This window comes from Equus przewalskii, chromosome 5 (assembly GCF_037783145.1).
Source record: "Equus przewalskii isolate Varuska chromosome 5, EquPr2, whole genome shotgun sequence".
NCBI classification, from domain to species: Eukaryota; Metazoa; Chordata; class Mammalia; order Perissodactyla; family Equidae; genus Equus; species Equus przewalskii.
In genome coordinates this window covers 56657492-56945849 of record NC_091835.1, presented here as the reverse complement: position 1 = coordinate 56945849, position 288358 = coordinate 56657492, and the positions used below count along the sequence as shown (strand labels likewise).

Below are 288358 nucleotides of genomic sequence, written 5' to 3'. Positions count from 1 at the left end.
TTTAAAAATTTCTTTTTCATTTTCTCCCCAAAGCCCCCTGGTACAGGGTTGTATATTCTTCGTTGTGGATCCTTTTAGTTGTGGCATGTGGGATGCTGCCTCAGTGTGGTTTGATGAGCAGTGCCATGTCCGCGCCCAGGATTCGAACCAATGAAACACTGGGCTGCCTGCAGCGGAGCGCGCGAACTTAACCACTTGGCCACGGGGCCAGCCCCTGAACCTTACATTCTGTAGTCTAGAAAAGGCCTTACGTTCCTATAAGATAAGGCAGATAACCATGAAAAACAGACCTGGATTTTCTTTTCTGTTGTTGTTTGGTGTTAATGTGTTGCTGATTTTTGTGTTTGTTTGTTTGTTTGTTTGTTTGTTTGAGGAAGATTAGCCCTGAGCTACCATCTGCTGCCAATCTTCCTCTTTTTGCTGAGGAAGACTGGCCCTGAGCTAACATCCATGCCCATCTGCCTCTACTTTATATGTGGGACACCTGCCACAGCATGGCTTGACAAGCAGTGCCATGTCCTCACCCAGGATCCGAACCAGTGAACCCCGGGCCACCGCTGAATCGGAATGTGGGTACTTAACTGCTGCACCACCAGGCCGGCCCAATGTGTTGCTGTTTTTAATTGAAAGGAAGAACTGTCTTGCTTTTATCAAATTTGACCCAAAAGCAACCAAGCAGACTCATCAACTGTCTGATAATTGAGCTATTGTCTTATCTTGTGATTTTTGCCTTTAAGTATCTGCCTACATTTTTGTTCAGAGAGCCAGTTCTCTAATAACTGGACTTGCAAGTGCAATTAAAAATTTTTATTCTGTACTCAAATTTGTCTTTAAGGGTTTTTTGGGACAAGTTACTCAATTACACTTATTAGCTATATGACCTTGAGTACATTATTAAACCTTCCTACTGAAGGGGATCAGGATATGCCTCTCCAAAATATGTCACTTTGGCATAAGAATTATTTGGCGCTGAAGGGATTTGAATTCCTGAAATCCCTTATCTGCCTAAAGCAGAGCCTCCCAAGAGCTCAGTTGTCATAAACCCCTCCCCGGGAGCAACTCTAATCTCAGACTTGAGAAGTAGACACCACACCAAAAAGGACATTGTCCCAAGACTATCATATCTTCTATCTGTTCTCCTAAAGGATCTTTTATCTTTCCAAAAGGTCATTCCCAAAGTGCTCTTTCTCCCCTTCCCCAGCACCTACTAAATTAGGTGTATAAGCATCAAATTCTAACCACCCCTTTGAGTTACTCAACACTGAATTCTCCTGAGTGTATGTGCTGCACGTGTAAACTCTGTTTTTCTTCTCCTGTTAATCTGTCTTTTGTCAGTTTAATTTGCAGGTCCCAGACATTGAACTTAAGAGGGTAGAGGAAAGTTTTTCCTCCCCTTCCCTAAGAATCAGTTTTCTCATAAAAGTAAAGTGCTTAGTAGAGTTCCTGGCATATAGTAAATGCTTGCTAAGTGCACTAAAACTGATTACCACTATTGGAAATATGGAGATAGTGTTGGTAAGGCTTGAGACTGGAGACTGAAGATCAGGTTTCCAGCTAAAAGGGAGAGGATCAGATTTGAGTTTTAGAAAAATGATTAAACTGCAGGTAGCAAATAGAGGCGGGACTGAAGACAAGAAGACACGCATTGGAGGATATTGTGGTAATCCAAGCAAGCAATAGTGAGGGCAGAACTAAGGCAATTGCAGGAGGGGTGGAAAGAATTGGCCACATCTGAACATAATTCAGGAAAAGCTATTAGCAGGACTTGGAGCTTAATTAAATATGCTCGCTTAGCCCTAATGATGGACAACCTACGGGACAGATGTTGGTTTTTCTTTCTCAACTTGACCCGCCTGTGCTCTTAACCAGGATCCCGTCTGATCATGTTCTCCCATATTGAAATCCTCTCTGGCTCCCCAGGCCTTCCACGTCAGAGCCAAATTCCTGATCACAGCTTCCCAGGCTCTTAGTGATCAGCCTCTACTTACCTATCCTGGCTCTTCCTCTCCCCCAAAATTTGCTTCCCTGTCACAGGACCTTGCTCTCTTCCCCTAGGCTTTGTTTCAGGCAGAAAGCTGCCACCACCACCACACGTAGACACCCCTCCGCACTGTCCCTAACCACCTGCTCATCCTTCAGAACGTAGCTCAGGCTCCAGGTCCTCTAAAAAGCCTTCCGCATCACACGTGCTGATCTGGACATTTTCTGAGCTTCCTGTGGGTCTGGCCAATGAGAACATCATACAGAAGTGTCATTGCCTGGCTCCTCTGCTGGACCTGGGGCAGACCGTCTCATTCCTCTTTTATCTTCTGGCAGTTACACAATAAATTCTGTTAAAGGAAAGGCAAAGCCAATAAGTGAGCAATTTAACAAATGTTGCATATCAGTGTCTCATTTTTAAATTTTATTTTTAACAGCTTTATTGAAGTATAGGTGACATACAATAAACTGCACATGTTTAAAATATGCCGGTGGATGTTTTGACGTGTGTATACTCATGAAACCATCACCAAAGTCACGATAGATGGTGAACACAATACTGAGCAATGGGCTCACTCTGTTCCCCACAATCTGAGCCAATTAATCACAACAGGTTAGGGATCAAGAAAGGAAGTTTTGATTTGATTAGCCGGCATAATCGGAAGACAGGTGACTAATGTCTCAACAAAGCATTTTCAAGAATTACAGAATCTTGGGGCCGGCCCCGTGGCCGAGTAGTTAAGTTCACATGCTCTGCTTCTGTGGCCTGGGGTTCACCAGTTCGGATCCTGGGCATGGACATGGCACTGCTCATCAGGCCATGCTGAGGCAGCGTCCCACATAGCACAACCAGAAGGATCTACAACTAGAATATACAACTAGGTACTGGGGGGCTTTGGGGAGAAGAAGAAGAAAAGAAAAAAGATTGACAACAGACGTTAGCTCAGGGCCAATCTTTAAAAAAAAACAAAAAAGAATTACAGAATCTTGAGGTAGTTATATAGGGAACATGGGCAGTAAGGAGGGGGTTTGGAAATGTCGGCCTTCAGGCATGGTGGACTCCAGGATGTTTCGTTGTTCTTTTCTTCTGTCAGTGATGATGAATATCTTGTAGGTGAGTTTCCCGCCTGTGATCAGCCTGTTCCTGGAGAGAAACTCATCAAACAAAGTTTTAATTTATCAAGCTATAGGGGAGTACGTACATGAGCAGAGGCCATAAATCAGGAGAGCATGTGAATTACTTTAGCGCATGTGCAGAGCAGCAAGTAGTCACACAGAGGGGCTGGGGCCATTCGGTGTATCAAGATGGCCTCACTTATGTTCACTCACAAACATACTCAGTGCCCCCTGTTGTCTCTCCCTCCTGTCCTTCCCCACACACCCCCATCCCCAGGCAGCCACTGATTTGCTTTCTGTCACTATAGATTTGCTTATATTTTCTAGATTTTTATATAAATGCAATCATACAGTATGTACTGTTTCTTGTCTTTTCTTTCACTCAACATGGTTATTTTGAGATTTATCCAGGTTGTTTCACGAATCAAGAGTTCACTCCTTTTTATTGCTAACTAATGTTCCATTGTATGTATATAGAAAACTTGTTTATCCATTTACCTATTGATGGACATTTGAGTTTCTTTTATTATTACAAATAAAGCTGTTAGGAATATTTGTGCACAAGTCTTTGTATGGACATAAGGGTCTTTTCCGTTGGGTACATACTTAGGTGTGGAATGGCTAGATTATATGTTGGTGTGATTAACTGCGAACTTTTTTCAAAATGGTTGTGTCATTTTACATTCCCACCATCAGTGTGTGAGAATTTCAGTTCCCCCACATCATCACAAACACTTGTTTTTGTCTGTCTTTTTGATAATAGCCAACCTAGTAGGTGTGAAGTGGTTTCTCACCATGGTTTTAATTTACATTTCCGCCGTGACTAACAATGTTTGAGCATCTTTTCAAGCCCTTATTGGCACCCATGCGTCTTCTATTCAAACTGTGTCTCATTTTAAATCCAAATTGTTGCACTGTTTTTCTGATCTTACATAATTAAGGTACGTTAAAAATAGGGGCTTCGCATCTATGTTTTTCATCAGTGCTGGGAGAACAATTCAATAATGGAATTATCTGGAACGACAAGAAAAAAATAACTTCTCTTGCCATTTGAGGGGAATATTATTTATAGATATAATTTGTAAATATTTATAAATATAAATTCTAAGTAAATTTGTAAATATATTTCTAATGTAACATTGCCATTTCAGTTAGTTTTAAAATCAGCCTCGAGAGGCAAACAACAGATAAATTAAATTGTACCCAAGCAACTGTGATTTGCCTCTGCAATCCCAGAATGTGTTTCTCCCCAGACTTGTGAAGGAAGTTTGAAGTTTGGGGTTTTCTAGAGCTTCCCCTTTCTTCTAGATTCTCTCTCCACCAAACTGCCCTTGCAACCAACCGACAGCGCCGCGTCTGTGTGAATTTGGAGGTTCCCTCTTTTCGCTTCCCCGTCTGTGGTTTGCAGTTGTGGCTCCTTCAGTCAGTCGTCAGGCAAACTTTTAAACACAAGTCAGTAAGTCACACCTAAAAATCCTGGCAGCTGGCCCTTTAAGACCAGTCTGCCCTACCAGGCTTTGAGCTCTCACTGAGACGGGAAATCTCCAACCAACTAAAGTGACAGGTGCCATCTAGTGATAAGTTAGCTTGATATCGGCCAGGTGTGTCTTTGAGCTAAACCAGCAAAAACAAAAAATAAAAAACAAACCTGAAACCGCGAGATAGACTTTGTTATGTTTAAAGAGCAAAGATTCTCATCCCCAGTGTTACCACCCACTGGCCTGCTTGTCCAGCTGTAAGATATGGAGAAAAGATTCATCATTGATAATGGTTACGGCCTAACGTTTAAGAAAGATTTGGTATCATCCGTGACACATTCTCTATCTCTCTGTCTCTGTCTCTCTCACACAGAGACACACACACACACATTCCACAACTAACCCACCAGCAAATTGTGTAGGCTGTACTTTCAAAATGCATGCAGAATCTGACCACTGCTCACCACCCGCACTGCTTCCCTCTGGTACAGCCACCATGGCCTCTAGCCTGGATTATTGTGACCATCTCCTACCCACCCTCTTGCTCTCCACGCTCGCCCCCTATGGTCTATTCTCAACAGAAAAGCCTGAGGGATCCTTGTAAAAGGAAGTCAGGTCACGTCCATCCTCCGCTGGAAACCTCCGACAGCATGCCATGGCCCTTCCCATCACAGCAAGCCTGGCCCCTTCTCTGACTTCCACTCCAGCTGCTTTCCCCCTTCCAACGACTTTTCAAACACACCGCACCGGCCATCTTGCTGTGTCTCCTGCTTCAGGGTCTTTACAGTTGCTATTCCACCAGCCTGGGATGGGCTTCCCTCAGACATGTGCACAGCTAACTCCTCATCACCTTTAATTTTGTCAAATGTCTTTTCTGCATCAACTGAGATGAGCGTGTGGTTTTTCTCCTGTCACTCCATTAACGTGGTGTACTACATTGATCAGTTTTCCTCTGCTGAATTATCCTTGCCCTTCGGGGATAAATCCCACTTTGTCATGGCGGATAATCCTTTTCATCCGCTGCTGAATTCAGTTTTCTAGTCTTTTGTAGAGGGTTTTTACCCCTCATCTCCTTTAAGTCTGCTCAAAAGCTACCATCTCAGCAAGCTCTGACCACCCTATTTAAATTGTAAAAATTTAAGTTTAAAATTGCAAACCTTCCTTTCCCCACAGACGTTCATTGCTGATTTTGCTTATTGAACTCCCCTGAGGACAAGGACTTGCCATGGAGACAGGAATTTGTTCCCTTTTTTCCTGCGTTTTTTTTTTTAAAGATTGGCACCTGAGCCAACATCTGTTGCCAATCTTCTGTCTTTTTCTTCTTCTTTTTCTCTCCAAAGCCCCTCAATACATAGTTGTATATTCTAGTTGCAGGTCCTTCTAGTTGTGGCATATGGGACGCCGCCTCTGCATGGCCTGATGAGCGGTGCCATGTCCACATCCAGGATCCGAACTCACGAAACCCTGGGCTGCTGAAGCAGAGCACACGAACTTAACCACTTGGCCATGGGGCCGACTCCCTCTTTTTCTTCCAATTGAGGTCTAATTCACATGCACCGAAATGCACAGATCTTAAGTGAACAGTCTGATGAGAGTTTTGATAAACGTCTGCATGCACGTTACCCACACCTATCAAGATATGGAACATTCCCAGTGCCCCAGAAGGTCCCACCGGCCCTTCTCAGTCAATCTCACAGATCCTCCCAGCCACATCTAGGCAAGCACTGTTCTGACTTCTATCTTCATAGGTTGGTTTTACCTGTTCTAGAGTCTCATATAAATGGAATTATACAGTACATACTCTTTCATATCTTGCTTCTTTTGCTCAATATAGTGTTTCTGAGATTCAGCTATGTTGTTTCCTGCATTGATACTTCATTCCTTTCCATTGTTCAGTAGCATTCCATTGTGTGCATGTTCTTCAGTTTGTTTCTTTGCTTTCGTGTTTATTGACATTTTTGTCGTTCCCAGTGTGAGGCCATTATAAAGAAAGCTATAAAGCTGCTATGAACATTCTCGTAGAACTCTTCTTGTGGGCATTCGTTTGCATTTCTCTTGGGTAAACACCTAGGGATGGATTTGCTAGACTACAGGCGTATGTTTAACTTTATAAGCAAGTACCCCAGGGCAGTGCTTCTGAAACTTTAATATGCATACCAAACACCTAGGAGTCGGGTTAAGATCAGATGCTGGTTCAGGACTGGGTGGTGCCTGAGAGTCTGCATGGCTAACAAGTGGCCAGGGAAGCCAGTGCTATTGGTGGGTCTCACCTGAGAAGAGTTTTTAAATTACCCGTGCACACTCCTCGCTACACATTTAGATGCAGTCTTCGGATCGGAGTCTGGGAGCCCTAATTTTAAAAACTCCAAATGCCAGTTCTGTTTACAAACACACTTCTAGAACAACGTATTCCAAACTCTCCCGATGATAAGAACCACTAAGATGCTTGACTCAGTTCCAATTCCCAGGCCCCCAGCTGGAGATGCTGATTTAGTGGGTTTGGGGTAGAACCCAGGAATCTGTCTATTTTACAAGAGACACAAATGACTAGCAGCCCAAAAGTTTGGCAGACAATAGCCCTCAAATACAGTTTGAAAACCATTCTAATCTGCATTCCAGCTCTAAGATTTCTTCATTCTTTCAATCATTTGACTTCAGTGTTAACTTTTGAGTTATCTCCTCCCAGTCTTGATAAATTTCTCTGTTTCTTTATCTTCACCTTAATCAGAATTTCAGGTAGTGATTCTGCATCAAGTAGTTAATTCCAGGCATTCTCCCAGAGGGCATTTTAGAAAGTTTAATTATTGCTTATGTGGAAAAAAAAAAAATTAACCACAGAAGCTTAGCATGAGCCTTTGTTTGATAGTACCTGGCAGGAGAAATCTCAACAGGAGAAGTCAACTTAAGGACAATGAGTAGAATGTTTCATGGGACTTTACCAAGAGGGATCAAAGAGGCTCAGCTCAGTTCAGCTCGTTTGGGGAATGGAGAGGAATTGGTCTTGAGGATTAGCAGCCATATCTTGAACAATCTGGATTTTACCTAGAGTGATAGAGAGGAACAGATAGGAGCTAAAGTCCTACGCAAGAGGAGTGGGGTAGAAGGTGGGACAAGCACCTGCCAAGTCCTCAGTGGAAAATGTGCAGTGTGTCAGGGTCTTGCAATCCCCCATCTTGGTCAACAGGGATGTTAAGTCTCGTATCTTGGTTTGTTTAGTTTGCTAGATCTACGTTACTCCTGAAGGTTATCTCATACTCTCATAGGAACAGGCATCAGTGCTTCGCTTCCCATGACTTTTGCCTTTGTAGTTGAACTCCAATCATTTGTCAAGTGAGTGATTGCACAGAGGGGAATATAGTGAATGACTGTGGAGATGAGCACTAGCATGAGATTTTATCAGAAGGCCTTGAATACTGCCTCTACGCCCTTTTAACAATGGTTGTTATGTACCTCATGTTTATACCCTCCCCATATTCGTGTGTTGAAACTCTAATCCCCAAGACTTTGGGAGGTAATTTTGTCATAGGAGTGGAACCCTCAGGATGGGATCGGTGCCCTTAAAGATGAGGCAGGAGAGAGCTCACTTCTCTTTCTTCTCCCTGCCGTTTGAGGATACAGCAAGATGGTGGCCCTCTGTAAAACAGGAAGAGGGCCTTCTCCAAGAACCCAACCATGCTGGCACCCTGGTCTCAGACTCCCAGCTCCAGAACTGTGAGAAGTGAGCGTTTGTTGTTTAAATCACCCAGTCTGTGATATTCTGTTAAAGCAACCTGAACTGGCCCACCTGGGATTAAGAAGGAAAACAATTTCCCATCCCCACCATGACTCTGTAGAGAAATGAGATTTTATATTAATGGGTTGGTGTAACACTTTCTTTGTTCATCTTCCTTTTTTCACCCAAAGTTACAAAGATTAGAGGAAGAAACGTTGAGAATTTCATTTTAGCAATAAAGGCTTTAAACAAACAACGAGAGACAAAAGATAGCCAAGAAAAGGAGGCGAAAGAGACAAAGAAGGGTGTGGCTGTCAATGACTCTGGTTGTAGCTGGCTCCTGATTCCAACTGGATAGAAGCTGTTCATGTCTAGCCACCTGCTGCATAGTCTGAGGCTCTTGGGAAAATGGTCTCCTTCGTGATGCCTTCTGTTTCTGATAAAGTTCCTCCCAAGATGTTGGAGAACAGTCTTACTATGGTATCATTTTTAGTAAGCTAGGTCTCTCAGAGGAAGGTCATGCAGGGGTTTCTGTGGTTTATCATTGGGAAAGCTACTGGAAGTGTTGATTATCAGCTAGGTCTTCTGCATTAACTTTCTATAACCTTTTGACATACAGGACTGTAGAAGAGCAGAGTCAAGGATGAGGGTGAGATCCATAGACACAGGGAGTATTCAGTGACCAGCTTATGTGGAGATTGTCTATGAATTCCTGTTGGAGTGACCCTAATGGCCACGAGCGCTAAGAGCAAAGCCTTTGGCTGCAGCAACTGAAGTACCTCTGGTAGTTTTTCAAGTTACCATTTATTCATTCAATTTCTCTGAAGACTGGGGATGGTTAAGCTTATGGGGGACAGAGACTTTGAGAGTTTCTGAATTACTATTTCAGTGAATTGGGTTCCTCTAACACTATAAAAATCAGGTGGGTTTTTCCCAACTGGGAGACATAAAAACAGAAAGATTTTTTGCTACTGTCAGAGCAGTGGCTTCACAACAAGAGAAGGCTTTTACCCAACCAGAAAACAGAGACAGAGAAGTAAGCACATATTTATAACCCCACAAAGAAGAACTGAATTAAATCAATTTGCAGAGATTTAAAAGGTCATAAAGATTTTGGCTTATACTGATGTTCAATCTTTACAGTTTTCCCAGGAGTGTGGTGTGGACAGATGGATCATATTCCAGAGAAATCCTCTGAAATTGTGTGTAAGATTTCACTGAAGGCTTGTTAAAGACTGTGGCATAATAAAAAATATATATTTGGTCTTTGTCCCTGGTGCGGGTTCTCCCTTCACTCCATCTGGCAAAGTTGGGGTTAGCAGTGAACGCAGCTATATCGCCTAGTGATAGAAATAGCCCACTAGTTCTGTAACCCCACCTTATATGAATGGATGGGGGCTGAGGGACAGGTCCTTGCTGGACTAATAGTGCTGCCTGCCTTCTAGACAAGTGCAGCGGCCAAACTTAATGTCGCTTCTGAAGGTAGGTATAAACAGAGAGAAGGAGGAATGGTAGCTGAGGGTAAAGGAATGAATCAATGAGTTATATAACAAGGGGAATCCAATATTACATTAACACCTTGAAAGAGGCTCAGAGCAGATGATATTGTCTCCTGGATCAACTTATCAGATGCCTAAAATGGTGAAACCATATGTCGCTGAGATCTCTTCTGCTTTTAGAACCTAACAGTATCGAATGGAAGCCTGCAGACCTGAGTGGACTCGCCTTGGGAGACACTTTCATACAATAAGGAGGATGGACTGGACTAATTACTAATGACTGAATGGGACACTAGGAATGTGCCAGTATCTTTTAACTGTTAGAATCCTTAGACTAGAGGATAGCCTGTGGTATATTGAAATATATATATTTGGTCTTTGTCCTCAGTTCCTGGCACAAATCTTCTAAAACCCTTGGAATTTCCTGAGTGATAGGAGCATCTTTTGTTATTCACAACAAGCCCTTTTCAATCACCCCTGAGTTTATGTTAATGAGGTGACTCTTGGTAGGGGCAGGCCCCTAGATAGCTTCAGGATGGGTGCTGGTCACTAGAAGAACCAGCCATGTAATTGAGTTCAATCATCAATGGCCAATGATTTAATCAATCATGCCTACCCAATGGAACGTTCATAAAAACCCCTAGAGGATGGGGTTCCGAGAGCTTCCGGGCTGGTGAACACATTGAGATGCTGGAGGGTGGCGCGCCCGGAGAGGGCATGGAAGCTCTGTGCCACCTTCCCAATACCTTCCCTATGCATCTCTTCCAATTGACTGTTCTTGAGTTGTATCCTTTATAATAAACTGGTAATAGTAAGTAAAGTGCTTTCCTGAGTTCGTGAGTCATTCTAGTGCATTAGTGAACCTGAGGAGGGGTTTGTGCGAACCTCCAAATTTGTATCCAAGTTGAACAGAAAGTATGGGTAACCAGGGGACCGGGTGAGGGCAGTCTTGTGGCACTGAGCCCTTAAAGCTATGGAATCTGACACTAACTCCGGGGAGTTAGTGACAGAATACAATTAAATTGTTGGACACCTTGTTGGTGTTCACAAAATTGGAGAATTGCAGAAAGACGAATTAAAAAGTTTTCTTTCTGTGGTAGGTTGCAGCCTGTAACATTTTTGAGAGGCTCCATTTCGCGTCTTAGGGCAGACCAAGCAATCCTCTTGGAGCCACCGAGGATCATCTGAGTGGAGAGAATCATTTGATCTTTTCTAATGCATTTTCTCAGAATCGGGTACTTGAGACTGGAGTTAACTCAAGATGTGGTGCCAATACTCAAGAGTTAGTTTTGTCTTTGATCATTGGACCTGTTGGAAAGCCTGGCAGTTCATTAAAGCCACTCATTTAGCATCATAATCTTCTAAAGCATTATCCTTTTTTTTTTTTTTTGAGATATAGTTCACATGCCATGAAATTCACCCTTTTAAAATTACATGATTCAGTGGGTGTTAGTAAATTCACAAAGTTGTGTGACCATCAACACTAACTTCAGAATATTTTCATCACCCCCTAAAAAACTCATATACTCTTTAACAGCCACTCCTGGGGCCAGCCTGGTGGCGCAGCGATTAAGTGCACATATTCTGCTTCAACGGCCTGGGGTTTGCTAGTTTGGGTCCTGGGTGTGGACATGGCACTGCTTGTCAAGCCATGCTGTGGTAGGCATCCCACATATAAAGTAGAGGGAGATGGGCACGGATGTGAGCTCAGGGCCAGTCTGCCTCAGCAAAAAGAGGAGGATTGGTGGCAGGTGTTGGCTCAGGGCTAATCATCCTCAAAAACAAAACAAAACAGGGGCTGGCCAGGTGGCCGAGTGGTTAAGTTTGCGCGCTCCGCTGCAGGCGGCCCAGTGTTTCGTTGGTTCGGATCCTGGGCGCGGACATGGCACTGCTCATCAAACCACACTGAGGCAGCGTCCCACATGCCACAACTAGAAGGACCCACAAAAAGAATATGCAACTATGTACTGGGGGGCTTTGGGGAGAAAAAGGAAAAAAATTTAAAACAAAACGAAACAAAACAAAAACAGGCATTCCTCATTCCTTGTCACCAGCTCCTGAGAACCACTAATCCACTTTCTGTCTCTATGGGCTTGACTATTCTGGACATTTCATATAAATGGGATCGTACAATACGTCGTCCTTTGTGTCTAGCTTTTTTACTCAGCATAAAGTTCTCAAGTTCATTCATATTGTAGCATGAACCAGTACTTCATTCCTTTTTGTAGCCAAATAAGATTCTATTATATGGATATACCACATTTTGTTTGTCCATTTATCAATTTGTGGACACTTGAGTTGTTTCCGATTTTTGGCCATTATGAACAATAATGTACAAGTTTTTGTGTGGATATATGTTTTCAATTCTCTTGGGTCTGTACCTAGGAGTGGAAGTGCTAGGTCATATGATAACTCTAAATTTAACTTTTTCAGAAACTGACAGACTGTTTTTCCAAAGTGGCTGCACCACTTTACATTTTCATCAACAATTCATGATAGTTCCAATTTCTCTACATCCTTGCCAACACTTGTCATTACCTGTCTTTTATTTTTTTGAGGAAGATTAGCCCTGAGCTAACATCTGTTGTCAATCCTCCTCTTTTTTTTGCTGAGTAAGACTGGCCCTGAGCTAACATCCATGCCCATCTTCCTCTACTTGCACCTAGGATCCGAACCGGCAAACCCTGGGCCTCCAAAGCAGAAAGTGCAAACTTAACTGCTGCACCGCTGTCTTTTTTATTCTAGCCGTGCTAGTAGATGTGAAGTAGCATCTCATGGTGGTTTTGGTATGCATTTCACTGTTGACTAATGATGTTGAAAATCTTTTCACGTACTTTTTAACCGTTTGTATATCTTCTTTGGAGAAATGCATACTCAAATTCTTTATCCATTTTTTAATTGAGTAATTTGTCTTTTTATTGTTGAGTTGCTATTTTTCTTTTTATGTTCTAGATACTAAACACTTATTAAATGTGTGATTTGCAAACGTTTTCTCCCATTCTTTGAGTTGTGTTTTCACTTTCTTCATGGTGTCCTTGAAGCACAAAAATTTTCAAGTTTGATAAAGTCCAATTTATCTATATTTTCCTTGGTTGCTCAAGCGTTTGGTGTTATAACTTAGAAACCACTGCATAAGTCAAGATCACAAAGATTTGCACCTAAGCTTTCTTCTAACAGTTTTATAGTTTTAACATTTATATTTTGGTCAGTTTGCTAGTATTTTGTTTAGGATTTTTGCATCTATGCCCATTAGGGATATTGGTCCATAGTTTTCTTTTCTTGTAATATCCCTGTCTGGTTTTGCCTTGTATGATGAGTTGGGAAGTGTTATTGGTGTTAATTCTTCTTTAAACACTTGGTAGAATTAACTAGTGAAACTATTTGATCATGAGATTTTTTTCTTTATTTCGAATTCAATTTCTTTACTTATTATAGAGCTATTCATATTTTCTATTTCTTCTTGGGTCAGTTTCAGTAGTTTGTGTCTCACTAGGAATCTAGGTATTTTGTCTAGGTTATCTAACTTATTAGCAAAAAAAGTTTGTAGTATTTCCTTACAATTATTTTTATTTCTGTAAAGTCAGTTCTAATGTTCCTCTTCTGTTCTTGATTTTAGTAATGTGACTAAACTGTGACTCCCACGTTTCTTTTTTCTTTGTCACTATAGTTAGAGGTTTGCCAATTTTGTTGATCTTTCAAAGAACTAATTTTTAATTTCCTTGATTTTGTTTTATTTTTCTATTTGCTATTTCATTTATTTTTGCTCATATATTTGTAGTTCCTTCTTTCTGCTAGATTTGCTCTTCTGTTTTCTAGTTTCTTTAATGCAAAGACTAGCATTGTGGGTTGAATTGTAGCCCCCCAGGAAGATAAGTTGAAGTTCTAACCCTTGTTACCTGTGAATGTGACCTCATTTAGAAATAAGGTCTTGCAAAGTTGTAATGAAGATGTAAGTTAAAATGGGGTCATACTGAAGTAGATGGGCTCTTAATCCCATATGACTGGTTTTCTTATAAGAAGAAGAGAAGAGACATAGAGACAGAGATGCAGAGAGAGGAGAACACCACGTGAAAACAGACACACAGAGGGAAGATGGCCATCTGAGGATGGAGACAGAGACTGCAGTTATGTATCCTCAGACCAAAGAATACCAAGGGTTGCCAGTAACCACTCAAAGCTGGGAGACAGAGCATGGCCTTGCTGATGCCTTGATTTCAGACTTCTAGCCTCCAGAACTATGAGACAATAGTTTCTGTTGCTTTAAGCCACTCGGTTTATAGTACTCTGTTATGGCAGCCCTGGGAAACTAATACAGTTAAGTTATTGATTTGAAGTCTTTATGTTTTTTTAATATAGGTATTTCTAACTACAAATTTCCCTTTAAACACGGCTTTAGCTGCATCCTATAAATTTTAGTATGTTGTATTTTTGTTTTGATTCATCTCAAAGTATTTTCTATTTTTTCTTGTGATTTCTTCTTAGACCCATTGGTTATTTAGGAGTGTGCTGTTTAATTTCCACATATTTGTGAATTTCCCAAATTTTATTCTGCTACCGATTTTTCATTTCATTTCATTGTTATTAGAGAACACATTTTGCATGATTTCAATACTTGTAAATTTACTGAGACTTGTTTTTTCACCTAGCATGCTGTCTATCCTGGAGAAGTTCCATGTGTACTGGAGAAGAATGCGTATTTTGCTGTCAGTGGAGGTAGTGTCCTATCAATGTCTGTCAGGTCTAGTTGATTTACAGTGTAGTTTAAGTCTTGTATTTCCTTGTTGATCCTCCGTCTAGTTGTTCTATCTATTACTGAAAGTGAGTATTGAAGTCTCCACTTGTTACCGAATTCTCTACTTCTTCCAATTTTGTCAGTTTTTGCTTCATGTATTTTGAGGCTTTATTGTTAAGTGTTTATATGTTTATAATTGTGCTATCTTCTTGAGAGATGGGCCTTTTTGTCCTTATAGAATGTTCTTCTTTGTCTCTCATAACTATTTTTGTCTTAATTGTCTGTTTTGTCTAATATTGTTATAGCCACTCCGGTTCTCTCCTACTTACTCTTTGAATCAACTATCTTTTTCCATTCTCTTACTTTCTACCTATTTATGTCTTTGAATCCAGAGTGAGTCTCATGTAAACAGCATATAGTTGGATCATGTTTTTTTTTATCCATTCTACTAATCTCTGCCTTTAATTCAAGTTTTAGTCCATTCCTATAAAGTTACGCTGATAAAGAAGGACTTATTTCTGCCATTTTGCTGCTTGTTTTCTACATGTTTCGTGTCATTTTTGTTCTTTTATCCTTCCCTTATTGCCTTCTTTGTGTTAAATAGATATTTTCTGGTGTACCATTTTAATTCCTTTGTCTTTCGTCTTAGTGTATATTTTTTGAATTATTTTCTTAGTAGTTGCCCTAGGGATTACAGTTAATACATTAATTTATAAAAACCTAGTTCACACTAATACCAACTTAATTTCAATAGTATACAAAAACTTTCCTCCTCTAGAACTTCCTTCCTTCCCCTCTCCTTTGTGCTCTTAATGTCATACATGTTACATCTTTATACATTGTATGCCAACTAACACAGATGTATCATTATTGCTTTATGTGGTTGCCTTTTAAATCAGATAGTAAGTGTTGCAAACAACAACAAAACATTTCTAGTGTTCTCTCATTTCACCCTGAAAGACTCCTTTTACTATCTGTCTGCCATTGACAAATTCTCTCTTTTTGTTTATCTGAAAATGTCTTAATTTCTCCTTCATTTTTAAAATAGACTTTATTTTCTTAGAACAGTTTTAGATTTACAGAAAAATTGAGAAAAACTGCACCCAGTTTCCCGTACTACTAACATATATTAGCATGGTGCATTTGTTGCAAATAATGAACCAATATTGATACATCATTATTGACTCAAGTCCATATTTTATTTAGATTTTCTTAGTTTGTACCTAATATTCTTTTTCTGTTCCAGTATACCATATTACATTTAGTTGTTAGGTCCTTTTAGGCTCCTCTTGGCCATGGCAGTATCTCAGACTTCTTGTTTTGGATGACCTTGGCAGTTTTAAAGAGTGCTGCTTAGGGGCCCAGCCCAGTGGCACAGCGGTTAAGTTCACATGTTCTGCTTCGGAGGCCTGGGGTTCACCAGTTCGGATCCCAGGTGCAGATATGGCACTGCTTGGCAAGCCATGCTGTGGTAGGCGTCCCACATATAAAGTAGAGGAAGATGGGCATGGATGTTAGCTCAGGGCCAGTCTTCCTCAGCAAAAAGAGGAGGATTGGCAACAGATGTTAGCTCAGGGCTGATCTTCCTCAAAAAAAAAAAAAGAGTGCTGCTCAGGTGTTTTGCAGGATGCTCTCTATCGGGATTTGTCTGATGTTTTTCTCATAAGACTGGGGTTATGGGTTTCAGGAAGGAATATCACAGAAGCAAAGTGCCATTTTTATCACATCATATCAAGGATACATTCTATCAACATAATATTTTTTCTTCTAAAAAATTTTTTTTCTTTTTTTTGTGAGGAAGATTGTCACTAAGCTAACATCTGTTGCCAATCTTCCTGTTTTTGTTTCAGGAAGATTGTGGCTGAGCTAACATCTGTACCAATCTTCCTCTGTTTTATATGGGATGCCGCCACAGCGTAGCTTGACAAGCGGTGCTAGGTCTGTACCTGAGATCCAAACCCTGGGCCCAAAGCAGAGCATGTGAACTTAACCACTAAGCCACAGTGCCAGCCCCATCAACATAATTTTTGACTATTTATGTTGACCTTGATTACCTGGCTGTGGTAGTATTTGTCAGATTTCTTCACTGGAAAGTTACTCTTTTTCCTCGCTTCTATTCTGTACTTTTTAGAAGAACGTCACTATGCACATCCCACACTTAAGGGGTGGGGAGCTATGCTCCCCCTACTGGAGAACAAAGTATCTACATAAATTGTTTGGAATTCTTCCACATGGGGGATTTGCCAGTCAAGAGGTAATACTCATGCAAGGCATTATAAACTGTGGTATGACCCTATGAGGATGTCCCCTCAGCTCACAATGCACCTCCCTATTAGCTACCCTTCCCTTGGGTGACAGAGGAGGCCCTGAGCTGATCTAGAGGGTTGGGTTCCTACCAGCTTGTCTACATTATGCGACCCAGCCTCACCAATTCAGATGGCCCAAGAGAGGTCGCTGACTGAACGTGGACTTGGAACCAAGAGAGAGGCTGACCCCTCGGAGCGGTCAGGGAACATGTTTCTCATCAAGTGAAATGGACAGTAGGTGTAGATAAAGCTATGGAGATGTATGGTGTGGCAAGGGCCTAGGGAGGTTACAAAGAAGGATGAAACACTGTCCTTATCTTCAGGGGAATGACAGGAAAGATAAACTGAGCAAAAGGGAGTTCCGATTGTGTCCAGGCCACAAGGTATTCCCTAAAAGTCAATGAAAAATAAGTCAAGGTCCTCAGGAGACTTATCTTCTCATGGAGAAAATCAGTAGGAGGACGATTTTATGACAGTTTGGTCAATACTACAGTTAGGTGTAGGACACCACAGGCACTGAGAAGAGGCCTTCCTAATCCAGACTCAGAGCCGGGAAGGAGAGGGTTCAGTGAGGGCTTTTGGAAGGAGCCTAAAGTAAGTCTTGCTATAGTAATAGTCAACACTATTAACAGAGTACTATCTCACTTAATCCTCTCTACAACCTTATGTAGTGGGTGCAAATATTATCCCCATTTTACAGATGAGGAAACTGAGCTTCAGGGAAGTTCAGGGACTTGCCAAAGGTCACAGAGCTCTGAAGTGGTAAAGCTGAGCAGTCTTTATTTTATTATTATTTTATTATTATTATTATCATTATTTTTGACAAAGATTAGCCCTGAGCTAACAGCTGCCGATCATCCTCTTTTTGCTGAGGAAGACTGGCCCTGAGCTAACGTCCGTGCCCATCTTCCTCTACTTTATATGTGGGACGCCTACCACAGCATGGCGTGCCAAGCGGAGCCATGTCTGCACCTGGCATCCGAACCGGCAAACCCCGGGCCGCCGAAGCACAACGTGTGAACTTAACCAGTGTGCCACCGGGCCGGCCTCTGAGCAGTCTTTATGACCAGGCATAACGAGTTTATCCACCCCTACTCATAACCACCAACACTCGTAACCACAGTGCAGCATGACAGATGACTAGTAGCTTGCTGGCTGAAATGGGAAAGGGGACCTTCAAGTCAAAGGAGTCAGACTGAGGAAAAAATGGAGGGGTGAGGGGATAGGGTGTGTTCCAGAAACTGAAGTAGTTCAGAACGGCTGGGTCAAGAGGATGAAGGGGAAAATTTTTAGAAAAGACGAAGAGCAAGTAGATAGGACTCAGACCATGAAAGGGAGCCATTGATGATTTTTAGCACCAAGAGCTAAGAAAGGATCTAGAAAGTATGCAGAACAGATTGTGGAAGGGGAAGGTGCGTGACCAGATTCAAAGAGACCAGGCAAGAGACAGTGCTTAATCCACGGCAGAAATGAGCTTCATTAAGACTGCAGCAGGAATGGGGAGGAAGCCGCAGATTCAAGAGACACAGAGACATCCTACTGAGAAAAGTGGCACTCGCCTGTTTCTCTATCTGAACAACACACTCTAATGTGCCTTCTCAGATTTTGGTACAATCCGGAAATTTTGCACAGAACTAAGGCAAAGGCACAGTAGACTTTTTCCCATGATGATAACACCTGTCTTTCTGATTTGAAGAATTATATGCATAGTGGTAATACTCTCCTAGTTAAAGAAGTACAAGAAAAGGAATACATTTGAGAAAGATATAAATTTGCATTTACACTGAGTTTGAGGTAACTAACGGACTCTAGGATTACGGAAAGTTCTAGAGGCACTTGGATATACTTCTGGAGTTCAAGAGAGCTCTGGGTTGGATGTTGTATAGTCTGCAGGGTGACCAATTATTCCGGTTTGCCTGGGACTGAGGCATTTCCTGGGGCATGAGGCCTTCAGTACTATAACCAGCAAAGAACCAGGCAGAGGACAGCTGGTCACCCTAGTACAGGTCTGAGGTCCAAGACAGACCTGAGTTAGAAACATACATTTGGCAGCTTCAGCCTGTAAGTGACAGCCAGGAAGTGAGTGGATGGAATCACCCAAGAAGACTATGGTGTGAAAAGAAAACTGCCGAAGTTCCAGATCTGTGCACATAAACACCAGCTATACTCCCTTAGCCTTTAAGGATTTAGACTCGACAATGAGAAAGGAGAAAGATATTTCAAGCACAGAGTCAAAGGTGAGAATTTACAAGTTCATTCTAGAGAGGGTAAAGAGCCCAGACTGGCTAGAGAGGAACATTCACAGGTACCAGGGAGTGGGAAATGAAATTAGAAGGGTAGGATGGAGCCAGCTGGTGGAGGGTCTCCTTGCCAGGCTTAGAAGCTTGGATTTCATTGGGAATTTTAACTGGGAGTCATGGTAGGTGTGTGATCAGAGGAGTAACACAAGGAAACCAGCAGTTCGTTGACTGTCAAGATGTCAATAGCCTCTGAAAACAAAGTACCCAAGGTCAGGAGTATTGGGAAGGTGAAAGAAACGCTTTCTCATCACCAAGCTCACTCTACTCTGTAGGTTAATTACCCATGGTGAAAAGATGGGAAGGAAGCCCAGTTATCCTCACCAGCATTCCCTGCTTCCATCAGACAGATTAGCTAAGTCAGTAATTAGCCATTGTTAACAGTGATGATACTATCATGACCTGGCATCAGCCGTGTCCTACATTTCACACCCTTTATATAAAGTATTTCATTTAATCTGCACAGCAACCTGTTCAGATGAGGAAACTGATGCTCCATTCTAGAATCACGGACTGTTAGAACGAAAAAGCAGCTTTAATGTCATCCACGTTCACACTCGATTTTCTTTACCACATCTGGAGAGCACCAGAGTCACTAGCCTCCCATCTATTGAGTCATATCGGCTTCTAGCGGGGCGGGGGGAACAGGCAGCATTTCACAGTCTGTCCCCAACCCTCAGCCCACGGTGATCCTGGGGAGCTAAAGGAGCATCAGAGAAAAATGTCACTGATATCTCCGAGGTCTAAGTGCTGCTTGTGTTTGCAATGGCAAAACCCTTTATCCATCTAAAAATGTGGTCTAGGAAAGCGGAGTCTCCTTTCCCTTCCTGGGATCAGCCAAGTCTACCTAATCACTTTTTCATCCGCCAGAAGGAAAGGAATTCAGGGGAAGATAAAACAATATTTAGTGAGTGCGACTGTCGTGCAGGCTCTTACATTATCTCGTTTGCTTCTCCTGACAACCTTGTGAGGCAGATTATTCTTCTCGGATTTAAAACAGTATATGGAAATGGAGGCCAATTCAGTAACTTGCCTAAATTCACACGGGCCTGGCAGCCGTGAAACCTGCGTTCCCATCCAGGTCCGTCTGGGTCAAGACTTCCTTCTGCATTGCGCCCCTTAAGCTCTCTTAGCTCTCCATTTTCCTTTCCAGGAGGAGTCTCTAGTTAGATCAGAATTGCTCTCCTTTGACAATCTGGCTCCAACAGCTTCTGCCTTCAACAAATAACGCCTTAAACCTTAGCATCAGCCCCGGGGAGGAAAGGAGCTGAGCTGAGCCTACTGGAGACAGAGTCCAGGAGTCTCCCGCCACACCTGCCCCACCCTGTCCTGCAGCAAAAGACTCCAAGGAAAAGGAAAGCCAAGAACTCCGCCCCGCTCTTTGTGCTTAGGCTACTTCAGTAGGGCTCCCGGGGCCCACGGTGTCCCTGGCCCCACCATATCTCACAGCATCAGCAGGTAAAACCCAAGGTTTCAGAACAGAGACAGGGAGGCAGCTGGTTGCATGGGTGGGGCCAGAACAAAGAAGCTGCCTCAGGGAGATAAGGTGCCCCTTGACCGGCCAAGTTCTGCTCCCGGCTGCAGGGGCTGTCGTCTTCCAGCCAGCCCTGTAGGCTACAGGGACTGCCTATGCCTGTGCCAGTGCCACAAGCCAGTCTTCAGCCCTTTTGATTAAATCAGCATTCATGGCGCTGATGTTTTTCACATTTGCTGAGGCATGTCCCTCGGGGGCATATTGGGAACATAGAAACCACGCATAGGAAGGATAATAATAACCGTCAGAGAGCGGTATCCCCAAGCAGCTCAGTTGTCAACAACTCTCTGTTGAGAATCTGCTAGGGGTCAACACTGTGGGAGAAATAAAAATGTGTACGACTTGGTGCCCAACTGCACGGAACTTTCATAGGAATCTCAGACGTTAACTGAGTTTTCAAAGTAAGCCTGTGTCACAAAAGAAATTCTGTAAAATGGCAGAGCTCTGTGCCTCTAAAGTCAAACCGTTCCACCACTTAGTAGCTGTGTGAGGTTGATTAAGTGACTTAACCTCTCTGTGCCTCAGCGCCCTTGTGTGTAAAAAGAGATAACAGGAGGTAGCTGTGTCACAGGCTTGTGAAGAGGATTAAATGAGTCAGTGCACAAAAATGTCTTAAAACAGGGCCTGGAGCATAGAAAACAGTCAAGAAATGTTTATATTATTATTATTATTTAAACTACCAGTAAGTCTTACATCTCTGAATGAGTCAAATCAGCTAGAATTTTTATAAACTTAGCACAGGAAGGCCATCTGTTCGTTATTTCAGGAATTGGAGTATCCTTTTTGTGTATGTGAGGCTTTTTCCTCCTTTTTCTTTGGAGTATATCTTTACACAGAAACTTTGTAATGGGGACCAGCCTGGTGGCACAGCGGTTAAGCATGCATGTTCCGCTTTGGGGGCCCTGGGTTCTCTGGTTCAGATCCTGGGTGCAGACATGGCACCACTTGGCAAGCCATGCTGTGGCAGGCATCCCACACATAAAGCAGAGGAAGATGGGCACGGATGTTAGCTCAGGGCCAGTCTTCCTCAGCAAAAAGAAGAGGACTGGCAGCAGATGTTAGCTCAGGGCTAATCTTCCTCAAAAAAAAAAAAAAAGAAAAAGAAACATTGTAATAGAGGATGCTTGGTTCCCAGGCCCTCCAACAAAAGCCTCTTCGAGCTGTGCTATCGTTTAAGACTTGCATGTGTGCAGTGTAAAAACAAATTTCAGCCCATTCTATTGGAATAACAGAAAATAAATGGAACAATGATTAAAAATATAATCAGTAGCTTTTTCTTTATCTTGAAAGTTGACACTTGAAGAAAAACAGGGTAGATTTTTAAATGGATGAAAAGGAAAATGGAAATTTGTGACAGGATGAAAAGAAACATCTGGGTACTTGAAAAGTTTTAGAGGTTGACCCTCTGAATTGTTTAGAAAGTCTTATTTCATTCGGGATTTATATGGTTTTTTTCCCCAAGCCACTATTGGAAGTGGTTTTGCACCTGTACGTGAAATTGAAAGACAGACACAGAAGAGGACAAAAGGAAGATGTATTTTCCTGAAAACGACATGTATACATGTGGGAGAAAAAAAACTATCTGGAATGGAATTAACTCAGCCTTAAGAAATAAAGGCAGGATAGAGTTTCCAAAAAGAAAAAGAAAATATTGTAAAAGGCCTTGACTTTCATACTTTCAGCCACTGCACGTTTCAAACCTGCGCCTGTACATGGTAAACGATGGTACCCAGCAAATGATGGAGTTGGGCGCATGTGCAGAGGTCCCTGCCCGCCGGCACACAGTATGCCCTCTTTCTTTGGCACGTTTGCCCATGTGATTTAATACTTTATTTTGTTTTCCCTTATTTGAATTTAAAAATGAGAGAAAATTTAAAAACAAAGACAACATGTAGACCACATTAATGGAACACAGTTGAGACAGAGACGACTCTCAAAGGAACACACCCTAAGCCTCAGTCGAATCTCCGCGGATCCAATTGTAAAGGAAAAGAAGAAAATTAAAGAATATGTGCCAACTATTAGAAATATATATTTGAAGATTGTGAAATAAAATTAAGAATTTGAGGGGCCGGCTCCATGGCCGAGTGGTTAAGTTCGCACACTCCGCTTCAGTGGCCCAGGGTTTCACCGGTTCAGATCCTGGGCACAGACATGACACCACTCATCAGGTCATGTTAAGGCCATGCCCCACATGCCACAACTAGAAGGACCCACAACTAAAATGTACAACTAGGTACTGGGGGACTCTGGGGAGAAGAAGAAGAAAAAAAAAGATTGACAACAGATCTTAGCGCAGGCGCCAATCTTTAAAAAAAAAAATTTAAGAATTTGATGATCCATTTTGGTTCTCTAGAAATGAAAACTCCCATAACATGCAAATTCATGCAGAGTACACAAATCCATCTTTTCTACTTTTGATTTTCAGAAATAGTGTCCATGAGTACAAGAGTAAAGAGATGGCCAGCACAAAGCTGTACCAGGTGGCTCCCCTTCTTGGTCACCAGGGGACACCATTGGCTCCTAACTGCTTGGCTGTGTGAGCCACAAGTGGGGGAGGGCTGTTTCAGCGCAGTTTAAGAAGGAAAGAACTGCCATTTAACGCGTTCATTCGGTTGCGACTTTTTTACAAATTAGTATTTGTTACCTAGAGACTGACAGAGATTTGGGATTTAATTAGGTTTTTTCTACGTCACTAACAACCCTCGTATAAATGCTTTTAAATGAAGTCTTGAGGGTAATTGACTCAATTCTCCATTCCCTCAAGAGTCTGTAGAGGGGCCGGCCTGGTGGCACAGCGGTTAAGTTCGCATGTTCCGCTTCTCGGCGGCCCGGGGTTCGCTGGTTCGGATCCTGGGCACAGACATGGCACTGCTTGGCAAAAGCCATGCTGTGGTAGGCATCCCACGTACAAAGTAGAGGAAGATGGGCGTGGATGTTAGCTCAGGGCCAGTCTTCCTCAGCAAAAAGAGGAGGATGGACAGTAGCTAGCTCAGGGCTAATCTTCCTCAAAAAAAAAAAAAAAGAGTCTGCAGAATTACTCCAGTTCTGACATGGCCTCAGTAGCTTTATCTGCTGCAGTAGATTGTCTTATCTCGTTGAACTCTGAAACACCAAATCTGAGAATCTGACCTTAGCTTTTTATAAGCCTTTAAATTAGATAAACCATTCACTTACATTTATCTGCGTAAGTGCGATTTATGTCAAGACAGGAGTCAAATTCTAGACTAAATCAAACCCTCAGTCAAGAAAACAGCAGCCATCCAGCCCCACTCGGTTCCCATGACTGTGCTCCCGTGAAGACAGGTGGCGTGGCTGTGTGCAGGCTGTAGGGCCCTCCTCTTGCACTAATGCTGTCCAGTAGTTTGCTTTTCCTTTTCAGCTGTTCCCTCTTGCTGACAATTTTTAAGGCCTAAGTTACTGTAAACCATTTAAGAGACAACTGGGCTGCATGAGAAATCTTGGCTGGTAAGCCTAGCTGGCTGCTAAAGAAGGTCTTCCGAGGAAGCAGAAAGCTGGTGAGGAGCCCACATTCCTGAAGGTCAGGTCCTTCTTGTCACAGTCCACAAACCAACTTTGGTAGGGGACGATGATTGCCTCTTACACTACCACATTTCCAAGAGATTGCCGCACAAAGAACAATAAATTGCAATTTATTAAATCATAATGAATAAATAGGGTGTAGGAGTAATGATGGAGGCACATGGTTTAATGGAAAAGCTCTTGGGTTATTGAGGTTATTTCAACAGATGGTAGCCTAATGTCTAAAATGTGAGTTTTGCTGGCTGATTTCTCAGTGGGTATATTATTTCCAAGTGCAGGGAGTGCATTTTCCCGTAATGTTCCATATATACTACGATACAAATGTACCTTGTTTTATAGTTGCTTACCACACTGTACGTCCCACATCGTGCTTCTCCACAGGCTGACATGACCCTCCCTTCCAGTGAAGAGGAAGGAAGATCACGCCACAGTATTAGGATAAGATAGGTTATGCCAGTAACAAATAAACCCTGGACTCTCAGTGGCTTGACACTATACATGTTTGTTTCTCGTTCATGCTGATGTTCCTGGTTAGAAGGTTCACCAGGGCAGCTGCTCTCTAAGCAGCAAACTAAGGGATTGGTGCTCCTTCTATCCTGTGCCTCCCGTAACCGCCGGCCCTCCAGGACAACTTCAGCTGACCCCATCTCTTATCGACAGAGTGATTAAGAATTGCCTTTCAGAAAAATCATTTTCCTGATCCTGTGCAGGGAGACAGCTTGTAAGATTAAAGATGGATCTCTTTATCTATGTTTTTGGCAGATCATTTCCACTGAATAGGGCGTGAAAGATACTTCAGATGGAGAAAAGGACTCCAGGAATTTTCATCAAGTCAACCACACAAAGGGTATGGAAAGTCAGAAAGTAAAGAAATATAAAAACTAAGAACAAAATCTAAGCCAACCAGTATTTTCTGTATGATTTTAAGCCTAAATGTTACTATGATAAATTCTCTCTGACTTAAAAATTCTTAAAATGCTCTAATAGTAAAGAAATAAACGATCAAAAAGTGAATTGTATATAGTAAATGATTAATAAATAATTATTAAACAATGAAAAAAAAAAAAAAGAATTGCCTTTCAAGGGCTGGCCATGGGGCCGAGTGGTTAAGCTCGCACACTCCACTTTGGCAGCCCAGGGTTCCCTGGTTCAGTTCCTGGGCACAGACCTAGCACTGCTCAAGCCACACTGAGGTGGCATCCCACATAGCAGAGCTAGAAGGACCTACAACTAGAATATACAACTATGTACTGGGGGGCTTTGGGGAAAAGAAGAAAAAAAATTGGCAACAGATGTTAGCTCAGAGCCAATCTTTAAAAGAAAACAAAGGAATTGCCTTTCAGAAAATTTGCAAAGTCATGTAGCCAGGGCATGTGCAAAAGAGGAAACCGTGGAGCTGGCCCATGGCTGAGTGGTTAAGTTTGTGCACTCCACTTCGGCAGCCCAGGGTTTCAGCGGTTTGGATCCTGGATGCGGACATGGCACTGCTCATCAAGCCACACTGAGGTGGCATCCCACACAGCACAACCAGAGGCACTCACAACTAGAATATACAACTATGTACTGGGGGGCTTTGGGGAGAAGACAAAAGAAAAAAAAAGATTGGCAACAGTTGTTAGCTCAGGGCCAATCTTTAAAATAAAAAAAGAAGAAGAAGAAGAAGAAATTGTGACCCGAAAAGACCTGGGAACCAAAGATCCTCCTTCCAACCGAACCCAAGGACCAGGACACGACCAGAACTTGAAAGTCGGACTCTTATCAGAAGCAGGGTTCCCTCATTCAGGAAGATCTGGTGTTAAAATTCCTTCCCCACCTCATCATAAGTGTTTAAAACCCCACCATAAATGTTTAGAACCCTGTCATAAGTGTTTAAAACCTTACCATAAATTCTTGAAGCCCACCAATCATAACCTCACCGGCATTTCTGTGTGCCAGCCTGTCATCCCTAACCACTTCAATTTCGCCCCAAATCCTGAATCGGGGAGACAGATCTGAGGGCACGTGCCCCCTGTCTCCCTGCAGATGGATCTCACAGAACAAAACTGATGTCTTTTCCCAAAGGCTGATGCCATAATTCATTGGCTTGTTTATGTGCATCAGGCAGAGAACCCCAATTTTGTGCAGTAACACTCTGCCATCTTGGAACTTTCGCTTCCAGTCACGCAGTTGGAGAGAGAGCCAGCATGAAAGAGTGTGAGGGGTGTTTTATGTAAGAGGGTGCTGGGAAGTGTAGTCTTCCTCTGACCTCAAAAGGAAAATGAGGGGCTGGCCTCGTGGCCAAGTGGTCAAGTTCGCGCACTCCACTTCAGTGGCCCAGGGTTTGCTGGTTTGGATCCTGGGCACAGACCTACACACCACTCATCAAGGAAGAACTAGAATGACTTACAACTAGAATATACAACTATGTAATGGGGCTCTGGGGAGAAAAAAAGAAAAAGAGGAAGATTGGCAACCGATGTTAGCTCAGGGCCAATCTTCCTCACACACACACACACACACAGAAAGGAAGAGGAAAGGATTTGGTGAACACACAGAAGCATCTCTACCACAATCATTCATCACTATTTCTAACAAAGGAAATTTCTGTTAATATCAATTTCATCTTTCCCTTTCAATCTCACCTTCTTGGATTCTGTAAAATTGCTAATAACGGGGAGAAATTAAATAAACTTTTGCATCCTTGTGACCTTGTCAAAAACCATTTTAAACTACATAAGCATTTTAATCTATACAAGATTTCACTTAACCTAGAAGAGTACTCTAATTATAAACCGCTCTCCACAGACGGAAGACCACTGACCCTATGTCCCTTCACTCCTCCAGTCCCACGTTCAGACTTCAGACCATGTTAGAATTAGAACCCACAGCCACTTGTGGGGTCTTGCTTCTCCACCGTTGCAAAACCTGAACCCTCCCATACACAACAAAGGACATTAAACTAGAGTAATGTTTCCAAATTCGTGACAGATATTAATCTTTGGGGCTCAGGAATGAGAAATCACCATTTCCAAGAATTCCAGAAACCGTAAGTTCTTCTTAAAATACCGACAACATTCTTCTTCCTTTTCACTCATTGTGGATATCTGAAACAAATTTGTTTAATAATTAATAAATATTAAGTGTAGTAGTATAACAAAGAACTGTAGCCTATAGCAAATATTCAGACATTGACAAACCAGGAGAGAACATTAGTAGGTAGTATTTGAATAATGCAACATTCAGATCTCCCAGCAAGGAAACAGCACTACCAGAATCACATGTGGAAATTGCCAACTTAAGCATTTATTTTGCTTCCCAAACACGTTATTTCTTGTAATGCTACTCATAGGATTTGCATAAGGTATACCATGCATATAAATGTATTAATATTTATTTTATTTGCGAGGATGTCTCACTGTTAGCAGACGGGGCCATGAATACACACGTATAACATGGCAACAGCTACAAGCAGCCTCTACTGATTGGACCCTGACAACTCTCTAAGTGCTGGCATTAACCTTCAGCTCTACATGTCAACAAAACCTTCCTGAGAAAAGCTAGGCAGGAGTTCTGCACAGACACAGTAAATCAGGGCAAGTTCGACTAGCTCCTGCGCTGGGACCAGCAGTCGTAACCTGCTTGCTAGCTCGCTCTCATTGATAGCCAGGCTCGCAGCTGCTGTGGCTGACTCTGAAGAGTCTTTGCCTTTTATCCTCTTCCCAATGTTAACTAGTTCTTACTCACTTTGTGAGACCTCCCGAACTCCGTATGCTGCGTCCTTGTCAGCATCTCTAGTTGTTCCTTCTCGCATACATTTCCTTGCCTTACATACTACCTAACGAGCCTGGGTCCCTCCGGCTTAACTCCCAGACATGAGGACTCCCGGCTCCCGTTACCATCAATGCCCTGGGTGACCCACTGATGTTGATAACTCACCGTACCCAGGTGGGCCTTAATGGGAAATACATACATAAAAATATCTTAGGTCCAGCCTGGTTAAGTGTGCGCATTCCGCTTCGGTGGCCCGGGTTCACGGGTTCAGGTCACAGATGTGGGTCTATGCACTGCTTGTCAAGCCATGCTGTGGCAGGCATCCCACATATAAAGTAGAGGAAGATGGACATGGATGTCAGCTCAGGGCCAGTCTTCCTCAGCAAAAAGAGGAGGACTGGTGGCAGATGTTAGCTCAGGACTAATCTTCCTAAAAAAAAATACAAATCTTAAACCTATATATTGAGATAAAACATTTCATAAATGGTCTCAATCTCATGACATCTCTGTGAGGCTAAGAAGATGGCAGGCATTATTTTCTCCATCTTAAGTTGAGAAAAACTGATGCATATGGAAAGTGTGATAAACTTAAATGCATCAACATTTAATAGGGCTGGACTGGGACCAGGGTTTCCTTTTTACTCTTTGAACGGATATTTGAGTGCTTACTGTGTGCCAGGCACCTAATGCGGCTTTTGTTTCATTACTCCGTACTGCCTAGGAGGGAATGCACTTACATTAGCAAAGAAGAGTAGCGTTCTACCATTATAATATTTCAACGAGATCTTTATAACAAGAGGTCACAGAGGTAGAGTCTGTGTTGGTCGAATGTTCTGTAGAAAGCATTAATCACGTTGGAACACTTCCATTAATCGTTTCTTAATAATTGATGCTGAGAGCAAATTTATCCACCTTCACAGCGCGGAGGGGAAGGCATGGGGCACAAGTCAGAGACGGAGATTAGAGTGGTTTCCAGTTTATAAAGTGCTTTCACTTAGGTGTCCTCTAAGATAATCCTCACCATTTTCTGAAGGAATAGGGCCAGGATTATCCTCATTACATAGATGAAACCAAGACGGGGGCGTAAAACGAGATCCAAGAACAAATCTGCTCTTTCACTCTTGTTGAATTGGAACAGAATTTGCAGAACCGAGTTGGGGGTCAGGAATGTGGCCAGAAAGTGATTGTGATGAAATATTCCTGAATGTAATTTTACCCAGCTGATAAACTAAGACAGTTAAATAGATCCTGCAGTTTCATTGAGAAATCCACCCCAGTTTGGGACAACGCATAAAGGCTCAGACTGGCTGCATTCGGAGCTTCAAGCCAGCAGCACTTTTCACTGCTTCTGTTGAGTTTATCACCACAGGGAAGCTTCGCAACAGCTCAGGTTCAGCTGGTCAAAGTTGCCCCATGACCACTGTTGCAGTCTGATCAGTTGCCGCTCACCATCTACATAGACCGTGCATGTGGTCCACTCAACGCCTATAGTTCGCAAACAAACAGCAGCTGGGGTGGTACCGAACTTGCCATTGGAAGGTGGTACAGTGCAGTGATTGAGTTTGGGACACTGAACACAGACAGCTTGAACTCAAAATCTGGCTTCAGGGGCCAGCCCCTTGGCCGAGTGGTTAAGTTCATGCTCTGCACATTGGCGGCCCAGGGTTTCACCAGTTTGGATCCTGGGAGCAGACATGGCACTGCTCATCAGGCCATGCTGAGGCAGCATCCCACATGCCACAACTAGAAGGACCCACAACTAAAGATATACAACTCTGGGGGCCAGCCCCATGGCCGAGTGGTTAAGTTCGCATGCTCTGCTGCGGCGGCCCAGGGTTTCGCTGGTTTGGATCCTGGGCGCGGACAGGGATGGCACCACTCATCAGGCCACGTTGAGGCAGCATCCCATATGCCACAACTAGAAGGACCTGCAACTAAGATATACAACTATGTACCAGGGGGAATTTGGGGAGATAAAGCAGGGAAAAAAAAAAAAAGATATGCGACTATGTACCGGGGGGCTTTGGGAAGAAAAAGGAAAAAATAAAATCTTAACAAAGAAACACAATAGGTGCAAGAAGGGTGCTCTGACTTTTTGCTTTTTCTTCCTAAGAGCAGGAAATCAAACCTCATATGGAAGACGTCCTCCCTCTACCAAAGCAAAAGCAAGCCTCTTATCATCGAGGGCAGAAAGTTGAAGCTGGGAGAATTCTGAACAGACTTTATTAAAATAATTCTTATCTTCCTTTAGTCTCCCTATTTATTTTAGTTACGTTTCTATAATTGCCTCTCTTTGTTCAGCCTAATATAAAAGAATTTAGGTTATGTTACTTCTTTGGGTCTTCATTTTCTTATGAGGGCTCCCACTTCACATAAAATTTATATTAAGTAATTTGTATGCTTTTCTCCTGTTAATATGTCTTATTTCAATTTAATTCTCAGGCCCAGCAGAAAACCCTAAGAGCGTAGAGGTAAAATTTTGCCTCCCCTACAAGGACTAAATAAGATAACAATGTATTTGAAACACATCAATACAGAAGAAACGTTTACTGCTGTTATCTACTAAATATGTGCATGAATATGAATGTAAATGCAAATAAAAATGATCTGGGGGGGCCAGCCTGGTGGTGTAGTGGTTAAGTTTGCACGCTCTGCTTCAGTGGCCCAGGATTTATGGATTCAGATCTGGGATGTGGACCTACACCCCGCTTATCAAGCCATGCTGTGCTGGTGTCCCACACACAAAATAGAGGAGGATTGCCACAGATATTAGCTCAGTGACAATCTTCCTCAAGCAAAAGAGGGAGATTAGCAACAGATGTTAGTGCAGGGTCAATCTTCCTCACCAAAAAAAAAAAAAGATCTAGAAGGAAGCACACAAAACTGGCAACAGTGGTTTTTCTGGGGAAATGAGATTTAAGGGAGAGGGTTGGGAGTGATGAGTGACTTTCACCATTTACTCTGTATATTTCTGAATTTTAAGTCTTTACTATGAGAACTTAACGAGTTCTTTGTGGACTCTTAAAAGTGATGTATAGATATGAACGGTCATTGTGGCACTGTTAGAAAATATCACATCGGGGCTGGCCAGGTGGCCGAGTGGTTAAGTTCGCACGCTCCGCTGCAGGTGGCCCAGTGTTTCGTTGGTTCGAATCCTGGGCATGGACATGGCACTGCTCATCAAGCCACGCTGAGGCAGCGTCCCACACGACACAACTAGAAGGACCCACAACGAAGAATATACAACTATGTACTGGGGGGCTTTGGGGAGAAAAAGGAAAAAATAAAATCTTTAAAAAAAAAAGAAAATATCACATCATGTACTAAAAATACTTATTTCATTAAGTAATACAGGTTTTTTACTTTCTAAATTAACCTGAAAATATCTAGAAAAAATACAAACCTGATAAAAAATCATACTGATTTTACCGTTAGAGCTTATTGCTGTGGGAAATAACTAAAGCAATGTTGCAGAAACCTGTATTAATGTGCTCCAATCGCATTATCTCAGAAACGTCATGTGACGTAAGTATAACAGAAGTTAAGTACCCGACAATGCCATCCATTTTCATTATCGCGTTGTTGTATGGAGTGGTGGTTGTTTTCCGTCTGCTGCAGTAATACCATGTCTATTGGAGTTTCCACATCATAAGCTTACGCTCATATGACAAAAAAAAAAGCTCCAGTTGTGTGTGCTGCTGTCATTATTTCACCTGGGCCACAGCCGCGAGTTGTTACATAGGACATGTGTTTATAGATAATAAAAGAAAGTTATAACTAAAATAAACTTTTTAATTTAGAGCCAATGTTCTGCCCACTAATAAAGAATGCTTTGTGACTTTGGTGATTAGTGTTTGGGAATATTAGCAAGAACGGTAATTTCACTGTTGGAACAGTTTTAGCCTTCATTTCAAGGGCAGAAACTTCGGGAACAGGAGCTGTGGTAGCGATGCTTCTGGAGTTTCTATTCCCACAGCTAGAACCTAACTTTTCCAACAGAGGTCGCTGCTGAGCCCGCTTCTCCATTCTCAGGTGTATTGAGAAACCACAGGGACGCGTAAAGGCTGAGACTTGAGGTTCCCTAGCTGGCAAAATTGAGTTGAAGACAACTAAGTTAGAGAGACCTCTTCAGGAAGGTAAACCATTTACACTATCCCAAAGGAAATAAAGCCTATTCCAGAGGGAGTTGGGCAGTGGGAGGAGAGCGGGAGGGAGAGGTTAAAAAGAGGGAAAGAGGAATGCTAAGCGGAAAGAGGCAAGCAACCCCAAAAGGGATCTTTCCAGAACCAGCCCAAGTAGAAGCTCTTGCTATTACCAGATATAACCACCAGGTGGCGCGAAGGAAAGCATCAAATTCTGGCCCTTAGGGACCACAGGCTTGTGTCAAAGCCAGCCCGCCAGGTTCACACCTGTAGTTAAATAAAGCAAGGGTGACTTTAAACTCTGGGGAACTGTGTGGCACCTAGATGAGAGGGAATTAGGAGGGGCTTATAATAGGATTGGGGTTTCTGTTAGATGATTTTGAGAGGGGTTCAGCAGCGTGAGGATTGGTGTGGATTGCGTGCTGTGAGAAAGTGGGGGTAATTTGGAGATAGAGTATCTTAATTTTTATCAAGGAGGTGGCGGGAACGGGATGCAGCTAACGCTGTCATTGATAAAGAAGCAGCGGCTGCTCAGATTAGCCAGGAGAGGGGGATGTTTGGTCATTTCGGTCGTTCGCACAGTGTTCTCGCTTTTGCCTGTGGAAGGGCGTGATTGCGGAGTGGTCTCTTTTTTTGTCTCACTTTATGGAAGTCACGGAGTGACGTCAGTAGACATGCTGTTCTGTGACATGGTTCACGTTTGGTAGGTGTTAAACCAGTTCCCAGCTGACAGTTATCAGGATTCTTTTTTCTTTTTCACATGCTTCCTATCAACAGGGGTACCAACCAAAAGAAAGAGCATCCCCAGGAAGGAGCGCCTTAGGAAAGCCTTGGCATGGTGGTCAAATGCCCAAGCCGTGCCCTTGGACTGCCCTGACGTTGCATCACAGCTCTGCCACTCACTGCCTACGTGAACTTGAGTAAGTTACTTAACTTCTCTGTGCCTGTTTCCTCATTTGTGAAACAGAGCTAAAAATAGTACCTACCTCTTATGGAAATTGGGAAAATTAAATGAGATAACGTATATAAAGCACTTAGAACAGCACCGAATGTGTGATAAGCATTTGACTTAGACTATCTATCCTGTTCGTCACTTGTCAGGGGTCACCTTCTCTCGGCAAGCCACATGCACTCTGGAAAGCCATTCAGGGGCTGAAGAATCAACAATATTCAGTGTCTATAAAACTTATACTGATAGAAGGAGCTCAGAAAGGCAGCTGCTGGGTTGCCTTCCATTTCTGGTGGGTCAAAAAAATATATATAACCCAGACTTATTAAGGAGAGACTTTCATTGAAAAGGATTGTTGCAAGGGGGGAGGGGGCAGGGACAATTGCAATAGGGGGAGGGGAACTGCTGAAGGAGGAGAATTCCGTGACTGTAAGGTCTGCGAACATCTCAAGAGTTTTGCAAAAAGTTTTTTCTGTTATAGAGAAGAGTAAACAAGGCCAGAAAGAATGGGAGATGGGGAAGGAGGATGAAAGAGTGGCATGATTGGATGGTAGATCAGAGAATGTTCCACCCTAAGGCCGGCCTATCCTCAGAAGGCGCGGGCGGGCCAAAGTTCAACGGCCTGGAGGAAGGGGACAAATTTAACCATAATTTGGCCAACTACATTTTTTATTTATTTTTTTTGAGGAAGATTAGCCCTTAGCTAACTACTGCCAATCTTCCTCTTTTTGCTGAGGAAGACTGGCCCTGAGCTAACATCCATGCCCATCTTCCTCTACTTTGTAGGTAGGACGCCTGCCACAGCATGGCTTTTGCCAAGCGGTGCCATGTCCGCACCTGGGATCCGAACCGGTGAACCCCGGGCCCCCAAGAAGCAGAAGCTGCAATCTTAACTGCTGTGCCACCGGGCCAGCCCATGGCCAACTACATTTTGTTGATCAGTGGGGACAAGCAGCTCAGCTAGTCATTTATGAGGCAAAGAAAGGGGATTTTCAGGGTCTGAATCTGGCCTCATCACCAGTGAACAAGGGGGTATCCGTGAGGCTTATCTGAGTCACAGGGAAAGGGTGAGACTTTGCCGTAAACCGTTTTCCAGAACACAAAATGCTGTTGGGGGATTTCTGAATCCCTGGCCGTGTTTTCCGGGATCACATGGCTCAGGTAAAATTCAACATTGTCGGGTTGCAAATTACATGTTTCCTCTTTCTCAAATTGTTGTATTTCAGATAAAGGATGAGAGTGGGGCTTTCATATGACCTGAGAGCTCCTGGGTCCTTCTCCAGAGGCACAGATCTGTAGCGGAGAGGCTTGTTTGTTTGTAATGCCCTTGGCAAACTGGAACACACTAGAACATACTCGCTTGTTGCGTAGCTTATGCATTTCTTGTGTTTCTTCTGACCTACAAGTGGATCCATGAGAAGTAAAACATAAAATGCGGCAACGTCAGCACAAATGCTGAAACCACACTTTCATTCAACCCGTATCGAGGGCCCAGCTCTCCTTCCCGATGCTTGGGCCGGTCTCTGCCTGTAGCTCAGCATTGAAATGCTGCTGGCTGGCCTACTGCCCACACACAGTGCCCTCGCCTCCCCTTGCTCACGGGATGTTTTCCTGTGTTGCTTACTTCGCTTCTCTTGTAAGAATTCAAGCATTTTGCGGGCCTGTCAGGGCTTTCTAGACCAGTTTGCACCTATAACATCCCACCTCTCCATCTTTCCTCTCGTTCTCATAGCCTTTTGTTCTGCAGTGACGTGACCGGAGAGCTACAAATTCACTCCGCCACAGTGCTGGGCAGTCTTGTCATTCCTGCCACCTGCTGTATTTCTTGGAAGCCAGCCTGGCTCTGGAGTAGACCCCAAGAGGTGACTGTGATCCCCAAGCCTGTCCCCACCCCTCCACGAACATCTTTATTAAACGTTCCTGCCGGGTTCTGAGCCGTCAAGCTTTGATTTACTTTCCCTTTCAAGAGCCGAGGGAATAAAGCTGTCAAGTACAAGCTGAGGATTTGAACTAATTCTGAGGATTTGTGAAAATGCTCAAAACCCAAGGGGGAGCGAGGAGCAGCTGCCTGACCACTCCAGCTGGGAAGCGGGTGCGGTGTGCCTTTCTGTCCGCATCCTGCCCCTTTCCTCTTTCCTGAGGAGACTCCCTCTCCCCCGTCTCCTAACACTTCAGGAGCCAATGCCCTCGCCCCTTGTTAAGAACAACCCCCCACTCTGCCTGTTCTGAGCAAAAGGATGTGAATCACAGAATCCTATGCTTGGAAGGAACTTGAGCGGGTTGTCGAATCCAACTGCCTCGTTTTGTAAAATGCTTGTCACTCCGCATCTGGAAATGTAGCTCTAGTCCTTTTACTTTACATCTTGGAAGCTTCTAAATATGTATTTTCCAGGGCCGGCCTGGTGGCGCAGTGGTTAAGTATACACATTCCGCTTCAGCGGCCCGGGGTTCGCCGGGGTTCAGATCCCAGGTTCGGACATGGCACCGCGTGGCAAGCCATGCTGTGATGGGCATCCCACATATAAAGTAGAGGAAGATGGGCACGGATGTTAGCTCAGGGCCAGTCTTCCTCAGCAAAAAGAGGAGGATTGGCAGATGTTAGCTCAGGACTAATCTTCCTCGGAAAAAGAAATAAATAAATACGTATTTTCCTAGGAGCAGAGGGAAGAAGTAACTTTTCATCTGTTGGCCTCCTTCTTCCCCTGGAGCCTGCTTCTCCTAGTAGAGAAAGGTATTTTGTGACATCTCAAAGGAGAAATGACAAAACGGTTAGAAATATCCTTGCATCCAGTGCACTGAAAGAAAACTGAGGCGGTATGAACCATGCATATAGAAATAATACTCTTAGAAGGAGGCATTGATTACATAGGGTAGGGGGGATGAAGATTGAGTCAAACGAGGTTGTGAAACACTGCTCTCAACGACGTCCTAGTGTCTGCAGAGGATTCCCACATAGGAGCAGGAGGACAGCCAGGACGTGCTGTTTTGCTGCTACGTCTTGGACGGAGTACTTCTGCTTCACCTTCCCCGCTCTCAGTTCCTGTGACTCAGGCTGGAACATGTGGCCCAGCCTAAGCCCATCAGCACGTCCTCATCCCCCAGGCCACTGTGACTGATTCAGAAATGGGTGCAAGACCCAAGATGGTCCAGTCGTTGAATCCCAGGACTCTTGCTGCAGCTCCCTGAAAGAATTTCTCTCTTCCTCTCATTGAACTTGAACCCAGGAGGCTGTGAGCCTGGAGCTGCTGCTTCAACCAACCACTCAGAGCCTGAGAACAGAACCGGCACACTGTGGACCGGAGAGCAGAGTCAGCCAAGAATCGGAGAAATCCGTTTCTCCTCCACATTGTTTGAACCCTGGGTCAGGCCGCACCTGAAACCAGTCCTCAATTCCTTGTGCCAATAAATTCCCATTTGCCTTAATCCAATTTGAGTTAGTGTCTATCGCTGGATAGTCAGAGTTCTACCTGAGAGGATCAATATTCCAGGCCAGCCCCCATAATGTTTTTCTTAGGAATTTATCACATGGAAATGTTGCCAAAGAAGGTATAAAAACAGAAGCTCACCTCAACTTTTGTAGCCAAAAATAGTGGAAACAACTTACATGTCAACTATTAGATAAATGGCTAAGTAAATTATCACACACCAACAGAAATATGAAGCCATAATAATTAAGATTATGAAACAGCATGAGCAAATGTTGCTATAAAAGGAGGAAAAGTTATGGGCCAGCCCGGTGGTGCAGCAGTTAAGTTCACACGTCCCGCTTCAGCAGCCTGGGGTTCGCCGGTTCAGATCCCGGGTGCAGACCTATGTACCGCTTGTCAAGCCATGCTGTGGCAGGTGTCCCACATATAAAGTGGAGGAAGATGGCCATGGATGTGAGCTCAGTGCCAGTCTTCCTCAGCAAAAAGGGGAGGATTGGCAGCAGATGTTAGCTCAAGGCTAATCTTCCTTAAAAAAAAAAAAAAGGAGGAAAAGTTAAATTTAAAAGTCTGTGCACTATGATGATAATTATGTGAAAACCTGCATGTGTCTGGGTAAAGTCTGGAAGGAAATATGTAGAAACAAAGATAATTGCATTGAGGTGATAAGATTATGCGTGCCTTCCATTTTCCCCTTTATTGTTATAACTTCACAAAAATGAAAATTGGAAGAAAAGAAGAGAATTAAAGCTTTAATTGTCAGTGCTCAGTACTTGGCAGGTACATGTACTGAAGAGGTACAAGGAAGGCAAAGGAAACTCTAGGTTCTCCCTATAATTCCCTCAGAGTCAGACCAGCTGCCAGGTCAGAGGATCCACAGACACTCTCATTTATAATTAACCTTCTGCTTTGACCTTTCATCTTTGGAATGCTTATTGTCATGGAAGCAATAATTATTATATTATTCTTGCTATGTTCCGAAGGCTGTTCGTGGTATAGCACTGAAAATACCTTAAAAGGCTACTATGACACATAAACATAAGGTGATATTCTAATCTTTTTCATAATGAATCCATCTCATCCAGGGTTTTTAAAATTGTCGGTGGCCGTTTGGCCTGGGAATTTATGCTGGAATGCTCTGGTGAGAACTGGATTAACTCTGATCCTCCTGTTCACAAACTGTTTGCCTAGGGACTCTGTGCTTTGTAGGTGAAGAGGCTGTGGCATCTGGAATAGTCTATGCCAATCAAACTGCAAGTGAAATTCATGGAGTGGCCCTGAATTTAACCTGGGTCCCAGAGACCAGGGATCAGCCCTTCTAGGACTATGACACTCATAGCTATGGGTAACCTCTAACCCTTCACAATCAATCCCACCTTTGGACCAGCATTGCTTTCCAATATTATCTTAACGTGCCAGTCATTGTTGTGTCTTTTTTTGAGGATTTTTTTTTTTTGAGGAAGATTAGCCCTGAGCTAACATCTGCTGCCAATCCTCTTCTTTTTTTTTTTTTTTTTTTGCTGAGGAAGACTGGCCCTGAGCTAACATCCATGCCCATCTTCTTTATATGTGGGATGCCTGGCACAGCATGGTTTGCCAAGCGGTGCCATGTCCACACCTGGGATCTGAACCGTCAAACCCTGGGCCGCTGAAGCGGAACGTGTGAACTTAACCGCTGCACTTAGGGCTGGCCCCCGAAGGGCTTTTTAAAAGAGTTATTAAGAAAGTGAAAGTGCAGTAACGTTCAAAGTCTTAAGAAATTCTGATTAAATAATTGCAAAAACAAATTTTAAAAAAGAACTCTCTGATTAGTCTGCATGACCACTAGTTGTGTTTATCTAGTTAATGATTGGTGAAAACCTGGAGGAGAGGAGAGTTTAGATTATGTCCTGGTACATTATTTTCATTTAGTTCAATTGCCTTTTGGCAAGTTAAAAAAAAAAAAAAAGCCTATCTACTAGGTAATAAATTCAATTACTGATGTTATTAGAATTAACATTTCAGTATTCTTTTTTCCTGCAATTGGTGTTTTAACAAATGCTTGCCTACCAATCACTATGTGGCATTATCTTATACTTTACAGATATTAGCTAACTTACTTCTCAATAACCTGTAATGTGGGTACCATTATCACCATGCTCATTCTACAGATGAGGAGACTGAGGCACGAAGAGGTTAAGAAATTTGTGCAAGATCACCAGCTAGTAAGCAGTCCAGCCAGGACTGGAACCAAGTAGTCAGGCTCCAGTTAAGTACCCTGTACTCAACTACTGCACTATGCTGCCTGGGTCGGATTTCCACCTTAACAGATACAGCTACAGGAGTCTATAATAAAATATTTCCATATCTAGGAGTATGCTTTTTAATCAAGTGGCAGGAGAGACTCCTATGCTCAAAATAATTCATAAGCTTTCTCTTACTCATGTTCATACAACTCTACATTAGGAAAGATGCTATAGTTTGCAATACAGCTGAAACCTTTAGAGAATTTCTTCCCTCTCCAGCTACAGAGAGTCAAAATAATGATAGGTAAAATATACTGAGCCTTTGCAAGGAGGGCTTGTCGATTTCATTGGTTACCTCCCCACCCACCCCCACGAAACACTCCTCTTGGTGCTCATGACTCTGTGTAGTCCCTTGAATCTGGGCTGGCCTTGTTGACTCTATTACCCAGTAGAATTTGGCAGAAGTGATGCTGTGCTCGTTCCAGGTTTAAGTCTTGAAAGGATAGCAGCTTCCACATTTTGCTCTTGGGAGCCCTGAGCTAACATGTGAGAAATCGAACTATCTTAGATAGTATCTGTAGAGAACACAGGCGGAGGCCACGTGGGAGGGAGCGGGAGGCCCAGCTGTGCCTAGCTCCCAGTCATTCTGCCAGCTGATTGCGGCTTCACAAGTGACCGCCGGCAAGACAAATAGAAAAATCACTCAGCTGAGCCCAGCCGAACTAAAAGGTGGTTGTTCTTTTAAATCACTAAGTTTGGGGCTAGCTTGTCAGGCAGCAATAGGTAACTGGAACACCAGGTGCCTTGGCCTTTTCTTAATGCGCTCATTACAAAATATTTATTGAATATCCACTGTCTGCCAGTTCTAGGAACTGGATATAATGGTGAAAATTAAGAATTCAACAAATAAGTAATTGACATAAGTACTCTGAGTAAAATATAGCCAGATAAAGGGATAAAGAGCGACCGGTGGGAGTGGTGATTTTAGATGGGGAGGTCAAAGAAGGCCCTTCTAAGGAAGTTAGCTTCAAGTAGAGATCTGAATGATTAGAAGGATCAACCACGCAAGATTATGAGGAAGCAGGTTCCAGACACAGGGGACAAAAGGCACTCTGAGGTGGGAGGGGCTTGCCATGTTTGAAAAGCAGAAGGCCAGGGCTGGACCATCGCGAGTGAGGGGTAGCATGGTGAAGAGATGCAGTCAAAGAAGCAGGCAGGGACTAGATCACGTTTGGGCCATGGCACAGTCTGGAGTGTATTCTGTGTGTAATGGGAAACCATTGGACAGTTTTACACAATGAGTGATATGCTCCAGTGTGAGCTCTTCAAAGGGTGGCTCTGGCAGCTGTGTGGAATGAAAACTGCAGGGCACTGGGGTGGGATCAGGGAAATTCATTAGGCAACTCTTGCAATAGTCCAGGCAGTGAACGAAAGTGGCTCAGACTAGCAAAGCGGTTCTCAAAGTGTGCTCTTGCCAGTTTGGTGGTTCCTCAAAAATTAAGCAGAGAGTTGCTGTCTGACCTAGCAGCTCTCCTCTTAGGTACATACCCAAGAGAACTGAAAACATATGGCCACACAAAAATTTGTACACTATTGTTCATAGCAGCATGATTGATAGTAGCCAAAAAGTGGAAACAACCCAAATGTTTATCAACTGGTGAATAAATAAAATGTGGTATATCCATACAATGGAATATTATTCAGCCATAAACTAATGAAGTACAGATATATGCTACAACATGGATGAAGTCTGAAAATATTATACTAAGGAAAAGAAGCCAGACAGAAAAGACTACATATTATATGTCTCAATGTTTTTTTTTTTTAAAGATTTTATTTTTTTCCTTTTCTCCCCAAAGCCCTCCGGTACATAGTTGTGTATTCTTCGTTGTGGGTCCTTCTAGTTGTGGCATGTGGGACGCTGCCTCAGCGTGGTCTGATGAGCAGTGCCATGTCCACGCCCAGGATTCGAACCAACGAAACACTGGGCCGCCTGCAGCGAAGCGCGCGAACTTAACCACTCGGCCACGGGGCCAGCCCCTATATGACTCAATTTTTATGAAGTGTGCAGAATTGGCAAATCCATAGAACAGGAAAGTAGATTAGTGGTTACCAGGGGCTGGTATGAGGGGGAATGGGTAATGACTGCTCACAGAGTGATGAAAATGTTCTGGAATTAGATAATGGTGATCGGTGCACAACTTTGTGAATGTACTGAAAACCACTGAACTGTATATCTTTAAAAAACAAAGTTTGTGGTATGGAAATTTTATCTCAATTCTAAAAAAACGTTAAAAACTGTGGTCTGGGGACCCCTGGGGATCCCTGAGACATACCAGTGCATCTGCAAGGTCAAAATTATTTTCATAATAACACTAAGACAGTATTTACCTTTCTTATTCTCATTCCTTCCTGAGTATACAGTAGAGTTTTCCAGAGCCTACATGACATGTGATACTGCAGCAGATTGAATGCAGAAATGTAGAGATGAAAATCTAACCTTTTTTTTTCCCCCTAAGCCAGACATTAAAGAGAGAGGCAGGGGCTGGCCCAGTGGCGTAGTGGTTAGGTTCACAGGCTCCACTTTGACAGCCCGCATTTCACGGGTTCAGATCCTGTGTGTGGCCATGGCACCACTCATCAAGTTATGCTGAAGCAGCATCTCACATACAAAATAGGGGAAGATTGGCACAGTTGTTAACTCAGCAACAATCTTCCTCAAGCAAAAAGAGGAAGATTGGTACAGATGTTGACTCAGGGCCAATCTTCCTCATAAACAAAAAAAGAGATAAGGGAAAGAACAAGTAAAGCAATGCCACTCTTCTCACTAAATTTTTTGGGAAAATATGGCTACTTTAAGTACGTAGATATAATTTATATTAACATCTTTGGACTTACTTTTTAATGAATAAATAAATATTTTAAATTTGTTTCAGTTCTGATTTTTTTAATTTGTTTAAAGATTGGCACCTGAGCTGACAACTGTCACCAATCTTCTTTTTTTTTTCTGCTTTTTCTCCCCAAATCCAACCCCCAGTACATAGTTGTATATTTTAGTTGTGGGTCCCTCTAGCTGTGGTATGTGGGACACCGCCTCAGTGTGGCCTGATGAGCGGTGCCATGTCCACGCCCAGGATCCGAACCAGTGAAACCCTGGGCTGCCGAAGCGGAAGAGCGCAGGCACCTAAGCACTCGGCCATGGGGCCGGCTCCTCAGTTCTGATTTCTAATACTAATGATAAATATTAATATAACTCATAAATAAAGGTCTTTGGAGTCCACAATAGTTTCTAAGAGTGTAAAGTGGTCCTGAAACCAAAGAGTTTGACGATTGCTGAACTAGGATGATAGCAGCAGAGGTGGTACAAAGGGCTTGGATATAAGAGAGATTTGAAGGTAGACCCCGTTGCTGGGGGTTAGATGTTAGTGGTAAGGGAAAGAAAACAAGTAAGAATGACTTCCGGTTTGGGACCTAAGCAAATGTGAATGGTAATGCCATGAGCAGAAATGGGGAGAATGCTGTGAGAAGGAGGTTTGGTAGAGAAAATCAAGTTCTGTAATGTAAATTTAGATGTTTGGACATTGGAGGATGGATCTCACTTAATCCTCCTACCAATCTGATGAATTAGATATTATTATTATTGTCTCCATTTTACAGATGAAGACAGTGCGCTCAGAGTTTGCCTACAATGCAAGAGAGAGATCCCGATCTGAACCAGATCTGACTCTGAAGTCCACGGTCAGCTCAGTAGCCCTAGTTAAATTCACCTAAACTCCAAACAAGAGGAAATAATGAAGGTATTTGGGTAAAAGTGATATTTAAAATATGTAACAACTAGTTTGGGACCCTGTGGAGGCCACAGCTCCTGCAAGTAGCCACAGAAGGTTATCTGTGGGTTGGCAGGCTGGCAAACCAGGGTGAGGGAGACGATATGGGCAGCAAGATCTCCCACTAGGGCGCCAGCAGTGTTGCCCACCAGATCCCAGGTCTACTCTGACCCAGGGCCAGAGAAGCCAGGGGTGGGGTTGAGAGGAGAAGGGAGGGTGGAAGTACTAGAGTAGTTGTTCCCACCTTTTAAGAAGAATTTTAATATGTTAACACTGAGTGCAACAATAGCAGGGTAGACCAGCTGAAAGTCTTTATCCATTTATCCATCGATGGTCACTTAGGTTGTTTCCATGTCTTCACTATTATAAATAACACTGCTATGAACATGGGGGTGCAGGTACCCTTCTGAGTTTGTGTTTTTGTTTCCTTTGGATATATATTCCCAGAAATGAAATTGCTGGATCATATGGTAGTTCTACTTTTAACTTTTTGAGGATCCTCCATGCCGTTTTCCATAGTGGTTCCACCAATTTACATTCCCACCAGCAGTGTATGAGAGTTCCCTTTTCTCTATATGCTCTCCAACACTTGTTATTTCTTGTCTTTTTGATAATGGCCATTCTAACAGGTGTGAGGTGGTATCTCATGGTGGTTTGTGATTGGTTTTGATCTGCATTTCCCAAATGACTAGTGATGTTGAGCATCTTTTCATGTACCTCTTGGCCTTTTGTATATCTTCTTCAGAAAAATTCTATTCGGGATAACTTTCCACTCTTGGAAACTATTGTGGACTCCAAAGAGCTTTGTTTATGTGAGTTATATTAATACTTATCGTCAGTGTTAGAAATCAGAACTGAAACAAATTTAAAGTATTTATTTATTTTAGAATTGTTCAGAAAAATGGGTCATTTGCCCATTTTTTAATTGGGTTATTTGTTTGTTTACTATTGAGTTGCATGAGTTCTTTATATATTTTGGATGATAATCCCTTATCACATATATGGTTTGCAAATTTTTTTTCCCATTCTGTGGGTTGTCTTTTCATTTTGCTGATGTTTTCCTTTGCTGTGCAGTAGCTTTTTAGTTTGATGTAGTGACACTTCTTTCTTTTTGCTTTTGTTGCCTGTGCTTTTTGTCATATCCAAAAAGTCATTGCCAAGACCCATGACAAGGAACTTTTTCTCTGTTTTCTCCTTGGAGTTTCATGGTTTCAGGTTTTATATTTAAGTCTTTATTCCATTTTAAGTTAATTTTTGTGCATAGTGTGAGATAGGGGTCTAGTTTCATTCTTTTACACGTGAACATCCAATTTCCCCAGCACCATTTATTGAAGAGGCTGTCTTTTCTCCACTGAGTATTCTTGGCTCCTTTGTCAAATATCAGTTGACCCTATATGCTTGGGTTTATTTCTGGGTTCTCCATTCTGTTCTATTAATCTTTGTGTCTGTTTTTATGCCAGTACCATGCTGTTTGATGCCTATAGCTTCACAGTATAGCTTGAAATCAGGAAATGTGATGCCTCCTGCTTTGTTCTTTCTCAGGGTTGCTTTGGCTTTTCAGTGTCTTTGTGATTTCATATAAATTTTAGGATTGTTTTTTCTACTTCTGCAAAAAATGCCATGGGCATCTTGATAGAGATTGTGTTGAACCTCTAGGTGGCTTTTGGTAGTGACATGTTAACAATATTAATTCTTCTAATCCATGAGTATGGGATATCTTTCCATTTATTTGTGTCTTTGATTTCTTTCATCAATGTCTTGTAGGTTTCAGAGTACAGATCTTTCACCTCCATGGTTAAGTTTATTCCTAAGTATTTCTTTGGTTTTGATGCTATTATGAATGGGATCATTTACTTCATTTCTTTTTTCAGGTAATTCATTGTTAGGGTTGTTTTTTCTTGAAAGGATTTTGTGAAATTGTACATTTCAAGATGAATATAAAAAGTAGTGTGTATTTATCCATAACCTCCTTTATAGTAGCCTCTGGATGCCTCCTATACACTTCCAATCATAGCAATAAGAGTAAATAATTCCCCCTAATTTGGTCTCAACACTCAGCTGCCGTCACATTAATTGCTACTTTTGTATAGCCACTGCCTGCCTGTAGCCAGCAGTAACATTTTAAAATACTACATTACTAGACAAGACTGGCATTTTAGTGTCTAAATTCAGATATTAACTTAGCAAGCTTTCCATTTTTCAGTAATTTTTTTTAGGGTTAAAAATTTTTAATTCTTGGGACTGGCCCCGTGGCCAAGTAGTTAAGTTCTTGCCCTCCACTTTGGCAGCCCAGGGTTTCGCTGGTTCGGATCCTGGGCGTGGACATGGCACTGCTCATCAGGCCATGCTGAGGCGGCGTCCCACATGCCACAACTAGAAGGACCCACAACTAAGATAGACAACTATGTACTGAGGGGGTTTGGGGAGAAAAAGCAGAAAAAAAAAATGATTGGCTACAGTTGTTAGCTCAGGTGCTAATCTTAAAAAAAACAGTTGGGGGGCCAGCCAGGTGGTGCAGTGGTTAAGTGCGCAAGTTCTGCTTTGGCCGCCGCGGGTTCACCGGTTCGGATCCCGGGTGCAGACATGGCACCACTTGGCATGCCATGCTGTGGTAGGCATCCCACCTATAAAGCAGACAAAGATGGGCATGGATGTTAGCTCAGGGCCAGTCTTCCTCAGCAAAAAGAGGAGGACTGGCAGTAGTTAGCTCAGGGCTAATCTTCCTCAAAAAAAAAAAAAAATTTTTTTAATTTTCCTATTGACTTAGTTCTTTATTATAAACTCGCTGTATTTTGCCTTAGAGGAGTCTTCAGAACTCACTTTTTACCCAACAACATTGAAAAGGTGGCTTCACAGTATTTTAACATTTCTAGATATAATTTATATAGTGTGCATATATATATATATATATATATACATATACGCCTAAATAAGATATTCTTAACTCTTTTCACTGTTTCCCCCTCCCCCTACATGAAGACATAACAGGAAGATGGCTGTCTGTAAGCCAGGAAGAGAGCTGTCCCCAGACGCCCAATCTGTTGGCACCTTGATGGTGGACTTTCCAGCCTTTAGAGCTGTGAGAAGTAAATTTCTACTGTTTAAGCCACCAATTCTATGGTACTTTGTTATAGTAGCCTGAACCAAGACAAGGAGTTTGGTGTTTTATAAACCTAGATAGTCAACAATTTCGTGAAGTGATGAAGAGTTAAGCAAACTTTAGTCTACTATATTTGAGGACAGAGCAGTTAAATACAGAGAGTTGAAGTTATTTCGTTCATCTCAAACCTTGAAGAAATGGGAGTATAAATCCGAAATGCTTGTTTCATGCTCCTGGCTCTTCACTACTAGATAATGCTTTTTCCTGCTCTTAGTTAATAACATGCATATCTAAAATTAAGCCTCTGTGTTGCCTTGGATTCTGTTACTTTAAATAGGCACCCACCAGATTATAATTTTTACTTGTTTGAAGATTGCTGGAGTCTGATATTAATTTTTTTCCTGCCAAAAAAAAATCACAATGGGCAAGCTGGAAGTCAGAAACAATGATCAGGATAGTACAATTAAATTGGCTTTTCTCCCGGCAAATTTCTTGCTACCTTTAATTATTGTTGGAGTCTGAAGTTCAAGGACATAGTCATAGGAGAAGAATTCTTAAAAAAAAAAAAAAAAAAAGAGAGAGAGAGAGAAAGAGAGTCAATAGTTTTCCTAAAACAGAATAGGTACTTTCCACATTGTATTTCAAAAACTATTATGTAAGCTAAAATTGCTTGCCAGGAATGGAGGGGGCTATAAGCTTAGAGGATAACAGTTGCTTGGAAGCAAGCTAGGATGAATAAACATCCTGAAATTTCTTTCTAAGATTTCAAGCCTAATTCAATGATGGGATTATGTCTAAATTGCTAAGCTTAAAATAATTGCCTCATGAATAGTCATATTGATTATGACTGAAAAGCACAGAGCATCTGCATTCTATTTTTAGTATAAATGAACGCTCTTTGTTGAGGAAGCTGAGGGATACATTTGGTCAATCAATTTTCTGAAAGAATAAACTGTGTGATGTGTGGATGTGAGGAAAGAGAAAACAGTTCCTGACCCCCAGACGCTCTCAGCTGCACAGACTGGAAAGGAAAGATTTTATATACCTGAGTTAATTAAAATTGCAATACTAAATCGTGTGGGACTAATTACGAGTGCCTCTGAACTCAGAGTGGGAGAGAATAGATGAGTGAGATTTCTGTGGTGTAAAGGAGGGGTTAGAAATTCTGTGTGAAGTCTGGAACTGAGAACGCAGGTTCAAATTCTGGCAGGTGGTAAGGGTCTAAAGATGCTGCACCCAACATAGACGCAGATGAAGATTGGTGGTTTTATTTAGTTGGCTATCCGATTCAGTGCTTCCAACCATAAAGTTTATAGATGAAACTGAGAAAGATTATGAATTTATAACACGAAATTGAGTTCATCACTGAATATCCAAATTAAATGTTTTTGGTAATTGAAAATTATACATACATAAACATATTTTTTGCTTTATTTCAATATTTATAGTTACTTATATTCTTGAGATTATTTTGGATCTATTTATGTGCAGTACAATATATCTGTAGGGGGGCCGGCCCGGTGGCACAGTGGTTAAGTTCACATGTTCCGCTTCTCGGTGGCCTGGGGTTCCCAGTTCAGATCCCGGGTGTGGACATGGCACCACTTGGCATGCCATGCTGTGGTAGGCATCCCACCTATAAAGTAGACAAAGATGGGCATGGATGTTAGCTCAGGGCCAGTCTTCCTCAGCAAAAAGAGGAGGACTGGCAGTAGTTAGCTCAGGGCTAATCTTCCTCAAAAAAAATAAAATGTATATCTATATCTGTAGGAGTTTCACTCATTGACTTATCCCTCGACTGCCTGGCATAAAGCAGGCACACAATAAGAATTGTCGAATAATGAATGATCATGTCTGCATGTGTATATATGCAGACATGAGTATATATATAGTCGTTTGAATTAGTCTCAAGAATGAGTCAATAAAATAGTTACAAGTTTGAGTTATTTATGTAAGAATAACCATGATTCACAATGTTGATAATCTTTTCTCACAGAAAAATACACATACTTAAAAAAGAAATGTTTTGAATTACAAAAAGCAATAGATGCCTATTGTAAAAATTTTTAACAATACAGAAATATGAAAAATGAAAAGTGGAAGCCTTTCATATTTTTTTTTTGAGGAAGATTAGCCCTGAGCTAACTACTGCCAATCCTTTTTTTTTTTTTTTTTTTTTTGCTGAGGAAGACTGGCCCTGAGCTAACATCCATGCCCCTCTTCCTGTACTTTATAGGTGGGACGCCTACTACAGCATGGCTTTTGCCAAGTAGTGCCATGTCCACACCCAGGATCTGAACTGGGAACCCCAGGCCGCCGAGAAGCGGAATGTGTGAACTTAACCGCTGTGCCACTGGGCCGGCCGCCATGTTTTTTTAAGCACAAACATATGTGTACAGTTTATTTTTAACACAAACAATAGAATCATAATGTATTTTTTTCTTTCTTGATTTTTCCATTCAACCACATATTACATAATTTTTTTTTTCCGTCAGTGCAGCCTCCTTCTTAGCATTGCATTGTATAGACATACCAGAATTTATACAACCATTTCCTTTTGGTAGAAATAAGATTGTCTCCACTTTTTTAACATCATGAGCAATGTTTCAGGGAACATCACTATACACATATCCTTCACTTGTGACTTACTGTAGGAGAGATTCTGAGAAGCAGAACTGATGAATCAAAAGGTACCAGTGTTCTAAATTTTGATAGAAAATCTGCATTTTAAGAGCCAGCCCTGAAAGCTTAGTGGTTAAAGTTCAGTGCGCTCTGCTTCAGCAGCCTGGGCCTGGTTCCCAGGCATGGAACCACATCACTCATCTGTCAGTAGCCGTGCTGTGGCAGTGGCTCACATAGAAGAATTAGGACTTACAACTAGACTATACAACTATGTGCTGAGGCTTTGGGGAGGAAAAAAAAGAGAGAGAGGAAGATGGCAACAGATATTAGCTCAGGGCAAATCTTTTCCAGCAAAAAAATAAATAAATAAAAATTACAAAAAAAGAAAGAAAATCTACATTTTTAGTAGCCATTCTTATATTCTGATCTTGGTTTAGTGAGAAGGAACCTAGCCAACTGCGGAAAATGTTGTCTATAGAAGACTGCTAAGATTTCTTTCTCATCCTACAGGCCTTGATTCCCAGAAGGGAGCCTACCTTAGCCGCCTGAGGCTCTAGGGGCATATCATTGTCACCTCCTTAAGAAGAGACAGCTCTGGGATTTTTTCCAGATTATGGAATTATATATTTCTTTCCTTTTAGATTTAGGAGATAATTTTTTTTTGAGGAAGATTAGCCCAGAGCTAACATCTGCCGCCAATCCTCGTCTTTTTGCTGAGGAAGACTGGCCCTGAGCTAACATCCGTGCCCATCTTCCTCTACTTTATATGTGGGACGCCTACCACAGCATGGCGTGCCAAGCGGTGCCATGTCTGCACCCTGGATCCAAACCAGCAAACCCCAGGCTGCCGAAGCAGAATGTGCACACTTAACCGCTGCACGACCAGGCCAGCCAGGAGATTATTAGATATATATATATTTTAAGTGGAAGGGGTCTTAGAGATCAAGCCCCTTATTTTGGAGGGTATACTTTTAGTTGAAAGTAAGAGAAAATAACTCAAACTGGCTGAAACAATACAAGGAAAGTATTGGGTCACATTGACTGACAAATTGCAGATGTTGGGCAATTTGATCCAGAGGTCATGATATAATCTGCTTTTCAGAGTTTCTCTTGACTCTGCTCTGTTTTGTATACTGGCTTCATCCTTGGCTTGGGTTTCCCTATAGGGCTACCAGCAATTCTCAGGACTGTATCCTTCCTTATTTACATCCAAGATGAGAAGAGTGTGTTTCTCCAACTATCAAACAGAAGTCCTGAACCCACACTAATTAGACCAGCTTAGGATGATTGTCCATCTTTGAAGCCTTAACTCTTCAAGGGATGTAGGTTACAAGGCGTCCCTCTAGAGCTAGGAGTAAGGCCAATCCCACCCAAACAACATGAACGCTACACAATGAAGGAGGAAGGGAATGGGTTCTGATTACATAAACACCTCCTAGGGTGGAACTTCCTTTCCTCTTGCTTTATGTTTCCCTGCAGAGGGACTTCTACTCCTGTAACACGCTTGGCCCCTCTTTCACCCCTTGCTTACTCCTTCCCTGACTGGTGGATGGTAGAGTCTGACATTCATGGTCTTCATTTCTCCACTGGATGGAGCTAATCTAATTAAAGCTTGAGAGCTTTAGAGATTCAGCTGTGTTCTTTCCACCTGGAGCTTATATGGAACAGCAATACTAGGATAAACGTAGGTGCTCTGCAGGCTCAAATACTCACTCTGTGTGCTGAGGCTGGGTCTGGCCTGGGGAAGAGGAGGTTGGAAGGACAAGGAGAAATGCAGCAAATCTTTTTGGCCATGGATCTAAGTCTCTCTTCTAATCAGCTTTGTCAGTAATAGAGTCTGTATTTTCTTCTCCATCTCTTGGTGTCCTGTGTCTTCTCAGTTGGTTCTAATCTTGGGAAAGAAAGATGAGGTTGTTTATTGACCTTTTGAAACCCAACACTGCACTGTTTTGGGTTCTGGCATCTTTAGGGCTTTTCCTTCCCGTTGATGGAAACACTTGCTGGCGATTTTCAGGCCTATTCTTGACCCATTTTCTGCTGCAAATCTAGACCTTCTACCAAACCTGGTCTCTGAGTTTTCTGTTTAGAATTTGTTATTGTGCCCAGGTTATTGGAATTGGGCCCTTATCTTATATGCAGACGTCACTCTCCCTCTGCGAGCCCTAAGTCCTAGGTATCTTGGGTCCAACTTTGGTAACCTACCTAGGTTCCTGTCTCAGACTGGGTCCTTGGCAGTTCCCCTCCATGTTAGTTTCCTCAGGCTGCTGAAACAAAGTACCTTGGTGGCTTAAAAGAACAGAAATGTATTTTTTCAGTTCTGGAGGCCAGAAGGCCAAAATCGAGGTATGGGCATGGTTAGTTCCTTCTGGAGGCTGTGAGGGAAAATTCATTCCATGGCTCTCTCTTAACTTCTGGTGTCTACAGATAACTCTTGGCATGTCTTGGCTTGTGGGAACATCACTCCAATCTCTGCCTCTGTCTCCATATGGTCTTCCCCTCAGTGTGTCTCTGTATCTCAAATCTCCCTTCCTCTTATAAGGAGACACCAGTCATTGGATTTAGGGCTCACCCTAAATCCAGAGGATCACATCTGGAGATCTTTAACCACGTCTACCGACACCCTGGTTTCAAATACGGTTACATTCACAGGTACCAAGGATTAGAACGTGAACGCATCTTTTGGGGGGACCCAATTCAACACACCACACCTTCTTTATTTCTCAATCCAGTTGGAGAATGTGTGACTGGATGGACCGCTGAGGCTGACTGCTTGCCAAGACATCTGTATGCTACCTGCATTGGATTCTCCCTTCTGCCGCCTTTTGCTACAACTAAATCTTGTGACCCCTTTGCTGACTATCTAGACACCATCCAGAGATTGTGGCCAGCCTTGGATGCCAAGTTTGACTCCCAAACTCAACCTCAGTTGAGTTGTCAGCACCATCACAGACTCAGCTCCTCCCCCACCCCCCAACCCCCAGCTCCCCTCGGGTTTATTACACCTCATTGAGCAGGTCCAGGGCTAGGGGCTGGCATATCCCCACTGGCTCTGTCTGATCATCATTGGTTATATTTTGCTGTATTCTGAGGGGCTACCCAAGAAGGGTTAGGCCTTTTGGAATTTACATTAAGTTTTTCAAGTATTTATAATATTATCCGAGCGCTCGTTTTCCAAACCCACAACTTCTGCTCAAGGTTAAATAATGAGATATTGCATGTCAAAATATTTAGCTCAATGCCTGGCACGTAGAAACAATACCTTACGTGGATTCTATGCTTTCTGCTTGCCAGGCACTATGATAAGCACTCTATATGTATTATCTCCTTTGAACTTCACAACAACCCTATTTTGATCCTCATTGTACAAAACAGGAAACTAAAGCTTAGTATCATTAAGCAAATTGTCTTATAGGTTCTAAAGGAAGAAGTGAGACTTGAACCCAGACAGGGTGACTCTGGAGGCTGTCCCCTTTGCCAGCACACCAAACTTCCTTAAAATATGCTAGCTGAAAAAATGAATATCGAATGAGATTTCTGTAAGAATTTGAATTGGTTCTTGTTGATAAACTAAAATGAGTAGACCTTTAGGAACTGTAAAGTTTTGAAAAATAGGATGTAATTAAAAATTGATGTAAATCTTTTGGCTTTTTTCTTTTTAAATAGATTTTTTTTAGGTACAATTGGTATATATTAAAATACACCCATTTTAAGAGCACAGTTCAATGGTGTTTTGTTTTGTTTTGTTTTTTATTAAGATTATGATAGATTACAACCTTGTGAGATTTCAGTTGCACATTATTGTTAGTCATGTTGTGGGTACACCACTTCCCCCTTTGTGCCCTCCCCCCACTCCCCCTTTTCCCTGGTAACCACTGATCAGTTCTCCTTGTCTATATGTTAACTTCCACCTATAAGTGGAGTCATATAGAGTTCGTCTTTCTCTGTCTGGCTTATTTCGCTTAACATAAGACCCTCGAGGTCCATCCATGTTGATGTGAATGGAAGAATTTTGTCCTTTTTTATGGCTGACTAGTATTCCATTGTGTATATATACCATACCTTCTTTATCCAGTCATCAGTTTCTGGGCATTTAGGTTGGTTCCACGTCTTGGCTATTGTAAATAATGCTGTGATGAACATAGGGGTGCAAGGGACTCCTGGGATTTCTGATTCCAGGTTCTTAGGATAGATACCCAGTAGTGGGATGGCTGGGTCATAAGGTATTTCTATTTTTAACTTTTTGAGAAATATCCATACTGTTTTCCATAGTGGCTGCGCTAGTTTGCATTCCCACCAACAGAGTATGAGGGTTCCTTTTTCTCCACAACCTCTCCAACATTTGTCACTCTTGGTTTTGGATGTTTTTGCCCATCTAACGGGTGTAAGGTGATATCTTAGTGCAGTTTTGATTTGCATTTCCCTGATGATTAGTGATGATGAACATCTTTTCATGTGTCTATTGGCCATACTTATATCTTCTTTGGAGAAATGTCTGTTCATGTCCTCTGCCCATTTTTTGATTGGGTTGTTTGTTTTTTTGTTGTTAAGCCGTGTTAGTTCTTTGTATATTATGGAGATTAACCCTTTGTCGGATAAGTGGCTTGTAAATATTTTTTCCCAATTAGTGGGCTGTTTTTTTGTTTCAATCCTGTTTTCCCTTGCCTTGAAGAAGCTCTTTAGTCTGATGAAGTCCCATTTGTTTATTCTTTCTATTGTTTCCCTCAACTGAGGAGTTATAGTGTCCGAAAAGATTCTTTTGAAACTGATGTCAAAGAGTGTACTGCCTATATTCTCTTCCAAAAGACTTATTGTTTCAGGCCTAATCTTTAGGTCTTTGATCCATTTTGAGTTTATTTTGGCGTGTGGTGAAAAAGAATGGTCAATTTTCAATCTTTTGCATGTGGCTGTCCAGTTTTCCCAGCACCATTTGTTGAAGAGACTTTCTTTTCTCCAATGTAGGCCCTCTGCTCCTTTGTCGAGGATTAGCTGTCCATAGATGTGTGGTTTTATCTCTGGGCTTTCAATTCTGTTCCATTGATCTGTGGACCTGTTTTTGTACCAGTACCATGCTGTTTTGATTACTGTAGCTTTGTAGTATGTTTTGAAATCGGGGATTGTGATGCCTCCGGCTTTGTTTTTCTTACTCAGGATTGCTTTAGCAATTCGCGGTCTTTTGTTGCCCCATATGAATTTTAGGATTCTTTGTTCAATTTCTGTAAAGAATGTCCTTGGGATTCTGATTGGGATGGCGTTGAATCTGTAGATTGCTGTAGGTAGTATGGACATTTTAACTATGTTTATTCTTCCAATCCATGTGCATGGAATGTCTTTCCATCTCTTTATGTTGTTGTCAATTTCTTTCAAGAAAGTCTTGTAGTTTTCATTGTATAAATCCTTCACTTCCTTGGTTAAATTTATCCCAAGGTATTTTATTCTTTTCGTTGCGACTGTGAATGGGATTGAGTTCTTGAGTTCTTTTTATGTTAGTTCATTGTTAGTGTATAGAAATGCTACTGATTTATGTATGTTGATTTTATACCCTGCTACTTTGCTGTAGTTGTTGATTGTTTCTAATAGTTTTTCTATGGATTCTTCGGGGTTTTCTATATATAAGATCATGTCATCTGCAAACAGCAAGAGTTTTACTTCTTCATTACCTATTTGGATTCCTTTTATTTCTTTTTCCTGCTGAACTGCTCTGGCCAACACCTCCAGTACTATGTTGAATAGGAGTGGTGAAAGTGGGCACCCCTGTCTTGTTCCTGTCCTCACAGGGATGGCTTTCAGTTTTTGTCCATTGAGTATGATGTTGGCTGTGGGTTTGTCATATATGGCCTTTATTATGTTGAGGTACTTTCCTTCTATATCCATTTTATTGAGGGTTTTTATCATAAATGGGTGTTGGATCTTGTCCAATGCTTTCTCTGCATCTATTGAGATGATCATGTGGTTTTTGTTTCTCATTTTGTTAATGTAGTGTATCACGTTGATTGACTTGCGGATGTTGAACCATCCCTGTGTCCCTGGTATAAATCCCACTTGATCATGGTGTATAATCTTTTTGATGTATTGCTGCATTCGGTTTGCCAGAATTTTGTTGAGGATTTTTGCATCTATGCTCATCAGTGATATCGGCCTGTAGTTCTCCATCTTTGTGTTGTCCTTGTCAGGTTTGGGGATCAGAGTGATGTTGGCTTCATAGAATGTGTCAGGGAGTACTCCATCTTCCTCAATTTTCTGTAATAGTTTGAGAAGGATAGATATTAAATCTTCTTTGAATGTTTGGTAGAATTCTCCAGAGAAGCCATCTGGTCCTGGACTCTTATTTTTGGGGAGGTTTTTGATTACTGTTTCTATTTCTTTACTTGTGATCGGCCTATTCAGAGTCTCCATTTCTTCCTGGTTCAGTTTGGGGAGGTTGTAGGAGTCTAGGAATTTGCCCATTTCTTCTAGGTTGTTCAATTTGTTGGCATATAGTTTTTCATAGTATTCTCTTATGATCCCTTGTATTTCATTGGTATCTGTTGTGATTTCTCCTCTCTCATTCCTAATTTTATTTATTTGAGATTTCTCTCTTCTTTTCTTGGTGAGTCTGGCTAAGGGTTTGTCAATTTTGCTAATTTTTTCGGAGAACCAACTCTTTGTTTCATTGATCCTTTCTACTGTCTTTTTTGTTTCAATATCATTTATTTCTGCTCTTATTTTTATTATTTCCCTCCTTCTACTGACTCTGGGCTTTGTTTGTTCTTCTTTTTCTAATTCTGTTAGGTGTCATTTGAGGTTGCTTATGTGAGCTTTTTCTTGTTTAGTGAGGTGAGCCTGTATTGCAATGAATTTCCCTCTTAGGACTGCTTTTGCTGCATCCCAAATGATTTGGTATGTCGTGTTCTCATTTTCATTTGTCTCCAGATAATATTTGATTTCTTCTTTAATTTCTTCAATAATCCATTGTTTGTTCAGAAGCGTGTTGTTTAGTCTCCACATTTTTGCACCTTTCTCTGCTTTATTCTTGTAGTTGATTTCTAGTTTCATAGCATTATGATCAGAAAAGATGCTTGATATTATTTCAACTCTCTTGTATTTATTGATGCTTGCTTTATTTCCCAAAATATGGTCTATCCTTGAGAATGTTCCATGTGCACTTGAGAAGAATGTGTAACCTGCTGTTTTTGGATGAAGTGTTCTATATATATCTATTAAGTCCATCTGGTCTAATTTTTCATTTAATTCTATAATTTCCTTGCTGATTTTCTGTCTGGATGTTCTGTCCATTGGTGTTAATGGTGTGTTGAGGTCCCCTACTATTATTGTATTGTTGTTGATGTCTTCTTTTAGTTCTGTTAAGAGTTGCTTTACAAATTTTGGTGCTCCTGTGTTGGGTGCATATATATTTATAAGTGTTATGTCTTCTTGGTGGAGAGTGCCTTTTATCAGTATATACTGTCCCTCTTTGTCTTTCTTTATCTGTTTTGCTTTGAAGTCTACTTTGTCTGATATTAGTATAACGACACCTGCTTTCTTTTGTTCATTATTAGCTTGGAGTATTGTCTTCCATCCCTTCAGTCTGTGTTTGTCTTTGGGGCGGCGGTGTGCTTCCTGGAGGCAGCATATTGTTGGGTCTTGTTCTTTGATCCATCCTGCCACTCTGTGTCTTTTGATTGGAGAGTTCAATCCATTTACATTTAGAGTGATTATTGAAATGTGGGGGCCTACTGCTGCCATTTTATGTCTTGTTTTCTGGTTTTCTTCAATTTCCTTTGTTTCTCGTCCCATGGTTTAATCTGTTCTGATGGAGAGCTGATACTCTCTGTTGTTGTCCTTCTACTTATCTCCTTTGCTCTTGGTTTTGTAGCCCCTTTCCTTTTTTTGAGTTTTCAGGAATGAGGGTTTTCCTGAGCATTTCCTGAAGAGGAGGTTTTGTGGCAATGAACTCCCTTAATTTTTGTTTATCTGGGAAAGTTTTTATTTCTCCATCATATTTGAAGGATATTTTCACTGGGTAGAGAATTCTCAGCTGTAGGTTTTTGTCCTTCAGATTTTTGAATATATCATTCCACTCTCCTCTAGCCTGTAAAGTTTCTGCTGAGAAATCTGCTGATAGCCTGATGAGGGTTCCTTTGTAGGTTAATTTCTTCTGCCTGGCTGCCCTTAGTATTTTCTCCTTGTCATTGACTTTTACTAGCTTCACTACTATATGCCGTGGGGTTGGTCTTCTTGCATTGATAAAGTTTGGAGATCTATTGGCTTCTGTCACATGAAGTTCCATCTCTCTCACCAGGTTTGGGAAGTCCTCAGCCATTATTTCTTTGAATAGGCTTTCTGCCCCCTTCTCCCTCTCTCCTCCCTCTGGTATACCTATAATCCTTACGTTGCATCTCCTAATTGTGTCTGATAATTCTCGGAGAGTTTCTTCATTTCTTTTTAGTCTTGCTTCTCTCTCCTCCTCTGCCTGCAGCATTTCTATATTCCTATCTTCCAAATTGATAATTCCTTCCTCCATATTATCGGCCCTACTGTTCAGTGTGTCTAGATTTTTCTTAATCTCCTCTATTGTGTTCTTCATTTCCAGTATTTCTGTTTGGTTCTTCTTTATAGTATCAAACTCTTTTGTGACATAGCTCCTGAACTCGTTGAGTTGTCTATCTGAATTCTCTTTTAACTCATTGAGTATTTTAATGATGGCTGTTTTGAAGTCATCGTCATTTAGGTTATATATTTCATTTTCTTTGGGATTGTTTTCTGTGTATTTGTTATTTTTCTTCTGTTCTGGAGATTTAATATATTTTTTCCTATTGCTTGATGTTGTAGATTTGTGCCTCTGCATAGAGATAGAGTTTAGTTACTGCTTCCACTTGTTTCTACTGGTGTGGTGGGGGAGCAGCTGTTTATACTGCACCAACCAGGAACCCTATCAGCTGTTGCTAACTGGACCTGGGCCCCTCCTCGTATTCACAGTTGTCCTGTGGGTTCCCTCTTCAGCTGTGGGGGCCGTCACAGGGGGGCTTCAGGCTGCTGGTGCCTACTGTTGCAGACCACCTAGACGTGCTCCCTCCTTGGGGTCTGCAGGGGTGTTATGGGCTTTTCCAGTGGCCAGGGGCAGGATCACTTATATTTGCAGCTCCATTACTGTCGGCACCCACAAAATCTTACCTGTCCACTATGGGTCACAGCAGAGCTATTGGCATCTTCTGCAGTCTGTGGTTAGCTCACCTAGCTATGCTACTTTTGTCCCAGGGTCTTCCAGCCTTGTGGCTGCCGGATGGGTGCTCTCTACTAGTGCTGTGCAGAGGCTTTCACTGAGGCTGCTGTGAGTCTGTAGGGTTTCCCCCTGGGCTACGGAGCCGGGTTGCTAGAACTCCACCCAGCCCCAGTCCTCTCCCCCAGGATCCTGGGGAACCCCTTGCCCTGTCTGGGGGATAGCCGGAGACCTTGAGTTCAGTGGCAGCTGGCCAGCTGCTGCCCTGCCTGATATTCTCCTCTCTGGGACCCTTCCGGTGTTGTGGATGCTAGGTGGGGCCTCTCCGCTAATGGCAAGTAGAGACTTTGCCTGCTACCGGGGCGGAACTCTGGAGTATCCCCCCCAGGCTGCAGAGCCGGTCACTGGAGCTCCACCCAGCACCAGTCCTCTCCCAGGAGATCTCCGTTAGCCCTGAGCCCCAAGCTGCAATAGCCAAGTCAGTGGGTCCGGTGGCGGCAGCTGGCGGGCCGCCGCCCCGTTTGGGATTCTCTCTGGGACCCTCCTGGTCCGGAGCTTCCCCCCCCGGGGCTGCAGAGCCTGCCGCTGGAGCTCCACCCAGTCCCAGTCCTCTCCCAGGAGATCTCTGGCAGTCCCGAGCCCTGCCCGGCAGTCAGTGGGGCCGGCAGCAGCTGGTGGGCCGCTGCGCCATCTGGGATTCTCTCTGGGACTCTCCCGGTGCCGTGGACGCCAGGCGGGGCCTCCCTGCCAATGGTGGGCAGAGGCTCTCCCCGCGGACTCAGGTGTGTAACTCTGGAGCTTCGCTCTGGGCTTAGGTGTAATTGCGGGGGGCTTAGGAAGGGCTCTGGTCACCTGTTTCCACCGTCGCTCCTCTGGTGTGCGCTCCCTCCTGCCCTAAGTGTGTGTCGATGTTCTGGGGGCGTCCACTGGAAGAAAGCCGCCTGCAGGTAGTAGGCTGTTCGGGGTCAGGGTGGGAGAGTTTTCACCTATCTCCACCTCCTCCCGGAGGGAAATCCATCTGCCTTCCAATGTATAACAGTGTGGGTCTCTCAGGCGTCCTGAGATGCTATATGGATATCCTTTGTTAAGCGATGAATGTCCAATTAGTTGTAGATTCAAAGGGGGAGAGACAAAGAAGACTACTCACGCCGCCATCTTGGATCTTCTCCCGTTTTTTTTGTTTTGAGGAAGATTAGTCCTGAGCTAACTACTGCCCATCCTCCTCTTTTTGCTGAGGAAGACTGGCCCTGAGCTAACATCCATGCCCATCTTCCTCTACTTTATATGTGGGACGCCTACCACAGCATGACTTGCCAAACAGTGCCATGTCCGCACCCAGGATCTGAACCAGCGAACACCAGGCCACCGAGAAGTGGAACATGTGAACTTAACTACTGCTCCTCTGGGCTGGCCCCTCAATGGTTTTTTTATTGGTCTAATTGACATACTAATTCAATAGGTTTTGACAGATATATGCACCTGTGAAATCACCACTACAGTCAAGATATAAAATTTCTCCCTACTCCAGAAAGTTCCCTTGTGCTCTTTTGCAGTCAGTTCCCCACCTCACCCAACTCCTGGCCCCAGGCTGCCACTGATGTGCTTTCAGCCCATTCTAGAAATTTATGTAAATGGAATAATATACTATGAACTCTTTTGCATCTGGCATGTTTTACTCAGCATATTTTTGATAGTCCTCACCTTGTGGCTTGTATCTGCAGTTCATGCCTTTTTACTGATGAATAGTATTCCATGGTACAAATAGACTATTTATCCATTCATCTGGTGATGGACATCTGGGTTATGTATCAGTCGGGAGACAGAAACCAGTCATTTGAACAGAAAAATTTAATATAGTTGTTAACTAGTAAAAGGCGGTTAACAGCTTAAAGGGGTAAAAGAGGAAGAAGCAGGAAGTAGTGCGAGGGAGAGTGGAATCTGAAGGAACCAAGGATGAGGAGAGGATGCTCTGCCCCTCACCAGGGTTTGATTGAGACCTTTTGAAGAGTGTGGCTATCATAGGATTACACAGCCTGCTTGTCAGTGATGGAGAAACTTTCCAAAGCCCACAGGTGGCCCACAGGTGGCCTGCAGTTTCCAGATGATGTGAGCGGCTTGGAACTGGTCTGCAGCTGCAGCCTGAGAGTGGGAAGAACAAGGGCTGAGACTGGCTGGAACTGGCCAGTGAGGGCTACCCAGGCGAGTGCTACCAGCTGTTAGCACCTGTACTGGATGAAAATAGGGGAGAAGGACCTGAACCCAGAAGGGAAGTGCTTTTCTGCTGCTATCATCTTGCAGTGTCCCTCCAGCGCCCCCAATTTGACAAGCCTAATGTTGTGCCAGCTGGCAGGGGAGAAATGTTTACGGGTTCCAGATCCTGTATCAGAAAGCAGGGTGGGGCCGGCCCGGTGGCACAGCAGTTAAGTTCACACGTTTCGTTTCTCGGTGGCCCGTGGTTGGCCGGTTCGGATCCCGGGTGTGGACATGGTACTGCTTGGTAAAAGCTATGCTGTAGTCAGCGTCCCACATATAAAGTAGAGGAAGATGGGCATGGATGTTAGCTCAGGGCCAGTCTTCCTCAGCAAAAAGAGAAAGATTGGCAGTAGTTAGCTCAGGGCTAATCTTCCTTAAAAAAAAATAAAAAGAAAGCAGGGTGGATTCAAACCTGAGACACAACAGATTGATAATTAGCGTAGCTTATTTCTTGTTTGGGACTATTATGAACAAAGCTGCTATGAACATTTGTGGGAACAAATCTTTTTGTGGTCATATGTTTCTATTTCTCTTGGGAAATATATAGGAGTGGAATTTGCCTGGACATATGGTAAGTGTATATTTAACTTTATGAGAAACTACCAAACCGTTTTCCAAATTGTAGCATTTGTCATTCCCACCAGCAAGATATATGTCTTTCCCAACACTTGATGTTGTTAGTCCTTTAAATTTTAGCCATTCTATTGCATATAAAACAATATCTTCTGATGGTTCTGTCATCGCTGATCCTTCCCATCTCTACCTGTTGAAACAGTGATGTTGGGCATCTTTTCTTCTGCTTCTTGGTCATTCATATATTTTCTTTTGTGAAGCGTTTTTTAAAATATTTTGCCCATTTAAAAAATGAATTTGTCTTATTATTGAGTTGTAAGAGTTCTTTAAATATACTGGATATAAGACCCTTGTCAGATATATGTACTACAAACATCATAACATTAAGATTTTTTTTTTTGGTGAGGAAGATTTGCCCTTAGCTAACACCTGTGCCAATCTGCCTCTACTTTATATGTGGGAGGCTCCACAGCATGGCTGATGAGTGGAGTAGGTCTGTGCCCAGGATGTGAACCCATGAACTCCAGGCTACTGAAGGGAAGTGTGCAAACCTAACTACTACACCACCAGGCCAGCCCAAAGATTAAGACTTTTGAACACAAAATGCAGTTTAACCAACAGTTAAAAAAATAAGTTTATGATATTTTTAATATAGTTTTGCTATTGTTTCAATAAGTAGACAGATAAGGGACATTAGTTTTCATAGATTTATGTATTTATATTTATATAGAGACCCTGAGAACATACAAAGAATTACAGCTTCTCTTCAAGTCTTTCAAGTGTGGGATTGGGTGGATTTTCAGACTGATCTTTATACCTTTTTCTGAAGGTATTCCTTTATACCTTTATACCTAGCCAGGGGTAGCCTGAAGGTTTGGTTGATTCTTCCTACTGATATCCTCCAGGCCATGCCATACTTATATATACACTCTTTTGGCTGGAAGTGCCAGAATCTCAATTTGAATTAGCTTCTCAAGAAAGTCAAATTCATGATAACAAGCGAGGATGCCTGTTCCTTTTGTCTTCTCCGTTCTGAGTGTCAGCCTCATTCTTCTCACACTGCAGACTATCTTTCTTCACCTAATAGAAACATGACCACTGATCTCTCCTGAGCTTTTCAGCTTACGACACTGGCCACCTGCAGAGAGACCACCTCAACTCTTGGGGCTCTAAGTCTAAAACTGCTGGGAGATCGTTCATTGGCCTCGCTTGGGCCACAAGCCTTCTTCTAGAGCAATCAACTGTGTTGGGAGGAGGGAGAGATGTGTGTGCAAATTGTATCTTATCATTGTAGCTCCTGAAAGGACCATTTGGATGGAATAAGGGGAAGGGGATTCTCAGAAGAAGGGGCATTCCTGAGAAAACAATTACATATGAATCTACCATAGTATTATTGAAAAAAAGTGTGAGAGAATAGGAGTAGATGAATAGAAAGTAATGTTGGACATTTTAAGTGAGGCAAAGGGAGAAAAGAAGGTCTGGAGATTTCAGTGAGAAGGTTAAGAAACACTTGTGAAACTGTAGATACGATAAACTGACCATCAAAATGTTGCCAAACATTATTATGCCTCATTTACTTTCAAATGCTTCAGTAAAACTGAAATCGATGAAATAAAAATGGCAAAATGTTAATATTAAAACAAAGTGATGGGTATATAGGTGTTTATTATTCTGGTCTTTCTGTATATTTGAAAATTTTTCGTTATGAAAAGAAAAAAGAAGCAGATTCCAAAGTGGATCTCTGAAAAGAAGTTGTGGGCAACTTGCAGGGGAAGATTAGTCAACTCAAGAAGAGATTTCATAGATTTATAGACATTAGAACCGAGAGGGCCTTTACGACATTCTACAGTCCAGTCTTTTAGGCTTTGCTCCTGGTTCTGCCACTAACAATGTGTGTTTGGGTAAGTCACCAAAATTCTGTGAGACTTAGATATTTTTATTTGTAAAATGAGGGGGCTGCTGGGGCCAGCCCAGAGGCGCAGCGGTTAAGCGCACACATTCTGCTTCAGCGGCCTGGGGTGCAGTGGTTCAGTTCCCGGGTGCAGACACGGCATCACTTGGCAAGCCATGCTGTGGTAGGCGTCCCACATATAAAGTAGAGGAAGATGGGCATGGATGTTAGCTCAGGGCCAATCTTCCTCAGCAAAAAGAGGAGGATTGGCAGCAGTTAGCTCAAGGCCAATCCTCCTCCTCAAAAAAAAATATGAGGTGGCTGGCTTAGCTGATTTCAAATGTTCTGTGTTAAACTCACTCAAAGCCAGCTAAGACTAGGTTTCAGGTATTAGCAAGGCAGATACAAGAGTAAAAGAAAGTGGGTCAACCCCACTTGCCTGGCGTTCAAGGCTTTTCATGTTGTGGCTCTAGCTGAACTGCTATCCTCTACACACTTTTTATACCAGGGGCATTTCCTCTGGAAACCACTGGGCTGGTCCCTGGAATTCTTAACAAGATTTGATCTCTCTCAGGGCCGGCCCAGTGGCATAGTGATTAAGTTCATGGACTCCGCTTTGGCAGCCTGGCGTTTGTGGGTTCGGATCCTGGGTGTGGACCTACACATTGCACATACAAAATAGGGGAAAATGGACACAGATGTTAGCTCAGGGCCAATCTTCCTCAGCAAAAAAAGGAGGATTGGTGGTAGATGTTAGCTCAGGGCTAATCTTCCTCAAAAAATAATTAATTAAATAAAATAAAAAAATTTTAAAAAAAAGATTTGATCTCTCTTACTAAATCCATATCACTTTTTGAACTGTCATATGGAACACACTACATTTTACTTTTTATCCGTTTTTCGTATTTTAATTATTTTTGAAAAATATTTCCCTTCTCACCAGACTATAAACTCCTGAAGAAGGGAGGGATCAAGTCTTATTTAGTTTCATATTCTCAAAGCATTAGCCCAATGACTTACATAAAGGAAATTCTTGATAGTGTTGGACTCACTGAATAAGGTAGAAACAGATTTATGCAAAACTGTGAGTCGGTTGTTTTGCTACATAAACTCTCATTGGCATAAACTGACCCTTTTTCTGAAACTCTGATGAAGGAATATGATTATTGATTTTCCAAATAACCTTTTTTTTTGTAGTGAGATTTTCCCAGAAAGCTAAAACCCTGACAGAAGAAAATGTCGCTCAAGATTTCCTTATGTCGGAATTGTGATGAGTGGGCGTATTTTGCGCTAGTTAGAGGTTAAAGTTGGGATTATTGCCTCTGCTGCAGGTTCTTCATTGAGGCAGCAAACACACAAGGAGCCACAGCGTGGAAGGCATGGAAGGCAATTCTCTAAGAATCTGACCAACGATCTGCTACCTCTGAAAGATTCTCTGTTAAACCTCAAATGGAGGGCGAGACTTACACTTGGAGTCGCTGAGCCCTGCCAGGGTCTGCTGCCTGCAGGAAGCCGCACAGTGAGGCATTGACTGAGCCCTGCAAACATGGTGGCAGATGGTGACTCTGACTACTAGTAAAATGTGATCCCATGAGGGTCTTGGGCTCTGAATAGTTCCATTAGCAATCCCTTCTCTCTTGGTTGTGTGTAGGTGTGGATGGCATGGTGGAGGTGAAGAATGGCGTTGACAAGGGTTGTTTTAGCATGGGAAGAGGGATGTGCTCTCTCTTCTCCTCAACGCTATTTTGGAAGATTTATTTCAAGTCATTTTTGTTCACGAAGCTAATTTATTTCTGTCATTACTTTAGAGGAAAGAATGTATGCAATGATATATAGTTAATTCTCGATTACCCTTTCAACTTGGTTTCACTGCAGCTTAATGCAGAATATACCTACACAGTGTCATTCTGAAGGGATAATTAGGAATGTACCCAGGTATTTTCAAATTAGTGTTTAATCTTGCAATGCATGACTGTTCTCTTGAAAGCTTTAGGAATGACTTTAGAGATTTTGTCTATTTTGATGAGATTTACATATCATAATTGAATGCATTCTGTTTGTTTGGGCTTCTTTCTGTTTTTTCACCTTAGAAACATTAATGCAGGGCTCAGAAGCTCATAAATCAGTTACTTTTCAAATGAACGAAAAGTGACACGTCTGTTGGCAAGTGCAAACTGCAAATTAGTTTTTTATTGTGCTTTGTTTAAATAGTCTAGAATCTAATAAACATTCTGTAAGAAGCTACTACCAAAGATAGGAGAAACACAGACACATGCCCTCCTTATTAGTGAAATTGTTTTACATATTTCAGTGCTCTCTATATGAGGAAAAGCAATAATTGTATAACAGTAAGTTAGCATACGTTCATAAATATGTTACAGATATTAAAGTTTGTGCATTTTCCTAGTAGCATCAACCACTTGTTACTACCTGGATAACCGCTCTTCTTTCATTCATTCAAAAAACATAAATTGAGGGGCTGGGTGGGACTAGACTTCTAGATACTAGACATACGATGAACCAGAGAGCATGCTTCCTGCTCTGTGGAGCTTACAATCCAGGTAAGAAGACAAACACAGAAAAAGTCCTTACAAGTGTTTTGAAGGAGAAGTGCAGGGTGCAATAGGAGTGAAAGGTCAATTACCTAGGCTGTGGCTCACCCTGATTTCTTTATTTTTCTTATATTTCTTTCTTTCTTTCTTTCTTTTTTTTTGAGGAAGATTAGCCCTGAGCTAACTGTGGCCAATCCTCCTCTTTTTGCTGAGGAAGACTGGCCCTGAGCTAACATCCATGCCCATCTTCCTTGACGTTACTTGACGTTATATGTGGGACGCCTACCACAGCATGGCTTGCCAAGCGGTGCCTTGTCCACACCTGAGATCTGGACTGGTGAACCCGGGCTGCAGAAAAGCAGAACTTGCGAACTTAACCGCTGCACCACCGGGCAGTCCCAATTTTTCTTATATTGCAAAATTGAAGAGAGAGAGAAAGTGAGAATACAAGCTACAGTAAATGGTGGTGTATGCACGCATACATATCTTGTAGGAAGAGCATCCAGTCAAATAATGGAGGTTCGTTCTCTCAGTCCGCCTCCCTGCAAGTTTTCCTTGTGTATCCACCAGTGGTGTTCAGGATGCGCCTTGCATCCCTTACACCCAAATCCTAAAAGAAGAGAGTCGAGAGTGATGTGGAAGGGATGACAACACGGAGATGGAATCGATTCTTTCACCTTTCAAAGGAAGGAGAAGTGGTTGGTGAGCTCCCTGGGAAGAATGGAAAATCAGAGGGAAGAGCAGAGTGAGAAAGCCGTGGCTTGTGAGCAGCAGAGTTCAGAGTCTAATTCCTGTTGCCTTATCAGCCTCTGATTGTACGTGCAGAGAGAGCTGATAACATGAACCGAGTACAGAGCTGGAGAACTGGAGCGCTTTGGCTACTTTACACTGACCTGGAAAATGTCAGGATAAATTACGGAGGGGGGGGGGGGGCGTTGGCAATTGTAGTCCTTTTAGAAGTCTCAACGCTTATGGCTATTGAGTTGTTTTTTCCCCCCAACGTCGAGTTGTCACCAATTCACTGAGAAAGGATGCCTTGTGAATAGGGGAGAGGGCTGGGGCAAGGATTCGAGGACCAGGATCTTAAAATGAGACAAGTATCTGCCCACATCACCGTTTAAAAGATGTTGATGCTCCAGACCTTTGTGGGAAATGATCTCAGAGCGACTGTTAACCTTCCCCAAAGATGCATTTTTTTTTTAATTAACATAGGTAACATCCTCTTTAGAAGACAGAATCCGGCTCGGCTGCCAGCCCTCTCGCCGGTTGGCGGAGGCCAGGAGGCGCGCGTGGGGTCGCCCCCGGCGCCGCAGCCCCACTGGCGGGCACGAATCCCGCCCGCGCCGGGCGCTCCCTCAGAGCCCGCTAGGCGCGCGCACGGCCGGGACGCGCGCTCCCGCCCCTCGTGAGCGCGCGCCCTCCCCGGCGCCTCCGCCCCCCGCGCCGGGCCTCGGCGCCCCCGCCCTGCCCGCGCGCCCGCAGCCCCAGCGGCGCTCAGCTGACCGGCCGGCGCCTGGCGCCAGGCGCGGCCTCTCGCGCCGACACTCCCCCTGCGCGCCCCTCCCCCTCGGGCCCGGAGCGGGACGCCCTGGGCGCGAGCCCGCGGCCGCTTCCCCGGCGCCGAGCTCGGCGCGAGGCCGCGGTGACGAGCGGCGGCTGCGCGGCCATGGGCGCGCCGGTGTCGCCCTAGGACGGGCGCGCAGAGAGCGCAGCTGGAGGGCCGCCTCGGCAGGCAGCCTCCTCGAGCGGCAGCGGCGGCGGCGGCGGGCGCAGCGCGGCCGGGATGAGCGGCAGCGGCGCGGCGCCCGGCCCGGGCTCGGGCTCCTCCCCGGCCGCCTGCCGCTTCGCGCACTACTTCGTGCTGTGCGGGATCGATGCGGACAGCGGGCTGGAGCCCGACGAGCTGGCGGGTAAGGCCGGGCTTGGGCGGCGCGGGGGTGCCCACAGGGACGCACGGCGCGGGCTCCAGACAAAGTCGGCTCCCGGCGGCGTCCGCTCCGCGGCCGGCCGGGCGCTCGGGCGGCGATTTAATGACATTGTTATTTATGCCGCGTGCAGGGTGCGCTGCTGAGCCCGCGGGCGCCGCGCCTCGGATGGCGCCCGCCGGGGGCTCTCGGCTCCCCGCGCGGGGTTATTAATAACGGGCGCGGGGGTAGGGACGCGGGCGGCCCCCTCGCCTGCAGCTGCACGCGGAGGCGGCCGTGAGTCACTGGGCGCGTGGACTCCCGGCCTTAGCTGCGATCCTCTGTGTCCCCCCCTCCGCCCCGGCTGCGAAGTTTCAGCCCTGGCACGTGACGCGGCGCTCAGGCCCCCTCCAGGGAGGGGGCGTCCGGGACCCCTGGGCTATGGGTTCGCGCCCAGCCTGGCGCCGGTGGCCCCGCCGGGCGAGCGCGGGGCGGGAGGCTAGTTGGACTTCATCCTTGCCTGTTCCCGGTCTGCGCCGCCTCCCGCCTCGGGTGCTGCGATGCCGCAGGTCGAGTCACCTTTTGGAATCTAGTCGATTTGGCAGTGTCACGGGAGCTGGCGGGGACCTTTGAACGCCCAGGGACTCGGCACGACGCTTTGTTGACCCTGCCTCCACTGTTCCCGAGTTGAAGGAGTTGGATATTTTCCCCTCGGTTGGGCGCACCGTGTGTTACTGCCTGGGTTTTGCTGGAGGGGCACCGGTCCTTCCTCTTGACTCATTGGATGGCGCAGTGCAGGGCTGAGCTGGGGAACCGACGCCGGGAATAGGGGCCGTTAAAGGATGATGGGTGGGGGGAGAGATGAGTACGCAGTCGAGACGAGGCCGGGGGAGAAACGACTCATTGCATTTTTCACGCTTGTTTCTTTCTGCTGGCCTTGGGATCGGAATCTTGATTTTTTTTTAAATGGGTGAGACAAGTGACATCTACCGCCTGAACTTTATCTGTGTCAGTGTTAAACACTTAGGTCATAGCCTTTCAAAACAGCTTCTTTTGGACATAGCATTCCTTATTGATTGCACCAATGTGGATTTTTTTTCTTTTCCATTTGGGAGGGAGACTGAGAAGAATATATTAAATAATAAACAATAGTAAACAAAACTGCTCAGCCTTAAATACAGTACCCATCAACCCACATCTTAGCTGAGTATTTTTATTAAGTCAGTTTTGCAGTAAAATATTTTCAACACAGCCTGGAAGTCTAGTTTTAAACATTTTTTGGAAAAGAGGGGCAAGTACCGATTTTTCTGTATGTGTAATTATGTAATCATGTTGTTTCTTCAACTAAGATTTCATGTCCATGTTAAGAATGGCTTTGTTAAGGAATATGAAGTTAGAAAAAATGTCTTCAGAGGGATTTGGAGAGATTCCTCTTTGGGGATTGGTGGAGGGAGGGATTATTTTGTTTTTCTAGAATCCCTTCTTCCCTTAACATCCTAAACATTTGTGGCACTTGGTCACTCGGAGGCCTTCTGTCAGCGGTGACTGCTGAGTGAAAAAGCCTGTTTTTGTCTTCTCCATCTCAAGTCTTTATGCCTAGTAAAGCTAAACCAACGCTTGTAGGTGTCCCCTGGGACTCTTTAGGTACAATGCAAGTGGCTTTAACAAAATTAAACAGTAAAAAATTAATTTTCAATGCATTTTTTAGAAACAAACTGGCTTCTCTTTTTGTGTACTGTGTGTGAGTGTGGGTAATTATTTGGGATTTCTCCTCTTCGTAGTACTTGGTGTCTTGAGGTAACAACCAATTTTGCCTGTTAGTATTTCAGTATCTTTCATTCAGTAGTTTTGCAAGTCTCTATGTGTGGTAGGAGAGTGCGTAGTTTGCACAGATAACAACAAAGAAGCCAGCGTGGCTGGAGCTGACTTAGGGGGAGAGTAGTAGATATGATCATAGAGAAAGGGTAGGGGAGGTTGTGTAGGGCCTCATAGACAATTGTTAGACTTTCACTTGAGATGGGAAACCACTGGGTGGTTTCGAACAGTGTGATGACAAGATCTGAGGTCCCCTTCTAAAATGATCACTGTGGCCACCATGTTGACTGACTGTATCAGGGGCGAGGATAGAGGCAGACCAGTTAGGAGGCCCTTTCATTTGAGGCGAGAGATGTTGGTGTCTTGGATGAAGGCGGGGACAGTAAAGTGGTGAGAAGCTGGATGTATTTTGAAGGTAGAGCCAGCAGGACTTGCTGATGAGTTGGATATGGTATTCATAGTGAAAGAAAGTGATCGAGGATAACTCCGAGATTTTTGACCTAAATAATGGTAAACTTCTTTATTTACCGACATAGGAAGACTGATGGAGAAGCAGGCTGGAGAAGATTAGTTCGCTTTTGGACATGTTAAGTTTGAGGTGCCCATTTGACATTCAAATGGAGGTATCAAGTAGGCAAGACATCTCCCAGGGGTCTAAATTTATATTTAGATATAAGTTTACAGCCGTGAAATTGGGTGATATCACCCAGAGAGGGAGTGTACCTGGAAAGGAGAAGAGGTTCAAGGATTGAGTCCTGGAGGCGCTCCAACATTTAGAGGTGGGAGGAGGAGGAGGAGACAACCAAGGAGGTTAAGGAGTATGGTGCGTGAGATGAGAGGAAAGCAGGAGAATGTACTGTCATGTTCCCAACTAACGATCTGCTTGACTGTTTGCGTAGAGCTACGTTTGGGATCAGGAAACAAGGCCGGTGAGTTAGGCAAATTAGTCAGAAGGTTGTTTCTGTTTTGCTGCATTAATTTCAAAGTTTATGATAGTTAAGTTTCTATGTTACTTCTCTGGAACCGATTTATTTTTATCACAGTTTCTTAGCAAGTTGTCACCCTGCTTGTAGAAGATCTTAATTGACTTCTATTAAACAAATTCTACCAATTGCTTTACAGACTTCTTAACATGTACGTGTTCTTAGAATTCACACTTTGCAGGTGGTGGGACATTGAAATCAAATTGAGGACACAAACCATACGGTGGAGTAATAATTAGACTTAAGACCTTATGATAAAGTTATCAAGGCTTTAGATTGTTTTTTAGACACTTCTCCCAGTAAAGCCCAGCTTTACCAAAATGAGAAAGACTTCTTTTATCGCAAATAGGTCTTTTAACAGCAGAAAATAATTTAAATATATATGAGTAAAAATATATTTTAAAATGAAAGACCTAGCAATTTTATTCACACACACAGAGATACACTGGTATTACTATTGTCATTTGTCTCCCACATCTTAGCTGTTGTGCTCTCCTACTCACTGTATATTGTCAAGATGCACTTTATCCATAAACAAAAATGTCCTTTAAATGTTAAAGCAGGAATGTTTAAATTTCCTTTAAATGTTAAAGATAAGAAAAAGGTTTTCAGTTGGATTCTTTAGTGCGTAAAGAAGAAAGGAGGTGTAAATAGAAGTAGGTTGTTGGAATTTGTTGACATGAGGAAGGCAGATGTCATTTTGAAATTTTCTTTTATGGCTTTCATTTCCTCTAAGAGCTAGTTGTAGGAACTTAGGTATCTTGATTTACAGCAACAAATCTTTTAGGCCATGGAAAAATGAAGAACGTAATTAGACCTTTAATTAAGTAACGTAAATATGCAAGCCCCCAAGAGGAAAGGGTCTTTCTCTTTCATAGTACCTTATACATCATATATACTGTTTAAGAAGTGAATGAATATAAAATTTACATGTAAGTCTACAAATTGTGTGATGACCAGAATATTCTTAAAGCGTTCCCATGGCAGCCGTGATTCAGTCCTGCTGATAGCTGTTGAAGTCTGATGGGTGAGATCCCTGCCTCAGGCCTTTGTTTAGATCTCTTCCTAGGTGCCCCTAGCTATTTTTAGCTTTGGTTGTCTTGGGTGTGGTTTCCAGAAGAGCTTAGAGGCAGTGGAGACCATGGTCTAAATTCAGATATAAAATTTAGTTGAGACTGATGGAAGTGTTCTGGAAGGGACCTTAGACATCATTTACAGTGAAGAGATCAAGGCCGAGAGATCAAGTTGCCCTCTCAGAGAGCACATTTGACCAACAGCAGACAGCAGAGTCAAGAGCCCAGCTATTCTGGGACACTATCCTCCGTAGTTATTTTATTTAAGCTCAGAAAAAAGATGAGCTTGACTTATTCCAGACTGCATGTCATAGTCAACACTGTGCTAAAGTATGTCTTTTAGAAACAATGGCCAGGGGCTGGCCCGGCCCCGTGGCAGAGTGGTTAAGTCCACGCGCTCTGCTTCAGCGGCCCAGGTTGTCACTGGTTCGGATCCTGGGTGCAGGCATGTCACCCAGGCCGTGCTGAGGTGCCGTCCCACATAGCACAAACAGAAGGACCTACAACTACAATATACAACTATGTACTGGGAGGCTTTGGGGAGAAGAAGAAGAAGAAGAAGAAGAAGAAGAAAAAAAGAAGATTGGCAGCAGATGTTAGCCCAGATGCCAATCTTTAAAACAAAACCAAAAACATAGAAACACTGGCCAGGTGTACAGGCTTGGGTGGGGTGAGAGCTGCCCATCTGGCCACCCATTGGTGGTGCCTTGGTCGTTAGCTTTGTTGACATCCTGGGCCCACAGTTGGGAGTTGGGAAGGTCTGGCCTGGGAACTGGGGAGCTGGGGAAGGAGAAATGCAAGGGTTAGCCTCCATTCTAAGGAGGCCAAAGAAGATTCAAGGTCTAGTTGCTGTGGTTTAGTGATAACTTGATTTAAAAAATCTACTGGGAGTAAAACTCTTTCTAGTGAAGGTGGCCCAACAGTGAGTGCAGCTCAGCTCCCTGTGATCACCCCAGGGCTCAGGGTTAATGCGAGACATACTGTAGGGAAGGTGTAGGGCAGTCAGAATACTGGAGAAGGTGACATGGGAGGGTAGAGGGGAGGATGGAGGGACGTAAGTGTGTGGAGGAGGACAAAATATTAAGAGAAAGGGAAAGAAACGGGACAGGGAGAGATAAAGGGAGCTGGAAGAGTGCAAAAAGTATCTGATGCTGAGGGTAAGACTCCTCTGAAATTCCTGAGTATATCCTGCTGCTGGCCACAGCCACTGTTGGAGTAATACGAGTAAATGTCTAGAATACAATGCATTGTTTGTCGTAATTTCCGTGGAGTTCTGTATGGAAGAAAACATTTTCCCCTTCTATATATTATTGAAGGGTAGATGTGGTTCCTACATAAGATGTTTTAGGAAACAGGTTCCATTTGTCCTTTTAGGAAACAGGTTCCATTTGTCCAGATTCTTAACATTTTGGGTTGATAATGATGTAAATTTCGTTTCTGGTAGAGCCATAACCAGCTCTTATACTTTGGATTGAGCATTTAGTGTTAAACGCTTCTGGTGTGCCAGGTTGTGGAGTATATAGGTGATGGGAACCATTCTGTAAGACTCTACGATGAAATAGCAATAATAAAATAAATAGCATTCGGTGCTTTCCACATACCAAGCACTGTGCTGAATGCTTCAGTCATTACCTCATTTAATCCAGACGACAACCTTAAGAGATGGCACTATTTTCTCTGTTTTACAGGTGAGGAAACTGAGGCTAGAGAGTTTAAGTACTTCACCTAGCTTCATCTAAGTGAGAAATCTGGATTGAAGTCTGTTTGACATGACCCATCGATGCCCATAACCACTGTATTTGCTGCCTCCTTAATAACATAATCTTACAGATTGTAAAATCTGCCAGTATACAGACCCCACATGGATAACCTGTCAATCAAGTGAGATTATCTTTTAACTCTTCTATATGGGAAAGCTGTTAAGAGGGAGACCACTGATCTTTACCACCTTGATGACCTGACCTAGCTTGTCTCTTCTTAGGGCCAGCACTGATAATGCCTCTTGCATACATTCCTTCATCAAAAAATTAGAAGAGTATATATTTGATGTTACTTTTGTTTTTATTAATGGATGTTTATAAAGATAAGATTTTACTATATAAATATAAGGTATTTACTACATAAATAAAAATACCACTTTCAACTTTTTTTAACCTCTTTGCTCTTCTTACTGGGTTTTATCATCTGTCTTTTCTTAGCATAGGTTGTTACTTGTCCTTAGATGAGTTGATAGTTTTAAAAGAAATTAATCCTAAATGACATAGAACACGAGGACTGATATATACCACATATACCACATGAGGACTGATCAAGCAAATATAGTTTCAGCCACAAGGAAAGGGAAAAAAATCAGTCTGTGCAGTTCCTGCCACAGGAAAGTGCAATTTTTTTTTTTTAAGATTTTATTTTTTTCCTTTTTCTCCCCAAAGCCCCCCCTGGTACATAGTTGTATACTCTTAGTTGTGGGTCCTTCTAGTTGTGGCATGTGGGACGCCACCTCAACGTGGTTTAATGAGCAGTGCCATGTCCGCGCCCAGGATTCGAACTGACGAAACACTGGGCCGCCTGCAGCGGAGTGTGCGAACTTAACCACTCAGCCACGGGGCCAGTCCCTGGAAAGTGCAATTTTTGATAAGCCTTTTGAAATGTTAGTTTATAGGCTCTCAATTATTGTCCACATGGACTCTCAGGGACCCAGGGACCCCTGTTTGAAATTACTGTACTAGATAATCTCTAGAAGTCTGTATTCTGGCAGTATGGATGATACTGCTACTTCTCCACAAAATAGCCAATGAGATCTTAGAATAGTTTTTTCCCACTTAAAATTCTTCAGTAGCTTCCTTTATATTAAGATTCAAACTCGTTACCCTATATTTTAGTTTGTTTGGGCTGCTATAACAGAATACCATGGAATAGGTGTCTTGTAACAACAGAAATTTGTTTCTCACAGTTCTGGAGGCTGGGAAGTCCAAGATCAAGGTGCTGGCAGATGTGGTGTCTGGTGAGGGCCCTCTCCCTGGTTCATAGATGTCTGTCTTATGTGGAAGGGGAGAGGGTGCTCTCTGGGATCTCTTTTATAAGGGCACAGATCCCATTCATGGGGTCTCCAGCTTCTTGACCTAATCACCCCCGAGGGCCCCCCCGTCCAAATGCCATCACGCTGTGGATTAAATTTCAACATATGAATTTTGGGGAGGACACAGATATGCAATCTTTAGCACTGTAGTTTGCAAAGCTCTTCATGATCTGGTCTGGGCCTACTTTTCCAGCCTTTTCAGTTGGGAGCACTCTTTCCAGCTACTTTTGTTTTCTTGCAAGTCCTTAAACACAGCAGGCTGCTGCTTGTCTCATGGCCTGTTCATCTTCTTTTCTCTCCCTGGAATCCTCTTCTCCTAGGCCAGCATCATCCACTGCAAATATAACGTGAGACACATTTGTAATTTTAATTTTCTGGAAGCCACATTTAAAAAGGTAAAAAGAAACAGGTGCTGTTAATTTTAATGATATATTTTACTAAGTATCTAGGATATTATTTCAGCATATAATCAACATAAAAATTATTCCTGAGATATTTAACATTCTGTTTTTCTTACTAAATCTTCAAAATCCAGTGTGTATTTTACCCTTACAGCACATCTCAATTTGGACTAACCACATTTCAGATGTTCAGTAGCCGTGTGTGGCTGGTGGCTACCCTGTTGGACAGTGCGCACCTACGTCTTTGTGAGATTGGCTTCTCATTGTTGATGTCTCTGCGTAAGTGTGAGCTCCTTAGAGAGGCCTTCTCAGACCATCCTGTGTAAAACAGCGTCCTTTGTCCCTGCCCAGCTCTTGCCAGTCACCTGCTTTTTTTTGTTTATAGCATTATTAGTACCTGACAATCTATTGTAAGTGTGTTTGTTTACTTTTATTTTTTAATATCTGTCTTCCCCAATAGATTGTTGGCTAATAGAAGGCAGGACTTTGTCTCTAAACTGGTGATTCAAACAGTGCCTGGCCCGTAATAGGGACTCAAATAAGTTGTTTGAGTAAATGAATGAGATAATTTGAAATGGACAAAAAGATAGCTTTTCCTTTTGTTACGGATAATAAAAGTTAGTATATTTGATTTATGTGTGGGTTTTTAACCTCTAAAATGGAAGCTGGAGGTTTTTTTTTTTAAAAATGAGAACCTTGAGACTGATGAAAAAGCAAGAGAGTGGATGAATGATTAAATTTTTAAAAAGGTATATATCAGCTTTGTGGGGAGATACTAAAATTTCTTCTGTCTATAATATTTATTAGCCTCTTTCTTCCCTCTTGAAATAAGCTACGATACATAAAATTAATACTTTTTTTTTTTTACACCAACTTTATGCAAGCAAGTATGCAGGTACCAGCACGGCTTTGATTTTTTTTTTTTAAAGCAAACAACATGTCTTATTGATTTGTAAACTAGTGCCAAGCGATGAGCACATAAATGGTGGGTAGTGTTTATGAAATTTCAGAATGTGGTTGTGCTAGGAGCACTTGGAGCTTCAGTTGTGGTTTTAGAGGAATGTCTTAGGAAACTACATTCACTGTTTCCTTCTTCCTGGGTATCCTCATCGGTTGGGGGGCATGGGCAGCCAGCACAGCTCTCTTTTTTTTTTAAGATTTTATTTATTTATTTTTTCCTTCTTCTCCCCAAAGCCACCCGGTACATAACTGTGTATTTTTAGTTGTGGGTCCTTTTAGTTGTGGCATGAGGGATGCCGCCTCCTCATGGCTTGATGAGCAGTGCCATGTCTGTGCCCAGGATCCGAACTGGTGAAACGCTGGGCCACTGAAGCGGAGTGTGCGAATTTAACCACTCGGCCATGGGGCCGGCCCCAGGGCAGTTCTCTTTGTTTCTGTAAAGTTTGGTCCTTTATATATATTTTTTCCATTTATGCTTTATCTTTATTGTTCTTCATGTAATGTTCTGTTCTTCCTAAGGCTTGACTTTTAAGATGGCGCTGTCTAATGACCTTTTAGCCAGAGATTCCCGAAATTTTCAGTATGAGACTGTCTTTTCCACGTTACTTTTCAAACAAATTGCAAAGATGGTTGGCTGAGTATAAGGAGGAAAGAACTGAGAATTCTAGGAATAAAAGTGGAAGTATTTTATATGCTGCTGAGGCAGCACATCCTGAGGATTAGAAGAACATGGAACAGGTGCTCTCGCAGACATCCCTGCACTTTTCCCCAGGATCCACGACTTTTACTAACTTTATTATAAACCAAGTATTGTAACTATTTTAATTAAAATGCACTTCTTGAGTTAATGCATTTTATTCTTCTTTTATAAACTTGTATACATTCCTGGTACAGAAAGCTATTTTTTTTCCCTGAGGAAGACTGGCCCTGAGCTAACATCCGTGCCCATCTTCCTCTACTTTATATGTGGGATGCCTTCCACAGCATGGCTTTTGCTAAGCGGTGCCATGTCCACACCCGGGATCCGAACCGGCAAACCCCAGGCCGCCAAGCGGAATGTGCGAACTTAACTGCTGTGCCACCGGGCCGGCCCCCAGAAAGCTATTTTTGAAATAATGCTTTCTTTAAGTGACTTTCCAAGCTAGGTACTAGCATCAGTAAGTCACAAGTAGCTCCGGGAAGTCACCTTTATACGATGAGCTGTGAAAGTAGTGAACATTTATTGGCTCATGAACTGTAGTTGGTGATTTATAAACATTATCTTTAATCCTCACAATACCTTGAAGGTATTAGTTTCATCGCTTAACAGATGAGGAGGCTGAGGTTCAGTGAGTTGTTTCCCGAAGTCACAAGGACAGTAAAGGCCAAAGCTGGGATTGCATCCCAGGCTGGCTGACTCCCAAGCAGAGGCTCTTCTGCTCTCCTGGAGCCTCTGCCACTATACCATGCTGCCCCTCCAGGGCCTCCAGACTGGCTGTCCTCAACTGCTGGGTGGTGCACATTAGCGGGCCTGCCATTTGTGAGCTAGGTCACAAGTAATTATTAACAATAGTTGAAATACTGAGGTTGTAAATGATAGACATTTTTAAATAAGTGGAATGGATTCAAGGTCTTCCCTCTAATGATGTCATCTCAGATGTCCTCTCACTCGGTTCTGTTCCTGTGTGCTTTTATTGAACGGAATAGAAAGGTGGCATTATGTGCACCATACGAGTAGTTGTGGATGGCCCCATTCGTAATGGGAACTCTAGCTTGTTAACCTGTTGTTACTGATGAGTTGTGAACGGTTTTTACATATTCATATTCCCTAGTCTAGTTGCTTCCCTTTCTGTAGGTTTTTTTAAAGTTTTGTTCATAGTCTAGGGACACCCATGGGAATATGTTTCTCAATACGCTGATCTAGATTGTTTCTAGATACTGTTCTCAATTATAAAATGTGATGGTGTCTTGGAAAGAGCTTTTAAACTATAGAGTGCAATAAAAATATGAGACAGGGGGCCGGCCCCATGGCCGAGTGGTGAAGTTTGCGCTCCGCTTCAGTGGCCCAGGGTTTCGCTGGTTCAGATCCTGGGCGCAGACGTGGCACCGCTCATTAGGCCATGTTGAGGTGGCGTCCCACATGCCACAACTGGAAGGACCCACAACTAAAAATATACACTATGTACCGGGGGGCTTTGGGAAGAAAATGGAAAAATAAAATCTTTAAAAAAAAATATGAGACAGAATTATAGTTTTAGAGTCATAGAATCTTTTTAAGTTCAACCCAGCTATGAGGACTAGATGCCAAATCCTTAGATATAGTTATAGACCTCTAGGTTTCAAACTGTGAAACCAGTTTAAAGATAATTTTAAGTAGTCTGTTTTCTGGATTCCAGAGCCCAGTGGCACAGCGGTTAAGTGTGCACATATCGCCTAGGTGGCTTGGGGTTCGCCGTTTTGGATCCCGGGTGCGGACATGGCACTGCTTGGCATACCATGCTGTGGTAGGCATCCCATATATAAAGTAGAGGAAGATGGGCATGATGTTAGCTCAGGGCCAATCTTCCTCAGCAAAAAGAGGAGGATTGGCAGCAGATGTTAGCTCAGGGCTAATCTTCCTCAGGAAAAAAAAAATGCTGTTCCGTAGTTTGAAGAAACATTATTGTAGAAGTGATATGTACGTTAAGTAAGTTTTTGATAGTCTTTAGTCCTCAGTACAGCTGGGCACAAGTTTGCTCATACATCAGGCTTTTGTACTTTTTTTTCCTAATCCCTTCTTCAAAGATCACCCTTATTTTCACCTTAGTCCTCATGAAGCGATCTCCCATTGCTCTTTTGGTTGTCTCTTATCTATAAAAACTTGTAAAAGAAGAAACATTCTTCTGGCAGAAATTTCCAGAGTCGTTGAAACCTCATGGTGAAGAGATTCTAGTGTCTAACTAAATCCTCCAGTTGCCTTCATCCCCAGCAGAAACTGGGAAGAGTTTCTTATTCCCCACAGCTTTTTAGCTTTAATACATTCTGTTTCTAGTATCCCTCTAGTTTCCTTTCTTTTCCTTCTCTCATGGTCCTTTGAGAAAACAGGGACAATCTGCAAATCAACAATACTCTTTCTGTATATTAGATTGGTATCTCTTTTTTCCTTTTTCTGTGGCTTGGGACTAAGATAGCAAGGAGAGATGTTTCCCCCTGGGCAGATGAGACGTGAATTGTTTTGAGGGGGAGTGAGCATCTCGATCTCTCTGGTACAGTTCCCTGACATGACAGTGCTCCTGTCATAAGCATCAGCACCCGCATGTCAATGGGAATTCCATGAGAATGAGATGTTGACGTTAATAAGAATCGTTTGAGCAGTTGGAATTTAGGACTTGTTACAGGTTTTAAGCTGATGGGTGACTCACTTCTAGGACCACAGTGTTTTGTTTTATTTCCCAGGTTAGTTTCTCTTTAGTTTCAGTTTAACACTAACCTTTAAGGAAATTTAAATGGCTGGGGTAACAAGATAACAGGTCGTTTAAAAATGTTTCCCACGTCCTCGCTCAAGTGTATTCTTTTTCTTAATAAATAAACTTTTATCTGGATTTCAAAATATTCTGGCCCAGCTCCAGGAAAAGCAGCCTTCGTATTTGACTTCATTCGCTTTGTGCCATTGTTCGCAAGAACAATGACTGTGATTTCACAGTTTATTAAAACACAAGCGTTGGTACCATTCAGGTGATGATGCCAAAATAGGTTATTTAGTTTAGCTGTTCTCACTCTTGTCTGGCAGTGCTTATTTTTCCATTGGCAGCCCTAGTGACAATTTGATTTTAAATAAATACGTGAAAGTGCTGAAATGTAAAATCTTGTGTATTCCTCGTGGTGAAGAACCGACAGGCCTCGTTTACTGTGAACCACTTGTACACCATCCTGCCCCTGGTGGAAGGGGCCAGTGGGGAGAGAGGTAAAGTATGTGTGTAGGGAGGGTGGAAGGTGGTGGAAAACAGAAAGTTAAAACCACATCTCTTATTCCCAAATCCTCTTTTCCTGATCTCATCGATCTCGCTCTCGCCCTCTCTTCTATTTGGGATTTTGTGGTTAGTGTGAGAAATGGCACAGAGGTGTCCAGACAAATGCCCTGGACCCTGGAGCCCCCACGGATTTAATTGCCTGCCAGAGGAGTCTTTAGAGAGTCTCCACACAAATGTTGCGCCTACTGAAAGTTTAACAAAGTCACGTTTGCTCTTCCCTGGAGTGAAATCTTTCCTAAGCAGGAGTAGAAATGTGGCTTTTCCTGAATGTGGCCATAAGGCGAAGAAGCAGACATACCTTTTGAAGCATCAGGGAGCAGAGGCCTTGGTGTGAAATGTCTGTTGACATGTATGCACACTCAGTATTTATTTCTAGGCCCCAATGAACTCTGTAGAATAGGTCAGGTGACAGCTTTTATCTGAAAGTCAGTCTCTGAAGGACAGCTGAAGCATTGGGGAGGGAGATGTGTGTGAGAGAGATTGGTGTTTTTTTCAAATATGGGGGAAAGAGGCTAGTAACTTCGTAAATTCCTTGCTCTTACAAATCCTTCTGTAAAGTTCGGACTTCCTTGGGCCTTACAGGAGAGTGTGAATAGTTGTATTATTTTGGTGAACAGACTGAGTAGTCTGTAGCGTCTTCTGAAATGAGCTAGAGTCTCCTCTCGAGTGTGGGAACTATTTTGCACCCTGTTCCCCTGTTCCCTGACCTCTGCCTTTTGGCCCTGCTGCTTTGTGATGAGATTATGGGACTTTGAGCATCTCTCAGTCGAACCAGGTTTCCTCGCACAGCCCCAGCAAGCTTTAAGCTTCCTTAAAAGGTGTTCTTAGAACTGAGAACATTCAGATTTAGTTGTGGGCATGAGTTTTGTGAATATTTTTTCTTTTAAAAGATCTATTTTTTCTTAATACTGTCCAAAGTATCTATATATTTTCTAATAGGAGCTTTAAAGCTTTGTGGGTGTGTGTATGACTATGTTTTTTTCCTTGGAGTAAAATGTCATAATGTTGCTTATTTAGGGAGAGGCTAAAAATTAGAGCTTTCTGGGATACGGGAACCCAAGAGAGACCCAACTGTTTACTCCCCGTTGTTGTCTCTTTAGGTATGAGAAGTGAAAATCTGACTCAGAGGGTGTCTTGCAAGAGCAACAAATTGAATATTTTCAGAGAGAATCAATGCTTTCACCTGCTTATCTTATAATAAACACTTTCTAGACACCTTACCAGATGTCTAAAATAGAGTAGGAAGAGAGTCAGGGACAGATAAAAGGAGATGAACTCATTTCGCCTTGCTAGTTGTTAGTAGTTCATATAAGAGTTTTTTGGGGGGAAAAGGGTAAAATCAGTGTCAGAAATAAAGGTTTGGGAATTATCTATGTGTTTTATTATTATTTTGCATACTGTCTTCAGGTTTATCCAGAAAACTCAGCATTTGCTCTGTTTCAGACATTTTAGTAGGACTTTCTGAGGAATGTCTGTTTTACACGGCAGAATTTATAATAATGAAACTTTAGGACTTTGGTTTACGTGGCACTTCCTGCTACTGAATAGTCCACCAGGAGTGAGGAGAAATACAGTTGGTTTGAAATAATAAAAGGCAATAAGTATTTTAAAAAAATTGTGGTTTTTAAATTATAAAAGTGGTACATGCTTAGTTTAAAAAACTGGAGAATACAGGATTGCATTAAAGAAAACAGCCATCACCTGTTATCTCAGAGGGATGGAATTTAAGATAAAAATAGAAGGTCTGATTTCTGGTCACTAATTAGAAGCCAGAGTGACCATTCTACTGAAATGCTGTGGTTAAATGAGCTGAGCAATAATCCGAGAAGCACAATAGGATTTTTTTTTTTTTGGTCCAAGTTATTGCCACTCATTTCGTATAGGACATCTGTAAAGACCTCTGTCAATAATTGCTCGTTGAAAGAAATTGTTGAATGAACAAATACAATGGAGTTGTCTACCTCAGGTGTTTGCTTTGAGGGATAAAAATTAAATCCAAATCCTTGGTACTTGCACACATTTTTTTTTTTTAAACCAAAACCCCCTGTCCTATCAGTAAGTAACAGGAAACGAAAGAGTAGCTTTGACTCTCAGGAGCTTATTGCTAAAATAATCTATTAAAATTTATTTTCCCCCATTATGGCAAAGAAAGGGGAAAGCACTGGTGAAAATGGGATGGGGAGACAGAGGAAAGAGAAGCCAGTAAGCAGAAGAGGCAATTTAGTAGCAAATAAGGTGAACTCGTGGTCTCCGTCTTACAGGGAATCCGGTTTATAGGTAGTCACATAGCAGAATGCAAATATGTTTAGATGTGTATGAGACCTCTGATGGAGAATCGGGTTGTCTCCCTTCAGGTTGCTAAGAGAGAGTAATATTTTAGGGAGGCTGAGTCCAGAAGCAGCAGCAGCCCTGACACTCGTCCCTCGCAGCTCCCTTCCTGTCTGCCTCGCAGGGGCTGTGTAAACACTTCATGGCCAGTGCTGGCACTAGCTGCAGAGAATGCAGAGAATGCCTGCAGTTTTGCTTTTCATGTAGCAGAATAAGAACAACAGGGACAGTCTGATTGTCTTGCAGTGTTTTGGCTGTTGGTGCCTTTAGATCCTTTCTGTAAGTGATTTTCCTCCCAAAACACACTTATCTTGAGTTTCATATGTTTAAACCAACCAACCAACCAAAGACCTTAAGATACCAAAGAAGGGATATTCATCATAGTGATTGGAAAAACTTTTACAAGGAAAGATGTGCTTCTCTTATTTTCTTTGAACCTATCTGTTTACTGACATGGATATGACTTTTGTTAGTAATGACAGTGCATTCTAAAATTTTTTTGAGTAAATGAAACGGAACTACTCCTGCGAAAAAGAAAAAAAAAATTTTAAGAAAAGAGAAAGAGAACTCTAGTTAGCTCTTATTTGGAGAGGTATTATTTGCATTTTTGTTTCTGTTTAGTTATTTTTTAGGATGGGCTGAATCGAGGTGAATTTTAGTTGCTCTAAGTACTGTGACCGGCATGGGTTCTTTAAAAGTTTTTGGAGAACACGATCACAAAAGAAAGTAGAAGTGCAGACCGTGGGGAAGTAGGGGCTTGATTTATGCCCAGATCTCTGCTCCCACTTTTTGTTTCTAGAACCAGATGTTTACGTCACCCTCTTAGAAGAGACAGTGGGAACTAGCCTGCTTTGAGCATTTCGTGGACTGGGAGATGAGTTGGGAAGAGCAGCTGAATCTACTTTTGGAGGAGTTTTTTATCCGTTAGAATGCTTGTGATTATAGGTCAAAGAGGATCTAAGAAAAAAGGAATTTGGCTAGTTCACGTAACAGTTTTGGAGGGGGGGGGGCGGTGTTCAGGTGTAAGTGAATCAGAGCTCTAGCTCCATTTCACTGCAGTTCTTTATGCTCCACCAATCCCCAGTGTCAACTTCCTCTTCAGGGAGGCCTCCTTCATGGTGACAAAATGGCGGCAGGAGGTCAGGCTTCGCATTCACAGTCACACCTGCCCTGGAAGGGGTTTAACTTCCCTCTTGCACTCCCCACTCACGTCCTGAAACAAAAATATGAGTCTTCGCTGTGATTAGACCACTTTAGGTCACGCTTCCCTGAGGCCCATCCTGGAACCATCGTGTGGCAGGGAAGATGGGATTAAACTGATTGTCTAGAGACCAGTTTGGGGTGGAAACTGCAGGGCTGTTTCACAATGGAAGAGGGAGGGAAGCGGCTGCTGGGAAGCAACCCACTTGATTGCTAGATGCTGAAGAGGGCCCTTTGAAAGACAGAAAAGAGCCCCTCTGAGATTTTGAATAACGGAATGGCATGCTCAGTGCTATGCTTTAGGAAGCTCATTCTGGATGAGGGGTGTAGAATGGAACTGGGAAGAGACTAGACGTGGGAAAGCCAATTAGGAGGTTGTTCTGGAAAACACGCTGGAGGGGAAGGGCCTGAATTAAGGTAGTGGGAGTAAAGAAGAGAGGATGGATATGAGAGATAGGATAGACGTTAGATGAGTTGAACTGGGTAACTTTATTTTACGTGAAGTGAAAGGGGAGGTGAGATGCACACGACTGAGATTTTGGGCCCAGGCAACAGGGATATGATAATGTCATTCATAGAAGGAAGGAACATAGGGTGAAATAAGTTTCCGAGGATGGCTGGTGAGGTTAATTTTGAATTTGTGGTAGTGATGGTACTGGTATGACTTTATTTTCCTTTATAGCAAGGAAGATCAATACCACTTTCTCCACATCTTATCGCGATAGTAGTGATTAACTGTGTTAAAGGATGTGTGTGCAAATAAGTAGTAGAGCTAGAACTTGAATTCAAGGCTTCAGACCCTGAGTTTGATATTCTTTCCATGACATCACACTTACCTCTATTTATAGACATAACTCATGCATTCTTTCTCCCACTTTGTCCTCCCTCCCTTCCTTCCTTCTTTTAAGGGAACCAAGAATGTGTGCATGTTCATTTAAATCTGTGTTTTCAAACGTGAAGTATAAAAATACCATAATTAAGAAAAATATAGCAACCGCCCAGGATACAAGCTGAGATTTATTTTTGGTGGAGGACAATTTGTCCGGCATTAATTAGTAAGTACTTTACCTTTTTCCCGCAATGCCTCAGTTTGTAGTTAAAGTGCACCGTTGTTTTGTGGCAGGCTTTAGTAGTGCATTCCGAATGCATCTGTATTCTTCAGCTGTGAGGCAGGGAACCATATGCAGTCTAACATTTTGGGGTTTGTACAGCAGACAACTGTCTAACCAGTTTGAATGTCTGCAGATGCTTGCACTCGATTCTAGGGATTCCCACCTAGAATGTTCAGGTCCTCTGGTGCTACTCCAGAATGAGGTATACCAGTTGGCTGATAATGCATGTATAGTGCTTACTGTAGAGCCTGGTGGAATGTAATTGCTCAGTAAACATTAGTATTATCCTCATTAACATAATTGGCTGGATCAAGCCTCAGGCACTTTGATAAGATTTAGGGTGTTGCTGGAGCTCTCCTTTAGACATTCAAAGATAATCCCTGGGATTGTGTCCTTTTTTTAGGACAGCTAGTTTTATCCATTATTTTTAAAATAGATAACACATTCATATGGTATCATTTCCAGAAGATACAAAAAGATTTTGTTAAGAAATATGTCACATCCCTTTCCCTAGACACAACCATAGTTATTATTTCTTGTGTGTACTTCCAGAGGTATTCTCTGTGTTCCATGACATGTTTCTTATTAATCTGAGAGTATACTCTTGCCTTTTAAAAAAATTTTACTTATTTATTTATTATTATTTTTTGGTGTGTGTGAGGAAGGGTGGCCCTGAGCTAACAGCTGTTGCCAATCTTCCTCTTTTTTCTTGAGGAAGATTGTCACTGAGCTAACATCTGTGCCAGTCTTCCTCTACGTTGTGTGTAGGATGCTGCCACAGCATGACTTGATAAGTGGTGTGTAGGTCTGTGCCCGGGATCCAAACCTGCGAACCCCAGGCCACTGAAGCAGAGTGCACAAACTTAACCACTGTGCCAGTGTGCCACCCGGTCGACCTCAGTATACTCTTGCCTTTGAAATTTTGTATGTTCTCTTACCCATGTTATTGCCTTTTTGTCTCACTTTATTTAGTCACATTAATAATAAAGGTATTGCTCAAATTGTATTTTTTATTGTTTCTAGCAGGTCAACTACAATGCCTAGTTTGCAGCTGGTAGTCATGTTCAGGGATGTTAAATGAATTGCCTAAATTGCATCGCTAGTGGCAGAATTAGAACCAGAAGCAAGGTTCTTCTGGGGCCAAATCCAGGCCCCTTTCCCTACAGAGGAACTTAACCATTCTCACAGGTAAAAGAGCCCACCTCTTTCATTTGATGGAAAGCAGGCACTCATACTTAAAAAAGGACAATGATAAACCCATTATATGTTAACTAAAATCACATTCTGAATGAAAATACGACCAACTTGGGGCTGTCTTATCCAAGAGAATTACGGATTTTATTGGTTACCCATCTGTTTTAGGAATAGATTATCTATGTGTGATTGACCAAAGGCACCCACATAAGCAAGACATATAAGTTGGTCAGGAGGGCTCAACAATGTAAATGTAAAAGGGCTCAATAGATATAATCCTTGTTTTAATAGATAGTTGAAAATCATCCACAAGTGCAACTGCACATGTTGCGTTAATAAAAGTTTTTTAGAGTAAAAATTATTTTATTATATTTTATTATATATAATTTATTATTTTGATAGATTATGGTGGTAAAGTAGGAAATTATTCAGTGTAGAGTATGTTTTATATCGTCTGCTTAGAAAATTAAAAAAGAAAATTTTAGTATGGAAAATTTCAGGGGCCAGCCCGGTGGCACAGTGGTCAAGTGTGCACGTTCTGCTTTGGTGGCCTGGGGTTTGCCGGTTCGGATCCCAAGTGTGGACATGGCACCGCTTGGCAAGCCAGGCTGTGGCAGGTGTCCCACATATAAAGTAGAGGAAGATGGGCACGGATGTTAGCTCAGGGCCAGTCTTCCTCAGCAAAAAGAGGAGGGTTGGCAGCAGATGTTAGCTCAGGGCTAATCTTTCTCAAAAAAAAAAAAAGGAAAAAAAAAATTTCAAACATATACAAAAGTAGAGAGAACAGTATAGTGAACCCTTATATGCCCATCAACTAATCATCAACTCACCCTCAGTATTGTTTCATCTTCATCCTCCTCCCTCCTTACTCCTGCCTACTGCTACAGAATTATTTTGAAAGAAATTCCAGATTTTATGTCATTTCATCCATAATATTTTAGAATGTGTCTCTAAGGATGAGGACTCTTTTATGTACTCTTCTAAAAAGTGAGCTGTGGTTTTCTATTTAGTTTTCAGATCCCAGTTAAAAATAATTTGTGTATTGAATAAACAATATGAAATGTCTTCGTCTCGTTAACCAAAGGCAATAGTTAAATCAAGAAGTAAATCTTATGTGTGCTTCTAACATTTTAAAAGTTATGTTGACGTAGATTTTGAGGAAGTACCTAATTATTAAAAGCATCAGTGTTATTCCAGTTTAGAAATTTAGAAATCTTAGACGCCTCTTTCTTTTAATGCTTTTATTTATAAATAAGCTTGTCAGTAGGGCTGCTTGATTGTATTAGTTATTTGATTTGTGTTAGTTACTTTTGCTGCACAATTGTCCTAAAATTTAGCACTCAAAACAACCGTTTATTATCTTGCATACTTTCTCGGGGTCAGGAATCCAGGAGCAGTCTGGTCAGGTGGTTCTGGCTCAGTCGCTCTCTCACAAGGTTGCAGTCAAGCTGTTGGCCGGGGCTACAGTCATCTGAGGGCACGGCCCACCTGTGGCTGAAGAACCCGCTTCTGAATTCACTTGTGTGGTTGTTAGCAGGCCTCTCTGTCCTCACCACTTGGGCCTCTCCATAGGCTGCCTGTGTGTCCTAATGACACGGCTGCTGGCTTCCCTCAGAGCTAGTGATCAGAGGTGGAGGGGGAGCTCATGATGGAAGCTGCAGTTTTTTATAACCTAATCTCAGAAGTGGCATACCAGCATTTCTGCCTTATGCTGTTGGTCACACAGGCCACCCTGGTACACTGTGCGAGGGCACTCCACAAGGCTGTGAATACCGGGAGGGGAGGGATCGTTGGGAGCCATCTTGGAGGCGGGCTACCACACTGCGTTTGGCAGTGTTACAGCTTTCAGACCTCTGATTTAGTACTTATAGTCTTCAGCAATGGTTTTGAATAGACTATACCAAAGCTGTAGTAGTGAGCAGGATTTTGAAGCAGTCTATATTTGAAAGAAATAATGCAGATCTACTGTTTTAGGTCTATTTGAGTATGGGCTCTGAAGCCAGACTGCTTTGGGCAAATTACTTAAATTGTTTTACCTAATAATAATAATAATGTCTAACTCCCCTTGGGATTTGATAGTCAAGTACTTAGAACAGTGCCTGGCACATAGTAAGGGCTCAGATGTTATTTGTTATTATTATTTTTATCGTTAAAAGAACTTGAGAATATGGGTGAACTCAGCTGCCTTTGTATCAGAAATATGGGGTGGAGTGTTGGAAGATGCATCTGGAGAGGGAGGCAGACCAGTGTGCTCTGGAAAGCGTGCATCTTCACCTCTGACAGCTAAGCAGAGTTGATATGTATTTACGCTGTTGCTAACCCTTGGCACTTAGAGTTTATTTTAAACTACTTGTTTAAAAAAGAGTGGTTAGGCTTTTGTAGCACTTCCTTTGTTCATTTTTGCTTCAGTAATAACACCTGGATTCATGCTTCAGCCTCTGCAGTACGGGGCACACAGGTGTTCTTTTATTTTTAATTTTTTTTTTATAGTTGCCTTACTTTGAAAGAGAAGTGATGGTAATACTGCTCTTTAAAAAAGAAAAGAAAAAGGAAAGTGAAAAAAAAGAATGAAAAGGGTGGTAGTGGAAGGGAACTGAAAGGTGCTTGATAAATTATGTAAGGAAGCATTCGGCTTTGGTCCGAAATTTAGTTGTTAGCCAGATGCAGGCGAGCCCATCTGGCACACTTTCTCATTATTCTTCTGAAATATTCATGTGCTCCAACAGTCCCTGCCTTGTTTCCATTAGATCTTTGCATATTGTCGTCTTCCGATGGCCACACTGGAGTTGCAGTGGGCTGCCCTCGTTTTGTTTCCTTGTGGCTGTGGATGTAATCAATAAAGAACACACACTCAAAGAGAAGTTTGTGTACACTCAAATTCTCTTTCAAAAGAAGCTGTGGAGCAAATTAAGTCATGTAGGATTTGAGAACAAACAATGGCTAAGGTTATTATATGCTTTAGTATCATAGATCTCTGAATTACGAATCTCTTCTGATGAAGCAGTAGCCTTCATTTTCATTAAAGAAATTTTATTTTTGGTTTAGAGAGCATATGATTAGTAAAGTAAACTTAAAAATTTTATTTATAAAAGGCATTGGCATGTTTCCTAATAATTTCCCAGAGATGTCTTGAAATCATTTAGGGTGTAGATCAAGAGAGATCCTAAGTAATCCTTTTATATTTTAACATTAACTTTTTTTTTTTTAACCTCAGATCATTGACACTAGGATTATTATTTAACATTCAGAAAAGAAGTTCTGAAATTGGTCTTATAAATTCTTCTCAAAGCTCATGAGACTGCTTTTTTACTGAATAGTAACTTGAGATTCACCTAGTTATTCTTATTTTTTTAAATTTCAAACTCATTGATATGGGTTCTAATGGAGGGACATCCTGGCACTTTGGAGGGGATATTGAAGTCTTAAGAGGGCTACCTTGTAAGGAGCTTGAGAAGATTAAAGAGCCCACTTACCCCAGTGCTTTTTTAAAAAAATTAATTAAAATTTGCTTTTTAATCGTTTGATCTTCACCCATTTCTCCCACCCCCACCTCCTGCCTCTGGCAGCCACCAATCTATTCTCTGTATGTATGAGCTTGTTTTTTTTTTTTTTTTAGATTCCACATATAAGAGAGATCATATGGTATTTGTCTCTGACTTAAATCATTTAGCATAATGCAATCAAGGTACCTTCTTGTTGCAAATGACAAGATTTCCTTTTTTTTTAATGGCTGAATGATATTCCATTGTATATATACATACCATACTTTTTTTAGCCAGTCATCCATCAGTGGACGCTTAGGTTGCTTTCATATCTTGGCCGTTGTAAATAATGCTGCAGTGAACAGGAGGGTGCATATATCTTTTCAAGTTAGTGCTTTCGTTTTCTTCAGATAAATACCCAAAGTGGAATTACTAGTTCATATGATAGTTCCATTTTTACTTTTTTGAGGGAGCTCCGTGCTGTTTTTCAAGGTGACTGCACCAATTTACATTCCTACCCGCAGTGTACAAGGGTTCCCTTTTCTCCACATCTTTACCAAGACTTGTTATTTCTTGTCTTTTTGATAGTAGCCATTCTAGTAGGTGTAAGCTGATATTATTATGGTTTTGATTTGCATTTCCCTGATGATTAATGATGTTGAGCATCTTTTCATGTACCTGTTGGCCATCTGTATATCTTCTCTGGAAAAATGTCTGTTCAGATCTTCTGCCCATTTTTAAATTGGATTGTTGTTTTTTTTGCTATTGATTTGTATGAGTTCTTTATATGTTTTGGATATTCTCAGATATATGATTTGCAAATATTTTCTTCTATTCAGTAGGTTGCATTTTCATTTTATTGATGGTTTCCTTTGCTGTGCAGAAGCTTTTTAGTATGATGTGGTCTCACTTGTTTATTTTTGCTTTTGTTGCTTTTGCTCTTGGTGTCAGATTAAAAAAATCATTGCCAAGACTTATGTCAAGGACCTACCCACTTGTGTTTTCTTCTAGGAGTTTTATGGTTTCAGGTCTTACATTCAAGTTTTTAATCCATTTGAGTTAATTTTTGTGTGAGATAGTGGTTGAGTTTCTTTTTTTTTGCATGTGGCTGTCCAGTTTTCCCAACACCATTTATTGAAGAGACTATCCTTTTCCCATTGTATATGCTTGGCTCCTTTGTTGTAAATTAATTGACCGTATAAGCATGGGTTTATTTCTGGGCTCTCTATTCTGTCCCGTTGATCTCTGTGTCTGTTTTTACGTCAGTACCACGCTGCTTTGATTGGTACAGCTTTGTAGTATACTTTGAAGTCAGGGGCTGTGATGCTTCCAGTTGGTTCCTCTTTCTCAAGATTGCTTTGGCTATTCGGTTTTTTGTGGTTCTCTACAAATTTTGGGATTATGTGTTCTGTACCTTTGTAAGTGCCATTGGAATATTGATGGGGGTTGCATTGAATCTAGATTGTTTTGGGTAGTATGGACATTTTAATAGTCTCGATTCTTCAAATCCATGAGCACAGACTATCTTTCCATTTATTTGTGTCTTCTTCAGTTTCTTTCATTAATGTCTTATAGTGTTCAATATACAAGTCTTTCACCTCCCTGGTTAAATTTATTTCTAGGTATTTTATTCTTTTTGATGCAATTCTGAATGGGATTGTTGTCTTAATTTCACTTTCTGATAGTTCATTGTTGATGTATAGAAATACAACTGATTTTTGTATATTGATTTTGTATCCTGCAACTTTACTGGATTCATTTATTAGTTCTAACAGTTTTTTGACAGAGTCTTTAGGTTTTCTATATATACATACTTTTTTCATCAGAAACTTTGCCGCTATTTAGGAAGTCCATCATTCAAATGTGGTTTTCTTCCATTAGCTCCCTGTTTTACGTGGGAAGAGAGCCCTCATTTTTTTTTTTTAGAGAAGATTGGCAGTTTGTGTTCATACCAACTGCTGAGATTTTTCCTAGTTGAGTGATTAGGATTTTGAGAGCAGAGTGGGGTCAGTCTTTTCATTTTTGTAGGTTAACATTGTGACAGGAGTGTTGTGAAAGAGGAGCTGTTTGTGTCACAGATTTGTAAGATATGGAATTTAATGCTTCAGTCTAATCTTCCTCTGGTGTCTCTTCTTTTGGTTTTGGCTCCTTCGTCTGCTCTGGTCTTGCACGATGAAGAAACATAATGGCTTTATCGGGGTCAGCGCTTCCCAGAAACCTGGCTGGCTTTAATGGTCAATAGGACCCATTTGCCACCTTTTAAACAAAGGATTTGAAGGCCTTGCAGGCTGCCCATCTGTCTTGGGAAGCTTTGTGCAGCTAATGTGCAGAAAGAAGTTTTACTTAGAGGCTGAAGGAAGCCTTTTCTACATAAGTATTTAGAATTTGTAAGAAACGGTTACTAGGTAAATACTTAAAGGGGTATTTAGTTTTGTGCTATATTATTACAAGTCACCTGATTTTGTTTCCATGTGTTAGGAAGAGATGAGTTGGACAGAATTGGAAGACTTGTCACTGAAGTAATTAAATTGAAGTTATTACAGAGCGGCTTTTTTAGAGTAGAAAGGAAGAAGCTGAAAATTAGTCAAGTAGTTGCTTGTATCTATTACTTTCATTTATTTTATTTTTCTTGAAAACTTGCTAAATTACCTAAATCATATACAACTACAAGCCATTTATTTATTTAAAATTGAATTTGTCCTTTAGGGAGTGACTCTCTACTATAAAATGTATGTACTCTTTACCTGTGGGTACCTAATTTGCCTTTTTTTTTTTTAAAGATTGGCATCTGAGCTAACATCTGTTGCCATTCTTCCTCTTTTTTTTCCTTCTTCTTCTTCTCCCCAAAGCCCCCCAGTACGTAGTTGTATATTTTAGTTGTGGGTCCTTCTGGTTGCGCTATGTGGGACGCTAACTCAGCATGGCCTGATGAGCGGTGCCATGTCGGCACCCAGGATCCGAACCAGCGAAACCCTGGGCTGGCGAAGTGGAGCGCGCGAACTTAAACACTCGGCCACGGGGCCGGCCTCAACATTAGTTCTAAACGTGTCTTTCTGCCCTCTAGACTTGAAGCTACTTGCGGGAAGCAGTTTAGCATAGCAATTAAGAGCATGGGTTCTGGAGGGTAAAGTGCCTGACATTCCCAGCTCTGCCACTTGCTAGTTTTGCCCTTAAACTTTCAGAGCCTTAGTTTATCATCTCTAAAACAGGGACGTATTTAACTCATAAGGTTGCTGGGTTGATAAATGAGATAATATACAGTGTGTGGGGTACAAAGGAAACACTCAGTGTAACTTCTTAGTCACCTTTATGACCCCTCAACACCTAGTACAGTGCCTCACACGTAAGAGATGCTCATTGTACAGTTGTTGAGTGGGAAAACTACGAGGATGTGTAGCCACTGTCAATGTAATTGATACATATTTTGAAAAGAAAAAAAATGGCTCCTGTGTTTGATATCTGTCCCTCATTTGACTGCAGACACTACACTCTTGAGGCCATATCAGCTCCTGTCACAGGCCTGATAAATATTAGGTACTCCATACAGGTTGGAATAAATTGTTGATTTTTCATTACCCCTTGAAATGGCAGGTTTTTCTCTTTCTCACTCTATGTTATGCCAAACAGATTGGAGTTTTAGGTGTCCTTTTTGAAAACTGAAACTTTAAATTCAGGAAGTCAGAGGTTGGTTAATCAAATTTCAATATGGTGGTGAGATTTTTTTTTTAAAGCTGAACATTAAGTCTCAGGTAAGCTTCTTTTCTTAGAGACAAACTGTATATGGAGCAGAAACTATTGTTTATTTGATATACCTGGAGTTGGGCTAGATTTCCTTACTGTGTCTCTTTTGCCGTGTGTGGGTAAGGAGATGCTTTGCTGTGCTTTAAATGGTGTTCTGTTTTGTTTTTTCCTATGAGACTCTTACATTAGTGTGTACCAGCTGTATACTTAGGACTCAGGCCCTCTTAGTATAGGTCCTTTTTGGTAACTGACCTCTTTTCTTCATTTTTGCACATAGAGTTCTCTTTTCAAATCCCTAAATGTGACTGGGCTCCAGCTAATCTCCTATTTCATTTTCTCATGGGAATATATTCCCTCTAGTTCTGGTACTTTCTTCCACAGTCTTTGCTAGGTGAGCTGACTTCAACAAGGGTAAGTTCTTTTTTTCTTTTAGTGGGCAGGGGGCAGGCTGTAATATTAAATAGGTAAATAGGCCTACTGAGAAGTGATCTTTGGGCAAAGACTTGAAGGAAGTGAAGGAAGTTAGCTGAGTGGATATTTGGGATAAGTGCCTTCCAGTCCGAGAGAACAGGAAGATCAGAGGCCCCCACTGGGGCCCAGGTGGTTGTCTGGTGACTCGAAGGAACCCTAAGGAGCCTGGAGGCATGAACAGGGAGAACACCAGGAGGAGAGGGCAGAAGGGTAACAGGTAAGCCAGTTCTTGAAGGGCCTTATTATCATTGAAAGGGCTTTGGTTTTAACTCTAAGGGAGACGGGGAGTCATTGCAGGTTTTGAACAGAGGAGAGACCTCTGACGTCATTTTAAAAGGATCATTCTGGCAGCTTATGAAGACTCAATTATACGGGTACAAGGGTAGAAGCAGAGAGATGTGTAAGGAAGCCTGCAGTCATCTGGGTGAGAGATGTCGGCAGCTCAGAACAGGTGGTGAGAGATGATCAGTTTCTGGACATATTTGGAAGATTGAAGCAATAGGATTTCCTTACCAAATGGTGTGGTGTGAGAGAAAGGGAGGGATCAAGGAGGACCCCAAAGGTTTTGACTTGAGCAACTTGAAAAATGAAGACTGGAGTTGCCGTCAACTTAAGTGGGAAAGCCTGTGGTTTGCACAGGTTGGAGGAGGGAGGGTGTAGATCAGGAATCCACTTTTGGACATGCAGAGTTTGAGATGCCTATTAGCTATCTTGGTCAAGTCTGCGGTTAGATATATGAGTTTGGAGTTAGAGAAGACTGAGCTGGACTTATAAAATTATGGATGTATTTAAATCCTCGAGACTGGGTAAGATCACCAAGGGAGAGAATGTCAATAGAGAAGAGGGAAAGGGCCAACGATAGCTCATGGACACTCTAACATTAAGACAGTATCAGTAAGCACCTTTGAAACATTTTAGGGAAAAAATTCTGAGTATTTTTTCATAGAATAGTAAATAAAGAAGTATGACAGCAGCACTTGGAGTATCTCTTTTTTTCTTCCCCTTTTTCCTTCCTTTATAAAGTTCTTACAATTTTTCATTTGGTAATAAACTCAAGATCAAAGTGAACCCACAGCTGACTCTTTTCCTGGTGGATTAATGTCTTGTGATGTTGTTCCTTTCAATACATCATTGATGTTCTTAAATCCTTGATTAAACTTCAAGTATATAATTGCTAAACAGATATTAATAAATGCTGTCAGATTCTTACATTTCCATTACACTTTCCTTAAGCTGAACAATGAAACAAAATATAGGCACAATATCCTTACTGCTAATAATGTGTTAATATTATAAATTTTGAAAATGACCAGTTGTTGGACGTAGTAGAGTTCTAAGATTTTTTTCTTGTATTTTTGCTCACTGCCTGAGACATTCCCAAAGTATTTGTGTTTTAGCAACTTTATGGGATTAAGCAGTACATCATAGTGAGTAATAGGAGGGAGCTGATCCTGCTGATGGAAAAACCTTGCTGATACTTTCAATTAGATTAATGGAGCTGATTCTGACCTATAATATGGCTTAGGAGACCGTGTCCTCCTTTCTTCTCTATTCTTCGATTCTGTGTTCCCAATTCTTAAGCTTGTCTTTGAATTTGATTTGTTGAGGAAAAGGAACTTATGGAGAGACAGTAGCTTGATTTGCCATCAGTTCATTTCCTCTACTAATGGAAGGGTTCGACTGAAAAAGGTTGGAGAATGATTATTTTCCTTTCTCTTAGTCATAAGGATTATTGATCAATCCTAGGATAGGAGAAAGTTTGCTTTTCATTTTTCACCTGTGGTTAAAACTTTTGCTCCAAATGACATATTTACCATTGCATTAAGGTGTATTTGGTGATTGAATGGCTGATACTTGAAGAGACCAGTGCACTGTTTTTCCCTCCATACAGATAATGCTTCAACAATGCTGAATATAAACTGGCAGTCAAAAGAGGCTTAAATCTCTTCTAGTGAGGGATGAAATTGTGTTAGTTGCATTTGTAAATAAAAATCAGTATCAAACTATATTCATGAGGTTTCTAGTTTGAGGAACCACAGTTTCACATACTAAAATAAACTTTGACTTGCTGAATGGTTGCATAGTCAATTCTTAGTCATTAGATTGGTTCGTGTTTGGGTTTTAGTACTGTAATTAAACCACTCCTCTAGCAGGAGGGAAGCAAAGGGGAGTTGATTTAGAGTACTGTGCAAAATGTGTTTTTCTCCATCCATGTGAGTATTTTTCTTGTATTATTCAAATGGAGTAGTGGGTTTGTAGAAGTTTTAATAAAATGCCCAATTTTATTTGCAAGGTCAGAATAAACCTTGTAAATAAAAGCTTGTGACACTTGGGTACAAATTAAAAGACAGGAAATGCGAGTTATTTGGATCTCCCATCTAAGTTTTAGGGATCTAGGGAAAACCTTCCTGTGCACCCTGGAGTTCTGGACCCTGTGCATCACCAGTGTGATTGCCCTTTGCTCCAAGCCCAGGAAAAAGAGAAAAAGGACGGGTGGGGAAGCTCTGATCCATATTGGTACATCACATGTAAGGAAATTTAGAACTGCCCTCGAGGAGGAATTGCTGAACAGAACAGTGAAACTTTGTGGTCTGTGATTTACTTCCATGTGACTTGAGAATGGGCTCATTGTCTGAGTTTGGCTAAAGCTACATTATCACGAATCGTGAGCTCCTAAGCCCTAGTCTGTGTGGTTGGTGTTGTTTGGTTGTGGGTAGACTTAAGAGCAGCTTCCCCCTGCGCTGCTTCTGATGTGGCAGAAGTGGTGAGCATCTCTCTGGGTTTAACAGGTTGCAGATTATTCCCACCCTTTCAGCCCTTTTTCTCATTTCTCCTTTTCCCTACTCTCCAAAAAACCTGAAGTATAGTAGTCAGGTGGGTAGGTTTTTTTGCTGTTATTTTTTTTTTCCATTGCTAAGCTTCCTTATTCACTGTAAGCCTTGAATTTATACTTCTACTTTTTGCCTTAAAAAAATAATTATGTCTTTAAACTGACTGTAAATATATCATATATGATCTTTTAGAAAATTCAAACAGTATGTGAAAATGTTAAGGAAGTAAAAAATGAACAGCAAGCAACACAACTACTGTTGAGAGATAAGTACTGATACATTTTGGTGGACATCATATCTCTACTCTCTATACATGAAGACACAATGTATAATAAGTAATTTATATTTATTTAATCTGTAATAATAACTTTAATATATGATTTAAATGTTTTTAATATATTTTAATAATTATATGATTTTACTATACAGAAACACTATCTTAACCTTTTAAAACTCAATAATATATTTTGGAGATGATTCCATTTTAGATCTACATTATCCTTTTAATAGTAGAACCCCAGGTACTTTCTGATGCACCCTTATTTATCTGTTGACTTTCTATAGGTTCTTAGGTTGTTGTGAATTTTTTCTTATAAGCAGTGTTGCACAGAACTTGCTAGTAGGAAAATTTTTGCACACATTTTTTTTTTTTAAGATTTTATTTTTCCTTTTTCTCCCCAAAGCACCCTGTTACATAGTTGTGTATTTTTAGTTGTGGGTCCTTCTAGTTGTGGCATGTGGGATGCCACCTCAGCATGGCTTGATGAGCGGTGCCATGTCCGCGCCCAGGATTCAAACCAGTGAAACCCTGGGCCGCCAAAGCAGAGCACGCGAACTTAACAACTCGGCCACAGGGCCGGCCCCTTGCACACATTTTTAATTTCTTTTGGTCACATTCGTAAGGGGGAGCTACTGGGTCAAGTGGCATGCGTGTTTTATTTTTTAATGCTTATTGCCAAATTGCCCTCCATAAAGCCTGTACCAGTTTACTCTACCAGTATTCTTGAGGTAATATTTGTGGTTTTGACATTTTTTTACCCTCCGCTGTGTATATTATTAAGAAAATACACCCCACTGAAGGATTCAGAATCTCTTTATTCTATAAACAATAGGTTTCTTAATAGTGTTCTGCAAAGCCTCTAGAGTTTCAGGTGTCATAAAATTCTCTTCTGAAAATTAAGAATGGCATCTGATGGAAGCCCATGTGACAAAAAAATAATTTTCTAGAAAAAATTTAGATACCATAATTAAGGTAATATTTGCCTTTTAAAATAATTTTAATAATCTTAGGTTTCATTCACAATTTTCCTTAAAAAGATCATAATTTCTTTTCTTAGAATTAAGAAAAAAAGGCAGTGCCCTTTTAGTGTGACAAGAAGACATGGTTATCATTGCTCATGAGATGGTACATTTTAGCTCATTTCTGAACTTTATTACTGAAGCCACAGTTAGAAAATGAGCTTGGCTCTGTGCTGTTTATCGATCCTATGCTAAAAGGCCTGTTTTCAGCTGCCCCCAATAATATATTCTCTGCATAAGGAAACTATGGTACTGACCTTTGAAAAAAATACATAGCCATTAATTAATTAAATGGGTCCCCTTAAAGGCATTTTTGCTCAAAATGTCTGTCCTTTTACCCAAAGAAGGAAGAGGTTTGATTAATTTACAGATTCCTCTCCAGCACATGATATAGTATTTGGAAAAATGTCAGGCTCTCTCATGAATTAAAAATTATCATGTGGGAAATTCACTTAGTTGTTAATTGAATTAATTTCCAGAAGGACGTGGAAGTCCACGAGGGTCTTGGGGTGGGAATCAGGCTTGTTCAGAGTGTGTCACGTAAGGAAAAAAAAACTTGGCCTCAGAATCAGATCCTCTGGTTTTCGCTCCTGCTGGGAGAGTCACTTAACCTCACTAGGCCTCAGTTTTCTCAACTGAGTGGAGTAGATTCAGCCGCGCTTCGCTAACGAATGAGCAGACCAGTGAGCGGGGATCTTGTTACACTGCAGAGGCTGGTTCCGTCTGTGCCGGCCCTGAGGTTCTGCGTTTCTCACAACCTCCTGAGAATGCCAGGGCGGCCGGCCCAAGATCACAGTTTGAACAGCAAGGATTAGATGATGTTTGTGTTTCCTTCTAGCTCTGAAAGTCTGATTCTAACTTAAGCTATTCTAGACGTTGTTTAATGTCTTAACATTTTAAATATCTCAAGGTTTAAGTGAAAGAAGACAAGCATCTTTACAACTTTCAAGTTTGCCAGCAAGAAATCTTTGATCATGCCTAAGATTTGTTTTAAAATACTCCAGCACTCATTTCCTCCCTTAAAAAATTGGGAGCGGAATGGATGAAACAAGAATAACAAAATGTTGGTAATTGTTGGAGCTAGGTGACAAGTACATAGGGGTTGATTATACTTTTCCCTTATTCTCTGTCCTTAGGTGTATGTGTGAAAATGGGTTGAAAAAGAAGAAAAGGAAAACACAAACAAAAATAAATGTGAATCTTCCAGGGTCACAGACTAAGATTTATATATATATACATATATATATATATGTATAGCTTCAGGCACGGGTTTCTCAGTGCTGACTTGTCTTATAGGATGCAGTGTGGCAGTGACCTGAGAGAAACTCTTTAAGGAAGAAGCATAATGGCTAATGAAGCACATTTGCTGGAAAGAGAGAAACTCAGAGCTGCCATCCTCCATGTGCAAGTCTTAGGCTGTTTGTTTCTGTCAAACATTGCAAATCTGTCTATGCCAACTAAACTTGAATGTGTTAGTGTGATATTTTTGGAAATTCGCTTTGCAAACTGTAAACTCAAGATAGAATTTGGTTGCTGTTGTTGAATGTATCAATCAAAAATTACCAGGTTTTTACAGGACAAAGGTATTTAAAATAGGCTACAGGAAGTACACAGTCAACAAATGTTTTCCACTCTTCCAGGGGTCTTTTTTAATTATTGTTATTTTTTATTTGTTTGGTGAGGAAGATTGGCCCTGAGCTAACATCTATTGCCAATCTTCCTCTTTTTGCTTGAGGAAGATTGTCGCTGGGCTAACATCTGTGCCAATCTTCCTCTATTTTGTATGTGGGACGCCACCACAGCATGGCTTGATGGGCAGTGTGTAGGTCCATGCCCGCAATCCGAACCTGGGAACCCTGGGCTGCCAAAGCGGAGTGCACGAACTTAACCACTGTGCCACCAGGCCGGCCCCCCAGGGGTCTTTTAGATGTGGGGTTATAATGTTGCTTTTAAATCCCGAGTTGTTTTACATTCTGCAATAAAAACTTGATTCCCACTGAATATGTATTTTTCAGAGAGAAGTTGAAAACAAATAAAATGGAGAAAGAATATAGCTCAGAGAGCTTTGTTTTACTAAGAATTTGGGGAAATGATCAGCAAATGGTGATTGAATGACACCCTATTTAGGAAATAATGTTTTAATATGGGATAAACAAATATGCTCTGTATAAAGCTAACATCTTGATGGTAATTATTAAGGTTATACATATAGTTTATAATTTGAGAATAATATTTAAAAAGCACAAATTAATGCCAGGTTATTAAAGAAAACTAGGAATTAAAGAAAAAAATCAAATATTTTAGATGCTTAAACCCCCAGTCATAACCATTGTTGATATTTCACTGTATTTCCTTTCAGTTTTGAGTGTGATTTTATATAGTTTTTCTCCTACCTTATATATCCTTTTGTCCTGTTTTTTTACTGAACATTGTAAAATATGCGCTTTTCATTATTAAACATTCTTTTGTAAATATTACCAGAGTGCATAATTCTCTGTTAGGTGTGGGTGAAGACCTTCGTGGTCCCCAAATGGGTAGTCTAGAAGGGTCTTTCACTTTGGTTTATTTTTAGGCTAGGTCTAGGACATCTATTAAGGTGAGTAGAATGGAGATAAGACGTCATCTTCTGCTGGAGAGATCAAGGCAGTTGCAGTCTGTTGGATATTTGAGTGAGTTTTGAACTGAATGAGATTCTTGTCTTCATCCTGGAAAGAATGTAATCCCAGGTTGAATAGAGCCATGAAGGACCTTCGGTCCAGACCTGGGCTAGCTCTCATGCCAGGATTCAGGACTCCGAAGGCTCTGCTGATGGAAGTCACGCTTCTTAATCAAACCCCAAAGTGAACCTTTAGGGGTTATTGGGCTACAATACTGGTAATTCTTATTAGCCCAAGGAGTTGAAATCTCAGCAAAAATCGGTTTGCCATAGTCCTTAAGGACAAAACAAAACAATATGTCTATACACGCAGACTCACATGGATTAAGTGAGCAAATAGACTGCTGAGAACAGTTCTTACCACATAGTAAGAATATGTGTGTAGAACTGAAGAGACTTTGTGAACTTTTATGTCTAATGTTAAGTGTATTAGGAGTTTTTCAATTCAGGAAGGCGTGAATTTCTTTGAGCACTGAATAAACTGAACCAAGTTGAAAATAATGATTAAACTTGTTTCTGCCTCTCCCTCCCTTCATCTTTTACCCATTAAACTGAGGACCTTCCTCGGTTTTACCCATTTCTCTAGTTTAAAAGCCTTTTTTTTTTTAGATGTGTGGAGTAAAATGAGAGATGAATCCTGGCTGATTATTAGAAGCAGGAGGAATTAGCTAATAACTTCGTAACTGACAGCAACAACTTAAATTTAAGGTCCTAGGCTTGTGTTCCTCTAGGCTTAGAGCTTTCAGAAGTAAATATACTTGTTAAGGAAATTCTTTGGAGTGTGTTCTCATTAGAGAGTTTTCATCATGTCTGAACATGGCTTGAACTTGACAAATTTCCCTTCTTGTCGCCAGTGTAACTGCTTTTAAAGGTGTGAAAGTATATATTCTAATTTTACAATTCAATACTTTTTCAGTTCTGACACATTCAATGTGTGGTTTATTTTGACTTCCAGATCTCTAGCAATATTAATTTTCAAACCTGGAAGTTTTAAACTATGTAGAGATCATGGATCCCATTGAGAATGTAATAGAGTATTTGAAGCTTCTTTCTGGAAAAATGAATGTACATTCAAAATGTATACAATTTCAGACTTTTCACAGTATCCTGAAACTTACCCATATATTGTTTTTAAAAACTGTCGCTCCTCCATAGATATATTGCTACTCTATTTCCATTTAGTTAATGTATCTCACTGTATTCAGTTTCATTAAAATTGAACTACAGTGCTATAATGTTTGATTTGCATGGCACAGAAGTTCTAGATCCTCTATTTGGAAGCAGTAATAAAATAGAGGAGAGGTGGGGCCGGCCTGGTGGCGCAGTGGTTAAGTTCACATGTTCCACTTTGGCGGCCCAGGGTTCGCTGGTTTGGATCCTGGGTGCGGACCTATGCACTGCTTATCAAGCCATGTTGTGGCAGGCGTCCCACATATAACATAAAGGAAGATGGGCACGGATGTTACAGGGCCAGAGGAGGATTGGCGGCAGATGTTAGCTCAGGGCTAATCTTCCTCAAAAAAATAAAATAGAGGAGAGGCAATTGTGCTGAATGGATTTTTTGGTGGGTGCAGAATTCAAAGCAGTGGCCACTGATAGGGCAAATATAGCTATAGCTGTTTTTCATCACTGTCTTACTTTTTAAAATGTAATATAAGAGATTCTTTTTTTCGTTTTTGGTGAGGAAGATTGTCTCTGAGCTAACATCTGTGCCAGCCTTCCTCTGTTTTCTATGTGGGATGCCACCACAGCATAGCTTGATGAGCAGTGTGGAGGTCCACACCCAGGATCCAAACCGAAAAACCCTGGGCCACAGAAGCGGACCGTACGAACTTAACCACTACACCACTGGGCCAGCATCGAAGAGATTCTTAATAAAAATTGATATAATTTTGTGTTGGGCATTTTTAAAAGGGTATTTCCTTGAGTGCTGGTCGTTTAAATCTTTTTGTGGGACTTGGAATGCTATTGTGGAGTGCTTAAGTGGAATCTTGGTCCTACGTCCCCATCTCAGGGATTCTGGACCTGCCCTTTGACTAGCTGTATATATGTTAAAATTTGAAGGAACCAGAAAATCTTCTAAGACCTTGAAGTAGTCTGGGCTTCTTTTAGTTTCCTTAAAGAAATACTGGGTCCGTCCAGTCTTAGGATGACCGAGGTTATAAATTTTCTCTAGTCCTCTTCTGCCCTGATGTGTCCACCACCTTGTGATTTTACAGGTTGCTCTCACCGTCTTCTCCCTTGGTGATCTAGTCCAATGTCATGACTGTAGTATGATCCGATATTAGCACTCTACTGACAAGTGCTAAATTTATGTCTCTGGTCTGGGCCTTTTCCCCTGACATCCAGACTTTGATATCCATTTGCCTTCTTAACATCTCCAGTTTGAATTACCACCTCAAAATCACTATGTCCAAAACTGAATTCCTGTTATTTCTCCTAAAAAGTAATCTTCCCTTTCTCAGTTGATAGCAAGTCGGTCCATCTCTCAAAAGCCTTGGAGTCACTCCAGATTCCTCTCTTTCTCTCGCACTGTACGTTTGGTCTATCAGTAATTGTTGCCTCTGCCTTTAAAACGTATCCAGAACCCTTCTACGTCTCACAGACTCCTGCGCCCGCCCTGGTCAGAGCTACTGTCATCTCTTGCCTAGATTACAGCTTCCACAGTCTTCTGCTTCTTCCTTTGCCCGCCCCCCATAGTCTATACTTTTAAAACATGGGTTTGTTTTTTTTTTCCAAATTCTTATTTTGAAAATGTCAAATCTACAGAAAAGTTGAAAGAATAGTATAATAAACACCTATAAACCCTTCCTGCCAGATTCACCTGTTGGTAACATTTTGCTACATTTGCTTTCTCAATTTCTCTCTCTCTTTTTATGTGTATTTGTTTTTGCTATGCAATTTGAAAGTAAGTTACACGTATCATGACAGTTCACCTCTGAGTCTTTCAACATACAACCCCTAAGAATAAAGACATTATTCTGTAACTACAATGCTAATATCACACCTAGGAAAACTAGTGATAGTTCAGTATCATCTGACGCCTAGGATATGTTATTTTCCTTTCCCTTCTGTAGTAGGCTGAATCATAGGCCTCCGAAATATCACATCCTAATCCCTGGAACCTGAATGTTATGTTATTTGGAAAAAGTATCTTTGCAGATGCATTAAATTCAGGATTTTGAGATGGAGAGATTATCCTGGATTATCCTGGTGGACTCTAAATGCTATCACATGTGTCCTTATAAGACAGAGGCAGAGAGAGATTTCACACACACCCACACGTGCGTGCACACACATGTGCACACACACGCACTCATGTTCACACACACACACACACACACACACACACAGAGGAGGAAGTGATGTAAAGAAGGAGACAGAGACTGCAGTGATGCAGACCACAAGCCAAGGAATGCCAGCAGCCACCAGAAGGGGGAGGAAGCAAAGAGCACATTTCCTCTGAGCCTCCGGAGGGTGTGCCCTGCCGACAACTCGCTTTCAGCCTTAAACTATGTGTAGAATTTTTAAAAACAGCTTAATTGAGATATAATTCACATATCCTACACGTACCAAACATCATTTCAGCGGACAATTTCAGTGGCTTTTAGTCTATTCACCAAATTGTGAAACCATCACCACAACCTACTTTAGAACATTTTCATCATCCCAAAAAAGAAACCCCACGCCTCTATTGATTCCCTATTCTCCCTTCCCCTCAGCCCCTGGCAACTACAGATCTACCTTCTTTCTCTATAGGATTTGCCTATTGACATTTCATATAAATGGAATCCTACGATATGTGTCTTCTTTCATTTAGCATTATATTTTCAAAGTTCGTCCATGTTGTAGTACATATCAGTGCTTCATTCCTTTTTATTGCCAAATTTTATTCCATCATAAGACATTTTATTTTATTTATTTATTTGTTTGTTTGTTTTTTGAGGAAGATTAGCCCTGAGCTAACATCTGCTGCCAATCCTCCTCTTATTTGCTGAGGAAGACTGGCCCTGAGCTAACATCCGTGCCCATCTTCCTCTACTTTATATGTGGGATGCCTACCACAGCATGGCTTGCCAAGTGGTGCTGTGTCCGCAGCCGGGGTCCGAACCGGTGAACCCTGGGCTGCCGAAGCGGAATGTGCACACTTAATCGCTGTGCCACCCGGCTGGCCCCAAGACATTTTATTTGTTTATTCATCAGTTGATGGACATTTGGGGGTTTCCACTTTTTGGCTATAACGAATAATGTTGCTGTGAATATTCATGTACAAGTTTTTGTGTGGACATATATTTTTAGTAATCTTGGGTATGGAAATTGAGAGTGGCGCTGCTGGGTTGAGGAACTGTCAGACGATTTTCCAAGGCAGCTGTACCACTTTACATTCCCACCAGCGCTGTGTGAGGGTTGTAGTTTCTCCACATCCTACACGACATGTGTTACTTTTTTTTTTTTTTTTAAATTTTGGTCTAATCTTATTGAGTGTGAAGGGGCATCTCATTCTGGTTTTGATTGGCATTTCCCTGATGACTGATGATGTTGAGCATCTTTTCCCGTGCTTATTGGCCATTTGTATATCTTTTGAGGCATGGAATTTTAATAGATGAAGAGAGAGGAAGCAAAGGGAGCAGTTAAGCCTAAGAGAACAGGGACAAAGACCTGAGAAATGGTGAGATAATCAGTAAAACTAGAGAGTAGAGAGTAGGGTCCCCAGAGGGTGGGGGTGAGAGAGGACTCTGGGAAACTCTTTGGGTCTCTAAGCTTATCTTTTGACGGGTCAAGTCACGGTGTCCTCTGCTTATCTTAAGCTTACATTGCTCAAATTTCAAGGACATCCCTTCTTTTGTAAATGTCAGAGAGTGTTGTGGCTAGCTCGTTGGATTGATTCACTCAACCTTAAGTAAAGAATTATTGAGGGCCCGCTTCATTCCAGGCGTTCCAGGCCCCCTTAGTGAGGGGTAAACCAGGGAGCAAACACTGACAGGTCCTTGCTTTGCATGGAGCTGCTTTTCCAGTGGGGATGATTTTGTCCCAATAGGAACTGCCTTGTTCCAGGCTGCCGTTATCCCAGCGTTTCAGGGTTCGGTAAATGAGTCCAGGTCTACTTCGTTCATGCAGTTGCTGATTTTATTGGCTTGGGTTCTAGTCCCTGTCAGCTTTCACCTTTTCAGATTTAAGTTTTCGTCTTTAATCGCCCCATACGCAGCAGCAGCCTGAAATCCCTCTTGATGTCCTTGTTCCTGTTTTGGGCACTGTTGCAAGTTGAAGACCTTTTTTCCACTGTAGTTGGTACCAACTAATCAAAAAGTCTGATAAAGAAAAGTTGCATGCATATTTTGAACATTTTCTCTTAAAATATACATATATATGTTTCATAAATCTTTTGTTTTATGATAAGGCTTTTTCTTTGGCTATTATATAATAGCCTTGTGGTGTTTCTTATTTAAACCCCCCATATAATGAATTATCTGTGATTTTTAGTTTTTGTTTCTTTGTAGTGGAGAGAGAATTTAAAGCCATTTCGATGAAATCTGAGTACAAAATCCTTCTAGATTTTTATGATTTTCCACCCTAATCTTTAGAATTCCTATATTTAATTAGACAGGAGGTTTTTTAAAGCGACTTGCCTATATTATTTATTCAGCTTCATTTTCATAGAAATTACAACTCTCTTCAATATCATATTTTATAGGTTTTACTTAATAATTAAACTATGAATTCAGTATCATGGACAACTGCATGAACAGGTTGGGAATGGCTGTGGCAAGCAAGTTCAAGTAGAGGAAGCAGAAGTGCTACTGTCCGTGAGCATGTTTGGCCTCCTCTGGACACCAGCCATTATGTTTTACAGGAGAAATGGAGCATTTGTTCAATCTAGGTTATTAGTTAAGGGAGAGCTTGGTTAGGAAAACTTCCACTATATATTCCAAGTCAAACACCCTTCCACTGTGTTCGCCTAGCACTCTCTAGATGCCTCTTTTGTAGCACGTATCTCACTGCTCTGTAATTGTCTGCTTGTCTGTCTTCCTTAGGGGATTTCATGGTCTTTGAGGGCCCGGATATACTCTCTTGTTATATTCATAATTCCTAGTATATACTTGGCATATAATGATATATTCACTTTAAAAAATGAATTGACTGCAAGCTCAATATAACTCAATAGTATGATCAGGCTGTCAAAAAAAAAACGTATATTGTGACTCCTAGATTGCATTAGTTGTATGTCATATTCAGAATAATTCCACTTATGTTTCGTATTGTCTTGAACTAGAGTAACATATTTTAAGATACACATTAATTAACTGGAGCACATCTCCTAAAATATTAATTCTTTTTTTTTTTTTTAAGTATGTTTTTTGGTGAGGAAGAGTGGCCCTGAGCTAACATCCGCTGCCAACCTTCCTCTTTTTGTATGTGAGCTGCCACCAGAGCATGGCAACTGATAGACAAGTGGTATAGGTCCACACCTGGGAACCGAATCTGGGCCACCGAAGGGAAGCGTGCTGAACTTAACAACCAGGCCACTGGGGCTGGCCCATTAGTATAATAGTCTTTATCAGTCATTTGTCATATAAGTTATATAGGTGTTATGGCCTTAAGGAAAAATAAAAATGATTTCTTGTCTCCTCATTTAATTTTTAAGTTTGGTGGAAAGCAGAAGCTATGTCTCTTTGCAACAAAAAAAATTTTTAATGGTATTCTTGTAGTCTGGAAATCTTGATGGCTTGGCATTTGATAAGTCAGATAGATTTTGAAAAGTCCCGATTGTCTGCTTCATTCGTTAGTGGTACAGATGGTTGTGTGAATTAATCTGGCATCAGATTGCTGATTATACAGTAACGTTTGTTGAGTCTGCTGAGTGCAGTAATCGTTACGCTCCCACATATGATATGTAATGGATCTATGTAGCATAATGAAGAAGTTCTATGAGATATCTCTATGACAGAGTACTATAGAAGTCTGGATTTTTGGATCTTTGCTGCCTCATCTCTCTCATAGCATTTAGCAGAATATCTTATTCATATGAGCTATTCAAAAAATATTTGTTAAAAGGCTAGAAAAATCTCTTGAGTCCTTAAAAAAACAATCATCTATTTGAGGAATTATTTTTTGTTTTGCAAAAAATTTATAATCCTAGTATATTGGTTCAAATGTCAAAGTTATGAAATATGTTACTAATTTATTCTTGTTATGTCAACAGGGCTTAATTAATGATACTCTATTCATTTACCCCAAATTTCTGTTATGTAACTATAAAAATAATTTTCCTCTTTGCCTAACTTCCAAATAACTTACTTGCCCAGGTCGTTCCTCTGTTTTCTTCAGATGGACTTCTTCCAGTTTGGCCGTGGTGACGTTTGTGGGGCATTCCTTTTTGAACAGTGCCCATTCCCTTGATGTCTACAATATCACCTTTCTTATGGATTCACATGTATTTGGCCAAAGGAACAAGTCTCTTTTCTAAAAGGCCTCGAGAACATGTACCCGCTACCTCTCCTATTTCCCTTTGTGTTGGTTCTGTTGACGAATTACTGGAAGATAATGGTTAAGATAATTAATTCTTGAACTTCATATGGAATCCTTTGTTTGGCTTCCTTCACTCAAAAAAGATGACACTAACGGGGCTGGCCCCATGGCTGAGTGCTTAAGTTCATGTGCTCTGATTCAGTGGCCTGGGATTTCGCCAGTTGGGGTCCTGGAAGCCGACGTGGCACCGCTCATCAGGCCGTGTTGAGGCGGCGTCCCACATAGCACAACCAGAGGGACGTACAACCAAGAATATACAACTATGTACTGGGGGGCTTTGGGGGGAAGAAGAAGAAGAAGAAGAAAAGAAGATTGGCACAGATGTTAGCTCAGGTGCCAATCTTTAAAAAATAAAATAAAAATAAATAAAAGTCACTAAGATTCATCTGTGTTGCATCTGCACAGATAAGATTCATCTGTGTGTGCGTGAAGTAGTTTATTACTTTTTATTACTGAATTGTGTTCCACTGATTGAATATACTACTATTTGTGTATCACTTGCTTGTTGGTGGACATTCATTTCCAGTTTTGCTATTATGAGTAAAGCTATCATTCTTATACAAATCATTTTGTGGATATATACTCTCCTAGCAGCAGAACTGTAGGTGTACGGGTTAGATATATGTTTAATTTTATAAGAAACTGCCCAGCAGTTTTCTAAAGTGGTTTTACCATTTTACATTCCCCAAAATGGATGAGTTGGTCCATATCCTCACCAGCACTTGGTGTTGGTATTAAGTCTTTTTAATTTTGATCATTCTAGAGGGTGTGAGGCAGTGTCTCATTGTGGTTTTAATTTGTATTTTACCCAGTGACTAATGATGTTGAACACCTGTTCTTTTGCTTACTGACTATTTGTATATATCATAGTTATTCTCTCATTCAGGTCTTTTGTCCAATAAGAAAATGGATTGTCTGTCTTCTTTATTACTGATTTAAAGGAATTCTTTAAATATTCTAGTGACAAATGCTTTGTCAGATATAAAGACTTTTGGTTTTGAAAATTAGAAAAATATTCACTTTAGAGGTTTCAGGATTCTTTGGGGATCAAAGTGATTGGTTAATTTATTATTGGCAGAAATTCAATTCCAATTCTAAATCTAGGAGAAAATTGGTTAGGGGGTATATGGGGTTTATCTGTTAACTATCGCTGTGTAATAAACTATTCCATGGTGGCTTAAATAATAATAAATCATGATTTATTATTTTTACTATTATCTAGGTGGGCTAGACAGTTCTTCTGCTTCACATGGTGTCCACTGGCGTCACTGATGTGGCTAGGTGTCCAATGTGGCTTCTCTCACTTGACTTGGGTGACTGTAACGGCAAGCGTGGGCCTCTGCCTGCTTCTCCATGTCATCTCTTATGATTATTCAGTAGTTCAGCTCAAGTTTCTTTACATGGGGACTGGATTCTAAGAGAGAAAAAACAGGAGCTGCCAGGACTCTTAAGGGCCAGGCTTAGAACTGGCACAGTGACACTTCTGTCACATTCTACTGGTTAAAGCAAGTCACAGGACCAGCCCAGACTCCAGGGGAGGAAAGTAGACCCCTCCTTTTGATGGAAGAGGCAGCATGCACATACGGGAAGAGAAGTATTTTTGGTGGACATTTTTTATGACATTTTACCACAAGGGAATGGATGGGTGCTTAGAATTTCCTGATACAACATGATTTTATTAAAAATATGATTTATTCCTATGTTTATTGCTAAGCATCTTTCCAGCTCTTTGTTTATTCTGTGCGTTTGTTTATCCCTTACCACATACATTCTGCCATCACTGTTTCTAAGACAGGATTCAAAATTGGAGATTAAAAAAAGGCTCAGTGGTTTTCACTTAAAAGACAACAAGGAGGCTTGCTGAGCTATTACAGATGTTAATTAGGGTTCATTTCCGTTAATATGCTAGAAAGAATGTTAAGATGCCACTTTACTGATGAACAAAATGAGCTTAATCACATCCTAGGAGCTGAGTATTCTGACATTATAATCTCTTCTCTCAGAGCCCGTCCCAGCTGTCTTAGGATTCAAGGTCTTATTCCTGAGCAACATTATAGGACCAAGTGTATCCTGTACACACAGTGAAGGATGGCCTTGGTAATCCTGCGGTATTTTTCTCATCCTATTCTTTTTGATTTTTAAAAATTGAGGTAAAAATTCACATAGCATAACGCTGACCATTGACCATTTTAAAGTGTGCAATTAGTGGCATTTAGTACATTCACAATGCTGTACAACTCCTCAATATACTTTTTAAAGGAGGAGTGTAGGGCCGGCCCCATGGCCGAGTGGTTGAGTTCGCGCGCTCTACTGCGATGGCCCAGGGTTTTGCCGGTTTGGATCCTGGGCGCAGACATGGCACCACTCGTCAAGCCATGCTGGGGCGGCGTCCCACATGCCACAACTAGAAGGACCCACAACTAAAATACACAACTACGTACTGGGGGGCTTTGAGGAGAAAAAGGAAAATAAAATCTTTAAAGGAGAAGTGTATTTTCAAGAAAATAAAGAACAGTAGAGTTATGACAAAACTGACCAATAAGATGTCCCAGCATTAACTCAAAAATAACATCTCTTTGGTGGAATGGTTAAGGGTTATGCCGCCTTACAATGGGTCCACTGCATCCCACTTAAGCAGCAGGATGGTCTAAGCAATCTCCTTCTTACCTTCTGCCCGCTTCCTAAATCCTCCAAAATTGTAAGAATAGATCGACTTTGTTTTACCTTCCTTCTCTTAGCAATGGTAAGCATCCTCAGGGAATCTGCCAAATTGGTCCCCTATGTCCACGGAGTTGGGAGTTTCACAGACCATTCCAGACCCGAGAACAGCCCTTTTCCTAGGAGTAGGGTTTGTGGGCATCCATTAGCCTCTCCTGGTCCTTTTTCATGCCTGCAGAATGACTGACACACAGTTGCCTTAAGGGCTAAGGCCACCCTCGATAAATTGGAAGTTGTAGGCTTCATGCAGGCTCTGCTCTCTTCCCTAAAAATGGAAAGATATTTAGATGCTTTTGTGATTGGTGCTTTACTGGGATCAGGTAGGAACTGAACAGATGTAGTAAGTTGTTAAAGATTAATGATGCTATTAAAAGTTGCTATATTCTCCCTCACCCACCTACAGTATCTCAAGAATTAACTGCCACCTCCCTTGACCTAAAAAGGGCTGGAGGGATGGGGGGAGGGAGGAGACATCTGTGAGGGAAAAAAATGCTCTATCCGGAAGAACTGATCATGCCAACACCCATCTTCATGATCAGAATGGGTTAGAATAGAACAAGAATTAGAATGAATAAAGTCAAAGCAAGAGGATTAAAGAGAAAATGAACCTTCTTTGTTAGTAGTATCCCAGTGATTTTTTTTATTTAAAGATGTTAGAAAGGCAGTGCTGATGATTATGGGACTCACCGAGAATGTTAGCAACCTTAACAGTTAAAATTTCATGCTAGTCCTAACTTCTTTGATATTTCCCTCATCTGTAAAATGGAGATCTGCCCAATCCCAGAGGAAGGTGCATTTAGGGCTGCAGAGTGCAGCAGATTTCAGTTCCCAGGATGGCCATGGTTTCCTCAGAAAATTTCAAAGGTAATTTGACTCTGGACTTAGCCTTACATGATCACATTAGAGCCAAACCCTGATAAAATTGGACTCTGCTGCACAGTGTGACAGATGCTGTAAAAAGGACTTTGGAGGAGCACATCTGACCTTCCCTGGTGGGAAACGGGCAGAGTTTCACTGAGAAGGTGGCACTGAACTGGGGGCAGATGTTTGCTAAATTGGCACAGATTGAGGGGAGGATGTCTTAAACTGAGGGAAGACATTTGTGAAGGTAGAAAGGAGTAAGAATATGACAGGAAGTAATTAACTGTAGCTAAAGTGGGAGAGAAAAGGAAGAACAGAGAATAGAGCTGGACAGGTAGTCAGGGGCCGAATATAAGTTTTATATTAGAGGCTAAGGAATTTGGATTTTTATTCAGCTGTAAAGAGCCACTGAAAGGTTTTATGCAGGGGATTGTAATAATCAGACTAGCATATTAACATATTAAGAAGGTCGTTTTGGCAGCAGTATAGAGGCTGGATTGACAAGGAGACTGGTTAGGAATCTCCTGGAACGATCAGGGCAAGAGATGAGAAGTACCTATGCTAAGGCAGTCCCTTAGGATGAGCTGAAAGAGAAACTACCTTCAGTCGTGGAAGGCTGTGCTGCTCCGATGGGAGCCACTTTTTAGCCACACATTCTATTGAGCACTTGAAACTTGACTGTTTCAAAATGAGACGTGCTGTAGGTGTAAAATACTAACCAGATTTCAAAGACTTGGTATCTCAGTAAAAATTTTGTGTACTGATTACAAGTTGAAGCAATATTTTTGGATACATTGGGTTAGATAAAATATATCGTTACAATTAATTTTTCCTGTTTCTTTTTATTATTTTAAACATGTGGCTACTAGGAAAACTTAAATTACATATACGGCTCATACTATATTTCTGTTTTTTTCATTGCTGTCTAAATATTTCAGTTCAATTACCCGCCTAACTTTTGTGCTAGCTGTTTGGTTAGAAAGTGTTTTAGTTCATGATAGGTATCTGGAAACTGCAATAATGTAAAATTGTTTTCATATCTTTTGGAAAGAAAGTTGAAAAGTTCTTTAGGCCCTCATAGGTAATTTTGTTAACAGGAGCCTCAGCTTGGAAAATCTGCAGGAAACTGGCTTTTGCAGATGAGCTCACAGTGCATTTTGAAATCCTTAAGTTGGATGATGTTTATTCACTCTTCCACAATTAAATTATTTCTGTAAGGAAAGTTCCCAAGCTGGTGCATGGATAAGATTGGACTAGAGAAAACGTTTATTTGAAAAACATTTTTTGAGACTTTTTAGGTGTTGTCTAAATACTCTAAAATGTATTTGCCATGTTCCAGTCAACAAAGCCCAAGAAATGCCTGCACAGGTAACACACACTCCTAGCAAATAGGAAATGGCTGCTCTGTCGAAAATGCTGTCTACTAACGGGTACAGGGTTTGTTTTTGGGGTGATGAAAATGTTCTAAAATTACTGGTGATGGTTGCACAATTCCGTGAATATACTAAAAACTACTAATTGTGTATTTAAAAGGGTGAATGTTAGGGTATATGAAATGTATCTCAATAAAGCTGTTATGAAAAAAAACTCTATCTGTACTTGCACATCTGTTGCAGTTACTGTCTTACTAGTCATTTAATGAGAATTCTGTGAGCAGACACACAATAAACAACCATATGTTCAATTACTGTGATCAGACAAAAATGGACTATCCTTTTTTGGCTTCTGTACCAGCCTCACAAATCTAGTGGTATTTAAGGAAGCCTAGTGGCTTTCTTTGGGGGGGTAGTTGTGAAGTTATTGAACAATGTATATCTAGCTAATGGGATTGAAAGCCCGATTGAATACACTTCATTCTCATTCAAGTTCTAGTACAAAGTGAGTGTGATACACTGAAAGGTCTGAACTGAACCCAGCAGGTGAGACAAAAAAAAAATACTCCAATATTTGATCATTTGATGTTGAGGAATTTATTCTTTAGCAAGCTTTTAGACGGAGTTAGAGCTGTTTCTGTCTACTCTGGCTCTTGGTAGGCACATCTCCTGTGTCTTGTACCTCAGGTTCATCGTGTAGAAAACCATGCCGTATAACTCACTGGATACCCCGAGAAAAGCCGTGCTGTATTTTCAGCTACAGAGAGTGGCAAAGGATGCATTTCTTTCTGTCCTGTTTGCCACCATCTGAAGGAAGTAACATTTTCTGGCCGGTCACCCATAGTCCCAGAAAGAAAGAACCACTGCAAATTTGGTTCATCCCTTCTCTCCCCACATCCTCTTTCCAAGCCATTTCCATGGAAGTGCCAAGGCGTAGAAGAGAAGCTGGTCCCCAGTCTCAGTGTCACGAGCAGAACTCCTCACTTAGATTTTTACCTGGCTGCTGCGTTGGTCCCAGTCTTTTCCTGAACAGCCTTGTCGCCCCGGCCTTGCTCCCGGGCTGCTCTCAGCAACCTTTCTGACACAGGTTTAATGCTGATTAGTCCCCACACAATTCCAGGGCAGGGCTCCCTGCCAGGATAAAGAATGAACAAAATTGGTTTGCACAGAGGCCAGCTGCAGTTGCTGCAGCTAGAGCCTGTCAAAAGCGGACCATTTTCTTGTTTACCAAGATGAGGTTAAATTAGCACAGCGTGAAGCGAAACAGATCAGAAAAGAAAAAAAACCCCAGAAAACTAGCTATGCTGGTTGAGGATGATGCAGTGAGCGTGGAATTCGGGTGATTCTAAGTGTGAGAAGGGAAGGTCGTATACAGTACTAAAAGCTTGATTAAAAGCCGCCTGAAAGATTTGCTTGCTATAAATGGGACAGGGGGGTTCATGGGCTGCATAATCTTTTAAATATTATTCAAGTCTAGCAGGTTATGAATTATTCATTTATGCAGTGTTATTTTCTGAAATATTTGAATCGGATTTGATGTGTTTACAGAGTGATATCTGGCAGGGGGACTCCCGATCTAGATGAAGAGATAAGATGAACTCTGTAATGAGAGAACCCAAACCTGAGAGGTCTCTGATTCCCAGAGCTTAGCTTTACCAGGCCCCCTGTCCTTTCCTCTCATCTCTCTGCCCTGCTCCCGTTGCAGAGCCTGCCCACAGATCTTCTCTTGGGAACCCAGGCTTCTCACCCTAACAGTACCAGGCTGAGTTGAGGGAAGGATGGCCCACCAAAGCCTGCAGGGGCAGACTAATTAGCTGAGGGTAAGAAGGAGAGGGGCCGGCCCGGTAGTATAGTGGTTAAGTTTGTGTGCCCTGCTTCTGCAGCCCAGGGTTCATAGGTTCAGATCCCACGCACAGACCTATGCACCACCCATCATGCCATGCTATGGCGGCATCCCACATACAAAATAAAGGAAGATTGGCACAGATGTTAGCTCAGCAACAATCTTCCTCAAGGAAAAAGAGGAAGATTGGCAACATGATGTTAGCTCAGAGCCAGTCTTCCTCACAAAAAAAAAAAGAGGTATAGGAAGGGAAAAGGGGAAAGAAAAGGCAAATACGGAGAAGAGAGTATGAGAGAGAGAGGCACAGTGAAGTACAAACTCCCTGCAATGATTCCCTGAAGTTTCATCTGACTCCTTAGGGCCCATGTGCTTCACCGCCCAGCCCTTCATCAGCTGTGGATTCCAGACTGCTGAGCTTTTATTTTTGTCCTCCTCTCCTTTCTGCCCTTTGCAGATCCCTGTCCTGGGTCATTAAAATCACCTCTGCTAGTTTAGGGCTAGGGAGATAGGGAGACATAACCACCTTGTAACATTGTTCCTGTGGGAAATGAATTCTCTTCCAGACCAACCTCTGAATACAGCCATTAATGAAACTAAGACTGCTCACTTAAATTGCGTTTTGTGTGGTTAGAGAGAGCGCCTTCGTTTTACCAAGGGTGCACTTCCCATTCAGCGCTTAGTGTACTTTTCACTGCCCTTCGCTTCGGTGAGATGGGTTTACCTTATGTCTCAGGACAAAGGCAGCAGCAGCAGTACGGAGTCAGCACACAGAACAGTGTAGTCACAGGCCACTGTAAGCTCAGGCTGGAGGGAACTCACAGCAGAAATAAAGATCTGCCCTATATTAGATAGACAGTGGGTAGGGTTTAGAGAAAGGAGGAATCACCGTGGGCTGTAGTAGGGGAGTTTATCCAGGTAGCATTTAAGCTGAGCCTTGAAAACTAGGATGGGCAGAGCAAGGACAGGCTATAGTTCTGAGCTCCGGATCTAAAGGGGTCAGGGAGGGACACAAAGGGGGCTTTTATTCTATCTCTAATGTTTTATTTCTGTTTTAAAAAATTATGAAGCACATACAGCAACATATTAACATTTGTTGAATTTGGGTGGAACACACCTACATTCAGGTGTTCATTATATCTGTTCCACTTTCTATATTCTTGAAATATTTTTTTATTTACAAAAAGGAAAATAAATAGCCTTAAAGCTGAGCAGCACAAGAGACAAAGAACTTAAGTAATACACAAATTGATAGCCAGTTCGTAAATAGGCAAATGGTAATGATAGTCACTTATTTTACCAGGGTCTTGAAGGAACACACAAATAATTTCTTTTTCTGCAGTCAAAGAACTGATAAGTGACTAAAATCATTCATAATGAAAGATCAAATTAATGAAGTGGAAAAAATAAGTGACAGGCCAAAGCTTCTTGAGGGCTTGGGCTTACTTCTTTAAGGCATGAGATATACTAAGACAGAAAATAGGTTGTACATTATTAGAGGAAATGATTATAAATAAATGACAGTCACTATCATCAAAAGCAGCAAGTACAGGAATACTGCACAAGAAATAATGGTGACCTGTACACCTAGTTTTTACACCCATACATCTATGTAAAAAATAAAGCATTATTTTCCTGAAAGAGTGGCTTTAATGCATATATTTAAACTCTTTAAAAATATACTGTATAGCCTCTCTTTTGTGATATAATTGTCTCTGTTGACCAGCTTGAGTTATTGCCCTCCCAAGATTTTCTTCTGTAAGCACTAAGGGAAGAACCGTAATTTTTCTGTATTTCTAATATACTTGGTTAAGCTCATAGCAAGAACTGCTTATATTTGTTGGTTGGCAGTACAGAATTCTGAACAGTCTGTTCACCCCTGGTAATGTTGTGTTCCTAGTGAATAAATAAGTTTAATCTTAGTGCAAAAGGTATTTATTTGTATCTAATATAGTTTTTCTACACAGTCTACTGATTATTTATATGTAATTGAATGAAGTTCAGGTTTGTTAGATTTTTGTTCCTTCATTAATACAAAATAGAAAGGCCTTTAAAGCTCGTCTTAAAAGCACCTCACATCCATTAGGATGGCTACTATCAAAAAAACAGAAAATAACTAATTTTGGTGAGAATGTGGAGAAATTGGAACCCTTGTGCACTGTTGGTTGGAATGAAAAACGGTACAGTTGCTGTGGAAAACAGTATGGCAGTTCCTCAAAAAATTAAAAATAGAATTACCGTATGATCCAGCCATCCCACTTCAGGGCGCAGACCCAGAAGAATGGAAAGCAGGGTCTTGATGAGGTGTTTGCATACCCGTGTTCATAGCAGCATCATTCAAGCTACCCAGGTGTCCCCTGATGGATGAATGGGTAAGAAATTGTGGTTGATGCACACAATGGAATATTATTCAGCTTTAAAAAGGAAGGAGATTCTTCAGTATGCTATAACATGAACAAATTTTGAGAACATTATGCTAAGAGAAATAAGCCAGTCACAAAAAGACACTGTATGATTCTACTTCTGTGAGGGACTCAGAATAATCAGAATTGTAGAGACAATAGAATGGTGGTTGCTGGGGTCTGAGGGGGTGGAGGGAATGGGAGGTTACTGTTTAATGGGTATAGGATTTCAGTTTGACAAGATTAAAGAGTTGTGGGGATGGTTGCACATTATGAATATATTTAATACTGCTGAATTGTACACTTAAAAATGGTCAAGATGGTAAATTTTATGTTGTGTGTTTTACCACAATAAAAAAATTAAAAAAAAACACCTCATCCTAAAAGAATTTGACTTACTATATTCTCTCACAGAAGTACAATTTAGCAAACATTTATGGCAAAAAATTTATTCACCAAGTATGTATATCTACAAAATTATAAGTATACAGGAGAACAAAATTTATAATGCAGCTTCCCTGGTTATTTCTCAGCTATTTCTATATAATATTGTGAAAGAAACAAACACTTTTACAATAATAGTAATGGTGATTTTAATTTATAATTTCAGTATATTATAATCACAAATCTGAAGTTTTTACTAAATGACCTTCATACTACTATAAAACAGTTATTCTGGAATTTGTACAAACAAGATAAAAACCTTTACACAAAGTCAGTAGCAATCCTATGTCCACAATTATTCATTTACTTGGTAAATGGTCCTTGAATTCATATTGTACTAGTCGCTGTGTATGCCCTGGGGATTCAGTAGTGAACAAGATACAACTCTTAGCCTCATAGAGCTGCAGGCTTTTCCAGAAGAAATGACTGTACGCTTAGATCTGAGGAGTGGCCCAGATCTAAGCTTTGCTGGTGTGATTTGCTGGTGGGATGTGGTGGGGGGGAGGCAATACTGGAAGAAATATTTGTGGCAGACAGAATAGCATATGTGAAAGTCGACTAATTTGAAAGAACATTGTACATATGGTGAACAGCTAGAATTTCCGCATGCTGGAGTACAGAATACAAAAGGTATGGAAAATCCTGCAGAAAGGGTTAAGACATAAGGATCAGATGGTGTAAAATTTTGAAGCTATTTTTAGGAATTTGAGACTTATCCTTAGGATAATGGAGCACTATTGAAAGGTTTTGAAGGGGTGTAACATTGGATTTGTATTTAGAAAGATTTCTTGGCTGCATTCTGGAGTAGGAGTTGGTGGGGAGTCAGCCTGGAGGCAGTTAGAACAGTGATGACATTTGTAATAATTCAGATGACAGATGACATTGAATCGGACTAGAGCAGTGTCAGTGGGATGGAGAGAGTTGGAAAGATTTAAGAAAAATGGGAGGTTAAATCAGTAGGATGAAGTGGTTGATTAGATCTGGGGAGTAAGAGGGAAAGAGGAGTCAAGGATGACTCCAGCTGTCCGACTTGAGCCACTGAGTGAGTGGTCGTACTTGTTGAGCCGTAGTAATTACCAGGTGGGGCTTTGGAAGAGAGTCTCTCTTTGGTCTCTAATAACTCTTCCTATTGTGAGTCCAAGAATTTGTGATTCTTAACTAAGGAAGCTCATTCTGTATCTTGTAGATTAGACTATTTTTACTGCCACTTATGTAAAAGTGGAAAGTAAATATGTCATTCCTAAGATGTCCATGTCCCTGGTCACTCACAGACTTCAAAATAATAGTTAAGATTCATTGTTAGAGCTCATTGGTTTATTTGTTAAAGTAGAGAGAAGATTGTTTTCTGTAGGCAATATATAATTTTGTCTAGTTACATATTTAATTGTTATATATAACTCTTTATAGTCAATATAGTCATGTGTTAGATGACTCAAAAAGTAGCTGTAATGATGACAGAGCCACTGTTTTCCAGGATGACAATATAAATATAATATCTAAATAAATTAATAAATGTTAAAAGTAAACATTTAACAACTCTCATGTGTTGCCAGTAGGAATGCAAAATGGTACAGCCATGTTGGACGACAGTGTGATGGTTTCTTTAAAAACTAAACATACTTTACCATATGATCCATCAGTCACACTCCTTGGTATTTAACCAAAAGAACTGAAAACTTATATCCACACAAAAACCTCCACACAGACGTTTCTAGCAGCTTTATTCATAATTGCCAAAATTTGTAGGCAACCAAGATACCCTTCAGTAGGTGAAAGGATAAATAAACCATGGTATGTAGACAGAGTGCCAAAGAAAAATGAGCCACCAAGCCATAGAAGGACATGGAGGACCTTAAATGTGTATTACTGAGTGAAAGAAGCCAATCTGAAAAGACTACATACTGTATGATTCCAACTATATGACTTTCTGGAAAAGGCAAAACTATGGAGATACTAAAATGATCAGTGATTGTTGGAGGTTAGAGGAGAGAGAGATGGGTAAGCAGAGCACAAAGGATTTTTAGGGCAGTGAAACTATTCTGTATCATACTGTAATGGTGGGTACATGTCATTACACATTTGTCAAAACCCCTAGAATGTACATCATTAAGAGTTAACCCTGCTGTAAACTATGGGCTGTGATATTGATGTGTGGGTCATCTTTTATTCAGGGTTATCTTCTATATTCAGGCATGCACACACACGCACAAATATTTTTTTTCCTGGCTTTTACAATATTTGTTGGAAATGCTGCTTATGTTATCTTATATTAGTAACTATAGGGCATTTCTTCCAACTACCTATCAGTACCTAATAATAGATTCATGTTACTAAAGAGTTTTGGTTTTGGGTTTTTTTTTTTTTAATGAAAAATTGATACAGTCAAATGTAGAACTGACTCCGTAACTCAAGAATGCTGTTAGGCATGCTTATGCTTGCTGTCATGCTCACTTTTTCTACCATTGGAGGAGGATTTTGAAAATAACCTTTATAATATTTACTATTTTTGTAACACCTTCACTCATCATTGCCATTTTCCTTTCTGGAAGACACAGAAAGACTAAGTGGTTTATCCAAGGTCACATATGTCTTAGTTATTCTATATTTATGTTCCAGAAACAGAACAGCTAAGATTCATTCTGCACATTATAAGAATATTGAATCCTCTTTATTATGGAAGACACTTTGTATGCTAGAAGGGGTTTCTTTCATTCCATTTTATTTTCCTCAGCCGTTTTCAAGAGAAGAGAGAGTCAGTCCCAGGTTTTGACCTGGATGAGTCTTGGTGTCATTGACACAGGAATAGAGGAAGAAGAGGTAGTCTGGGAGACATATAAGGAGTTCATTTTAGGATACTTTGAGGTTTTTGTGGGTTTTTTTTCCCAAGGAAGATTAGCCCTGAGCTAACATCTGCTGCCAATCCTCCTCTTTTTGCTGAGGAAGACTGGCCCTGAGCTTATATCTGTGGCCGTCTTCCTCTACTTTATATGTGGGATGCCTGCTGCAGCATGGCTTGCCACGTGGTGCCATGTCCACATCCGGGATCTGAACCAGTGAACCCCGGGCCGCCGAAGCGGAATGTGCACACTTAACTGCTGTGCCACCGGGCCAGCCCCTAGGATACTTTGAGTTTTAACAGCTTGTGGTAAGGCTTTTCCAGTAGGCACTTGGAAATGCTGACCTGGAGAGAAGAGTGATCAGGCTAGAGATATATATTTGGAAATCATTAATATAGGTGATAGTATAAGCTGGTGGAATGTGTAGAGTAAGAAAAAATAAGCAAACACAGAATCAGTGGAACACAAATGTCTGAGAAGCAGTAGAAGAAGAGAAACCCACGGAGGTAACTGACAGCAGCTCCTTTAAGAACTGCCCGGTCCGTAAGAATCGGTTAGAAAAGAGAGAATGCCAACTTGGACGTGGGCAGCTGAACTTTCCAACCCCAAGTCTTGTTACCAACATTCCCCTTCCTCTTGGAGATCTCACCAGTCATTGCTGCCACCACCATGTTAGTCTTCTGGAGTACAGCTGTCTCTTTACCGTGCTGGCCTCTCTTATTTCTTACAGCTGAGAACAGTAAGACTTCACAAAATACTTCGAGATAGCAGAAGGAAATCATAAATGGAGAGTAACAATCAGTTTAGGAAAATATCTGTGTGGCTGCTTTCATTGCTGGTGGAATCGGTGGGTCCTTTAGGGCCCTTTGCAGAGTTGTGTTTTTTCCAGGTAGAGGATTGCCTCCTTAAGGCAGGGATTCTTTTTCTCCTGCAAGCGAGGAGAGTCATTGAACATATCTGGACTGCTTGTAGCCTGGGCTCAAGGGAAAGAGATCTAGAGAGAGGCAAGAGTTCCTTCTTCATATCAATCTAAGTTCCGTTTCCATGTTTCCTTTTTATGTCCTAAGATGTATTTTCCCAAGATGATTAATAATGGGAAAGTCTACCTTCTTCAAGGGAGACAATACCCTTTGCCTGCAGGGGTCTGCCCTTACTCCGTGGACCCATATGGGTAACCATCTCAGAATACATCTGTCCAAGAAAAGAATAAGATAAACGCATGCAACAGCAGAGGGACTGTTGGCAATGATCACTGAGATACAAAACTTAGATTGGTGTCACAGAACACAAGGGAGCAAGGACATTCAAGTGTCAAATGCTATGGAAAGGTCAAGAGTGAGAGCCGAAAATGGTCCTCAGATTATTGAATTAAATTTGAAAGTCACTGATATACAGGAAAAGAATTAAACAGTTATCTGGCCTTCCAATAAAAATGAACCCCTGGGTAACGAAATAGAATGCTAGGCATTCTATGTGCCTTCTGATGGAAGTACACAACCACACCTCTGAAGTAATCTTCCCAAAAAGAAGTAAACCTGAATCTGATCAGCCTCTGGATCAGTGCTGTCCAACAGAACTTTTTGTGATGATGGAATGTTCTTTTATCCACTGTCCGATATGGTAGCTACTAGAAATGTGTCTTATGTGACCAAGGAATTGAATTTTAAATTTTATTAAATTTTAATTGATTAAAAGTAAAATTTAAATAGCCACATGTTAGTGGCTACTTTATTGAACAATATAATTCTGAATTACCAGTTAGAAGACAGGAGCATGTTAAACCATAATATGAAAATGCAAACAACAAAATCCAAACTATGGGAAATTCCATCAAGTTTGTCAACAAAGAAATCCCAAGGGGGAAAAAAAGAGACAGAAGGGGAAACCCTAAGATTAAAAGAGACTTAAAAGACATATCAGCAAATCATAATATATGGACTTTATTTGGGTCCTGATGCAAAGTATTAAAAATGATTAATCACTTATGAAATAATTGGAAATTTGAATAATGGCCAGATGTTTGATGTTAGGGAATTATTTATTTTTTTAGGCATCATAATGGTGTTGTGCTTGTCTTAAAAAGGAGGAGAGTGGGTCATTATCATTTAGAGAGACATTGAAATGTTTACTTTCTGTTCTCTGAAACTAAGCTTATACTTAATAAACTTATCATTAATGACTTATTTTATTTTGGTGTTAATTAAAAAAACTTTTTAGAGGTCTGGCCCTGTGGCTAAGTCGTTAAAGTTGCATGCGCTCTACTTCAGTAGCCCAGGTTTGTGGGTTCAGATCCTGGGCACAGACCTACACCACTCGTCAAGCCATGCTGTGGCAGCACGACCCACATATAAAAAGGAGGAGGATTGGCACAGATGTTAGCTCAGGATGAATCATCTTCAGCAAAAAAAATAAGTAAAAATTTCTTAAAAACAAAAAAGCTTTTTCTGTGGAGAATTTTGAACACATAAGAAGTAGATGCGAACCCCCATATACCCATCATCCAGCTTCAAAAATGATCAACATGTGACCAGTCTTGTTTCTCCTACACCCCCATCTTATTTTTTAAGCAAATTTCAGATGTCATATGATTTTATGTGAAATATTTCAGTATATATCTCTGAAAAAATCTTTGTTTTTATATTATCCCCATACAGTGATCAAATTTGAAAAATTTAAAATAATTCTTTCATATTATTAGATTTCTATTTAATTTTCAAATTCTTCAAAAATTTGTAGTTTACATCTAAACAACCAAACATGATGATTCTATGAATAAACCGAGTTACGTAATACATTTTACGTGCGTAAACATAGTGACAGTATAAAACCAAACTGCGTAAAGTTCCTAAGTGTGAAAAGAAGGATTACATAGAGCTTTGTGAAAATTATGAATTCAACCAAAAATAAAATAAGATAATGTTGCATTTGTCAAATTGACAAATCTCTTTCTAAGGATATTTGGAAAGTAATGGGAAGGCTTTTTAAAAAATAAATAAGATATTAGAGTGGAAACTACTCTGAGGTGTCTATAAAGCTCTGTAGTGTGGACAACTTGAATCACAGAGTTCCTGAGAAGTTAAATAATGAAGGTATGGTATAGGCAAGAAAATGGGGTAAAGTGAATAACCTGCAAAACTAATTTACCTTGAGCGTTGCTGAAAGAACATAGTGAAAAGAGACTTCCTAGGGAAAAGGAAATATTTCTTTTCCTTAAAATGTCATCCTAATTAATAAAATGTGAAGTGTTTAGTATTTGAAAGATGTCAGACCATCCAAAATAAGCAATTCTGAGAAATACAAGAATTTCTCAGAAATAGGGACTCAGTTTTTGTCTCCTTCATCTGGGATGGATGAGACTTAGGAACTCTTTCCAAATGTGGGCAGTGTAGGGTAAAGTTATTTGCATTAAGAGTTTAACCTCTTTTGCAACTACTTTTATACACAGAACTTATAAAATCAGCAGTCAATAAGTCTGTAAAAATATTCCTGGCATCTTTTCTCCAAAGATCTCAACAAAGATGCTAAAAACTGCATCTCCCATTTCCGCTCCAAGTTGAGAATTGAGGAAATGTAGAGGTAGGCGGGTAGAGTGGAGGAAAAGTGGAGTCGTAATATGAGGCAACTGCTGAAAATATTTTTATCACAAGGAACAAATACTTCACAAAATATTGTTATAAGAAAGCTTAAAAATTTATTTATAAACTAGTATTATCAGTCTCACCCTATTTCTGAATATTTAGGTGAAAAGTAAAAAAAAAGGGTTAACCTTGGAGGGGCCTAGAAACAATGATGCTCCAGTAGAAATGAGCACCCTTACCGCCCAAATCTTCATTTTTAATACCATTCTCCAATTAAAGGATTTGAAGGATCCTGGGAGAAATGGCTGAACCTAGAAGTGGGGCAAGAAATATATACGATGAGCCTCAAGCATCTTATAGTGCCAGTAATTAAAGAAGTGCTAAAAACAAAAACACAACATATAGGTAGGGTGGGTCCAGGGGCACAGGAGCCAAATGAAAGAGTTCCTAGTGGCCAAAGCTGTAACAGTTTGAGCAACAAAATAAAAGTATAGTGGGTTGTGACCCAAAATATAAAATAAACATCCGTGAGTCCATACTGATGTAAATAAATGATCGAATAAATTAATAAATTGGGGAAGAGAGACAAATCTTCCTTGCAGAAGAATTTCGAATAATTTGTGTAGATACTCCACCCTCGAGGACACGGAGCACAGTCCTCCACTCCTTAAAGGTGAGCTGAGTCTAGCAACTTCCTTCTAAAGATGATAGTATGGGAAAGCAAGAAAAAAGAGGGACTTTATGTTGGAGAAAGCTGAAGAACAATGTCTCAGCCAGGAGATCAAGGTGAACTTCAACAGTACTCGGTCATGTTGATAGTATGTATCTTTGATGTGATGTGATGAAAATGGCACTATGATCTTCCTCCCCAAAACTCATGACCATAGTCTAATCGTTAGAAAAACATCAGACAAATCCCATTTGAGGAAGTTTCTATCAAATACCTGACCAGTAGTCATCAAAACTCTCAGTGTCATCTAAAACAAGGAAAGTTTGAGAAACTGTCACAGCCAAGAAGAGCATAGGGAGACATGATGACATTTATGTAATGTGGTATCCTGGGTGGGATTCCGGAACAGAAAAAGGACTTTTGGTAAAAACTCAGGAAATCTGAATAAAGTATAGACTTTAGTTAATAATAATGTATCAATACTGCTTCATTAATTGTAACAAGTGTACAATTCTTGTACACTTAATTGTTACACTTAATGAGGTGTAACAAATTGTAACAATTCTAATGTAAGACGTTACAAATAGGGGAAACTGGAGGGTATATGGGAGCTCTGTACTATTTTCTCAGTTTTTCTGTAAATCTGAAACCATTCGAAAAACTAAAGTTTACTTTGAAAAAAAAAGTTATCCATGAAATCCAAGATTCAACACAAAGAGTAATAAAATTCTGATCATGTGATACCACAATGAATATACAATAATGATATCCTTATGATCTTATGTTTGAAATAGGTGTCAGATTTTAACTTAAAAGTCAACACAAATTGGAAAGAATGAAAAGTTCTTAAAAAATGAGCTAATTGCATTTCTTAAATTACATTTCAGTTTATATAGTCAAAGTTTTGAAATGAATCATTTTCACAGCTACCAGTGCTTTAAATAAGTAAGCCTTACAAAATCTGGAGTATATAATTCAGACCTAAGAGTATATTTCCATTCATTTATCCACTTATTCAATAGACACTGAGCATATGTTATGTACCAGGCACAGTATTAAGTAGGTGCTGAGGTTGTAAGGATGAATAATGTGTTGAAGAGCTTAAAGTCTAAAGGAGGAGATAGAATTTAACAGTTTTAATACAGTATGGTAAGTGGATAGCACTTTATGAGAACAGAGTTCCAAGAACGTCACAATTCTATTTTATTTGGGGAAAAAAAAGTCATTATGTTTGCACACTATGTGCCAGCCAAGAAAAGAAGAGAAATGCTGTGTCCTGAACCTTACTATCAAGGGAAATTTTTAACACATCAACTAATACGTATTTAGTACAATGTTGGTATGATAGTGGTTCATTTAAAAATTAATAAGCTCATGGAATTTAAAAAGTGTTGGACCACAAAAATTATCTGTTCTAATTTGTAGATTTTTATATTGTGTTCTGGAAGAAACTCCTTACTCTTCCTGTACATGTCGAGAAAGGTTTCCCAGAGAAGGTCTCATCTGAGTAGGATCTTAAAGACTTGTAGGAGCCCAGTAGGCAGACAGGGAGAGGTGTGCGAGGCAGAATTCTAAACATGCCCCCCAAGAACTTCTGTCCCCTGGTTATTTGGTCTAACACCAATCTAGGTACTGCTGTGAAGGGACTTTACAGATGTTATTAAGGTTGCTAATGAGCTGACATAAAATGGAGTAGCTTGAATTGTCCACGTGTGCTCAGTGTAATCGCATGAGTCCTTAAAAACAGAAACTCGACTGGGCAGAAGAGATTTGGCAGAAAGGTTAATCAGAGGATTCCAGGTATGAGAAGGGTTCTTTGTGCCATTGCTGGTTCTGAGATGTAGGGCCAAATGCAAGGACCAGAGAGAGGCCTTGGGTGCTAAGGGCAGCCCAGCTGACAGTGAGAGAACAGGGACCTCAGCCCTGTTCCACAAGAAACTGAGTTCTGCCAACAGCCAGGATGAACTGGGAAGGGGTTCTTCCGCAAAGCCTCCAGAAAGGAATGCAGCTCTGACACCGGGATGATTCTGGTACTCTGAGCCCCGGAGCAAAGGAACCAGATGAGCCACGCCGTGCCCAGACTTGTGACCCACAGAAACTGAGAGATAATAAATGTGGGTATTGTTTTTAAGTTGCCAAGTTTGTCATAATCTATTAAGGGGGAAATAGAAAACTAATAAGGAGGGGAAAGACATTCCAGACACGAGAAGCCTTGCAAAGACCCACAGGACACGGTACTTAAAAGGAAACTGCAAGTCATTTGGCATGGCCCTAGTGCAGGGACTGTGGGGAATACGGGAGTCTCAGATTGGGGCTGCACTCGGTCAGGGCTTGATCACGGTGGTCCTCAAGTGCCATGTACAGAGACTGGACTCTAGGTGACGGGTGACTGAATTTATGAGATTGGTGTGTTAACTCACTTTGGTTTTCCTAAGGAGATTGTGTCCTTCAAGTCTTTGCTCAGATGTCACCTGGCCGCCAAGCCCCAGCCTCGCCTCCCTGCTCAGTGTGGCAGCTGTGCTCTGCACTGCCCTCCTCGCCCTACTCTTATTTTTTGAACTTTCCATTACTCTTTTTGTCTTCCAACATACCTACAGTTTATATTTATGTAATATTTGCCCGTGTCCTCCTAGAATGTAAACTCCACGAGGACAAAGATATTTTGCCGTTTTGTTGACTGTTTGTTGCAGTTATTTATTGTTGCATAACAAAACCACCCAAAACCGTCAGCTTAAAACAATGTTTATTTTGCTCACAGATCTTCACTTTGGGCAGCGTGTGGTGAGGCCATGCTTCTTGTTGCATCGGCTGGGTGACTTGACTGGGGCCAGAAAACACACTTTCAAGTGGCTCACTCCCACAGCTGGCAGGCTGTTGCTCACTGTTGGCTGGGACCTCAGCTGGGGCTGAGGGCCAGGGCTCTCAGTTTCTCTCCTATGGGCTTGTCCAGAAGCTGCTTGGGCTTTCTTACAGCGTTGTGGCTATATTCTAAGGGCCTGAGTCCTGAGAGAACAAGGTGGAAATGCATGACATTTTTTATGATTTAGCTTGGAAGCCACAGCCCCACTTCTACTGTACTCTTATGTTTGAGGTGATCACAAGGCGTTTCTGGGATTAAGGGCAGGGGACATGGACTCGACCTCCTGATGGAGTTTCAGAAGAACAGGAGATAGTATTGTGGTCATCTTTGGAAGATACAGTCTGCTGTTCTGTTGTATCCCAAGAGCCTAGAATAGTGCCTTGGCTCCTTGAGCTCCAGAAATGCTTGTTGAGTGAAAGAGAGAGAGAGAGAAAGAGGTGGAGAGAGAGCGAAGGGAGAGGAGAGAAGAGGAGGAGGAGGAGAGAGAGAGATCTGAATTAGAAGGGGAGGACATGTACCATGCATGGCAGGGAGACTAGTTAGGAAGCTGCAGCAATCTTCTGAGCCTGGCTTGAGGTCCAGAATTAACAAAATGGCAGTGAAGAGAGAAAGGAAATGCTTATTTGGAAGTTGATAAGGAGGTATAAATTGCAAAATTTAGTGATTATTTGAATATGGAAGGAAAGGAGAGGGGTCTAGGTGAGGGAAGTGGAAAAAATCTAAAATCTAAATCTAGAAATCTAGCATGACTCCCAATCAGTCAGTCAAATATCATGGCTTTGTACCAGATAGTACTCTGAGTGCTAAAAATAGTGAATATGAATCCCTTTTTTTTTTTAAGATTGGCACCTGTTGTGAATCATCTTCTTTTTTTTTTTTTTACTTTTCCTGCCCAAATCCCCCCAGTACATAGTTGTCTATTTTAGTTGTGGGTCCTTCTAGTTGTGGCATGTGGGACACCGCCTCAACATGGCCTGATGAGCAGTGCCATGTCCGCGCCCAGGATCCGAACTGGCAAAACCCTGGGCTGCTGAAGCGGAGTGCGTGAACTTAACTACTTGGCCTTGGGGCCGGCTCCCTTTTTTTTTTTTGTTGCATGAGTCCCTTTTTGATAGAGTTACTTGTAGTGTTAAGTTAACTCCCCTTTGGCGATGAGTAAGTAGATAGTAATACTTCAATAAGTACATGAATTGTGGCACTGTTAACATGGGAAAAGCTTTGGGGGAGAAGATGAGTTCAGTTTTGGAAGTGTTGAAGTTGAGGCTGCTGGTAGTGGGACAGCCAAGTGGAGATTCTTGGCGGGTAGTAGGAATTGTGAATTGAAACTCAGGGCTAGAGATCGTCTTGAGGGTTTTCGTCTATGTTTTTGTGATAGAGGAAAGAAGGACAACTTTGCTTTTCCTGTACAGAAGTGAAAAGTTCTCCTCCCTCCCTCCCATTTTTATCCTCCTTGGTTGCTTTGTTTTAGGTTAATTTAAAAAATTTCAGAAAGTGGTTAAAATGACTTTTTTTTTTCCCCTCTACCAAAGGTGACTTGATGTTTTTCTTTCTATTTTTAATCTACTAGACAGTAGCTTTGGGAATCAGAGTCTTTTGTAGAACTGGTTAGGTCTTGGTCATTGTATAGGTCACATTGTCTTCCTAATGTCTGTGGACCGTGATTTCATGGGTCTGTCCTGTACCTCAGCACCATTTAAGAACCTGGAGTCTAGTTGTTGTAAAGCCTGAGTGTTCTGGCTAACACTGAGCATATTAGAGGAGGGGACTGCAAGGCCTTTGGATAAAAGTGCACACTGACTCAGAGGCTATGTTTGCTTAGCAAAAATCACATCAGCAGAGCATTCTAGCTACCAGCAACTTCAGGTAATTGTTAGAATAATAATGCTTCTTCTTGATTCTTATAGGGAGAATCTCTTTCCCGGTGAATCTTGTTAGTAACATTGTTTTGCCCTGCTTTGCTCACATTAGAATAAGTTTGTAGACCATGAGGAGCATTAGTAAAACAGATGTGATCCCTTCCCTACCTTGTAATTTATATCTTTCCTTTAGAGACCTTTGTTGATTTCTTATGCAGGATTTTTTCTTTTTGAAGAGGTTAGGAGGAAGAAAGTGGTATTCCTGTGTGTGTCAGTTGTTATCCATGTGTAAACTAAACTGAGTTACTTGTGTTTCTGACTTCTTATAAATTTTTTTTGGTGAGTACTAAAGTCGTTTATATCTACAATGGTGGTTAAGGGATACACAAAACATAAAACGAGGGGGAGGAGTAAAATTGTAGAGCTTTTAGTATGAGGTTGAACTTGAGACCATCAACTTAAACTTAATATAGATTGCTATATACGTATGTTATAATATGTGAACCTCATGGTAACCATAAATCAAAACTCTTATGATAAATACACAAAAAATAAAGAGAAAGGAACCCAAACGTAACACCAATGAAAGTCACAAAATCACAGAAGAAGAGAGCAAGAGAAGAAGAAAGGAACAGAGAAGAACTATAAAAATCCAGAAAAAAGTAACAAAATGGCGATAAGTACATACCTATCAATAGCCACTTTAAATCTAAATCAACTAAATATTCCAATCAAAAGACGTAGGGTGAATGGATAAAAATGCAAGACCCACATATATGCTACTTGCAGGAAACAGACTTCACACCTAAAGACACTCACAGACTGAAAGTGAAGGGATGGAAAAAGATATTCCGTGCAAATGGAAATGAATAGAAAGCTGGAGCTGCAGTATTTATATCAGACAAAATAGACTTTAAAACAAAAATTGTAACAAGAGACAAGGGCATTACATAATGATAAAGGGAACAATTCAACAAAAGGATATAACACTTGTAAATATTTAAGTGCTCAACATAGGGGTACCTAAATAAATAAAGCAAATATTAACAGACATAAAGGGAGAAATGGGCACTAACACAGTAATAGTAGGGAATGTTAAAACCCCACTTATATCAATGGATAGATCTTCCAGACAGAAGATCAATAAGGAACCATTGGCCTTAAATAACATATTAGACCAAATGGACTTAATAAATATATACAGAACGTTCCATCCAAAAACTGCAGAAAACACATTCTTTTCTAATGCACATGGAACATTCTCTGAGGTAGATCACATATTAGTCCACAAACCAAATCTCAGTAAACTTAAGAAGATTGAAATAATATTAAATATCTTTTCTGACCGCAATGGTATGAAACTAGAAATCAACTATAAGAAGAAACCTAGAAAAGTCACAGATGTATGGGTATTAAACAAAATGCTGCTGAACAACTATTGGATCAATGAAGAAATCAAAGGAGAATTTAAAAAATACCTGAAGACAAATGAAAATACGACATACCAAAATCTATGGAATACAGCAAAAGTGGTACTAAGAGGGAAGTTATAGCAGTACAGGCTTATGTTAAAAAACAAGAAAAATCTCAAACAATATAACATTACACCTAAAGGAACTAGAAAAAGAAGAACAAAGCCCAAAATCAGTAGAAGAAAGGAAATAATAAAAATCAGCCTGGATAGAGACTAAAATGCAACAGGAAAGATCAATGAAACTGAAAGCTGGTTCTTTGAAAAAATAAACAAAATTGACACACCTTTTGCTAGACTCACTAAGAAAAAAAGAAGGCTCAAATAAATCAGAAATGAAAGAGGAGAAATTACAACAAATACTACAGAAATACAAGGGATTATAAGAGAATACTATGAAAAGCTATATGCCAACAAATTGGATAACCTAGAAGAAATGGATAAACTCTTAGAATGATACAACCTCCCAAAACTGAATCAAGAAGAAATAGAGAATCGGAACAGAGTGGTCACTAGTAAGGAGATCAAAACAGTAATCAAAAACCTCCCAAAAAACAAAAGTCCAGGACCAGACGGCTTCCCTGGTGAATTCTACCAAACATTCAAAGAAGATTGAATACTTATTCTTCTCAAACTATTACAAAAAATTGAAGAGGAGGGGATGTTTCCTGACTCATTTTGTGAGGCCAACATTACCCTGACACCAAAATCAGACAAGGACAACACAGAAAAAGAAAGTTACAGGCCAATATCACTGATGAACATAGATGTAAAATTCCTCAACAAAATGTTAACAAATTGAATATAACAATGCATTAAAAGGATCATAAACCACAATCAAGTGGGATTTATTCCAGGGGTACAGGGATGGTTCAACATCTGCAAATTGGTCAATGTGATACACCACATCAACAAAATGAAGAATAAAATTCACATGATCGTCTCAATAGATGCACAGAAAGCATTCAACAAGATTCTACATCTATTTATGATAAAAACTCTGAATAAAATGGGTATAAAAGGAAAGCACCTCAAGATAATAAAGGCCATATATGACAAACACACAAGTAACATCATACTCATCAGTGAAAAACTGAAAGCTCTCTCTGTAAGAATAGGAACAAGACAAGGATGCCCGCTTTCACCACTCTTATTTGACATAGCATTAGAAGTTCTGGCCAGAGCAATTAGGCAAGAACTAGAAATAAAAGGGATACAAATTGGACAGGAAGAAGTAAAACTATCACTATTTGTAGATGCCATGATTTTATATGTAGAAAACCCTAGAGAATCCACCAAAAAACTGTTAGAAATAATAAACAAGTATGGTAAAGTTGCAGGGTACAAAATCCACTTACAGAAATCAGTTGTTTCTATACACTAACAATTAAATAGCAGAAAGAGAAATCAAGAATACAATCCCATTTACAGTCTCAACAAAAGGAATAAAATACCTAGGAATAAATTTAACCAAGGAGGTGAAAGACCTGTACACTGACAACTCTAAACCATTGTTGAAATAAATCAAAGAAGATATAAAGAAATGGAAAGATATTCCATGCTCATGAATTGAAAGAATTAACATAGTTAAAATGTCCATACTACCTAAGGCAATCTGCATATTCAGTGCAATCCCTATCAAAGTCTCGATGACAGTTTTCACAGAAATAGAACAAAAAATCCTGAAATATATGTGGAACAACAAAAGACCCTGAATAACCAAAGCAATCCTGAGAAAAGAGAACAAAGATGGAGGCATCACACTCCCTGATTTCAAACTATACTATGAAGCTATAGTAATCAAAACAGCATGGTGCTGGCAGAAAAACAGACACAAGGATCAATGGAAGAGAATTGAGAGCCCAGAAATAAACCCACAGATTTATAGATAGCTAATGTTTGACAAAGGAGCCAAGAACGTACAATGTAGAAAGGAAAATCTTTTCAATAAATGGTGTTGGAAAAACTGGATAGCCATATGCAAAAGAATGAAGCTAAACCACTATCTTACACCATACACAAAAGTAACTCAAAATGGATTAAAGACTTGAATAAAACTTCTAGAAGAAAACATAGGCAGTATGCTCTTTGACATTGGTCTTTGCAGTATCTTTTTTTTTTTTTTTTTTGAGGAAGATTAGCCCTGAGCTAACACCTGCTGCCAATCCTCCTCTTTATTGCTGAGGAAGACTGGCCCTGAGCTAACATCCATACCCGTCTTCCTCTGCTTTACATGTGGGATGCCTACCACAGCATGGCTTGATAAGCAGTGTCATATCTGCACCCCGGATCTGAACTGGCGAACCCCAGGCCGCCAAAGCAGAACGTGGAACTTAACCACTGTGCCACCAGGCCAGCCCCAGTGCAGTATCTTTTTGAATATGTCTTCTTGGGCAAGGGAAACAAAAGAAAAAATAACCAAGTGGACTACATCAAACTAAAAAGCTTCTGCATGGAAAAAGAAACCATCAACAAAACAAAAGACAACCTACCAATTGGGAGAAAATGTTTGCAAATCATTTATCTAATAAGGGGTTAATATCCAAAATACATAAAGCACTTGTGCAACTTAACAACAAAAAACACCCTGACTTGAAAATGGACAGAGGATCTAAACAGACATCTTTCCAAAAAAGATATACAGATGGCCCACATCATTAATTATTAGGGAAATGCAAATCAAAACCATAGATATCACCTCACATGAGTCAGAATGGCTATCATTAAAAAGACTAGAGGGGCCGGCCTGGTGGTGCAGCAGTTAAGTTCACACGTTCCGCTTCAGCGGCCTGGGGTTCGCCGGTTCGGATCCGGGGTGCAGACATGGCCCCGCTTGGCATGCTATGCTGTGGTAGGCGTCCCACATGTAAAGTAGAGGAAGATGGGCACGGATGTTAGCTCAGGGCCAGTCTTCCTCAGCAAAAAGAGGAGGATTGGCAGCAGTTAGCTCAGGGCTAATCTTCCTCAAAAAAAAAAAAAAAAAAAGGACAAGAAATAAGTATTGGAGAAGATGTGGAGAAAAGGGGAACCCTCGTACTCTGCTGGTGGAAATGTAAACTGGTGCACCCACTGTGGAAAACAGTATGGAGATTCCTCAAGAAATTAATAAGAGAACTATGATCCAGCTATCCCACTTCTGAGTATGTATGCAAAGAACATGAAAACACTAATTTGAAAAGATATTGCACCCCTATGTTCACTGTAGAATTATCTACAATAGGCAAGACTTGGAAACAACGTAAGTGCCCACCTAAGGATGAATGGGTAAAGAAGATGTGGTATATAAACACAGTGGAATACTGCTCAGCCATGAAAAAAGATGAAACCTTGCCATTTCTGACAACATGGATGGACCTTGAGAGTATTATGCTAAGTGAAATAAGTCCGACAGAGGGAGACAGATACTGTATGATTTCACTCATATGTGGAAGTTTAAAAAACAGCAACAAACAAACAAACACATAGATACAGAGAATAGATTCGTGATTACCAGAGGGGAAGGCAGGTGGGAGGAAGGCAAAAGGGGTAAAGAAAGACATTTGTACCGTGATGGTGATGGAAACTAGACTTTGGGTGGTGAACGTGATGTAGTCTATACAGAAGTTGAAATATAATGATATACGCCTGAAATTTATATAATGTTGTAAACCATCGTTACGTCAATAAAAAAAAATTTTGGGGGGGTGATAGTAATGACAGCAAAAAGTAGTGAATGGAGATAGAGGGAAAGGTCTCCCTTAGCTCTGCAAATACCTGCTTCTTTGAGTCATGGAGCAGAAAAATTCCAGTTTGAATCATCTTAGAACTCTAGCTCTACAGTATTACTTGTCAGCTATAAATATTTTAATGGTAGGTGACTTTCTTTTGTTCCTGAAGGCAAAGGGTGACTCTCTTGGAGTCTCTTTAGCAGAGAATAAGTTCTCTAGCAATAAGGGAAGACTTGTTTCATATTGTATTATAAAATCCAATGCGAATGATAACATTAATATGCTTTCCCAGAAATACATTGGATAAACGATTCTCATAGAAGATAGACATCTAATAATACTACCAATAATGCATTGTTATTGTAGTAATCTGTATTTTATATATGAGGAAATCTTTGCTTAAAGAAATTGTGCTATGCCCTAGGCTACTAGACCCCAGGATGTTCAACCAGAACTAGAACCTTGTTTTTTGGGGTATAATGTTTATTTGAAAATCACTTATATGTTCTTCAGAATAATAAAAATAATTTACTAAGCACTGGTGAACACATGGTACTTATTTGATTATTAACCTAAAAATTATGGACCCTTTCCCTTAGAGAGGTTCATGATATCAGTTACAATACTTCAGTGACTTTTTAATGCTTTTTCTTGTTTCATATTTTGTTACAGAAAGGATAGTATGACAGGCTTTGGTTAGGAGCATAGTGCTTTGTTTATTCCTCGTTATCAGAGGACTATAGATCCTGGATTCTAAGATTATTTTTGCAAGTAAGTAATCTACCGTTGTGTTGTGCTTGGTGTTAGGATGCACAGTGCCTAATAGGAATTTGTCTGGTCCTTGTTCTGAGTTCCTGGCACTGAACTTCTAGAACCCTGGAAATTTCCCAGGTAATAGGAGTGTTACCCTAATGAGGTAACTAATGATGGGCCCCTGGATAACTTCAGCACAGGCGCTAGTCACCACAAGGACTTTGAACCCACCTGGCGTCTGGAGAGGAGAGAGGGTTAGAGATTGAGTCCAGTCACATGGCCAGTGACTGATCAACCATGCTTGTGTAATGGAGCCTCAGTGAAACCTCTATAGACACCAAGACTTACTTAGAGCTTCCTGGTTGATAAACACATTGTTGTGTGTATGGGTGGAGGAGGGGAGTGACACCCTGATTCCACAAGGAGAGAGCATGAAAGTTCCCTCCCACACCTCCCCTGTGTGTGTCTTCCTTTGTCTGATCCTTCTGATTTGTATCCCCTGCAATAAAACTATAGTCACAAGTATAGCGCTTTCCTGAGCTCTGTGAGTTTGTTCTAGTAAGTTATCTCAACTGAGGGGGTTGTGGGAACCCCCAAACGTATAGCCAGTGTGTGAGAAGTGCAGGTGGCCTAGGGACTTCTGAAGTCAGGGCATTCTTCTTGGGGACTGTGCCCTTGAATGGGTGGCAACTGCAGTACCTCCAGTTGGTGTTGAAATAAAGTAACTGTGTTGTGTGTTATTCTCGTGAATTAACTTTGATAATTGAAGTGTGTTTAGTGTTAGCTAAATACAGTATGGCTCTTTAATTTTGGTAGAATCAAGAAGGAAGTATATTGTGAATCTCTTAGAATTTCAAAACTCAGAGGATTGATGTTGATGTACTTTTATTAAGGTCTTCATCAAAATGAACTTTGAAGTTTCCCGGGGTTCGAGTTTCTTTATTGATGAACGTTCCTCAGTAGGGTCTGTGAATTTTCAGAGATCCCTTCAGCTTCTTTTGCTTGATTCTCTTCATGACCAGCAGCTGCACCTGCAGGATCGCTGACTGGATTTAGAGATGTGTATTTAGAAAGGCTAACAGGCCCATAGTGGGTTAAAACCTGTTGTTTTGATTAGTAGCTCGGTAGTGGGTAGATGGCTTCTTCTGTGAAAGGTAGAGCCCATCCATAAAAAATGGGCAAATTCTGTCCCATACTGTAGAACTATGCTCGTCTTGTATTTGAAAACAATAACAGGCAATATGGAGAATTAGCAAGGAAGAGAAGGCACAAATATAGTCAGGGGTTAGCCTTATAGTCAAAAGGTCAAAACTAACACGTGAAAACTCGGGCTATCCAGAAACACATAAATAGCTAACTGCTGTAACAACAACCCGAAACTTATCAGTGGCTTGAGACAATAAAGTTTATTTTTCATTCATGTTTAGTCTAATGTAGGCCAAGAGGAGGAGGGGCTCTATTTTGCAGAGACAGTCAATGGCCCAAGTTTCTTCCATTTGGTGACTTTCCCACCTTTAAGACCTCATTTCCTTTTGCATTTAGCTAATGGATGGCAGGAAAAAAACCCAGATTGTGTGGCTCAGCCTGGAGGTGACACATGTCACTTCTCCTCACATTTCATTGGCAAGAGCTAGTCTTTTGGCCCCCACTCAGATGCAAGGATGTTGGGAAGGAGAGGAGAGCGTGAATATTGGTGAGCACCTGCCCGCTGTCACAGATCCAGAATCAGTGAGTGCTGTGCCCTGGTGCTAAGGTAGTTGGCATGGCTTATCCCAGTGAGAATGGTTTGGGACCATTTCAAGGAGTGCCAGAGGGAGAAAAGATTCAGTGGAGAGAATGCAGTTTCTTGTGGGTTCAGTGTCTCATGTAAAGTCTTATGAGGATCAAGTAGGTAAGCTGTGTGCTGAGGATAGGAAGCATGGTTACCTGGGGGGTACAGCCTATATCAGCCATCATGTAGTATGGAATGGGCAGAGTCAGCTCTCTGTGGTAGAATTAGGAACGCAAGGTAGGAGCATGAGGGATCCTCAGAGGACTGGACCATACTAGTCATATTGGGAGCATCCATCACGGTGCCTGGCAGTGTAGGCTCACTGGAAATATTACTTGAATGAATTAATATCTCCTATCTTTAAAAAACAAAATAAAAACCCTTCCCTCGACCCCATATTCTCCTCCAGTATTATTCATTTCTCATCTTTCCAGCAAAACTCTTCAGAAGACTTATTTGTGCTCTCTGCCTCCACATTCTCTCTTCCCGTTCTTTCTTGGAACAACTCCAAACAGATTTTCACCCCTAGCAGTCCACAGAAATCTCTTTGTCAAGGTCACAGTGACTTCCATGTTGTCAGCTCCCTCCTTGTTAAAGCGTTTTCTTTACATGGCTTTTATGAATGCCCATGCTTCTGCTTTTTCTCTTACCTCGCGCCTGGTTTTTCTCACCTTTTTGCCAGTTCCTCATCCTCTTCCAACCTCTTAGTGTTCCATGAGGCCCTTAGGGCTCCGACTCAGCCGTCCTCTCTTCACGTACATTCATTTCCTAGTGATCTTATCCAGCCCTGTGACATTAAACACCATCTATTTGATGGACCCCTGAATTTCTCTCACTTTTCCCCTGAATTTTAAATTCATGTATCTAAATGCTTACTCAAAAATTTCACTTGGGTATCTAATAGGCATCTCAGATTTAATGAATCCAAAACTGAATTCTTTATTCCAGACCCCTGACCCCCTCTCCATCCCTGAAAAACCCCTTCCTTCTCCATTTTTCCTCCTTTCAGTAAATAGCTGCCCTGTTCATCCAGGTGGTCAGAACAAAAACTGTGGTATTGTGATATCCTTCTTGACTACTCCTTTCTCCCACATCGAATCTGTCAGCAAATCATATCTTTTATGCCTTTAACATACATCTAGAATTGTATCACTCTCACCAGCCTACCACTATTTCCCTAATCCATGCTACCATCATCTCTTGCCTAGATTATTCCAGAAGCCTCCTAACTGGTCTATTTGTTTCCACTCTTATCCACTACAGTCTATTCTCTCAGCTGCCAGGGTGGCCCCTTTTAAAACAAAGTCAATTCTCTGTTTAAAACGCTCCAGTTACTTCCCACGATACTTACAATAAAATCTGAAGTTCTCACCGTGGCCCAGAAGGGCTCTTGTCTCTGGCTCCTGTGACCTCTCCTTCTACCACCTCACTCAGATGCATCAATGTCCTGGCCTCCTTGCTGCATCTCAGCCGTGAGAAGCTCACTTCCACATCAGGGATTCTGCGCTTGCTCTTTCCCCTGCCTGAAGTACTCTCTCCTAAGATGACCTCAGATGGGGAATTAAGCGCACAGTCTCTGGAGTCAGACTGCTTAGGTTTGAATTGCTAGTTGTCTGATCTTGCGTAAGTTATTTAGCCTTTTTGTGCCTCAGTTTCTACATCTATAAAATGAGAATAATAATAGGACCTACGTCATGAGTAGTGATGATGATGAGATGAGTTAACATATGTTGGGCAGTTGGATTAACACCTGCCCTGTAGTAAGTCCTGTGTGTTAACTGTGATGGTGATTATTACTTTGTCAGGTTTCTACTTATATGTCACCTGCTCAGAGATGATTTAAACAGTGGTAAGATCATCAGACTGGAGAATGACTACGCGGCCTCCTTGGGGGATCTGCTTCCAAAAGGACAGCCTTCTATGATGTAGAGACAGCCCGTGTACAGTAAATGTTTTTCTGTGACGTTCGCAGAAGTGCCCTTTCATTTTAGGTACTGCCCTGTAGCCCCCACCCCCACCCCCTTTTCTCTTTCCCTAGGCAATCTCTCTTGTAGGACCCACTGCTGCCCAGTATTGCCTCTCCCAGCTCCAGATCCTCCCAATTCAGGCTGGGTCTTCAGAGATAGACAGTTGGGGACCTGTGGGGTTAGACATAGAAAGGAGAAGAGTTCCCTCACTGCCACCTCCTCCCTGCCTATTGGCCTCAGCCTGGATTTCATAGGCAGCATCTATACCTCTCCATTTTCTCCTCTCACCTTTATCAGAATACTGGGGAAGATTTATTGGCTCTGAATATTCTGTCCACCATTTATTACCTCTGTCTGTGTGTGAGTGCATGTGTTTTAACGTTGCCTTTAGAGAGGAAAAGAACAAAATGACAAAAGGGACAGGGCAGAAGAGATTGCCTTTTTAAACTTCCCATCTGTTGTCATTGTTCCTATCAGCAGAATTTCTTTAAAACCTTTAGACTTCTGTGGTATCCTTCAGGGACAGGAGGATAGGGAAATATTGGGAGACTTGGCCTTGTTTTGTGGAGGAATACCTTTGTCAGAAATAGCCTATGGTGGAAATGGATAATGAGGGAGGGAGCTCACGGGGGCTCTAGGAGTGGGAAGGGTCAGAGAGGGGATGAGTGAAGAAACACATAACAGGGCCGCTCAGGCTGAGAAAGAGCTCCATGGTTCACACATCTCACGAGTCCCTCTCTACTTGCTACTCCATGCACAGGCTATAGAAATCCTCACCAGTGGCTTGGAGCTGAGAGTAGGGTCCCTACTCCCAGTGCCAATTGAGAGGTGATCCGGAGCCACCAAAAGGCCGGATCTCATGCTCCCAGCCACAGTGAGAAGAGCTGTGTTCTCACATCATCTACAAACATAGTAGCAGGCTGTCTGTGTATTATGTTAAACATAATATACATGTTATACACGTGTAATCATGTTATACGTGATCTTTTTAAGTGCAGTCATGTGTCATTTAACGATAGGACACATTCTGAGAAATGTGTCTTTAGGCAATTTATTCATTGTGTGAATATCATAGCGTGTGCTTGTCCAAACCTAGATGGTATAGCCTACTGCACACCTAGGCTGTACGGGATAGCCTATTGCTCCTAGGCTACAAACCTGTACAGCATGTTACTGTACTGAATACTGTAGGCGATTGTAACACAGTGGTATTTGTGCAACATATCTAAACATAGAAAAGGTACAGTAAAAATATGGTATAAAAGAAAAAAATGGTGCACCACTATAGGGCACTTACCATGAAAGGAGCTTGCAGCGCTGGAGCTTGCCCTGGGTGAGTGAGTGAGTGAGTGGTGAGTGGGCGCGATGGCCTAGGACATTACTGTACACTTCTGTAGACTTTATACACACTGTACACTCAGGCTACACTAAATTTATTAAAAAATTTTTCCCTTCAATAATAAATTAAGCTTAGCTTACTGTAACTTTTTTACTTTATAAACATTTTAGTTTTTTTAAACTTTTTAACTCTTTTGTAATAACGCTTAGCTTAAACACTTAGCTTAAAACATGCTAGAATGTATATGGGCATTCTAGAAAGATTGAGCTCCAAAAATTTCAAAACAGTTTTAAGGTGAGTGTTAACAAAAGTTACCAAGAGTTAAGAATACGTTGTATAGGGGCTGGCCCCGTGGCCGAGTGGTTGAGTTCTCGCGCTCCACTGCAGGCAGCCCAGTGTTTCGTTGGTTCGAATCCTGGGCGCAGACATGGTACTGCTCATCGGACCACGCTGGGGCAGCGTCCCACATGCCATAACTAGAAGGACCCACAACCAAGAATATACATCTATGTACCGGGGGGCTTTGGGGAGAAAAGGGAAAAAAATTAAAAATCTTAAAAAAAAAAAAAGAGTACATTGTATAGCTGTACTAAAATATTTTCTTTTTTTATATTCTTATTCTATAAGCGTTTTCTATTTTCAAATTTTTCTTCTTACTTTTTAAATTTTTTTTGTTAAAAACTAGGAAACAAATATACACATTAGCCTAGGCCTGCATAGGGTCAGGATCCTCACTATCAGTGGCTTCCACTTCTACGTCTTGTCCCACTGGAAGGACTTCAGGGGCGATAGCGTGTGTGCAGCTATCTGTCATCTCCTCTGATAACAATGCATTCTTCTGGAATACCTCCTGATGGACCTGAAGGTTTGTTTACAAACCAGCATCACCACGCACACGTGAATGATGCTTTGGACTATGACATTATGATGGCTACAGTGTCACTTGGCGATAGGAATTTTTCAGCTGCATTATGGGACCACTGTCTTTAAAGATTTTATTTTTCCTTTTTCTCCCCAAACCCCCCAGTACATAGTTATATATTTTTAGCTGTGGGTCCCTCTTGTTGTGGTATGTGGGACGCCACCTCAGTGTGGCCTGATGAGCAGTGCCATGTCCCAGCCCAGGATTCAAACTGGCGAAACCCTGGGCTGCCAAAGCAGAGGGCACAAACTTAACCACTTGGCCACGGGGCCAGCCCCCAGGACCACTGTCTTTATATGCCATCCATCGTTGACCGAAATGTCGTTATGCGGCAAATGACTGGATGTGCTATAAAGTAGACTTTGAAATTCAAATTTGGTCTAATGGTGATTCACATTATAGCTTTGCATGAAGCAGATGCACTTATTTCACTGGAAATTCACTGAATTATTTAGACCATAGTTAATTGGACTTTGGTAATCTGGAAGCAATGAAAATAATTGAACCTCTAAATCTATTAAAATGATTTTTACTTATGTACAATTCTCTGTGTAACTGGTCAGAGTAAATTGACCTGGAATAGCTTCCATTTTTTTTTTCTTTTTCTCTGATAAAACTAGAAACAAGGGCTGTATGAGGTAATTGTAACTATTGGAAAATACTCCTAGTAATACCCAGAACACGCCCGAATTTCCACTTTAATCGGAGCAGAACAGACTTTAGATAGGAGTTAGGCAGAATTGTTAGACCAGTTAATGGATTAATTTCCCTACTTTATGCTTCATTTTGGTGAGAGTGATAGTCAGTGTTAGTTGTAAAATTCGTGCTTGCTTTTCCAAACGGGAGATTTTTGTGTCCTGGTCTGCTACTGCTCTACTCTGTTCTACTCTGCTCTCATGAGTGGTTGTTATTCCTGTAAACTAGAAAGAGGAAATATCTGTAGCATATACTTAATGAGTGAGGTCTGCTTCTCGAATTCTTTCCAGCTGCTCTCAGTTGTAATAATCCTTTGCCTCCCAGAAGTGTGCAGTGTCCTGGAGGAGAGTGCTGACTGTGTGCTCGCTGGGGCACCCTCAACCCGGGCCTTGCACACTGGATGTAGGTGTGGGGGCTGTTTGGGGCCGTTTATCCCTCATGATGGATGTCAGTTCACAGTCCTGGCTGTCCCTAAAGATCCAAATAACTTCCTTGGTGATTTCAAGGTACCCTTAGTCATTTATAATGAATCGGTTCCTTTGTTCCTTCAGTTCAGGAGTTCCACAGGCAGCTTTCCCAGCCCTTGGTTTTTGTTATTGTTTTTGTAGACGGAGGGCGTAGAGAGTTTGTGCAAACCTTGTTGGGGATCTAGAACTCTCACAGTATCTGCGGGTAAATAGCCCTGTAGAGTAGCCGCTCAGCCTTTGTTACTCCCCCGGGATCCTTCCTTCCTTTGAGGAGTGGACAGGAAGCTTCCCTGGCCATGAGGACCCTACATTATCATTATCTGACTCTTTAAAGCAAAGACTCTGACATCTCTTTAAAGAGGTCTGAAAGTTGTAGACATCTGGGTAACCCATAGAAGACATCCGGAAGCTTTAACAGTTTTCAGAGTTGCTAAGTTACAGAGCTATAGTGTGGATTTATTAATAGCCTATGTCCTCATTGTAGTAAACTTCCCTCCAGGAGTTGACACTTCCTAGTTAATAGTGCTTAAGAGGATAGTTGATTAAATGGAATCTCAGTACAGAGCAAACTTCAGCTTAGGTTTGCCTAGTGATTTACAAAAGGTAGACTACTTAGAAGAGTGGGTATAATGTATGCTTTTGTCCTTAAGTATTGAAATGTAGTTTTTAAAACAGACTTGATTTTTAGAGCAGTTTTAGATTTACAGAAAAATTGAGAAGATAATATAGAGTTCTCGTATACCCTCCACCCCGTCCCCACACACAGTTTTCCCTATCATCAACGTCTTATAGTAGTCCAATGCATGTGTTACCATTGATGACTCAATATTGATACATTGTTGTTAACCAAAGTCTATACCCTATTCATATTTCCTTAGTGTTTACTTAATGTCCTTTCTCTGTTGGAGGATCCCATCTGGGACACCACGTTACATTCACTTGTCACGTCTCCTTCGGCTCCTCTTGGCTGTGACAGTTTCTCAGACTTTCCTTATTTTTGACGACCATGACAGTTTTGACAGGTGTTCGTCAATTATAGTGTAGGTTGCTCCTCTTGGAATTTGTCTGATTTTTCTCCTCTTTAGACTGGGGTTATAGGATCATATGGTAAGACTATGTTTAGTCTCATAAGAAACTGCCAAACTGTCTTCCAAAGTGGCTGTACCATTTTGCATTCCCAGCAGTGGTTTTTGAAAATTCTGTCACTTCACATCCTTGTCTGCATTTGGTATAGTCAGTTTTTTGCACTTCAGTCATTCTGATAGTAATGCAGAGGTTGGGATGTAATTTTTGAAGTTGGTCATTTAGTCTTACTATCATATTTTATTATATCTGACTACAGAAACATTTCTCCTGATATTTCTCTTCAAATTAGCATTAAGAAAAGAATATGTGGGGGCCAGCCCGGTGCCGCAGCAGATAAGTTCGCACATTCTGCTTAGGTGGCCTGGGGGTCGCCAGTGCAGAGCCCGGGTGCGGACGTGGCACCGTTTGGCAAGCCATGCTGTGGCAGGCGTCCCACATATAAAGTAGAGGAAGATGGGCACAGATGTGTTAGCTCAGGGCCAGTCTTCCTCAGCAAAAAGAGGAAGATTGGCAGCAGATGTTAGCTCAGGGCTAATCTTCCTCAAGCAAAAAAAAGAAAAATAGAAAAAAGAATATGTGTGCTTTTTCCCATATGAATAACTGTTACAGGTGTTTAAAGAGCATTTCACTTATTACATTAAAATACAATTCTGTTCTCTTTGCTTTCTTTTTTACTAGTATTTTATAAGCTACATACTATTGGTGTTAAGCTACATTCCATTGATGTTAATGTCTCACGTTTAATTGCTTTGGTTTAATTTTTTCTTCTCATTTTCCATTCTTCAAAGTCATTTTTGCTTTTTTGTTTGTCTGCGTTTGTGTGTCATAAAGCTTTTTTGTCTCTGTTACATTATGTAGTTTTGTACCAATGGCTCGAAGCAGATCGTCATGGCAAGAGCCAAGATGCTGCCAATACGACTTCAGGTAAAAAGAAAAATAAAAGCTGAGGTGTTCGAAATCATTATTTTTATTCACCCCAAGCCCATCATGATTGTTTCTTTATTCATTTTTGCTTGGGCAAAAAAATAGATAATTTCTCTTCTCTCATCTACATCTTAATTTTGATGAAGACCTCATTTGCTTCAAGCCTTGAAAAAATTATTCCTAGTCTTTAAGCTCTCTTGGCAGATATGGCCTGTTTTCTTAGGAGGAAAGGTTTAATTGCAGCTTAAATTTAGTAGGAGGTTACTTGGCCCTATTACTTGGAATTAAGTCCACATGTAGTTGTAGTGGGGGACATTAATATTTGCACAAATTTACAATCCTTGTTCATTTCAAGATAATGATTACAAGGTGGATTTTAATTAAAGTATGCTTATGTATAATTTTCATTTCCTGGGAATCCAAATTCTTGGACTGATTCATTTCTCCTGGTAAGTCCTAGCAGGAAATTCTAAGTTAGAGATTTATAAAACATGGGTTCAAAATGAGATGAGCAGGTTGCCGCTCCATCTCACATCTACAGAAGGCATCTCTAAGATTCTCTTCTTTGGCAGGGTACTAGCTGCGTCCACTCGTTCATTCTAAATCCTTAACAGTGTTATCAGAATTTCTACAAAGTTGGTTCTTCCTCTGATTTCCTTCAAAATATTTGCCAAGACAGCTGCATATATAACTGTGATCTTTCCTATCGCCCCCTTTTTTGTCAGTCTAATAAGAAGTGGTGGTAGTGGTGGTGGTTCTGTTTTTCTTTTGTTAGATTTGTGTTTCTGTTTCATGGATTTTTTCCGTTCTTTCTTTTTGTGAAATTTTTTCTCTCCAGGGGTGGTTTTCCTTCTCTCTCTTCTGGTTGATTCATTGTGCCTCAAGAGGGTGTGGTGTTCCTTAGTTAAGAGAACAATTATGTCGAAAATGGCACTGTCATGACTTTTCTGATTTATCTCCTGTCCCATTAATAACTTGATATATGAATGAAGATAGTGTTACTATTTTAACCAAACTCAGGCAGGAATTCATTAAAAGGTAAGTGTTGCAAGGAATTATAGCCCATGTTATGTACTGTTTCTTCTGCCCCTGCAGTGTTTCATATTTTATTTTACATTTATGGATGATAAAAGTAAGCAATTCTGGTATTTGAGGGTGGGTGAAGGAGAGGGTTTCTTGATGGCTATATATTATCTGAGGATATCCTGTTCTGTGTCAATAGCACAGTCAGCAGCATGGACCTTTAGAACCAGAAGGGAAGTTTTGCTTTGTTTTTTTCTCTGACTTAAAGTCAAGCGAAAAGTAACCTTTTTTTTTTTTAATGAAGAAAGGCTAATCTAAAAATTCTTGTTGTTTGCATGAGAATCTAGTGTCAGCTTAAAGATATCACATACCCTTCCTAAAATCACCCATCCTGGATCTTGACTCTCTTCTTCAGACACATTGATGGTTTCACATTTTTCCATTGACTTTTTGGTGTTTACATACCTGGAAGCATGGTGCAAAAATTGGTAAACTTTCCTCAAGGACACCTTTGACAGTTTTTCTTCTAGAAGTGGAAGCTCTCTACTCTTGTCTGTTAGAAGATGGAAATATGGGGTAGAAAGATAAACAGGATGAAGTATTTGCCTAAGTAAGTAAGAGGAATCCGAAGGAAAAAAGAGCTTGAATTAGAAACAGTAGGTTAGTTGCTGCAGCAAATCTGTTGAAATTATGTGCCTTTATTCAGAAAAACTCCTGTATATTTTATTTTGCAGTCTCGAACAAGATTTTCGAGTGCGACTTTTCCCTCCTTCTCTGATCTGTTAGGTTTTGCACTAAAAGATGTTTTAGTATTCATCTTTTCATATTTTTACCAAAAAAATGGAAACTGGGTCTAACTAGATATCCAAGTGTGACTCATGAATTGCTTTACGATATTTTTACTTGTACAAATACTGGTAAGTGGCATGTATCTTTTGATATGACAGCTCGTGTTTTGCACTTGATTAGAACTTAAAAAGTAGAAAAAAACACAGGAGACAGAATGATATTTCTCCGAGGTCTTCTAATTCCCCAATCTCAGCTTTTTGACGTTGAGAATTTAAGATCCGTCCACATTAAAATCTTTTATGAAATGAAGCATTTGCAGGGGACAGGTCTCATGGGAGTTCATTTTTGGTCAAGGAGTTAAAAAACTGAGCTGACAGCTGTTATTGAATTTTCTAATATGTACTAGTTAAAGTGTAGCCTACTTTTATCTTTCCAGAATTTTGACAGGTGGTGAATTTGGCTTAGACTAGCTTGTTTCTTTTCAGAGGTTAGTGTGTTTCCTGTGTTCTGTCTACTAAACTAGACAACTCAGTAATGACATTTCTGATTCTGTTACTTGTAACAGCCCGGAGACACAGTCATGTTTATCAGAGGTTTTTGTGGAAATTCAAGCAAAATTGCCTCCTTTCAGCCCCGCAGCACTGAGTCTATCCCTGTACAAACTTTCGGGATCATAAGAAGTATGATTAGCTTAATTCAAGATGTTTCTTTAGTGAATTAAATGTTTCCAACTAGACTTTTTTTATCACCGCATATTGAAATGAGGACAGTAATTGGGTTACAGCAAGGACTGTTTTAGCTTATTGTGGTTTTTAGTATCAGTGTCCAGCCAGGATTTTAAAATTCAGATTCTGAAGTTTTAAGTACAAATCTCTTACTAACAGTTCCTTTTCAGTTATCCATTGAGAACTTGACAACTCAGACTGTTAGATTTCAGTCAATACATCCACAAACTAAAAGCGACTATGAGAGGCTTTTGAAAAAAATTTGCATATTAACTAATTATGAATTATTTGTTGTAGGTGAAAATTTTGACCAGAGTCCTTTGAGAAGAACATTCAAATCCAAAGTTCTGGCCCACTACCCTCAGAATATAGAATGGAACCCTTTTGATCAAGATGCAGTGAACATGGTAGGTGTTTTTCTCTTCCTCTTTAGCCTGCTTTTTGTTTGTTATTAAGATGACACTAGTGACTATATTTTGAATGTCTACATTATTTCGTTTAACTTAACCCTTTAAATAAACAATTCTATAAGAGAATCTTATCCTCATTTTACAGATGTGGAAAATGAAGCCCAGAGAGGTTAAGTAACTTGCTTAGGGTCCCCACAGCTAATAAGTGTAGACAGCAGACCCTCAAAGCCCGTTTTCTTTTCCTACTATTAAGCTGTGTTGTGAGTGTGCATTAATCAATACATAGATACTTTGATAATCAGTGATATTACTTTGTTTGCCCGGGGAGGAGCCTGATAGAAGGAGCATGATTATAGTTTTCACATTTCAAGGAATGTTGTATGATGGGCCTGTAATTTATCACATTCACAAAGTAAAGAGGGAAAGGAACTTCAATCATTTAGACATTAGTAGGATTTGTTTATAAGGAATTTGAATTAATGTGATGAGTTACCATGGTGATTTTAAGTCCCTTCAGAGATTCTTAGAAATATAGTAGGTCATAGTTTTCATTTAGGAAGGGTCCTGCCTAGAAGGTCCTGGATGATATTTTGGGCCTCCATGAACTCTGTGATTATAAAAATAAGAGAACCCCCAAGTGAGCAAATCGGAGATCAGGCATGACAGGCACAGAAATGACTAAAGTGGACGGAGACGCTGATAGGTGTCATTCTTTTTGAGTATTTTAAAGGTAGAGCCAAAAAACCCCTTTCTGAGGTGATAGTGTAAGGGAAGGAAATGAATGTTTAGTAGGTGCCTGCCACATACTTCATGTATGTTACTTTCACATGCGCGCTGGCATGTGCCCAGTGAGGATTCTTATTCGTATTTCACAGTTACTTGCCCGACGTTCAGCAGGGAGCCTCAGAGATTGAATGCAGGTCATTTTTCCTCTCTGGCTCACTTTTTTTCCCACCTGCATGCTGCCTCCCTCATGGAAAAACTGTAACTTAGTTTTGACCTGCTCCAAAATGACCTGGCTCACACTGGACCCTTTGTGGTATTTCTGTGTCACAGGAAACCCTTTCCAGTCTGGGCTTGCTCCAGGGAGGGAGTAGCATGGTACTTCTAAGGACAAATGCCTAAGCATTTGGCGCTTTGACTTGGGTTCTTCACAGAGCACAAGGTGGTTATTTCTCTCAACTGTTATCCACCCAATACCAAATTAATCAGAGATGCCATTTTGCTGGCAGTTAGTGCTGTGAAGACAGCACCATAGATATTACATGGAACACAACTGTTAGTTATATTTACGAGACTTGGAGGAGCACGGACGAGCTTCTGACGAAAATAGTCAGCAGTGACAAAAAATAATTTATCAGCTGCTGTGCCAGCAAATGAATGGAAAGATATGAAAGAAAGAGTGTCTAAATGAAGCAATGGAAAAATGGATAAGAATGTCAGTAGATTATAACATTTTGTCTTCCTAACTTAGTAAGATATTTCAAAGTATAAATTATTCTGTGAGAAATCAGAAGGGTGTTCAAAACTAGGTTCTTATGACATTATGAATCCACAGCCATGTGGAACAAAATGCCACACTGGATGTTTTTTCTTTCTTTTAATCATTTGAATGGATGAATAGTGAAATATCTCTGATAGCTTTTGTCTCCATCTACAAAACGTTCATCTTTAAAGCAATTATCAGCTTCCTTGATCTGCCTTTGATATGTTCTTTACTCCTTGCCTCTGAGGTTATTTTATGTAAGCAGCAAGTTTCTGTCTGAAGAATAAAACATAGGCTTGTGTTTTGATGGTTAAGCACCACAGAGCATTTTGTTTACTGCTGCAAATCTGAAAGGATTTGCTGGCACTCCTTGAAAATCTCTGAAAAGCATCCCATTAAACTAGTCTGCATTTGGGTCATAGATTTACTGCCCTTAATTTCCTCTTTGATTTATTAGTAAGTGCATTTGTATGAAACTATAATTTATTCTCACCTAAAGGTAGAAAGCTTTGTTCTTGCCTTTAGCAAACTCCCACTCCCGCACATCCTTGCCTTCTGTAATACCACTCATTCCACTAACAACCAAAGTGGTACTCTGAGTAAGGCTCGTTAATTTCACACAGAAGTTAAGTCCCCCAAAGCAATGAACTTTGTTAAATAAAATTCCATGTGTATGAGTGCAGTGCAAATATAATAGAAAATAGATATAAGTGACAGGTGAAATTATTTCTGAATTAATTGCTTTTTATGTCTCTTTTGGTTGCTGATTCAGAGATTTTTTTTATGGGAAAAAAAACCAGAAGTCTCATAAAACAGAGAGAACAATACAACAAACAATCATATACCTGTGACCCAGAACTAACACGTGTCCGCATTGACAAATTTGCTTCAGATCCATACCTTTCCTCTTAAATGAAACAAAGCATCACAAGTAGAGCTGAAGTTCCCCTGCCTGTCCCCCCCATTTCAGATATCTTGGAGATAATCTGCATATTGGCATTTATTACTATTTATGTAATGTTCTAGTAGATAGATCTTATCCTTACAAATGGAGTGAACCCAGGAATCGATAGGAAGAAAATATGGTCAATACCTTTTTTTTTGGTGAGGAAGATTGGCCCTGAGCTGACATCTGTGCCAGTCTTCCTCTATTTTGTGTGTGGGATACTGCCACAGCATGGCTTGGTGAGTGGTGTGTAGGTCCACGCCTGGGATCTGAACCCGTGAACCTCAGGCCACCAAAGCAGAGTGTGAGAACTTAACCACTATACCACCAGGCCAGCCCCTGGTCAATACCTTTTTAAGCAAGTTATATGAAATAAGATTCTATTTTGTATTTATGCCCTAAATGAAACATCTCATATATGATATTTCAGGTAGTAGAAGAGTAATAACTATTATAAATCTCTTTATAATCTCTAAAGCTCTAACTTTACAATTTTCTATTTACTTTGATCACAGAGAAGGGTGGAGTAGAATGATGAGCAAAGAGTAAAGGAAAAGATTAGCTGAAAAAAACCTATTCACATGCCCATCTTGCAAGATTCAAAGGAAAAGGGGCACTGTGTACTTTGTACAGACTCAGCAAGTACTTGAACTTGAAATGGATAACTCTTAGTTACATTAATAGGTTTGACATTAAAATGAAAGCCCTCATTTTGACCCGAGTTTGAGTTCATGTCTCATAATAAAATCATGAGAATTGGGGCTCTAATCCAGCCATTACTGGGGAAGCCCAATTGTTTTCTTAACATCTCAGTTAGAATATTTCGCTGGTGTTTCAAACTCAGCGTGTCCCAAACTGAATTCACAATCTTCCCACCAACCTTGGTCAGTGAATGGGACAACCATCTACCTAGCTGCCTAAACCAAAAATCTAGCATCATCCTTGAAAGTTCTCACCTTCTCACCCCCTCCCATATGCAGTCAGTTGTCTGTCTGCTTCTCTCTGTCTCTACACATCCACCTTAGTCCAAACCACCAAGCTCTCCTACCTGGACTCCTGCAGCGCCTGTCTAACTGGCTTCACACTTCGGCTTCAGCTTACACTGTCACTTCCCTTCGAAAGGCTCTTCCACTTCTCCTTTACCTAGTGAATTCTTCTTATTGACCCTTCAGATTTCATTTTAAACATGATTTTCTCAGAGAAGCCATCCCTGACCACCACCTTTCCAACATTCATTCAGATCCCCCTAGGTTCTTGTAGCACCTTGTACCTCTTTGTATTACTGTCACAATTGCAATGGATTAATTATGCGGCTAGCTGTCAGGTCTGTGTCCTGCTATAATGTAAGCACCATTAGGACAGGAACATGGCTATAGCCCCAGCTTTGCACCTAGTAGAGGTTCAAATCACTGAAAAAATGAAGCAATATTTGCCTGCTTACAATACTTCCCTTCCCCATCCTGTCGATTCAGGTGTCACCTCCACTGTGAAACCGTCTCTTAAGCAAGAGTTGTTAGGTGCTGTCTCATCTGTATTCCTACAGCATCTTGAACACGCTCCAGAGTGGCACTGATCACATTGTTTTGTAACCAATGCTTTATATGTCTGTCTTTCCTATTAGACTGTAAGCTCCCTGAAGTAAGGGATTATTTTCAGATTGGTCTTTTGAGATACCAAGATCTAATGCAATATATGACAGGAAATAAATGTTTACTAAAAGAAGAAAGGGCGCCGGCCCCGTGGCCAAGTGGTTAAGTTTGCGAGCTCCACTGCAGGCGGCCCAGGGTTTCATTGGTTCGAATCCTGGGCGTGGACATGGCACCACTCATCGAGCCACTCTGAGGCGGCGTCCCACACGCCACAGCTGGAGGGACCCACAACTAAGAATACACAACTATGTACCTGGGGGCTTTGGGGAGAAAAAGGGGAAAAGAAAATAAAAGAAGAAAGCAGAAAGAGAGATGGAAGGAAGGGCAAACTGACCAACTCTTGGAGAGTTTTCTGAATAATTTCTTTTTTATTTGTGTAATAAGAGAGAGGGCATGGGAGTCATAGACTATAGAAAATGGAACAGGGAATTGTTAAAATTCTAGCCGAACTGCCCAAAAGAGTCCAGAGAGATAAGAAGGACATTTGGTCCCTGAAACCAGGAGAGCTACACAGCACGTGAGCCCACTGTAGCTAAACTAATCTGCTTAGCAGTGGTGATCTGGTCAACAGTGACAACTCTAAATGTCTAGTTGTTCTGTTGTGGGAGAGCGGGGTGGGAAGGGGATAATGCTAGTAAACAGCAATATTCGGGAATAACAAGAGATTGCTGAATGCCATGGTGAGCAAATCTTGATTTATATCTCAGGTTTTCTGAAAAATAAACCTGACAAGTCATACAACGATTCTCACTTTTAAAAAATGAAAAAGCAATAGCATTTTCCACCTCATGCTTTCCCAGATTAGAAATTTAATTCTCACTTTTTTGATTTGTAGGAAGAGAATTTAAGAATTCTTACATCTGTCATCTGTAGCATAGAAAGTCATTCTTCACTTTGAGCACAACTTTTGGCAAGCTTTTCCTGTAAATGTTTGAATGCGTGCTCAAGAAAGCTACGAACCCGTAAGGGAATATTTGGCAGCTGTCCAGAAGCAGTTGGAGCTGTAATTTTGTGGTTTATGATGTCAGGAAAGCCTATCAATTAAATTCAATCTTTATGTTGACTCTGGAGGTCACTGTGTTTCTGTTTTGCCTATTTGATGTAAAAAGAGAACTGCAGACTGAATCGAGAGACGAGGTGAATCTGACCCTGTCCTCCCAGCTGTTGTTTCTGTTTGTTTTCTTGTTCATTCATTCAACGAATACTTACGTGCCATGCACTGTGCTAAATAAGTCTGAGCTTAGCCTGGAGTAAGAGTAATTCAAACCATCCTTCCTACAGTTTTTATTGACTATAGTAAATGTGTCAGGTGAGTTTTCATTCATAATATCAGCACAGGATCTCACTGACTTGTTATGATGAAAGCAGCCTGAATGTGAAGGCATGATTATGAGAAGATCCTGCCCCATCCTTTCCTTATACACTTATTCCCAAGATTAGGAATAAGCAATTTTTTCCCCTAGCAAATCCAGGTATTCCTGTGTTTACCTAGGTCAATATCTTATTCTACCCAAATTTACACAGTAATTTAATTATTGTCAATATATATAAAAAGAAGCAGAGCTCCCTTAGTTCTTTCCAAGTCTCATATTCACTGATAGGAAATATAAAGACATTTTCACTGGCGTACTAATGCTGAGCTTCATGGTTTTTGCTTTTTATCCTTATCAATCGCAATTCTATTATGGTGACAAATAGTATATTTTTTAATGTGTGGTACTCTTGAATGTTTCTTGTTCCCAGTCCTTGAGTAGTTTGCAATCTAGAGATCAGATGTAATTAGAGAAACTAGTAATGTGTGTCAGTATACATCGTACATATGTATAAAGTGGTGCAAGATTTTAATTGCTTCCTTCAGTAAAGACTTTTAAGAGGAGAAGTAACATTTTAATGACATTTATAGGATGAAAACACTATTTTTTATGGGAAGGTAAAGGAAGGCCTCTTTAAGGTAGTGTTTATATGCTGGCTTAAAGGAAGTACAGGAGTGTTCCCGTTATCTCTTGCTGCGTAGACGATCCTAATACTACTCACAAAGGGCCAGACAGTCAACAGTGGAGGCGCTGTGGGCCATACGGTTTCTGTCACAGTCGCTCAGCTCTGCTGTGGTAGTGCGAAAGCAGCCATAGGCAATGCCTAAATGGATGAGCCTGATTATGTTCCAGTACAATTTTATTTAAAGAAACGAGTTGCAGATTGGGGCTGTAGTTTGGTGACTCTTGTTTTAAAACAACAAAGTCATGATTTAGCTTACAAATCTATGGTTTGAGTAGAGTTTGGCAGAGTAGCCCATCTCCGCTCTACCGGATGTCACTTAGGGCGATTTGAAGGCTCAGGACTAGGAATCGTCTGAGGCTCACTCACTCACAGGTTTGTCTGCTGGGCTAGGAAAACAGCTGGAGCTCCCTCTTTGTCTGTGCGATCTTTCCATGTGGGCTCTCCAGCATGACAGCTTCAGGTTAGCCAGACTTCTTATATGCTGGATCAGGGCTCTCAGGGTATGTGACCAGAGAGAGAGAGAGGTGGAAGATGTAATGCCTTTTTTAGTCTTGCTTCAGAAGTCACTCAGTGTCACTTGCTACCTCCATTGCATTTAACTTCACTGGGCTAGGGATAGGCAAAACCATGGCCCTCAGGCCAAATCCAGCTGACTGCCTACTTTATAAATAAAGTTTTATTGGAACAAAGTCATGCCCATTCCTTTGTGCTGTCAGTGGCTGCTTTCATGCTACAGTGGTAGAGTTGAGTAGTTGTGACAAAGACTGTATGGGCTGCAGAGTCTAAAATATTTATTATCTGACTCTTTCCAGAGCCAGAACAAGTTTGTGGATCCCCGGTGTAGGCACTCTCAGCGGCCCAGCCAGGCTCTTGATGGGAGAGTGGCAAGGTTCTGGAAGAGCATGTGGAAGTAGATATTGTTTTGGAGCCATTTTTAGAAAATACAATTTATCACAGGGAGTGAATCCTGTGGATACTTAGGGGAAGATTGTTCCAACGAGAGGGAACAGCAAATTTTGGCAAGAGCCTACTAGGTGTGTTCACAGAACAGCAATGTGGCCGGTGTTTCTGGAGCAGAGTAGGTGAGCCAAAGAGTAGTGGGAGATGAAGCCCGAGAAGTTGCTGGGTCCAGGTCATTGTAGGGCCTTATGCATAAGGATTTTGGCCTTTAGTCTGATGAAAGGCCATTGGAGGGTTTTGAGAAGAGTGACAAGATCTAACATTTTTTAAGGATCATTTTGGCTACTGTATGGGGAATAGATTATGGGGGACAAGGGCAAAAGCAGGGAGACTGGTTAGCAAGATATATTAAATAGCCATCCAGGCAGAGAAGAATGTGGCTGAGATTAGAGTAGGAAGAGCAAAGATGGGAAGAAGTAATTTGTTTCTGAATATATTTTTGAAGGTTGAACTGATGATCTTTGTTGATGGATTGGATATGGGATCAGAGAGAAAGGTGTCTCCAAGGCCCTCAGGCATTCCTCCTGCCTCCTTGGAACCCCTTTGGAAACCACTACCCTTCAGTGCAGGAAAGTTGATGTGCCCCATTGTCCTCCTCAGACTGGTTTTTTTGAAGAAGAAGAAGATTAGCCCTGAGCTAACGTCCCCTGCCAATCCTCTTTTTTTGCTGAGGAAGACTGGCCCTGAGCTAACACCCGTGCCCATCTTCCTTTACTTTATATGTGGAATGCCTGCCACAGCATGGCTTGACAAGCAAGTGCATAGGTCCGCACCTGGGATCCGAACTAGTGAACCCTGGGCTGCTGAAGCGGAACGTGTGAACTTAACCGCTGTGCCACCAGGCCGTCTCAGACGTCTAACATGACTTACTAAGGCCCTTTGTGACCCGGCCCCTAATTGTTTCTCCTACATTCTTTCATCTCCATCCACCTTGCATTCTGTTCCCCACCCACAATGAATGTGTTTCGTTTCCTCAAACTCTCATGTTCTGTCTTCTGGGCTTTTGCACTGTCCTGTCTCCCTTCTCATCATCTCACTAACACCATACTCATCCTCAAGTTTTGGCCTTCATTTTGGTTCTGTTACCTTCCTCTTTTTTCATTTATATCCTCCTGCTGTGGATAGCAGCCTGTATTTACCCTATTTTAGCATTTCCCATACATTATGATTTTTTAACCATCTGTCATCCCTGCTAGACTGGAAGCTCCAAAGGAACAGGGACCATGTCTGTCTTTCTCATCGTGGTGTCAACATCACAGGGCCCAGCTCATGAAGGCACTTAATAGGTGTTTGCTGACAGTTTGAATGAAGGACCTGTAGTTTTTAAGGTGAATTGTGTTTTCTTGGTAATGTGAGAATTTGGGGGAACTTCTAAATTTTACACCAGCTCGATTATTAAATCTGAAAAAAAAATGTAAAGTGTGGTAAATTATTTCTATGCAGAAAGCATGTTGTAATACAACAGTAGAAAGGAATATATAAAAATTAATAATTATTATGTTAGAATAGTTGAGTTACAAGTTTTATTTTCCTTAGTATATTTCAAATTTTCTGTAATTTGTTTCTTTCATTTTAAATGTTTTGAGAAAAATCAGTTCTAATTTCTTCTGCATTTTAAGTGTCTTAAATATAGATAGTATCTTTAACTCGTCAGCTAATTTTATTCCCAAGTTTGACTATATCCTAGGTAGTTCCCAAGACCTAGAGCATAATCTCTACTGGAAATAATCTAAAACTTCTACATTTATGCTTCAGTAAATCAAAAATCATTCCATTTTCAAAGTTTATTTTTCTAGAAGTATCATATTGTTCAAAATAGCAAAGATGATACTATTGTTTCTATTATTCTGTTTAACTTTTTCCGTTTATCAAATGAGCCTTCACCTGTTTCCCTATTCTTCTTAAACATTACCATCATTGCTCCAAAAATAATACTTAAATTTTAAATATTTGTGGAGTGCCCTTGCTTATTTCATCTTCGAGTCACCGATGTAGCATTTGTTGTAGATAAACTGAGGCTCAGAGAAGTTACATGACTCGCTGAAGCTCACAAGCCTGGATAGAGGTCCACAGACATTTTTTTCTGGTTTGAAGCTGTTTGTGTACTGCGTTCTGATGCTCTTTCCCCCTTCCTCCACAGCTGTGCATGCCCAAAGGGCTGTCTTTCAGAACACAAACTGACAATAAAGACCCTCAGTTCCACTCGTTTATCATCACCCGGGAAGACGGTTCTCGCACCTATGGCTTTGTTCTCACTTTTTATGAAGAAGTTACGAGCAAGCAGATCTGCACAGCCATGCAGACGCTCTACCAGATGCACAACGCAGAGCATTACAGCAGCGTTTACGCCTCGTCCTCCTGCAGCATGGACTCGCTGGCAAGCAGTCTCGATGAGGGCGACACAACTTCCCTTTTGAAGCTCCAGCGATACAACTCCTATGACATCAGCAGAGACACCCTGTATGTTTCCAAAAGTATATGTTTGATCACCCCGCTGCCTTTCATGCAGGCCTGCAAGAAATTCCTCATCCAGCTTTACAAGGCAGTTACCTCCCAGCAGCCGCCACCTTTGCCACTGGAAAGCTACATCCATAATATTCTCTATGAGGTACCCCTCCCACCTCCGGGGAGATCACTGAAATTTTATGGTGTTTATGAACCTGTCATCTGCCAGAGGCCTGGACCCAACGAACTCCCGCTCTCCGATTATCCTCTTCGAGAGGCCTTTGAGCTCCTGGGCTTGGAGAATCTGGTGCAAGTGTTCACCTGTGTTCTTCTCGAGATGCAGATCCTTCTCTACTCACAAGGTGGGTCCTCCCGAGAGTGTTAAGTCTCCCCAAACTGGTACCTATGCTCCCAACTACTGTATTTCCGTGGGGCGTATTATTAGAACCGAATAATTCATGGTCAGGAGTCTTTTCTGTTTTGCGTGAAAGGAGCAGGTTTAGGTGAGACCAGAAGCTGAGGAATTATTTCTCTTTAGAGTGGCAGTGGCTGTAGAGGAAAACAGGAGGGGAATACAAAAGCATTAACTTGACTGACTTGAGTGCATTTATTTTTTAATGGAAATAGCCACGGTTTTTTTTCCTGATAATACATAATCATCATAAAAGAAACATATTTCTTGTCATAATAAAAGTGACAGAATCCTGTTACTGCCAGGAACATGTAGACTTCTCATTTTTGACAGATTGGTAAAGGTTGCATCAAAACTCAGCTGACATTGGAAGGGGAGAAACGAAGTTGCTGAGTCTGCAGCTTCCTAAGGCAGTCAGCTTTGGACCTTAGCCTGTGTGTGATTTCACGTGGTGAGAGAAGGGATACAGGTGAGAAACAGGCACGACTCTCCTCAGTCTAACAGTTCCACCCAAGTTAGGGAGGGTTTTGTCTTTTTTTGTTTTTAACCCCAGAGGAAATTATCTTTGTGACATTTTTTATTCAAAGTTCTCCCAACACATACTTGAAAAACTAACAAAATCCGGGTTTTATTTTACCAGTGTGTTTACAATGGCTAATGTTGAGCCTAGACCAGAGTAGTGTTTTCAATCTGAATATGAATTTGCAGAGGGAATAGAGATGTGGATTACTGGATAGTGAATTGAAAGAAAATATAAAATGGTACCTGTGCAGTGATGGGTCCTTTGAAAAATGTGGCACAAATATTTGGGTTAGCATTTTGCTAACTTGTATTCAGGCTGGCAGAATTATAGTGCCGTTTCCTGATGGCTGCCATCAAGCTTATTTTACCACTTTCCTTTTTTTCTTTTCTATTTTAAATTATAAGTGAGGCTGAGCCAAGTAGGCTATATTTGTACTTCCCCATCTTGTGTGTATGTTGACACTATTTGTGTGTTGACAGCCCTTCACGAGGTTGTATTTTCTTGTTTATCCTACATAATGTTCTCTGATAATGTGTTCCAGTGTCTCAATTTTTTTGTTGTCAGGAAATTCTCTAATGGCCAATTGAAATTCTTTCCTTTTCCTGTGCTCTCGCTTTCTTAGTGCTCCTCATTACCTGCAGGTTACCGTTTTGTATCTGAAAGGCTTAACTTTAATTATCTCTTGGTTAAGATTCGATACTCTCACCACTGCGACCCAGGTTCATTTCCCGGTCAAGGAAGCGTGCCTCCTGTCTGTTGGTTGTCATACTGTGGCGGCTGCTTGTGGCTGTGATGCTGACAGCTGTGCCACCAGTATTTCAAATACCAGCAAGGTCACCCATGGTGGACAGGTTTCAGACGAGCTTCCAAACTAAGACAGGCTAGGAAGAAGGACCTGGCCACTCACTCCCAAAAAAGTTGGCCATGAAAATCCTCTAAATAGCCCCGGAAGGCGAGAGGGTCGTGGGAAAAGGCTGGGCAGGTTTCAGCTCTGCAATGCAGCAGGGTCGCTAGGAGTCAGAATCGATTTGACGACACTAACCAAAAAAAAATGTTCTCTCTTCCTTTTTATTTCTTCCCCTCTCGCTTTTTTCCCTGAAGCACATAGGGATTGGAGAGTTGCTAGAAGGAGCAGGGCTTCGAGCTTAATACCCTCAGGTGGATTTGCCCAGTAGAAAGAAGAGTTTTAGCTTCTAGATGTACAAAGGACCTGCAAGGTCATTTAGTTTAGTTTCCTAATGTTCTACCTAGAGAAGCAGTTTGGGCCAGAAGGAATACTGGTTTTTGAAGTCATAACAATCCTGAGTTCAAATCTCTGCTCTGTCAATGACGAACTGTAACCCTGGAAAAGTTACATAATCTTCCTGAGAGTGAGTTCTCCTTTGTGAGACTAACAGGGTTTTTTTTCTTTCTTTCACTCTTACTGTGAAGATTAAATAAGAGAATCTGTACAAAATACTTCAAGCACAATTGGCTGACTAAATGATAGCTGATTTTGTAATAATAATTATTAATTTTATTAGTCCTACATAATTCTCAATAAATTATGTGTATCTTAAGTTGTGAGGGCCGACATATTACAGCATTTGAAATATAACTTTGTTAAATAGTCAAGGCATTGTTTCAGGGTTGAGAACCTAATAAATGTTCCCTTATACTGAATGTCATGCTTTTTTTAGGGAAAAACCTTCCATTATCACACTTCCATGTTTTGTTTTATTTTATTTTATTTTGAGGAAGATTAGCCCTGAGCTAACATCTGCTGCCAATCCTCCTCTTTTTGCTGAGGAAGACTGGCCCTGAGCTAACATCCATGCCCATCTGCCTCTACTTTATATGTGGGATGCCTACCACAGCATGGCTTGACAAGCAGTGTGTAGGTCCACACCCGGGATCTGAAGTGGCGAACAGGGGCTGCTGAAGCCGAATGTGCGCACTTAACCGCTGTGTCACAAGGCCGGCCCCCACTTCCTTGTTTTAAACAGCACTGTATGTCTTACTGCTTGCAGTTTGTCCTGAGCTCTCTCTGTTTGATTAACTCATCCCGTCTGGCTTACGGAGTCTGTTGAAAGTTACAGTTGATTAATATCTACCTATTAATTTCAGGTTCAAGTGAACAAAAAGGAGTATTTATGAGCATGTTTTTGTACTCAAATGAGCATTTTTTGGTAACTTAGTCCTTTGCCGAGAAAAAGAGTGAATTCTGTGATTATAGAACTACATGTATATGTATGTTTAAAGTGTCATACAAAGAAAGCTTCTCATACAGTAATTTTTAACCATTCACTGAAATCAGTCTGTGTTAGGAATTGTACTATAAAAATGCCTTGTACGTTTTGGGTCCGTCCTTGTTCCCACTCCACCCCCCCCCATTTAATCCTCTCAACAAAGAGTTAGTGCTGTTATCTGTGTTTTATCAAGGAGGAAATCGAGCCTCAGAGAAGCTGAGTAACCTGCTCAGGATCACACAGCTGAGAGGTAACGTGGTGGAGCTACGAGTGGGGCTCCATCAGCCTTTCTCCAGAGCCCTTAACCACCACGTTAACTGTATTGGACACTGCACTTAACCTTCCCTTATCTGTCTCAATATTTATTTTTAAATTATAAACTCACTCTGCAGGTCTATTGTAAAGGTACCATGCTAAATAATTGTAGAGAATAAAGTGAAAGCTCTGTGTAAATGCAAATTTTCACACTGACAGCGTCTCTCCCATTAGAGAAAGACATTTCATTTAAATGAGTGAAATAAAAGAGTCATTATGTTGATTTGTACTCTGGTGCCCTCCCGTCATTCTTCCTGACTGTGTTAAGGGGATTTTAATAACATCTGATACTTCACTTCTTGTTCGCTGATAAAGCTATGCTGTAAAATTTAAAAACATTGCAAGTGCTGAACGGTTGCCGTGAAAACCCAGTGTGAATCAAAGTAGATGAGTTTCAGTGATGAAGATGTCCTTCTAGACTGATTTGAAATTCTGATCCACCGTCCGTTTAAATAGATTCAATCTGTTAATTAGAAAGCGTGTGCATCACAGTCACCTTGCGGTGCTAACTAGCTAGAAATTTTAAGTAGAGAACGCACCCAGGAGATCAAGGCTCTTTTCTAGAACCTCAGATCAGAAAAGAACACTTGCTTCTGTAGCCTGGAAATACCTGGAGCAAGACAGTGGGAAGATTGGAGTATGACCCTCTTTTCAAAGGAATCGTGGAAGAATAAAAGCTAAGGGATTTTAAACACTGCTGTCTGCCTTTTGATCCCGGTAATTAAAGTCTTGGGAACCTTTGTGGGCCTCACTTGCCTCCTCTGACTCTTCACAATGAAAATAAGCAGTTAGCAGAGCCCGCACTGCCCTGCCTGCCTGTGTGCCTTCACAGCTCTCCTCCCTCCCTCTGGTGAGCTGGGCATGAATTAACCTTGTCAGAAAGTAGAGGCTGCTTGAAGTTCTCTTGAAAAAGTTGGAGGCCTTCTGATCACAAATGGCTCGTCATGCTCAACTGAGCAGCACAGCTTATTGCTTATGGAGTTTATAAGTCATCAAAGCGAACTTGATTTTTTTTTAATTAAGGTTATAAAAGTTAACATCCTTGTGAAATTACAGTTGTACATTATTATTAGTCATGTTGTAGGTAGCGAACTTGATATTTTGATGGCAGAAAGTGGTTCTCATGACCTGTATCCTCAAAGCAGTAGGATTTGACCTGCGATGGCCAATATTTTTATACCATTAGCTTTATTTTGTGAGAAACAGAATCTTAATATTAAGGTATTTTTCCAAACGATTTTTCGTTTTATATTCAAGAACCTAATCCTCTGTCAGTTATATGTGTAGCACATAACTCCTGCCAATTTGCAGTTCTTAATTTTCTTTTAGGGGTCTTTTGATGAATTAAGATACTCTTAATATTCATGAATTCCAATTTACCAGTCTTTTAACTTACGACTTAACTTTTCTGTTCTATTTACGAAGTACCCTTCTGAGATCATGAAAGTAGTCTACATTTTTTTCTAGGTGTTTTAAAGTTACCTTTAGCATTTTAGGCCTTAGTCTATAAGAAATTAATTTTTGTTTATCTTGTGAGGAAGAGATCAAGTTTAATGTTCTAGACATGTCTGTAACTAGTTATCCTAGTACTAGTTACTGAATAGACCGTTCTTCCTCCCTGTGATCTTCAGGACCGCTTCTGTCATATATAAGTTCCTATATGTGAGGATGTATTTCTGGGCTTTCAGTTTCTTCTGCCAGTCTTTCTGTCCGTGCACTAAATCACGCCGTTGTAATCACTGTAGCTTTAAGGTAAGCTTGGAATCGGATAGACAGTTCTCATCACGACCTTATTTTTTTGGAATTGCATTGAATCCAATTTGGGGACATGACATATTTAAAATATTGAGTCTCTCCTTCCATGAAAACAATGTCTCCATTCATAAGGGTCTTATTTAATGTCTCTTAGTGAAGTTTTACAATAGTAAAGTAGATCATAATGTGCAAATAATGACAATTTTGTTTCTTCTATTCCAATCTTTGTCACTTTTCTTTCTTTTTCTTGCCTTGGAATGCTTACTAGCCTCTCCAGTACAGTATAGAATGGAATTGATAGTAGCAAGCATCCTTGTCATTTTCCTGATTTTAAAAACAATGTTTTTATTGTTTCACTATTATGTATAGCATTTGCTGTAGTGTTTTTGGTTAATAACCTTGTACCAGGTTAAAGAAGTTTTCTTTTATTTCTGAGTTGTTCAAAATTTTTAAAAATCATGACTGTACGTTGTATTTTATTGACTGCTCTTTCTCCATCAAGTAAGATGATCATGTTTATCTCCTTTAAATCGTTTAGTAAGGTGAAAAATCTACATTCCACCCTTATATTCCTGAAATAAACCTGACATGGTCATGATGTACTATTACCTTTTTAACATATGGCTTGATTTATCTTGCTAATATTTTGATCAGAATTGTAACATCTATGGTTTTTAATGTCTTGGCTTATAATTTTCATTTCTTGTGCTATTTAGTCTGGTTTTTGGTATTAAGGTTATTCTAGCTTCAGAGAATAAGTTGGAAAGTATTCCGTTTTTCTTTGGAAGATAAAGTAGAGAAGAGTTTATTTAAAGTTGTAATTATTTGTTCCATGACTGTTTGAGATAACTTTTCTGTAAACTGTTTGGTCTTGTTGGGAATGTTAAGTACCAATTCAGTGTCTTTAGTGGTTTATTTAGATTTTTTGTTTCTCCTCCTCCATCATCGTCATCATCATCATCATCGTCACAAGTAGGACAAAGACCAAGTATTTTTTTGTTATGCCACACACTACCCCCTGGTTTCTGACCACAGATCCCTTAGAGCAAAAGGGTCCAGACAGTTCAAAGATGCTGGCACGTTACTAGTCCCATTCAGTCATTAGCAGTTAGTTCAGTCCATCATCCTGTTGTTTGAAAATGTCTTCCAGGGCGAGGCCATTGAAGTCTGCAGACTTCCATTCGATCTTGTCAGATTTCCAAAGCATTAGTGGTCTCAGCAATATATGGCTTCGCCCTTTTAAGGCGTTTGGTATAATTGAGCTAAAAGACTTGTCACCTCTTGCTCTGAGCCTCTTTTAAGGTGTTATCGTAACATTGGATTCCCCTTATTCCGTAACTCATTTATTCATTGCTTTACCCTCAGCTACTACTCCTCCTTCTTTCTATTTATACCCAAAGTTTTCCACCTTTGGAAGGTTCTTTAGGTTTGGCCACAGTGCTTATTTAGATTGGAGGCAGCAACACTAGTCTAGCAAGTACGTCCCGCTCAGTCCACACCCATTCATGTGAGGGTAGGGTTATGTAGGCATAGAACTAGTGGGCTGTTTTGCTGTTTTTACCACTAGACAATACAGCTGCATTCGTGGTTAACCTCAATTTTGTCAGATGGGGTGAAGGCATAACCCACCCCTTAGGGTGGCTCTTAGGAATTCTGACATAAAGGTTTAAAACTAGGTTACAGTTTCTTGCTTTGGAATTATTCCTGCTCTGGCACTTGTAGTTGTAGTCCTGGTCCTGCATCAGGTAGGGAAAAGAATGTTGAGGTGATGTGGGGAAGAAAATGAAAAGTATAGTTGTCATACCAGCATCCTTCCCTCTCAGGAAGAATCATAGTCATATCGACATCGATCTCTAGCCTCTTTTCCCCAGATCCACCAGAAGAACAGAGGAATCTATCTAGTGGGGAACCTCCCTTAGACCCCCTCATGTTAAGTGTGAGAACACACTCATGAAGGCGTGTAAGTCAGCCCTTTGTGCCTTTATCTCCATCCATTTTAGACAGCCGATGTTTCAATAGCCTAGTACAATTCTCTGTTGAACCATTACTCTGAAGATGATAAGCAACATATGTCCATTTGAGGTGATGTCTCTTTGCCCACTGTTGGACACTATGTGCTCTGAAGTGTGTCTCTTGATCTGAAGAAATGTAACTCGGCAGCCCAAATTGGTACAGCATCTTCTGTTCTAGTGCCCTGATAGTATTTTAAGCATTTGCATCTACCACCGCAAATGCAAAGCCCAGTTTGGAGTAAGTGTCTATTCCTAGTAGGACCCATTTATAGCACCCCCAGGGCTACTGGCATTGGTCCAGTGTAATCCACTTGCCAGCTGTACAAAGGGCCTTCCCCCCACCTGGGGAATCTTACCCGTAGCCATCTGCAGCTTCTGTCTCTCTTTTTGGCGGACAAAACAGTTCTTCTTGGTATTTTGTGCCTCCGAGCACATTTGTATATAAGAGCAGTAGGTCTAGATTCAACCCATCTCTGCATTGTTGCAGTCCCCCCAGTGTCTACTTATTTCATGGGCCCAGGTAGCCACTCTAAGGGAGAGCACCAAAAGATCCACTTGGTGGTTCCAGTCACTTCCCGAACCTGGAAGGGGGTTCTTCCAATGGGCATCAACATGTCCCACTTTTAATGTGCCCCATAAATTTCCAGAGTGACTTACGTAAGGCTATGCCTCATACAGGCATCTTTTTAATAGTCCAATTTTCCATAGCCCATGAATTTGTAAAAACCCAAACATACGGGCTTTTACCATTGTTCAGTTCTTTCATTACTGCTAGGAAAACAGCCTGCAAGTCAGCCCACTGCGCTGTTTTACCTTCTTCAATCAGAGTTCTGGCCTTCCAAACAGGATGTCGTCCATTCACCTGGGAACTGTCTTCCATAAACCAAGCAGCTGTTCATTGGTCAGTTGCGAGGGTTTATAGGACACTGTCCAAGTAACCACAGAATTGGGCCACTCTCACTCAGTTCCAGAGTCAGTCCTATGGGAGTTGTGTCTCCTCCTTGCATTCTCCTCGTAACAAGATCCTGTACAATTTCCGTTTTATTATGGAACTCTTCTGAGTGTTGCCTTTGCCATTAGAGTGTTTTCCCAACATCACAGGTATTTCAGGTTTCAAGACATTTATGTCTTTCAGTCCTAGGGGCAGTTTAGATGGATGTCCAATAGTAAGCTAGGAATTGCCTCTCAAATGAGAATTCTCTAGTCCAATATCCCAATAGTTGTCACTAGGAGGCATTCACAGGCTTTTGCCATAATCCCTAGTCTGTGCTCCACAAGGGCTGTTGTGTAGAGCTGGTCCCTACCTGCACTCCAGCTTGTTTACTACACTGTAGGCTCTGGCAGTCTTATTCCCATTTAGCATGACCACTTAAATAAATTAAATAAAGCCTCTTTAAACATTCCAATTTTAACCCACTCTTTCACCCTAATCCTATTGACCTTAACATTTTTATGTTCTATTGTTACCGCACAAAACTGGGGTTCTCTTGCCTGATACATAAAGAAAAAAAACAATTATTACAGAATCAACGTTTGGGAAAAGAAATCAGCTTTATTCTGTGAGACCAAACTGTAGGGAGACAGGGGATGTGTGCCCTCAGATCTGTCTCCCCAGGTGAGGATTTGGGGTGAACTTTAAGAGGTTAGGGAGAACGGGCTGGCTTGCAGAAACACTGGGACAACAGGTTTTGATTGGTGGGCTCCCAGCATTTATGATAAGGTGCTCAACATTGATGGCAAGGTGAGAAAGGAATTTTAAGACCAGATCTTCCTGAATGACGGACCCCTCACTTCTGATAAGAGTCTGACTTTTAAGATCCAGTCACGTCCCGGTCCTTTGGTTCTGTGTGGAGGAGATTTCCACGGTCATTTCAGGTCACGATTTCTTCCTCTGTGCATGCTCTGGCTACATGACTTTGCAAATTTTCCAAAAGATAATTCTTAATCACTCTGTTGACAAGAGATGGCATCTGTGGAACTGGCTCTAAATGGGCCCGCAGTTACACTATCAGTCTAATTGTAGGTTGGATTCAGACTTCACCAGAGGGTTTGAAAGTACCACAGTGCAGGAGGCTCCCATGTAAAGGAGCCCCGGAAACTCCTCTTCTCCACCCCCTGACCATTTTACCCACTCTGCCCGTTAGGCTTTGAGTCCCCAGCAGGAAGTCAAGCCAAGAGACCTGGCCCTTTTGTCAATCTTTGTCTTGATTAATCTGCCTGACTCTTGCCCCAGGCGACTCCAGATCCAGCTTCTCATTATAATCTTTGCCTTCCCTCTGTTTTCAGTTTCTTCAAACTGGAGTAAATAGACTCAACTAGTTTGGGGCCCTTTGATGGAGGGGGACCAGTAGGGATCCCTTTGGTCTAGGATCTCCCAACCCTAGATAGTGCTGTATTAAGACCTCTGTTTCAGCCCCACCGCTGTCTGTCTCATTCCTCCCACTTCTTAATAACCGTCTAAAGATTTCTTCCCTGCTGGCATGAGTCCCTTGACATGTCCCTTCTTTTTCCTCTTTATTGGCTATCAATATTAGCTTTATTCTCCCCATTTCTTAATAACTGTTTAAAAATTTCCTCCCTGCTGCGATGGGTCCCTTGACTCTCCCCTCTGCCTCTCTGCATTTTCTTGTTAATTAACCTAACGTTTTTATTAGCATCTGTAGGATTCATGAGGGGAAGCTGAGATAGCAGATTTGCTAAGGCTTCTCTGACTGTTGGATTTTGCAGCAGTAAGGTTATATCGGGTGCCAATGCAAAGGGAGCCCTTGGTATTGACTGTGACCTGGGTAACAGGCATCTTCAGTGGATGAATATCCCGATTATTGTAAAGCCAGTTCCACACGGCTTGCATATGAATCATGTCAACTGCTTCATCCGGGGTATTCCAGGTGGCATTTATAGGGGGAGTGGGGCAGTCCCCCTTCTCAGAGTAAACAGGCTTTACAATAGCTTCTATCCAGTCCACCAGGCTGGCTCTTCCCTTGGGAACAACCTGCTGTGTGTCTGGATCATGGGTCGCCATCTGTGACTGTCCCATAGTTAACTGTGGGTCCTGCATCAACCCAAACATGTTCTTGCACTCCGCAGCATTTAAAAACAAAGATAGAGCTCCTAAATTACTCTCTCCGTGTTGGCAATCTTCCTCAACATCTGTTGCCAATCTTCCTCTTTTTGCTTGAGGAAGATTGTCACTGAGCTAACATCTATGCCTGTCTTTCTCTATTTTGTATGTAGGATGCAGCCTCAGCATGGCCTGATGAGTGGTGCATAGGTCCTTGCCCAGGATCTGAACCTGTAAACCCTGGGCTGCCAAAGCAAAGCACGTGAACTTAACCACTATGCAACCCTGCCAGCCCCAGCGTAAACTCTGAATAATATTTCCTTATCTTCTTAATCTCTGCTATATCTGTAGTTTTGTCCCCCTTTTCATTCCTAGTACTACTTATTTGTGCCTTCTCTCTTTTTCCCTTGATTATTTTTACCTAAAGTGGGTCAATTACATTACTCTTTTTAAAGAACTAACTGTTACCTTTGTTTGTACTCTCTATTATATCTTTGCTTTCTGTTTTATTAATTTCTGGTTTTGTTTTTTACTTCCTTTGGGCTCATTATTTTATACACATCCCACCCCCACCAAATATTAGCATCTAAGGCATTTGAGTCTTGTGTTAGCTGCATCCCACAGGTCTTAGTATCTGGTATTTTCATTATTCAACTCTTGAGAATTTTTAAATTTTAGGGGGCTGGCCCAGTGGTATAGTGGTTAGGTTCACCAACTCCACTTTGGTGGCCCAGGGTTCAGATCCTGGGCACAGACCTACACACCGCTCATCAAGCCATGCTGTGGTGGCATCCCACATATAAAATAGAGGCAGATTGGCACAGATGTTAGCTCAGGGCCAATCTTCCTCACCAAAACAAACAAACAAAAAGGAAAAATAAAAGAATTTTCAAATTTCATTTATTTTGACAATTTGTCTTGCTTTTCTCCCTCTTTTTTTTTCTCTTCTACCTTCTTTAGAAATAATTGAAATGTTTTTTTCTCATTGCAGTTTTTTTCCATTTAATTAGTGTAGGTGCTATATGCTGTTTCTCTTTCTTATTGGTAAACTTTGAGATTTTTAACGTGAACGCTTAGTTTTGTTAATCATACACTTTAAAATACAGATACTATGAGCCGGCCCCATGGCCTAGTGGTTAAGTTTGTATGCTCCACTTCAGCAGCCCGGGGTTTCGCTGGTTCAGATCCCGGGCGTGGACATGGCACCACTTGTTAGGCCATGTTACAGCAGCGTCCCACATGCCACAACTAGAAGAACCCACAGCTAAAATATGCAGCTACATGCTGGGGAGATTTGGGGAGGAAAAGACAAAAGCAGAAGGAAAAAAAAAAGGTTAGCAACAGTTGTTAGGTCAGGTGCCAATCTTTAAATAAATTAATTAATTAAATAAAATAAAATACAGATACTGTAAAATGCTTTGACTCCAGTCCCCCCCGTCATGGCTTACTTGGTATAGTTGTTCAGAATTTTGATGATCCTTCAAATTAAGAATTTTACACACTTTGTTTAAAATTACCCATCATTGCCATTTTTTTTTTGAAAATTCACATTCCATTTTGTATCTTAGATATTTCTTCTGGGATCAGTCTTCTTCTTCCTGAAGTGTATCCTTAGAAGTTCCTTAAGTGAGGTGGCATTCTCTATTAGATTTTGTTCACCTGAAAATGTTTTTGTCCTGTCCTTGTTTTCGAAAGATGGTTTCGTTGGATATTTGATTCTAGCTTAAAAATTCTTTTTCCTCTCTTAGCGCTTGGAGAATAACATTCAACTGGCTTCTGGTTTCCAATGTATTATTGAGACGTCATCTGTCACAGTCACTCTGATTGCCATTCCTTGGTCAGAAATCAACTCTGGCTATATATAAGATTTTCTGTTTGTCTTTGGTGTCCTGTATTTTGACTGTGATTTATCTGGATGAGGGTTTCTTTCTTTGTGCTGCTTGAGATTCACTGTGTTTCCTGAAATCTAGGGTTTAATGTCTCTCACCAGTTTGGGAAAATTTTCAACCATCTTTCTAAATATTACTTCCATCCATCTTTTTTCTTTTTTATCCTCCTGAAATTCTAATTAAACATGTTAATCTGTCTCACTCAGTCTTCCATATCTCTCAACCTCTTTCTCTGTCTTTTTGTCTCTGTGCTACATTCCAGGTGATTTTTCCACATCTGTCTCCCAGCTTATTAATTCTCTTTTTACCTGTGTCTAATCCGTAGTTGACCCTTCCTTTGACTTTAATTTCAATGGCCCTATAAACATTCTTACTCCTTAATTTTTCCTTTAGTTTCCTTAAACATATTAAACGTACATATTTTATGTTCTTTCTCAGATAAATTCAGTATGTGATGGGTTGAGGATTGAGAGTTTATTCCCCAGGAAGGGTTTGTATTTTCTTTCACCAGGCATCTGAGTTCACTGGCAGCATAGGTTTACTTTAATTTAAAATTCTCACCTTCGTCTTTCTTTGGACCTTACAGATAGCTTGAGTTTGGGCCACAAACATACCTGACAGCTGACCAGGACATAGGAATTCTCAGGGAGACCTTTCCCCTTCCTCCCAGAGCTGCTGCCAGGACTGACGTCTTTCCTTGACAATACCGGTTTTTTTTTGTTGTATTGTTTTCCTTTTGTTTTTTCTTTCTTGATCTCCTTTCCCTGAGGTGTTCTCCCTTTTTGGGTCCCAGCTTTATGCAAGAGGATCTACTGTCTGAATCCCAGCCCTTCTTGTACTTTGTCCCCCAACATGCACAGATGTATAACGGAAGCTCTAGGCCACCTTGAATAAAAAAACAACCCCAAAGACAGCCGACACTTCAGCTTTACCACGCTGGGCTCTTGCTGCCACCTTGTTTCTGGCCTCCAATGACTTCCCTTATTTTCTAAGAATCTATATATTCATTTATTGGGGTGTTTTAAAATTGTTTTATTTAGCATTTTTAGTTTAGGAGCTCTAGTCCACCACACCACCATAAATAGAAGTGTTTAAAAAAGACCACTGAACTAAAATTAAAGTAGAACAGATTGACTGTGGCAGTTACTACAGAGTATGACAACTGCTAAGCCTAATAATTTAACAATTAATCATATAAAATAGGAAAATAATCCAGATCTGTTTTCTCTTGTAAAAGGGAATTGTTGGTAACAACAATTACCAATTATATTTAACCTACATTAAATAATTTAAGTACATAGTATGCACATAGATATTAATTTTTTCATTTTAATCTCTGGTGAAGCACAGAGACACTTTTCACAGGTCCTCATGAGTGCTAGAAAATTATATTTTTATGAATTTGTAGGTATGCTTATATTTATTGGGAGCTGTATTTTTATTTTAAACAATTTGCTTTAAAAGTGCCTCATGTTAACCCATTGCTGATGATTTTTTGAAGGCTCTGCAAACCGTCATAGCTAAGTGTTGTAATTAATGTCCTTTTTACACTTAAAATTTTGAATTAAACAAGAACTTTTAATCTAGAAAACAATTCTCAGTGAATACTTACCTATTTTGCAAGCCCAGTTTGACTTTGAAACACATGTTTGCTTTTTTGAAAAGTCATCTCAGGTCAAATAAAAAATATTTTTCAAATCAAATTCAAATTATTTATTCTCATAGATTATCCATTTTTAGTGGATTCCATTGCCCATGGATCATCTCCATATAGATTAGGTTCAGCAAGTTTTTTAAATTGTGGTAAAAAATATATATATGTAAAATTTACTGTCTTAACTATTTCTTAGTGAAGATTTAGTAGCTTTACGTGTATTCACATTGTTTTGCAACCGGTCTCCAGAACTTTCTCATCTTGCAAAACTGACACTCTATACCCATTAACCAATATCTCCCCATTCCCCCTCTCTCCAGACTCTGACAACCACCATTCTACTTCTGTTCTATGGCTTAACTACTTTAGAGACCTCATATAAGTGGATTCATAGAGTATTTGTCTTTTTGTGACTGGTTTATTTCACTTAGCATAACGCCCTCAAGGTTCATCCATGTTGTAGGCTGTGTCAGAATTTCCTTCCTTTTTAAGGCTTAATAATGTTCTGTTGTATGTGTGTATCACATTTTGTTTATCCATTCATCCATCGATGGACACTTGGGTTGCTTCCACCTTTTGGCTATTGTGAATAATGCTGCTGTAAACATGGGTGTGCAAATATCTCTTCAAGATTGCTTTCACTTCTTTTGGACATATACCCAGAAGTGGAATTTCCTCAAGTTTTTAGTGCTTCACTACTTCCTGCCGCTGCCAAACACACTTTGGTTTTTCATGTTGCTAATATAAATATGCTTGTAAAGCACCAGTACATGCCGTTATGTAACTGGCCATAATTCTTTCAACCAGATTTCTTTTGTTAGATATTTAGGGTATTACAAATAGTTTACTGTTATAAATGACACTTTATACGTAAGCATCCACGTAGATATGTTTTTATATATTTACATGCTAAATTCCTAGAATTGGAAATGCTGGGTCAAATGATCTGTATATTTTTAAGCATTTGATAAATAATGCCAAATAGAAATCAGTAGCAATTTATGCTGCCATAAAGTAATGTATAAGGATACCCTTTCCTCCACACCTTCGCTGTGATTTTTTAAATCTTTGTCTATCAGATAAGCAAAAGGCAGCTCACTTTTCACCCATGGAGGGTGAATTTTTTTTATGTTCATTTGCATTTGTACTCTGCCTTTTGTGATGTTTTCGTGAGCTTTAGGCAATTTGGGGGGCAGGTCAGAATAGACTTTATTATGAAAGCAGGTGGGTGTGCGGAGATGGGGGCACACAAGTACCTTCAGGTTGGGTAGGTCCGGTGAGTTAGTGCAGCTCCTTCTCACTGATGACATACTCACTGAGGGCAGGGGTCAAGTTCACTATCGCTAGGGTACTTGTGGACCTCTCCGCCCTTCAGGAGCTGCCAGAGGCTCATTTTGCAGTACTTCTAAGGCACTGTCGGCAATATCTGAGATGAATTTCCAGAGCTCAGGAGATGAGCCGAATTATGCATGGGCGCAAGGTCTCCAAGCCAGCGTGGTTCGGGTAGTAACCAGTCACTGCCCCTGGGATTGTAGGTGTATAATCTTCCAGCTGCATCAGGATGTCCTCCAGAGGTGTGCTGCACACTACCAGCCTCACACCTTTATTGGCAGCGCTTCGCAATATGTAAACCTGATTAGATATGGCCTTTTTCTGGGGCACTGTGCCACCAGCTAACCAGTGTTCTGGCGCAGTCCTGTGACCCCAACCTCAGCTCCAGCCCCGGGTCCCTCAGCTGTCCCTGTGGGGCTAACCTTGTTCTCCACAATGATGCTGGTGGACAGGGGCCAAACCCAGGGTATGAGATGGCAGAGGCCAGAAACATCTCAGGATCTGTGCCTAAGCCACTTCTAGGCAAATTTTTGACAGTATGTTTTATTGTGAAACATGGTCAAGCATAATTTTTTTGTTGAATAGTTTTGTTTTATTTCACATGCCTTAGATAGTAACATATTAATTTTTCAATACACACTTATTGACCACTCACTATGTAGTATATCCTGTACCAAATGCTAGAAATTCTGAGATTAAAAATAGTCATTGCTCTCCAGCAGATAATGGTGTAGTAGGGAAGAGAGACATATAAATGGATAATTATAATAGAATTTTAATAGTTTTCATGAGATAAATCACTGCTGTGGTGAATAAAGATTGGGTACTATGGAAGCATGGGAAAGTGGCTTTAGTGATGATAAGAAGTGTTGAGGGATGGCTTTCCAAGGGAAACATTACCTAAGGACAGAATACAACTTAGCCAGGCAGTGCAAGGGAAAGGGATGTTCTAGGCAGAGGAAAAGGGTATAGGATCACAGGGTCCTGTGAAAACATGTCACATGCAGTAAATGAATTGCAAGCAGATGACTCGAATGAGGCAGGAAAGGGCAAAATCATGAAGAGCCTCATATGTCATGCTGAGGCATGTCTTAAATATGAAAATAAATTGTTTTACACATTCATCACTTGAAGTATCCAAGAAATAATTTTCCTAAAATATTTTTTTAAAACATGCTTAAAGAAGAAAACTGTACTTTTTCTTGATTCACTTAAAAACAGTTGTCTTGCTTCTACTGAGTAATTGTATTATTTAAAAAGTATGTGTTGTTTCAACTAGTCTTGAGGAGAATGAACACAGAACTGGAAAGAATAATAGACAGAACACCTACAAGTGGGTGGAATTGTGGCGAAGGAAAAATAAGCCATGTCACTCAGTCTTTCAGTGTCCAGTAGAAGAGGAGAAAATGGATAATTTATTTTTACTTCCCATACGAAGGTTTCCATAATCAAAGCAAGAACATAGCCCAAGATGCTAGTCGCTGTCACTTAAAGAATTTGCATTTTCTATGAAGTTGGACATTTTTCCCATCAACAGTAAATAAAGTAACCAAGCTGCCAGGGGTTTGGTTTGACTGCTTAAAACCCGCTGCCTTTCAGCATAGGTCCAATCAGGAGACAGGTTTAATGTAATATGAAGAATTATTAAGCTGTAATAGGAAAGTAACCATAAAGACGTGGAGAAAACTCTAAAGGGTCCCCTAGGAAGGACAGACTTGAAAGGGGAGCCCACTTCCCAAGGCCGAGGTTCATACCTTATTGAAGAAAGTGTGGCTGCAGCTCACTGGATGGTGGAGAAGGTCGGTGGGTTGCCTGGGCTGGGCGGATCCTCGGTCACCCCACAAGCAGAAGACAAACCTCCCAGGCACAAGTGAGCTGTGGCTGGTGAGCGGGCACACAGCAGTTGTCGGGGCACCACTGTGGGTGTGAGATCTGAGTGTGCAGTCCCCGTGTCAGGAGGGCTATGGGAAGTTGACCAGTGGCCCAGTTGCTGAGACAGCTCACCCTGGGCCTGTCCCTGGAAGTGTACCACCAGATGTCCTCGTATATCCACACCATTGATGGACCATGCAACAGGAGCAAAAACAAACGAAACACTGCACATTTGCACACGGAACCGAAAGACAAGCCCCTTCTTCCTGCAGTGTCTCTCTAGTGCCCTCTACTGGCAAAGTTTGACACTGTGCTCACTGTAAAAGAGAAACTGCTTCCAGTTCAGTCCATTATCATACACCATGTACTGAGTGAATTTGGAGCTGAGAGGCGGTAGATAGATAGCTGGCACAGGATCTGACTGCTTAAAACCCTGGGCCTTTCACCTGTGGCTGGTTTATAATGGATAAAGAGATAAAAAAGCAGCCCCCAGGGGCTGGCCCCGTGGCTGAGTGGTTAAGTTCGCGCGCTCCGCTGCAGGCGGCCCAGTGTTTCGTTGGTTCGAATCCTGGGCGCGGACATGGCACTGCTCATCAAACCACGCTGAGGCAGCGTCCCACATGCCACAACTAGAAGGACCCACAACAAAGAATATACAACTATGTACTGGGGGGCTTTGGGGAGAAAAAGAAAAAAAAAAAAAGCAGCCCCCAGCATCCAGGAACTGCTCTAGCTCTCACAGCAGGGCCTCACTGTTACTGCAGACTGATCTGGTGCTCACGACTAAGCCATGTTGTTCTGCTGTAGAACATCAACAGTCTCCCAAGAGCGTCCACTTCAAGCAGGGTCACTGTGCATCCCACAGAATACCAAACCTCCTCCTCTCTCACTAAATTAGGAACTGCTACTGTTTCCAACCAAGGGGGGGGGGGTCGTCTGCCCACCGCAAGACATGCCAGTCGTGAAGAGGCAAGGAGGCAGGAGAGAAAGAGTTTTTTATTACAGCTTGCTAGCAAGGGGGAAGATGGCTGACTAACTTCCAAAAGAAACATCTCGCAGAACAAAGACTACAGACCAGTTATATAGGGGCTGGTCCCCGGTGGGGCCTCCATCTAATGGGGGCTGGCGGCGGGGCGGGGAGGGGGGGGAGGGAGGTGGGGGGACACGACACAGACATCTGATCTTAGTTCCTGGTAGTCTTTTGATCAGAGACCGGAGCAGCGCCCTATCCCCTGACCTTTCAGTTGTCCTTGATGATGGCTATCAGCATAGACTCTGCCTGGGGGTCATCACATTCCTAAGGAACTCAAAAGAACAAAGTTATCGACTTTATCGCAGCTGGGAGGGGCCATAAAATCTACAGAGCATGTCTGGGTTAGTTAATCCGAGGTCAAAGTTGCAATGCGGTTTATTTTCTACAATATGGCTTCCCTTATTTTTTTTTTTAAAGATTGGCACCTGAACTAACATCTGTTGCCAGTCGGTTTTTTTTCTTCTTCTTCTTCTGCTCCCCAAAGCCCCCCAGTACATAGTTGTATGTTCTAGCTGTGGGTCCTTCTAGTGCTGCTATGTGGGATGCCACCTCACCGTGACTTGATAAGTGGTGCTAGATCCGCACCCAGGATCTGAACCGGCAAAACCGTGGGCTGCTGAAGCGGAGTGCGTGAACTTAGCCACTCAGCCACAGGGCCGGCCCCAGCATGAACCTTTGTTGAGCCAGTATCACTTCTTCACTTGCTTACCCATTACAACTTTATCTCCACTTTCGTCTGCCCTCCCTGCAGATGAGGTTGATTGAGATGCCCAGGATAGAAACGCCCTGGTTTCTGACAGCACCCAATCCAGAGCAAGTCTCCACTTCCTTAGACCCTTCCCCGCATTATCCCGACACAGCCCCAATCCTCCTGTAGGGTCTCTCTAAACCCTCTCACCAGGACACCCCGCAGTTCCCCCCACGTGTGTTCTTCCTCTCCACAGTGGGTCATAAACCCACTTATTCACATACACATCTGTTCCTGGGGGTCCTGACTGGAGAGCGTTGACAGAATAAATGATTACTAAGTATTTCTTAACCAAGTGAATCTTCTCACTCCTCCTTTTCCTTAAAAAGACTTATTCTTAAGTAAGATATTTAGAAGTTGGAGGTGGGTAAGGGATTGGAGGAAGAATATTCCCCTATTTTAAGTTATTTAAGGACTATTAAGTAGTTTTTCCTCCTACTTAGTGTTATAAGAAATGTAATTCTTTTTTTAAACCCAGATCATAGCTTTTTAAAGAAGCTAGCTAAGTCAGAAACACTGACCTTTTATTAAGGAAGTGATTGTCTTAGAAAATGAACCTTTAATTAACTACCCACCCCCCAAAAAAACCCTGATAATATTTTTTCTGTAACTATTTTTATGACAATAAAACTCCATAGAAACCAGCGATAAAACTAATAGCAATTTTATTTTTTTTTTGAGGAAGATCAGCCCTGAGCCAATATCTGCCGCCAATTCTCCTCTTTTTGCTGAGGAAGACTGGCCCTGAGCTAACATCCATGCCCATCTTCCTCTACTTCACGTGTGGAACGCCTACCACAGCATGGCTTGACAGGCAGTGCCATGTCCGCACCCGGGATCCAACTGGCGAACCCCCGGCCACCGAAGCAGAATGTGTGAACTTAACTGCTGTGCCACCAGGCCAGCCCTAATAGCAATTTTTAAAAGTTAGCCAAATAGACGAGAACAGTCAAGTTATTTTTCTAATAGTCCATCTACATAGGACATACTGTACATTTTGAATCAGTCCAATTATGATTTAAATGAATTTATTTAAATGAAGTGATAAGAAGTTATGTTTTTTTCCTTCTCAATTTTCAGTGAGCTCTCTTCCCCTCAAATTTGAGGAGTGACTCGTGGAATACGTCCTCCTGGTGGGGCAACGTTGCACTTTCCATTCTCTAGTCACTTCCAAAAAGCTATGGAAGCTTCCCGAGAGTCCTTTCCCACTCTGAAGGGCCTCGGGAAACCTGCGTTATGTTTCACCATTAAAATCTCTGCACTGTTAACGTAGAAGACGAAATGTGCTATTTGTTTCTAAGCAGTAGTTCTGATCCCTTTAAGGTCTCCTTACGCGTAGTTAGAATGAATCACTTGGTAGCAAGTCTCTGTGTAAAAACACCATCCATGGCATAAGTGGATATTTGAATTTTCTTTAGAAAGTGCCTGGGAATGCACATAATTAGGAAATGTGATTTTTTTTTTTTTGAGGAAGATTAGCCCTGAGCTAACTACTGCCAGTCCTCCTCTTTTTGCTGAGGAAGCCTGGCCCTGAGCTAACATCCGTGCCCATCTTCCTCTACTTTATATGTGGGACGCCTACCACAGCATGGCGTGCGAAGTGTTGCCATGTCCACACCTAGGATCTGAACCGGCGAACCCCAGGCCGCTGAGATGTGGAACGTGCGAACTTAACCGCTGCGCCACCGGGCCAGCCCCATGATTTTTAAGTGAAAAGTTTCTTGTCTGAGTAGTTAACATTTTCTCTTATTGAAAAATCAGAGGTTCTTTAATCTCATGTGGACAAAATCTAATCAAGTCTATTTAAATTGTGGATATCCAGCAAAATTGTATGGTTTTATCCCACTAATTCATTTATTTATTGGAAAATATTTTGAGGGGCCAGCCCGGTGGCATAGTGGTTAAGTTTGCACCATGTCTTGGGGTTTGCAGATTCCATCTGGGGCACAGACCTGCGCACCACTCATGAAACCATGCTCTGGCAGCATCCCATGTACAAAATAGAGGAAGATGGGCACTGATGTTAGCTCAGGGCTAATCTCTCTCAGCAAAAGAGGAAGATTGGCAACGGATGTGAGCTCAGGACCCATCTTCCTCACCAAAAACAAAGCAAAAGAAAAAGAAAAAAAATTTTTTTCAGCATCTGTTATATGCCAGATACTGTGCTAAGTGCTAAGGTTATAAAGATAAAAAAAGACTCCAATCCTTGATTTAAATAGGTGGCCACAGAAGAGAATCTTGAGGACATTTCCCTAGATTTGGTCTTTTTATAATTACTTATCTGCCTGCCTTCCTACTCCTTTTTGTGTGTGTGTTTTGCTAGGACTCTGTTGCAATAAGAGGAGAAAAGTATAACATTCAGTAGTGTCAGTAAATTTTGGTCAGCACTGGCTGTGAACTAGGCCCTGTGCTTTGTGGACTAAAGGAGATAAGACAGATCACACTCTGCCCTTGGGGAGCCCTCAGTGGAGGAGAAAGCCCCTGGGACCAGCGCCATAATGGAGTCTTGTTACAGTGCCGAGCTGCAGTTAGCTCTGACTACACCTGTTTTAAACCTGGGGCATTCAGCAGGTTTCAAAGGTTTCAGGTCAACTCCCTGTCCCCACCCTACCCTCGTGATAAAACATTCCTGTCTCCTACAGCGTGAACATCTGCCTGATCGTCACTAGCAGAGTGGTAGGTAGCTAATTGTCTGATCTCCTTTGACCACACCCTTCATCCCCCAACTCCTCACCTCCCCACCTTCACAGAATACCAGCCATTTCAGCCAAGATTCTCTGGGCCTCAGCTGACCTCCTGGGTGTCTGTGTGTCTGTCCCCGTCCATCCCCATATCCCCACCTCAGGTAAACGGGTCCAAGCGGCTCTTTGAGTTCATGTCTGACCCCACCCCTCAGGCCACCTGGTATTTGTCTTTTAGAATTCCTGTAAACAGGTTTACCCCTAAAATTTAAGTTTTAGTAGTGAATCAAATAAGGAAAATTTTAAGTACACTTGGGCCATGGATAGCTGATGATTCATTACCAAAAATCTCATTGTAGACGATTAAGGGAGTCATTTACAAATTATAAAGCAACACAAGAAAATTTTTTAAATGGAAAACTTCCCTTTTTTGCTTGGTCAGGTTCTTTGAGTTGATGTGGCCCAAATAACATCCGATCATTTTCCTTAACCTTCTCTAAAAGACTCTTCCAGTCTTACTCCCCCAGATTTTACTATATTTGTGCATAGTGAATTCTGTAAGAGGATTATTACAATTCCACAATATCCCTTCTCTTCAATTCTCAAATCCAAAAACATTCTGAAAACCAAACCTTCTTTTTGTAACTTATTTATTGGCAAAGCCAGACCTGAACCAAAGTGACCCTATTTAAATTCTTTGGTCGCCTGCCCTACTAGGACACTCATATGGTTTGGTGCAGAAATGTTACTGTGTTTGATTACAGAGTGCCGCCCTAGATATTTCATGTCTACGGCATATGCACAATATTACCTTTCTAAATTAAAAAAAAAAAAATCCATTCAGAAACAGCTCTGTCTCCAAGGATTTAAATAGGGATTTTTATGTGTCAATTATAGCTCAATAAAACTGGGGGAAAAGGGAGCACTTTAATATTGTAGACAGTTTTTAGTTTTGATAAATTAGTTCATGTAAACAAAACACAACAACAAAAAACAAGCTTTAATTTTCTGGTAACTTTCACTTTGTCCCTAGATTTGATAGTTCTCTAGTTGGGGGTTAAATTATAGGAAGTGTGACTGTGAATGCATATATCTGTTGATTTCTTACACCCACAAAATGAAGGCTAAGATAAATATAGTCAAGCTAACTATAGGCTATAGCTGTGATCATATATACAAGAAAAAAAGAGTCTCTGAATTGGGGATTGTATAGATATGCATGTATACAAAAAGTGATGTTCTTGTACATTTTCAATGGGAGAAGTGCCAAGAGCAATTTTATTCTTATTTTCTCTAGATTTAAGAGAATGTAAATTCACATACCAGTGATTTCAGAAGCAACAAGTATGATGATGTTCCCCACCTACCCAGACCCCTTAAAACCATTCAAGTGAAACCATTTAACTCTTTAATTACGGTGGGATAGAACTGACCTATTTTCTGCATGGTCATACAGAAACATTTTATTTGTTTATTAGCTTAAGAATTCTTTCTGGAAATTGGTATTTTCAAGTTTAATGCGGTGATTGTGTTTTTACTTGGAATCTTCCCCTCCATGTTTCCTTGTTCTGTGCAGATTATCAGCGCCTGATGACTGTGGCGGAAGGCATCACCACACTTTTGTTCCCATTTCAATGGCAGCATGTTTATGTGCCCATCCTCCCTGCTTCCCTGCTGCATTTTCTTGATGCTCCTGTCCCTTATCTGATGGGCCTTCAGTCAAAAGAAGGAACTGACCGTTCTAAGCTAGAACTTCCTCAAGAGGTAAAACTTATAATGAACGATGAAGCATTTGCTGTTTGTTGATTTAGGTCAAGGCTACTTTTGTTAGATAGCATTGTCTTTGTCCAAACCATGTCTCTGACTATTCTGGATCTCCCAAGTAGGTCTGGGGCAGGACCTGAGCCGTAGAACGCAGATCCTGACTCCTGGTGGTTCCTGTGACATAGTCATCAATTAAACGTGGTTGAAAACAGGACCATGGTGAATTTCCACGGCTGTAAATTTGTGAAGATGGAGCAATAGTACTCTTCTCTAGTTGTTTTATTATTCTAATGACATTTCATTTCTTGCCCCCCCCATTTATGTTGTAAATTTTGTTTTTAAACAATACAGTCCAATTTTAACATCCTTTAAATCCTCGTATTAATTAAGGTGACTTTAATTCTTGACCTCCATCAAATGAAGAGTAACGTCTTTCAGCAAGCTAGGGGTAATGGAAATATCAAATACTTCAGTGTTCTTTATTTTCAGACCTAAGGCTAGTTGTCAGCTTTTTCTAAATGTCAATGTGGCGAGGTGGCCGAGATAAAAATTTTAACCCCTAGTTTTTAGGTCACCTTAAGGTTACTGTGCTTTCTGTGTGTTGTATTTTCAAATGTTGTTTAAGAAGAAAATAAGCAGGAATTTCTGGAAGCATTTTGAATCTAATTTTCAGCGGTTGTTAATGGTACTCAGAATTGCAATGTAAAGCCTTTGAAATGGAATATTGATGAGAGGGCCATGACCTATTAGAAAACATAAAATGGTTAATTATGTTATATTATTAGCTCTTTAATTAGCACCTTTCTTAATAAAATCTTTCATGCAGTGTTTCACTTTTATTTGTTCTTATTTCTCATAGAGATCTTCATTTTAATAAGTGAATTTAAAGTAACACACTAAGCCACAGCCGTTATAGCCAGTAATGATTGCTGAAATCATCCATTGCTTACTTTATTCTAATGAACATTTCCCTAGCAAAATTAACATTTTTGTTCAGGAGGAAAGAGCTTGGTTCAGATCATATAAAACACACATGCAAACTGTCTTGCTGTTTTTGAGCTTGTGCATCCCTATTCTACCTCCTTTTTCTACTCCCTGAACTCTCATTTTCTCTTTTACTAAATTAATCCAAGTATCTTGTTGGTTCAAAGAAATAAATCCTTTAAATTTCCAGTGAAAAATAAATAGACTAGCCAAATTCATTGTGTTTTAAAGACTTAAATGGTGACATGTTTTAGTTTCTTGTGGAATATCTGGTCTGTTTGTATGTGAATCAAATGATATTTAATAATACCATTTGTTTAGATGTGTAAATATTATCTTTCCAGTTTTGCATGAGTAATAATTGTTGAGAATTTTTAAATTCCACCTTGATGTATTTGTAGTTGGGAATTTTTCTGTCTCTATGTGTATCCTCTGACTCTAAAGATAAACTTAAAAATTTTGAAAGCTCTTGCAGTAATATCTGTGATTTCCTAATTTTCCATTCACTGAATCAACACTGTTTAATAAATATACATACCCATCTATTCATAGAGGAGAATAATATGCAATAACCTTAATCAGATGTGAAAATAGTGCTTCTGTATAGAAAGTAGAAATTAGTACATTGCTGTTTTAGAAGAAAAGGCTAACAGTATATCACCTGACTCTGGTATCATTTTACAACGAGATGAAATAATCTACTTCACATAATTTGGGATGGGGGAGGTCGGTATAATAATAGCCATTTTAAAAAGTGACATAAATACAGTCACTAGTAATACTCACCACCCCCCTTTCCCTGAAAACTGTAAAATAAAATCATAGCTAAAAAGAGTGACAGGGCTTCTTAGAATAGTTGTAAAAATGATAAGTTTACAAAATGATTATTTTAAGAAAGTATGATTTTGACTGTTAGCTAACTAATGTAACTACACAGACTTATAATTAACCACCCGCTCACTTTCCCCGTGATTCCGAAATGACAGGCACAGGTAACCGTTTGTTAAATTACTTTTTTGGAGAGTGGAGTGGGGAGAGTGATGGTGGAAAGATACAGCGCTGAGGATTAATTGCATAGAACGGTACCTCACTTTTTGCCATTCTTGCTCGTCTTCACAGTAAATGATGGACCAAAAAAAATCAAGAGAAAAGCTGAAACAGAATTGCTTTTGCCAACTTTCTTTTTGTCATATCTTGCCCTGAGGTTCTATGGGATTGTTTGAAGTGTTCTCCCCTGGTTTACCCTTATGCCAGCTGAACTTCAGCCACTGGGAAACTAGATCCCTCACTAAGCATGGAGAGAGCTGCCCTGGCCTCACGTTCCTGGATGCTGCTTCCTCCTCCCTACGTTTTTTATGGTTCCACAAAACGACCATCTCCTTGAGCCTTATTTATTCGTTCAGCAAACCGTTATCCCTTACACTACTAGTGTAGGATACATTGGGAGACATCAAGATAAATAAGAGGTGATTTCTGCTTTCCAAATTAAGTCATTTACAAATATCAATAACAGAGGCTAAAAAAAAATATTAGTAAGAGGAATGAATGAATTAATTATATATACAGAGGAAATCAAAATGTCTTTAAGATAGGGACATAGGAAGGCTTCATGGCAGAAAAGATAAGTATGCTTCAAGTCTTTGTTCCCTTACTTATGAGGGAATGTTTGTTGTTTTTAACTGGAAGTAAGTACATATTGCGAAGGCTTCTGGGCAGTGTTGATCAGTAAAAAACATAGAAATATTTAGTCCTAAAACAACCTAAGACTGAGATGTCAAATATAGTTTTCATTGCGTATGTAATACTTCTTGAGCTGTTGTCATAGAATTTTTCTAATTTAATGGTATTAAAAGTGAGAAAGTGGCTTATCTGAATATCCTGTTGTATGGAGTTCTTCTTGGTTTTAGAAAAAGGGCTTTATGGGTTTTCGTTAATAAGTTTTTATAATACAAGTTCATGTTTCCTATTTCTCCTTTGTGATAAAGCCCCAACTTGGGCCCTGCTAAGCAGACATGGAGGATAGGAGACACTCGTGGGAACATGAAGACAGGCCATAGCTGTGATGCTGGAACACCCACCTTGCCATACACTTTCAGCTCAGCAGCAATTACCTGAGCATAAGAAGCTTTAAAATGTCCCCACATGTATCATTTTCTCTTTTCGTGGGAGAAGGAGAGAGATAGTAAAGGCTAGCAGGAAGGCATTAATGAAGGAGACAGTACAAAATGTAAGTGGTGGGAGGTTGCTGGTTACCAGTTAGATTAGCAAGTTGAAATTTTTTTCTTCCATTTTTAAAGATGGAATTATGGTGACCTACTTTCTCCCTTTAAACGTTTTAGTATATCCTGCTTTCTAGAGAGACTGTAGAAACATATAAAGATGTGGATTTAAAGAAAACTGTAGGCAGCACTACTGTCTTTGGCAAGATGTGACTTCAGCTCTTACTTTATTTACTGGAAACTGTTGACGTTGGAGATGAGAAAAAAGTTCCTCAAGCCACCAGGCTGTTTGAGGATGCATATCTGGAATAGGTGTCAGGAAGTCACCTACCTTCTTGGGCCTCAGTTTCTTCATCTGCAGAATTAAAGGGTTGTATTCGAAGGTTACTTCAAGCTTGAAGAATCATTGTTGATTCTCTGTTTTTGGATGGGGGGAAATCTTGAGTTTTTATTGAGCTTAGTTTGAAGCTTTGCTATACTTCTTGCTCATCAGCATCTAACAGGAAGAGCAGGCATTGAAAGAGAAAAACAGAGACCCAACTGGTTAATCTCCTCTTCTCGCTTTACCTTGACATTCAAGATCAGAACACAGTATAAATTCTCTCCTTGCCCACGGGGTGCAGGGGAACGGGGAAACACGAGGTGAAGCTTCCTATTCTGCTTATTAACTTGCACCCCATGCCTGTGTTCAGCCACTAATGCAGTCAACATCAGTATTATGTGATGGGCTGCACCTTCGCCCCCACTTCCTTCCCAGTCTCGGAGCACAGTCTTCCTTTACGCTGACAACCTTGCTCTGATTAAGGGGGTATGAACAGGTAAAGGTAAAATACTGTTTTGGAGTCTACAGTAATCATGTACCTGAGGGATAATCAGGATTTTTTTGCAGCTACTTGGCCCCTTGAATTTTCCATATCTGCTTGAAAAATATTTGAAAATCTTTTTATTTAAATCTAGAGCGTAAGCAAACTCAAGAACCATTTCCTCGGATTTCTGTTTCCTCTTCCTCAACTCAAAGATATCTCCCAAGTCAACTCTTAATTATCCAAGGGTTAATCATTTATAATTGTCTAAGTGTTTGTCTCCACTGCCCCTCTCTGCCTCTTGCTGCTTGTCTAATGACTCTGAAATGGTTTTGTTGTCTAAGAGGTTGAAGCTAATTTCGGATAAAGTGAAAATTTGTGGATTTTTCTGTGAATTGGATTGCTTTTTGCCACTTTAATCCCGTTTTGGCGTACTACAGCTGCTGAATTTTAGCAATCATTGTTAATTCTAAATTACACAGGGTGTTAGAGCAGTAGATGGCATAGAAAGTTCAGGCTCATTCAGTGAGAGTTTTACCCGCTGCCTTCTAACTGTCAGGTGCTGTGAGTCTGTGTACCTTTACTAGCGTGGGAATGCTTTGGGGATGCCATCTGTGAGAGAATCCTGTCCAGATTATAATAAATTGATGAGACCCGAAGAAAATTATTCATATGGTAAATATAGTATAAAAATACTCACATAGTGAAAAATGCCGGCATCAGAGATTTATTTTTAAAGAATAAAAAATTCTTAACCTTGAATAATCATCTCATCTTTCACTAGGAAAATCTACAGGACTATCACATAGGTTAACATAAAAGGCAGCGTAATCTATGATTTTGTTTATAATAGTTGGCAAGAATATTTGAGAACAGAAAACCTCCTTTATTTTAAAACCTTTGTATCTCTTTTTTCCTTTTCAGGCTAATTTGTGCTTTGTGGATATTGACAACCATTTTATTGAGCTGCCTGAGGAATTCCCACAGTTCCCCAATAAGGTGGATTTTATCCAGGAACTCTCTGAAGTTCTTCTTCAGTTTGGGATCCCTCCGGAAGGCAGCCTGCACTGCAGTGAGAGTGCCACCAAACTGAAGAATCTGGTTCTGAAAGACTTGGTCAATGACAAGAAGAATGGCAATGTCTCTGCTAACAGCATCAGCATGTACGAGTTACTCAAGGGCAATGAAACCATAGCCCGCCTCCAGGCTCTGGCCAAGCGGACCGGTGTGACAGTGGAAAAAACGGACCTCTCTGCCCCTCTGGGTGAAAAAGAAAAGGATTTAAAACTGCAATGCGAAGAGGCAGAACTAAGGGACTACCAGCTCAACGTCCAGCTCCGAGAGGTCTTTGCTAACCGCTTCACACAGATGTTTGCAGATTACGAAGCGTTTGTGATTCAGACTGCCCAGGACATGGAATCCTGGCTGACCAACCGGGAGCAGATGCAGAACTTTGACAAAGTAAAAAGAACCATCGCTTCCCTTCTTAGGGTTCTTAGTGGCCGTATTATTGCTTTTGTTAACTTTTTTTAAACACACGTTTTTTCCTCTCTCTCTTTTCTTTACCAGCATTTTGCACTACATGAAGTAATTTTGCAGGAAAGCAAATCATCTAGCTCATTAAGCTGGTCATTGAAGTGTGTTAAATTGCCTTTAGCCTCATTTTAAAATTTTCTATACTTAGAAAATGCTTGAATTATAGAAACTCTTAGATTTCACAGGTTTTTCAAATCTGTTAACACTATCCCCTTGTAAGAGTTTTATTTACTCTTATTTTAGGATCAAGTCTAGTTCAATGAGGCTTATTCCTTTTCTAATATATCCTTATACTTTGTCTTCAACCTATAGTGAAGTCACAACTTATCCATGTAAAGGTAACAAACCGTTTAGTTTCAGAAGCCAAATTTTTAACTCATTTTAGGATCAAAAGAGAGAAAGAGTGAATAAATGAGGTTTTATGACTGTAAGTCTGAGGCTCTGTTCCAGTTTTTGGAAAGGGAAGACAGAAAAAACATCTGATGGTTTTGTGAAGAAAATCTGGCAGAAGGATATTCTATAGTAAACCTTGGAAAGAAGCTTTGTCTGATTGTCCTGCTGAAGTCGAAGCTTCTTTCTAAGGTTACCATGGAGTATTCTTCTGCCAGATTTCCTTGACATATCCATCAGATTTTTTTTTTTTTCAGACAAAAGCACTTAGGGATGGGCACTAACTCTTTCAGGTCACCAGGGCATAGTTGAGTCCCCTGCCTTGGTTGCTGAGGCATGTTATTGCTATTAGAATGAATTACAGCTTCTCGCTAAATGGGGATCTTTGTGTCACGAAAGACCTCTCAAAGGGGCGAATACCTTCTAAGAGACTAATCTACGATCTTGGAGCATCTGACAAATAAGTACTAATAAAAAATTTTTGTAAAGGTGGGTAGTATAAAAGATTATTTTCTGATCTCATCAGATAATTTTTCAGATGGACGATATAAACTATGTTGAACAGTTAAGTTCTGATACACATTATATTGGAGAAAAACTTCTTTAATAAATTAAGAAGGCTTCCCTTTTCCAAATATATTCCTGCTCTTATGTTCCTTTCTCATTAAGCTTAACCATTTTTCCACATTTTTTCCTATCCAGCTTGGAACTAATCTGTGTACGCCCATGATTTATCCTTGCGGCAATTCAAATTCTTATCTAAATTGAGCACTGGTACTTTCTTCCTTCCTAATCTTTATGTAGCTTCAGACTATAAATGGAATTCTTTTTATATAACCCCTAGAGAAATGGAAGTTTCATGCTGGCTTGTAATCATCTTTTTCACTAGGAAAATTTACAGGACTATCACGTATTGGTCCTGCAAACTATGTCTTTGCTGACTTTAGATGTTGTAGTCCATGAAGGTCTGAGTATGAAAAGCCAGACATTTTGTGCATTTTTTAAAAAAGGCTGTTTGCTCCATAAAAAGTAAAATTGATGTTTATCTGTAAAATACCTTTGAAGAAGTGAACTGATTTTTAGAGATTACCGCGAACCTTCCTCTGGCTATTTGGGTTTATGTAAATACATCTGAACTATGGAGTCACTTAAATTGAGTTTGGGTTTCTGTAAGGAAGTTTTTAAAAGGCTTCCTGAATTTCAGAATGAAAAATAAATATGCTAGAGAGAAGCTGATGAGCGTTAAGGAGAGTAACCTTATATCAGAACCTACTTCGGTCTTTCCCCTTCTGGCTTCTGCCACACTGCATCTACTCAAAAGAAGGCAAAGCAAAATCAACCCAGCAGCTGAAATACTAATTCTCTTCCAAATTTCAGCTGGTACCAAATTGCAGCTAGAATGCCTGTACACACGTGGACCAAGAGCCACAGAGAAAAATCAACACTTTGAGTTAGGAACTGATTACGATTGACCGGACCATCCCATGCAGCAGACAAACTGGTAACAGAAACGTGTGGCTGGTAGCACACATTTTCCAAAGGCTTGGCTTGCTTCAGATGGTTTTTCAGGCAAAGCTTTTTTTAGTTAAGGCCCAGACTGTCAGCACTGGTCTGGAAGAAGTTTAATCTTGAATTAACACTCATTCATCAGTCTCTAACAGCGTGGTGGCCTAGAAAAACATCCACTTTAAGAAGAACAAAAAGATTTCACCTATAAGCCCAAATTCCATGTTGGTTTTTTTAAGGTTATCACTTATGTATATATCATTATCGTGTGTCCGTTAATCACCTCACTGCCTTATGACTCGGAGGTATATTACGTAGGCTAGGAATAGAAAGCAGAAGAAATTACAGCCAACCGGGGAAAGGGGTCAAATTTAATGGTAAGTAAAGAGGATGATTGACGATCATGTAGCAACTGATCCACCATCTTTCATTAGTGGTGCTCTCTTTTCTGCTTAATGGTCATGAGGATCAGAGTGTAAATCAGTTTTGAAAGGTAAGATCAGTGCTAAAGACTGAAGTGACCTAAATTCCATGAATTTAGAAGAAAGAAAGCGCAGTGAATTTTTAAGGATTTTTGAATGTCAAGCATCAGTTTTGTGTGTTATGAGGTTAAAGAAGAATGACCTTAGCAAAAAATAATTTTCAGATTTATCATGTAAAGTTGAGATGGTCTCTTTGCACTAATTTCCTAATTATCTCCTTACAGGCTTCCTTTCTGTCTGACCAGCCTGAGCCTTACCTGCCATTTCTTTCACGCTTCATTGAAACACAGATGTTTGCCACCTTTATTGATAATAAAATTATGTCTCAGTGGGAAGAGAAGGATCCTCTGCTTCGCGTCTTTGACTCTCGGATTGAGAAGATAAGACTGTATAATGTGAGGGCACCCACCTTGAGGACATCTATATATCAGAAATGCAGCACTTTAAAAGAAGCAGGTACATGTGCCATGCCTTTTCAAATTAACTGAAAACCCGCGCTCATTTCCTTTTACACACTGTTGGCCTTAGAAACCACAAAATTAATTTTCAGTTTTGGACTTCATGGTTAATCCTTGCACTGTATCAAGAGATGCTTTCTATAGTTTTGTTTCCTTCTGTTTCTGTGAGTTGATGTCCATCCTATTACCACTTGACATTTTTCTTCTCTTAGAAGAGGAAAAACGATAACAAATGGAATGGGGTATAACTACAAGGTTGCTATGATTTTCGTCTCTCTTTATTGCCTCAATGGAAAAAAATGTTTATTTCTATCTTGCTGTTTATGTTGCCATTTTACCTCTCACCTCTTTTCTCTTTATCCAACAAAAGGTACGTATTAACTTAAAAATAGTAAATCTGAGATGCTACCTAATTTACATAACTGAAACAGTATATTTTCTTTAGTGGTGCCCTTAATAGCTTCATTTATTGAAGTTAAATCTCTGGATTCTTGTATTCAAATTAAGGGTTCCCCAGCCCTGGCACCAGTTTTTCCTCAGAGAATTGAGTCTTGTCCAGCCTTGTCTGGAAGTGGAATGTAGTCCATTAAATAAATAATTGTATTAGTAGTCAATGTTTACTGAGTACTTATTACGTGCTGGACATTATTACCTGCATTTTTGCATTTGATCTTGATGATGAGGGGGTACAGACACATTGCTTTTGTTTTATAACTATCCTCATTTTCAATTGATAAGAGGGTAGATAACCTTACTTGTGATTGATATCTAGTGATTGGTGGAGCCATGATTTGAACTCAGGTTTGACTTATTCTAGCACCCGAAGCCTTCCTACCATGTCAGCTATTCATTCAATAAAGAAACAAGTAAAATGTACCAATCCATGCAATTTTATACATTTGTACCTGGTTCCTAACTCTTTCTTTGCCAAATAAACTGATATTTATCACCTGAGTACCCCCTCCTTTTCTTTCTTTCCCTTTAAATGTAGGCACTATTTGAAAGCAATTTTTCCTCTGGAGAAAAAGGTGGCAGCGAATGTGAAATTTCTTTGCTCTGCCTCTGTTGCTTGCCTTTCTCACTTTATTTAAATAGATCAAAGTCATAGGAGTGATGATGCTGTAGTTGTGGCATATTTAAGGAAAGAAGTATGTAAATGATGTCTTTTATGTAACCATAGAGATCTCTCTGATAACTCGCTGAAGCATCGTGCTGCTGTATTCCCACTTATGAGCGTCGATCCTTGGCGCCCCTTCAGGAAGTGGCAGTTACCTCTGTTTCTGGAAATTGAGGGAGTAGAAAGAATGAAATTGTCCATGGCTGTTCAGAGAATAGTATGACTTTCAGTGCTGTAATAGCCATATGAATAGTATAATGCCTTGTTGAACAAATTTCATTCCTCCCTTCCTGACAAAATGTTGAGCTAAACACTGATTCTTTTCTTCATGTGCTTCCAGAAAATATTTTCAATTAAAGTAGATTTTCTTTCAGCCTCTCAAAGAGTTTGAAACTCCCACTTGTCATCGCAGAAATTATATGATACTCTTGAAAATGTACCATTATAGATTTAACATATATGAAAATGAGATTCGGCTAAAGCAATAGTCTCCTAGGAGCTTAATTTATCAAAGAATTTTTTGAGTAAAAGGAGACAGCTGGCTGTGACTGTGTCTACCCCTCAAAAATGGGGTAGTTCTTTCTTCTATCAGGTCAAATTGTTGTCCCCTCTACCCTCACAAAAGCTTTAGAGATTGGGATTTTGTTGTCAACGTTGGATTTTTATTGTGTTGGGTTTTTTTTGTCTTTTGTTGTTTGCTTTTGTTTTTGTTTGGCCAGTTAACTAAAAGGAACTCTGATTTGCAGGTCAACTCTTTAGGCAGAGGCTGTCTGCTGTTGACATTGTGGCACCAGAACCTCATGATTTCTGTGCAGAAAGACAAGAAGTTGATAGTAATGCAGAGTTTTCTTTTTCCTTACCAATCACAGAAAATGAATACTGGCACCAACCCTTGAGTGTAACAACAGCTCCATGACCTCTCAAAGCAGGCATTTAATAATTTCTGAATGTTCAGTATTCACTATAATCGCTGAAAAGTAGCTTTGCATTACGCTCCTTATGTCAATCTTAAATGTAAACCCTAGAGTAATCCATTGTGAATTATTACTTTTGTTTTTAAAAAGCATCCTAACTCAAGGAGAATAACTGCATATCAGATGGATTTCTCTGTGATTTTAAGTCCAATGGAAAAACTGAAGCTACTTTTCCTTTTTTCCTTCTGTGAGGACTCACTGGCAGAGACGGAATTTTGTAGTATTTCATGGAACATAAAATTGGCAGGGACTGCAGGGAATTCCATGCCATGAATCTAAGCATTATTTTGCCTAAACCATCTCTTAATTGTGATTTATAAGCATTAAGAAGCATTGAGATGATAGGAAGGATTGTGGAGAGCCAGGGACCATCGTTGAAAATTAAATATCGTTTCCTATTACAACATGACATGCTTTTGCCCAGCATAGAACATATGGTCTATGTTTCAAGAGAAGTTACAAGTTACACATTAAAAATAAAATGAAATTCAAAAAAGCATTGGATAAATTCCTATGGGTTATGGAGAAAAATTAGGCAAGTTTAAAATAGATATCTAACATTTCGAAGTTTGAGTCATAGAGGGTAATAGTGACTTCCACAAAGCTTCCCTTAATGGCTGTTGTCAAACACAGCAGCTGGCTTGGGAGGAGCATTGATCTCACATAAGACAATATTAAGCATGTTCTTTTCACAAGAGTAGCGTGTGTCATGGACAGACCCCTCCCCGCCCCCAGGAATTTTTTAAGGCTATGTATGGGGAATAACCATCAGTACTCAATCTGCTGATATTGAAAGAGGCAAAATAAACTGATTCCAGGAAATATTTATAAAAATACTCTTTTACTTCTCTTAAATCCCAAGATTAGCAGTTCCCACGCTGTGTGTTGTTTATCACACAACCACAATCACTGCTTGCCCTCCTCTTTTAGAAATCTCTAGGCAAAGGATCAGAGACATAGTCTTGATTCTCAAATAGTACATTTTCTCCTGAAAATTCAGTTGATAAAAACATTTAAGTTCAGATTTTTTTTACCCGAGAAATCATTCACTGTTTCTTGGGGCTTTGAGACGTCCTCCTGACTTTAAGTGGTTTTAAAATAGAAATGTTGAGTAATTCGTATCTTTTAACTTTGGCCTGTTTTATTCTTTAAAAGGCTAGTTTCTTATCTTCTGGACATTTTTTAAATGCCTGCTTATTTTATTTTTCTCTCTACCCCTCTTGATCTAATAAACACTCCTAAATGACTCCTACTAATGAGAATGTGACTGTTGCTAAAAGTGAGGTAATCAACTTCACCCAGTTCCTTGTCCTTGCAAATGGAGAACCACAGATATTCAATGAGTCTTTGCACAAAGAAGCAAAGTAGTAATAGAAGGCTACTGTGCTTGCTTTTCCTTCCGTTTATTTGTCTTTCAGCCAAAGAAAATATTTGACTCGCCATTATTTTCTTTAATGTTATACTTAGAACCATATTTTCATGAAGAATATTGAATTTCTCACTTAAGGGAAACTGTCTCAATACTAAATTATAGATTTTTCAACCCCGCTGCCCTGCTTTTGACAAAGGCAGAAGATACCATGAAAATTAATCATCCAGTATTTACTTAAAATTAACCTTTTTCTACTTACACTATACTGATTCCTAAAGAGCTTTTGTAAAAATCTATCTCAGATTGTCAGAAAGACTGAGTTCCTTGTAGGTGCATGAGTGAAGGAAGCATAATTTTTTAAGGTTTAGCCAATGAAATGTCTCTAATTTGTTATAAATTTAATTTATAGCCCAATCAATTGAGCAGCGACTGATGAAAATGGATCACACTGCAATCCACCCACATCTGCTTGATATGAAAATTGGTCAAGGCAAATATGAGCAAGGGTTCTTTCCAAAGTTACAATCCGATGTCTTGGCAACAGGACCAACGAATAACAAGTAAGCATGTTCTCTACTTGAGCTGTTGGTTGAAGGAATGAATGGTGAGATGCTCTGCAACTCTAAAGAGGCAATGCTTAACCGTTCAACCACCTGTCGGTCTGATTACTGTTTTCAGTGACCAGATCCATATGAAATAGGAATTGACGCTCTAAGTATTTGACTTTTAATTTCGTCGTGTAAAAAAATCCAAAGACTAGGGTTTTTTCTTTTTTAAGTAATGGACACTTGGGAATAGCTTCACTTTAAATGACTGTGTTTACATATAGTGCTAATATATTGTCTAATGGAATTAGAAAAGTTACACTTTTCGCTCTCTGTATTAGTTTCCGAGGAGTGCTTTAACAAAGTCCTATAAACTCGATGGCTTAAGACAACAGAAAATTATTCTTTTGCAGTTCTGGGATCTGGAAATCCAAAACCAAGGTATTGGCAGGGCCATGCTCCCTCGAGGCCCCTTGGGAAGGATTCTTCCCTGCCTCTTCCGACTTCTGGTAGCCTGAGGCATTCTCTGGCTTGCAGCAGCATAGCTCCAGGCTCTGTCTCCATCTTCACGTGGCTGTTATCTCTCTGTGTCTGTGTCCAAATGTCCCTCTTCTTATAAGGACACCCATCATGTTGGATTAGGGCCCATCCCAATGACCTCATCGATTACCTCTGCAAAGACCTTATTTCCATATAAGGTCACATTCACAGGTATTGGAGTTAAGACTTCAACATATCTTTTTGGGGGACGCAATTCAACCCATAACACTATCATTTGCACTTTTTAAGTATCAAGTGCAAAAACTACAAAACAACCAAACGTAAAGGTCATAGGGGCTGCCCCAGTGGTGCAGCGGTTAAGTGCGCACGTTCCGCTTTGGCAGCCCGGAGTTTGCTGGTTAGGATCCCAGGTGTGGACATGGCACTGCTTGGCAAGCCATGCTGTGGTAGGCGTCCCACATGTAAAGCAGAGGAAGATGGGCATGGATGTTAGCTCAGAGCCAGTCTTCCTCAGCAAAAAGAGGAGGATTGGCGGCAGTTAGCTCAGGGCTAATCTTCCTCAAAAAAAAGGTAAACCATAGCTGTCATTCTTTATAATAGATAATTCCATTCAGAAAATATCTGAATGTAGTTAGAATTGAAAACAGTTATTTGGGTTTATTGCAGTTCTTGATTTTAGGTGAATACAAGTGAGTAATAAAGAAGAGTTTTACAAGAAAGGATGCAAAGGAGGGTACTAATGAATAATGTGGTAAGTTGGAGAGAAAGAGCTTTGAATTGGAAATCAGCAATTCTGGAATTTAGTTCATTCTGAGCCACTCACCAGCTTAGGAACCTTGTACAAGTTGGAATCGCTTGCCTCTTTTCTCCTCTGAACATACTCTAACATTCTGCAACATCTGTGATCTCATTAAAGAGGATCAGAGAACGACCTTAGGCAAAAGAAACCAGGCGGAGGCCAAGAAATGGGATAGCAGACTGAACTAAAGACAGGGTACAGAAAACGGAAGCAGCATTGAGCCACCTGAATTTTCAGAAGGCAAGTAAAGAATCAGTGAGGGGAAGAAAAAAGGTGGAATTATGCCTTTTGACCTAAATGGCCCAGACTAAATAAGTAACTAACATGAAGATTCTTGAAAGCTGGCTTAAAAGTTTGATAGTTGTATCTTTCAGTTGATCTGCTGAATTATATGTTGCAGAATTTTCTATACTTACCTCTTTATTTCCCAAGATGCTTTGAATAAAGCAGTGATGAAAATTTCCCAAGTTCATGACTGAGATCTACAAGGGGATGGAGATTTATAATAATAAATACTAGACTCTGAAAGGAAAAGCAGCAGCAATGTGTACAGTTAATTTGCAGGGTTTCACCCTCCACTGAAGGGCTGTCCCTGCTTTGATAAACACTGAACTTAAAAACGTGCTGAGAGGGGCTGGCCCCGTGGCCGAGTGGTTAAGTTCGCGCACTCCGCGGCAGGCGACCCAGTGTTTCACTGGTTCGAATCCTGGGCACAGACATGGCACTGCTCATCAAACTACGCTGAGGCGGCATCCCACGTGCCACAACTAGAAGGACCCACAACAAAGAATATACAACTATGTACCAGGGGGCTTTGGGGAGAAAAAGGAAAAAAATAAAATCTAAAAAAAAAAAAAACGTGCTGAGACTGGGGGCTGACCCAGTGGTGCAGTGGTTAAGTTGTTGCACTCTGCTTCAGCAGCCCAGAGTTCGTGGGTTTGGATCCCAGGTGCAGACCTACACACTGCTCATCAAGCCACGCTGTGGCAGCGACTCACATAGAAAGTGGAGGAAAATTGGCACAGATGTTAGTTCAGGGACAACCTTGCTCAAGAAGAAGAGGCAGATTGGCAACAGATGTTAGCTCAGGGCCAATCTGCCTCAAAAAAAAAAAAGCCTGTGCTAAGAGTGTTGCATTGACCTTTGCAGGAGTCAGACTTTTCCAGATCATGGTACTAGGTACATTGTTCTATTTTTCAGAAGTGGATGAGAATTTTCCATCAGAACAGATGAGTCATTAGTTTATTCATTTTTTTCTTATGTGTGTAAAATATCCTAATTGTTTGAAGCACTTTGATATGGGTAGACTATTAATTTTAGTAGTTTTTATTTCCTTTTCATAGTGCTAGATTGCTCATTCAGGGGCTGGTCCCATGGCCTAGTGGTTAAGTTCAGCAGGCTCTGCTTTCGTGGCCCGGATTCAGTTCCCAGTGGGTGCACCTACACCACTCATCCACAGCTATGATGTGGTAGCAACTCACATACAAAATAGAGGAAGATTGGCACAGATGTTAGCTCAGGATGAATCTTCCTCAGCAAAAGAAAAAAAGAAAGATTGCTCATTCATTTATTTGACAAATATTTATGTGAGGCGCTGTCCTCGTCACCGGGAATTTAGCAATGAACAAAACAACAAAAATCCCTGCGTTCAAGTCCAAGGAAACAAACAATAAAGAAACTTAATATGGGGGCTGGCCCTGTGGCCGAGCAGTTAAGTTCACATGCTCCACTGCAGCGGCCCAGGGTTTCACCGGTTCGAATCCTGGGCGTGGATATGGCACCGCTCATCAGGCCACGCTGAGGTGGCGTCCACATGCCACAACTAGAAGAACCCACAAGTAAAAATACACAACTATGTACTGGGGGGGCTTTGAGGGGGAAAATGAAAAATAAAATCTTAAAAAAAAAAAAGAAACAATATGTAAAATAAGTAACCTGTCAAGATAGTGATAAGATTTGTGATGAAAAATCAAACAGGGGAAGGAAGTAGGGAGTGCTTAGGAGGGAAGATTTCAATGTTTAAATCTTACGGCTGTATTTTCTAGCTTTTGATCTTATATATAATCTCAAAGGTTCGCATTTCCACACTGAGCCCCAAGCATTACATTTTCGGGTAGATTGTAGTCTGCAAGAGAAAAGATCTCAGAACTAATTGTAGGGCAAAGGGATTTATACCCATGCCTGTGTAAATGGATGATCAACTGTTAGAGAGATTTTAATATGCTGCTTACGAGGCAAACACAAAGAAGCAATCTTTAGTGTTTCAGCAAATGTAATCATCTTTGGTAAAATTATGCTTAGAAAATGAGGTTTAATAATGCAAAGAATAAATTGCTTAACAAGACCAGGAATGTGTGGACTTCATAGTAATTTTCTTAAGCGGATGCTTATTTCCCTGTTTTGAAAACGAAATTAAATAGGGGATTTTATCCCACAGAGTATGTAGTGAGATGCTGGTTATAGTATGTAAGTTAATACTTGTCCTTTTCTTTACCTAAAGCCTTTTCCACTTTTGCCATTTAGATTCTACTCCTTCCCATTAGCTGGTGTTTACATTCTCTTTCATATTTTTACTATTCATTTGAACCACCCTACCCAGTAACCCTAATTTTTTTAAATCCCTGAACAAATGTTACTATCTTACGCTGACTGTTTTTTTTGCTACAGGGCTATTTCCAGGGCCTCCATGTCAAAGATCTATACCCAGGTCTTTGTAAAATTTGTTTTTTACTTTCATTTTACTCTTCCCCTTTATTTGTTATATAAGTTTATCTGTTGGTGTTTATATTCTGCTTCAGAGTTGTTAAAGAAAAAAAAATACTCACAAAACTTGTTGAAGATGCTAAGCCTGACTTTAGTCAAGGGGGGCCATGGTGACAGGTGTCGGGGCCACAGCAATGGGGTTTGCAGTGGGGGAGAGCGATCAGATTCAGCTTCAAATATGGCATGGGTAGGTAGGAATGTATAGTCAAGGAGTAGAGTAGCATCAGTGGATGGAAAATTCTGAGAGGAAACACAGCGGTAAGGGGGGTTCTCACAAACTGACCTAACACGATTCTTACAGAAGGGAGGCCAGGCTCACTAGACATCACCTGGGGCACGGTGGCGCATGAGGAACCCGATCAGATATGAGAGTGATCATGTCCCGAGGGTAGCCAGATCCTGCTAAACTGACTTCGCAGGATTCTTGCTAAAAGTGGATTTTACAAGGAAGTGCGCGGATGGGCCTAGGAGAAGGTTCGGGAGCCTGACTAAAATATGTTCAAGCAGAAGACCTTGATCAGTGTCTTAATATGGCTTTTTCTGGATCATCCTTTTAGGCTACCCCAGTTCTCTTTGTATCCTTTTTATAGTCTTACACTTACACTGATCTCTGCTTAGGGACATTTCCAAGGATTCCACTTCAAAGATCTGTCACTAGATCTTTGTACTTTCTTTTCCTGATATAAACCTATTTTTTTCAAACTATTTTAAGAGGGGCTACGTTCCTTGCTACCATTTTTATCGTCATTATTCAGTGTTCCTCTAAATAGCAGACCAAGATGAGATGATTCAGAAGCTTGAAACCAAAGACATGCATAAATTATTTAAAAAGCAACAAAAGAAGTAGTGTTTCTCAATTTAAGCTTTTTGTAAATTGGATACTTTATTAATAAAAAATTAAAAATAATACATTGTCCAGTAATGCCATATCACTTTTCCTGAATGGCTAAAGTATAAATTCATTTTGAAAATTGTGTCACTCTGTAACGTCAAGGATATGCTCAAGAGTAAATATTCTTAGAATAGTGTAGAGAATACATAGTCATGGGGATGGCAAGTCAAGACCTGAGAAATTTTTAAAAATAGTTTCATATAAAATGATATATGGAGGCTGGCCTGATGGTACAGTGGTTAAGTTCACATGTTCTGTGTCGGCGGCCCAGAGTTTCCCATTTCAGATCCCGGGTGCAGACCTATGCACCGCTTGTCAAGCCCTGCTGTGGCAGGCGTCCTGCATGTAAAGTAGAGGCCGATGGTCACGGATGTTAGCTCAGGGCCAGTCTTCCTCAGGGGGAAAAAAAAAAAGATGCATGCTCATTAGAAAATTTAGAATATTGGAAAGTGGTAGGATAAATTTTAAAACCACTCATAATACCATCACCATGAGATGTTAATATTGGTGTTACGCTCTTCCAGTGGATGGATCCTGGTGTGCGTGCATGTGCACATGGTCACACTTTTTTTTTTCTTTTTACGAAATTAGAATATTGCTTATACAATGTTATATCTTGCTTTTTTACTCATTATTGTATCATGAGCACTCTCCTATATTATTAACATTCCTAGAAACTTGATTCTTTAATGACTATGATATTTCATTTTGTAGCACTCCCTGCTTTTGAACGTTTAGGTTATTTTGAGCACATTTACTTGATTCTAAGTAACTGCTGGTTGTAAGATCTGCTATTAATTCAAGAGCTTTTGGGAAAAATTATTCATTCAACGTGCTTTTGGAGTAAAAGACACACTCTAATTTCAGGAACATTTAAAAGCCAAAATGTGAGTCTTGGTGTAAAGGAAACACAGAATTTGTTACTGCATAAGCTGTGATGGACATCCGTAACAACCTAAGTGTTAGACTGCATCTCTGATGATTTACTTCGGGTTATTTCTAGAAGGGGCAGGTGACGTAGTAGGCTCTGCCAGTAAAACAGCTGACAGACATGATACCAGCTCTTCAAGAGTTTATAATAGAGCGGATTTTATAGAAAATAGAGATAAGTAAGTATAACACACTGTTGTAGGTACTGCTACTGGGGACTACAAGAGGGGTGGCTAATTTAGATTTGGGGAAATCATAGAACACTTTCTATGTGGACATCTAAGCTGTCTGAAAGATGAATAGAAGTTGGGAGGAAGTTTCATGGACAGAGGCTCAAAGGTGAGAACACTTATCCCATTGGAAACACTGAGGTGGCTGAAAACAGCTGGAGTTTTAAGGTAGAAGAGGTGATCAGTAGTACTCAACGTAACGGAGAGTTTGAGTAAGCTAAGAATCAAATAACAGCCATTGGATATGGCACTTAGGGGCATCAGTGGCTTCCTCAAGAGCATTTTCATGGGAAGAAGCTAATTTGAGATGAACTGAAGATCCAAAGGTAAATAAGTAGAAGCCTTACAGCTAAACTTTTCTCTTTAAGAATTTTTACACGAGAAGAGTGAAGAAAGATTTAAACGTAACTGTGGTCAAGAGAGCGACCAGCTTGCTTGTAAGCTGAAGGGAAATATTCGGTAGAGAGAGAGAAGAATTGGAGATACAGCAAAGGAGGTGACTAAGAGAGCAGGTTGAAAGAGGCAAGAGAGGGTTGGTGAGGGACACAGGTGGAGGAAGTAGTTTTGAGCCACAGCCAGTATATTTTGTGCTTTGAGATTAGAAGAAAGATGAGGTGCCTACGTGTGTGCATCGTTTAAGTAGAAGGCAGGAGAGGAGGTAAGAGTGGGTCATCAGTTGAGTGGAGGCGCTTGAGGGTGAAGTGAAAGGTTTGGAACAGGCTTTGAGGGGGATGGGCAGGGTGATAAAGGACAGGTAAAGTGATTCATGGGTAGTCACGAGAGGAATCAAGAACTAATCTACATGGGTAGAAGAATAGGGAAGTGAGAGGGTCGTATTCACCCAGGGTTTGGGGCTCTGTTGGCCGGGTAAGGTAGAAAGGAGAGGATCACTACAGAGGAGATACTGTGCATTTTTTAACCTCAGTTTTGAAAGAGTATTGATTGTGGTGATAGTCGTACATCTCTATGAATATACAAAAAACCCTTGAATTATGAGCTTTAAATGGGTGAATTGTATGGTATTTAAATTATATCTCAATAAAGCTATTATATATTTAAAAAAGAATTTATTGAAAAATAAGTATAATACTAAGTTGCTTAGTGATGGGGATAGGTTCTAAGAAATGCACTGTTAGGAGATTTCATCACTGTGCGAACATCATAGAGTGTACTTACCAAACCTAGATGATATAGCCTACTACACACCTAGGCTGCATGGTACTAATCTTATGGGACCATCCTCTTACATGTGGTCTGTCATTGACTGAAACATAGCCGCGGAGCACATGACTGTATTGTCAGTCTTTGTCGTGAACAGTTCGTTCTTTCTATCTTAAAGATAAGTGATCGCATTGTTTTGGTTTGGTTGGTTGTTTGAACCTACACCTTGTCTTTCTTCAGTCGCTGGGTAAGTCGGAGTGCCACCGCACAGCGCAGGAAAGAGCGCCTTCGCCAACGTTCCGAGCACATTGGACTGGACAACGACTTGAGGGAGGTATGTGGGCCACCGTCCCGGAGGCCTTCGTGCAGGAGCCGTGAACGGGGCCCATTCAGCCCAGCAGGTGTCATGGTGTGGGTTCTTTCACCTTCTTTTAAAAAAATGACTCAGTTATATTTTAAAATAGTAATCCTTTTGTACTAACTTATAGCAGAGAACATCTTTTTTCCCATTTTTGTAATTTTAATATATCTAAAATAAGGCTCTAAAACAAGTCTCTCTGTGCACCCATCAAGTAAAGGCTAAGTTTAGGAGAAATTTTTGGTCAATGTGTCTCCTGTAGGGAGAGAAATTTCTAAGAAGCGTAGACATTTCTAAGTTTCAAGCATAATTTAAACTTAGTAAGTAAAGATGTGTTTGCTTGTGTCTCCTTGGCTTCCTGAGACCGTTTTTAAAAGTGTTTTTAAGTTAAGCTCGTTATGCTTTATTTGTACTACTTGAAAACAAAACTACATTTACACATTTGAATAATTATAAGTAAGCTGTGATTATTTCTTGTGATCAAAAGAAGAATGCAATCAGAAGATCTGTTAACTATTTTCTAAACTCAAATATGTAGAAATAAAGCAGAAAACATCACTCCAAATATATATAGGTTTTTGTTAATGTGTTCCTACCTATGTGATTTTAAACATTTTCTTGAGAACTGAAGCATAACCTGTCCAGTGCTTTTCTTTGTGCTCTGGAATTTTCTTCTCCCCCCTTTCTTTTGCTGTGACTTTATCAAATGCATGCTTGTTTTGCTTGTCTCTTTCTCCCTCTCCTTTTCTTTTTTGCTTTTCTGTCATTGGCACTTCTCCATCCTCTTAGCCTTCCGGGGAACTTTTGGTTCAGAACTCCATGGCATTCTGGGAGTGGGATCAGGGTCCACCTCCTCCTGCACGACTTCCTAAAAAATCCTTCTCTGAGTACTGCCTGGTATGTTCTTTGCCTGAAAGTGCTTTGCAGACGCTCCCGCATCTTGTCTTTGGTGTTCCTTGAGTTGGCCACATGCGTGAGTGCACATAGTTCTAGAACACCCCACATCACCCCGTGATCTCCACTCTCAGCCTCTCCATTTTGCTCTCCACTTCCTCGTGTGTTTGGTACCTCTTCATGGTGGTGTGCGCTAACACGAGTGACTCTGTGCTGTTGCCAAGTAAAACGGATCATTCAAATCCCTACTCAGTGGGACTGGGGGGAGGGGACCAGATATAGCAAATTGTTTTCCTTCCAAAGGCAAAATATATTAAATAGTCAATCTCCCTTTTATTTAAGCATTTTGCAGAAGTGACTCACTTTCAAACAGCTGTTCTCTTGCTAGGTTTTTAGCTCCACAGTGTTTTAATTTATCCTTCCTGGTCTGTATTTTATGTGGTCAGAAAGTCAGGTCATCAGCATAGAATCTTAGTGCTAAGAGGAACCTTTGAGGTCGTCTTGTCCAACTTGACCTGATTTAACCAAAGTCTGGGAGACTTGGCCAAAGTTGAACGGACACACAAAGGTAGAGCTGTGCCCACAGTCCAAGCTCGTGACTTTCAGACCAGTACTCTTCCCCGTAACCCTGCAGGCCAGGCCGCACCAGACACCTACTCACCCGAGGGCAAGGATAACTTAGGACCCTTGGTGCTATTTTTTCCCGTTATGATTATGACATATTAGCATACATTAGCTTAACTTTGCCATGGTCTTCTCTTCACAAGCTCAGTGCCAGTTAAAGGGACATGGGGTTTATTAGAAAATCCAGGGTGAGCCTGTACTAAAGAGCAGTTAGTGCAGTGTTTTTTGAATAATAGGATAGATTTTCCTAGGAAGTTTCTAAAGGTTTGTTGCTTTTGGCTTCCACAGAAACGAAGACGAGCATAGTAGAACTCTCAGAAGAAATCTGGGATTACCTCCCTCTGTAGTGAAGTGACTTTATTATAAAAATATTCCTTGTGGGGACTGGCCTGGTTGCACAGTGGTTAGGTTCACGCATTCTGCTTTGGTGACCTGGGGTCTGCCAGTTGGGATCCCAGGTGCGGGTCTGTGCACCGCTTGTCAAGCCATGCTGTGGTAGGCGTCCCACATATTAAGTAGAGGAAGCTGGGCATGGATGTTAGCTCAGGGCCAGTCTTCCTCAGCAAAAAGAGGAGGATTGGTGGCAGACGTTAGCTCAGAGCTAATCTTCCTCAAAAAAAAAAAAAAATTCCTTGTGAAAGGTTTCTCTTTCTTCTCCATTTTTCATCTTAAAATATACCTTTTCCTCCACCTGCCCCAAAGAAAATCACGTAATTATCATTGTTGTTTACCGTAAAGGCACTGCTCTGGTCTTGCAGCAGCAGAGGCGGCCTCACCACCTCCTGTGAGAAAGGGGCTCATGCCCCCTCTGTGTGTCCCTGCTCTGCTTACCCGTGGAACGTTGCTGGTTCTGTGACTCCAGCAGAGATTCTCAGAAGGAGACTTCGCACATGGCTGCGCGGAGTTCATTGTTGGTTAATAACTGTACCTGCCCCACGTGTGCTGGGCGCTTGGCAAATATGACCGCTCCAAGGACAGCCCCATTCTAGCTTGTTTTCATTTATAAAATAGAACATGAACGTTAAAGCACACAAATTAAGTGCTTGATTTTTATCCAATTACTGACCTTTAAAAAACTAATTATTCATATATTTCAGAAAAAGACAAATGCCAGAGACTACATCCTAGCCTCCTTTTCTTGTAGCCAGTGTATTTCCTCCTGAGCCAAATTTGATATTAACTCTTCTTGAGAATTGAGTCTTGTGGTTGTTCTGTGTTTGCACAAGTCCTAAAGGTGGAGGAATTGAGGCTGGGGGAGAAACGGAACCCTTTTAACACTCACCAGTTAACATTTATTTTTCACCAGCCTTTTAGCTCTGATTTATAATATTCCAGCTAACATTAGTACAACCTGAAATGATAGGAAATGCAGGTATTATCCTTCTCTACAATCCTTGCCTTATATCTCAGGTTGGTTTTTCTAAAGCATTTCATTTACTGCCTTCATTTGTTTGAAAACTAACCTTCAAGATGTTTCGATAGACCTAGTTACACTTAATTTTCCTGGTGGTGATAGTTGTCTCTCATTCTTAATTCTTCCTCTTTCTTTGGCCTTCTGAAAAAGACTTAAAGCAGAAGGAAGTATCCACAAACTGTTAGGAGGACTAAATGCTTGCAGAGTCCATTTGATTTTTAAATCTGTCCTTAAAATGATTGCGCTGGGAAGGAAACATTGTTTCGTTAACACTGCGTTCTGTCAGGAGGGCTGAGAAGCGGCAGGTAAACTGATGAGTTAAATCCCTAATTAGTGGGATTTTAAAAAATTTGTACTAGATTTAGCAGATCGTTTTTCTTCCAAAGGGAAAGTATATTCAATGTACAAACTCCCTTTTATTTCAAGAATGCAAAGGATTTTACACATCTTCTCTTATAATATCAAATTCTCCCCTTAACCTAGTAAAGATAGATCTCACATATGTGTCTGTGGGAGGATGTGCTGGCTTGCCGTCTCTCTCTCTCAAACTGCTAGTTTTACTATATAATTTAGAGCAGTTATTCCCTAAATATGATTGTAAGACACTCGGACTCTTGGGAGATTCTGCCCTGTGGTCCTGATGCAAACATAAGGTATCTGGATGAGCTTTTGCACGTGGCGCAGAAAGGAGAGAGAGAGCAGGGCCCCTGTCCTAATCATGTGACCATGTGTAGTGATTTTTTTTTTTCTCCTGGAAATTCACTAACCAAAGCTCAAGAGCAGCTGACTGGGTTTCTCTGGTCCTCTCTGAGCCATCACTGACTTTGAAAGTAATACAGTGTTTCCACTTTCTTTTGATTCTGGAACAAGGCCAGGGAGGGCTGTAGCAAACATGTCCCAGACACAAGAGGCCTCCTGCCTTTGGAGCACAGGACACTTGTCAGAGTGATCTCATAGCCCTTCTTAGAGGTAGGTGGGCATGTGTTATGCCCATTTCACAAATAAACAAATCTGCCCGAGGTCATAAAATTAGTTGCAACCAGATTCTAGAGCCCCTGCTTCTACTGTTGTGACTTGATTTGAAAAAAGGGTTGGGTTGACAAGCATTGCCCAAGAGGCTCGAAGGGCATGCCTCTCTGATCTGCGGTGAGAGGCAGAGGGAACCAGTGATCTGAGAATTCCTGCATTCCTGCGGGACCTTGGCTCTGTAATCCAGACACCTGAATTTCTCATCTCAACCACGATCCTGACTAATCACAGCCTGGGGTGTTCCCACCTAAAAAGACTCAACTAGATGAAATCTCATCTCATTTTGAATGAGTTTTAACCTGATGGGGTTTCTGTCACGCTCATATTCACAGGGTTAACAGTTGAGGGGGGGAGTACTAATGTCTCGCCTTTTGATGCTCTAAAACTGGGATTGCTGTTGCACGTGTGCACATAAGGCCTTTTTTGCATCTTGTTCCTGCACTTGTTTGTGTAAGGTTAAGTAGGTCAGAGGAATATCTGAGGTTTATGCATTAAAAAGACTCTTTAATTTTCAGAAATATATGCAAGAGGCACGAAGTTTAGGAAAAAACCTGAGGCAACCCAAATTATCAGACCTCTCTCCAGCGGTGATTGCACAAACCAACTGGAAATTTGTGGAAGGCTTATTAAAAGAATGTAGAATGAAGGTACGTGTTACTCACTGATGCGGGACAGTGTGCGTTCATGTTGAGTCTGTGTGGGAGGCTGAGATGAGCTGAGTCAACCCCCGTGTGAGCCTGTGGCTCCCCTGGAAGAGAACCGGTATGAGGCATAAACCTCAAATGCCCTCTCCGCAGCTCGGGAACCTCCGTGAACTCTCCATTCCCACAGAATCAGTGACATGGGAGCCCTGCCCAGTTTTTCTCAACTTTTCAGCCATTGCTCTCTTTCTCTCCAACACAAACAGATATTAAGCCAGTCAGAAGTTGTGTCAGGGATGTTAGCATCTTACGTGAAAGGCAACCCATTTTGTGTGTGTATCTATTTGTACACCTGTGCAGAACCTTGTCCATGCACACGTGTGTCTGTATACCCATAAGGAAGAAGACTTCAGCTGTGTATATCACACACTAGTCTCCTCTCTTGACGTCTGTGTTTATCAGAGGTAGCAATGGAAATTGACAGACGTCCTTTTAACCCATATTTTCATTCATTTATTTGACAGTCATTTCTTGAGTACCTTCTCTGTGTATTCAGTAAATGCACTATTTTCAGCATCAGCATATAGTGGTGAGTCAGACAGACAAGGTCCCTCCCTAAAGGAACTTGATTCTCTCCAACTTTACATTTTATAAGAGCTGCTAAGACGGCTATAAATGAACTTACTTGAAACTGATTTCCATTTCCTTTCCATTTTCTGGTGCATACTCATGAGCAGAGACTTGATAAAAGAGGAAAAGAGGAAGGAAAAAAAGAGGCCTGATTCACTCACAAATTGGAGAGTTCTGAAAAAACTGAGAGCTGCCCACTTGTCTTGTGGGTTTTGCCTAAGTACAATCAAGACTGAGCGCAAATATCTTTAGCATCCTGGGATGCGGGGGCAGCGGAGGGTGACTTGTGGTGGCAGGATGGGGTTTCAGAGCCTGACAGGACAATTTCTAGGTCTGGGGTAATTCTCCAATATTACTGAAGTTAGTGATCTAAAGATCGTTGTATGTAAGTATTTATACAGGGGTATTTTAAAATAGTATCATAGTCTCTCTTTAGTGACCCTGTGTTTCTCTGACGAAATAGAAAAGTATAGATGATATTATTCCAGTTAGTTAACCACAGAGATTAAGACCCTTTACCCAAGATGATTGAAAATCTGCAATTAGAGGTGTGATGAAGGGAACCCAGATCTCCTGATCCAGTAATTGACTCGTTGGTTTTTGGCGTCACTGCTCGGATAACCCTTGTGACCACACGTGATGTTTTCAGACAAAGCGCATGTTGGTAGAGAAGATGGGACACGAAGCAGTGGAACTGGGCCATGGAGAAGCGAACATAACCGGCTTAGAGGAGAACACCTTGATCGCCAGCCTCTGTGACCTCCTGGAAAGGATATGGAGCCATGGCTTGCAGGTTAAGCAGGTAACAGTCTCAGGAGGCCCTGGTGACATGGCCGGTTGGGACCCTGTTAAGAAACGTTATGGGGCCAGCCCTGCGGTGCAGCAGTTAAGTTCGCGTGTTCTGCTTCAGCAGCCCGGGGTTCGCCGGTTCGGATCCCAGGTGTGGACATGGCACCCCTTGGCAAGCCATGCTGTGGTAGGCATCCCACATATAAAGTAGAGGATGATGGGCACAGATGTTAGCTCAGGGCCAGTCTTCCTCAAAAAAAGAAAAAGAAAGAAACATAACAAAGATGGATCCTGTAAAAATTAAAAGATACCTTCTTTTGTCACGGGCTGACTAGAAATGCACCACAGGCATTTTAATTCTAGAAAAAGAAAATGTAACCCATGATTAGGAGGTGGTTTGGAGCTCTTTCCTGGTAAACAGGAAAGGATAAAACAGCACATTCCCTGCAGAGGCTGTATCCCCTGTAGGTTCCATGAAGTGTCTGCTTTCGTCACTGTCCAGGAAAAATCTGTGAGCCACAATTAGCAGTTCTTTACCATTGTAAGTTATCTAGTTATTCAGGCTGGAAAAAGTCAAATGGTTTCTTTGCTTGGGTCCCTCTAGTCTCCTTGATTTTTTTCTGTTGTGTCACATTTCTTTCTTCTTCCCCTTTTCTCTTTCTCTTCTTGCCATAATTTTCTTCCGTCATTTTCATTCCATATATCCAAACATATTTTGCATATGGATGTGCACAAATACATTCTGTGCTGCTAGAGCCTTCTTTTTTCTTTCTTCTTTCTTTTTTCTTTTTTTTTTTTTTCTGGTGAGGAGAATTGGCCCCAAGCTAACATCTGTGCCAATCTTCCTCCACTCTGCATGTGGAACACCACCACAGCATGGCTTGATGAGTGGTGTGTAGGTCCACACCCAGCATCCGAATCTTGTGGACTCCGGGCTGCTTCAGATGCACGAAGTCAACCACTACACCACTGGCTGGCCCTGCTCCCAGCATCTTTTAAATCCATGGTTATTAGCATGGCCAGTATAGACAGTCCTAATTACATACAACTCAATAACAACTGAGCTGAAGTCAGAAATCTCCGTGCCTGGGGCCAGCCCCATGCCCGAGTGGTTAAGTTTGTGCGCTCTGCTTTGGCAGTCCAGAGTTTTGCCAGTTCGGATCCTGGACACGGATATGGCACTGCTCATCAAGCCATGCTGAGGTGGTGTCCTACATGCCACAACCGGAGGCACTCACAACTAGAATATGCAACTATGTACTCGGGAGCTTTGGGGAGAAGAAGAAGGGGAAAAAAAGAAGATTGGCAACAGATGTTGGCTCAGGTGCCAGTCTTTAAAAAAAAAAGAAATCTCTATGCCTGCACTTCTGGTCTTTTTCTTTAGCTGCCCTTCCTGAGACCGTTGGCAGTCACACACTGAGACAGTGAGGCAAAGGGTGACCCTCACTGCACGTGGAGTGAGATGCTATGAAGGTCACACAGCTAGCAATGGATGAGCTTGGGTCTCCAAACTTCAGAACGGCCATTTCAGTGTGAATGGTTTTGATGAGAAATTATTTTTTGATGAATTCTTTCTTATAAAATGAAAAAACGTGTATACCTTGTACTTTTCAGGGGAAGTCGGCTTTGTGGTCACATTTAATTCAGTTTCAGGACAGAGAAGAGAAACAAGAGCACCTCGCAGAATCGCCAGGTGAGAGTTCATTGGTTTGAGCGTTCCTATCGCACTGGCAGCATGTGAAGAACAAATCCTGGACGGCTCGTCTCTTCCTCTCTCTCTTAAGTTGAAACCTACCCCGTCTTGCCATAGTGGGGAAAAGTAGAAGGAGCAATGTTGTTTACATGCTGTGAGACCTGGGAAAAGTCACTTGACCTTTCTCATCTTCAGCCTCCTCATCCACAAAGATAAGGAAAATAATATTAGCTGTGCCAAGACTGTCATGTTGATCAAATGAGATCACGTGTGAAAACCCCTAATGAATTGTAAAGGATCGTACAGGTGTACTTTACTCTCGCCAGTATTGGGGTGTAGTGTGTACTGAATTTTTAGTTTTATGACCATCATTAATAATCTTTCAGGGAAAAAATAGGTATATATGTCTCAAAAATCTTCACGAGTTAGATTTCTTCTTCAATTTATAAGCCATCTCACGTTAGAAGCATCATAATTCTTTAGCTAATTAGGGTTATGTAGGGTTCCTAGATGTTCTGCCTACTCTGTGTTTTTCACAAAAAGGAGCTAGCTTTTCTTTATATAAAATAACTGTCTATTTCACAAAAAGTGGAAGTAACAGTGGAAAGCTAAGAGAGATAAAATGTTTTATACTGAATCAGCTATTTAGGAACCTTTTCTAAAATTAATGGATTATTTTATACATTCATAAATGTAAAAAAAAAGTAATATTTTTAAAAACTCAAAAGCCAGCCTCCAGCTTAAGAAATAAAGCATTGCAAATATGGTTGAAGCTCCCTATTTCCATTCCTCTCACTGCCTGTAGGGGGCAATACTACCCTGAATGTGGTATTTATTATTGGAAACCTAGTTTTTAAATGTATCCAATGCAACAGCTAGAAATAAGAATTTGATACTTCCCCTGGAGCCCCTCTAAACAGAATGTCAAGATTCTGATGTCCCAAGGCTCTGTATTTATAAAGATTGAGATCAAGTTTAAAAGTATTCTCGACTGTCCATCTCCTTTGCCCCTTTTTCTGTTGAAAAAATAAAAGTGCATGGGCATGTACCCTGAAACTGTCTAACACTTAACTGTATTCATAGAAAATTTAACTGTTTGGACCATAAGACTGTAACCAAGGTGGTTTATTCTAATTAGGAAAAATAAATCCCTAGGAAGAAACAGCCATTCGTAGGAAGAAATGCTGGAAAGCCGAGCTCAGCTCCGGCAGGGAGGTAGAAGCATTTGGCTCTTGTGCCAGCTGAGGTATGTGAGAATGTCCAGCTGTCAGGGGGAGCAGCTGCCGGGCAGCACCAGCAGCTTCATGGCTTTGGATGGTCAAGTGTTGGCTGGTTGAGCTGGAGACCAGAGACCCAGCTGTCTGTGGTGACCGTCAGTCAGTCAGGAGTAGGACCCACAAAACTCTGAAGTCGAGGCTAAGAAATATCAGATGTGTCAGAGCCTCATGCCATCACTATTTGTGCTGCACCCTCAAGTGCTGGTGAAGGGCTAGTGGGATAAGAAGGAACACAAGCTAAATATTTTCCTGATCCTCAGTAGGATTAATCTAAGCTAGGTAGCTTTTGAAATCAAATTTATTGTCTGTTTGGAGCGGTGGATTTTATAAATATTGCTCTAACGCTTCTGGTGACTTAGCCCATGAAGGTAGGACTTAAAAATATGACTGTGTGGGGCCGGTCCCGTGGCCAAGTGGTTAAATCCGTGCGCTCTGCTGCAGGCAGCCCAGTGTTTCGTTGGTTCGAATCCTGGGTGCGGACATGACACTGCTCATCCAAGCCACGCTGAGGCAGCGTCCCACATGCCACAACTAGAAGGACCCACAACTAAGAATATACAACTGTGTACCGGGGGGCTTTGGGGAGAAAAAGGAAAAAGATAAAATCTTTAAAAAAAATATGACTGTGTGAAATATATAGAAAAACATCTGTTTAAAAATAAAATGTTTCATTATTGGGAAACAGTTGTGTTCTAATTATACAGAAATGAGCAGTTCATTGACTTTTCTTTTCCAGATTTAACTGGGTGGGGTTTTTGTTCCAAAAAAATACTTCTTGTTTGCCAACTGTTAAGCTTCTTAATTAATGGCAGTAAACAGTCTGTATTTTCATACTTAGGGAAGATCCTCCAAGAAATTCGCAGTGGGTTTAGACACTGCTCTTATTAGCGTTGAGCCAGGATGAGACTAGATGATAGATCATTACTTCTTCAGAAGCAGCAGTAAACAGGAGTGAGACATTTTAAGGGTTGCAGAAGAATGGAAAAGGTCTTAGCAAGAGGACCATAGCAGGATAGACTGTCTTAATTTTTTTTAATAGACTTTATTTTTTAGAGCAGTTTTAGGATCATGGCAATATGGAGCAGACAGTATAGAGATTTCCCATATACCCTCAGCCCTGACACTTGCATAGGTTCCCCCATTATCAGCGTCCTCCACCAGAGTGGTACATTGCTTAGAATTGATGAATCTCCATTGACACGTCATCACCCAAGGTCGATAGTTTCCATTAGGGTTCACTCTTGGTGTTGTACATACTGTGGGTTTGGATAAATGTACGGTGACATGAATACACCATTGTAGTATCATCTAGAGCAGTTTCACTGCCCTGATCGTCTCTGGGCTCCACCTTTTCATCCCTCCGTCTCCCCTAAGCCCTGACAACCACTGACCTTTTTACTGGCTCCATAGTTTTGCCTTATCCAGAATGTCGTATAGTTGGAGTCATATAGTATATAACCTTTCCAGATTGACTTTTTTCACTTAGTCATATGCCTTTAAGTTTCTTCCATGTCTTTTCAGACTGTCTGTTTTGACCTAGTCAAATTCTGACCGAGTCACGGCACCTGTAGTTTGAATTCCTGTTTCAGAGAAGGGATCTCAGAATGCCCTTAATCCTAGAAAGAGGACTGTCCTTGACATATCACCCAAAAGTTTATACCTTTAATAGACATAGGTGTTGTCCTTAAACCTTGAATCCTCAGACAAGGTTCCACTACACTTTAAATGGATTTTTACATCAATTGGCAAGAGGTGGGGTATGATGCAGAAGGGGGTGGAAATGCTGCTTCTAAATGGTTATTCTGGGTCTAGCCCAAGAATTTTGAGTCACTCTTCAATCATCTTATCTTCATCAAAAGTTTTCTGTTAGGGGCCGGCCCGGTGGCACAGCGGGTAAGTGTACACGTTCCACTTCGGCGGCCCAGGGTTCTCCGGTTCGGATGCCAGGTGCAGACATGGCACTGCTTGGCAAGCCATGCTCGGGCAGATATACAAAGGGTATTCCAGTGGCTAGGTATTAAATCCATGAGTGTTTATAATGGAGGAAAAAGTGACCTATTGTATTTGAGTATATCGAATTAAGAAGTAGTAGTAGAAATATACATTTAAATAGTTTATAAATTTCTCTTCTGGCCAGAGTAGATTTCACGGAAACCTTAGATTTTAGATCTCTAGAAAAAAGTAGGACTTCACTCCTTAACTCCTAATCTGCTCTGTTCACAGGCTTCTAAACTGTTCCCTCCAAAGTCACTAATAAACTACTATATTAGTTTCCTGGGGCTGGTGTAATAAAGCAGCACAAACTACGTGGCTTAAACAACAGGAATGTATTGTCTCACAGTTCTGGAGGCTGGAAGTCCAAGAGCAAAGTGTCAGTAGGGTTGGTTCCTTCCGAGGGCTGTGAAAGAGAATCTGTCCCATCCTCTCTCCTAGCTTCTGGTAGTCTCAAGAATTCCTGGGCCTTTAGGTGGTATTCTCCATGTGTCTTTACATCATCTTTCCCCTGTACGTGTCTGTCTCTGTGTCCAAATTTCCCCTTTCTGTAAGGACACTAGTCACATTTGATTAGGGCCCACCCTAATGACCTCATCTTAACTTGATCATCTACAAAGACTCTTTCTCAAGTAAGGTTCAATTCACAGGTACCCAGGGTTAGGACTTCATCAACTTCTCGGGGGACATAATTCAAACCATAATAGCTACTATTGCCTAATCTGATGTCATGGTCCAGCTGTTCCTTTAGCAGATTATTCACAAATCTCTGTCTCCAGCCCTAGTTCCTTGACATCCATCTTTGATAGCCCATGGGGACCTCACTCTTAACGTATCCTAAAATAAACTCATTATCTTAGCCCCTCTCTCTCCTGTCCCTCTCAGGCCTTCTCCCTTCTCTCCATCTTATTTAGTGGCATCAGCACCCTCCTCTCTGTCAAGCTAGAAGCCAGAACGCCATTCTTAATGGAATAGGAAGCACACTGGACACAACATTGAATGCTCTGCCCCTTTTAAGAAATGGATACAATTGGGTGGGTTTCTTAACCTCTTTGAGCCCCAGTTTCTTCACTTGCAAAATTAAGATTAAAAAATTGGAAGGAAAATTATAATTATAGGATCATATATATTAAAACATTTTATATTCCTACTTAATAGTGTTTTTGACACAAGTCTTACCCTCTACATCCAGCCCTTAAGTCTGCCACTGTGTATTTCTCCTCTTTTGTTCTCACTGGCTGCCACTGTCGTAGTTCCTCCACAAGCTGGCCTTTGGAACACCTTCTGGCTCATCTCCCTTATTTCTCTTACACCCTCACACTATCACTGTAGTTAACTAACTGAAAAGCACTCAGGAACATATGGTGTCTTTTCAGAATCCCTCCCCGCTCCCTGCAATTTCTGTAAATTTCTAACTTGTCGTTTAAGATGCTGCTGTCTGGCCCTAAATAGTCTCATCCTCCTCAATGAGGATTTGTTGAATGTTGTGAGGGACCTTCTAGGCCCTTTAGGGATTCTGAGAATAGGATATGATCACGCGTCAAGAGGCATATAATTTAAGAGGAGTTACCAAAGTGGTAAATTTTGTGATGGAGCTTCAGTTTTACAAGTCCTGTTAAAGAGAGGGAATGACTTATCCAGCAGTGTGCTTAAGGGAGAGAGAATATTCGGGAAAGATTTCACACAGAGGCAAAACTAAAGCTCAATTTCATTTTATTTTATTTCTCAAGAACTTAAACGTGGTGCCAGGCGCTGTTCTAAGTGCTTCACCTCTCTTTGAATAAGGAAGGTGCTGTTGCTGTCCCCACTTTGCAAATGAGGAAACAGACCACAAAGAGGTGAAAGGACTCGCCCAAAGTCAGCCTGCTGTTAAGTTCTCAGCAGGGTTTGAGGAAGCCGGGTTCTTCACCGGCAAGCTGTCCTGCTCTCCGTCTAGAGTGATAAATAGGCTGTGGACGAGGAGAAAGATACAGAAGCGTTAAAGGCTGAGCTGACAACTTTCATGAATTGCATGGGGACATGAAACAGTATATCACAAGTTTAAGGAATATTAATCAGGGAAGAGTGGCAGGAATATAAGCCTCCAAAATAGGATTCCCAGGACATGTGGAGGCCTGTGAATGCTCTTGCTGTGGGTGCTACTGCTTTTGGAAATGTCAGGCTCCTCTTTTATAAGTCTCTCACCTGTTCTCTGCTCCCAGAGGCATGATTCCTTCTTACTGTCATGTCTCCCTCTAGCCAAGTTGCTGATTATGGTTTCAGCTCCTTTCTCCTGCCTCGCGATCTTTTTTTTTTTTTCTCTTTTCACCCTATTTCTTACAACTCGTGTGGCCATCTTTCATGCTGTCTAATCATCCGGAATGTGGACGTGTTCTCCAGGGTATTTCATTTTCTCCCCTGAAAGAGAGATGTGCTTTCATTAATAACACACTTAAGTGGTGACCGTCTCAGACAGGAAGATAAACATAGCATAGTCCTTGCAAGACTCGGGAACAATTTCCTTGGTGTCATTACCTGCTAAATGTCAAGATGAGCCTGTGTTTTCAGTGACCCATTGAAAACTCCCTCCAAAACTGCCATGACAAATGGCCTATTTATCACCACCTGTGAGGAAGGCCCTCAAAAGTACATCTTTAGGTTTCTCTTTGTCCTGGCAGCCCCATCAATGCTCATTTATACCTGCCAACTACCAACCCAGCCTCTTTCACCAAGTGCCAAAAACATGCTGATCCTAATCCACCAAAATGTTGCCTGTCTCTCTTCCTTCAGTGCCAGCTTCATCTCTATTCAGGTATTCTGATATTGTATCCTAGCCCTCCGAGGTAGAATGGGTCTGGAAACTGAGAAGATGCAGGTTTAATATACAGCAAAAACCCACATCCTAAATTCTCATTTTATTGATATATTTGCCAAGTGCGGTGTTGCAATTTAGTTTTCATCTACAGATGGGAAAATGGAAAGAAAGGGCACAAAACTCAGCAGCATCTCACTTACGGTGAGATTGGGCGGTCCCACTACAGTACATTAGCCAATAAGTGGTTGCTGAGCCATTGCTATATGACAGAATAATCTTTCCTTCTTTTATAAATATTGGGTATTCAGGCTTCTTAAGAGAATGACTCATGGACATTATACTCCTAAATGTTCATTTAGATTACTCACTTTGTGTGACATACAGACTGTAGTTTGGATTCTGAACTTTGAAGTAGAAACTCATCAGAGTAGAGAACTCAGACTCTTGGATTTTCCTTTTTAATTATTCTTTCAGAGTCTAGGGAAATTGTGTGTTTGCAAGTCATGAGCCCAGAGATGATTCACAGACTGAGTGGCTTAATTTATAGACGTTGCTTTCATGTCATTATCCAGAGCCATTAGAATGAGTAGCTTTAGAAAATGACTGGCACCTTATGGCCAAAATTTGCACACATTGCGTTATTTTGCTAAGTGAGCTGTTATTATTCATTTTAAATTTCCAAACGCAGCCCTCGATTACCTAGAAAGAAAATAGCTGGTTTGCTGTATTAGTAAAGTGGCAACATTTGGGGAAAAGAATTTGAGCTTTCTGTTGTCTTTAAAATTTGTTCTTATCAGAGTATTTATTTCTAGAATGTGAACCACGTAGATATTTTTTAGGTGCTTGCTCTTATTTTTCTAATACTCTGCTGATGTTTTCTACACAGTTGCCCTGGGACCAGAAAGAAGAAAATCTGACTGCGGAGTTATGTTGCCAACTCTCAGGGTCTCTCTTATCCAAGACATGAGGTATGTGTTATATGTGCTGGCATACGGTGACAACTTTGAAATGTTTATGGCTTTCACTTAAACTGTTCAAAGCACTATGGCTATGTATTTGTTTTTGCTTATATGTCCTGAAGACAACATTTTTTTATAATCTTGTTTATTTTACTTTCATACTATTATATTTTCTCCTGACATTAAATCCAAAAGGAAAAGGTAGCTGAGAAGAGTTTTAAGGCATCCCTAAATTATTTTACCATTTTTCTTCAGTTTTCTAAAACCTCCTTAAATACCTGCTGCCCACAGCTACAGACCAAAATATCTACAAATAATGACAGGTTCCTTGGCAGAAAAATTGCCATTGGGCAGATTTAGTTTGAAACAAATGCAAGTCTGAGAATTATCACTTGCAATTATTCGTCTTAGAAATCGTTAGAAAGCATCAGCTTACCTAAAACAGGTGTTTTTTTTAGATTTTTTTTGTTCTTTTTGAGGAAGATTAGCCCTGAGCTAACAACATCTGCTCCCAGTCCTCCTCTTTTTGCTGAGGAAGACTGGCCCTGAGCTAACATCCTTGCCCATCTTCCTCTATTTTGTATATGGGACACCGCCACAGCATGGCTTGATGAGCAGTGTCTGCACCTGGGATCTGAACCAGCGAACCCCAGGCCACCAAAGCAGAACGTGCGAACCTAACCGCTGCACTGCCAGGCCTGCCCCACCTAAAATAGATTTAGTGAATGAGGAAGGCAGAGGCTTTTTTCTTTTAAACATTTGAGGTACAATACTTAGTCAGCTCTTAAAATTTGTGGGTTTAAAGTGAATGTTACAACATTTATAGCACTTGAAACTTTTCTTTGATGGTGTGCTTTATTAATATTAATCGTTGGTATTTATTTGGTTTGTCAGATAACTTGCGACTGAAGAGCATAATTATTATGAGTGGCAGCACAGCACAGTGGTAACACATCCTGGCTTTACCATTTACTAGCTGTGTGATCCTAGGCAATTTTCATAACTTCTCTGTGCATCAGTTTTCCCATCTCTCAAATGGAGATAAAAACAGTGTTCTCTCTCATAGGATAGCTATGAGAATTAAATGAGTCAGTCCACTACTGTTAAAAGTTTCAAGAAGTACTTGGTTTATAGTAAGAGTTCAGTAAATGTTGGTTTTTGTTATCTGAATCAGTTTACATATTTATATCTTAAATGTCACTTTTCCTTGGTAGATGAAATATAGTTGTCTTCATGTAGCTTATGATTCCTTTTTATGGTCAGCGTGAGAGGCATAGTTGTAACCATGAGCGGAAAACGATCTTGGTTCTCTTAACAGAAACATAAAACCACATGTGTCCTGTGGTGATTTCACGGAAGCTACCACTTTAGGGTGATGGTGGTTGAAAGCTTTGCAGCTGTGACCGCAGGGGCCAAACTTCTGAAACCTAATTAGGAGCTGGACACATCTCATAAGGCTACGCTGCTCTTCCCATTTCCTGCTTATTTGCTTGTATCTCCTTCGTGTTGTTGGTTTTTTGCAGGGCGGGGTACCCTGCCTAGATATACTCCCTTCTCTTGGTAAGAGGCAGTGCAGCCTCCTGATTCAGACCTCGGGCTCTGGAATGAGCCTGCGAGGGTTGCTGTGTCAGCTCTGCCACTCCCTAGCTCTGTGACCTGGGCCAGTTGCTTATACTCCCAGTTTTCTCACCTATTAAATGGGGATAATAATAGTGTTTCTCTCAAAACGTTGATGTAAAGAGGCAATGAGTTGATAAATGTGAAGCTCCCAAAATAGGCCTGGAAATAAGTGTGTGTATACTAACTCATGCATACACATACATCTGTATTTATTTCTGTTTCTGTCTTTATATGTGTGTGTATATATTTTTACACACACACACAATTTTTTTTTTTTTTGAGGAAGATTTGCCCTGAGCTAACATCTGCCAGTCCTCCTCTTTCTGCTGAGGAAGACTGGCCCTGAGCTAACATCTGTGCCCATCTTCCTCTACTTTGCATGTGGGATGCCTCCCACAGCATGGCTTGCCAAGTGGTGCCATGTCCGCACCCGGGATCCGAACCGGCGAACCCCGGGCCACCAAAGCAGAACATGAGCACTTAACCACTGCGCCACCAGGCTGGCCCCTCACAATTTTTTTTTAAACCATGAATTCATAGTGATATCTCTGATTCCAGTTCAATACCACCGAGATCATTCTAGCCTCCCCTTATTTGTAATTTCTTTCTCCAGCCATGAAAAACCTGGCTGTCATTATCTGCAATATATTTACTTATTTGTGCAACCCCAGTATATACATAAGGTAGTTTCAGAACTGCTAACCTGTACCCCCGTGAGAAACAAGTGTACTTACTAACTAACCATCGTTTTGTGAACAGCTGTAGTTTTGTCATTAGCCTTTCAGTATCCAGTCAAAATACCGTTTTCCAAAACTTAGATTAGTTCTTTTTATTTCTTCACTCCCTTCAGCATGGTTATATTATTCATTTGTAATACAGTTAGGTTTATTTGTTGGTTTGTGTTCTCCCCACATCCTGGTTGTTGGTTGGTTGTTTAATTTATATAGGGTAGAATTCACTCTTTCTTGGTGTATAATTCTATGTGTTTTCACAAACGCACAATCACATTACAGAACTGTTTTACCATCCCATAAATTCCTTTGTGCTAGTCCTTTTGAGTCAACCCTTCTCGCAGTTTCCTACCCCTGGTAATCACTGATATATTTGCAAGCTCTTTTCACTGAGAGGGCCTAGCAGTAATAGTACCCCGGTAACAGTGTGCACACCTAGTGCCCACATATTGGTTTCTAAATCCCGTTTTCCACTGAAAGGGACCAGGGCTCCCTAGAGAAGTGATTGATTGCAGGGCTGGGGAAGGGAAAATATAGGCTGAGCCTAGTGCATCTTTGGGGCCAGAAAGTAAGGAAGTGCTCAGAAAAGTATAGGATCATGTAATAAAGACTCAGGAGCCAGCTTGAAAGGGCTCCCAGTGGCCAAGGCTGAAGCAATTTGAACAACATAATAAATAACAATAGTATTGCAGCATAACCCATAGAATAAAATAAATATCCATGAGTCTATTCTGATATAAATAAGGAAATGAATGGCAGTGATGGGACAGCTCTTTTTCACTTAAGCATTCCAATTAATAAATGTAGAATAATGAAATAGAAGAATTAGTGGTTGAAAGTTTAAGGTGAAACCAGGATATTTGCATAGTCTCAAAGTATCCTCCCCGAAGAATTTATTAATTACAAAGGAAAAAATAGTAATTTTATAGTGGAGAAACCCAGCAGACACTACCTTAACCGAGTGATCAAGGTTAACATAACTAGTAGTAGGACGCAACATCACGGACCCCCTGATATGATACACTGAGAAGAGTGCATCACTTCTGCAGTGCTCTTGCCATAAATGTATAACCTCAATCTAACCATGAGAAAACATCAGAAAAATCCAAATTAAGGAGCATTCTACAAAATAATTGACTAGTACTCTTCAAAAGTGTCAAGGTCATTATGACAAGGGAAGGCTGAGGAACTGTCGTGAATTGGAGGAGACCAAGGAGATGACAGCCAAATGCAACGTGGGATCCTCGATTAGATCCTGGTGAATTCCAGCTGTTAACAGTACTGTACCAGTGTTAGAGTCCTGGTTTGGTTATGTAAGATGTTAACATCAGGAGAAGTTGAGTATGCAGGAACTCTGCACTTTTGCAACATTTTTGTAAGTCAAATTATTTCAAAATAAAACAGATATATGTTTGTTTGTTTTGTTTAAAACCAAGCCTGGTACGAAGTAAATGTGTAATGGCCATTATTATTATAGATACACAGCGTAGATGGCTTATCGTTATGCAGGGATGCAATTCTTGGTACAGCTCTGCTCACCTGTTCTCTTGACTATTGGATGGATGAGCTGTGACATCTCTAGTCTAAGCCCCTAAAATTTGTCACTTGGATTACATCATGGTCCCCATGTTTCACTGCCGCCCTCCTGTAATTATTCATCCTCCCTTCTTGTAATGTGGTGATCTTAGAATAAAGTCGAAACCGCTTGCGCTGGCTGGCAGCACCCTGCTTGATCTGACCCCTGTCTACCTGCAGCATTACGTCCTGTCACTGCGCCTCTGACCACTTCTTTGTTCCTCCAGCATGCCAAGCTTGTGTCCTGCCCTGGGCCCTTCGTCTACCTGTTCCCTTCACCTAATAACTTACCTCTGATTCCTACTCCCGTAGAATCTCCACAGGCCAGGCTCCTTCGGGTCATTCGCACCTTAGTTCAAACGTCACTTCCTCCAAGAAGCCATCCCTGACCACCTGGTGTGAAGCGCCACCCAGTCACTCTCTTTCAATTCCCTTCTTTTAATCTCTGCACAGCTTGCTTTTGTTTGTTCGTTTTTCTAACGCTATTCGTAAACATCATGATGGAGGGGCATCTGTCTGACATGTGGAATTGTTAAATTGTTAACAGGTGTGAACACAGTCTGTCACATAAATGGTGCTCAATTAATATTTGTTAAATGAAGGATTTGTCATATTTTAAGCTCTGTGAGTGTGAGCGAGGGAGTGTGTGTGTGTGTGTCTTTGTGTGTGTGTGGTTGGGTGGGTGATGTGACATTTTTACAGACACCCTTACGTGGTTCAGCTGGCCAGACTGCCATTGAGTTATAGCGGTTACAGTTTTGAAGATGTAGAAAGATGGCGATCGCTGAGATACTTTTTATTCATCAGTTTAAAATTGAGAGTTTAAAACCTGAGAAGTCATATTGCTTAGCTTCTTCCTTTTATAGATGTGGAGCTCAGGCCCAGATAGGTTAAGTCTAAAACCGTATAGCCAATTACCAGCAGAAATGGAACTAGGACTAAGGTTTCCTGACCGTAGTTCAGGTCTCTTTCTAACTAGATGCACGTTCTCAGCCTTTGCCCTGTCACCAAAAAATGCCGAGTGTGAGTAGGCCAACAAGTTGGCAGTAGTGTACGAGTGTACATCAGCCAACTAGAATCTAGTGTAACCGCGGATAATCTATGTTCAGGGTGCTCAACTGAAAAATTGATGTCCTGTCACTGCTCACTTCGGAGTCACTTCAGATTTCAATTTTCAGACTTTATCTTAGAAAAAATCTGAGAGATCCCTGAGTATCCTAAAGTGATGTTTTGGTCAAATGAGAGATGCTTTTAGTAAAACTTGATTGGTTGGTTGCTTTCAAAACGTGTTTAGTAAGGCAGAAAAGCATTGCCCGGAAAAGACAAGCTGACTTCCCAGAGTTTTTCCCTAACATTTTATTATAGAAATTGGAAGTGGAATTGCTTGATCATACGGTAATTCTGTGTTTAATTTTTTGAGGAGCCACCATAATGTTTTCCACAGTGGCTGTACCATTTTACATTCCCACAAGCAATGTACAAGGGTTCCAGTTTCCGCACATCCTCACCAACACTTGTTTTCTGGGGGTTTTGACAGTGGCCATCCTGATGGGTGTGACTTCCCAGTTTCTGATGGCCTGCTTAGCAGTCTCTTTCTAGGTCTTCATAGACCCCGTGCTAGAGTCTTCAGCTTCCAGAGCTTAGAAACCAAATCACTAGTAACCCAAAATATAATCAGACTCTAGGATGCTGACTCCTACTGCCCGAGAGACTTACTTCAGATACCTGGGAGAGATGGAAAAATAATGGGCTGGATTTGGGCCATTTATTATTTCCCTAACCGGGTGATTTGATACTCTCACTGATATGGGCAGGCTCTGCCTGGAAGCTAGATTAACATCAGAAGGCTGCTTGCTGTTCCCAGAAGCAGAGATGTGGACGCCTGATCCTCCAGCTCCGAGCTAGTGACCTTCGTGTTCGCAGGACAGATGTCATCTCAGGGAAGCCTGCAGGAACACTGCCCAGGGGTGTCTCTCCCTTTTCTCTGCTTCATTCTGCCTCTTTAAGATGACCTTTTATATACTGTTGTTCTTATTCATGATATGTTTCCTTTAGAGTTTAACCCTCAGTGGACAGGCTGATTTCCCTGTTTCCCAGTTCTTGGCAGTTACTTCATTGCCCCTAATCACTACCTAGATAGTCAATGTGGATGTTTTTCCTTAAAGGAGAACACCCAAGTAATGTTTTAAACTTTGATTTTTTTCAATCTGGACAATGAAAGATAAAAACTTCTTTTCGAAAGCTTAGGTAGTAGGCCTGTCTGAGTCCTTGCTCTCTGCTGGGCACGCGCCTCTGCCGGTACCTCCTGTCTTGCCGAGGTTTTCTCCTGAGGCAAAGACGTTGGCAGTTCAGGGCCTCAGATTGCTCACAGTTGTCGAGAGTCTTGGCACCGGGTTGCTTGGCAGCTAGCACGAGTCCAGGACAGACACATCTCAAGGCTATCCCCCTTGTCTTAGTATCTCAGACTACGCCCCAAGACCTTCACAGATGCCAAGTATCACCAAACTGTCAGTTATAGAATGATTTTTTTGTTCCAAAGAGAAAGGCTGGGGACCATTAGTCATTGTACAGATTATCTACCTGTAAAAGAGGACTATTGTCACGGTGTTGCCATTATTACAGATTTCTTTCCAGACTAGCCACGCACATACCATCTAGCTATTCAAACAGAATTTTATTATTAATGACAAAATGTATTTAATGATGAGAGGCATTGTAGAACATTACATGATCTAGGAGATTGTGAGTACTATAATTCAAGTATAGATTTCCTGGATGTGTAAACAAATGAACAGGATGTCTGAGTAAATTCCAGAAATGTTCTGTTTACATATAAAGATGGGAATAAATTACTCGAGGGTAAATTGGCTCATCACTCTATCTTTTTGTAAATAACGTTTGCATATGTGCTTTTGAGCATCTGGCTTTATTCTACACTAAAGTTAAGTAGTCATGATTGATTGTGTTACCCCTGGGGAGGACTTTGATGAATTTTTATGACTGTACAAAATGTGAGCTTAAAATAAAATTGGCTAATTCCCTAATTTCTCTAATAAATATTACTGGGTTTCATTGGTGATACATTGAAATGAGCACCAGTTTTGAACATTTAGAAAATGTGGATTCATATTTAGATGCTGCCACTCTTAGAAATTGTTTGGTTTTAGGGAATAGAGCCCATTCGAACTAGCTTCAGCCAAAAAAGAGGGACTTAGCAGAGATTTATGAGGGTATCTTCCAGAATCCCAGAACGAGAACTGTGGCTGGACTGGAAAAGTCTTGTCACCGGTTTCTCCCTTTGTCTCAGTAGAAGCAAACGGTCTCTGCCTCTCCCTTCCCATCTGCTGCCTCTCCCTTGACCTCCCCTCCTTTTCTGCTTTATCGTGCACGTGCTCACCCAAGCCCTGCCTTTAACACCCTTTCTTGTTTTAGGTGTCCAACAAAAACTAGCTTGGTTTTCCAGGGTACCAATTCCCAGTTTCTGGGAGAAAATCCGATTGGCTCAACCTGGGTCAGGCACGTGCCTCTTATCCAGTCAGTTCTAGCTGAGGGATTAGGCGGCTGGGGCCATCAGTTCGGGTGGTACCTGGAACTGAGTCTTCTGGGTCTGCGGAAGGGGAGTTTCTCCAGGAATGCGAGTGCTGGGAAGGAGCGACTCGTGGAAAATGGGTGGCATCTCTAGAATAATGCGTATTATCTCTGTGACCTTAAGTCTCACTTTTCTCATCTTTGAAGTGAAATAATCATGCTCTCCCTCTCACTAGTTCCTGTGACGATCAGAAAAGACACAGTACATAAAAACTTAAATTGCAAAGTTTTGTGCCAGGGTTAGAAACAAATCAAGTAAGTCAGTTAGTTAAACCACATCATGTATGCTTTTCTGTGAATTGACAGGATCTATTTGGGGAGTAATACTTATATCTAATATTCTGCTAAATGCCATTATAATGACCTATAATAAATTATTCCAATTAAAAACAGATTTAAATGGTATAACTACACAAAATTTTTTAATAGATTTGGATTTAAGTTTAATAACCCAACACATATACATTGTTTTAAAGCATAGAATTAGATATAGATTTACAACACAACTGAGTTTTTTGAGCTCCTAATATGTGCCATAGGGTACAAAGAAGGATGCAAGGCTGCTAAGAAGTATTGGGTTCCTTATCCTCAGGGAGCTTTTGTCAAGGCAAGAAAAAGGTATACCAAGAGAAAATGATAGAAGTAGTAGGCAGTGCATGATAAATGCAAATTAGACTATAGAAGTTCATAAATTGGAGAGGTCATTGAAGGCCATCATGGTCAAGGAAAGCTTTCTAGAAGAAGCTGGGATTTTAAACATGAGTAGAGTCAAATAGGGAAGCTGAAAGAGAGTAAGTCCTTCAGGGAATAGAATGCAAAGTCTTACAAGTCAACTGCCCAGAATGGAATTTTTTTCTTTGTTTTGAGGAAGATTAGCCCTGAGCTAACTACTGCCAGTCCTCCTCTTTTTGCTGAGGAAGCCTGGCCCTGAGCTAACATCCGCGCCCATCTTCCTCTACTTTATATGTGGGACGCCTACCACAGCATGGCGTGCCAAGTGGTGCCATGTCTGCACCCAGGATCCGAACCGGTGAACCCCAGGCTGCTGAGAAGCAGAACGTGTGAACTTAACCGCTGTGCCACCGGGCCGGCCCCCAGAATGGAATTTTTTTAAATAGGATGCTCTGTTGAGTCTGAGGGATAGTAGGCCTTGAATTCAAGCCTGAGCACTTCAGGCTCTATCCTTTGAGCTTTTGAAGGTTCTGGAACAAAGGAATTACATTAAGGAGGCACTGTTTTAGGCAGAGTAATCTCCCTTGTGCCACTGAACAAGATGGGCTTGAGAAGAGTCTGGTGGCCTCATCTCCTGAGTCTCAGGCCTCCTTCCAAAAACACTAGGACAAACACTTTTATGGTGGGAATGCTGATTGCCGCCTAAATAAAAGAGGTTTCACTTTCTGTGTTCCAATCTGTCCCATTTTCCTTAAACATAGATTGTTTTTCAGATTATAATTATGTTTCACTTTATCTTCTTCACCTGCCATGTCTCCAGATTCTTGTTTAAGGCCAGCACAAAACTAATTTCAGTAGATTTTACTATTTTAGAGTAGGGAGCATACTTAGGGAAAGATTACGCGACATAAGTCCTTATCAGTCCTCGTGTAGGTTCATTTTCAGTGAGTACACTTTGAATCAACCTGGTGTTCCTGGCTCATGTGAGCTCTCACCTGACACTGCACTCATGGGGGTACTTTGTAAATACTGTTGAAGTCTAAGTGGTAAATGCCCAAGCTTGTCTCCCTTGGTGTTTTAGTCAGCTGTGTCATCATTTGGGAAATGTCAGTAAGGTTGAGGAACAGCCACTGCTGTTCTGTAGGCTCATACTGGAGGTGCCAGCTTGGGTTGTGAAGTGCCTGACCACTGTCACCACCGGTAGGAACCAGGGTCTAAGCGGGGCTTGCTTGACCCAGCTTTCTTCCCTCATGACCATGTGTGATGGTCGTAGCCCTTTAAAGATAAAATCAGTCTGTCCTAATTTCTGAAAAAATTGTTAGACGTGAGGTGAGGTTGGCTGAGCTGCACAAAAATAACAACAGAAGTTTCTTTTGTCTCCTCGTTCTGACTTGTTTGTAAGCCACCTCTTTAGCATCTCTATGATCACATCAGTGACATAATGCTTTGCATCTCGTTTCTCAAGAGTGTCTGATCATACATGAGCACTGAGGACTGAGGGCTTAGATCTTCAGCCCCAGGGACTGAGAGAGAGGGAGGGAAGGAGAAAGAGAAAGAAGAAAATGTGTGTTTGGCAGGAAGGGTACTCCTTATTCTGAAAGCTTCGAATCATCAGAGAAAAGAGCTCATTGCATACCACAGCTCTGATGAGTCATTCTGGATGTAAAAAAAGTAGAGATGGTGGGTCTCAATCACTGAGACTTTGCAGTGACTCACTCTGGTGGTTTTACAGTTACCCCGTCCCGCAGGCTTGCCCCTCCTGCCCAATCCTTCTTCCTCCTTAGGAGGAAAATCATTAGGAAGGTTAAATTCAGTCCCGCTGGGTATAGCGTTGACTTCTACACAGAATACTATTTATACATATATGTAACATTCAATCGGAATTCAACCACAGTTTTTTTGTGACCACACGATTTTCCAAGTCTTGCAAATTTTTAAGAAATTTGAATTTTTCAGCACAGTACAGCTTGTCTCCTAATGCCATAGAAAGTAAGATTTCATATTTCCATATGTTGTCCGGGGCTGCTTGAGAAATAATTCTGTGGATTAAAGTTGGGCCAAATATTTTGGTTAAACTGTAGAGCAATTATTTTGAATAAAAGCTTGACTATTCAAAAAAGAAAAATCTAAAACTTAGTTTACAACAAGTGTCAGTAAACTCCTCCAGTGAGCTAAATCCAGGTTGCTGCCCCCCTTTTTTTTTTTGTAAATAAAGCTTTATTGGAACACGGGGAAAAAAAGCTTGATTATTCAGCCTATTTTATTACTTTTATTTTCCTGAGGGTTGGGAATAACCAAGTGCAAGTTTACAGTATCTGTGGGGTGGAAACAAGAACATATTAAAACCTGAAAGTGGAAATGAGCATTAAATGCTTTATCTTAGGATATTGTCCGTGTGCTCGTGTTGTAGTGGTAATTCTGATGTAGGACTAAATTCATGATTCAGATGGAACCTCTGAAGGGTTGATCAACATAAATTGTCTATTACCTGTTGCTTCCTCTAAGTATAAAAGAATTTTTCTGTGCAAAGTGCTATCACCCTTTAGTTCTTTTCCAGTTCAAGGTTACCCTTAGGATTTACATCTTTGCCTTTGCTGCTATTCTTTAGGCATATTCAAAACATGAGTGAGATCAAGACTGATGTTGGACGAGCTCGGGCATGGATAAGATTGTCTCTAGAAAAGAAGCTCTTGTCCCAGCATCTCAAGCAGTTGCTGTCTAACCAGCCACTCACCAAGTAAGGATTGCCCCCTGAGGCATTTCTGTTTCTTTGACCTGTGTTTACAAAGCAGATTGCATAAGCTGCCAAACTGATGTCTTCAGCATCAGTTGCTGATTCCTCCGCACGGCATTCTTCCTTTCTAACAGGCATGTGCTTCAGAAACTCTGTCTTGACGTAATATTTGATTATTTCTGGGAGGGCATGAATTTCATGGCCATTGGCCAGATTTCTCTGTTCTAATCAACAAAAACAGCTAAGTAGTCCCCAAAGACTGACAGTAACATCCAAAAGATGGGTTGAATTTATGTAAACTTTTTTGTCATATTGTAAAGATCACAACAAAATCTGGAGTAGCAGAAAAAAAAGAGTTCACAGTAAAGGACTTCTTCTGAGAGTCCTGCCAATTCTTACATTCAACAGTTTAGAGCCAGGAAACTAATCAAGTACATATTAATTAATTGTTAAGTGTTTTGATAGTTTCCTTTACTGGATCCAGAAACCTTCCTGGGTGAAATGTATCATCTGGATAAATACGTACGTTAGAGCTAATGTGAAGGCTAAGGATTTTGAGTTCTCTAGAGCAAAGGTATGCAGAGAATTCAACCAAGACCTCAAACCTGACAGTGTCGGAATCGCATCTTGGTAACCCAATTCTTTCCATAGTTTTGCATTTGTACATATCACGGTTGGATTACTTACCCCCTGGAGCACTTTAGGATGTCTTCATGTCCAAAGAATAGGTTTGATAAAGAATGCAGTGTGAAGTCTGGCTGGTGAACCTGAGCTTGTTCTCTTAAAACTGGCTACGTGCCCACCCATCCCAGCCCATCAAAAGTCATTCATGCACGTTGTTTCCAAAGTACAAAGAAGAAAATGATAATCATTTAAAATCCTACCACATAAAAGTGAATACTGTTTCATGTTTTCTTCTGTACATTCTTCTATGCGTTTTCTTGTTGTTAAGATTATACTGTATTTGCAATTCAGTATCATCCTTTTTTTAGCTTAACGTTTTATCGTAAACAATTTGCTATATCCTAACGGTTTAAGCTCTCAGGCTGAATGCCTGTGTTCAAATACCGCTTTAACTATTCACTATGTAAATAGCCTTAGACAAGATACTTAACATCTCTGTATCTCTGTTTTCCCCATCTATAAAAGGAGGATGCTAATAGACTTACCTTGTAGGGTGGTCATGAGGATTAAATATATTAATAACTATAAAATACTTGGAAAAATGCTTACATGTAAATGCTTAATAGAAAGTTACTTATTTTAAGAGTATTAGTTTTGTTTTTGCTAAAACTCTCCTGAAACTTTATTTTTAATGGATGTACCATGATATATTTTTACTTTTACAAATAATATTTTAGTAGACATTTAAGTAAATCCTTGCCTGCATTTCATATTATAGCCTCTGGACTGAGTCCTAAAAGTAAAATTAATGTGTCAATGGGTATGACTGGTTTAAAATAATTTTTACCAACAAATTGCTTTCCTGAAATTTTCAGTTGCACTGTCTATGAGAATGGCTATTCATTTGCCCCACCTCTTATCAGCGCTGGCCATCACCTTTAAATCTTTGTTAGTTTGATAGACAAAATGGATTTATGGAAGGTTTTTTTCTTTAATTACTAACTAGGTTAAGAATGCATTATTAACTGTTTATATGTCCATTTTCGTGAGTTGTCTGTTCTTTCCAGACTAAAGTTTCTGCCCATAGCTTGTCTAAGTGGAGGTGCTTATTTTTAAAGGAAGACAAAATGAAAAATACGCTGTACTACTGTTGTGTGCTTGTCTCGTCCTTGCCCAGGAAGCTGTATAAGCGTTATGCTTTTCTACGTTGTGAAGAAGAAAGGGAGCAGTTTCTTTACCATCTTCTTTCCCTCAATGCTGTGGACTATTTCTGCTTCACCAGTGTGTTCACCACTATCAGTAAGTCTGGAGAAATGACTAAGTGATGAGTTGCTCAGGTGACTAATGGAACAAGAGTGTCTATGTTTTAAAGTGAGACGTACCAGAGTACAGTGCTAGACGCTGTGAGGCGCCCCGCAGGTCTCCCTTTAGGAATGAAGGTTGTATCCTAGCCGCTGGGAGTCCTGCCGCCCGACAGCCCTCAGCTGTCAGCTCCTGTGGGGAGTGCTCACCAAAGAAAGCTGCCTTCCCAGAGCTCATTCCTCCTACAGGGCCTGCCAGCAGCCTATGACTGATCAGTGGGCTGTCCCAGAACCCATCAGGGGACTAGCTGAGGACTTCCTTGTGACTGCCTCACAGCTCAATTCCCGTAGCCAATCCTGCTTTCTTCCTCACGTGTTGATCCCAGAAGCAACACGCTGCATGCTAATTTCTGACTCAGAGTCTGCTTCCCAGGAAACCCAGTCTACAACAGGAAATGGAATGGATGTGAAAAGGAATGTTTTACTACACAAATATTCCAATATCTTGTCCTAAACACATAAATTCAAAGCACCTGTACAGGACAGTAATAGATAACTGAGCATCACTAAACTTTGATGATTCAGAAAGACTTCAGGATCTTGCTGGATGTTGTAGGCCTGTAGAGGGAGGAAATGCTGACTACAGATGTGGTTTCGATGAGCGGAATTGTAGCATTTATTCTGTTCACCATTGCTAATTCTTATTTGCAGTGGGTCCCTTCCCTACTTTGGGGAATTTTTGCTTGTATCGGTTTGGAGTTCTGTTCAGCTACAAGTATCAGAAACTTGGAAAACAGTTTAAACAAATTGGTAGTTTTCCTTTTCTTACATAACAAGAAGTCTCATGGTCAGCAGGCTGAAGTGCTGTCGTGGACCCAGGCTCTGTGCCTCTCCTCCTAGACAATCCTCAGTACGTGCTAACCAACCTCGTGGTCACAAGATGGCTCTTCTCAGTCCACCTTTCAACAGGAAGAAGGAAGGAATGCTGGGGAAGAAGGGTCCGAATCTGTGCTACGGAAACATAATTTTCCAAGAAATCCCACTAAATAGCACTCACATTTCATTGGCCAGAATTGTGTAGGTTTTGGCTTTTCTAGTCTCTGGTAGAGGCAAACAAGGGAAAATGGAGTTGGAATGGCTGTTGGGCCAACGTGTGATATCTGTCAAGCTGCTATTAGTTTATTAGGTTACTGCAGATATAAGAAGCTAAGATGTTATGAACAGTTTTGAAAGAGAAGAAATAGCAGCAGAGGCAGCTACGGCTCCTAAGGTCCCCCTGTGTCTGCAGAGTCCTCTTCATCTGAGTAACGCTTTCAGTTTGAGGAATCGAGATACTCCATGAAAGAAATATTCTGAGTCTAATAGTATTACTGTTTCTGTACTTTATGAAATTACCATCCTGCATCTGTGGGCCCTTTGCAGCCACAGAACTGCTGGCCCTAAACCGGCCTTTTTCTGCAGCCTTTCTAATCCTGTCAGTGAAAGAAATGAGAGAAGCCGCTGGCACCTAAAATAGCGTCTTGCGCTAACCTCTTCTGCTTTCAGTTTCAGAAACCATTTGATTCTGGTGATTACTCAACCATGAAAGTATGGCCTTTCCTCTGACATTTTCCTTTCCTTCAGCCAAAATAAAAAGACAGAAAGGGAGGTTATTCACCCAACATTAAAGAAAGTCATTTATGTGAAATTGGGGAAATGAACCATTTATCCCATTCATTTTCCTCAGCTGAACCACGAGCTCATAATGTGAGGCTGTCTGGGCCCCTTGGCCAGTAAATGCGCTTCATCCTACGTGTAGTTTCTTCAGGGAGGGCTTCTTGTACCTGCCCCCCCCACCCCCCATGAATGAATGAATGAACAGAAATCCCAAGAATGCCGACAAAAAAGATTGATTCTACTCTGCTTTAAAAAAAAAAAATGTATGGCTCTGCAGGGTAAAATGTGCTGATGTGTTTGAGCCATCCCCATTTTTTAAAGGAAAATGGAGGGAGTGTGTAGTGTCTAACTTTAGATGTTTCTACATTTGGGCAAAAGACAGTGATAGGACAGTGACATCTAGTGGTGTGCCTTCGAAGCGCCTTTGGCAGGAAAAGGTTTCACACAGATCTCTTTCCCTGTCTCGGTTCTTTCCCTGGGGCTCCTCTTGCACATGAGTCACCTTCATTGCTTTCCAAGTTGTGGTTTATAGACTTTATGTTCTGTCCAGAATGGAAGTGCCATTGTTTGTTGTTCTTGGCTTGCGTATTGAGCTGTAAAATCAGGATGGGAAAGTTTTGAAGTGCAGTGCTTGAAAGCATCGCCCAAGAAAATCAGCAACAGGGGGATGCTATCCAAGAAGTCATCCTCCCCCTTTTTCTTAGGAAACCATACCAGGAACCATGCTCATTTGTACTCGATTTTGGAACGAGATTAAATAAAAACGTTAAAGCAATGAAAATACCATACAGCACAGTCAATGTTCATGTCCTCAGGTATTCTGGTGCTAACGCCTGGGACTGTTTATAAATGCAGTGGTGATATATGCCATGAAACCACCACAGGTATTAGGACTTATGGCTTATAAACTGGACCTCGTCTTTCTCAGCTGGGAGACATTATGATCTCATCTTTTTGTTTAAGTACTTCTTGATAGATCATAAAAAGCAAATTATCTGTGAAAGTCAACAGAGTTCTTAGTATATGTTTGTTTTGTTTTCGGGAGAATTTTATTGTAATTTCTAATTAATGTCGGCATTTCTCTGTCAGTGATTCCCTATAGGTCAGTGATCATCCCCATCAAAAAGCTGAGCAATGCCATCACCACCTCGAACCCTTGGATCTGCGTGTCGGGCGAGCTGGGAGACACGGGAGTAATGCAGATTCCCAAAAATCTCCTCGAAATGACTTTTGAGGTAGGTCCAGCTGATGGCTTTCTTAGCAGAAAGTGTCATACATAGTTCCACACGAGGATTCCAGCTTCACTTTCCCATTTTCCCTTGACTCAAATCATATAAAGGAATACTCAAGCATGCAGAATCATTTTTGTGATTATATACCTAAAGTTTTCTGAAACGCTTACGCTAGTTTGTTTTCTATTTTAATTGTTAAGCTCTGTTCTTCTGCTTATAATAGTGCACTTTTCAACTTTGCCAGGTCCTACCCCATGACTCCCAGCGCCTAGCCCAGAACCCGGCGGGTAGGGAACTTTCAAGTAAATGCCTTCCCCACAGTCGTTCTCTTCCTTATTGTAAAATGCTCCCTGCCTGAATCTGGCCAAAAGGACAGGACAGCTGACAGCCATGCTTATGGCTTTTAGACCACAAAGTGACATTTATAAAGTGATTTTGTAAAAATACCTTCCAATCTGTAGCCAGTTTTCAGGTCTAACCGGTGAAGTATTCCCGTATGTTTGAGCCCATGGGCAGGTTGATCCCGGCCTGCAGGAAGAAGACGGATACCCGCTTCTGTTTCAGAAGAGAAGCGCTACCAACTGAGTGTCCTGCTCTCATGTTCCTTCGGGTCTAGGGACAGAACATTCCACTCAGAGAATTAACACCCACCTAGAGCCCATTTTGGCGCAGTCTGTCCAGTGGATTCACAGCCATCTGTGTATAAAAGATTAAAACCCTTGCCTTTTCTTTGACTACCAAGTATAGAATATAAATTGCATGATAAGTCCCATCACTACTGTTTCCAAACTCTCTCACATCTGCCTACTTCGTTCCATCTCTGCTGCCCCAGCTATTCAAGATGCCACCTTCCCTCACCTGCACCACTCTGATGCCCTCTCACTGTGCTGCAGAGAAGTCAGGGCTTTCAGAACTCAGAGCTCTGATGTCCCCAAGCACACATAGTCGGTTGGGATCTGTGATCTTTTATCAGAATTTAAAAGTCAGAATTTCATTGACATTTATTTTTACTATTCCTATTATCATTGCTTCTTTGTACTTGTCCCCAAAGAGCCAGGAAGGACGTTGATAACTATGGTTTTTTTTTTTCTTACAATAGCTTCAAAGACTCCTAATAGGTGAGATTTGAGGTCAGTTCTGCCTTAGTATTTTGTTAGAAACAGAAAAATAGTTGTGTCAGTGATTTTTTTATATCTATAGTTGTTTTTCTGACCTCTCTGTAACTGAATCTAAATAATATCCTTTTCCCACTTCCTGAAATAATTCTCAGCCCTCAAGGCACAGATCACTGTCTCTGTGTTGTTTCTGGGGCCCAGTTAGAAATATTCGTTCCTTCCGCGTGTTCTTCTGGCACTTGTTTCCGTCTCTGGTCTAGGACCTTGTCCAGGCCCCCTCATTTGATAGTTAATGTCCGTATGTCTCCTGTCGCAGTAGATGGGATATATCAGATGTGCCTATCTTTCTCTAGTGCATTGCGGAACACATTGTGGGCTGGGTCCTCTGCAGTCGTTAAACTAGATGGAACCAAAGTGCCACTGCTAAAGCTGAGAGGTAGCTGGATGGGACCAGGTGCTGAGTAACCTTTTGTCCTGTGCCTACAGTGCCAGAACCTGGGGAAGCTGACAACTGTTCAGATTGGTCACGATAACTCGGGACTGTTAGCCAAATGGCTAGTGGATTGTGTCATGGTCAGAAATGAAATCACAGGACATACATACAGGTAAGTAAATGTCCTTGGGAGTTCAGAATCTTTTGTTGAGACTCTTAAGAAAAGGTTTAAGAATTGTTTTCTTTCTAAAGCTTTCCCACTGCCTTCTGAATTTTAGTTTCGTTATTTGAGTTGTTTTGTGTTTGTTTATGTACTACAAAATTTTATTTTATTACAAAATTGCCCCAAAAAATACTTTAAAAAAAACTGATTGTGTTTGCTGCTAATGCTTAGTCCGCAAATGTTGAGAAAGATTGGTGTAAAAATCTTAAAATAATTTCAATAAGAGGAAAGGATCTTTCGGGCTCTATTAGGTACAGCCGTTAGCCCACTTTGCGAACATTCTCCTCTAACTTAACTCCCACATTAGTTTCTAGCTTGAAAATATTTTTGTCAAAACTAACCACAGAATTTTAATATAGACTAAGTATGAGAAAATATTAAAGAATTATTTTAATTTGGCTGAGTGTGATAATTTATGGCTATATAAGAGACAGCATCTTTCTTTTTCAAAGATTCACTGTGAGGGGTTTTTAGGAGTAAAATGTCCTGATGTGTGTAACTTACTTTAAATACTTCAACAGAAAATGAAAATGAAGCATATGGCAAAGTGTTATGTCTAGGTGATGAGAATGTGGACATCTATTATACTATTCTACTTTTCTGTACATTTGAATGTTTGTTTTTTTTTTAAAGATTTTAGTTTTTTCCTTTTTCTCCGCAAAGCCCCCCCCGGTACATAGTTGTATATTCTTCGTTGTGGGTCCTTTCAGTTGTGGCATGTGGGACGCTGCCTCAGCGTGGTTTGATGAGCAGTGCCATGTCCACGCCCAGGATTCGAACCAATGAAACACTGGGCTGCCTGCAGCAGAGCACGCGCTAACTTAACCACTTGGCCATGGGGCCAACCCCTTGAATTTTTTTTTCTAAAGATTTTTTTATTTTTCCTTTTTCTCCCCAAAGCCCCCCGGTATGTAGTTGTATATTTTTAGTGGGCCCTTCTAGTTGTGGCATGTGGGACACTGCCTCAGCATGGCTTGATGAGTGGTGCCATGTCTGTGCCCAGGATCCAAACCAGTGAAACCCTGGGCCACCGAAGCAGAGCGCGAGAACCTAACCACTCAGCCACGGGGCCAGCCCTCATTTGAAATTTTTCATCATTAAAAAAACAATTCCACAAACAGTAAATGTTGGGCTTCAGCCATGGTGCCATTTTAAAAATTCTGGTTAAAGCTAGTAAACTATTAGTGATTCAGAAGTTTCTTTCTGTCCTACCAGGTTCCCATGTGGGCGGTGGCTGGGGAAAGGCATTGACGATGGAAGCCTGGAGAGAATTCTCATAGGAGAATTGATGACATCAGCGGCAGACGAGGATCTGGTGAAGCAGTGTCGGACTCCACCCCAGCAGAAGTCTCCCACCACAGCTAGGAGACTCAGCATCACTTCACTGACAGGAAAAAATGCCAGTAAGTAGTTGACTTTTTATTTTTCACTGTGTCTCAAATGGTGCAGGCATCATGTGGCAACTTCACAGAAAACTGTTGCATTAAGGAACCATGGTAAGGAGATTAAAAAGAAGAAAGCTGAGGAAAATTAATTTGGGAGAAGGGACTTTAAAAGGGGGGAGAGAATAAAGGGGGAAAAAATAAGGTTAGACATTAACAAGTAATTAAAAGCCAGAAGAATTTAGATGTTAAAATCCAATAAAAACTGTATGCTCTGTTTTAATTAAGCCGTGGAAGTATGAGTAAATAATATTTTACCTGAAGGAGGAATAAGGACTTTTATATATTACCATACTCCTGGATAGCCACATCTAGTGATCCAGGGGCCCTTATTCTAAGAGGAATTCTAAAAATTCCTCTCCCCACCTCCCAACTTCCTACAGAAGTGATAAAACAAAATGCTATAAAGGAGTGAGTTCTCTGGATCGGATGCTGTGTTCACGTGCCATTTTTAAGAGCATAATCAACTTTTAATTTATACTAATGTGGGCATCAGTAGGCTAAATAATGTGTCCCAAGGATATCAGATCCTAATCCCTAGAGTCTATAAGTGTTACTTTATTTGGAAAAAGGCTATTTGCAAATAAATGTGATTAAGTTAAGGATCTTGAGATGGAGAGAGCATCCTGGATTATCCAGGTGGGCCCTAAACGCACTCACATGTGTTCTTCTAAGAGGGAGATTAGACACACAGGGGAGAAGGCAATGTAAAGGTGGAAGAAGGCAGAAGTTGGAGTGATGCGGCCGCCGGAAGCTTGAAAAGGCCAGGAGCAGATCCTTGCAGAAAGCCTCCAGGAGGAGCGCGGCCCTGCCGACACGCTTTCTGCCCTGTGATACTGATTCCTGACTTCTGGCTTCCAGAACTATGAGAGAATAAATTTCTGTTGTTTCAAGTCACCACGTCTGTGGTCCTTTACTAGTGGAGTCACAGAAAACTGATACAGAGGCAGTATGACTTAGTGAAAAATGACAGAAGTTTCTCAGTGAAGTGATTGCATTTCAACTATGGACAGTAAGCACGAGTAGAATAACCAATGTACCTAAGAGGTCCCTAGTTTGCCAACAAAACAGTTTCCTTAGATATTGTTAGTCCCTCTCTGTTTGGTAGCACGTCTTGATAGATTAACGACTAGAATGGTATAGTCTAAAATGCCCCTTTCTCAAATTATTCCCCTGATTCATAATTCCTTTCTGCCCTCAGAAGGAAACTTCACACCACACAGTCACTAGAATAGCTAAAATTAAAAAGACTGATAATACCAAATATTGGTGAGGATGGAGAGCAGTGGAATGCTCATACATTGCTAGTGAGAATGCAAAAGGGGAAAGTTCTGCAGTTTCTTATAAAGATACCCATATACTTACCTACACTTGACCCAGCAGTCCCACTCAGGGATATTCACCCAAGAGAAGTGAGCACGTATGTCTACACTGAGACCTGTACTCAGATGTCCGCAGAAGCTTTATTCACAACAGCCGAAATGGAAGCAACCCCAGTGTCCTGCAGCTGGTGAATGGATGAGCAGAATGTGGTGTATCTGTTCACTGGGATACTATGCAGCAATATATAAAAATGGACACACTATTGATACACCTAACAACGTAGAAGAATCTCAAAAAGCATTATGCTAAATGAAAGAAACCAGACACAAAGGACTAGATACTGTATGATTCCATTGACAGTACATTCGGTGATAATGACAGAAAGCAGATAAGCTGTTGCCAGGGGTTGAGGGCTGGGAAGGGGACTGACTCTAAAGGGGTCCAGGGGAACCTTTTGGGTTGATGGAAATTTTCTATATTATGACTGTGGTGGTGGTTACATGACTACAGATCGATCAAAGCTCATCAAATTGCACACTTAAAATTGGTAAATGTGTTGTATGTAATACCTTAATTATGCTGATTTAAAATTAAAAAGTAGATTTCAGCTCAGTCCATCCAAATTATTACAACTTCTGAATCAGTCCAGTTTCATGGGATGTTGCTGTTTTGAGAGGCCTTGTCCTCCACTTTTGGTCATACTTTCTTTCCTTACTCAATAAGCAGGGAATTTTAAGTAAGCTTAAACTCAGAGACGGGTAACTTGGTATTTTTCTCACAGAGTGTGCAAGGTGATAGAGAACTAGAAGTTTTAAATCAGTTTCAAAATACTACTGATCAGTACAGGGTTCTTTTGGAATGAATAAAGCTTTCAAAGTGGATCCTCGTGTTTCAAAGAGAAAATAGGGGCCGGCCCCATGGCCGAGTGGTTAAGTTCACGTGCTCCGCTTCAGCGGCCCAGGGTTTCGCTGGTTCGGATCCTGGGCACAGACATGGCACCGCTCGTCAGGCCACGCTGAGGCAGCATCCCACATGCCACAACTAGAAGGACCCACAACTAAAATATACAACCATGTACTGGGGGAATTTGGGGAGAAAAAGCAGCGAAAAAACAAAAAAGAAAATTGGCAACAGTTGTTAGCTCAGGTGCCAATCTTTAAAAAAAATACAAGAGAAAATATTGCGAGAAAGGTAAAAGTGAAAAATTACTAGGAGTTGAAAAGGCCACTGTATCATTCCTTCAATCATAAGAGGTTTCCATTTTAATGATTTTTAGGCATTGGTGTAGAAAAAAACTTACTTGAGTTTTACCTGAAGAATGTTTTATGCAAGAAATCCTCCAACAGTGTGAATTCAGAGATTCTTAAACACTGGAATGTATAGTTTGTCCTTCATAATGTGATACGTAAATTAGATTTAATAGTTAATCACCACTAGCAAATATCAAATATTTAATTTTTCTCTTGTTACCTACCTCTGCCCCGGGAAGAAACCTGTTTACCACCTTTTTGGGTTTTTTTTTTCACCATTCTTGGGGTTTGAGAGGCAAAGGCAGTCTAGGCAAAGGCCCATTCGAGCCGCCCACCAAGCTGTCCCTCAGGAACAGGACCTGGATGAGCAAGTGCTGGCTGGGAGAATGAAACAGCGCCCAGACAGACTGACTAGCCAGAAAGGATAGCAGTTCTGGGCTTCGGGCAGGGTGCCCCACTGTACCTACATCTTCCCATTAATTTAAACACAACAGCAAAAACACAGACTCCAGGCTAGCCCTTCAGAGCTTCAGGAACCTTCATCTGTGCCCACTGAGGGACTCAGAGGCAGGTGGGATAAGTGCTACCTGCGGAAGGATGCTGTGGGTCTTCCCACCTCACTCTGCAGATCTTGGAACTTGCTAGCACTTTGTGACGGCACCATGCCAGGTGATATGCACCTAATGTCTCATTCACTTTTCCCAGTGACCCGTGAGGTGTGTATTTTCCCTATTTTAGGCTGAGAAATCTCAAACTCAGAGGAAGTTAGACATTTGACCAAGGTTATAGATTGCAAGTGGTAAGGCTGCGATTTGAATCCAGGGGGTCTCTTGGACTCTTTTCCATTGTGTCAAGATGCCTCCCACTTGGCCAAACGGGCCCGAGGCAAGTTTAATGGAACCCTGACATGCCGGGCTGCTCTGGCGAAGTGTTTCCTGCACAGGTGTACACAGTTGATGTCCCATCGTACTTTGGTTTATTTCCCTTGCATGAGAATTCAGACTTTGTTTATTATTTTTCAGAACCCAATGCTGGACAGATCCAAGAAGGAATTGGAGAAGCTGTGAACAATATCGTGAAACATTTTCACAAGCCAGAAAAAGAGGTATAATGGGTTATAAAACTTACTACAGTCGGATTTTAAAGCCACTTTTTTACATGATACATAAGGCAATAGAGGGTGCTTTAATTTTCATTTGTGAGTTCTCCAATAGCTGCAAAAACGTGCTTCATAGCGACCCTCAGCACGTGTTTCTCTAGTGTTTTTCTTAAACGTAGACGCAGCAGATTATTCTTTGGCGCTGTGTGTTGTGCTCCACAGAGAGGAAGCCTCACCCTGCTGCTGTGCGGGGAAAATGGCCTGGTTGCAGCCCTTGAACAAGTCTTCCACCACGGGTTCAAATCTGCCCGCATCTTTCACAAGAACGTCTTCATCTGGGACTTCATAGGTAAATTAAAGTGGATGTATGTTATCATAAGGGCATTGAAATATTTCTTGGAAAACTGCAAGACCCAGGAATTTGAGTGAATAAGAGTTAGTGACAACAGTGTGTTTTTAAAAATAAATATCAAATAAGCACTATCCTTGCTTTTCATTCAATCAACAAATATTTACAGTGTCCACAATACTCCAAACACTGTTCTAGATGCTCAAGATATAATCAGGGTATAAGTAAATAGGGCCAGCCCCGTGGCCGAGTGGTTAAGTTCACGTGCTCTGCTTCGGTAGCCCAGGGTTTCGCTGGTTTGGATCCTGGGTATGGACATGGCACCACTCTTCAGGTCACAGTGAGGCGGCATCCCACATGCCACAACTAGAAGGACCCACAACTAAAATAGACAACTATGTACTGGGGGGCTTTGGGGAGAAAAAGCAGAAAAGAAAAGAATAAATAAATAAAAAGAAGATTGGCAACAGTTGTTAGCTCAGGTGCCAATCTTTAAAAAAAAAAAAAAAAGATGTAAGTAAACAAAACAGAAAAATTCCTGTGGTGGGCAAACTTACATTCTGGTGGAGACAGAAGGACAAACAACACAAAAACTTAAGAAATATGCAATTCATCTAGTATATCAGAAGGTGATCATTGATCTGGAAGAGCAGAGAGCAAGGTCAAAGGAAACAGTGGGGAGTACTCTAGATAGGGCGTGGTGTAGGCTTTGTTGACAAGGTGCCATTTGAGCAGACGTTGAGGACGTGAGGAAGGGAGGCATGTGAATACCTGGGAGAAGGGCAGTCGGGCTGAGAGAACTCCAGGGCGGAGCCCCTAAGCTGGGAGTGTGCTTGCTTTTCCTAGAAGAGCAGGAGATCAGTGTGACTGGGGCAGAGTGAGGGAGAGAGAGAGGAGGATACTGCGGGAGAGGGATGTTTACTGCCAGAGCTAGCCAGGTTGTGCGGGGCCTTCTGGACCATTGGAAGGCTTGGAGCTAAGGAGCGACATGATATAACTTATGTTTTAAAAAGATTACTCTAGCTCCCTGCTGTCCAATATGGTAACCACTAGCCACTTGTGGCTATTTAAATTTGAATTGACTTAATTTAAATTAAATTTAGAATTCACTTCCTTAGTCACACCAGCCCTGCTAGTGGCTACTGAATTAGACCCTGCAGACATAGAACGTTGCCGTCATCACAGAAAGTTCTGTGGGAGTGTGCTGCTCTAGCTTGCTAAGGTTTGTAATCTTTATTTTGGTATGCAGTTCTTCTAGAATTCCAAGTTTCTTTAAAGGGATGATAAATCATTTTGTGTTATGTAAATAAGGCCTAGATGAAGTAGTTGATTTCATCCAACTTAGAATTTTTAGACAAAGAAAGAAAAATTGACAGAGCTGGGCCCCCAGGAGTGCTTTTAAGAAAAATCTTTTGGAATGCCTAGAATCTTACTGCTCCTGCTTCTGATTTGTGTACACATCTCTTCCTCAGATTTACTGAATCAGTTCCATTTCAAAGATTTTGTTGCAGTGTCAGCCAGCCAGTCAATAACTAGGACAGAGGGTACCATCTCCATGGCTACTATGTCTTTGCTACTTACTTCTAAAAGGTTCCAGTCTTAGAAGTCCATTTTTATTTATTTATTTTGCCAATTTCCATTTCTTTTTGTTGTTATTGTTAAGATTTTATTTTTCTTTTTTCTCCCCAAAGCCCCCCAGTACATAGTTGTGCATTTTTTTTTAGTTGTGGGTCTTTCTAGTTGTGGCATGCGGGACGCCTCCTCAGCGTGGTTTGATGAGCAGCGCCATGTCTGTGCCCAGGATTCGAACTGGCGAAACCCTGGGCCACAGAAGCAGAGCGCATGAAGTTAACCACTCGGCCACGGGCCAGCCCCCAATTTCCATTTCTTGAAGGTATACAGAAGAGAGTAAACTTCCTAGCCATCGAGAATGCAGTCTAGATTAGAAAATAAACTCCTGGGAGCATATTGGTCCACCATGAAATATGGACCTCTACAATTCATTGTGAAACCAATGATAAAGTAATGATTTCGGTTTCAAGACTGGCTGTAATGCAAAGCATCATTAGTGTTTCTAGAATAAACTAAGTGGTTAATCTTTCTGTATATAAAATATTGATGTGTATTGTGATATGATTCTGACTTCCTTCTCCAGAGAGAGCGGTGGCTTATTTTGAAACCACTGACCAGATTCTAGACAGTGAAGATGATGTCCTTATTCAGAAATCATCCTGCAAAACCTTCTGCCACTATGTAAATGCTATTAATACCGCACCCAGGAACATTGGGAAGGACGGCAAATTCCAGATTTTCGTTTGCCTTGGAACACGGTATAAAGCCAGTTCTTGACTTTCCCTGTCTTTGTTATGTGTTGAACAAGAGTCCAGAGTTATATCAGATGGTGCCCCTTCCAAAGCTCTCCCGTGGGTTTCTTTCATTCCAAGTTTTATTATGAGACTCCTGTGTATTGAGTGCTGGCTATGTGATGGGCACTATGCTGAGTACTTTACACACATTGTCCCATTTAATCCTCCTCTCATGTGATCACCACCGCTACATGAAGTAGCAACCAATATCCCCATCATGTAGATGAGAAAATAGAAAATAGATGAGGCACAGATGAGTTAACAAGCTTCCCCGAGGTGACACAGCTAGAAAGAGGCAGAGCCAAGATTCATACCCAGTCTTACTCCAGAGCCCAAGCTCTCAACCATTATGCTGTACTGGCTCCAGAGGTAGGTAGATAGGTAATAGGTATATTGGTAAATGATGAGACACACAAACACATATACACATGTATATTTACTATGTGGCGCTTGTATAGTGTATATGCACACCATGTTGCTGTAAATTTAATAAGACTGTGGAATTCTAACTATATAAATAATTCTTGGTATGTAAAGTCTTCTCTTTAAGACTATTTCCTACCCCTGTATTTTTTGGAAAGTGACACCTAGGAGCTGTACAATCCATTAATTCTAAAACAGCTCTCAGAAACTTAAGAAATGAAACACACAGTCCTTTAGAAGATTTTTTTAAGTTGTCTGTGCAATATTTTGTTTCCTTCCACACCCTAGATCCCCAACGAGAGATTCGGGCTGGGCTGGTTATGGCTGCCCTTGTCATGAAAGGCACACTGCGGGGTGCTCAGTAAGGATGTCTTAGGTGCTCAGTGACAGATATCTGCTGTCAGAGTTGAATCAGGAAACCCTGAAGACTGAGATTTTGTCCTTCCTTCTGGAACAGCTGGTTTAAGAACTAAGTTCTGTATTTCTTCTTAATAAAAGGGGCCCAATTTCAGCTGTGCTTTTAAAGTTCCTTTTGAACATGATTCTTATCTCCTTTTATCTCTTTACTGTTCTGATTTATTAGGCCAATGCAACCCCTCTTTTGGTTATAAAATCTACTTAATGTTTTGCTTTGATTTTGTTCCTTACCTTGTTATGTTGTATAAGTTTTTAAAAAAATGTTAATCCCTACTATTTAATGTAGTCTTTCTTCCCAGAAGGTCAGTATACTTTGTCATGCCTTGCCGCAGATGTCTCAATGACACCCCTGTAAAAAAGAAATACAAAATCACATTCTGTCTCTTTCTAAAAGTGGTAAAATCAGAATAGAGAATTTCTTTAATGTGCATAAATCCTCACGGCCACTTTGTCCAGACCTACTTTTAGGATCTGATGAGTTTCCCATTAGCTTACACTCTCTCATTACTGTACCTTTTGAACCCGTAAATATCCAGCTTCCTTCCTTTGGTTTCCTCTCTGCTGACCTCAGAGCTTGGCTGGATTTTGCCCCATCCAGCCTCACACCTTCCTGCTGACGCCGCGTGTGCGCATGGTTGGGCAGCGAAGTGAGCAATGCTCAGCCCCTGTTTCTGTTTGGGTCTGTAGGGATCGCCTGCTCCCACAGTGGATCCCATTGTTAGCTGAGTGTCCCGCCATCACGCGAATGTACGAGGAGAGCGCCCTCCTGCGAGACCGCATGACCGTCAACTCGCTCATCCGCATCCTGCAGGCCATCCAGGACTTCACCATAGTCCTAGAAGGATCGCTCATCAAAGGAGTGGACGTGTAACCCAATGGCTAGAAACTCTCAGTCCAGGCCCCTTGCTCCTGAACCGTCCCCAACTCCGGGCACCAATTTGGACTTGTCTGAAGAGGTCGTGAGCCACTGCGGGGGGCAGCGCACCGTACCCCCCCCCAACTGAACAATCCTCACGCTACAGACAAGGAAAATGCTGTATTGTAGTTCATTTGAACCAGGAATTTAGTATAAAATAGAGTATTTTCATGTGTTAGATGTGTGTAAATATGCTATCTTCTTTAAGAAATTATATTACTCTAATACAATACTTTTCTTAGATTGAATATTCCTGTGACTTAAACTAAGTAGCTTGAAAGCACTGGGAGTTGGCGGGGAAGAGTGGTGCTAGTCAGGAAGAAGCCAGTAGACATGTAAATAGAGTGCAAGCCGGTCGGGCTTTTGTTTCCTCCAGGTACCAGGAGGAACCCAGAATGCATTGTTCTGTCGTGTCCATCCATCCTTCCATCCTGGTGTCTGATCCTTTGTATTGTGAATGTAAACAGCTTTACCTACTGTATGAGATAGTCCTCACTGTACCTTTTCAGTTACAAATGGTTTCATACATTTGAATTGAGTCACTTTTCCAGTCTTTGGAAAATTTTTTTCTGTCGGCACAAGATGAAGATATAATTCAAATATTTTAAATACTGGACCCCAGGAGCTTGGCTGAGCTGGAAAGAGAACACACAAAGCCCTGAGAAGTGCGTTAAATTGTGGGATTATAACTTCTTTACACTTTGGAAAGATTAGCCTAGACTAACTTCATTCTTGGCATTTTTATTGTTATTTGAGGTACTTTGGGGAGATGTGAATTTCAAAGAGTTGGCCTCCTGGTCGTAAGAAGTGCGGACAGCAGCTTGATTCCGTACTTTTCACTTGTTCATCTGAACCCTGCGCAGTCCCTCACCTCTTAAGGATAACCACAAGCCCCGTCTTTGTTAGGTTCCAGTCAGCCCTCCCCTCGCCCCGGGCCCATCCCCCTCTCAGGAAATGGAAGGAATGTCTAAGAAGGAGGAGGGCTCTGTGTGGCTTGGAATGTTTTTGTGAAAGTATTTGTTGACCATGATAATGCAAATAACAGAAGGGGAGAGAAAGAATGAACCCTTTCTGGGTGGTTCGGGGCAAGCTTTCTGTTCCTTTGTAAGAGGGGGTAATAATGTAAAACAAGGGGCCCTGAGAAGGTAAAAGCCAGTACAGCACAGGCTGGGAAAATGGAAGCAAAACAAGAGGCGACAGTCTTGAAAGACCAAATGTGGCGAGTGACTTTCCAGCTTGGTGTTTTATAAGGAAGTTGAATAAATGTGGTGTCGGCTTGTTCCTGCAAGTCTTCACCCTCCCGTGGGCCCTGTGACTCTAATTAGGCATTTGCACTTTGCTAGCAGCGAAATTGCCTCAGCAGTGCTAGGCTTGTTCCCCGTTGTGGCTGAGAAGCAAAGCCCGGCCTCTCAGGCCCCTTGTACAAGCCGGGGCTCCTGGGCTTTAGCAGTGGTGTCATTGCCCTTATTTCCTGGAGGAAGAACCCGATGGAACCAGTGCCTCCCTCCCTGCATTGATCACAGTATTCAGCCAGGCCACCCAGGTGCACCCCCTGTCCACAGGTGACTAAGTACTTGGGGAGGAAAGGGGGAGGCGAAGGCAGCACTGAGAAGCCCATGCAAGGTTTAAGAAGACAGTTCTGGGTGACCTGGGTAGGCCAGACATCGGTCTGCTGAGGGTAAAGTGTGTCCACAGTGGCTGTTCCAGGGACGTGGAAACTCCCTTAGGTGTTTCAGTGATCAGCAAGCGCAGAATGAGCCAATCCAGGGTTTGTTCTTATTACCTGTTCCATAAGGCCACTGTGGACAACCAGAGGGATGACTTGGACAGCATACTAGAGGCGAGTCATCTAGTCCAGCCTTCTCATTTTATAGCTGGGAACACTTGAGGATCAGAGACATGAAACACTTACCCCTGCAGCTGGTCAGTGACAACACAGGGTCAAGAACTCGTGTTTGTTATTACACTGGGCTGCGTGAAACGGACCTCCAAGGCATTCATATTGCTAGTTTCTCCACCCTGGGATCTTTATTCATCCACCTATACAGGTAGGAAATAAGGATTAATATTCATTTATAATAATCATTTATGAGGATTAATATTCATTTTAACAAATTGTTCTCAAGAATGATACCAGAACTGACACATCCTCTAGAATGCCGGGCCCTTTAAACGAGTCGCCTTGGGAGCCCATGTCATTATTCCAGAGATGCAGCCAGTGCTCCTGACACATAGGGACCTTCCTGTAAGCTGCGTGAGTGGCCTACAGCCCATCCTTTTGAATATTACCAGTGATAGTAAATCTTGGCCTTTCAGAAGAAATTTAATATTTGGAAACAACAAAAAGTCCTTAGGATCCAAATTGGTGAACAAAAAGGGTGCTTAAGCAGAGCTTGGGGTCGTAAAAGAAACACAGTTCTAAAGAAATAAGACTTAGTTCTTATGTGGCTGTTATAAACTTGAGAGACAGCTCTGTGTCTTTGAGCCAATACCAAAATATTTTGAGCAGGACAGTAGCAGACTCTTCAGAATAAATGCGCAGTAGCCTTCCAAGCTACTTTTAGAAAGACCTCACCCATAGACTTAGCCTTTCTATTATGTTAATTTTTAAAATTAGTATATTGCTTTATAAGCACCTCAAAGTTAAAGTAATAAAAATCAATTTTGTAATTGACTGTTTTCCTCAAAATAAGTTAAAAGTAATGCCTGGAACCATAATTAGTATTTTCACATAATAATAATAGATTGAGAAGAATTTTTTTAATTAAATTGCCAAAAATATTACCTCTTGAAACATTTATTTTCCAAGTGTTTTCAAATGTCCTGAAACTCCTCATCTCAACTTTGTGACACAGTAGCATTAGACCGATGTTGGTATTATGTATAAGACCCTCATATGTATAATGACCCTGGTTGGGACTCATGAGCACCTTAAAATGACTGAGGCTCAGTGTGGGGTGGTATAGAGTAGGTAGGGTCCTGCGTGGGAAAAAACAGGCTACTGAGAACAAAAGTAAGGCCTCCCAACCCTTCCCATCCTCTTTTCCACTGAGGAGCGAAAATTTGATATAAGAAAGCTAAAACTTGCAAAAGTTTGCGATTTCCCTCTATAATTTATTTCAAGTGTTTCACACATTTTTATACCTTTTGTAACCCTGAGGTATTTACTTTAACATGGCTTTTTAAAAAATCATTTTAATGAACTTCTGTCATGTTATATGAATGATATAGGGGAAATACTGAATTGCTCATATTTCCTTTTTTTGGCAATAAAGCACTGTTGTATGTAAATGTGAGTGAAAGAGGAGTGGAGACCATACGTAACAGTTTGTAGAATATGTTGACGCCTCTAACATATTCTGAAACATGAGGCAGCAGACGAGGACCTCAGATCCCCAGGGAAATATTTATTTGACAGCATTGGGAGTGTAGCTCTTAATAATGAAATATCTTCTTTATGCTAAGAACTATGATTTTTCAGTAGATTTCCATTTTAAGAACTGTATTTTCTCTGTGAGGTTTACAGAAACTAGTCTATTTCTTTTCACCATGTTGAAAGGACAATCTGAACCTTCGCTCTTTTTGTTTCAGTATTAACGCACCTTCATGACTGAGAATGGAGTCTTGAGCTCTTCTCTACTCTTATAAACAGAGTCCTATTTCCAAGTCATTTCTGTCTTTTGAAGTCCCTGTTCCCTATATAAGTATTTGTTACCTGACCATTTAGCATAAAAAGAAGACAGAAACAAATAATGAACTACTAGGTTCTATTCCTATTAAAATACATTTATAAATCTCTTGAATCAGACTGATTTCCAAGCTTTTTGAGGGGGGTGCTGATGGAATGTGATCAGCAGAATCCCAGGAGAGCCTTGTCCTCCCAGATATTACTAGAGCTGATCGTCCTTTCAAGGACAAAATAAAGATGGGCTCCAGAAGGGTATCACGTTGAGCAATTAATGCCAGAGTGGGAAAAAAATCATCCCCAAATTGCTCCTCGTTTGAAGGAATCCAGGGTATCCCTGGGTCACAGGGGAGGGAATTGTGCTTGATCTAGTCACCTGAATGTATTTGTGTGTGGCTCCAGGCTTTATTCCAAACACCAAATCTGGGGGAGAGTAGAGAGGTATGGTCAGGAGATCCTTTGTCAATCAAATGAGGGTGTGAAACATATAGAAAAAAATCCTCTATATTACACTTGAACCGTGTATAAATATACCCTGTATATCTTTTTTTAAATGAGCATTTCTCCATTTAAATTATATTGTTTTTCTTTGTATTGTTTAACAAAATGCATCAGAACTGGATTTTTTTTTTCTCATCTGAACATAATATAAAATTGAAAGAGTATTGTGATATCAAGCACTTTAACATACATATCAGAGAAACTGACGTGGGTTTTTCAGGTTTTGGAGTACATATAAATATGACTTTTCATGCTTTGTTCTTTACAAATAAAACTGTGGGGTTGATACTTTGTTTTGCTTCATTATTTTAGAATCTTAATACTGAATGGTTCAGAGGGCTGGTGACTTCAGGGAGAAGAAAGAAAACCAAAATCATTGTGCAGTTAAAATCCAGCCTGCTGGGCAACTGGGTATTCAGAAGGGGTAAAAAAAAAAAAAAAGAAAGAAAGAAACTTGAACCCTACCTCACACCATATGAAAAAAATCAGTTCTTGGCTTAACCTAAATGTAGAAGAATCTAACAAAATTGTTAGAATATAGGATGTATTTATGAACTTGAGAAAGGGAAGTATTTCTTTAAACAAGACACTAAAAAATAACTAGCATTGTAGTCCATAGTAAAAATAGAAGGCAAAGATTTGTTGCTTACCCACTATATGTTAAGCATTGCCTTAAGTTATGGGCATACAGCACTTGAAACACACACACACATCAAATTCCTGCTCTCCTGGAATTTGTATTCTAATGGAGGAGTTACACAACAAACATGATAAGTAATACATATAGTAGTTAGATGATGATAATAAACAAACAGGAGGGGTTGAAGGTTTGGTTGGGGCTGCTTGGAGATGGACTCCATTGTAAATGGTTCACCAGGGAAGGCCTCACTGAAGTGGGGTTGCCTCTAACTGAGATTGGAAAGGGTGTTGGAACAGTAAGTTTGCGGGAGGAACGTCAAGAGCTTACTTTTGGACGTGCATTGGAGTGCCTGTTAGACATCCACATAGAGGTGCTGAGAAGGCCGTTGCACTTGTGGATTGGGAGTCCAGGAGAGAACAATACTGTATTCATCAGAGTCCAATCAAGAGACAGAAATCACACAGCGATTTGAACAGGAGAAGTTTAATGTAAAGAACTACGTATTAGAGTTCTCCAGAGAAACAGAACCAATAGGATGTGTATGTACATACATAGAGAAAGACTTATTTTATGGAATTAGCTCACAAAATGGTGGAGGCTTGGTAAATCCAAAATCTACAGGGTAGGCTGGCAAGCTGGAGAGCCAGGGAAGAGTTACACAGTTCATGTCAAAAGGCAATCTACTGGCAGAATTCCTTCTGGCTCAGAGGAGGTCGGTCTTTGCTCTTTTAAGGCCTTCAATTGATTGAATGAGGCCCACCCACATTATGGAGGGCAGTCTGCTTCACTCTAAAGCCACCAATGTAAATACTAATCTCATCCGAAAAACACCTTCAGAGAAACATCCAGAATAATGTTTGACCAAAGATCTGGGCACCATGGCCCAGCCAAGTTGACACGTAAAGTTAACTGTCACAAACTATAACAAGAAATTGGAATAATGGAGGATTTGCTGCTAAGCAATAAAAGAAAAACTAAAAAATACAAGAATTGCATATATAGGGAGCAGCCAATAACCCTAGGACTGAGGCAAGGCAAACCTAAAAGAGCCCTCACCCCTCAGGCTGAGAGCCAGACTTTACTAAAAACAGCACAGCCTTGGCCCACCGGATGCCACACACCAGTGGCATGTGTTTGGAACCTGCTTTTGGGTTCCAGGGAAGTACCCGCGGGAGGTGCCATATCCCTGAACTTGCTGGGAAGCCCCTGGAGGGGGTGCAGGGAAGCTGTCCATGGAGAGGTGCTATACCAGTGAAACTCACTGCCGAGCCACTCAGGGGAGTGCCAGGTGGGGTTAGCTGCTGATCCCATAAAGCCAGGAGCTGCACACTGCAGGAACCTGCAGAGGGAGCACAGCAGAACCAGGGAGAGAAGCTCCCTCCTCCCTCGCCTCTCCAGTGAATTCAACTGACAAAAGTTAACATTGTGCCACCAGGCAAAGGAGAAATGTTTGTAAGAGAGTCTGTCTCCATTGTTGCAGAGCAGGCAATGAAGGGTAGAGCTGGAGCTGAGAGGCAATGAACTGATAACCGCCCCAGACAGTTTCGTTCCTTAATTCACTTAAGGAGGAATCAAAGGGGGAGAGGTGGGAAACGTGAGAAGAGAGAGCAAATGTCTCCAGACTTTATGAGGCAATGGTTTAGAGCAGATGTTGTCTGCCGTGTTCACTTGATCTTGGTCCAGATGGATACAATTTTCATCATGAGCCTTTAAAATACTGATTTTAATAAAAAATACTGACTAACAGCAGTTCCGAAGGTTAGGAGGCTTTGGCATCTAAGGGAAAGAAGACCACAGGGGAAGGAACGAAGGTGGTGAAAAATGTTGGGCACTGGCTTTATTTTGAAGCTAAAGCCAGAGAATTTCCTGATTGATTGAATGTGGGGGATGCATGAAAGAAGCATCGAGAATGTCTCCAAGGATTTTGATCTGAACAACTGGAAGGATGAAGCTAGAATTTCCATTAACTGCGATGAGTAAGGCTGTGGGGAGAACAGGCTTTGGAGATAGGAGTTCAGTTCTGAACACATTAAATTTCAAATATTGATGAGATATCCAAGTGGAAATGGTGAACAGGAAATTGAACGTCTGAGTCCAGATTTTGTGAGCAATTGGACTTCGGATATAAATTTGGGAGTTGCCAGATTATATAGATGGAATTTAATGTCATAAAACTGGATGAGAACACAAAGGAAGGGAGTTATTAATCTCCCAAAGCATTAATTTTAATTCCACAATATGGATGTGGCATGATTTATTGTTTGACTTTAGATGTCTCCCAATTTTTCAGTATTCTGAACAATGCTTTGATGAAAAACACCTAGATAGCTCCCAACGGTTCACTAGCCTGAGCAATACTATACTGAACACATCCTTGCTTTGTGCAAAATTACCATTTTTGTAGGTCAAAGGCAAATGTCAACAACTCCATAGACTCAACCTAATATTTTTGATAATTCTTTATCCTGACATGTGCTATACTTTGATTAAAATAGATAGTGTAACCGCGATAGAGCAATTAATCTCTGGGCTGCAAAGTTTACAAATGAATCACTTGAGTTAGAGCCCAGAAGTGAGCCAGATGATCCCTGTACTCCAGAATAACATAATCCCGAGGTCTGTCACTTACCTACCCATCACTTGTGTCCTTAAATGCCCCGAAACTTTTCCTGGGTTTCTCGCTTCATCCTATTCAAACATAACAGGTTCCAAATATATGAAACAAAAACTAACAGAATCAATGAGAAATAGACACTCCCATTTATAGTAGACAAGCACTCCTTTCTCAATAATTGATAGAGTAAATAGGAAATCGGTAGGGACATAGAGGACTTCTCAACACTGTCAACCAACTTGACGTAACTGATATTTATAGAATACTTTATCCAACAACAGCAGAGTACAAATTCCTTCTAAGTACACAAAGAGCATTTACCAAGATTGACCATATTTGGGGTCATAAAACAAGTCTCAATAAATTTTAAGATTCAAGTCATGCAAAGTATGTTCTTTGGCCACAGGGGTCAAAAAGTGAATCAAAAGGGAAAGCAGAAAGTATTTTGAACTGAATGAAAACAAAGCATATCCAACTTTGTAGGATTGATCTAAAGCAGCTCTTTAAAGAGAAATTAACAGTACTGAACAGCTATGTTAGGAAAAAAGTCTCAGATCAATGACCTGTGGTCCTACCTGAAGAAACTAAAAGAAAAAAAGAAAAGCAGAAAATAATAAAGATTAGATAAGAAATCAATGAAACAGAAAACAGAAAAAAAAAAGAAAATCAATGAAACCAGGTGATTCTTTGAGAAATCAATAAAATTGATAAACCTCTGGCCCGACTGATTAGAGAAAAAAGAAACAAGACACAAATTGCCAATATGAGGACTAAGAGAGGTGACATAAACACAGATAGTAAAACAATAATAAGGGGCTGGCCCGGTGGTGCAGCGGTTAAGTGCGCACGTTCCACTTAGGCGGCCCGGGGTTCGCCGGTTCAGATCCCGGGTGCAGACATGGCACCACTTGGCAAGCCATGCTGTGGTAGGCGTCCCACATATAAAGTAGAGGAAGATGGGCATGGATGTTAGCTCAGGGCCAGTCATCCTCAGCAAAAAGAGGAGGATTGACAGCAGTTAGCTCAGGGCTAATCATCCTCGGGGAAAAAGAAAAAGATAATAAGGGAATATTATGAACAAATTTTTTTTTAATTCTGGTAACATTGGTTTATAACAATATACAAATTTCAAGTGTACGTAATTATATTTTGATTCCTGTATAGATTACGCCATTACAACAACTTTTTGGTGATAAATTTTAACAACTCCAATGAAATAGATAAGTTTCTTAAAGACATCAAGTATCAAAGCTCACTTAAGAAAAAACAGATAACCTGAATAGCCTCTATCTATTTAAAAAAATTGAATTTGTTATTCAATTTGAATTGAATAGTTAAGGTCAACTATTCTCAGGAAGAAAACTCCAGGCCCAGATAACTTCACTGGTGAATCCTGTCAAAAATTTAAGGTAGAAATAATGAAAACTCTGCACAAACTCTTCCAGAAAACTGATGACGAAGTATGTGTTACTTTTGCTAGGGCTCCTGGAACAAAGCACCACAGACTGGGTGCTTAAATCACAGGAATTTATTTTCCCACAATTCTGAAGGCTAGAAGTCTGAGATCAAGGTGTCAACAGGGCTGGTTTCTTTTGAGACCTCTCTCTTTGCTTGAAGATGGCCATCTTCTTTCTGTGTCTTCATACGGCCTTCCCTCTGTGAATATCTGTGTCCTCATTTCCTCTTCTCGTAAGGACACCAGTCACATTGTATGAGGGCCCATCTAATGACCTCATTTTAACTAATTACCTCTGTAAACACCTTATCTCCTAACACAGCCACATTCTGAGGTGCTGTGAGGTTAGGACTTCAATATATGAATTCTGAGAGGACACAATTTAGTCCATAACAAAGTAATACTTCTCAACTCATTCCATGAGCCGGCAACGTCCTAATACCAATACCAGACAAAGAAATGACAAGAAAAAGACAGACCAACAACTCTCATGAACATAGATGCAAATATTCTTAATAAAATGTTATCAATTTAAACCCAGTGATATTGGGGCCGGCCTGGTGGCATAGCGGTTAAGTTTGCACTTTCTGCTTCAGTGGCCCGGGGTTCACCAGTTCAGATCCTGGGTGTGGACCTCTGCACAACTTGTCAAGCCATGCTGTGGCAGGCGTCCCACATAAAGTAGAGGAAGATGGGCATGGACGTTAGCTCAGGGCCAATCTTCCTCAGCAAAAAGAGGAGGATTGCCAGCAGATGTTAGCTCAGGGCTAATCTTCCTTAAAAAAATTTTTTTTTAATTTAAAAATAATGAATACATACCATGGGATTCCATTTGTATGAAATCAAACAAAAAATGCAAATAATCTGTAGTGACAGAAGACAAATCAATTGTTGCCTGGAGATGGGGTTAGGGTGGTGGGGGGGATGCCAAAGAGGTGCAAGGAAACTGAGGGTGACAGATATATACATAATCTTGATTGTGGTGATACACTCATGTTAAAACTTACCAAAATTGAGAAAGTTGTTGAATGTCAGTGATACTTCAACAAAGTTTTTCTAAGTCTAATTGAAAAGTTGAGAATACACACATTGAAATTAAAATGAAAAAAAAAGAGGAAAACCCAACAACTAGATTTACCAATGTTTCCCTTCTACCTCATTCTATGGGCCTCTTAGTACCGTCACCTGTTTACCCACAAGCACCAGAGGGATCTTGAGATGTTGGACCCTCCATGTCAAAGGTTGGAAGCAGGTCAGGAAAATTGAGAGGAGCTCGACAAATGCCTAGTGTGAAGAAACACACGTCACAGTTATACTCTCCTTCAAAGAAAGCCGACCTGCATTTTAACTTCTAGGTTTCCATACGGCATCCTATTAGGACTCTTTAAACTCCTCCCCTTAAAATCCTTGCCTGGCCGTGTCCATTATTCCTAAACTGTTACATCGTGATCCTACCCGATCCTAACCAAGCCCCTCCCCTATTGCAAGACCTGCCTTAGCTGGGTCTTCAAAACCTGAGTAAACAGACTTCGCCCTTTGCCCTCTGATAGGCTGCTAAGACTCCATCAAGGGACTGCTCTTCCGTCCTGCTAAGCAATAAACAGATTGGTTTCGATAATGCAGGAAGCCAGTACTCAACATTATCCATTGCTCATATTTCCTCTTCTGAATTATTTTAATAATCTTTGCCCATTTCTTCATTTTTTTAATGTGCATTTTTGGTTTTAATCTGTAGTTTAAAAACATTAAGCTATTCTCTCCGCTCTATACGATGTAAATATTTTCTCACTTTCCTTTTAATTTTTAGTGTTTTTTGTTGCACAGAAATATTTAGTTTTCAATTGTTCAAAGTCACTATCCATTCTTTAAAAAAAAATGAATACAGCTTCCAGAACAATGCTGCCTGGGTTCTGATCCCTACTGCTTCCTAGCTGGGGACCCGTGTGTGTCACTCAGCTCTCTGAGAGCCCAGTTTCCTCATCTGTCACTCCAGGAGAAGGTAAGCCCCGCAAAAGGAGGCATTTTTGACTGTTTCATAAATTGCTGTCCCGGGCTCTGGGAACAGTGCCTAGTACATAGTAAGCAGTCAATAAATATTTACTAAATGAATGAATCCACAAAGCCAGAACCATCTTGATTACCTCATAGCGTTGTTATAAGAATTAATCCTCGTGAATTTTAATCTAGAACAATCTGTGGCACACAGTAGGAGCACAAGAAATGTTAGCCCCCACCCCCAAGTAAAACTCTGCCTCTTTGTGAAGTCTTACCTGAAAATCTTCCCTCCCACTGTTATTTAAGTCATTCCCTCTTTCCTCCGCCCTCTTCCCCTCCCACTGCAATTGCACCCTTCTCCTCCATGGTAGCACTCACTCGTCACTTGAAGCTCTTAACCTTTGGGTGGCTGGAAGCCCCTTTGAGAATCCAAGGAAAGCTGTGAACACTCTCCCCAGAAAAGCGCACCTATGCGCGTGCACACACAGTTTTCCATGCAATTTCAGGGAGCTCATAGCACCCTGACACTAACCTGCCTTTGTAGATTCCTGAATTAAGTGGACATGAATGTTAGAAAGTCCTTATGGCTTCGAGCCGCAAACCTCCACAAGTCACAGGAAATTCCCGGATCAGACCATTACTGCCAGGGTCCAAACTGGGCATGGAGACCTGAGCTCCTCTGAGATGCAAATTACTCTCTCCCTTCCGGCCGGAGGGTGGTATTATCCCTTCCTCGCTGTATTTTCCTAGCTGACCCTTCACCCGGCCAGGGGTAAGGGCGTCCTGGGGCCTGAGGGCCTGGAGGAAAGCGGTTTCTAAATGGAAGCAGGGGGCTCCAGCAGATTCTCAGATCCTTTATAAGCTTCGGCAACGCTGCTAACCCACATGTTGTGATTTGTTACCTCAGTCTCCCAGGTGGTAATCAACAAACCCTTCCTACATATTGGACCGTGTTGCTGTCTTCTGCAGCAGGAAAGACAAAATGGGAGATTGTCCCACTGCCTTTTCGGAAAAAGAGGAAGCCTGCACAGAATAAAAGTAAAGAGCCCTGGGCCTGGCAACCAGCTGGGTGGCTTCATATGAATTCTGTAACCTCCCTAAGCCTCCATTTTGCCTTAAGAAGAGTGGGACTAACAGAGTGGACCTCATACTTTTGTTGTAAAATGTGAGGTAACGTAAATCATCTTTGTACCTGGAAGCACTCAATAATTGTTAGCTGTTATTTATTAAAATTAAATAGCAATTCGAAGGGAGGATGTTGTCTGCTTACCAAAGCCAGCTGTGGGCCTGGAGTCTGCTAAGAGCGAGGAAAAGCCAAGTGCAGGGAGCTGGCCTGGGCCTCAGCCCACCGGACTCCCCAGCCTCCCCACAACCCACAGGCCTCTGTCTTCTAGTACTTTCAGCCTCCTTCTGTCTCGATGGCCCTGGGCCTCCCTTGCGTCCTGGCATTTCACACAACGGAAATGCACAGGTCCTCCAGGGGCTCAGTCTTCCCCTCCCCTTAGCCAAGAGTTAAGACTCCCCCATCTCTGGATGGTTCTGTCCCAGAGCCAACAATTATTGGACTTAAAGAACCTGAAAGACTAGTCCAGCCCTTTCTTTCATTATTCTGATTAGAAACAGCCCCAGAGGTGACGTGATTTGCCCAAAGTCGTGCAACTTCCTGGAACAAGAAGCCAATCGGAAGACGCCCATGCTGCTGTTCTTTCCGTGTTATCAGGTTACCCCAGAGCCTTAGGATCTGCTTTTGAAACGCAAAGGCGAGGTCGCCCAGGGAGAGCCACGGGAGGGAAACTTACTCGGATTTGCTAACTGCTTTTGGCAGGGGATGGGGCCGGAGAAGGGGGGAGGGTGTAACCTGCTTCCCCCCCAAAAACATAATGTGAACAGCTTTTAAATTGCTTTATGAGATCATGAATTCTAGTGAGTGCATCTTCCGAGGAGGCTGGGAACTTACCTGTTTTGTTTACCCAGCCAAGGGCCTAATGCAGAGCAGGGCCTTAATAAAAATGTACCGCATGGATGGCCGCGGGGCTGGCCGCAGCCCACTCCACCATAGAGCTGTAGGAGGTTTGGGGGAGCCAAGCCCCACCTGGGAGGCACGTAAGTCCTTTCCAGTTTTTCTCAATTGTGGCTTTGCAACGAATATCCTTTGTTCATAAATCCTTGACTGCATCTCTTGATTATTTCCTTAGGATATTTTCCTAGAAGTGGGATTACTGGGTTGAAGGGTATGCACATATTTAAGGCTCTTGATTCAGAACCCTCCAGCAGTGCAAGAATGAGTCAGCTTCCCAGCATCCTGGCCAAACCTGGGTGTTATCAGGCTTCATTTTTATTTTTTGCCCTCTTGATAGAACAAAAATGATATTTTATTTGCATCTCTTTGTGGACTAATTAGATGGAGATTGAACTAATTTTAAGAAAACACTCTAAGGAGCTCAGAGAAATCCTGTGTGGGGCAAGAGACCAGTAAACTAGGCATCTTCTGCCCAGTGAGGTGAAACCTGAGGACCCCTCTTGTCTGGAGTGATTTGACCCGAAGATGTAAACATGTGAGCCTTGCTAGGGAGCCTTCCTCTGAGGCAGGGAGCGGGCACTGTGACTAACTAGCTTCCCTGTGTTTGTAATTTTCATTTCCTGATGAGGACTAAATGTTATAAAACAAATGGAAAACCTGTGTACGTATCTTTAGGGGCAGCAAGAAAAGGTAGAAATGGGAAAACGATTTTAACTTCGAGTCCTGGAGAAGGGGGAAGGGTGGGTGGAGAAGTTCAAAGGATGCTTCCAGAAGAAGGGAGGTAAGTCCCTGGGGGTCTGCTGACAGCCTGGAGGGGGCTGGGAGAGGGAGGGAGTGAGCAAGAGGCCTGCGGGGGGGCTCTGAAGACTTCATCCTGGAAAATCTGCTGTGTGGTTGTGGAGCTTACAAGGCCAAGGGTCCCCAAGGACCCAGAAGGGGCTTTTAATGGACTTTTGAGGATCAAAATTAAACAGCCAGGGACCAAGGAGAGTGGTACGGAAGTGGAAGGAGCAGTCCAGCTCAGGCTGCGCTCCAGGAGTGGTGAGATGGTCTTGTGTTGTCCCGGAGAAGAGGGGATGCTGAGCTGGAGAGCTCTTCTGGGCTGTGAAAGGATGTGGATTCCCCCCCAGTCAGAGCCGGGAACTGTTCCCCTGCTCTTCAGATAGCCACTGCCTTCTTTTACAAACCAGCCCCTGGAGGAGAACGGGTTTACCAATGTTTACCGACAATCTTATTTACTAATCTAGCTCTCATTTACTCTCAATAAATTTATAGCCCTAATTACAGTCCTCAACATTTTCTTGATAATAAACATACAGGTTGTGTTTTACAGTTGTTGTTGGATTTTTTTTTTAACTTTGTGGGGGACTTTATTTTCTTAATTGCTTTAAATTTCCGATTAAAGTCTTAAATTTAACAGTCAGTTCCAACAGCTTAGCAATCTATGAATTTGAATTTTTTGCCACTTTAATTCTTTGAAATGGCTTAAGCCCAATATGAACCAGTTGCTCTTAGAGGTTTAAATGAGTGATTTCTAGACATCGTCATACTTCAAAATCACTTGGCGGCTTTAAAAAAAATTAGTTTTCCCTGCCTCCCTCTTGGGAGACTAATTTTATAGGGACATACCCTGGAACTGGTATTTTTGGAGAGCTTCCCAGGTGATTCTTAAGTGGCTGCTACAAAGACCAACTTTGGTGAACTGATGTCTAAATGTTTATCAATTTGTTTGTCTTTTAATGGACTTTGGAAATAGCAGTTTTAACTTCTAAAATATTAAATAATGCTTTGCATGTCTGGAAAACATTCTTTTTTCACCTCCGGCCCCATCCACCCTGGGCTTCAACTCCTGGGGCTCTTCAGTCCTTCCCGAACATTCAGTGTTCTTGCTGTCACCTCCCAGTATTCTCTGGTTTCCCATAATTCCTGGTTTTCCTCTCTGGCAGCACATTTTGGGCTTTCTTTTGGGAATAACAGTTACTTTTTCTTCTTCTACTGTCTTTCAAATCGCTTTGCTGTTCAGGGTGTCCTGGAAACTCAGGGAGAACGACCCTGGGTCATATTATCCACTCCCAGCATTCTTCTTCTTTTTTTCTTCTTCTCCCCAAAGCCCCCCCAGTACATAGTCGTGTATTCTAGTTGTGAGCGCCTCTGGTTGTGCCATGTGGGACACTGCCTCAGCATGGCCCAATGAGTGGTGCTGTGTCCACGCCCTGGATCTGAACCTGTGAACCCCCAGGCCACTGAAGCAAAACGCACGAACTTAACCATGGGGCCGGCCCCCACTCCCATCCTTGGCATCTGGGTGATGACAATCCTCGAATCTGCAGCTCTCACAGCTTCTCTGGGAAGCTCTCCAGGTCCCCACATTTCAACTGCCTACTGAGCATTTACTCTTGGACATCTCACAAAGCACTTCAAATTCAATATTTCTCCAATATTAAGTTCCTAACCGTGTTTGTCCTCTGTGTTTCATATCTCAGAGAAAGGTTCTGTCACCGACTAGTTACCCCAAGGAACTCAAGGGTGGGATTTGGATATTTTAACTGTTTTTCCAAATTGTTTTTTTCCTTTTGTTATGTTAAGGAGATGCAAACACCAACCACCCTGAACCAGACCAAGCCTCACCACCAGAGCTCTGCCTATGACCTCTGCCTTATTTTCAATGCTAGGATCTCTCCAGGAGGAGCTTAGGCCTCGTTACCGTAACCTGCAGTGTATGTGCAAGCATGTTTTCTAACTGAGCCTGCGCAAGTGAATACCCACCTCTCCCTTTTGAATATTCATTCCCATCTGAAATAAATGTCCCTGCTTCCCTTTGTTCGGGGATGTCATGACTATGGAGATGATTCCTCATGGTCTCCTATTCGCTGCAAATGTACTTTGCCTTATGAGACAACTACTTCTGGTGGAGAGTCTGATCCAACTCGCCAGGAGGGAACCCACTTTGTCTCGGTAACAGTTCTACCAAGTTATTCAAGCCAGGAACCTGGGAGTGACCCATTCATTCATTTAAAGCACTGGGGATACCAGAGTCTGCAAAAGAAGAATCCCTGCCCTTGTTGAATTTATATTCTAGAAGGGGAAGACAGACAATAAGCAATCAGTCCCTCGTCCGAGTGGTTAAGTTTGCACGCTCCGCTTCGACGGCCCAGGGTTTCACTGGCTCCGATCCTGAGCGCAGACATGGCACTGCTCGTCAGGCCACGCTGAGGCAGCATCCCACATGCCACAACTAAAAATATACAACTATGTACTGGCGGGCTTTGGGGAGAAAGGAAAAAAAAAGATTGGCAACAGATGTTAGCTCAGGTGCCAATCTTTAAAAAAAAAAATCAGTCCCCATATCTAACAGATCCCAACTTCTTAATATCTCTAGACTCCATCTGTCTTTCCAGTCACAACCTGAGTTCAAAACCCCGCAATGGCCTCCGTCTTTCTGTCTTAGTCCCTCCAACCCATTCACCCCACAGCAGTGTAATCTCTCTAAAGCCAAATATTAAATTTCTCTTCCAGCTTTAAGCTCTCTATCCCTCAAAAATAAAGTCCACCTTCACAAATCTGGGTGAAAAAGGTTTACACCCTCTGGGCCCCTGCTTGCTTCTCCACCACTGGTCTCCACCTGCGTGAATCACTCCCTGCTCAGCCGCACTGAGTTACAGTTGCAGGTCACTGCACCTGCCATTCCAGACGCCCTCCCTCCCCTCCTGCCTGGCTAACTCCTGTCCACTCTTCAGGTCTCAGCTTGGCTACTGCGACAGGCAGCCTCTAAGATGGTCCCCCTTGATCTCTGCCTCCTCGTATTCATTCCCTTGAATGTGAGCTGGATTTCCTGATGTGATTCTGAAAAATAGACTATGGCAGAAAAGATGAGATGTCACTCCTGACGTTAGGGTCCATAAAGACTGTGGCTTCTTTCTTGGGGCTCTCTCTCTCACTTGCTTGCTCTGTGGTAAGCCAGCTGCCATGTTTGAACTGCCTTGTAACAAGGGCCACGGAACAGAGGGAGGTCTCCAGCCAACAGCTGTGAGGAACTGAACCCTTCTAGCAACCACGTGAATGAGCCTGGAATCGGGCCCTCCACCAGCTGAGCCTTCAGATGAGATGGTAGCCTCAGCCGACAGCATAACTGCAACCTCATGAAAGACCTTCAGCCAGGAGGCACCCAGCTAAACCACGCCTGGATTCCTGACCCAAAGAAACTGAGATAATAAACAGTCGTTGTTGTAAGCGGCTACATTTTTGTTAATTTGTTACACAGAAATAGATAACCAAGAACACCTCTGGACCCTTGCCCCTCCTCCACACCAAATTCAGTGCCCTCTGAGTTCTAGAGCCAATGATGTTCCCCCCGTCACCTCCTGTACGTAGCCTCTAGTATTAGAATTAGGGATTTGTCTATATCTCTGCCCCCAGACTGTAGGCTCTATAGGGAAAAGAAGGAAGGGAGGGAAGAAAGTAACCATTTTCCTTCCTTGATCAAGACTCTGAATCCCTCCTCTGCCTGGGCTGCACCTCTGTACACCCACTGTGTCCACAGCAGATTGCCCCAAAGTCCAGCTGCAACCCCAGCAAGAGGCTCAGGCCAGCTAAATCCAAGCCACACTGCCGTCATCTCCCTGGACACACACACGCATCCCTGTGCACACACATGCAGATGCAGGCATGCACGCACACACTCAGACACCTTGGGCCCACTCCACTGCCCTTTACTCCGGAGGAGAGTGGGTGGAGTCACTCCTTGCTCCTTTCACACACACCCTCAGGCTACACTTTTGTGGGGTTTATGAATGAAAGGTGGCTACTGAGCCTTCCGCCTGTGAACTGCCCAGTTCCTCCACCTTTATTTCCAGCCAACCGAACTGCTCCAGGAAATCACGGTTGTGAGTACCCTGCAAAAAAAAAAAAAAAGCGAACCCAAAGTTTTTGTTGCTTTCATTTTCTAGTGACTCAACCCACAGGCCACTCACTCTGCCCTAACCCTGAGACCTGAGGAAGGGGCCGCCTCTGGGCTGCAGAAGCTCACGGTGGCACCTCCCACAGGGCAGGTAACAGCACTGGCCTGCAGGCTCTGGTCCACTCCTGCCCTTTGCCACATGCAGGGCAGCGCCCTTGTCCTCCTGGTAGCCCTTCTGTTACCCTGTGCCAGCTGCACATTGCAACAGTGACAGCTTCCCCATTCTCCCCCTGCACACCCCACCCCCGCGGCCAATCTGCCCACGTCTCCTGTGCCCAAGCAGGAGGAATAAACGTTTGAGAGACACACCCAGATATGAACACACCTCTGTCTGTTTAAGAAGAAAAGCTTCCAAATAGCATGGCACCCGCTGGCTGTGCTGCTGTCCTCTCTGCCCTCCTCCAGCTCTCCCCCGTTTCCCTCCTGGCCCTTCCTCCTGCAATTGCTTGCCGCCCAGCTGCTCACTGTTGCTAAGACGGTCCTGCCATCAGCTGTGCTCTAGATGTGCAGCAGTGTGATCATGGGGAGAGTGGATTCGCGGACTGCAGATCTGCTTTCCAATTTGAGTTCTGCTCTTTAGGATACTTGACCCTGGTGTCACTTGACCATCGGCCTTATCCTCTTTCTGGGTCTGCTAATAAACTGTTTCCGCCAGTTGCTCTGAGATAAACTAAATAAACCATGAATATGACAATGCATGGCATGTAGTAGTGAGCTACTCAATAATTGCTTCTTCTTGTGCGTTTTAAAAGGACCTTAACAATCCTTGTGATTTTTCCTTGGAAATACATAAAGCCAGAGAAGATTTTTGGTGTCTAGATTTTGATGTCTAATTGACAAAGTGCCACATTAGACTTTTTAGTTTTTTGGCAGGAGATGGGGTAGGAGAAGGTTGACAGAGATGGCAGGGGACCACGAATTCACTGGGGTTTAAGCTGACTCTCACCTCTGCTCTCGTGGGGTAATGCTGTGGAGACCAGCTGCTCCAATGCCCGAGGAATGGATGTGCCTGAACCTGCCACTGACTCCCAGGTGGGAAGGTGTTTTCGTGTTTGTAGTCAGGTCCCCGTGCCTCTGCACAGGCCCTGTCACTGATGACAGGGAAGTGCCCGAATCACTGAGCGCACACAAATGCACCCAAAATGCAAAGGCTTACATGTTGCATCCATTCTGCCATTATCAGCAGGTATGCAGACTCCTAGGACGCACACATATCATTCCATTTCCAGATCAACAAACGCTTATCTCCAGAAATTAAGTGGGTCCAACTTTCTTTGCATTGCCCAGAGTAAACACAGCAGGTAGGATATCAACGCAGGATTTCAGTGGTCTTTTCAAATCAGTCCCGTTTATGGTCCAGCATGTGGTAGGGCCTGACTGTATGCATGATCAGAAGAGGAGCCAAACACATTGTCTTGACATTTTTAGTTATTTAAACCAACTGTAGAACTTTCCAGACCCACAGAAAATCCATTATTGTAACATTTCAACTTTTTCCCAACAATGAAAAATTACTATAGTTTGCTAAACCAAAGCTTAATCAAGAGCAGATCAATATTTGAGTTCTGAAATCTACATCCTACCTCTTTGATAAGATAAACAGGAAGGAGAAGTATAAAATGATATTTGGACGGTGCGAGAGGTAATTTGGCATTTTGTATAACTCAAGTCAGCACTTCAAATAATGCTCCTAAGGAGCATCCACTTTCAGCCAGTCTCTAGCAACGATGTCTGAACTTGCCCTCCGCCAGAGCCATTTAGAGTTGTTTGCCATTTCAAATGATAAATACCAGTTGTCACGCAGAATAACTGGTAAAGCACTTAAAGAAAGCAAAATAAAGATGTCAGGGAAGGAGGCTGTCAGGGTTTGACTGGTTGTTCAGACAGGACTGTGTTACTTTATTTAGGTCATAACGCTCAAAGTTCTCAGCTTTGAAGAGCCCCAGACTCCTATTTTGCTATTTTGGAGGTGATCACTCAGGCTCACCATGGGAGCTAACAGTAACCAAACTCCTAAGAGACTGATGTGCAAGCCAGCTGCCAATTTGTAGTTTTACAGTAAGAAATATAATGTCAAGAGGACCAGATGGTCAGCACAGTCTCCCTTATGGGAATAGATGTGAGGCTGTGGGAAGGCACAGTTAAAACAGGAGAATAGAAGTCAGAGGCCTGGAGCTCGAGGGTCAGGATCTTATAGTCAAGAAGCCCTTCATTACCCTGATGCGTGAAAATTCAGATTACAAAACAAAGATTACAATGTAACCCCAGCTTGGTTTAAAGATAAAAATAAACCTGGAAAAATATATCATAGTGATGACAGCAGTTATAATCTCTGCATAATGGCATTATGAGCAATTTTTCTTTTTCTTTTTCTTATCTTCGCTTTAAAATTTTTCCACAAAATAAGTATGAGTTCCTTTTGAAGAAAGAAAACAAAAGACAAATTAATGTTAAATAATTGTTAAATAAATCATGAAAATCTATATAAAATGCCATGCAGTCATTAAAAATCATGTTGTAGAAGCGTTTTTAATGCTTGGGGAAGTGACAGTTAATATTTCTGAGGTGTCTACTCTGTGGTGGGCCCCATTCTAAGGGCTTTCGGTGTCGGAACTCATTTCATCCTGTACCAAACCTACAACATAGAGGAGAAAGCTGAGGCAGAGAAACATTAAGAAACTTGCCCCAAGTCACACAGCTGATCCATAGGTCAGTTTCCTTTCCTATAAAATGAGTTCCCTTCCTGACCTTAGCTCATCAGGTTGATATGCAAATTAAAGGAGATTATGAATCTAAAGAAAATAACCAAGTGTCCAGAACGAGTGTCGGCCAACTTGACCCCACAGGCCAAATCCAGGCCTGCCACCTGTTTTCATATGGCCCAGGAGCTAAGAAATATTTTCACATTTTCAAATCTTTGAAAAAAAGTCAAAAGGAGAATAATATTTCGTGACATGTAAAAATTATATGAAATCCAAATGATGTACATGTCCAAAAATAAACTGTCATGCTCATTCATTTATGTATTGTCTGTGGATGCTTCTTGACTTTTTTTGGGATGAGTAGTTGTGATGGTGCAAAACTTAAAGTATTTACTATCTGATCCTTTACAGAAAAAGTTTGCCAAAGCCCCAGTTGAGGTCTCCACTGATGATAACAGTTACATGAACAAAGGCTTTTAATCTGTTAAAGGACCAGTCCCCAACCTTGGCCACACTTCAGAACCTTCCTCAGGTGCCCATTGTCCCCCACCCCCAACCTGCTCCCCTTCACACTTGCTGCTTATCTAGCAAAGTAGGTAGGAAGTTTCTATTTTCAAGTGCATACTGTCTCACAAGTTCATGGTTACATAGACATCTGATTTAATTTCCACAACAGTCCTATGACAGTGGCTTTATGACCCTAGTTTACGGATGAGGAAACTGAGGCCCATAAAACTTAGGTAATTTGCTGAAAATTTATACGGTTTAGGAAGTGGCAGTGGTAAGTCTTCTGGAGTGGGTTCAGTGAGTAATCTTACCAGACGTGCTGCCTCTCTTGCAGTGTCACATGCTTTGTTTACTCTACTCTCTGTGACCTTTGGTCACTTCCTGTTTAGGGTGGGCCCTCCAATCCCTCGCAGAAATCAAATATCAGTCCTATGTCTACCAAGATAAGTAGCTAATTGTCTGGTCAACTACAAGTTATTAATGGGTAAAAGCCAACCTCACGACTCTTTTCACACCTAAGTCATGTTTTAATCCCAGTATATTTTCACTCTACTCTTCTGGAACGTACGTCACTGTTTTTGTTAAGGGGCTTCATCGGTGGACCTGTTCGGTGGGAGCAGAGCCCAACGGCAGGTTGAGGGGAATTTCTATTTGGACAGGTGTGACGCCATTAAAATCACACTACGCAGACTTTCACCTTTCTACAGGGCACTTGTATAATATGTGTGTTCTTTGGTTTTTCTTTGATAGTTTTTTTTTTAAAGGTATGCTTCTTTTGGTGAGGAAAACTGGCCCTGAGCTAATATCTGTTGCCAATCTTCCTTGTTTATCTATTGTTTTTTCTTTTTTCTCCCCAAAGCCCCACTACATAGTTGTATATTCTAATTGGAAGTCCTTATAGTTCTTCTATGTGGGATGCTGCCACAGCATGGCTTGACGAGTGGTGTGTAGGTCTGTGCCCAGAATGTGAACTGGCAAACCCTGGCCACCGAAGCAGAGTGCGCAAACTTAACCACTATGCCACCAGGCCGGCCCCTTGTATGTGTTCATTTTTACAAAGTGAAAAATGTTTTCTCTTTTCTACTTTTTTTGTAAGGAAGATTGGCCCTGAACTAACATCTGTGCCAATCTTCCCCTATTTTGTGTGTGGGATGCCACCACAGCATGGCCCGATGAGCAGTGTGCAGATCCACACCCGTGAACCTCGGGCTGCTGAAGGATAGCATGCAAACTTAACCACTATGCTGCTGGGCCGTGGTTCTTTTGTACTTCTGCATGTGGGTGCCTCATGCTGGCTGGTAATGCTAACTTGAGCAAATGAAAGATCCTAGGTAATGTTAAATTCAGTGGTACAGTGTTTATTTACGCCAAGTTTATTAGTAAACTTTGGTGCTATTTTTTTTCCTTTTTCATGTATTTTCATAGTCCTTTTTAGACTATGACTTCAATTCAGTCTTTTCCCTTCTGGGCACATTTAATTTCTCCTGTGTTGAGCCCATCCCTGTGTGGCCACTCAGAAGCCAGGGGAGGCCAAGGGGAAAAGACCCTTGGGTTCATTTGCTAACACTGACTTTGAAGCAATGGCTCCCAGTGGCTATGCTTGCAGGAAGTATGCACAATACCTCTGGGGGTCCAGACCCAGTCAAAGAGCCTTAAAGACCCAACGGAGGGTGCCTTGCAAAGTTGCTGCTTTCCTGGAATAGCAAGTTTTAAATAGGAAATGATTGTAAAGAAACTAATTAGGAAAGGCATATTTTATCGCCTTTTCTGTCATCGTTATAACAGAAGATTCAATCAAGTTTAATTTATTCAGCCAGGTGCCTGTGGAAGCTGCCTCGTTTGTTTGGCTTTGTTTTCACTAAATCCCTTGTCAACTGTGTTCCGAGCGTCAGTGAGCTAATCCTGCCCCTCTGTCAGATCCGTGGTAGACAAAGGCCACTAACACAGAGTCTCCACAATGAGAACGCCAGAGGATCTATTAATGTGTCAGTTGCCTGTGAATTATGGCCAAGATATTTGCCCAACATATGGCACAAGGGTTATCACGTTGTAAAAGCAACTCATTGGAAGCCAAGCATCCATGCACGCATGCAGACACTCATAACTACTCAGGGGTATGAAAACATTATGCCCAAGGACAAGCATTCCTGGGAATTCGAAGCAACCACAAAATAACAGTAGAGTGAATCTGTTGGGAGGATTTTACTTTCTATAGGAGAAAAATAAACTAAAGATAAAATCAAAGTAGCCTTCAGGGATAAAGTAGAAAAACAGCCACATTTAGTTCTAATCTTCAATTAGGACTGAGGGGCGGGATCCATGGGCAGGAAAGCATTCTCTGACCAGAGTCCAGTTTATCTACAAGGACATTTTGGTGGAAAGGAACAATGTAATGTCATGGCGATGTGTCACCTGGCCTCCTGGGAGATCCCCCAGAGAGGCTCAGGAAGTTTGGCTGTCTCACCTTTGCAGATTCAGAATCTTAAATTAATTAGCAGCCCAAATAAGATTCAGATACTAACTCACTAACACAGCTCAAAGATAGGAATGTATGAAATAGAATGCCAAATTATTCATTTCCAATGGGAAATGTAACTGCCCAACTTAACAGGTACTGAGTCAGCCTAACCAAAGAATTCTCTCCCTGTCAGTAAGAGATGCCCATAGCAGTGTGTTCCTGTGTTACCCAAAGCTTACACAGGGCCAGCCCGGTGGTGTAGCCATTAGGTTTGCATGCTCTCTTTGGCAGCCCAGGGTTCGTCAGTTTGGATCCCGGGTGTGGACCTAAGCACCGCTTCTCAAGCCATGCTGTGGCAGGTGTCCCACACATAAAATAGAGGAAGATGGGCACAGATGTTAGCTCAGGGCCAATCTTCCTCAGCAAAAAGAAGAGGATTTCGGTGGATGTTAGCTCAGGGCCAATCTTCCTCAAAAATAAATAAATAAATAAAGCTTACACTGGCTGTGTGCCTTGGGGGACCGTGGTTGCTGGGTAGAGAGGAGAGAAATGGGCACAGTGGAGCAGTTATAATGGTAATTGCAGCAGTTTCTCCTTCCACACTCCTGGACTAGGTTTTGAACCCCCAGAGGGACTGAGGTATAATCAGAAGCTGGTCAGAAGGCATAGGGAGGCTTTATGAGAAACTATCTGTGTTTCTGAGCCCAGCAGACAAAAGGCCACTCACATTTGGGAAAGGGGTCTTGTATTAGTTTTCTAGGGCTGCTCTAACAAAGTCCCACAAACTGGGCAGCTTACAACAACAGGAATTTATTCTCTCACAATTCTGAAGGCTAGAAGTCCCAAATCAAGGCACGAGCAGGGTTGGTTCCTGTGAGGGCACTGAGGGAGAATCTGTTCCATGCCCTTCTACTAGCTTCTAGTGACAACTGGCCATCCTCAGCCTTCCTTGGCTTATAGACGCATCGCTCTAATCTCTGCCTCCATCTTCACCCGGTGGTCTCCCTGATAAAGATTCTCTCCTTGACCAAACTCTAGGCACGCTCCTCTGAACCCTCTTCTCAACGAGGCTTCCACTTTCAGAGTTCCATGTCCTTCTCTGCAGCACCCAGTTTTAGCCAGAGTCACCTACCCTCAATATGTGATCACACTCGATATCTGATTGGATATGTCATCTTCCACCATCTCCCAGGTGATGTCTGATCACCTCAACCTGCCTTCAGCAAGAATCCTGTTGGGTTAGTTTAGCCAGAAATCCCCCCTTACACCTGAGGTTTCCTCTTAGTAGCTTTCCCTCCACTGACTCCACTCTGCTCCCTCGCTGTAAATTCCCGATTTTCTTGTTGTGTTTGAAGTCGAGCTCAGTCTCTCTCCCCTATTGCAAAACCCCATTGCAGTGGTCACTACACCTATCGCGATAGTACCCCTGAATAAAATCTGCCTTACTATTGTTTAACAAGTGTCATGAATAATTTTTTCCTATAAGGATATCAGTTAGATTAGATTAATAGCTTACACTACTCCAGTGTGACCCCATCTTAACTAATTACATCTGCAATGACCTTATTACCAAATAAGGTCACATTCTGAGGTATTGGGGGTCAGGGCTTCAACATATCTTTTTTGGGGACACAATTCAACCCGTAACAGGCAGCCTCACTATTTCTGCATAAAACAATAGCATAGTAGACATTCTAATGTTAACTCATACACTTTTATCCCCTCTTCCATTAGGCACCTCGCTCTTCCCCTCCTATGGGAGACTATGCCCCCGCCACTCCAAACCTGGAACTCCACACCCCTGGCCACACAGGACTGAGATGTCACCCAAGCAGGACACGCGGCTAGTCAACTAACACTCTTCCCTTGGATTTTTCTTTTTTTGCACCTGAGCTAACATCTATTGCCAATCTTCCCTTTTTTCTTCTTCTTCTTCTTCTCCCCAGAGCGCCCTAGTACACAGTTGTGTATTCTAGTTGTAGCTCCTTCTGGGCGTGCTATGTGGGACTCCGCCTCAGCATAGCCTGATGAGTGATGCCATGTCTGCACCCAGGATACGAACCGGCGAAACCTAGGGCCGCTGAAGCAGAGCGCGTGAACTTAACCACTTGGCCATGGGGCCAGCCCCTGGGTTTCTCCAAGTAGAGATGGTAGGGGAAAACTCTTCCTGTTTAGTATGTGGGACTTAGGCATGAAACCCTGGACCTGCTGCAGCTATGTCCCCAAATAGATGGGGAGAACTTGTCTCCATTAAGAGAAAAGCAAGCCAACAGGAGGAGAGGAGCTGAGATGAGGGGCAGAGAGCCAGAGCCAGATGGCTTAGAGGTCCCTGCTTCCAGCATTCCCCAGGGCTCACCCTGGCTCTTCCAGGGTCACAAGAGCAGGCCTCTTTTGTGCTCCTCTTTTGAACCTCCTTTGAACTGGGTTCTATTACTTGGAAGGAAGACTCCTAGGAGATACATGCAGCATAGCAAAGACAAAGAGACAGAACATTAAAGCCAGCCCTGTGGCATAATGGTTAAGTTCGGCAGGCTCCGCTTCAGAGGCCCAGGTTCACGGGTTCAGATCCCGGGTTCAGATCTACACCACTCATTAGCCATGCTGTCACAGCAACCCACACATAAAGTGGAGGAAGACTGGCACAGATGTTAGCTCAGGGCTAATCTTCCTCAAGTAAAAAAAGAGGAGGATTGGCAACAGGTGTTAGTTCAGGGCTATTCTTCCTCAGCAAAAAGAAAAAGAGAGAAACAGAGTATTAAGTCAATCCTTGAGGGCTTTACCATTTGGGAAAGCCCTGAGGAGAGGCCCCTTGGTAAGGATAACATCCTCCCAGAGGAGCAGACAGGCTGGGTGGAGAAGAGAAGTAGACCTGACAAGTACTTGGGGACGCTTTGGGGGCTGAGGCATGCGACTCCACAGGAAAGCCACCAGATCAGCAATTTTGGTGTTAAAGCTCAGCTGGACTTGATTATGCCCCTATGGGACCTGAAGATATTTGAGCTAGAAATGAGAAGGTAAATGATCAAAAGACTGGTTGGCGAGCCTGGAATCTGGGCCAGGGGGATCTGCATGAGCTGTATGACTCAAATATTTACTGGCCTTCAGGCTCTGATGTCTGTTTTCACAGTAGAATATGCCTATCAGGAAGGTATTCATTTATTCATCATTCAACAAATATTTATTAAGGGCCCATTATGTCCAAGGCACTTTGGTAAGGATGAGTACAGAGCGGTACACAAAAGACACGTGATTTCTGCTCCCATGGAGCTTTCAGTCTATGGGGATGAAAGATATTCAACAAATAAATATACTAGTAAAGGTATAATTACAAATTATACTAAAGATCGTGAAGGAAAAGTTACAAGGATTCTAGATTCTATCCTAACTGCAATGGAAAGCCAATGAAGAATTGTAATTAATGTTCCAAATTACCTTTTAAAAAAGACAATTGGGGCCGGCCCAGTGGCGCAGTGGTTAAGTTCGCACGTTCCGCTTCTTGGCAGCCCGGGGTTCGCCGGTTCAGATCCAGGGTGCAGACACGGCACGGCTTGGCAAAAGCCTTGCTGTGGTAGGCGTCCCACGTATAAAGTAGAGGAAGATGGGCATGGATGTTAGGTCGGGGCCAGTCTTCCTCACTAAAAAGAGGAGGAGTGGCAATAGTTAGCTCAGGGCTAATCTTCCTCAAAAAAAAAAAAAGAAAAAAGACAATTAATTGAAGAACAATGAGAGAGAAACGAGAGACCAGTTAGGAGGCACTTTGCAATGGCTTAGACTAGGTGATGGCAGGGAAGTCTGGATTTGAGGTACATGTTGGAGGCAGACCTGACGGCACCAGGCCTGTGTGGATATGGTAGGCGACGGAGAGGGAGGGCTTAAGAGTGACTTTCAGGTTACTGGCTTGAGCTTCCGGTAGTTGGTAGTGCCATTAACTAAGTTGAGAAATAATGAAGAAGGATGTTGCAAGGAAAAGGGCAAGAAACATCAAAGAAGGATTTCAGTTATAACATGTTAGGTATACGACACCTGTCAGACTTCCAAGTGGAGACATTACATACTAGTTGGATATGTGAGTCTCATATGACATATGAAAGATCTGGGCTGGTGGTACAAATCTGTGAATCACTGGAAAAACCAATAGGAATGGATGACACTGCCTAAGAAGAGAGCCTATGGACTGGGATCCGGAGGCACTCCCTAAATTTAATTGTTGGGTACAAGCCAATGTGATAACAAAGGAAACCGAAAAGATAGCGCCAGGCAGGTGGTAGGAAAACCACAAGAGTGTTGTGTCAGATTCCAGAGAGAGTGTTATAAGGAGCCACTGGTCACACGTGTCAATTGCTGAGAAGTCCAACAGGAGGAGGATTGAAAAGTATTTATTGGATTTGGCAAACAGAAGGGCTTTCCATGGCCTCATCAAGAGTTTCCCCAATGGAACGGTGGGGGCGTCGGCTACACTGGAATGGGCTGAAGAGTGAGCTGGAGGTGGGCAGTGGATTCTGGAGTCAGGAAGTGTAGATAGGGCTTTCAAAAGTTCTGTTTATGATGGGGAGCAGAGAAATGGGACAACTAAAAAACTAAATAACTAAACTATTTAACAATAGTTAAACAGCTAAAACAATAGTCAAAAACCTAAATAACTAAATAACTAAAAAAGGAATGTGGGGTCTGGAGGGGTTGGATTCAAAGATGGGAGACAGTAGAGCATATCTGAATGCAAATGGGAATAATTCTAACTGAATAAGAGGATAAAGATACACAGGAGGTACTAGACAGGATCCCGGAAGAGGCTTGAGCGGACACACGCTCCTCTGGACAGGGCTAAGGTGACCAGTGTCTTCCTCCAGCTTCACTCTGCGCTTGTTGCTGACCAACAACGCTCCCTCCTCACTCCGCTCCTGCTGGTTGACAGAAGAATGCTTCCTTTACATTCATATCTTTCATTTTCTGCATTTAAACTGTGAGCCAGAGTCTTTAAAGGTGAGAGTATATCTTTGTATTCATTCAATTGCTTTTTGATCTTATAGCTTAGTTCTTTAGGAAGTATCTCCATCTTTCTTAGGTACTACACTGATGAGAAATGTTCTTTTCCAGTGTAGCAACTCTATTCCATAGGCAATTCCTTAAGTGGTGTGATTGGAACAACCTAGTAAAATTTATCCTTGCCCCAAACTACCATTTAGGAAGAACTAAGTATAGGAGTTACCTTTAACTCACTTACTCACTTAAGTATACTCACTTAAGTATGGGAGTTACCTTTAATAAACATCTTAAATTCACAGATGTTACCCCTTTTAATCTTCATAAGAATTCTGTGTGGTAGGCTTCCTTATTATCTCCCTTTAGAAATGAAGAAACTGGGACCAGGAGATGTTAAGTGATTTGCAAGGTTACATAGCCAATAAATGGCAGATCCTGGGTAGTTCAAACCCAAAATTTCCAGAGAAGCTCTAGCTGGATCTTTACATGTGTAGTTTCATGGCCCTTGGGATTGATGTAGAAGACGAAATAATCAGAGAGATTCTGAACACACTCCTCAGCCATGAGCCTCTAGAAAGGAGGGGCAGGGAGAATGGAGGCGAGAAAGCACAAATGTAAAGTCAGCTCGGAAGGACACTCGCGAGTCCCCTGAGTTCATCCTTTGGGAATCTTTCAGAGATCAACTGTCATTCCACATAATTCCGCTCATGTCCTCACAAGTTAAAGTGAGACTGAGAAACAATGTGGTTCCTGCGGACAATCGGAGTGGAATCATGCATTTATTAATGGCAATTAACCAGGAATGGGTTTGTAGTATTACTCTTCCTGTTCCAGCACACGGAGTCGAGGGTAGAATAAAAGTTTCCCACAACTTTGTTTTCTGAGAATGGGGTTTAAGTTGGGATGAGATCATGGATGTGAAATCCCTTCGAACACGGTACAGCCATGTTGCTGTGTGAGGCATTAGTGGTGATGTTGGAAGGCACCTGGCAGGTCATTGTATTATCCCAGAATTCAGGACCTGATGAGCCAGTGGCCCCACCTCCTACCAGGAGGTGATGTAGGCTATTGTGGCTCCTGCATGCCCCAACTGCAGCGCTCCATTTATTGAACGGCGCATCCCTCTCCCGCTGCATCAAAGAGATTAAAATGGAGGATGGACAGGGTCCTTTGGAAGCTGTAAGGACAGTTCAGACACCCGGTTGATTCTTCCTTGTTTGTACCAAGTACACAGATATTTTGGGAACTGTCTAGTGTCTAGGGAAGCTGTAGGATTCCTCCACACACACATAGTGATAGACAAACCGAGATGGTGCATCCCTTTCCTTCTCAGGAATTTATCCGGTACAAATTAAGTAGGTAAAATGAGAGTTTGTAATGCAGCTTAATTAAAGGTGCAATATTTGGATTCAAAAGGATCAGGGTACAATCCCAGTTCCATCCCTTACTGGCTGTGAGACCTCACTTCAATTCCCTCAAGCTCAGTTTGCTTAGCGATAAAATGGGTTTGATAATAACGATGCTTAGCTCACAGGGATAGCGTGAAGTAAAGAGATAAAGTGGCTGGGGCTCCATATAATAGGGGCCAATATCAAACATTCATTCCCTCCCTCCCCATCCCCTACCTTAGCCATCGGTCTGCAGCTGAAACGAAAGAAAGTGGGATCATAGACCCCCTGAGGAAAGCTGGAGGAATCAAGTGAGGTTTTGAAATTCGTTTCTCCGGAGTAGAGGAGGCGCTGGTCTGGAGAACTGGGCAGTCGTGGGTGTACCAGAGGCTTGGTGCCCTAGGGGCTGTGGAAAGTGATCTGCTTGTTTAGTAAGATTCGGACTGGAGGCAGTAAAGCTTCTGTCACCCATCATTTCTGACACATTAAATAAAGTCTGTCACATTGGCTTTTAAGTTCAACATTTTAATTCACCTCGGAGGAGGAAAAAGCATTTTGCAGCTGGAGTCTCTGCTTGGTTGTATTCTCATTCCTGAACTCATGTGCTTTTCATTTCTCAGAACCAGTTTATCAAGACTAAAGGCTGTGCTGTTGGCTCGTCTGGAGAAAACAAAGTCATTAACGAGAGTTAACATATTAATTGCAGAAAGTGCTTCTTTAAGTTTCTGTTGGCAACAAGTTGCCAGTCTAACAGAGTAAGTGAAGTGCGTCCAGACTCAATTTAGAACCTGGCCAGGCAGGGTTTTTAATCTTCATGCTTCAGGTTTTCGTTATTACAGTTGCCAGAACGCCAAGCTTATAATTTACAAGTAGTAGCCATGTGTCACTTAGAAAGAAACCCAAACCTAATAATAGAAATGAAACTCAGGAAAACACCAACCCAGATAAATAAATCTACGTCAAAGATAGAAAGCTTCTAAACCTGTGCTCAAGGTTACACTAATTGCTTAAATTTCTATTGATTAAAGCAAGTGTATTAACAAGTCGGCATGTCACTGCCCAGAGGAAAGTGACAATTCTCTCATGTTTCAGAAAATCTTCTTACATCATTTCTTGCTTTCTTCTTCTCCTGTCCAACTGATTACTCAATTCTTAGGTAACAGACTGCTCTTTCTATAACAGCCAGGGGAATACTTCCCCTGGGATTACTTTTATCTAAAGTATTGCATGATGGGGCTGAGGTCATTGATCATCCGTATGCAGACGTTTCTTACATGGCCACATATTGCATCCTTAAACCCAATTGGTTGTTAGAAACATGCTATGGTTAAGGGCAGAACAAGAGTGAGACGAAGTTAAGGGTAGGAACAAGAGTACCCATTGTTAAAAGTAGGACAGAAGTGAGATGGATATTTGCAAACTGTTGCCTCTGAGCCTAAAACCTTGGACCTCCTTTTCTCTTTTCCCCCATATCCCAGCCAATTGCCAAATCCTGCTATGCTTTCTTAATTTTTTTTTTTTTGGACATTTTCCATCCTTCCTTTCCCTCATGTGATGGTCAGTTTTATGTGTCAACTTGGCTAGGCTATAGTACCCAGTTATTTAATCAAACGTTAATCTATGTGTGTGTTGCTGCACAGGTATTTTGTAGATGTGGTTAACATCTACAATCAGTTGAGCTTAAGTAAAGGAGACTATCTTTGATAATGTGGGTGGGCCTCATCCAATTAGTTGAAAATATAGGGGAGGAAAAACTTTTTCTCTACCCTTTTAGGTCAAGTGAATGGGAGCTGCAAATTAAACTGACAAAAGACAGATTAACAGGAGTCAAAAAATAGAGTTTATTTACCCACACAATGTACATCTAGTAGGGGAACTCAGTGATGAGTAACTCAAAGGAGTGGTTAGAATTTGGGGCTTATATACCATCTTAACAGGTGAAGGGGAGGGGGAGAAAGGCACTTAAGGGGAACAAATGACTTTCTGGAAAGATAAATGGTCTTCAGCAGAACAAACAGGAGATAAGCAAGTCTGCGATAATGCTTGTCCACGCAGGTATGTAGTCTTTCCATCTCCTTCAGGGCCATAAAAACCCGCCCCTGGAGAAGAGATCTTGGATAGGTTTTATTCCCATTCTCCCTTCCGGACTACATCTGCCTTGAAGAGGAATTTATGCCAGCCTTATTTTCCAGAAGTTGCTGCTTTTAGTCAGATACAGGAGCTCTGAGAAGGCTTCTTCTCCATCCATTGAATCTCAAATATCTTCAGCTTAAGATAATCTTGATGCCAACTCTAGGATTCTGAGTGGGTTGCCACAAAAGACTTTTTTGTTCTTAAGAGCAAAAACTAAGGTTCCCCAGAGAGGAAGTAATTCTACTTTAAGATTGCAGTGTCGGGCCTGCCCCATGGCCGAGTGGTTAAGTTCGTGTGCTGAGCTTCCATAGCCCAGGGCGTCACCGGTTCAGATCCTGGGCACGGACCCAGCACCGCGCATCAGGCCATGCTGAGGCAGTGTCCCACATACCACAACCAGAAGGACCCACAACTAGAATATACAACTATGTACTGAGGGGCTTTGGGGACAAGAAAAAAAGAAAAGAGGAAATTGGCAACAAGTGTTAGCTCAGGGCCAATCTTTAAAAACATGTCATCTTCTGCCTAAGTTCTGTCTGCAGCCTGCTGGCCTGCCCTACAAATTTCAGACTTGTCAGCCCCCATAATTGTCTGAGCCAATTCCTTAAAATAAATCTCTTTATATATATATCTTCTACTGGTTCTGTTTCTCTGCAGAACCCTGAAAGATACACATTACCACTATCCCTAATCATGGGTCTTTTCATCTAATATTTGTACTATTGGAAACTTCACTAGTCTTCCTATTTAAAATCTTTCTCTGCTCCAAAATCTTATAAATCAACTTGAAGTTCATCTTCTTTCAGTTGCTCCCCAAAGCCCACAGGACACAGCCCACTCATTAAGGAGGCCATCTAGGCATTCTGGCGCAGCCAACCAATCCAGCCTCATTCCCCAGCACTACCTTTTGCTCTAAGGAACTAGTCTCCTGGTTCCTGAGTAGGCTGTGGGCATTGTCATCTTCTCCCTCTCTGCACTTTTTTTTCTGATTTTTCTCCCCAAATCCCTCCAGTATATAGTTGTATATTTTAGTTGTGGGTTCTTCTAGTTGTGGCATGTGGGACACCGCCTCAACATAGCCTGACAAGCGGTGCCATGTCTGCGCCCAGGATCTGAACCAGTGAAATCCTGGGACGCTGAAGCAGAGTGTGCAAACTTAACCACTCAGCCAGGGGGCCGGCCCCCTCTCTGCGTTTTTTGTCACTCATTTCCCCACCGCCACACCTTTGCTGAGACATGCCCTACCATTCCTCAAAGCTCCAGATTTTCTGACAAGTCTTCTTTCACTGCTTGTATTAGTTTCCTATTGCTGCTATAACAAATTACCACAAACTCAGTGGCTTAAAACAACACAGATTTATTCTCTTACAGTTCTAGAGGTCAGAAGTCAAAAATCGGTTTCACTGGGCGACTGTCGATGTGTCAGCAGGGCTGGTTCCTTCTGGAGGCTCTGAGGGGGATCCATTAATTTGTCTTTTTCAGCTTCTCGTGGCCACCTATATTCCTTGGCTGGTGGCCCCTTCCTCCATCTGCAAAGTGCATCACTCCAGTCTCTGCTTTTGTCGTTGTCAAATGGCCTTCTCCCTCTTCTAAAGCTACCTCTGTCTCCCTCTTATAAGGACACGTGATAGTTAGGGCCCACCCAGATAATCCAGAATAATCTCTGCATCTCAAAATCCTTAATTTAACCTCATCTACAAAGTCCCTTTTGCCACAAGAGGTAACATTCCCAGGTTCTGTGGATTAGGATATCTTTGAGGGCCATTATTCAGCCCTCCACATTGCCCCATCTTTCTTACTTCTTTAAGGCCAACTAGCATGATTAATTGTTCAAACCGCTCTCTCTCCAGCATCTCCATTTCTTTGCATCCATGTCTTCTCTCCCACCTATCCAGTAATCTATTGTCTCTAGAACTCCTGAGTCCTGCTAGGGGGGGAAATTAGGCAACTACAGATTGTCACCACTACACATTTATGATGTCCAATCTCAGCTAAATCCTCAACCCCCCTCACCAACCCTTTCATTTATCCTTTGAAAGCACTGTCTCCCATTCCACTCAGCAATGGTTCCCTCTCAATTCTTCTCAGTCCACTCAGCCACTTGACTGTCACTCTTAAATAGACTAACTTGCTTCCGTTTCATTGAGAAAATCAAGGTCTTCAAGCAACAGATATCTGAGCTTCTCCCACTCCTAGAAATGTGGCTTAATTTTCCTTCATGGCTACATCTTCCCCATGAGTCTCAGAGGATGAAATATCCTTCTACTGCTCAAGGCCAACTCATCCACCTTTGCTCCTGATTCTACTCCATGTTGTTCCCCCAGGACCATACTTTATCAGATATGCTCTCTCTTTACCTCCAATTTCTTCCTCTCAGCTCACTCCTCCCATTCCCTAAACAAGAATTTATGGAGTGCCTACTATAAAGCATAAAATGCAACCTCGGGTCTCAGCCTATGAGCATGATTGAGTTACTCACACGCTAAAACAACAAAACATACAAACAAAAAACTTCCCCTGATCTTCCATCCCTCTCTAGCTTCTACCCCTCTCTTTTTTCCTTCCTCATATCAGATCTTCCTCTCTAAATCTGTTCATTTTCCAGTTTTCTCAATCTCATGTGACCACCATTCAAATGAGAAACAGGGGCCTTATTCTAGACTTTGTACTCTCCTTCATAAACATTCAGTCAATAACCAAGTACTTGTTGTTTTCCCTCCTTGAAATGTCCCACATCTGTCCTCTTTTGTTCATTCTTATCCAGTTATGGGCTTTAATGATATTTTGCCTCCACTATAGCATTATAATCTTAAATAATCAGCCTGCCTCCTGTCCGATTTCCTTTTAATCCTTCCTCCACACTGAACCTAGAATTAGATACTTAAAAATGTGAATCTAATCATGTCACTCCCCTGCTTAAATGTTTTTAACGGCTCCCATTGCCGACAGCCTAAGTCAGAGCTCTTTATTAACGTGGTTCACAGGCCCTCCATGACCTGACCAGACTTATCCCCCATAAATCCCAATCATGCACTTGACACTGTAATAATTCTGCATGTTCCCTTAACATGGCATACTTTTTTCTACTTAAGGGCTTTTGCTCATGCTGTTCCTGCAGCTTAGAGAGCCCTGCCCATGTTTGTTCACCTGTCAAATTCATATCCATCCTTCCAGATTCACTCAAGCAGCATTTTCTCCAAGCCTTCTCTGAACACCAGGCTGGGCTAAATTCTCCAGCTTTGTGCTCCCTTAGTACCTTGTGTATACTTTATCATGTTATGCTGACATTATCTGTTTACCTGCCTGGTTTCCTTCCAAGCACCTTAAGGGCACAGACCATTTGACTTCATATAGCAATAATGGTGAGTATATTTCATTTAATATAGAGCTTGTGCTACTTTATTTTGAGTATTTGAGTACTTACTTTTTATGTAACTGTTTTGTCTCCTTTGTGGGGCTGGAATCCCATTAAGAGTAGGAAGCATATTTTACAACATTGTGTATCCTTATCCTATAGCAGATTATGTGCACAAAGATATTTATTAATGATTACTATTGTGAACATTATAAAAAATAACTCAAGTATATACTCTACTAATTGTGGGTCAGCTCTATCACCCTTATGTAATAGGAGCAGCCCATTTCACGTCAAGTCTAATTACAGTGAATTCCAACCAGATTTCTAAATTCTTATACTGATAGTTAATATAAATAATTGATTGAGAAAAGTGAAGTACCAGCTAACCTTACACACGCACACACACACACACTTTTTGTTGTTGTTGTTATTGTAAAAGTATCTGGCTAACAGGCAGAGATATCAACAAAAATGGGCTCCCTTGATTGGCAATTCCTCAGGTAAGAAACACCATATTTTATGGTGCATACGTAGTCGGTCCTGTTTAACCACATTCCTGCTGTGGTCTCCTGAAGTCCCCTTCCCCATCCCGGATAAATTCATCCTTTTTCAAAGTACTGCCAGCATGATCTAGTTTTCTTACAAGTTCAAGGGAATTTGGGGGAGCTGAGGCAAACTCTTTATTCTTCCAATATAGCGTAAACATTATACAAGTGTGATCTGGATAAACTAAGCATGGCTTTCAAAGAAAAAGAAAGAGCAGAGCCATCATCAAAGGGCAGTACATAGCCTGAGGGAATGACCTAATAAGCCTGTATTCCTCATTCCTTCTGGCTGTTTCATTTTTTTCCTTTTTCTTTTTTCTTTCTTGAGGAAGATTAGCCCTGAGCTAACTACTGCCAATCCTCCTCTTTTTGCTGAGGAAGACTGGCCCTGAGCTAACATCCATGCCCATCTTCCTCTACTTTATATGTGGGATGCCTACCACAGCATGGCTTTTTGCCAAGCGGTGCGGTGTCCGCACCTGGGATCCAAACTGGTGAACCCTGGGCCACCGAAGCAGAACATGCGAACTTAACCCCTGCACCACCGGTCCGGCCCCCCTTATGGCTGTTTCTATGTTAACACTTAAGTTGTGTTTGAGCACACTTTTGTGCCCCAATTGTTTTAACTTTTACCCTCATAGTCCACTACCTCCCTAGAGCTTATGCCACCTGATTTGCACAGTGTCACCACCACCCAATCACTTGGCTTTTCTTCCTTTAGAGGCAGCTCTGATTCTACATTTGGATTTACAAAAATCATCAATGATTATGAGTAATTTAACAAATATTTATTAGGCAACTGCTTTTTGCAAGGCCCTATGGAAATTCAAAGATGAATTAGACATGGATGAACATAGAAGTCCTCAACTCTTGGTGAGCCTCAGATTGTTAAATATGATTTACGTCACATTTTTAAATATGCAGTTAACCAGGCATCGGCTGCAGAAATTCTGATTCCATTGGTCTGTGACATGAGCATTTTTTAAAAGTTCACAGGTGTGTTGATATCAGAGTCAAATAAAGACATTACAAGAAAAGTACAGACCAACATCCCTTATGAACACTGATGCAAAAATCCTCAAAAAAATTCTAGCAAATCAAATTTAGCCGCATATTAAAAGTATTATACACCATGACCAAGTGGGATTTATTCCTGGAATGCAGGGATGGTTCAACATACAAAAAAACCCCAAATCATTATCTCAATTGATGCAGAAAAAGCATTTGATAAAATTCAACACTCTTTTATGATAAAAAAAAATACTCAAAAAACTAGGAATAGAAGGAAACTACTTCAATATAATAAAAGCCATCTATGAAAAATCCACAGTCAACATTATATTCAATGATGAAAGACTGAAAGCTTTCCCTTTAGGGTCAGGAAACAAGGCAAGGATGCCCACTTTTATCACTTCCATTCAATGTAGCACTGGAAGTCCTAGCCAGAGCAAATAGGCAAGAAAAAGAAATAAAAGGCACCCAAATTGGAAAGGAAAAAGTAAAATTATCTCCATTCACAGATGTAGAGGAGGAAAAGATATCCTCTGACCCTTTTAGGATCCCTGGTCGCATCTGAAAATTAAATGGACAAAGATTAATAGGAGAAAAGCATACAAATATATTTTTTATGTGATATGAGAGCTTTCATAAGGAAATGAAGACCCAAAGAAATAGTTAAACCTGAGTATTTTTATGCTAGGTTTGATGAAGAGTGGACAGTTGTGAAGAAATATGATACGTTAAAGAGTATGAAGTAAGTGTAGTAAACTGAGGGAAACTTAGCAAAGCCTATTTGTTCACTTTCTTCTTGGCATCCCTTTATCTTTGGAGATAAGGATGCTCTTTTCCTCTGAGTATGGGGAAGGCAACTCTCACATGCAAGTTTTATGATCTGTTTCAGGGGAGAAGGGTAGGGGGGAAGGTAAGAATAACCTTCCTGCTTCTTCCATTTTCTCAAACTCTTTTAGCTTAAAATATTCAATATGCCAAGGTGCCATATTTTGAGATAGCATGTCTTCGACCTCATCACAGATGACATGATCTTATATGTTGAAAAGCCTAAAGATTTCACAAAAACTGTTAGTTAGAACTACTAAATGAATTCAGCAAAGCAGCAGCATGCAAAATCAACCTGCAAAAATCAGTTGCATTTCTATATACTAATAATAAACAATCTGAAAAGGAAATTATGAAAATAATTTCATTTACAATAACATCAAAAAGAAGAAAATATTTAGGAATTAATTTAACCAGTGAAGTGAAAGACTTGCACAATGAAAACTGTAAAACATTGCTCACAGAAATTAAAGAAGATATAAATAAATGGAAATACATCCCATGTTCATGGATTGGAAGATTTAATATTGTAAAGATGTCAATACTACCCAAAGTGATCTACAAGTTCAATGTAATTCCTACCAAAACCCCAATGATGTTTTTTTCTGAAATAGAAAAATCCATACTAAAATTCATGTGGAATCATAAAGTGCCCCAAATAGCCAAAACAATCTTGAAAAAGAACAAAGCTGGAAGACCTGCACTTCCCGATTTCAAAACTTACTATAAAACTACAGTAATCAAAACAGTGTGGCACTGGCATAAAGACAGTCACAGAGATCAATGAAATAGAATGAGAGCCCAGAAATAAATCCTTACATGTATGGTCACATAATTCTTGACAAGAGTCCCAAGACTATTTAATGGAGAAAGGACAATCTTTGCAACAATGGTGTTGGGAAAACTGGATATCCACATACAAAAGAATGGAGTTTGACCCTTACCTAACACCATACACAAAAAGTAACTCAAAATGGATCAAAGACTTAAATGCAAGACCTAAAACTATAACACTCTTGGAAGAAAACATAGGGCAAAGCTTCATGACATTGAATTTAGTAATGATTTCTTGAATATGACACAAAAAGCACAAGCAACAAAAGAAAAAGACAGGCAAATTGGGCTTCATAAAAATTAAAACATTTTCTGCATCAAAAGACAATATCAACAGAGTAAAAAGGCAACCCAAAGAATGGGGCAAAATATTTGCAAATCATATATCTGACAAGGGTTAATATCCAGAATATATAGAGGGCTCCTAAAACTCAACAACAAAAAAGCAAACAACCTAATTCAAAAATGGGCAAAGGACTTGAATAAACATTTTTCCAAAGAAGAAATACAAATGGCCAATAAGCACATGAAAAGATGCTCAGCATCACTAATCTTCAGAGAAATATAAATCAAAACTACAATAAGACACCACTTCATACCCGTTAGAACGGCTACTATCAAAAAGACAGAAAATACATGTTGGCGAGGATGTGGAGAAGTTGGAACACTTGTGTACTGTTGGTGGGAATGTAAAATGGTATAATTTTTGTGGAAAACAGTACAGCAATTCCTCAAAAAATTAAAAATAGAATTACCCTATTCAGCAATTCTACTTCTGGGTATATATATGCCCAAAAGAATTAAAAACAGTCTTGAAGAGAGATTTGTACATCCATGTTCATAACAGCATTATTCAAAATTGCTAAAACATGGAAGAAATCCAAGTGTCCACCCATGGATGAGTGGATAAGCAAAATGTGGTCTATACATACAATGGAATATTATTCAGCCTTAAAAAGGAAGGAAATTCTGATACATGCTACAACACGAATGAACCTTGTGGATACTATGCTAAGTAAAATTAAGCAGTCACAAAAAGACAAATACTGTACGATTCCACTTATATGAGGTACTTAGAGTATCTAAATCATAGAGACAGAAAATAGAATGGTGGTTGCCAGGGGCTGCGGGAAAAGGAAAATGGGGAGTTATTGTTTAATGTGTACAGAATTTCAGTTTTACAAGATGGAGTTATGGAGACGGATGGTGGTGATGGTTGCACAGCATTATGAACGCATTTAACACCACTGAACTGTACACTTCAAACGGTTAAGATGATAAATTTTACCTTAGGTGTGACTTACCACAATAAAAAAAAATTCACAGGTGATTTTCACGCCCTCCAAGGATTGAAACTATTAGATTTAGCTCTCATTGTCATACAGAGACACAAGGCTGTACACAAATAACTGAAATATAAAGCAGAAATTGATGTGTGCCTTAAGACGCACTGACAAAGTGTCAGAGGAGTTGAAACGAGGAAAATATTACTTCCTGTTTGAGAAATCAGGGAGAAGCCGTGGAGGAGTAAAGTGGAATCTGGAATTTGGACTAAAGGACCTGGTTTCCTGTCTCACCTCCACCACTTACTATGACACATGTGACACTGAATAAGCCTTAGAACTGCTAAGGCCCGTTTTCTCATATGTAAATGAGGCTCACATCTATGTTACGGGATTATCGTGAAGATTTTAAACACGTGGAAGCTCACAGAGTCATGCTGGAGCCAGAGCTGGCAATCAACACATGATAATAAAGTCTGAACCTGAGCAGGCATTTAAGTTAGGACTTGAAGGATGGGCAGGATTTAAATATTCAGAGATGAGGGCGAAGGGAATTCCAGGTAGAAGAAAGAAAGAAGCGCTTTGATGGGCTGCATGATTTTATAGCTATTTATATGCATGTACTATATGAAATATTTTGGAAGCTTTAAAGCCAAACCAGATATGGTTCTTGGGTTCAAGAAGCTATCAGCTACCTCAGTAACTCAGTTGTTAAACAAATATGGACACTTTTTCTTTTAGTAATGTTGCTTGTATTCCTATGCACTACATAGTTTAATAGGTGTTTTTCTATCTTAAAATACTTTGTATTATAAAAGTAATGGATGCTCATAAAAGTTCAAAGAGGAAAAGAATTATATAAAGTAAAAATCACTCCTCCCACTTTCTCACTTCTAACCTCAGAAGTAACTGTGATTAACACCGTGGTACGTTTGCTTACAATGACTTTTTACGCACGTACAAACAACAAGATATACATAGAACGACATCTATAGATATAGCTCTCTCTCTATATATATGTACTTATAGTTATGCGCTGCACAACAACCTTTCTGTCCATGACGGACTGCACATACAATGGTGGTCCCATAAGATTAGTACCATATAGCCCAGGTATGTAGTAGGCTATACCATCTAGGCTTGTGTTAGTGCACTCTATGATGTTCGCACAATGACAAAATCTAATGACACATTTCTCAGAACATATCCCTGTCATTAGGCAGTGCATGACTGTGTATCTATACACATTCTTTTTTGCCCCTCAAATAAAATCATACTTTACCTACTCTTCTGGAAATTGCTTTCTATCCACTTGAGTGTTAATATCTTTTTATGTCAATATATATAAAGAAACCTTATTCTTTGTAATATCATCACAGAATTCCATTTTATGGATGTTCCATCATTTTTTTAACCAGCTCCCTATTGATGAGCATTTGACTTATTTCCATTACAAATAATGCTGGAATGAATATCCTTATATACACACCTGTGTGCCCTGTGTGAATACGTGTTAGCGGAAATTCCTAGAGGTGGAACCCCCAAAAAAGTTTTACATTTCAATAGCTAATGTTGACTTGGTGTCTTAACGGAAAGAATAATTTATACTCCCAATAACAGAGCATGAGAGTTTCCCTTTTCTTACATGGTCATCAACCCTGGATTTTATTAAACAAATTTATCTACAATCAAATCGAGACAAAATGTGGTTGATTCTATTTATATTAAAAATTATTAATAAAGCTATAAAATTTATAAATAATCTTAGTATAAAGTATGAATAAAGTTCAGCATCTTTCTATATGCTTATTTCCATTTATATACTTTTGGGTGAATTAACTTTTCATATTCTTTACTCGTATTAAGAAATTATCCCTTTATGGGCCAGCCCCAGTGGCCTAGTGGTTAAGTTTGGCACACTTCCCTTTGGCAGCCCCAGGTTTGGTTCCCAGGTATGGACCTACACCACTCGTCTGTCAGTGGCCATGGTGTGCTGGCAGCTTACATACAAAAAAGAGGAAGATTGGCAGTGGACGTTAGCTCAGGGCAAATCTTCCTCAGCAAAAAGGAAAAAAAAAATAAAAAGAAATTATCCCTTTATTTTGCAAGATTTTTTTCAGTTTGACTTTTTTTCTTTGACTATATGGTAATTTTTCCCCATGTACAAATATTTAAATTTTATGTAAATTTATTAATCTTTTAAGTTTTTTGAGTTCCCTCACTCCAGGATTAAAAAGCTATTTGATATAAATTTTTAATTCCTCTAATTGCAACATTCTTTTTAAATAATATTCATGACACGCCAAAAACAGGGAAAAGTTTATAAATTTTCTTTTTTGATTATATCACATTAATTACAGTGAAAGTTAACCGGAATATGTTTTGTTTATATTCAGTTTCCCAAATCAAGAATTTGAATGAAAAATACTTAATTATTTAATATTTGAAATTCATTCTAGCATAACTGGCAACTGATTTGAAGAAATGATGAAAAGTAAAATTTTAAAGAATGAATTTTTTCACAAATAGTTTCAAAAATCTTCGAGTCCTCTATTCCCTTGCACAAACTCTCATTTTCTAAAGCACTGGTTTAAGTGTAGGTTATATTCTTGGCATTACAATAGCATTTTAATTGTCAACAAGCTGAGTACTAACACCCTTTCCTATTTTTGACAAACCTGAGGACATATTTCCTCATTCTATTCCTGTAAAGAAATTTATGTTCAACTGCTAAAACTTGCCTGCTAGGAAAACATATGCAATATATTTTACTCTCTGATGATACCATCTCATCTAACCTTGCCACAAATGCAATATGGTACATTGATTATCTCTGTTTCATCTGCTGTACTTTGTGTTTCCATTTCTGGAGCACTTACAGCACTGCTAAATTCACAATGTATCTAGATAAACTATTAATGCTTGTATCATCTGAAACCTTGAAACCAATAACTCTTATTTGCTGATCTAAGCTATGAGACTGCATTCTTTTTTATTTTCAATTCATGTACAAGAATTCAAATTCTTAAAAATGTATATTAAATGTAAAAAAAATTAACTGTAAGCAAAATATTAAATTCTTCTAGATTCCTGGATATTTTGTGTCCAAAGCTCTCAGAAATGGTGACCCAGCATGTTTCTTTGTCTTCCTGTTTTATGTGTCTGCCTGTTCACTTGTTCATCTGTTGATGATGCTTGCCTTCAGTAATGAGATGAATAATTAGAACAGGGGTTCTTCCAGGAAGTGGACTCCATGGCTAGGGGATCAATTTCTTATTGACACTTTAGAAAAATAAATTTTCATAGAAGAAACACATATTGATTAAATCAATTGTAATCTAATCACAGGGGTTTGTTGCTGGAGTACTTCTGGCACGGAGCTACGTCCAACTCAATGTAGATACTTCTAAATCTGTAGGGCTTAAATCCTGATTTCTCTTGGTATCCAACACCTGACACTCTTTTCCCTCAAGCAGGATTCATGTATGACGTTTATTCAATCAAAGACATGATTCTTCTCTGTCTTTCGCCATCACCCCAAATACTTGGCTGTCCCTACGAACTTGTCCCTGATGTTGCCACTAGTTCAATCCTCTTTCCACTCTCCAATTCTTCATCTAATCCTGCTGATAATTCAACTTCACTTCCTCAATGATGCTTTCTCTTACCTCCAGATTAGATCAGATTCCCTTGCAATATATGGTTAGGCTCGAGGTACTTTTTTTTCTTTTATTTCTCAGTTTGTAATTATATTTGTGTGGTTATTTGGAATGCCTGCCTCTCACATTCCACAAGAGATGGTTTCTGCACTGTTCATCATTTTATTCTTAGAGTCTGGCAATTAGGAGATACTCAAAAGTATTTGATGAGTGAATGAATGAATGAATGAATTCATGGCCAAGCTCAAATCCCATCCTCTTCAAAAATACATTCCTAACCTCTCCAGCCACAGCGATAAAGCCCTGCCCAAACTTGAGACAATTATTGTTGGTACCACTCATTTATCCCAGGGAATCACACATTCATAGAATTCAATAGGAGTTTAGAGGTAACAAGCTTTATCTTGTAAATAATGTAATTCATTGAAATAAAATTATTGCTTTTATTTTTGTGAATATCATCATTAGTGATGGGGAGTTTCCTTCTGAAATATCTTGAACTTTCCTTGGACCATTTGTATGTTTAGAAATTTTTCTGATGTTTAGCAAGAATCTACATTCTTATGATTTTCAAGACTAATTTGGTTCCTAAGCAGAAAAGAACAAGTGGATTCGTGTTTCTAATGAGGGCTCTTCAGACAATCCAAGATTGCTCTCTTGCTTAATCAAAACACAGCCCCTCCTTCAATTATTGCTTTTATGCTGTGCTTCCTAGCCTCTTTCATCATCCTGACTTATTCTCCTGTGAACTCATTCTAGTTTGTCAATGTCCTTCCTACAACAAAATTACCTTTGTTACCAGTAATTTTATCTTTTTAAAGCATGCTTAAGATGTCATAATGTCATAAGGCACAATGTCACAAGATAGTATAAGACTTAAAATTTCTACAAAGTCAGAAGTTACTCTTTCTAAGAATAAAACTGTGATAATTCTTGAAGTTTTCAAGTGCAGAAATTTGAAAAGGTAATTTTGATTAAGTAACAGATAGCTTTTTCTGGCAGCTGTCAACGGTTGTTGGAGAATCGCTTAGATCACGTGTCCAATTCTATACCTTAGAGTTTAAAATTATCTCATTTGTTCTGACCACTTTCTAGTTGAATTTCAAAAGGATTTAGACAAATAAAATACTGTGCTCGGTTCGGTGTGAGGAAAAGGTTTAGTCTCATAGCTATTACCTGAGAAGGAACTAAACCCAATGGTTAATAATAATCATCAGCTCTTTCCTGGGCTCCACGAAATGTTTTGATGTGGTTGGTACCAGTGTCTGATGAGGGAATCAGCCTTTATTTAAAAAACAATCATTAGTTTGAGTTGTCATTACAAACACTCCTAAATTACTGATAATATTCCTTATTACCAGGCAAGAATTGTCCTTTTCAATCCTTTATATGTAATTTATCCTCCAATCCAAAAATATTATAATAAATTGTATAGTTGCTGACAATAAAGTCTCAAAAGAAGGAAACAAGTGCTACAGAAGAAAAGGTAGCAAATAAAATACAATTATATAGAAATAAACTAGAAGAGGTGAGGGGACTTGAGCCTCGCCATTTCCGAAATGGTTTTACTCTCTAGCACATAGGTATGATCATTAAATGTTTGCCAAACGAATGAAAACATTCAAGCATTATGGATAATTCTACAGTGAGGACAATACATTATAAGCAAGGCAGTTGGCTTAACCAGAGTATCTGCTAACTTATTGTCAATTTCAATTTTTACTATATTTTCAATTTCAATATTTTTGAGAACTCAGTATGAGTTCAACATACCACTATAGTCATTAAAAAAAATTCCAACATCTTCCTAACATGGTGTAATTCAATCTCCTATAATGCAAATTTATACACTATAAGTTACTTCTTTTCTTTCTTTCTTCCTTCCATGTTTTCCTTCTTTTTTTATGGTGAAAAATTCACCTGGGCTATTTAGGTAATAGTGTTTTACAGTAGCCCATAAATGAGCTATTGGCCCTGGAGAGAGACAGCCATAACAACATGTTCAAGCAATGAAATGAACAAAAGAACCTTTGGAATGCACCCGGTTGTTCACAAATAGCAGGTGTTTTTTTTAAAGACGCTAAAGAACTCCAATTTCTCTTTAAGGATTTTGTTGCTACCTTTCCTACAAAAATTACCCGCATTACTTCTGGACCTCTACTTTGAGAGCAGAGGAAGTCTCGCTGTATGGTACTAGCTCAGTAGCTCTAAAGCTTCCAGGTGCTTTCTTATCTGGACAGTATATCCTACCTACTGTAATTCCTGCATTGCTTGCACATTTGAACACATTCCATCCCTGGATTACAATATATATACAACATATATTCTTTACATAAACATTCAAGTGAAAAGGCATTCAAGGTCCACTTTTATATTTTATATAAATATATATTTTTATGTATTAAAAATATAAATATATCCTCTAAGCAATAATTGAAGTTTGAAAAATATCATATTTGCAATTTTCATACTTTCCAAAGCATATACTAATTTAAAATTATTTTTGGAGGATCTGTTATAGACCAAATAAGTACTTAGGATAACTTTTTAAAATTCTCTTCAAAAAGAAGAAGGTAGGCGTTTTTGCTTAGGGTTTTGTTTGCCACCAATGAAAGCCCAGAAATAGTTACTAAGCCTATTCCGCTTTATTTATTACAATAAGGACAGGGTGATCATATCAATCCAGGTATCATTATAACTTCCAAACTCATTTTAGGTTCAAATCAAAAATTCTAAAGTAAAGCTGTTTTGATTTGAGATAAATCTAATACATTTGAAAATATCCATCGATTTATGTTTTTACAAGCAATTATTCAGAGTCCATTATCTGCTGTGCCCTGTTTTAGGCGCTGGAGTACAAAAATGAATACAATATAAAATTCTTACCTTTAGGAAGCTCACATTTTAGTGAGAGGTGTCAGTTTTTTTCTCCTTTGCAGGTTCTTAGTATATGGTTTTCATATACAGTTACAGAAATAGTATGTTACAGAACCTAAAGAAAAAAAGAAAGCATTCGTTGAAGACTTCAGAAGTGGGTTTGTCTTGTGTGTACTAGAAATTGGCTGTTGAATTAAATTAGCGTTTCAGAAATATCTATTTAAATCCATATTATTGACACTACAGTGAAAGCAGTGAAACTTGTCAGCAGATGATTAAGTTTTATGGCTGATGTTCACACTTTTGTAGCTTGGGACCAATATCAAGTTTCTGGGAAAAACATCCTTCCTCTCTCCCCACCCTCCCTCTATTATTAATTCAGGGTCTCAGCCTAGTGGTGTTAGGTGTGTTGTCGGAATAAAGGTGTATCACAATCATTCTTTTTTTTCATTTTTCATTTACCAATCTGAGAAGAGTTACCTGAGTTTTTCATTTTTTTTCCTCTCCTGGGACATGAAGCGTTTAGATTGTTGGCTTATTACATATTTCATAAGGGAAAGTCTGCACTTCACTGGCTACTTTTTCAGTTCCCAAGACCACCAGTGAGTGATATTATTTCTGGGTGAGTGGAACACCCTTTACAAGCAGCTGGAGGAGGTACGCACGTCCCTAGATTACTGGCTTTCCACTGACTGGTCTTTTAGGAACGCGACACTGTTCCCACGGAAATTAACCACCATTCAACTCGACAGGCTTGTAATCCTAAGGCCGAAGTGGAGGAAAAAGATTGGATTGTTATGGGTTGGGTTACTGCTCCAGGAGGCCAGGCGGGAATTCGTGAATGGCTAGAGTGTCAAAATGGGACTTTATTAAACGACTCATTAAAGCGGCACGAAAAATAAACCTCTGCTGGCCCCAGAGGATTTAAGAAAAAAAGCTTCAAAAGCAAAATTTAGGAAACGTGGCACACATATAAATTCAGTCTGGGTGCTTGCAAGACCACTTCGCCTGTCACCTCAGGCCAGAAACTGGGCACAGGTGTGAGAATTTTGCAGAAAACAGCTTTCAAAAGTGTGTTCTCAACGCGAA

At 41.1% G+C, this 288358-nt stretch overlaps 1 protein-coding gene and 3 long non-coding RNA genes across 9 annotated transcripts; 2 read left to right on the top strand and 2 right to left on the bottom strand.

Moving 5' to 3' along the window:
* Positions 1-66271: 66271 nt before the first annotated feature.
* DENND5B (DENN domain containing 5B) lies at positions 66272-245315 on the top strand. Of its 6 annotated transcripts, XM_070620999.1 has the most exons (24): positions 66297-66612; positions 143221-143286; positions 146121-146230; positions 155413-156079; positions 178809-178996; positions 183927-184463; positions 187141-187372; positions 189238-189324; positions 191247-191397; positions 198899-198992; positions 199806-199913; positions 203493-203624; positions 204898-205050; positions 206652-206730; positions 213680-213761; positions 224547-224675; positions 226474-226595; positions 229343-229488; positions 231087-231205; positions 232472-232659; positions 236294-236376; positions 236593-236719; positions 238875-239049; positions 240613-245315. In XM_070620999.1, the coding sequence occupies exons 1-24, from the start codon at positions 66486-66488 to the stop codon at positions 240794-240796; spliced, it is 4086 nt and encodes a 1361-aa protein (XP_070477100.1). In that variant the 5' UTR covers positions 66297-66485; the 3' UTR covers positions 240797-245315. The 6 variants fall into 6 exon arrangements, with proteins under 6 accessions (XP_070477105.1, XP_070477103.1, XP_070477100.1 ...); XM_070621001.1 differs by lacking the exon at positions 199806-199913; XM_070621000.1 differs by lacking the exon at positions 143221-143286 and having other exon boundaries at positions 66325-66612.
* On the bottom strand, positions 236267-240277 carry LOC139083542 (uncharacterized). Its single transcript, XR_011540351.1, has 2 exons — positions 240157-240277; positions 236267-236774 (listed from the first exon to the last, which is right to left on the bottom strand). It is a non-coding gene; the product is annotated as an uncharacterized lncRNA (long non-coding RNA).
* A 4149-nt stretch (positions 245316-249464) lies between the features above and the next one.
* On the bottom strand, positions 249465-253353 carry LOC139083540 (uncharacterized). Its single transcript, XR_011540349.1, has 2 exons — positions 253003-253353; positions 249465-251021 (listed from the first exon to the last, which is right to left on the bottom strand). It is a non-coding gene; the product is annotated as an uncharacterized lncRNA (long non-coding RNA).
* Positions 253354-253460: 107 nt separating this feature from the next.
* On the top strand, positions 253461-257980 carry LOC139083541 (uncharacterized). The gene is made up of 3 exons (XR_011540350.1): positions 253461-253835; positions 254428-254533; positions 256339-257980. It is a non-coding gene; the product is annotated as an uncharacterized lncRNA (long non-coding RNA).
* The last annotated feature ends 30378 nt before the right edge of the window (positions 257981-288358 follow it).

Bases quoted from the DNA above. Each gene is read 5' to 3' on its own strand.
- DENND5B (XM_070620999.1), top strand. From the start codon at position 66,486: ATGAGCGGCAGCGGCGCGGCGCCCGGCCCGGGCTCGGGCTCCTCCCCG. The intron at 184,464-187,140 runs GTAAAAAGAACC...ATCTCCTTACAG, and splicing joins AGATGCAGAACTTTGACAAA to GCTTCCTTTCTGTCTGACCA. The intron at 191,398-198,898 runs GTAAGCATGTTC...GTCTTTCTTCAG, and splicing joins ACAGGACCAACGAATAACAA to TCGCTGGGTAAGTCGGAGTG.